Source organism: Vulpes lagopus, chromosome 4 (genome assembly GCF_018345385.1).
Source record: "Vulpes lagopus strain Blue_001 chromosome 4, ASM1834538v1, whole genome shotgun sequence".
Taxonomy (NCBI): domain Eukaryota; kingdom Metazoa; phylum Chordata; class Mammalia; order Carnivora; family Canidae; genus Vulpes; species Vulpes lagopus.
In genome coordinates, this window is record NC_054827.1 from 72,491,071 (window position 1) to 72,704,240 (window position 213,170).

At 39.0% G+C, this 213,170-nt stretch overlaps 3 protein-coding genes and 1 non-coding gene across 5 annotated transcripts; 1 reads left to right on the forward strand and 3 right to left on the reverse strand.

Moving 5' to 3' along the window:
* Nucleotides 1–6,971: 6,971 nt before the first annotated feature.
* On the reverse strand, nt 6,972–104,415 carry LOC121489040 (leucyl and cystinyl aminopeptidase). The gene is made up of 18 exons (XM_041751483.1): nt 103,873–104,415; nt 68,740–69,580; nt 64,227–64,365; nt 62,572–62,703; nt 50,828–50,948; nt 49,995–50,149; nt 48,089–48,202; nt 46,556–46,690; nt 42,145–42,276; nt 36,529–36,689; nt 36,218–36,306; nt 29,444–29,627; nt 28,184–28,340; nt 20,387–20,571; nt 18,714–18,875; nt 17,171–17,311; nt 16,382–16,463; nt 6,972–15,725 (listed from the first exon to the last, which is right to left on the reverse strand). The coding sequence occupies exons 1-18, from the start codon at nt 104,039–104,041 to the stop codon at nt 15,594–15,596; spliced, it is 3,231 nt and encodes a 1,076-aa protein (XP_041607417.1). The 5' UTR covers nt 104,042–104,415; the 3' UTR covers nt 6,972–15,593.
* Nucleotides 80,139–80,265, reverse strand: LOC121490280. The gene has a single exon (XR_005987600.1). It is a non-coding gene; the product is annotated as a small nucleolar RNA SNORA13 (small nucleolar RNA).
* LOC121488797 (translation initiation factor IF-2-like) lies at nt 104,128–147,727 on the forward strand. The gene is made up of 3 exons (XM_041751095.1): nt 104,128–104,500; nt 104,695–106,639; nt 147,498–147,727. The coding sequence occupies exons 1-2, from the start codon at nt 104,128–104,130 to the stop codon at nt 105,579–105,581; spliced, it is 1,260 nt and encodes a 419-aa protein (XP_041607029.1). The 3' UTR covers nt 105,582–106,639; nt 147,498–147,727.
* ERAP2 (endoplasmic reticulum aminopeptidase 2) lies at nt 115,738–157,084 on the reverse strand. Of its 2 annotated transcripts, XM_041751454.1 has the most exons (19): nt 157,025–157,084; nt 153,669–154,361; nt 150,310–150,448; nt 146,515–146,649; nt 144,564–144,684; nt 142,334–142,488; nt 139,305–139,418; nt 138,329–138,460; nt 137,977–138,108; nt 135,126–135,191; nt 133,722–133,897; nt 131,300–131,379; nt 130,093–130,276; nt 125,845–126,001; nt 125,188–125,372; nt 122,354–122,515; nt 121,665–121,805; nt 119,554–119,635; nt 115,738–118,791 (listed from the first exon to the last, which is right to left on the reverse strand). In XM_041751454.1, the coding sequence occupies exons 2-19, from the start codon at nt 154,220–154,222 to the stop codon at nt 118,648–118,650; spliced, it is 2,859 nt and encodes a 952-aa protein (XP_041607388.1). In that variant the 5' UTR covers nt 154,223–154,361; nt 157,025–157,084; the 3' UTR covers nt 115,738–118,647. The 2 variants fall into 2 exon arrangements, with proteins under 2 accessions (XP_041607388.1, XP_041607389.1); XM_041751455.1 differs by lacking the exons at nt 115,738–118,791; nt 119,554–119,635; nt 121,665–121,805; nt 122,354–122,515; nt 125,188–125,372 and having other exon boundaries at nt 125,847–125,996.
* Nucleotides 157,085–213,170: the final 56,086 nt, after the last annotated feature.

A 213,170-nucleotide genomic window follows, 5' to 3' on the forward strand; every position in this document is an offset into this window, starting at 1 on the left:
CTGGCTGTTGTATGAGAGCCCCACCCCCAGGGCTCCTGCTGGAGCCACTCCTACTTAGGATAGCTCAACTCATTTCTTGGTCATTGGAGATTTCTGGACTGCCTAAATCAGATCACAGCTCTGGCCCTTTTGCAGGAAGGTTTGGGATTTCTGTTAGAGCTGCCTAATCATCTCTCTCAAACTAGAAAGAAGCACTTCCATTTTTGTACAGTCATCTTCAACTTGTTTCTCATAGGAGCACATTTTCCAGGATTCCTTCCATTTCACTCAGATTTCCCTAGTCTCTGTAGGAGTCTAGGATTCCTTCCACATGGGCTGTATGGACCCTCAGCCATCTGCGGACAAACGAGTCTTCCTGCCTGCTCTTGGTCACTCCTGGTGAGCACTGGGCAAGGACAGAAGCCACTAGGGTTTTTTGCCCACTTGCTGCTGCTGCTGCATCCCAAGCACATTCTGAAAGATTTCTGCAGACTGCTCTTAATTTAAGGCAGGGACCTTGGAGAGGTCAAAGGTCAGAACTGCTGCTCCGACTGCTGAGGCTCACAGGCGGTCATTGACATATTGGAGGCGTGGGGCCTGTCGTCTGGAAGCCTAGCAGATAAACCGTGCATTTCCTGTATGGCGCATTTAATTCCTCATACTCTGGGACTTCACCTCTAGGTTTTCCACTACGGGCAGCTACAAGCCTCTACCTTTTATTGAACTTTGGTGTAATTTGAGACCCCCGATTTATAAGTCTACCTTGAAACACTCTCCTCATTCTTGCGTGGCTACACCGAGCAACCCAGACAAGAAAGCCCTCTTACAACTCAGGTTGAGGTGAGCCAAGCTCGTTTATGGCTAATTAGAACTGAGAGGGAACCCGGAGTGAAAGCGAGAGGCAATTAACTTCCAGCCTCCTGTCCTTCACTGGGAAGCCTCAGGAAGGAACATGTGCGCGGCCACTCCGAGGGGAGCCTTGGCGCCTTTGGTCCCCAGTCAGGGACACGAGGCATCGATGCGGCCGCTTGCACAGCATCTGGGGAGAGGCCTCCAGCTTTCACATTGTGCTGCACACCCAGGTGAGTGGGGGGGAGTCCTGGGGGGACCAGGGTCCTCGGGCCCTCAAGGTGGCACTGTTACTAGGTGGCTGCAGCACTGCCAGCCTCAGGCTCAGGGTGCCTTCGCCTGGGCTCCCCATGAGCCCTGTCACCCTGGCCTCTTTCCCACCCGCCACACAGGCCGTGGCTTAGGCCCAGGTGGCATTCCCGCAGCCGGGCCCGCTGCTCCCCTTGGGGTCAAGGGGTGCGCACCCACCTAGGCAAGGCCCGGGCGGGGTCCAAGGTCACACCGACTGAATGCTGGAGCCTGAAACCCGTGGGAGCCGCGTGGCCTGGTGTCCTCTGTCCCGGGTCAGCCGAGGCCGCTTTCTGTCCCCCAAAGCAGGGCGAGCTCAGCAGTCGGGAGCTCCCTCCCCAGCAGCCGGAAAGGCAGGAGGACACTGGCTGCCCACCCAACAGGTAGATCCCGTTTCCTTTCATGAGAGCAACGTGCTGGTTTGGAAGATGCAGTCGAGCAGCCGCGTGGAGGGAGTCCGAGGGCACGGCAGCCCAGGAGCAGGGGCAGCCGGGCCCGGGCCCAGCTGCCGGGGCCACTGCACGGAGGGGACCCCTCAGGTGCGAGGGGGGCCCAGGGCTGAGAGTGCGCAGGTGTCCGGGACAGGGGCGCTGGGCCCCAGGTGCCGCTCGCCCGCCGGGAAGGGCCTGTGGGCCCGGACGCAGGGCACAGGGGGCCGCCGCCCACGCCACCCCCGGCCCGGGCCCAGCGACCACTGCACAGGTGAAACGCATGATCCGAAAATTGTGTTTTAATATCACCTCTTTCCCCAGAACTGTAGGCCTCCTCCCCTCCTGCCCGTAGTTGGTGGAGCTTGTGTGCCTTCCCCCGGTCATCAGGCGCACTCGGCGCCTCTCCATTGCTAACCACCCCTCCTCCTCCCTGGTGTCCCCTCTGGGGGTGAGAGAAGCCCCTCCGACCCCCCCGACCCTAGTGTCCCCCGCCTCACAGTGGTTACTTCATTGCAACCCACTTAGTCCAAACACACACAAGGGGGGACGCGGGTGTTAACCTCTGCACACCTATGCTTTTGAGACTGCGGTATCCAGAGGGTGTGAACAACTGTTGAGTTTAAAAGTTTAATTAGGGGATCCCTGGGTGGCCGTGGTTTAGCACCTGCCTTTGGCCCAGGGGGTGATCCTGGAGACCCAGGATCGAGTCCCACGTCGGGCTTCCGGCATGAAGCCTGCTTCTCCCTCCTCCTGTGTCTCTACCTCTATGTCTATCATAAATTAATTAATTAAAAAAAAGTTGAGTTATTAGGATAGTTTTAGTTCCACACTCCACATTAAAATAACCAAACACCTCTTTCAATAGTAAAGTCTAATACTCGTTTCCAGGCAAACAGCATCCTGCAGGCAAATTGCACATCATTTGTTTTCAAGGCGACATGAACCTTTTCTAATACAAACACACGTGCAGATCTGACCTATAACGTCATGTTATGGGGGGGCCTTCGCTAAGGCCCAGCCTCTGGTGCTCTTACTTGATCAGGAAAATGAGAGAATTAGACTACGTCACATGGAAGGTTTTTTTCTGGCACTAGGAGAGATCTTGGCCAACTTCTCTCCCATGCGCTAAGCTGTACACATATTTTCTAGCTAGAATTGAGACTTGTGCATGCTTGATTCTTTTGCATATTTAATGCAAATACATTATTGAAAGGGGGGAAAAAGGAGTATTTACTGAGCTCCTATGAAGTATTGGATCCATTTCCCATATACCTGTGCCTGATATTACCACCATGCAGATTAGTCAATAATTAGGATTTCATTTCCCACTTACTTACAATTAATGAAATTCAGTGACAGGTTATCATTCCAGTTGTGAAACCTATATAACGTCACGCTTTTTCCAATTTACAGGCAATAGCTCTCAAATCTGCATACTTAAGGATTAAGACTTACAAAGACAATTAGACTGAAATTATTTCTCTAATTTCCTAACTGGTAAGTTGTATAACCTATTCAATTAAAAAAAAAAACAACAACAACAACACTTATTTCCATCAGTAACTGAGGGTATTAACATCTTTATACTCCGGAAAACAGCAAGAAGTTTTAACAATAGCAGTTGACATTTACCATGTCACCGTGATATTTATAGGCATTGTGCTAATTTTTTAAAAAAATTTAAACTCAATTAGCCAACACAAAGTATGTACATGATTTCAGATGTGTTCAATGATTTGTCAGTTGCATACAACACCCAGTGCTCACACATCATGTGCCCTCAGCGTCCATCACCCAGTCCATCACCCCATCCCCTGCCACCTCTCCTCCATCCTATAGTTTGTTTCCTATAAAGAGTCCCCCATGGTTTCTCTCCCTCTCTGAAGACTTGCCACTCAGTTTTTCCCTCCCTTCCCCTGTGATCCTCTGCACTGTTTCTTATATTCCACATAAGTGAAACCATATGCTAATTTTATTTCTCTGATGGACTTATTTCATGTGCTAGGTAATTTATAAATATTTTATTTAAGGTGAAGCTAACCACCTCATAAGGTAGGTAGTGTCCTTGTTTTATTACTGGAGAAAACTGAGGCTAAGAGGAATTAAAACACAAGTGGGAAATGACTGAACGAGGGAATCAACTCAGTCCTGACTGATGCCAGTCTATGTTCCACGGCCTTTCAAATAGTTTAAATTTCTAGAAATCATTACCTCCTGCTACTATGTAATAATGGTAATATTCCAAGAGTACCGCTTAACTGTAAAAATTACAAAGGGCTGGGAGGCAAAGTAAATGAAGATGTAAACAGCCGCTAACTGCACAGGGCAGCCCATGTGCAATCCTGCACGAAGCACCCAAGCGTCACTTTGGTGCCACACTGACTTAGAAGAGCAACATCATGGGGATCCCTGGGTGGCGCAGCGGTTTGGCGCCTGCCTTTGGCCCAGGGCGCGATCCTGGAGACCCGGGATCGAATCCCACGTCGGGCTCCCGGTGCATGGAGCCTGCTTCTCCCTCTGCCTGTGTCTCTGCCTCTCTCTCTCTCTCTCTGTGTGACTATCATAAATAATTAAAAAAAAAAATAGAAGAGCAACATCAGAAAGCATCCAACACAAGGGCTTGCAGTTTCCACACCCGGCTTCTGGGCAAATGGCATGGAACAAGCAATACCCCGTCTCCCCTCCGTGGCCTTTCCTAAGCTGATGTGGCTTCTTGTCTGCTGGCCCTCACTTCCTTTCAATCTGTTGCCTCCTGGTGCAGCCTACTCAACGCTTCAACTTCGGCCCATCACCTATTTTAACCAATTGTTTGGTTATTTTATTATATTAATATGTTATGTGCATCCTTCAAAAAAATGAGCAGGATATTAAGGATAAAAGCTATTACACATATACACAAGTGTCCTGATTCTAAGTCAGCTAGGCCAACAACAGAAATCACAATCGCATAACTGACTGGGTGACCATAAGAAACATAATAAAAATGAAACAGCAGAAAGCTCTGGCAACAGATCACTAGTTAGTGAAGGTAGGCCGTAACGGTGATTTAAAAGCATGGTCTTGCTCTCTGGTAGTAACACCCCTGAAGAGCATGTAAGTCAACTGTTTACCTCAGTCACTAGTTTTAGGAAGCCCTGGATGTGTGTGCGTGCGCGCGTGTGTGTGTGTGGGGGGGGGGGGCGGGAATGAGCTTTATGGTAAGAAATGAAGTAAAGCAAAATAGAACCCAAACTCTTTCGTGCCATGAATTCTAAAAATGATTTTCAAAAATAAAGTTCTATTACTCTCATCAAAAAGTCCATCAAAATCGAAGTGTTCTTCTCTACATTTATAAAGAATTTTAGTTCAATTGTTTATTGCAGATATCCATGAATAAAAAAAGTTTAAGAACCATGAACCAGCAGCTTTTGATTAAAATCCTGGCAACTCCTAAGAACGTTTCTCTAGTATATTATTATTTACCCGAGTATAGTTGACACCACAATGTTACATTAGCTTCAGGAGTACAGCAGAGATTCAACAGCTCTGCACACGGGCCTGTGCTCACAAGTGTAGCATATGGTGCCACTGTCACCATACAACACTAAAGCCATTACTGTGTGCCCTGTGCTGTGCCTTTCATCTCAGTGACTTATTCATTCCATTACTGGAAGCGTGTACCTCCCACTCCCCTTCACCCATTTTGCCCATTCCTCTAACCCTCTGGCAACCACCAGTTTGTTTATGGGTCTGTTTCTGCTTTTTTTTTTTTTAGGCTCCACATAAGAGCAAAATCATATAGTATTTTTATATATATTTTTATTGAAGTTCATATAGTATTTTACAGTCTCATTTCACTTAGCATAATAACCTCTATATCCATCATGTTGTTGCAAGGTCTCATTCTTTTTCATGCCTGAATAAGCTTCCATTATATATATATGTGTGTATGTGTGTGTGTGTGTATAAATGACATATGTACCATTCATCTATTAACAGGATACTTAGGTTCCTTCCATGTCTTGGCTATTGTAAATAATGCTGCAAAAAAACATAGGGGTGCATATGGTTTTTCAAATCAGTGTTTTTGTTTTCTTTGGATAAATAGCCCATAGTGGAATTACTGGATCGTATGGTTATTCTACTTTTAATTTTGTGTGGATCTTCCATACTGTTTTCCATAGTGGCTGCATCAATTTACATTCCCAACATCAGTGCACGAGGGTTCCTTTTTCTCCATATCCTTGTCAACACTTGACATTTCCTGTCTTTTTGATCCTCTAAGCCATCCTTATAGATGTTAAGGTGATTTATTACTGTGGTTTTGATTTGCTTCTGTGATGATGAGTCATGGGGATCCTGTTGGCCATGTACATGTCTTCTTTGGAAAAATGTATATTCAGGTCTTCTGCCCATTATAACTAGATTACTCGGTGTTCTAGTGTTGAGTTGTAGAAGTCAAATTTATATAATTTGGATATTAACCTCTTAACAGATCACTTGCAACCATCTTCCCAATTCAGTAGGTTGCCTTCACTTTGTTGATTCTGCAATATATTAATGATCATCATATGAGATTTTAAAAAGGTATGGCTTCAAGGTTGTTGTGTGTCACTGGAAATAGGGTTTTGGGTTGGGGGATAAAGAGATACTCTATTTGCCCTAACATCCTTAACTTAAAGCCTTGACAATTACCATAGGAAAATACTGGTTCTAGTTCCCCTATCTGGAAGCCTAAAAAATTCTCAACTGTCCTTCAAAACAATTTATGGGGCTAGAAAGAGAAACTCCTTTTGTAGATGTGACCAGGAATGTAACTGTGGCCTTGATAAAGCTGTGCGCTCCTGCTCCAATTACATGTGAAACAAAACAGGTGTCCCCTGGTAAAATTCAGTGTCCTTTCACTTTCAAATTCAGATTGTAAGTGTTCTTTGGTTTCACAGGCATAAGTAATTACATGTCTCATATGGATTTAGGTACTTAACTATTACTGTACCAACTGCTACTGAAGTGTGCTTACAAGAAGCAATTCAGTCTAAAAAGTAAATAATTGCCCTAGATAGAATTCATGTAACAGTTAACTGAGCCCCCTGCCCCAAGCATCCAATGGAAGTTTTAATCCTTACCCCACTGCAGGAGAAATTTGGCAAAGTCTAGAGGCATTTTTCCTTGTCACACTGGAGTTGGCATTAGCTTGTACTTGCTATTTGCATTAGAGGCTAAGGGTGCTGTTAGTCATCACAGAATGCCCGGGAGAGCCCCAGTGTCAATAGTGTGAGTGTGAGAAATCCGGAATTATAGGCAGTAGAGATACTGGGGTACGTAGTGGAGTAGAAAACAAATCATGCAAGACAATGAATATGGTCATTATCCTGGTCGAGTGTGTAATCTGAGATGTACCATTTTACATGTGTAGTTTTTTCATCCAAAGAGGCCAACACAACATTTATATTTAAATACTTTTATTTTCATTTCACAAAAAAAAGCAACAGTGTTTGCAATTACACATGCCTTTTCAGTCAGTGCTGGTCATATGCAAAACAAGTTATCAGAAGTATAAAGAAAAATAAGCTTTTTCCCTTTACAAGTGACACAACACAATTTGCATATATATAATATTATACATACTGTTTTCAAAATTTTCCACAAAAGACAGATTATGATACAAATTTAGAATTCCACCCACAAGCTCAGATTCAAAGAACTGTAGATCGGTATAGGTGTTTAAATACAAAAATGTAATACTTTTACAAGTTTCCAAGTAATTACTTTTTGAAGTGTTTGAAAGAGCCTACTCTTCATAGCAACATGGAACACTTGGCTTTAATCGAGACGGCCAGAAGACTAAGTTTTGTCTCAGTGTGAGTTTGCTGATTAATGCAAATGCTCCAATTATGCTGTAATTCTCATTATATAATATGTATACACACACACACACACACACATACATACACAAGTGTATTACTGTACTGATGGTTTATACAGTGCAACTTTTGGAGCATTTCATTCAGCTAAGCCATGACCTTTACTTCTTTGAAGTATTTCAAATTAAGAACTGCTCAGAACTGTCACTAATGACTACCAGGACTAATTCCAAAAAGGTGCCCTTTTCTCACTTATTTACGATCAAAGCTACATATGTCATGAACAAACTTTTATTTTTTTCTACAGCAGCAGGTATAAATAATAGCAAAGTATAGGCTAATTTTTGAACACTAGAACCTGAGAGTTTGATATGGTAAATCACATCTCTTTGCAAATGTTCTAGGAGTCCTATTAATGTTTCTAAAATATATATATAATAAAATAAAATAATATGGCAAATCTTCAGCATTATATTCATTATAAACTGTAGAACAAACAAAGATGCTTAGAAGCCTGAAGGAAAAAAGCAAGAAAGGAAGAAAGAAAGGCAGCGAGGGAGAGAGGGATTTTACACATGCATTTTCTTTGATACGGACAAACGTGGAGTCCTAACATGTACCATGTGGCAGAGGAAGAGTCAGTATGATTCAAGAATGCTGAAAGTGAACACACAAGTCTGGATGTATGAAATGCATGCAAAAAACATACAGCTGATGAGGCAACACTGACTTCCATTTTTTTTTTTTCTGACTTCCATTTTTAAAAATGTACTTGAGAATAACATCTAATATTACAGGCACTGAGGATAAGAAAGAAAGAAAAGAAAGGAAAGAAAGGAAAGAAAGGAAGGAAAGAAAGAAAAAGGAAAGAAAGAAAGAAAGAAAGAAAGAAAGAAAGAAAGAAAGAAAGAAAAGAGAAAGAAAAGAAAGAAAGAAAGAAAAGAAAAGAAAGAAAGAAAGAAAGAAAGAAAGAAAGAAAGAAAGAAAGAAAGAAAGAAAGAAAAAGAATGGTCCAGCTAATGGAGAACTGTGGAGAGAGAAGCAGCCACACAGAAGAGCTCTGGGTAGAAAAGGGCCAACCTGCCCTACCATAGATGGTCGTTCAAAGAGGGCTTGCCCCCCAATTCTTTATGGAATGATTTTTGGGCCCACGTTGTTATTTGCTAGAACCGTGGCAATAAGTCAAAAGGTTCATTTCAAAAATCAAAATAATTTCTATCAGTTACATAATATGCTATAGATGGAACTGCAGGAGACTTCTGTAGATAAATCAGAATTCCAGGCCTCCAGAAGAAGCTACTCTCAACGGTCTTCAAATAAATTCTAGACAGCACTTTTACTGGCATGCCAGTTACTGAGAGATTAATCAGCAATGAACTTTAAACATACTCTTTACTTAGTATTGTCCTCTCGCCTTTCTGTAATTTCCAAAGTACAAGTCCCTTCTCACCATTTCCTTCCATTTGAATCCACGTAAGGATGCTGAATCTGATTAAGTTTCATAACTCAACCATATCCAAGCATCTTCTCCCAACTTACTTGCTATATACCTGTTGCCATTAGTTACACCATCCTGACTGCCTTTCAAGTCAGAGGGCAGGGATTTGGTGGGACTTTATTTTTGTTAGAGCCATGCACTGCCCTGGAAGGGACTAAGTATCAATGAAAAATAATGAAAAAGAAAAGTGGATTAGATATGTGCATATATATATGTTTACATTTTTAAAGGCATATATCCTAGAGAATAAAACAGAATAACCACAAAACTATACTAGCTACTGCTAAATAAGAAAATATGTGGGAAAGGACGAAGCAATCTGTCAATTTATAAAACTCAGTTTTCATTAGGTCCCAATATAGAGAGCCATGCAAAGAACTAGATACTGAATGAAACAACCAAAAAACCCATATTCATACATATTAAGAATATTCCCCTGCCAAAACTATAAATCCCTCCAAAAAACCAAGTAAATAAACAACACACAACTATTCTACTCACTATTGCCAACATCGGCAATAAGGGAAAGGAGAAGGGGAGATGTGTCATACATTGATCCTTGATTTTCATCCGGTACCTATGCATCATGCTAAGACGAGGTACAAAATCAATAATAGGAAAACATTTATATACACTTTTTCAAAGTTCATACCCTGACCTTTTCCCCTCCCCACTACCCACCCAAATAATCTCTCCCCCTTAAAAAAATCACCCCAAATTATAAAACTATTGCCCATGAAGGCAGCGAGGGAAGGGAAGCAGAGGAGATTTATCATACGTATGGACCTCCATGTTTCACTGTGTACCTACAAGTCCCAGCAAAGGACTGAGTAAGAAGTGAAATAACACACAAAATGTAGCAAACATTTATATACATTAAAAAAAAAAAATTTACATGCGCGCGCACACACGCACTCAGCCAGACTACTCCCACCCCCCTCCCACCCCTCCAAAAAATGAAACTAAACATCTATTCTTCTACCATTGCCCACCAGGCAATGAGGGAAGGGGAGTAGGGGAGATTTTTCATAGAATCAATCTCAACTTTCATTAAGTACCTAAATACTCACGGCAAAGGACTAGATTCAAAATGAAGTAAACACCAAAAAGAAGCAGAGGCATTTATATACATTTAAAACATCAACTATCTTACCTACTAGGCCCATTCCCCATTAAGAAATTCAAAAACAAAGTATAAGTCCTAACGTCCTCTCATACAACAGGCCGTAAGCGATGGGAGAAAGGGCTTACCGCTCCTCTGGATCTGGGCCTCCACACTACATTTCACATCTACAAATCCAAACCAAAAAACCGGTTTGAAGTAAAAGAGCAAAACCACCACCACCACCACAGCAGACATTTATGTACCTTTTAAGAAATGTAAGCCCAGAAATCCCCCACCGCCCTGCCCCCAAAAAACCTCTCAAAACAACTATACCACTAGTCATTGCCCAGACAGGCAATAAGGGAAGGGGACACGAGGAGATTTTTTTCATAGAATGAACCTTAATTTTCATCATGTACCTAAATATCCAAGGAAAGATCTAGGTACAAAATGCAGTAACAGAAAAAAGGAACAAAAATATTTATATACATCTTAAGGAGTACATATCCCCACCCTCCCAGCGGAGGGAGTGGTAGTGTACAAATATTAATCTACAACTACTCTAAACTATTGCCCACAGAGGCAATAAGGGAAGGGGACAAGAGGAGATTTTCATACATCCGGACCTCCACGTCTCATTAAGTACCTGCACGTCCAAGCAAGGGACGGGGTACAAAATGGAATAACACATATAGTAAGAAATACTGTACATACAGTTTTCAAAAGTACATATCCTGCCCTTAGTCCCTTCCCACCCTCCCACCCCCACCCTCAAGACTTCAAAAAATCCAAACTACTTGAAAATGACTGCCTACGTAGATAAAAAGGGAAAGGGAGAAGAGGAGATTGCTATACATCTAGAACTCCACGGTTCACTGGGGACCTGTGTGTCCGGTGAAGGACGGGGTAACCAGTGAAATACTATAATAAGGAAGTAGAAACATGTATATATATTTAAAAATATTTACTCCCAAACCCACAAAAGGGCCCCTGAAACTAATTAACTACTCTACTAGTCATTGCCCACTAAGGCAATAAGGGAAGGGGACAAGAGGAGATTGTTATACATCCGGACCTCCATGGTTTATTGGGTACCTTCCAGTCTGGGTACCCAATGAAATAATACAACTTGGCAGTAAAAACAGGTATATACAGCATGTACACATCCCTTCCCCCAACCCCCTCCCTCCCTCCCCCCAACTTCAACAACTATTCTACTAGCTATTGCCCACACAGGCAATAAGGGAAGGGGACAAGAGGAGATTGTCATACATCCGGACCTCCACGTCTCATTAAGTACTCTGATGTCCTCTGAGAAGGACACAGTACGAAATGAGTAGTAATACAAAGTCTATTTATATACATTAAATACATACCCTAGTTTCTCCCACCCCACAAAACAAAACGACATCAGCTACTAACCCTAGGAGGCAATAAAGGAAAGGACAAACAGGAAATCTGTCCTACCCTGAGCCTCGATTTTCACATATGTACACATGCAAACACATATAAGATGGAATATAAAAAAGGAGCATAACACATATCTGCAAGAGAGCTACACAAGCCCCACCTCACCAAGACTCGATCGAAACGAGAGCAACGACAACTGTCCATGCAAGCCACAAGGAGGAGGTAAACGGGACATTCGTCATACTTCCGCACTGCCACAGCTCATTAGGTATCCACACACCCATGAGAAAGATGAATGAAGTGCTAAGTGAAAGAACACCCACAAAATAGCAGCAAAAACATTCTGTACACATTTTTAAATGAACATACTCTGCTCTCCGCCCAGTATCACCGTTAACTTCCAAAAAGAGAAACGTCAAGTCACTACCTGTAGCCACTGCCCACACAGGAACTTGGGAAGGGCTGGAGACATCACAGGACAGTATCTACCTCGTTATCAGAATAAAGTGTACAAAACCCAAAGAAAATAAAAATACATCAAGACTACATATGCACATTTAGAAAGTATATGCCCCGCCGAAAAGCCACTTAAAGACATCAGTTAATTCTGAGAGCTGCTGCACACGCAGGCAATGAGGGGAAGGGACAAGAGGAGATCTGTCCTGCATTTGGGCTGCCACTTTTCATTCAGGACTTACCACCAAAGCCGAAAATGAACCACAAAATAAAAGAATGCAATGCATAGCAAAAATACACACATTTGTTTTCTTAAAGTACAAACGGGGGAGTCAGAGGGGAGAGAGAAGCAGCTCTCGAGATAGAGAATTCATTCCGATAAAAAGAAAAGAAAAGAAAGAAAAAAGAAAAGAAAAGAAAAGAAAAGAAAAGAAAAGAAAAGAAAAGAAAAGAAAAGAAGAAAGAAAGAAAGAAAGAAAGAAAGAAAGAAAGAAAGAAAGAAGAAAACAACAAAGGCAAAGAGGAGAAAAAGAGCTGTTTCGTACCTAAGAAATGCAGACCTCATTTTGCAAACTCTGCCCTGGAAGTGCTGACTTGGTGATGCCGTGTGTCCTGAGCTCACACACCTTCTCTGCAGTCCCATCAGATGAACGGGGGTTGCGTGAATATTCAGCAATCCGAGCGACCACCGCACGTTAGGTTTCCAGGTAGACACTGAGGACATGGCTCAGTAACAGGCCACCGGTGATGCAACACACTCAGCCCCTGACCCTGACCCTCACTTCTTACTTTCTGGTATTCAGAGAAGACTCTGTTCTGTACCTGGGGAGACTGAGGCAGCTGCACAGCCTCTACGTACCCAGAACTCTTCTGACAGCTCTTCGGCTGCTGAAGTACGGTAAAATGGAAACATGAGCGGCCAAGAGTGTTAGGAGTAAGCAGAACCTGTGATGGTGAGAAAGTTCAGGAACAGCTAAGCCACAGCAACGTGGTTTCATGTGCAGGGACTCAGAGAAAACAAGGAGGAGGAGGAGGAGGAGGGAGGCCCGAGCTTGGGGGGGACGCTGACCCACCTGCGGTTTAAAGGATCCGACATCCTGCCATTAACACACTGGACTCCTTGGATTCCCACCTCCGCCTCCAAAGTGCGGGTTTTCTTCTACGAGTCCAAATCCCCAGGTTTACCTTTCTTAACAACCTAGCACACATGCCCCCCATGTCCCGTTCAAGTAGCCCGGCTGTGCTGTGGGCCTGGAGAGCGAGGCCGCCAGGGCACCCCAGCCGCTTGTACCTGTCACACCTCATGCTCTGTGACTTGGCCTTGCACTCCTGGCTCGGAGCTCATCTTTAGAAGTGCCACATGGACGGGTTAGCTTGGCGCTGGAAACTACGGAATCCCGTGGGAAACTGAAGGGGGGGGCGCTGAAATCTACAAATGAGGAGGTGAGGCCTCCAGAGAGGGGCAGCCGAGCAGGGGTGCGGTCGCCGAGTGGACGGGTTGTGGGTACAAGGCAAGCAATGGATTACAAGTCACCTCTTCTTGCAGCCCACACTTTGATAGGGATTTACTTAAACGTCATCCTCTGTCCACACACATGCACGCACACACACACACACACACACACACACACACACTCAGGGAAAATGATATAATTCAAGATAAGATTTGCCATATGCAGAGTTAACAGACATTTCAGGAGCAATGTAAAGATGGGCGGGGAAAACTGAAAAATCTCAACTGATGTTGAGAAGTAGCAAAATTTAAACTCTGTATCAAAGTGGAATTCGGTAATATAACATGGTAAAAAAACCAGCAACCAAAAAACCCCTCAAAAGTTTAGTATTTTTCCCCACTCTAAAAATATAAAAACACACTGACTTCCAATATCAACTAAACTCTCTTTCGTCTGCTGAAGCACGAGAGGAATAAGGAGCTACAATCAGCCCAGCTTCAATAAGACATCTTTAGAGGATTCTACGATTCTCAGGATATAATATTTTGTACTCTGAACCAGAGGTAAATGTTTAGAAAAGACTAAATTGGGGGGAAACACATTAGGATTAAAGAAAGCTACCTTTTAGCATGCCAGCATTTTAAATTTTGTTATATAAAAATACTTTCATAAAGTAAAATATAATTTTATACACAGTCCCACATATTTTCACTGTATACCTGCTAAATTAAAAGAGCTGACCTTTCCCACTGATTCTCTGGAGTGTTTTAAGTGCTCACAAATGGGTATCTGCCCTTTTCATGTACACGAAAGATGTTTTCAAACAAAATACAAAGTACTCAAAATTATAAGGAAGAAAACTTTTCCCCTAAGAATCAAAGAAACTCAACGATCTAAGTATTAAGTCTGCATAGCTCAAAAAATTCAAGTACAGTATTTCTCCTTTACAAGGAGTGAAAATGCCATACAGTTTTGGAAATCTTCCCTTTTCTTTCTTTCTCTCCTTGGCCATCCCTTTAAATCAGTTAGTTTGGCCATGATAAGAACAAAATAAAACAAAACAAACAAAAATCCACTGGGTTTTCAACTAAAGAAAGTACTGTCTAGATAGAAAAAATTCAAAGCCCACCATATTAAATCTGAATCAGGTTATTCCTATCCCACATTCTCTTTATTCCTTTAAGGTACTATGGTGAACTTTAAATAAAAATGCTCAATTTCTCAAAGACCCCATTTTAAAATGTGCTTCTAATATAAGCTATCATATAACATGAAAATCTACACATGAATATGATTCTCAGAGAAAGTGTCTATGATCAGGCAATGTCAAAGGCAACTTAAACTAATTGTATTTTTAGTAACAGTGATAAAGTCATGATAAAAGACAACAGTATTAACAAAATGCTTGCCATAAATGCCATAAATGTACACATATTCCTTTATAACACAAGGTAATAGCTATAGCAGGGAGTGACAAAGGTGTACAGATTTGGAGAGTACTGGAATTCATAAATAAAATAATTGTAACTGAAGCTAACTCAGTTTGAAACATTTTCCTAAAAGATGAAAAAATAAGTATTAAATATTTGGAAAATTTAATCTTTTGTCCTTGTTACTTAGCTTTTCAGTACAACAAAAATTTAAAAATTCTGTAGCACCTGGCTGTTCTGCAGAAAAAAAATATATAATAGTTATAGACCTTATTTGAACTTTGTTTCAGAAAATAAAGGATTGATCAAAACCTCAAACCAAAGTAGATCTGCACACCTGAGATCAGTTTTCTAACAGTTGTAGGATTCATCGACTTCATTACCATAGTTTTTGAAGCTAAGTTTTGTACCACATTCAAGTAACATCTATCAGTGAGAAGCAACAAATGGCTGACAAACCAGCAGCCTGCAAAGATGACGGCTCCCGTGGTAGTCTTGCCTTGTTTCACTGTGTCAGTATTTTCTGGATACCAAGAAAGAGAACAGAATGCCAAAACAACAGATTTCTTCCCCTATTTGTGTATCTTCAGAGTAGAAAAATTATTGTTTTTGTAGGTGTTGGCATATAGGTGAATGTAATTCTGTATAATAAATAACTATGTACTGCCCAAAGACAATTCGAAAAAGACAGATGAAAACTACACAGACGGGCCCTGAGCTAACTAGAACTCCTAAGAGTGCAAACAACTTGGCAGCAATTCTGGCTTCACCTTGGCTTTTTGCAAAAGCAGCAGAGCCCAAGTTAATAAGCTCTCTGAATGGGCAACAAAAGGGGGTGCAGTTGTGCATGCTACAGCCACCACGTCAGAGTTTTAAGGTTCTTCTCCATCCATCGGATGTTCAACTGAATGACTTCCAAAGCCTCCTGGACACAACGAAGCCGAAAGGTTGCCTCTGACTGATTTTCAAAGAACGCCTGGACCTGTAAGTTGCACGCAGAAGTATTTCAAAAGGAGAACACTAAATCACAGGTAACTCTGAATATCCCTTTCAAATAAGCTTTAACTTAGTCATGGCTATGCTGATGTCTTGAAAGAAGTAGAGACAAAAAGCACTTTCCTATTCAAAGAATTTACATCAAGTTCCTGATCACGTATGGTGAAATCTGAAGTCATTTTAAAAATGAGTTCCCCTTACTCCCAGAAGGATAAATTCTTCCAATTTAAAATGGGAAAAAAAAAAAAAAAGCCGCCAAGTAACAGTACATGAAGTCATCTAAGTTAGAATTAGTGCCCAGTGGAATGGAATTCCCTGGGAATGGAATTCCTTAAAACCATTTTATTACCACTTAAAAAGAAAGATGGCATATGCTCGTCTTAATTCCAAAAATTATTTGTGTAAGGCAGATGAGGGAATACAGTTGAGAATGGAATCCAAATTCTTCCTCATGAGAATTCGTCCTCCTTGCTGAAGACCGGCCCCTTAAGCACTAATGCCAGGGCACAACGACTGGCACTGACCAAGGCAGACACAGAGGGGGGGCAGGATTTGGCGTGACGAGGCACCGTCTCACTGAGACTGAGCAGCCAAAGCGGAAAGGGTGACCCAATCTCCCTGCTAACATTTTATACAACCAACCTCAGACAAATGTGCCTTTGTCGAAAACAGGTGCGTTGACCCAGCAACAATACTTTGTATGGTATAGGACCCCAGATGAAACCTGAAGAAACACAAATACAAGAGCAAAAAGAGCAAAAACATGAGGCAGCTGTTGGGAAGCAAAGTTCCTGAGCGCAAAGGAAATACTTGACTATACATTACACAGGCCAAGGGGAGAGTGGGAAGCCTGCTCCTGGGTAAGGAAGCTCAGGAAATCAGAAGGTAAGCCTACACACACTCTCACTACCAGGGGGAAGGAAAGGTGGGCAGAAAAAGGCAGGAGTTATGGATACCCAGATAAATGAATCCATTTAATTGATTCAAAAACCACACCTTACCCCCCTCTAGAAACGCCATTATTATTCTGAAAGAAAAAAGAATATCTTCCATGTGTGGTCTAGGCGGGTATGAGTTCTTATCTAATCTCTTGACAACGAAGAGGTATTTTTCAACACACGTAACTAAGCAGCTATTGTGAAATAGTCCATGGCCGCGTTAAGTGAAGTGACCTAAGTGTCTAGCACGGTTGGCTTCAACAGTACCCGAATGGAGCACCACTGTCCAACGACTCACGTTAAGGAATTACATTTACAAGTGTAAAAATGTCTGGGTGTTTTGGTTAAGCTGTCACTGATGTACTTTTCCTCTCACAGCAGATCTTAAATCCTATGAATCAATACAACACTGGGAACAGTTGCACATGCAGAACCGGAGAATACTGAAAATTAGTACATGTTAAAAATTAGTAGAAAATAAGTAGAAACTTACTTCTGCACGAGCTTGTCCCAGTTCTCTTTGACAAAATCCCATGCCAGCAAGTGTCCAGGAAAATGTTGGCCAGCTGTTCTAATGATAAATGACAGCTTTTGTGTTCGGATGATATCTCCACTGAGGCTATTTTTCATTAACCTGAAGAGCAAAGCAGATTTAGTTTCCAAAAACAATTATTCATCATGAAGTGATCACTGGACTTAAAATAAGTGCCGGCCTCTTAATGAAAGTTCTGAAGCAATTCAAAGGATGTAAGTTTCAGGCTGGTCTAAGACTGACCGATAAATTGAAAACTTGTCATTTTTTTAAATGAAGGGAGAAGTCACCACTTACATAAGGACTTAAGTATACTGTCACATAATAATAAATAGTAGTAAGGACATTTGGGGAATAAATTCAAGTAGAATTTACTATAACTCAGAAGACTGGATTTTTTTTGTTGTTGTTAAAAACCTTATTTTATTTGAGTAGATAGGTATATTACCATTCTTTTTTATTTTTTATTTTTAGATTTTATTTACCTATTCAAGAGAGACACACACAGAGAGAGAGAGAGAGAGAGAGAGAGAGAGAGAGGGAGAAGCAGGCTCCCTAGAGGGAGTGTGATGCAGGACTCAATTCTAGGACTCTGGGATCACGACCTGAGTCGAAGGCAGACACTCAACCACTGAGCCACCCAGGCATCCTGGTAATATTACTATTCTTAAAAAGCTGATACATTTTAGAATATGTACTAGCAAGAATATGTATAAAAGCAAGATACATTTTAGAATATGCTTTTAATATTAATAGTTAACACTTATGGATACTTCCTATGTACTAGATTATGTTCTAAAATCTTGACACAAGAATGGCTGAAATAGGTAATCATTACCTTTCTCCATTTTACAGTCTAAGGAACTGAGGTTAAGTAAAATTGATGCAATAGTGTAGCTGATAAATACTAAAGCCTGGTACTTACACAAATGCAATTCTCATCTATCATGTTATAATATCTGCTTCTAGGGGAAAGCACATACCCTCAAAAGAATGCAAAATTATTTTTAATGGGGGAAAAAACCCAAATGCCCAACAAATGTGATGGATTAAATTATGAAAGGGCCATACTCTGGAATACTGTGTAGCCTTAAAAACGAATGAAATAAGCTTTATGAACGAACATGGCAAATCTCAAAGACCAATCATTCACTACAAAGAATGTTACAGAACACTGGGTATAGTATACACCTACATTCAATATGTAAATACACACACCAGGACTGACACTGTTAACAGAGAAGAGAGACTAAGAGTGGAAGTGAAGGGTCATATGAGAGATACATCCACATTTTATTCCTCTTCCTTAGGTACTGGTTAAGTACTTTATAATGGGAGCCCGACACATGCGGGCTCCTCCCCAAACCATCCAAGACAAGGCTGCCCCACAAGTAAAGGGAGAAAAAAGGAGATCCCAGAGAAAATGAGCTCCTCAAACTTAGGAGCACAATGCTTTTATGCTTTTGATATTTCTACATATCAAATTCCTTGGATGGTTTCATACCAGTAAAGTTTCCGTACATCCTCTGAGCTGGCAAGAGCTTCAAGTATTTTATTCTTCTCTGCTTCAGAGTCTACAGAGACATATTTGCTTAACAGGAATGACCAGCCTCTCTCAGTTTTTGCTCCAACCTTGAACACAGTACTCATGACATCAGTAGGTAGGCTGTAAGAAAGGTACAAATATGAGAAAAACAAGGAAAAAAAAAATCCTGAGTACAAAGGCAAGGAATTGACTAGTGGTGCTTGCGGGGCCAGAGCAGGTAACAGAAGAGTCTTTATAACTCCTAGTCAAGAAAATATTTAATTCAGTGGGCTGCTACTTTCCTGGTGGTGTGACTATAAAACAGAGTATCAGTTCAACTAAGTGCCACAATTTTTCGCTGAACACCCACAAAGAACCAGGCGGACAACTGGCTGGAAGCCGGGGAAGGGAAGAATGAGACCCAGTCTCTGCCCTCTAGGAACTCAGAGGCTATTACAACGTACAGAATAAATAAATGTATTACCACATAGTGCGGTAAGTTCCATGGTAGAAATACAGAAGCAAGTGTGAGGGGAACAGCAAAAAGAGGGGAAGCAGCACAGTTTTCTGGCCTTATTAAGATCTCAGAGCTGGAAAGGACCCCAACAGGTCATCCAAATCTCCCACGCCAACTCTCATCTGATGCTTGAATCTATTTCCATAACGCCCAGTAAGGAATATGGAGAGAACCAGTCATCGTCAAAGACATGTCTACTAGTTAGTTAACTCTACCTGCTATGTTATATCCCTAAATTAAGAGAGATTTGTTGGACAGCTCACACCCATTTAGATGGCTGCTATTAAAAAGCAGAAAACAGCAAGCGTTGGTGAGGATGTGAAGAAAGTGGAACTATTGTGCCCTATTGGTGGGAATGTAAAATGGTGCAACCACTATGGAAAACAATATGGTTATTACTCCAAAAAATTAAAAATATAACTACCATAGGATGTAGCAATATCACTTCTATGTAGACATCTGAAAGAATCTAAAGCAGAGCCTTGAAGAGGTATTTGTATACCTAAGCTCATAGCAGCATCATTTGTAAAAGCCAAAAGGTGGAAGCAACTCAAATGTCTATCAATGGATGAATGAATAAACAAAATATGGTGTGTACACACAATGAATACATTTAGCCTTAAAAAGGAAGGACATTCTAACACAAGCTACAACATGGACAAACCTTGAGGACATCACATTAAGTGAAACAAGCCAATCGGGAAAAAGACAAATACTGTACATTTCACTCCCATAAGGTATTTATTTTTTTTTATTTTTTATTTTTTTTCACATAAGGTATTTAGAGCAGAAAATAAAATCGTGGCTGCTGGGGGCTGGGGAAAACGGACAGTCGTCAGGGTAAGGAATTCTAGTTTTGCCAGATAAAAAGTTCTGGAGATTTGTTGCAATGTGTAGTATACTTACACTACCGAACTGTACACTTAAAACATGTTAAGATAAACCCTATGTTTTATGTATTTTACTACAATTTGGAAAAACAGTCTTGTTTGACAATGCGAGTACACAGAATTGACCTACATTAACACTCAGTTTTGTAACATTTATGACCCAGGATGAAAAGATCCTGGTTTCAGTATGTGATATAAAGGTAAGGAAGAGGACCAGAGTTCATTTGAGTTGAATGACATGTCACCTTTGAGTTCCATTGGATGCCATCCAATCATCAAACAGCTTCATGGCAGCACTGCTGCAGTTCTCTAGGCTGTGGGTGCAAGCAAATTCGAGCAAGAGTGATCGAAGCTCTCGGGCAGATGGGGTGCCTTCATCAGTCCAGGTTTGCTGTTGGATTTGGGTTCGAAGTAATTTAAATACCCTGGTCTAGAGAGATGAATTGTTAACAAGAATTAGGACAATCAGAAAAATCAGGATGGCTAGATCTTTTTTACCCCCAATATTTATCAAGGAGAAAAAAGAGGAGGGCTTAGGTATACTCAATAAATTTCAACTGACATATGAAGCCCACGTGCAACTGGGGTGAAGCCATTCAATAACCAAGACTATACGTAGGCCGCTATAGCCAAGGCAGACTCTTAATTACGTAACACAGAAAGAATTAATGACTTCATTGCAGTGGAGAGCCTGTCTTCTGTATGTACTCAGTGAGAAGACTGAGAAGGTTATTTTCCTGCTCATAGCCACTGCAGGAAGCAAGCTAGAACTTTCTGACCTCATAACTTTAGACTCCATAAATCCATAAAACAATGAGAGAAATATATACTTCTTTACTGATAGGTGGATGTTTAAATGTTTCTGAAGGCAGTATTAAAGGAATACTTAAAATATTAACTAGCTTGATGATCTAAAAAATTAATCAAATTAGCAAGAAAATGAGGTGTGCAGGCAAGAATAGTTGTTTATAGTTATTTCCTCACCCTCAACTCTATTGAAAAATTTTTCAGACCTGTAGTAAAGCAACACGAAAAGTACAGAGAATACCCATATGTTAGATTCATTGGTTTACAATACTCGTACACCCCAGAAAATATGTTCAAGTTCTTCACGTAGCATCCTATTCTTCCAGAGTACCACTGTCAATACCTAAAATGAATCCTAGTCAGAGAATTTTGAACTGCTGAAGTCATTTTCTCAACAGACCTTCTGAAAATAAGTCTCCTGTGGAGCTCCAAGAACGAAATAAAAGAATCTGTGCAAGGAGAAGGACTCAAAGTTTGTGATAACATGTCAACTCGCTTTTGTTTGCTTCAAAAGCGATAAAATAGAGAACAGACACCTTGTGGAATGTGTGAGTAACAAAGCCTGCGAGTCATTGAGAGGACGTGAAGTGGAAAAATACTTGCCAGGGTGACTGATAATCCAAGGAACATTAAAGCAATGCAGGAGATCCTATTGTGTACACATGGCTGCATCGGACATGCTGCCTGCCACTGGCCTGACATTCTCAATGGCATGATAGCAAACCACCCCAAGTGAATAAAGAATAAAAGAAAATTCAAAGCTACTCATAACTGCCAAGTAGAAACAAAAGAAGGAGGATAGGGGAAAAGTTACAAGCTTCAGATTTTACTTAAAAAAAACAAACAAAAAAACAAATAAACAAAAAACCCCTTTTAGGGGTTAGAAAAATGTATGTCAATGAGAATTTACTAAAATATACAGAAACCAGCAGGGAGAAAATGGCACATTAAAGTACTGGCAGCAAGGGAAACCTGACACTTGAAGCTGCTAAGGCTAGCTCACGAGCAGTTCCTCCACTGGAGTTACAGGGTGCAACTTTACTAGTTATTTCTGGTACCAAATTGTTAAGATGAAATCCCCAAAGAGTTGATTTTTACATATATTTCAAATGACAACATAACAGAGCAAAAGATTTTAATTTAAAAATAATTCTGTTTTTAGATAATTCCTGTTTTATCATTTTTATAAATAATCCAGGTTATATTTTTAATATTAATAAATCATATAGCAAGTGCTTCTATGTTGAAGCAAGGGCTTCACACATAGAACTTGTTTTTCCTGTGTTTTAACTAATTTTTTTTTTTAATTTAAACTCATTAAACAATAGAATCCTATCGTCTGATTTCATAAAATGAAAAAGGAAAATGGGGAGAAAAATTAAGCGGTTATACAAGCTACAAACGCTGGGTATGCAATAAAATGCAAGAATGTTAGACAAAAATGATTTTAAAAATAAAACAGACAGGAAAGATGGTGGCACTATATAAATGTATTACATTTTGATTTACTGCTTTAATTTTACACTGATATGCCCAGGGAGTTCTTTCTTGGGTCAACTCGGCTTCTTAAAAGTGAAGTGTCAGCTTTTATTGCAAAAGGTTTATCCCACCAATTCCTCATATGTAAAAGAATGACAGACTTGTAAGTGATGAAACAGGAATATGGCTGGGATCAGATGTTAACGTCAGATGTGAGCAATCTGACACAATTCAATAGTGCCTCCAGACCCTATCGACCACAACACCACAGCATACATCACAAAATGTGATATAGATGTATGTGTTATATAGGTATGCGCAGCTTAGATAACAAAATGACCAATATACGTACACAATGCTCTGGTGACAACATAAAAAATTAATTAGACATCAGTCTTAATCACAAATACTATTTGAAGATTGGATCCAAGGACTCAGAAATGTCTGCCATTTCCAACTCTAATTAGTGTCAGATTTTATATTTTGAGAGTTTTGATGGTACGAGAATGCCCTAAGAATTTGAGAGTCTCTTCCTCTTGATAATCTAAAGCTAACCTTACTTTTTTTTTTTTAAAGATTTTATTTATTTATTCATGACACACACACACACACACACACACACACACACACACAGAGAGAGAGAGAGAGAGAAAGAGAGAAAGAGAGAGGCAGAGACACAGGCAGAGGGAGAAGCAGGCTCCATGCAGGGAGCCTGACGTGGGACTTGATCCTGGGTCCCCAGGATCACGCCCCGGGCTGAAGGTGGTGCTAAACCACTGAGCCACCTGGGCTACCCCTAACCTGACTTTTAACTGACAATCAAGTACACAAAATCTACAGCAGTACATGGGCCCATGGGCTCACAAACATTGACTAAGCCTGCCCTTGTCATCTGAGGACCCATTCCCTGGACCCCACCCTGATGATATGTTCTTAATAAACACATGACTTCTCCGGAAACTGGAAATCATCATCTGGGATGAAGATGCGGTTACTCCTGCATCACAGAAAGAAAATATTCAAAACATCTAACTCCCTAGGTTGAATTTAGCATCTGTGTCACAGCATAGAGATAGCTTGAGGTAAGTATTAAGTGCTTTCTGACACTAGGCCCTCAGAAGAGTTATTGGAGAGAGGCAGAGGGAAGACGGCTTCTACCATCATGTAATTTAACTAGGTGGGAACTTCAGGGATATCCTGCTAACTCTTAAAGTACATTCACTACCAACACAATCCTTCAATAATTAAAAAAAAAAAAAGTGAATGACAGGGACTAAAGTTATTTATTGCTACCTATACTAGGTTGTATAGTGTCCTCCCAAAATTCATGTCTGCTTAGAATGTGTGAATGTAAACTTATTTGGGAACAGGTTTTTGTAGATGTAATCCATTTAAGATAAGGTCATACTGAATTATGGTGGGCCTAAATCTAATGACTGGAGCCTATGTAATAAGAACATGGAAATTTGGACATAGAAACAAGGAGAGAATGTCCTGTAAAATGTCTTGTAAAGACAGAGGCAGAAACTGTAGTGATGCATTTATAAGCTAAGGAATGCTAAGGACTGCTGGCAACCATCTGAAGCTCGAAGAGATGCATGAAAGAGCTTCTCCCTCAGAAGGAATCCATCTGCCCTGCCAATACCTTAATTTTGGCCTTCTAGCTTCCAGAACTGTGAGAGAACACGTTTCTGCTGTTTTAAGACAACAAGTTTGTACTAATTTATTATGGCAGCCCTAGGAAACTAAATTACTACCCCAAATGGTGTTGATTTGATATGGCACTAATAACTCCAAAGTAATCATAAAATTCAATAATAAAAAAATCTATACATACAATGAAGCACACCGGTGCTGGATCAACTGGATGGCCATATCAAAAAAATAAATCTTTGTGTCTAACTCATACCATACACAAAAATCAATTCCAGATGGATCATAGATCTAAATGTGTAAGGTAAAATAATAGTTTTCAGAAGAGAACAAAGGAGAATAACTTTGGGTTGGCAGATTTCATACACAAAAATTAAGAATTTATACTAATCAAAAAACGTCATTAAGAGAGTGAAAAAGTAAGCCAGGAGGGAGAAGATATTTGGACTCTTATCTTGAATATATAAAGAGCTCTACAAATCAATCAGAAAAAGGCAAAAAATCCAAGAGAAAAAAATCCTTAGACTTGAACACTTAACAAAAGTGTATCTCCGATGGTCAATAAACAAATCAAAAGGAATTCATCTTCACTAGTCGTTAGGGAAATACAAATTAAAGCCAAAGTTGCAATACAAGTATGCATCCATATGAATAGCTACAAGTAAAAAGATTACTATTAACACGAAGTGTTGACAAGGATATAGAGGCAAATTAAAACTCAAATTCTCAAACGCCGCTAATGGAGCACAAACTGACATAATGTTGAGCGATGATGTGATAGTACAGTATTAACTATAAATGTTATGACTCAACAATTCCACTTCCAGACACATAGCCCATATAAATGTATACAGATATTCACCAAAGATATATATGAGTATAGTCCTAGCAATGCTATTCTAATAGCTCCAAACTGCAAACAACTCCAATGTCCATCTATGGCAGTTGAAGTGGCTACTAAATGGCCAATCTCTTTCATATATTAACAGTACAAAGTCCGTTCTGGATTCTAAGTTTGCCCTAAAGGCGCTAAAAGGTTATTTACATATTTCTCCAAAATGCACAAATATTGTAAAAAAAAATTATTAACATTTTGGATATAAAAGAAATCTCAAATATTGACAATTTTATTTTCAAGGGAACTAGGTGAAGGTCTGTCATTTTAAAACTTAAAACAAATGGTATACAAGTATTTCAAATTATTTTGTTTTAAAATCTCAGTTAAAAAAAAATGATAGCAGCAAGGAAACAGCCTTGATTCTTCCAAGAAAAAGGTATCCTTTGAAAGATGACATTCCTAGAATACAAATTAATTTAAAATACAGCAACATAACACAAACAGTGGGCTTCAGAGTGGAATTAATCTGGGTTTAAAGCTCAGCTTTATAATTCCCTAGGTAAGTGACTTGAGGGAAGTTATTTAGTTTCCCATCTAGCCAATGGGGGTGGAAACATCTATCAGGCATTGTGTGAGGACTGAACAAAGTAATCTACGTTAAGCACTTAAGTATGGTATGCGGAATATAACAAGCACTGAAATGTGCCCGTTTCTGGTGTGTTTCACTGATTTGCTTGCTCAGCATTTACTATGGACTGAGTCACATTCTGAAGATACTGGTTTTTATTAAGGATGGTAACAGATAGCCTCATGATATAGAAGAATGATAAAAATCTTAATTAGAAAAGATCTCAGAAATGGATGAAAGATCTAAATGTGAGACAAGATTCCATCAAAATCCTAGAGGAGAACACAGGCAACACCCTTTTTGAACTCGGCCACAGTAACTTCTTGCAAGATACATCCAGGAAGGCAAAAGAAACAAAAGCAAAAATGAACTATTGGGGCTTCATCAAGATAAGAAGCTTTTGCACAGCAAAGGATACAGTCCACAAAACTAAAAGACAACCTACAGAATGGGAGAAGATAGTTGCAAATTACCTACCAGATAAAGGGCTAGTATCCAGATCTATAAAGCACTTATTAAACTCAACAGTAAAGAAACAGCAATCCAATCATGAAATGGGCAAAAGACATGAACAGAAATTTCACCAAAGAAGACATAAACACGGCCAACAAGCACATGAGAAAATGCTCTGCATCATTTGCCATCAGGGAAATACAAATCCAAGCCACAATGAGAGATCACTTCACCCCAGTGAGATTAGGGAAAATTAACAAGGCAGGAAACCACAACTGTTGGAGAGGATGTGGAGAAAGGGGAACCCTCTTGCACTGTTGGTGGGAATGTGAACTGGTGCAGCCACTCTGGAAAACTGGAGGTTCCTCAAAGAGTTAAAAATAGATCCACCCTCGACCCAGCAATTGCACTGCTGGGGATTTACCCCAAAGATGCAGATGCAGTGAAACGCCAGGACACCTGCACCCCGATGTTTCTAGCAGCAATGTCCACAACAGCCACACTGTGGGAGGAGCCTCGGTATCCATCGAGAGATGAATCGATAAAGAAGATGTGGTCTGTATATACAATGGAATATTACTCAGTCATCAGAAATGACAAATACCCACCATTTGCTTCGACGTGGATGGAACTGGAGGGTATTATGCTGAGTGAAGTTAAGTCAATCGGAAAAGGACACACATTATATGGTCTCATTCATTTGGGGAATATAAAAATAGTGAAAGGGAATAAAGGGGAAAGGAGAGAAAATTAGTTAAAATATCAGTGAGGGAGACAGAACATGAGAGACTCCTAATTCTCGGAAATAAGGGGTAGTGGAAGGGGGGCAAGCAGGGGGATGGAGTCACTGGGTGACAGGCACTGAAGGGGGCACTTGGCAGGATGAGCACTGGGTGTTATACTATATGTTGGCAAATTGAACTCCAATAAAAAAAAAGACCTCAGAAATCATCTAACTTAAGCATCATGCTTATGGGTTGGGTAGGTGTGGCTCTTTGGGGTCAGATCAGACACTTGGGGGAAAGGGTGCTTCTCAAGTTCATATGGCCCACCAGCTGGGCTTGCCTCCCCCCACTGAGAATAGTGTGTGATGGGAGAACTCATCACAGAGAATGTGCAGTAGACTAATAAGAGGCAGAAGTGAAGTGGCTTAAAAAAACATGTAATCCAACCACTTTTGACCAGTGAGGACACTGAAACCCAGAAGACATTCTAATTTCTGGTTCAATACTTTCTTGCTTTTTCTGAAAGCTGCCTTTGGCCAGGTCCCTGGAAAACCTGACTGGTTTCTTTCCTTTTTTTGTTTTTTTAAGATTTTATTTATTTATTCGTGAGAGACAGAGAGAGAGAGAGAGAGAGAGGCAGAGACACAGGCAGAGGGAAAAGCAGGCTCCATGCAGGGAGCCTGACGCAGGACTCAATCCCGGGACTCCAGGATCATGTCCTGGGCCAAAGGCAGGTGCTAAACCGCTGAGCCCCCCAGGTATCCCCAAATCTGACTGGTTTCTAAAGCAAACCCTATTGTCAGAATGTGCTTATTCAGAGAATAAGATGAAACAAAGAATTCATCTCTTCCTCCCGACCTTTTAAATACTCTGCCTTTTAAATACTGAAAGGTTAGTATTAAACCTAATTTAATACTAATTAGGCAACTGGTTTTAAAAAAGGGAAAGCAGTCACCAATACCAAGACTCCTTTAGCACTTTGCAGAGAAATATATCCACCAGCATCATCCTCCCTAAGAAAGTTATCAGTAAGGACTCCTAAAACAGAATAGTCTCAATACAAACATAACTGTCATTTCATAATGACCACTAGGGAATCAACGTGGAACACCACATTGGAAAAGGACCTACTTCAAGCATTTATTATATAAAAATAAACTGGAATTTGAATAGAGAAGTTTTCTTTTCCTGTGACCTCATTTTGACAGCAGTGTCCTTATTTTGATATTCAGAAGTCCTTATTTTGATATTCAAACAAGACCATGTTATGCTAAGTCTTTTATCACCTCTTCCTGGTAAGCAATGAGATTATGATTCAAAGTAAAGATTTCATACCTAAGAAAGTGAAGAAAAGGGAATATAACTCGTTGCTTTTTCAGTCTATTACTCTGCCAAATGGAACTGTGAATGACATTAAAGGCGAGCAACTAAGACAATGGTAGCAATAAGGCAGACTTACCACTACTCTTGAGGCCAGATCCATGTATCCCAGCTTTTCAAGGAGGTTATAGATGAGGCCCGTCTGGAACAGGGCTTCAGTGATTGGTGCAGTACAGGTCTCGTTTCCAAGGTAATCAATCAAATCAAAGGCCCTCCGAAGAGATACCTTGCCTAGGCTAACAGGTAAAAGAACAGAAAAGTCAATATGATGAGGGAGATAAAATCTATATGGATGTAGAGACACTTTATGAATAGATGATGAGTCTTGGAGAACTACAATTTAAGCTTAGAGTGGCATTCTGTAAAGTTAGACTAAACATTATTATCTTAAGTTCATGTGTATGACCCAAGGTTAAAGATACATTTCATGAGAAAGATAAACAATAGCTCAGGTTTTATTCCCTAAGTTACCTGTAAATTGCTACTGACTCATTGGAAAGTATTGCAATGTCTTAGGGGAGAAAAGATAAAAAGTCCTCATTTTATTTATTTATGACTTGTATTTACCAGATGAGGATATGTGACATAAAAAGGTTCTGAATCAAAAAGAAAATATTTTGCTATTTGTAGAGGAATTTGTCAAACTTGGTACAGCAAGATTCACTGTGAATTTATGGTGAATATGTTTTAAAAATTAACCATTTAAGAGAAATCAAAACAATGATGGCTCAGATGCCCTAAGGTCTCTTCATAAAAAATAAACCAAAATAAGAAGGTCAAAACAGTCAGAATATCCCATGTGTCTCTAGCCCCATTAACAATCCAAGTTGGTAACCCTACTATTTAGAGGATATCTACACACAAGGTCACCGCCATACTTGGTTGTGAGATTCTATAACGCCTGGAGTGGTTGGGAGGCAAGCTAGACACAAATAAGAAGGCCTCAACTCTGAGACATCACTCAAACCAGTGGGTAAGCACTAAGTTTCATGCCTAAATTAAATGCTCCTGGAAAAGAATTCTCTCATGAAATAGAGTCTGAACTCCTACATTAATTTATTCAGCAAACATGTGTCTTACCTGTTGGTATCGCCAAATCTTAAGACATTATTTAAACCTTGTTATTTAACTGTTCAATATTTTGTAGTGGATGTTTCTATATAGATTATAACACCCTCGAAGGTAGGAATTACATCTTATATCTTCCTAATCATCCAAAATGAATAATACCTAACAGTCAATACACACTATTTTTTTTTTTTTTAAGTGTTCTTTTCTACAACACACTCATTTAAAAACAAACCAACCAACAAACCCAAACCAAGCACACTGTATGTACCCTGCAAGTTCAAAGATGTTGTTGATGAGGTTGGCTCGGTCTTTGTCACTTAGGACATAAGGATTTGTTTTCAGCTGTTTGATTAGTGCTTCCCAGTCATCATCCCCATAGTGTACAATATAATAGCCATTCATGTTTGTATTGACTTTGATCCACTGCACTTCTTCTGTAAGATTGATGACACCTAATACAGAAAAAAAAAAAAAAGAGATGTGATGAGATAACAAGGAAAGAAAAAGTATTAAATAGACGTTTTGTTTGTTTCAAAGTGACTACAGTATATTTTTACATTTAATCATTCTAAGAAACTAAATGTCTGCCTCCTAGTGCAGTTATTTTAATGTTAGCAAAGATCACCACTCATTCATTTAACATTTATTTAATAGTGAACAAGACAGAAATGACCCTTCTTTCACAGGTCTTACAGTCTAACGTAGCCAGCAAGGAGAGCATCATATAAATGTTACTGATGGACAAAGAAAATATGCCATTGTATGGAAGAACACAGAAGGAATGCTTCACCACCTAGGAGATGTTAGAAGAGGTTTCTGGGAAGAAATGACACCCACATTGAGAGTTCAAGATATATGGGTGTTTTAAGCAAGTGACAAGGGACCCTAAGTGTCTAAGGCCCAGAGACAAAGTATACATGGTGTCTGTGCATTGAACTGGCTCCAAGTTCAGCGGAGCTAGAGGAGAGAAACAGGGAGAAAGGGCAGGAGTGTGCGGGGTGAGAAAGCAGGGAAAACGGTGAGAGAACCACATAAAATGTGTTCCATCTCTGTCTTTCATTACATTGGTGGCGGAAGAATAAACGAAGCCATTTGGAGAAGTCACATAATTCAAAGCTAGCAAAAACAAACATTAGGAAGGATTAAGATCTCTTTAAGCACACGTAAACTCTTTTACTCAGTTAAAGTAATAGGAAAAGTGATATGCATTTTTGGGGTCCCTACCATTATGTATATATAAAAGCTGAAATAACTGTTGGGAATTTATATAAAACCATTTCAATTAAAAAGTAGTCATAAAATATATGACTACAAAAAATATTACTACAAAATCTGACTACAAAATGTATGCAGGAACTTTTAAAATCCTTCAAATTACTAATCAAGAAATGTCCTTTACAACTGGCAACAAAGGCGTGGATTTAATATAATAGTTAAGGGTATGCTTCTAAGCATCTTCAGAATTACTCTTTATGAATACAGTTCCATGAGCTTACTATTTTGTTTACTGCTAACCCCTCAGTGCCCAGAACAATGTTCCAAGCAGGTACCCAAAAAATACTTGCTGAATTAACAAATAAACAAAACAATTATGTCACAGTAAATGTTTTCAAAACAAATCTAAATAAGGTTTGGAGATGTATATAATGTAAGTTTTCTTTCCAATTTTATTTTTTTTGAAAGATTTTATTTATTTATTCATGAGAGACACACAGAGAGAGGCAGAGACACAGGCAGAGGGAGAAGCAGACTCCCTGTGGGGTGCCCGATGTGGGACTTGATCCCTGGACTCAGGATAACGCCCTGAGCTGAAGGCAGACACTCAAGCTCAACTGCTGAGCCACCCAGCTGTCCCTTCTTTACAATTTTAAAGTAAGGAGTACTGATGTTTAAAAATTACAGAAGAGGAACAGGGACAAGGAAAATAATCTAACCTCCATGAAAACATCGTACGGTGTATTTCCTGCTCAGACTTTTCCATACACATTTTAATTGATGTAATATTTCACACAGTGGATAGATATGCATTTATTTTTATACTGCTTTATCTATCAGATTCCACCCCCAGTCATTTTTTCCACTGTCTTCAAGGCACAGTATTCAAATATCTTCATAAATTCCATTTAAAGACTTACCACAGTTTAAGCCATCTCTTGGTTAGAAATATGTAGGCTGTTTTAAAATTTCCACTATCATAATAACTCTGTACGATGGTTTTTACACATAAGATGCTTTAGGAATACATTTAAACCTTTTGGTACCTAAAGTCTCAGATCTATCAACTTCAAAAGCAGGAATTATTAAAATTTATCAGATTCTCTTAATACCTAGTTACTCCAATTCTACTGAAACTACAGAGGATGTTTAATATGGAAAGGGCTTACGTTCTGATCAGGTCTTACCGTGACATATCAGATAATCAGTCTTTTTCACTAAAAAATTCCATATCAATTTCTGTTTTATGGCTGATACAGCAGCAGATGGTAAAGATCAACTACAGTAATAGGATTTTTTCCTTTTCATAGAGCAGAATGCAGTTCTAAGGAATAATTGTGAGGACAAAGTAGCTGCTCTGGGTTGGAGACATTTTAACAAAGCAATGACTAATGAAATTAACTTTATCATTAACTATGGCAAAAATATCGACGTTCTCCAGGTCACCAAACATAATTTCAAACCACAGAGCTTTTATCAAAAAAGGGCCTTGGGAATAAGGACTAAAGAGCTCCAAATCTCCCTTTCCCAAAATAGGAGGCAAGAAATGATAGGTATGGCAATTCTTCCACAGGATGGATGCAGGAAAATACTGAAATACAGTGTATTTTGACTGATAAGCAATTTGCCACGTTGTAAACTTGGCCAAGTCCAGACGGTAGAAAGCAGGAGGGCAGCTGGGAGAGTACTTGAGATTATTACTGTCGTCTCGATGACAGGATATGGAGCAGTGCAGCCAACAGCACAGAGAGGAGAATTATCATTTAAAGAATCAACATATTAGTCTTTTTTAGGTCTTCTGAATGATCCAGAATGAAGGACCTTAAAACCACAGGTATTAAAAAATAAAAGCTTTGCACACAAGGGAGGTAACTACATCCTACAGCTTAAATGTGGATGAGGCTACCCTCATATGTTTTTAATTTATCATAATCATTAACAGATTAAGAGTTCAATTTTCACAGTCCATTGAACATTAAAAAAGAGTAACTCCAATCTTATATGGCAGAAGCCCAGATGAAGTAATTTAGTAGTGATTTTAAAAACCATTTGTCAATAAGTTATGAAAATCAACTACTGTTTTATACAGAAACATTAAAACACAGAAACAAAAAAACAAGTTCTTACAACAAAGTTGAAAAATTTCCTGTGTAGCTTGTTCCAGTAGGTTAGCATGATACACGCAGCTGAACTACATCCCCTCTTGTTCAAAAGCATTCCTTTCTCCAATAACCTTTATTCTCCTTTATTTTATTAGAGGGGGAAAAAGGCAAGAGCAGAGGATGGCACATGATAAATATTTTAATTATATGCCCTTCCTTATTCTTTTTTTCCAAATGCCTTTCATTCAAAGACAATGCCAGCTCTTTTAGTTGCAGATACATTCTGGCACAGTGATAACCATGAATGTTTCAAATTAGATTGACTATAAAGATTTCCTATAGTTAAAGAGCTTAGGTCCGAGTAAGATGTGGATGAGAGAGCATAGGGAAGGATAAAGAGAGGGGAAAGGGAAGAGAAGGGAGAAGGAGACACTATTTTATTGTAATTTCCTCAATATGCAGCTGGCACACCTTCTTATTCAGAACTATTAATCATTCAAAATTCATGTATGTGGGGAAAAGTGACAAATATATTGATCAAATAAAACTCCTATATTTGATTGAACAAATGGACTAACCCAGGAACCCTAGCATTAGAACACATGGAAATATACTATAGATTTAACAAACCACCAAGATAACACACTGTACTAAAGTCATATGGCAAAAAATAAGCCTCTGTAGTCACCATCTCTGCTATATTTCTTTTGAGAATAGAAACAAATTAAAATAAAAGCGCTTCTTGCTGGAGCCTTAGGAACCAACATGACCCAACCATCCTCAGGGTCAATAATTTTTTGTGAGGACAGAACATTTTCAATGTGGACTCTCAAAACCTGAACCACCAGATATTAAAATAGCAATGGCAGCAGTAGCAGCAAGGGCAGTAACATTTGAGAAGAAGAAGCAACAGACACTGCTTTCATCAACTATTGGCTCAGTTCCAGCTCCAGATTAAACCAATTATATTGCAGTACATTTTGCATATTCCCCTTTATTAAGAATACTTCCAAATGAAGGAAAAAGGAAGGTTTTATTTCACCAGGATTTGAATGCTATTTTTCTAAAACTTTTTATACTGAGATCTGAAATTGAGTCACCTTGTTACAAACTAAAATTTATTCATTTAAAACATTTTTTGGATGCCTACTGGGTGCTAAGCTCACAAAAATGATTCATAGAGGCCATGATCTCTACCTTAAATGGGGAATATATCTAATGTGAGGATAGACATAAGTAGAACAGTACTTCAGTATATCAAAAGAAGGTAAGTAGAGGATATTATTCTTAAACACTCAGGTAGGCATCTAACCTATCCTGGGGTAAGGGAGAGCTTCCTGGAGCAAGCAGCGGGCACACTGAGATCTGAAGAATGAACAGCAGTAAATCGAAGGAATGGGGAGACAAGAATGTTCTTCTGGGAGAGAAAACAGCATATGCAAAGGCCCAGAGACATGAGGCAGGATAGCATGTTTGAGGGGCTGAAAACAGCTTTTGTACAGCAGAAGCATAGAGTGCCAGGCAAGGGCTTAGGGAGAAGAGGCTACAACAGTAAAATATGAGCTAGACTTTGGGATGTGAATCTCAAAAAGAGTTTAAGAAGCTCACGTACAAACTGAGCTGAAAAAGTTAAGTGTAAATAAAAGCAGACTTCTTATTGTCCAATTATTTCTGAAGCCACCAAAAACTTACATACTATTGGGAGGTTGGCAAATTTCCTTACTGGTCCAAAAAGGCAGATGGGATTAAGTGTTCTTTCTTCAGCCAGGGACCATCCTTCCAAGGCTACTTATAGTATGGAGTTTTGTTTTCATCAAGGAAGGCAGCCCTTCCCTGCATCTCTGGCTATGTTATACTAATCAAAGATGTAACACTATCAAGTGTTCTCAGCGTCTCAAATAATGAGATTGTTTTAACACTCCACTCTAGTTAAACTGCAATGCAACTGGCAGGCTCATATAATTCAACTGGCATTATAAATTATTACCGCATAGCAGAAGGGCAACTTAGAAATGTGTACTAAATCACAAAAGATAACAATCTTCATTTCTGAGAATCATTCCCATAAAGAAGTTCATATAATGACCAAACATGTAAGACCCTAAATTTTTATGAGACTTTTTAAAATAGAGACAAATGGTGTATAAAATGTCCAACAGTAAGAAAAGATCAAATAAAATATATCTGTTTTTTAACAAGATATAAAAATCACCTATACACAACGACACTAAGTAAAAAATATTTTAAAAATTATTAGAAAGAAATAATCAAAAAAAAAAAAAAGAAAGAAATAATCATGAGAATAGTTGTGAATCCATTTTCTAGATTTTATGTACTATGGGTCTACCACGTTTAAAGATTTATTTTTCAATAATAGCATTAACAACAGCTAACATTTATATAGCACATAACACATGCCAGACATTATTATAGGTGCTTTGCATAAATGAACTCAATCCTCACCATAACACTATAAAATATGATCCCTATCTCTACTCTACAGCTGAGGGATGAGGCTCAGAGTCACAGAACTACCTACAATCATACAAGTGAACCAGACAATCCGGCTCCAAAGTTCATTCCATTAACCACTAGGCCATACTCCCCTCTCAAAAATATAGGCTTCAACACTAGATACAAATTCAAACAAGAAATTTTCCCTTTCCATATATCTAGAGCATTCTGCAGGACCCAAGATATTCATGTTTTCTCAGGATGTGTGGTGTGGCATTCGTAGTGGTATTTCACCAATGGTCAGAAACTACATTTCAATTTTTTTTTTTCATAGACTACTTATGGGTCCAACATATACAATCTTTACATTTTCTTATCCCTCCTTACAATCATAATTTCTTGCCCCATTTTCTTTTTTTTTTTTAAGATTTTATTTTTTGAGAGAGAGAGAGAGGCAGAGACACAGGCAGAGGGAGAAGCAGGCTCCATGCAGGGAGCCCTATGTGGGACTCGATCCAGGGTCTCCAGAATCACGCCCTGGGCTGAAGGCGGCGCCAAACCGCTGAGCCACTGGGGCTGCCCGCCCCATTTTCTTATTGCCAAAAAATGTATATACTATGTTCACAGGATATTTTGTAACGATTATTTACTCTGAATCTAGATCCTGAATCAACCTTTATTATGCATAAGAATCATCTAAGGTACTTGTTGAAATGCAGTCGCCCATGCTCACTCCTAAAAAGGAGATAGCAGAGCATACTTCAAGAGACTGCTCTGCTTCTACTACTTTATACTTTGTAACATAAAATTTATCTAGGCTATAAAGACAGCATTTGCAATTTTCTACCGAGACTGCTAGCACAGTCAGTGCAACTGTTTATACCTTATTTCACTACCTTCATACATGATAGATGGACCAATGTCACTTTAGTCCTGTCTTGTATAGGTGACTCATAAAACACGCTCCAAAACTGTACACTTTGGAAAGTATAATCTCCCTCTTGGGCAGCCCCGGTGGCGCAGCGGTTTAGCGCCGCCTGCAGCCCAGGGCGTGATCCTGGAGACCCTGGATCAAGTCCCAAGTTGGGCTCTCTGCATGGAGCCTGCTTCTCCCTCTGCCTGTGTCTCTGCCTCTCTATCTCTGTCTCTATGAATAAATGAATAAAATCTTTAAAAAAAAAAATCTCCCTCTTGCTGCTTGGTCAGATTTCTTTTTAAAAAAACATGCTGTTTCAAATTTCTTATCAGAAAAGAGTTAATTAGAGTCAAACCTGATTTCTTGTCCAGTAAAAATACCAATGGATATTTTGAGTAATTTCTTCCCTCAGTGACATAGGATAGTGGAATATGCCAGAGATAGCTGTGAAAAGAAAATATTGGAAGACTATTACTCTCTGGAGTATTTTAGTCAGTTACACATAATTTGTTGGGTCCTTTTCTTTCCCTTTGGCAGAAAGGAGAAATTTTTCAAGCTATCCGCAGAAAAAGAAAATCTGGTTAGGTTTCCAAGGTGATTGTAATTTACAAATACTTTAACCCAAGGGTGCAAAAGAGATAGCAGGCAGAAAGGGCACGAATGTACCTTGCATCTGAAGGCTGCATTTCAGGCTTCATATTTAAAAAGTATCTTTCTTGTTGTACATGAAGTTCCTTTCCTTTTCTTTGAACAGTCACTAAAGGAAATCCTTTCTGCAGGGTCCATGTTTTCATCATTTTCTTTACATCTAGTGTTTTGTTTGTGACCTATAAAAAAAGAATTATTTTTGCTTAAAAATAAACAGCTTAAAAACTTTACAGTTTGTACCTTTCCCTCTCTGCCTACCATATTCTATGAAGATTACGTGCACTGTTTTTTTTAGAGATTTTATTTATTTATTTATTTATTTATTTATTTATTTATTCATTCATTCATTCATTCATTCATTCATTCATTTGCGAGGGAGGGGGAGAGGGAGAGAGAGAGAGAGAGAGAGAGAGAGAGAGAGGCAGAGACACAGGCAGAGGGAGAAGCAGGCTCCCCGCAAAGGAGCCTGATGTGGGACTTGATCCCAGATCCTGGGATCATGCCCTCAGTCGAAGGCAGATGCTCAACCGCTGAGCCACTCAGGCGTTCCAAACTATGTGTACTGTTAATATAAAAACAGGAGCACAAATGTGGAGTTAAATACAATTCTAATCTAAGTAAATGAACAACTGCTAAAAGGAAAGTCACCTGGCACAGAACTAAGTGACAACTAGAGAAAGTAAGAGAAACCCTGTGTTGAGAAAGAAGTTCATTCACTGAGTGTTTGTCAAAATCTCTAAGTAGGGACAAGCACTCCTTCAGCTCACAAGACTACCACTGAGAAGGTATGAATAATGATACACGCTCTAGAAGAAGAAGCACAGCTACTCAATTCCTGAGTCAGCCTGTGTACAGATTTCTCTTTATTCCTCAGACCCTCTGGTTTTGCAAATGTTAATGCTCATCTTGGAAAGAACTAATACTGTGTGAGTGCCAGAAAGGAGCAGAAGTGTAACATGTCAATGGGTCAGGTGCCTTGACTCTAAGTTTCTCCAAACAGCAGTTGTCACCTTTTCTGATAGTCACAGACACTCTCCCGGAAATTGCATCAACTTACCTATGAAATCTAGCATCCAGTGTCAGAGGTTCACAGACCCTCTAAAACCCACTGTCCCTATGACATCTGGCATCAATGATCGAGAAGAAATTCTGGAACAACTATCTCTTTAAAGCATGTGAGTTAACCTTCTGATTCCAATCAGTGCTCTAGGTTGTATATGAATTTGAACTGCAAGCACCTAAAATTCTTTAAGTGCCTTAAGTATTTGGTAACAGTATCACTCCACGATGGCAGGCCTCAACCTCAGTCTCCATATGCCCATTTATTTAAAGCAGAAAGGATGGATCAAACCTATCCAAATTCGCTGCAACATTAATATTACATTTCTCAGGGCTCTGATACATTCATTTCTGGATAATGTATTGGGAAGGAAACAAACTTTGCCGAAAGCATTTTTGGGTCTTTGAAATGGGATGGGAATGAAAAGGCCAGGGCATACTTTGATGCGGAGGTTGAAAAACCTGAGGATAATGTTAGGGACGAGGTCGGGATAGGAAAACTAGGAGGCAAAAGCTGAAGTAAGTCAGAAAAGAAGAAATATATTCTAAATGTAAGGAGATAATACAATGAGTATAAAGTAAAGAATGTGCTTCCAATTGAAATGTTACCATATGATGAGAAAAAAAACAGTGATGTGGAAGCAACTCTAGTAATAGGGACTAATCCATCTTCACAAAGAGAACTGAGAGAAAAGGGAAGGACACCTTCTGGGCACAGGGTTAACAGCTAGAAAATACAGGTTGAAGGTAAGACAGGAAGAGTATATGGAAGAGATTCAGAATACGAGGGGTCTTTTAGTTGTTGTTATTTTAAAGATTTATTTATTGGGGATCGTGGGTGGCTCAGTGATTTAGTGCTGCCTACAGTCCAGAGCGTGAACCCTGGAGACTGGGGATCGAGTCCCACTTCGGGCTCCTTGCATGGAGCCTGCTTCTCCCTCTGCCTGTGTCTCTGCCTCTGTGTGTGTGTGTGTGTGTGTCTCGCGAATAAATAAAATCTTTAAAAAAAAAAAATCTCCCTCTTGCTGCTTGGTCAGATTTCTTTTTAAAAAAACATGCTGTTTCAAATTTCTTATCAGAAAAGAGTTAATTAGAGTCAAACCTGATTTCTTGTCCAGTAAAAATACCAATGGATATTTTGAGTAATTTCTTCCCTCAGTGACATAGGATAGTGGAATATGCCAGAGATAGCTGTGAAAAGAAAATATTGGAAGACTATTACTCTCTGGAGTATTTTAGTCAGTTACACATAATTTGTTGGGTCCTTTTCTTTCCCTTTGGCAGAAAGGAGAAATTTTTCAAGCTATCCGCAGAAAAAGAAAATCTGGTTAGGTTTCCAAGGTGATTGTAATTTACAAATACTTTAACCCAAGGGTGCAAAAGAGATAGCAGGCAGAAAGGGCACGAATGTACCTTGCATCTGAAGGCTGCATTTCAGGCTTCTTATTTAAAAAGTATCTTTCTTGTTGTACATGAAGTTCCTTTCCTTTTCTTTGAACAGTCACTAAAGGAAATCCTTTCTGCAGGGTCCATGTTTTCATCATTTTCTTTACATCTAGTGTTTTGTTTGTGACCTATAAAAAAAGAATTATTTTTGCTTAAAAATAAACAGCTTAAAAACTTTACAGTTTGTACCTTTCCCTCTCTGCCTACCATATTCTATGAAGATTACGTGCACTGTTTTTTTTAGAGATTTTATTTATTTATTTATTCATTCATTCATTCATTCATTCATTCATTTGCGAGGGAGGGGGAGAGGGAGAGAGAGAGAGAAAGAGAGAGAGAGAGAGAGAGAGAGAGAGAGGCAGAGACACAGGCAGAGGGAGAAGCAGGCTCCCCGCAAGGAGCCTGATGTGGGACTTGATCCCAGATCCTGGGATCATGCCCTCAGTCGAAGGCAGATGCTCAACCGCTGAGCCACTCAGGCGTTCCAAACTATGTGTACTGTTAATATAAAAACAGGAGCACAAATGTGGAGTTAAATACAATTCTAATCTAAGTAAATGAACAACTGCTAAAAGGAAAGTCACCTGGCACAGAACTAAGTGACAACTAGAGAAAGTAAGAGAAACCCTGTGTTGAGAAAGAAGTTCATTCACTGAGTGTTTGTCAAAATCTCTAAGTAGGGACAAGCACTCCTTCAGCTCACAAGACTACCACTGAGAAGGTATGAATAATGATACACGCTCTAGAAGAAGAAGCACAGCTACTCAATTCCTGAGTCAGCCTGTGTACAGATTTCTCTTTATTCCTCAGACCCTCTGGTTTTGCAAATGTTAATGCTCATCTTGGAAAGAACTAATACTGTGTGAGTGCCAGAAAGGAGCAGAAGTGTAACATGTCAATGGGTCAGGTGCCTTGACTCTAAGTTTCTCCAAACAGCAGTTGTCACCTTTTCTGATAGTCACAGACACTCTCCCGGAAATTGCATCAACTTACCTATGAAATCTAGCATCCAGTGTCAGAGGTTCACAGACCCTCTAAAACCCACTGTCCCTATGACATCTGGCATCAATGATCGAGAAGAAATTCTGGAACAACTATCTCTTTAAAGCATGTGAGTTAACCTTCTGATTCCAATCAGTGCTCTAGGTTGTATATGAATTTGAACTGCAAGCACCTAAAATTCTTTAAGTGCCTTAAGTATTTGGTAACAGTATCACTCCACGATGGCAGGCCTCAACCTCAGTCTCCATATGCCCATTTATTTAAAGCAGAAAGGATGGATCAAACCTATCCAAATTCGCTGCAACATTAATATTACATTTCTCAGGGCTCTGATACATTCATTTCTGGATAATGTATTGGGAAGGAAACAAACTTTGCCGAAAGCATTTTTGGGTCTTTGAAATGGGATGGGAATGAAAAGGCCAGGGCATACTTTGATGCGGAGGTTGAAAAACCTGAGGATAATGTTAGGGACGAGGTCGGGATAGGAAAACTAGGAGGCAAAAGCTGAAGTAAGTCAGAAAAGAAGAAATATATTCTAAATGTAAGGAGATAATACAATGAGTATAAAGTAAAGAATGTGCTTCCAATTGAAATGTTACCATATGATGAGAAAAAAAACAGTGATGTGGAAGCAACTCTTTAGTAATAGGGACTAATCCATCTTCACAAAGAGAACTGAGAGAGAAGGGAAGGTACACCTTCTGGGCACAGGGTTAACAGCTAGAAAATACAGGTTGAAGGTAAGACAGGAAGAGTATATGGAAGAGATTCAGAATACGAGGGGTCTTTTAGTTGTTGTTATTTTAAAGATTTATTTATTGGGGATCCGTGGGTGGCTCAGTGATTTAGTGCTGCCTACAGTCCAGAGCGTGACCCTGGAGACTGGGGATCGAGTCCCACTTCGGGCTCCTTGCATGGAGCCTGCTTCTCCCTCTGCCTGTGTCTCTGCCTCTGTGTGTGTGTGTGTGTGTGTCTCGCGAATAAATAAAATCTTTAAAAAAAAATAAAGATTTATTTATTTTAGAGAGATAGAGTACAGAAAGCAGGGGGCAGAAAGGGGAAGAGAGAGTCTTAAGCAGACACTGCACTGAGCATGGAATCTGACACGGGGCTCAATCTCACAATCCTGAGACCATGACCCTGAGCCAAAACTGAAAGTCAGAAGCTGTGCTACCCAGGCAGCCCCAGAATAGTTCTTAATCCTGGGCCCTAAAACTTTGAAACTTTGTGCATATATGTAGGGTTTTTTTTTTGGGGGGGGGGGGGGATATGTCCAGAATTTTCATCAAAGTTTCAAATATGTCTGTGATCTTCCAAAACATGAAAACCCCTGATCTGGATTAGGGTAACAACAAACTAAAATGCTCCTGGGGGTTATGCAATTAGCATACATGCACAATGCAGGCTGGGTTCATGCATTACTCTGAAGGTTAACTCGGACCTAACTGCACTGCTTGTTAGAACATTTGCAGGCGCAAAAAAATCCAAACAGCAAAATGATTCAAGGGCAATATGGAGCCCATGAAGGCCAGCTTGTAGTATATCATCTATAAGGATGGTCTTGTAAGAAAAGAGCCACAAAAGTCAGGAAGCTTCATAAGGCAGAGTGAGGAAAAAAAAATCATAAATCAGAGGTAAAGATGCAAAAGGATAAGAAAAGGAAAACAGGGCAGCCCCGGTGGCGCAGCGGTTTAGCGCCGCCTGCAGCCCGGGGTGTGATCCTGGAGACCCAGGATAGAGTTCTACATCAGGCTTCCTGCAGGGTGCCTGCTTCTCCCTCTGCCTGTGTCTCTGCCTCTCTCTTCGCTCTTTCTGAATGAATAAATAATCTTTAAAAAACATAAAAAAGAAGAAAAGGAAAACAGATTTTTGAAAAAAAATTCAAATAATGAAAATATAATAATATATCTATTACATCAGAAAGGGCTACTTTCCTACAAAGCAGGAATCAAGATTAAGGTACAGAACAAAAATGGTTATACAAAAATGTTATACATCCATCTCTTGACCTCTGTGCTCTCTCAAATAACTATCTTTGATACTATTGCTTATTTATATGCTTGATAAAAATATAAATGGAAGAACTCTGATCTTCTTTAAGAACTAAATATTCAGGTCACTTACCTCATTAAAACTATTCCACAGATCATCACTTTGAATGGAGGCATAGCTATGATTATGCAGATAAAAAACAACAGCATGTTGAAACACATCTTCACTAAGAAAAGTTTTCAGCATCAACAAGAGGGAAGCTCCCTATTCAAAAAAAAAAAAAAAGAAAAGAAAAGAAAAGAAAAGTGAGAAAAGGGAGTAAATAAAAGACTACAATAGGTTTATAGAACTGAGAATCTAAAATTCAAAATATAATTATTCTAATAATATACTCACATATAGAGAACCTAGTTGTAAAACACTGTTATTTACTGTCATATAATCAGATGTGAATGGTGTTCAAATTGTCTTAAAAATTATTTTAAGAGATCTGACAAAAGAAAAATGGAGCAGATTCCCACGTATACTAATCCTACTATAAGCCATTTAGGTAGTTTATCAGTTTCTATCTCAGTGTTGTGATAAAAGCTAAGTGTCTGTGAATATATCTTTAATAGACAAATATGCCAAATCTTCTGTGGAATCCCCATCTCCATCCCCAGTGCTCAGAATACCAGTTGAATTCACGGGTTCACTGCTGGAGACAATAAACAAGCAGAGCTCCAAAAGCCTCTCTGCTTGGGAGTACATTAATTTCCAGTTTCAATATATCATGTTGCTAAAATAACCAAGATCTCTCTTCTTCCTGCAGAGTCACTTCAAATATGTTTGGAACTAATGAATATATAGGGCAGTACGCATACACTAATAATTCAAAATCCAACATGCAACTGTTAAAGGCACTTCCGTGACACCAGTGAGTCACCAAAGCATATGTCACCATCTCCAAAAACCACTTTTGTGAAGTCATCCCCGATTTGAGATAGAAATATTTCTCTATCTTCAAGAGCAATTTATATCACTTTCTGCATCTGCTACAGATATATATTTAAATATATATATACATATACTTATTTACTTATTTATTTATTCATTTCTTCTTCTAGACTGTACCATAGTTGAGGGAAAATCCAAAAAGCTCAATTCCAGGGACTAAAACAATACCTACTATACAGAAGGAACTCAAATAGTCTTTGATTTTCACTTCTGGTAAAAATGTAGTAATATGAAGCCATCAAGATCATCAGATACAGGGCAGCCGGGTGGCTCAGCGGTTTAGCGCTGCCTTCAGCCCAGGGCCTGATCCTGGAGTCCCGGGATCGAGTCCCACGTCAGGCTCCCTGCATGGAGCCTGCTTCTCCGTCTGCCTGTGTCTCTGTCTCTGTCTCCATTTCTGTCTCTCATGAATAAATAAATAAAACCTTTAAAAAAAAAGATCATCAGATACAGATAACTGTATTTAATACCTACGACTCCCTTTTTTCTATACCATGCTTCATGGCGTTACTTGTTCTACACATTTTTTTTTTTTAATTTTATTTATTTACGATAGTCATACAGAGAGAAAGAGAGAGAGGCAGAGACACAGGCAGAGGGAGAAGCAGGCTCCATGCGCCGGGAGCCTGATGTGGGATTCGATCCCGGGTCTCCAGGATCGCGCCCTGGGCCAAAGGCAGGCGCCAAACCGCTGCGCCACCCAGGGATCCCTGTTCTACACATTTAAGTATTCATTCTTGTTGGCAACAGATCCCTTTCAGCCTTGCATCACCAACTTTCCCTCACTACTATTACATTCCCATTAACAAAACTATGCAATATTCCTCATATAAAACAAATAAAAGATGTCCTTCCTTTCTTTAACCCCTTGCCTTTTCCAGTTATCATCCTATTTCTTATTCCCCCTTTGTAGTAAACTTCTCAAAAGAGCTGTCTGCATTTGCTAGCTCCATTTGCTCTCTTAACCACTTTCTCTAGAGCCGTCATCCAATCATCACTCCATTGGAAGTGTTTTTATCAAGGTCACGGGAGAACTTCGTGGTGTGGAGCCAATGGCAATTCCCACACTCATCAACCTGCCAGCAGCATTTGATATGATTAATCATTCACTCCCCGTTTGGAGTCTTTCTGCACTTGGCCTTGGGACACCTCTCTTGATTCTATCCCTATTCACTGACCATCGTTCTCAGTCTCTTGCTGGATCCTCATCTTGCATTGAAACTCCTCATTTTGGTGCCTCTGGCATTTTTAAAAAGATTTTATTTATTGATTCAACAGAGAGAGAGAGCACAAGCAGGAGGAACAGCAGAGGGAGAGGGGGAAGCAGGCTTCCTGCTGAGCAAAGAGCCCAATGTGGGGCTCGATCCCAGGACCTTGTGATCATGACCTAAGAAGGGAGATGCCTAATTGACTGAGCCCCCCAGGCGCCCCTCTTCTGGCATTTAAATTTCAGACCTTTTTTTTCTTTTTCTTTCAAAGTTTCCTTCCTAGTTGATCTCCTCAACAGACAATCTACATCAAAATTAGGATTGAAGATCAAAAACCCCAGAGCGAATATGTCTATAAAACACATTTCCCAAATGATCCTTACTTGTTCTTGCATACAATACTGGTAAATTACCCAAGAGTCCTACTTTTTCCCAATTATGTGGAGTATTTGCCAGACTTCCAATCCTGAAATAAGTAGTTACCATACTGACAGGAGTCAGGTATGCTGTGAAGACCACATGATCAGAAGACACTGAATTTGGGGTTTTGGGGATATGGGTCAGAGGATGACAGTGCTCTGTAAAAACAAATCCTGAAGTAACAGTTCTGTATAAGAACAGAACTACAAGTTTAAACATTTTATTGACAGATCCGAAATGGGCTTTAAAAATCACAGCAGGTGCTCTACTTGGAATATATTTAATATAGGTGATTAAACTCTTCAGTTCTCATGTTAACAGTACCACCATTTTCTATGCCAGTTAGGTGTTAACCTGGAGAACATGGCTCCCTCTTTGCCTGCCTGCCTTACTCTGTCACTAAATCCTTCAAGAACCTCCCTTCCCCGACTATTCTTTTACACTCATCATTTTCCTTCCACTTCCACTACCACTCCTAATTTCACACTTTTACCACATCATGCTTGCCTTTTGCCAGCAACTTCCTGACTTCAGGTCTCCCTCCACTTAAATCTACTTTGTAAGCTGGAACAAATTAGTTTTCCTAAACAGTAACTTTAATCAAGGAATTCCTTTGTTTGAAAAATCTTCTAAAGCTTCCTATTGCTTACAGAAAAAAGTCCAGATTCCTGATGGAATTCAGAACCTTCTACAACTGCCCCAACCTACCTGTCTCATCTTTCCCCTACTCCACATATGGCTTCCACTATAAGCATTTACTCCCTAAACAAAAATTTCTTGCCCATTAGTATTCCTTGTTCGTTGTACACCTCACTGCCCCATTCCTGCCCGACTCAGGGCTTTCCATTCTTCTTTATCTGTATTCTTTTTATTATTTAATTCCCTTCAATTCCATTTTCCTCTAAAAAAGTTCTCTTCATAATTCTAAGTAAAAAAAGTTTGTACCATTCATTCCACATATATCATCTCTTATTGCTTAACAAGTACCCACCACCTAAACTTTGAGCTTTTGATATGTATCTCACATGTTTTTTGTATTTTCTCTGTCCAGTGCAGGAAGTCATTTATTAATCAATCAATCTGACAGCCAGAGTAAGAAGGCAAAAATAAGTCCTAACATTCATGACTCCCTCCAAAACTGTGAGTGGCACTGTTCTGTCCCCTGACCTATGTGACCCCATCTTTTTTTAAAAAAAGATTTTATTTATTCATTTGAGAGAGAGAGCCAGTGTGCGACCAGGGATGGGGGGTTACAGGAAGAGGGAGAAGCAGACTCCCCGTTGAGCAGGGAGCCCAACACAAGGGCTAAATCCCAGGACTCGAAAATCATAACCTGAGCCAAAGGCAGACGCTCAACCATCTAAGCCACTCACTCAGGCACCCCTGACTTATGGTGAGCCTAATGAGGATTCTAGTTTTCTGTTTTTGCTCCACTCCCAAACCTGGAGTCTGTGCCTCTGCTCCTGCAATCTAGTTTTCAGCTCTTATAATCTCTTTTGCTTTACATGTTTTGGCAATTGTGACTGGAACACACCTCAATTTTCAATAACGCAGCCAAAGGTCTGCTTAGAATGTTCCCTAGATATATTCTACCTGTAGACCTGGAGACTAAACCAACTTTAAAAGATATATTAAAAAAAAAAAAAAAAAAAAAAATATATATATATATATATATTGCTTTGATCTGATTAACTGCCCAGAAACCTAGTCAGAGCTAAAATATGAATAGAGAAATAAAGAAAAACACAGAAAAGTTAAAACCAAGATTTAAAAAGAAGCAAACATTTTAAAGTTTAAAAGCATACCTGAAAATAATCTTAAAATAATTTTTAATCTATAAAGTAATCTAAATGATGCAGCTTGCTCAAATATGAAATGAACTTGAAACCCACTCAAGTCCCTGGTGTGCACAGCAGTACCTTAAAATAGGAAAGAGAATCAAACATTTCTTCAATCTGTTCTGAAGACTCAACAGATGATGATGATATCGGATGAGATGAATTCAAGGAATCTTTCTTCATGGTTTTAAATCGAGCATCTAAGAAATCTTCATACTAGCAAAAACATCAAACAGATTAGGAAGCCATGAAAAATATCAAAGGCAAAAGCAAGTACAGTAATTATTTATAAATTAGACTACTTAATGTTTAAGATAATTTTTTAAAAAGACCATCTTCATTACACCACAGAAAATAAGCTTTTGAAAATGTAGGAACAGAGCAACTTTCGTTCATATTCCTAACATTTAAAAAAAGAAATAAACCTCCTAGCCACATGAAAAACATGGTTTCTGAAGCCACTGCCTAAGGATAAATTAAGAATCTATTATTGAAGCAACCAAATGTGCCAAATCCAGATAGATATTCAAAGTAAATATTCTAAAATGGTTAGTGTATATTTTAAATAATATCTGAAATTAAAAAGCAAAAATAAAAACTGGTCCTTAAGCTGATTTATTATCCATGTTTCTTTATTAATATACATTTCTCTTAACTGAAGTTCATTTGAAATAAAATATAACACTTAAGTAGAATTCTTTCATAGTTCAGCAGACAAGCTCCCCTAGAATATACATTAAAAGGTTTTAAACATTCTGGGCACCACCAAGTGGTGAAACTGTGTATCTCATTGCTTAATTAAGTAACATAGATTTAGAATACTTTGCTTAGTATTCTAGCTAAAAATGAGTTCCTTCTACCCACCGTAAGTTTTTGAACGGGTGTTACACAAAAATTTCAAACTGGAAGCTCTTAAGTGTATCCCTATGTTGAAGCAGTCTTGAATCATGTATTTAATAGAAAGTCACAGAATTTTAGGGTTGAATGGGATCTTTATTTATACTTTACTACCTCTTGCTTGGATTATTTGGTAATACCTATCATACCACAGCCTGGTATATTCAAATACTTCTAAGGATAGGAAACATTTCCAGGGAGACTAATAACTCAGTAACATTATTATGCTCTCTATGTCAGAATGATGTCCTAAGTCTTTGAAAAGGGTACAAAATATGGTGTTTACTTTAACAGGGCAAATTACTGTCTGTATCAATCTGTCACAAGAATGATCACAGTGATAACAGAGAGACAGTACTACAAATGTCTTAATTTTTTTTCTCTTTTTATACAAAGGATAAAAAATTTTGTTTTGTAAAAAAGGCTTTTCAACTTTATCTAAACTCCTTCAAAGAGAAGGGCCACATCTATTAAAAATAAAATGTAGCAAAGTGATTCAAAATGTCCATCCTAACAAAACATAATTTCACTTAATTTCAACTTTCAATAAAACATATCAATAAATAAAAGCTTAATTATCACTGTCAAATCTCAAGAGGTAGAACATATCAGTAACAAGTTTCAATTTTATTATATCTTTCTAGAAACATTTTTTCTCCAAATGTCTAGAAAATACATGGTAAATATGACAGTACATGTAACAAATGCTGTACTTACACTGGAGAGCTCTTTGAATATTTTTTCCAAAGAGAAATATTCCATGAAAGTAGCAAACCCTTCATTTAGCCACAGATCATTCCACCACTTCATTGTTACCAGATTACCAAACCACTGTGGGGGGAAAAACAAACAAACCAGTAACCAATATAACATTTACACTCTTAAGAATTTTTTAATAATTGAATTGTCAGATTAATCACCTATAACTAGGTTATAATTACTTAAAAATACAGGTATTTGTTGAAACAAACTATATTCAAATTAACGACTTACAAGAAAATTTGTATACATTTACTCTAAAATGAAAATGTTAACATTTTCGCCTTGTTGAATGGGAAAACATGCAAGAAACACAATCAGCATATTTATCAAATTAATGCACACACTGTTTACTAGGTAAACAAAAACATTTTTTAGTTACTTCATTAAAAGTGTTATTTCCTAGATGATGAAATTCTTCTACCTTCTAATATCAAGTTAGTAAGATTATTTCCATTCTATCTACAACCATCCATGACAACTAAAAATAAACTTTCCTTTAAGAAACTTTAAGAAAGTTTAAGAAAGTTGTCATGCACATAAATAAAGGAAATCAGAAAGATCTTTAAATGTCTTCTTCTATGATATAATAGTAAGAATTAAAGCAATGATAGGAGACTCTTAAAAAAAAATGTATCTCAAAAATCCCTGAAATGGAGAGTGGTGGGTAACAGAGTATGCAATTCAGTGTGGCCTGGGACTCATCTCAAACCAGCAGCAAAATAATAAGGCTACTAGGTATCAAAACAAAATACTTTGGAGAATGACAAGAACATGTTTTTCAAAGCTATTATCTTAAAACTTGTTTCAGAGGAATATGATTTTTAAGTTTTAAAAAAGTAACAGAGAAGTGGTGCTGGGTGGCCCCAGGGAAAACAGACCCAGAGGACATCCCTAAAGGACAAGTTGGCTACATGCCTAAAACCATAACTGTCAATAAGTAGGTGCTTTATATACCAGCCTGTTAAGAAGTCTTCACGAGGGCTCTACAGGGGCATACATATGGTGTTTGAGACAGGGAGCAAACCGACCGGAGTATGTGCTACTCCTCTTCCACATCCTCCTTCCATCATGCATGATAACCCCCAAACTATGCCCAACACTGTTCTTTGCTGAGGCAAAGAACAAAAAAAAAAAAAAAAAAAAGAAAAAAAAAGAAAAAGAAAAGGAAAAAGAAAAAGAAAAGAAAGTCAAGGTGTTGGGGAAAGAGGCAAGAGGTTCACGTACCCACATAGCTTTCCTTCTTTTTCTCCTTGTTTCTCTCCTAAATTTACAACGCAGTTTGAGCAGGGGAAGAAAACAAAAATCTAATCCTGTCAACTACAGTTCAAAAGTTGTGAGGAAAGTGAAATTTAGGGGAAGGCTTGCTCCACCACAAAGTTATACTGAGCTGGTGGCATCTGTCAGAGGTGAAATAGCTCTCTATTATCAGAGGGCAAGAAAGTACAGAGAGAGAGAGAGAGATCCTGAGGAGACAGTGGCTCTTCAAGGCTCAGTGCTGCCAATTATTAACTGTGTGACTGTGGGTAACTCGTTTATTTACTTCTACTGAGTCTCAGTTTCCACATCTGTAAAATGGGATTATCACATATCTCAGAGCAGTTATAAATGTAAATGTGAGAACAGATGTAAAAATTCTTTATAAACTGTAAAATCCTATGCAAATATTAGATAGCATTTTCATTTGAAAATCAAGTTTGTGAAAAAAAAAAAAAAGAAAATCAAGTTTGTGTTAGAAAACACCATTTTATTATGGAAAAAAGGCGATACTACAATAAAAAGCTGAGTTTTTATAAGCATCTAATTCTATTCTAAAACTCTATAATATAAAATAGAGATATAAAATATAATAGTCTTGTAATACCTGATGGGATAGTTCATGAGCAATGATTTTAGTAACCAGTTTTCTGTCTGCCACAGAAGAAGTGTTATTGTCATACAGAAGTGTCTCTTCTCGGAAAGTGAGCAAACCCCAATTTTCCATTGCTCCTGCTTCAAAGTCAGGAATAGCCACCAAATCTGGACATAAGAAGAAAGAAATGATCAACTAGCCTTCATGTAAAGCACTTCCTAAATAAAAATTTTACCGACTCTTTTATCATTGTGAATCAAGAGGCAGGGAGTTCATTTTATACTCCGCAAATGGAACCCTATTCTAGTCTTGTATGTTCCCTACCTATTGGTCAGTTGAGAAAGACTTGAACCATCCCTGTAGAGTCACTGTTCCTCTGTCACTTAGCAAAGCAAGAGAAATCTAATTCCTTCACAATGAATCAACTTTCTAGAGCAAGGAGGATAAGGTGCAGGTCTGACATTCTAACTAGCTAGCTCCACACTAAACAGCTCTGAAATACTCTTGCTTTCCTGAGTTCCCAATACTCAGTTTTTGTTATTTGAATCAGGAATTTCTTAGGAGGTTAGAATTAGTCAAACTCCAGACTAAGCCCTAAGCAAATTCCCACTTACACAGCACCTGTATAAGCCCTAGTAACAGCCTCTTAAACTTCTAAATGCTTTAAGCTCCACATTCAGATGCTTTTATGGAATCTGAATAATCTTAACAAATATAGACAATTTAAAAATTTTTTGAATTTTTTAGTTTTAAAATAACTTTGGCAAAAGTTCTTTCTAAAAAACATTTGCAAAATGAATCTAGGTTATAATGGTAATAAAAGTCAGGCATTGTTTGATTCTTACCCAATTTCTTAAGTGGGTATTGAATTTCAAAGTAGTTTTGATAGAATTCAAGAAGCTTCACAGTTGTTTCCAAGGCATGGTGAACTTGACCAATCTTTTCTGGTACAGCATATACAGAAACCTAAAAGAAAACATATATATATACATGGATATAGATATAGATATAGATATACACACACACATACACACACACACATATATGATGTGAAGTGTAAAGACAAGTACAACCAAAATGGCATGATATTCAGATGAATACTGTTGAAGCATATGTGAGAACTGAAAGAGTTTTTATGAAATTTTATAGGATACAAACTCTTACTTCTAATTCTTTTAGCCCCTGGAAAATTTAGCACACATAGAACTACATTCAAAAACTTACTGATTTTTTTTAAGTTAAATAACATCCCAAATAAACTATTTTGGGTCATATTATGGCAAAACATAAGCTTTGGCCTATTAATTTTATGATCCATTACCTAAAGTTGCCCTTCTTTACCGATGAGCTATCAAAACTGAAGTATTTGAAGGGCAAAGCAAATTTTCATCTTTTTAGCACCTATTACAGTGCTGGGCATCAAACAGGCATCCAAGGAGTGCCTGGGTGGCTCAGTTAAGCATCTGCCTTCAGCTCAGGTCATGATCCCAGGGTTCTGGGACAGAGCCCCACATTGGGCTCCTTGCTCAGTGGAGTCTGCTTCTCCCTCTTCCTCTCCCTCTGCTGTTTTCCCTGCTACTATGCTCTCTCTCTGTCAAATAAATTAATTCTTACAAAAAACAAACAAACAAACAAACAAACAAACAAAACCAGGCACCTAATACAGAGAAGTCACATAAGGAAGTTTATTCTGAAGCAAACACTCAAGGCAGAAATTACACATTTGTTGAAATTACAGACCAATGCATCCTCTTTCAGTAAATGTGGCACAGCCTGCTTTTCTTCCAGCCTTGGGAGAGCTTACTTTTTTCCAGTTGTTGGCTTGTTTTCATGGATCATGTTGTATAAAAAATAATCATACCAAACAGAATCAAACACTCAATGAGTGGCACAGAGTAACTAAAACCAACTATGGGGATAACAGATTCCTATTCCCATTGCCCAGTGCCCAGGTACATGCTCACTAAGGGGGAAGGCGGATATGATCGCCCAGGTCATTTAAATTGCAACTTTTTTCTCTCTTTTTCTGACTAAGGGCATAAGTTAAACCCATAAGTTGTGACTAACTACAAACAACTTATTCAGGGACGCCTGGGTGGCTCAGCAGTTGAGTGTCTGCCTCTGGCTCAGGGCTTGATCCCGGAGTCCGGGATCAAGTCCCACATTGGGCTCCCTGCCTGTCTGTTTCTCTGTGTCTCTCATGAATAAATAAATAAAATCTTTAAATAAAATAATAAAAATAAATAATAAATAACATTCAGTAAGTATCAAAAGGCAAAATTTAAGCAATTCTATGAAAAGCAATGATTTTAAAAAGCATTATACATTGTTTTCCAGTTGACTGGAAAAAAAAAAAAAAAAAGCCCTCTATACTCACCTGGGAATGTGAGAAATGGACAAAACATAGAAAATAAAAACTTCAAAAAAAAAATCTCAATTGGTGGGAAATGGAGACTTACTGAGTAAGTCATTACTTGGAGAAAATGCACTGGTGAACTCTAATTTATTCCCTCATTAAAGGACTAAAAAATTATCAACAATTTCTAAAAGGTCAAACAGATTTCAGTCATAATTGTCTTTATGTGGGGCTTTAATCTACAGTTAATTATAAAAATACAGAGGTACCATGACATAAAAAATGAAAAGCAAAAAAAAAAATTTAAGTAAACAAAAAACAAATTTCTGCTAGTTGTGTGACCTTGAGAGGTTGGTTAATAACCTCAGTCTCCTTATTATTAAAAAGGTGATTAAAGTAACTCCTATACTCACCGGGTTCCTGGGAATATTAAATGAGCTAATATATACAGATAGAACTTAGACCAGTACATGACACGATGTAAGTGTTCAATAAATGGTAATTGTCATCATTATTAAAAACATAGTCCAACAGGAAAGTGGCAAAATATGTGTGAGTGGAGCATTTGTGCCAACAGTTACCCGGAAGAATAAGGTATCTAGGACTGGAGTTTGTCACTTAAAACTATGCTGCTTTCTAAGGGAATTATGAAAGAAATTTAATCTCCCACTTCAGGCGGCCAAGTGTACTTCACTAGCCTAGCATCTACCATCTGCAGCTCTTGGTAAAGGGCTGTGACCACAGTTGATTGAATTCAGTCACCATCTGCCAAAGGAACTATATAAGCTAATTCCACTGACAGGTGGAGTTCCTGCATCTTTCTCCCTCTGAAGTCAATGTTAGTGGGCAAAAGACAAAAAAATCCTGACATATTCTTTTACAATCTCTAACTACCATTGTAAATGGTACGAAGATCACCAGGAATTTGAGACAAATCTTTATTATCTATACGAAGATCACTAGGAATTTGAGACAAATCTTTATTATCTCTATTTTTACCAGAAATACATACTTAATATCGCAGTCAACACAATCACCTAGAAGAAGCTATCCCAATAGAAATACCACACATATCCCCCAGATTTCTCCTCCTACATCCTTCTGCAACACACACCATTTGACCACTCCCGTCTCTACGTATGAGCACCTTTCCTTAGAGGAAAAAGAGGCTCACATGAAACTGAAATCTGATCAAGGGATTAGTTCCATCTCTGGAATACATGATTAGGAAAAAGGTAGTTTGGTATTTCTCTTCCTTCATTTTTTTTTTCTTTAAAAGACAATGTGCTAGGAGTTCTCACTAGAGATAAGTTATCTGGTAATTGTAATTATTACCAAGCTTCTTTTAAGTGCAACAGAAGCAGTAAGAAACAGAGCAATCCAGTTCAACCAAAAAAAAAAAAAAGTCTTGACCAGTATTCTGGATTTGATAAGAGCACTCTAAACACTGCCAAATGGAAGTCAACTAGCACTCAGACCTTATAACTTACAACATGGTGTCCACATCTGACCAACTACCATGCATTCTGATTCTACAAATTAGACCTGTTTATGGTAAAAACCAAATAGGGCAATGGCAAAAACAAAACAAAAACCTCAAGACAAACCAAGCAATGTATTTCAAAACTGACCTAGAATTTTCTAGGTAATTCTGGCGTTGCTGAACACAGACAGAGGTGTAAAGAACAGTGAAGAACAGACAAAAATGGTAAAAACAAATGTTCCTCTTTTTTAAAAACTTCAACAGTGTTAGTAATGTTGATCACTGAAGAGGGTGTGTTTAATAATCTACAGTCAACTTTGACATTTTTAGTTGTTTGGTAAGATTGACATTACTAAGTAAAGCCCTACTACTGCCTTATTCCTGAATCTTGTGAAACAGGCCTACTGTCAAATACTAAAAAATAGAAAACATCTGAAAGACTTCAACATTTTAAGGTAAGTAAAATCCTGTTAGACTTCAAGTCTAAATTTCTGTCCCCATACATACAGAAGTTATATATGTCATTGGGTATAAGCAGCAGCATATTGTGGTGGATGGTACAATACTATCATTTACTATATAATCTTAGGTCAATTATGTAAACTCCCTGAGACACAGTTTCATCAGCCATATGGAATTAATGCTTCCCTCCCATGTGGTTTATGAAATGAAAAGATATTTATAAATGAGGAGCCTGAGACAGCTGCCAGCATGGAGTATAGCTCCATGCATGTTAGATTCTTCCCTCATCCTAATAAAAAGAGAGAAAATTAGTGAAACAATTGTTTATTAGCATAACACTAATTTTTTCAAAACACATTTGAAATATGCAGGTATGGGGTAGCATTAAAAAAGTTACGATTTTATATTTACAGACATATAAGAAAGTTCACAATATTCTTGCACATGGGTAAAAAAAAAGAGTGCACTTTGTGTGCGTGTGTGTGTGTGTGTGTGTGTATTACTATCTCCCAGGCACTAAATTTTTAGTATTTAATCCTGGAGAGGTAAGGCTAATATAGGCAATATACTATTATTGTAGAAGGTGAGGTTTAGACAGGATTACAGAGGAATCTGACCAAGAACACATTCGAGTAAGCTGTACAGGAGGGACTCCAGAGTCCATGTTTAACCATGTTGTTCCCTAACATGTAAATTAAAAGAAAAATAGCCACCCCAAATTCTTCTCTCTCAATCTCAGTCTCAATCAATCTCTTTCCCTTTCTCTCCATTTCCCCTGTTCCCCTCTATATACAAGAGAATAAGGTATATATCTCAACAATGAATAATCCAGCTTGGCTAGATAGAAGAATCCACACTGGAACAATTAGAAATACAGATGGATTTATAAGACAGCCCTGAATACCAGAATGTTGAGTTTGAATGTAATCCTAGCAGTAAGAAGGAAGAGGGAGGGAGAGTGGGACAGAGGAGAAAGAAAAAGCCAAGACTGCATATATTCTAGGAGACAATAAAAAGTGCTGGGGGTTTTATATCAAAGAGTGTGATAACTACAACAGAGATGTAACTAAAGTGCTATGAAAGATCACAGAGGGAATGATTAATCCCAGCTGGGGAAAGAATGAACTGCTTCAAGGAGAGGAATGGTATTCAGCTGGGTCCTGAGGAAGCAAACCTGACTCTCCTAGATTGAGCCTTTTGGATATCATCCAGACTGTAACATCTAAATCAAGGGCTAAATCTGGGGGGTGACGCTTGAAGAAAAATTAACTGAATTTTATAAGATTTGCACCAATCTCATTATCCTTTACAGAGGATTCTAAAAAATTCTTTGCTTTAGACTTGACAAAAACTCTTTCAAGCAAAACGTCTGTAAATCATTTGAGCACTTGGGCACTACGTAGTCTACACCTAACCTTGAACACTTAAACTTCGTGAATAGTTCTCATCCTTTACTGTTGAGCATAATTGCATACAGTATTATTGCTGATGAAAAGCCAGATAATCCTTATCTCTGCCCTTACATCTAAGAGTTATGGGGTAGACAAGATAATCTTCCTAAGAGAAGAGTATATCCTTTTTAATTAGCAAGATCTAAATATGATGTGATTAAAATAAATCTCTTTATCTAGAAAGGAAAGCCAACTCCAATTGAATGTGTTCAATGAATGAAAAATATTCCCTGGGGTGATCAAAACTATGAAAAAAACTTAAAAATTGTATCTTCTTTCTATTGTGAGGAATAATCATTTCAGTTTAAAAAAGACCCTTTTCTGCTCTATTGTCAGTGTATAAAAATACTAACTTTATTAGGTCTCTACTGTGAAATAAAAGCATAAAATTCAAGCAAATAATCATTTACAGACAGGGACTAATGACAAAGAAAAGCAGAGGAGCCTAATCAGAATAATAAATTTTTACAAATTACAGATTCACAGTACCTTTAAGCAATCTTACAACTCTAAGATGAAGAAAACTCAATCTGGACTTGCTTTTTAAAAAAGGAAGATTAAATTAACTTTTATAACCTGTACCTCATCTTGTAATTGCAATCGTACACTATCTCTTAAGTCTGCACAATGTTTTAGATTTAGTGCTGTCCAATAAAATTTTCTGCATCAATAGGAATGTTCAATATCCATGATATCCAATATGGTAACCACTAGCCACAAGAACACTAGAAATGTGGCTACTGAGACTGAGGTAGAAAATTTTAAATTTAACTTTTTGCAGCTTTAATAATTAACATGCAACACTGTGAAAGGTTAAGATGTGTAATGTGTTGCTTTAATACACTTCTATATTGTGAAATGATTACCACAGTAGTATTAGGTAACACCTCCACCACCTCATTACCAATTCTTTTTTGTGATGAGAACTTTTATGATCTAGTCTTTCAGCAGCTTTCAAGCATATAACACAGTATTGTAACTACAATCACGATGCTATATATTAGATCTCAAAACTTATAACTGGAAGTTTATGCCTTTTGACAAACATTTCCCTATTTCCCTCCATCCTCAGACCCTGGCAACCAACCATTCTAGTCTCCAAAAGTTCAGTTTTCTTAGATTCCTCATATAAGTGAGATGATATATATATATATATATATATATATATATATATATAGTCTTTTGTTTTTCTCTGACTTAATGTCATTTAACCTAAGGCCTTTCAGGTCCATCCATATTTTTGCAAATGTCAGAATTTCCTTCTCTCTCATGGCTAAATAATAATCCATACTACGTTTATACCATAATTTCTCTCTCCATACATCTGCAGACAGACATTTAGGTTGTTTGCATACTTTGGCTGTTGTGAACAATCCTACAACAGATGTGGGAGTTTAGTTATCTCTTTGAGATCCTGATTACATTTCCTTTGGATATATACTCAGAAGTGGGAATCTTGGGTCATGTGGTAGTCCTATTTTTAATTTATTAAGGAACCTCAATATTGCTTTCAACAGTGGCTTTATCAATTTACACAGCTCACCAACAGTGCACAAGGGTTCCCCTTTCTTCCACATCTTCGCCAACATTTGTTAACTCTCACCTTTTTAACGGCATCACACCATGTCATCCTAACAGGTGTGAAATGATATCTCATTGAGGTTTTGATTTCCATTTCCCTTGTGATTGTGATACTGAGCACCTTTTCAGATCCTTGTCGGCCACTTTTACATCTTTTGGGAAAATGTTCAGTTTCTCTGCCTATCATTTATTTAAGGTTTTATTTTTAAGTACTCTCTACACCCAATATGGAGCTCAAATTCAGAACCCCAAGATCAAGAGTTGTATACTCTACTGACTTAGCCAGCCAGACACTCCTCCTTTGTCTATTTTTAAATCAGATTGTTTATATATATTTTTTACTGAGTTGTAGGAGTTCCTTATATATTTTGTAAAGATTTATTCATTCATCCATTCATTCATTCATTCATTCATTCATTCATGAGAGACGCAGGCTCCATGCAGGGAAGCCTGACATGGGACTCGATCCTGGGTCTCCAGGATCATGCCCTGGGCTGAAGGTGGCACTAAACCGCTAAGCCACCTGAGCTGCCCTATATTTTGGATGGTAATCCCTTATCAGCTATACGGCAAATACTTGCTATCATTCTTTAGGCTGCCTTTTGCCTTTTCATTTTGTTGATGTTTCTTTTGCTTTGCAGAACCTTGTTTTCTGTTTTTTTGTTTGTTTGTTTTTAAGGATTTTACTTATTTGACAGAGAGTGCACACAAGCAGGGGAATAGGGGGAGCGGCAGAGAGAGAAGGAGAAGCAGGCTCCATGATGAGCAAGACGCCCTTCAGTCTGAACTGAAGGCAGACATTTAATCAACTGAGCCAACCACACAGAAGCTCTTTAGTTTGATGTAGTCCCACTTACAGATTTTTGCTTTTCTTGTACTTCTGGTGTCATATACAAGAGATCATTACCAAGAACAATGTCAAGGAGTGTTTTCCCAAGTTTTCTTCTAGAAGTCTTACAGCTTCAGACCTTATGTTTAAGTCTTTAATATGTTTAGTTAATTTTTGTGAGTGGTGTAAGATAAGGGTCCATTTTTAATCTTACAGTCTTATGTGATTATCCAGTTTCCCCAGCACCATTTATTAAAGAGCCTATCCTTTCTTGACTATTCTCAGCTTCCCTATCAAATATTAGTTGACCATTTATGCATTTTTTTCTGCGTTCTTAATTCTGTTCCTTGATCTACATGTCTGTTTTTATGCTATTCTCTCTTAATTAGTATTCATACTGTTTTGATTACCATAGCTCTGTAGTATAGATTGAATTGTGGAAGTGTGACAGCTTTGATCTTTCTCAAGATTGCTCTAGATATTCAAGGTCTGTGGTTCCATACAAATTTTAGTATTGTTTTTCTATTTCTGTGAAAAATGCCATTGAAATATTTATAGGAATTTCATTGAATCTATAGATGGCTTTGGGTAGTATGCACATTTTAACAATATTAGTATTTCTGATCCATGAACATGGGATATCTTTCCATTTATATTGTCTTTAATTTCTTTCAACAAAATCTTAGTTTTCGGTGTATAGATATTTCACCTCAAAAAAAAAAAAAATCAAACTGGCCTCTCTCTCTCTCTCTCTCTCTCTCCTTCATGAATAAATAAATAAAATCTTAAAAAAAAATAGATATTTCACCTCCTTGGTTAAATTTATTCCTAGGTATTTTATTGTTTTTGATGCTATTGTGAATGGGATTTGCTTTATTTCTTTTTTAGATATTTCATTGTTAGTATATGGGAATGCAATTGACCTCTGTATGATGATTTGTACCCTGCAACTTTACCAAATTCGTTGATTAGTTCAACTAGTTTTTTGGTGGAGTCTACAATTTTCTATACATAAGATCATATCATTTGTAAAGAAAGACAATTTTGCTTCTCCCTTTCTGATTTGAATGTCTTCCATTTCTTTTTCTTATCTAAATACTCTAGCTAAGATTTCAAGAACTATTTTAAGTAAGAGTAGTAAGAGTGGGCACCCTTTTCTTGTTCCTGATCTTCAATCTTTCACTGTTGAGTAAGTTGTTAGCTGTGGGCTTGCTATATACAGCCCTTATTATTTTGATGTATGCCCTTGTTTTTATCAGGAAAAGAAGCTATACTTTGTCAAATACTTTTTCTTGTAGCTATTGAGATGATCGTGGGCTATTTATCTCTCATTGTATTAATGTGATGTATCACATTTACAGATTTGCATATATTGAACCATCTTGTATCCCAGTGTTCAATCCCCTTTGATCATGGTATATGATCCTTTTAATGTGCTATTGAATTCAATTTACTAACATTTTGCTGAGAATTTTGTGCAAAGACATCTACTGCAACTATATTCATCAGGGACACTGGCCTACAGTTTTCTTGTAATGTCCTTATCTGGCTTTGATATGAGGGTAATGATAACCTCATAAAGTAAGAAGACATTCTCTCCTTTTCAATTTTTTAGATAGTCTGCGAAGAGTTGTCATTAATTTTTCTTTAATGTTTGGTAGAATTCACCAGAGAGACCACATGATCCTGGACTTTCTTTGTTGGGAGGTTTTTGATTTCTGCTTCAATCTCTTTACTCATTACTGATCTGTTCAGATTTTTTATGTCTTCATGATTCAGTCTGGTAGCTTGTAGGTTTCTAGGAATTTATCCATTTCTTCTAGATTATCCAATTTGTTGGCCTATAATTGTTCATAGTAGTCTCTTATGTTCCTTTGTTTCTGTGGTATCAACTGCAATGTCTCTTTCATTTCCAATTTTGACTTTTGTTTTTTCTTAGACTAGTTAGCTAAAGGTCTGTCATTTTTATCTTTAAAAAAAAAAAAACAGCTCTAGTTTCACTGATCTTTTCTATTGTTTCTCTGTTATTTCTTTCATTTATTTGTGCTCTGACCTTGTTATTTCCTTCCTTCTGCTAACTTTGGGTTTAGTTTGTTCTTTTTCTGAGGTATAAAATCAGGTTGTTTACTTGAAATCTTTTTTCTTAACATAGGCATTTATTGCTCTAAACACCCTTCTTGGGGATCCCTGGGTGGCTCAGTCGTCTGGCATCTGCCTTTGGCACAGGGCGCAATCCTGGAGTCCTGGGATCGAGTCCCGCGTCAGGCTCCTGGCATGAAGCCTGCTTCTCCCTTTGCCTGTGTCTCTGCCTCTCTCTCTCTCTGTCTATCATAAATAAATAATAAATAAATCTTAAAAAAATAAACATCCTTCTTGGAACTGCTTTTTATGCATCCTATTGGATGCATACACCACCATATTATAGTATTCTGAATTTGGCTATATACTTATCATTACCAATGTGTTGTGTATTTTATAAAAATACACAACATATAAAAATACACAAAATTAGTATGCTTTTATTTCAGCTGGAAGCACTCCTTTCAGCACTTTTTAAAGGAAGTCTAGTGGTGGAAGACTCCTCAGCTTTTGTCTGGATAAGTCAAAAGACTTCTTTCCTTTTTTACTGTAGGTAAACTTTGTCAGACAAGAGTATTATGACTAGCAGTTTTTTCTTTCAGAATTTTGAATCATCTGACTCTCTTTTGGTTGTTAAGATCTCTGCATAGAAGCCCACTGACAGACTTACCCCTTGTAAGATACAAGCTTCTTTTCTTTTCCTGCTTTTAAGATTCTTTTTGATTTTTGACAGTTTTACTATCATGTGTCTCTTTAAGCTGTTTGTTTGGTAACCTGTAAATTTCATGAACTTGATTATCCAAATTTCTCCCAACATTTGGACAGCTGTCAGCCATTACTTCTTTGAATAAACTTTCTGTTCCTCTTCCCTCTGTTCTCCTTCTGGAACTCCAGTAATTTACAAATTGTTTCTCTGATGGTATCCTATAAATCATATAGGCTTTCTTCACTCTTTTCTTCCATTTTTACTTGTTCTGTCTGGATAATATCAACTTTCCTATCTTTTTTTTTTTTTTTTTTTTTTTTTTTAAGATTTACTTATTTGGAGGGGGAGCACACAAGTGGGGGCAAGGGGCAGAGAGAGAGGGAGAATCCTCGAGCAGGCTTCCTGCCCACGGGGAACCCATCATAGAGCTCCATCCCAGGACCCTGATATCATGACCTGTGCTGAAATTGAGTTACATACTTAGCCAACTGAGCCACACAGGTGCCCCTCAACTTTGCTGTCTTCCAAGTCACAAATTCTTTGTTCTGCTTCATCTGTTCTGCTGTAGATATTCTCTATTACCCTCTTTTCATTCCATTCATTAACTTTTGCAGCCCTAAATTTGTTTAGTTTTTTATTTCTGTATCTGTTAAACTTCGCATTATGCACTGTTTCTTGATTCCACTGAATTGTCTTTTTGTGTTTTCTTGTAGCTCATTAAGTTTCCTTACAAGAGCTACTTTGAATTCTTTATTGGATAAATTACAGATCTCCATGTCTTTGGGATCAATTACTCAAATATTCTTGTGAGCCTCTGGCATCAAGTTTTCTTGGTTTTTCATGTTTCTTGACGTTCTGTATCATTGTCTTCACATCTTAAGCAGCAGACACTTCCTCCAGTCTTTACTAATTGCTCTCACCAGTGCATCCAAACTTGCATTTCTTTTTTTTTTCAAACAGACTACAGAACTTTTTGGCTAGAAATGTGGACTTCCACAAAGGCTATTTTATCCAGGTATTACTGTCTAAGACAGTATTTTTCAGGTGCTCCTACACCATGGCCAAGTGGGCTAGAGGGCTAGAGCTGTTTCACAAGCCACTATAGGGTCCACAGCCAGAAGTGTGGTCTGTATGGCTACTACCTGATGCATGGGTGGGCAAGATTCCTCCCAAGTTCTTTGGCATATGGTGTTGGATCCCATAGTTTCCAGAAAGGCATTTTTGTCCATGAACAGATGTCAAATTACTGTTGCTGTGGTAAAAGGACATGAATGAGGGACACCTTATTCAGCCACGATGCTGTCATCTAATTTTAATTAATTTAAATGTAAAAAACTACATAAAGCCAGTGATCACCATATTGTAGAGCCCAGTTATAGAAGCTTTGTTATACATATACTGTCTTACTGGAATTCTCTTATAGAAGTAAAATTAAAGGGAACTTGAAGATTATTGACTTTTGGGTATTCAATTAAGAAAAAGTAAATAAAGCTAAATAAAAAGTAACATTTCTAGCATAAGATGTCAGAGTTGTGACCTAAAAGCTCATTTTCCTTCATAAAGCAGTTATCAGAAGTCATTAAAGAATTGCTCTTAACCTCCTGTGAAACAGGTTTTCAAGACAATTACTACAACAACATACCAGGGTTCCATTTACATCCTGACTCAGGTTCTTCAACTCCCCAACAATGAATGCAACCAGGTAAGTGCTCATTTTCACACTCTCAGAAAACTCATCCTGAACAAGTCCATCTTCCATGATGACTGATGAATTCTACAAGCAAAGGGGAAAGGATAACTAGGTTAACTATGGGAATAAATGACAGTAACAAACTAAGAAATTGAAAATTCAAATAGGAAACAAGTAGCGAAGATGCTGGCACATTTTAATCTCTCAGGACAAGAGCATGACTCTAGTCTAAACAGAGCATGGCCCTTATTCTCAATCTGTTCTATCATCCGTCATCGTGAAAATCTTTTTTTTTTTTTTTTTTATTTCTTTTTTTTAATTTTTTTTTAATTTATTTATGATAGTCACAGAGAGAGAGAGAGAGAGGCAGAGACACAAGCAGAGGGAGAAGCAGGCTCCATGCACCGGGAGCCCGACGTGGGATTCGATCCCGGGTCTCCAGGATCGTGCCCTGGGCCAAAGGCAGGCGCTAAACCGCTGCGCCACCCAGGGATCCCCATCGTGAAAATCTTAAAGGAATTTTTAGTTTCAAAAGATCCATTTTAAATAAATGTAACTTAGAAATAGTAAATATCAGTGGTTCTGTTTCTCCCCTTTAAAATATCACCAAAATCCTTCCTTATGATGTAGGACCACTCCACTCTACTGTTACAAATACAGAAGAAGGAGCTATAGTGGGGTATCCCTCTGACAGATCTGAAACAGCTTTTTAAAATGCCACGTTGATGACCTTAAGAAAACTTAGTGGGATCAAAGGTGGTAAGTCTCTACAGAAGTATGCAGTAGACACAAGATGAGAGAATGCAGGCAAACCTGTAAGATTTTCTGATGATTAATTAAGATGTTTTTGGATATTAGGCAAGGAGGCACCTCTTTTAAAAGAAGATTAAGGGTGAAGAGTATGGCTAGGAGTGGAAGTACTGAAGTGATGTCCCTGTTTAAGGACAGATCACAACCCCTCCTACCAACAAAGGTTGACTCCATAGTCCGTTAAACGTGGGTGGTCCTCTCTATTAACCACATGGGTTCTGAGAGGCTCCTATCAGTTCTACATGGCGACTCTTGTGTCAGGAAAAAAAAACAAAACCCTAGGTTCTGTTTAGCATAAAAGCAATTCTGCTTGGTTTTATCCCCACTGCCTCCCACACAGAATTTACATCCAAGAAAGAGGTTCATGTTCTTGTAAAACTTTCATGTTACAATATAGATTTTTCAATAATCAATAAACACTAAAATCAATCATGATTCAACACTAACACGTATCACTATTTAGAATAGCGAATTCACCATGTCTCAGAAAATACCACCATGATCTTTAATACTAGTTCATGTAGTATTATTATTTGTACAACTTTAGTATAAAGCACATACTTCACATTTCCTGCCCACGCATTCCACATCCAGCAGGTCTTTCTCTTTCTTCAACTGCTCCTTGGGCTGACTTCTCAATTAATTCCAACATATATTTAAGTTTTAAGCATTTTAAGAAAGAATAAGAATGTATATGATTTTAATCATTCTCAACAGTATCACAAAGAGGAATTCAAGTATTCATAAAAAAGAAAGAGATGCACTCAAAGATTTTACATTAAGGAACAGAACAGTACCTTAGGCATATTTGATAAAGCAGTATATTGCTCATCCCTTATGATCCTGATGATAAATGTGGCTTTAAATCCTGGTTCATCAAAACAAGGAAAAGCAGATCTTGCTGCCAGGGGTTCAAACTGAGTTGCTGCAAAGTACCTAAAACAAATGCAAATTCATCCAACAGTTATTGAACACCTGCTATTGAAGGTATCTTGCCAAGTACTAGGGATACTAAGATAAACCTGGTACAATCCCAGTCATTAAAGGATCTGTAATCAACTGGGAGAGGCATACCTGTCAGGCTGCAAACCATGTCATTAATATTGACAATAAAGCAGTGGAAACAAAGGGTAGGAAACAAATTCTGACTAGCAGTTAAGACACTGTATGGAAACTGGTAATAAAATTTGAAGACAGTCTTTAAAAATGAGGGTTATTTGAAAAGGCAGAGAAGGGTAGAAGGTACACTATAAAGAGTGGGAAGCACAAGGAAAGACAGAGCAATGGATACTCAGGGACTGGAGGTGGCCGTCCACAATGGCTGGAAATGAAGCCACAAAGGTAGCCATTAAGGTCTTAAAAAGGTTTCAGATGAAGGTCAGTATGAAGGGTGGTCATTAATGGCCATCTGTACAGTCTCTGGCTTCACAACACCAAATCTTAAATTTACTACTTCACTTCTGTGAAGACTAAAAAAACTAGGTGCTCTGTAGTATGATGGTTTCCTTTACCATCTTCAGAATAATAAAAAAAAAATGTCCTCCCTCTCCTACAGCACAGCAACAACACATGAAATTTTAACCCCATGAGAGTCCTCAATTAAAAGTTGGGAGAAAAGCATAAAAAGAAAAAGAGGAGAAAATCAGATTTTCAAGTGAAGCAGAGCAACGAAACAGATCTCCATTTTGGAAATCATCCAAAGATAGCCTAGAATAATCAGAGCAAGTGTGGCCCTATTGTGCATAGTTCAGGTACTAGTCAATATGGCACGTATACAATCACCCCTCTGGACAGGAAGTCCTTGCTTGTTCAAGGCTTAGTTTCCACTTTTAAAAGATACACAGGAAAGAGTGTGATTTGGAAGAAAACCCCAACCCTGCACTTTACCAGCCATGTGACTGGCAAATCAGTAACACACACCTCAGTTTCTTTATTTATTAAATTAGGACCGAGGTAGGATCCTCTGCCAAACATTCAGGGTTTTTTTTTTAGAATCAAATAAGACTATTCAAAATAAAAACTACTTGTGTGTCACAAAGTCCAACACAGATGCTTATTATAAATGCAAGACAGTCCTCTTTATTCACACTTAAAATTGTGCTTTTGTCCTGATAAGGATTTGCCCAAGTAATTGTTTCTATGGAGTAAATGGCACAAAAGTTAGCCATCAACATACAGACACAATTTAAACATATGTTGTTAATACTCAATTTCTTCACTCCACTCTCAAATTCTTACCTAGTTAACAGAAAATTATGGAAGAAAGCCACAAGAGACCAGGGGATAAAGTTTAATGATATCCATAATATGCATATAGTCTACTTAGACCAACACTTTATTATATAAAAACTGGACCATAATGTTCTAAGACAAAGGAAATCTTAAATTTTTATTCAAAGGGATTCAATAATAACTATCTTACATAAAAGTCTCTTTGAGAAGGCTGCTGCTTGAAGATACTTATAATCTATCTTATCTATGCTGAACACCCAGAAGCTTATTCTTTTATTAGTGACTTCCTTTGCTTTCAGAAATACAACCTGGAATTTGAGAACTACTGCCAACAGCGCGGGAGACAATCATGAATTAGCTAGAATTAGAGAATTCTAACCACTGAGAGTAACAATGGGTAAATGAAAAAGTGGTCTGAACTAAGAAGGCAGTAGATCATAGTGGTCAAGAATGGCGTCCCAAGTTAAAGTGACCTTTGAGGTCCCCCTGTGCTACCTGCTAGCCGTAAGATGTTAGATTTACTTTATGTGCCTCTGCTTCATTACCCGTAAAATGAATAAAATATTAATATCCACCTTTTAATGGGTTTGACAAGACAAAAGATTAGACATATAAAATGCCTGGAAGAGTTTCTAGCACTTCAGTTCTCAGTAAATGCCGATTATTATCACTGGAATTCAGCAAAGTGCACATGAAGTTTGTTATGGCAGATGAGGGATGTGAAACAAACAAGGGCCCAATCTGGAAGAATCTTGAACTAAATCCTGTTAGAAAAGAGGAAGTACTGAAGGATCTTAAACCAAAGACCACCATGGTTAGATGTGTACATCTAGAAATAGGAGTCTGGCAACAGTGAGGAAGAATGGCAGCAAGAGAAAGAGAAAGCAGTGGCAAGGTTTGAGGCCAGGAGACCAGTTAAGAAGATACTTGAAGAGTTCAAGAAAAAGGGACTAAGAAACTGAAAGACAAAGAAAAAAAAGATCCCCATCCTAAATTTGTTTACTAGTTCTTCTAGTATCCGTTATTATCTAGAACCTGAAGTATATCATCAACACCTTCAGACTGAACTCCAGGTTCACTGACCAGCTCTACATCTTAGATGACATAGGTAAGATTCCCTTACCACAAATACATGTTTGACATTCACATATACTCTGATTTTCCCATCAATAAGGAACACATCCCTTAATTATGTTATCTACTTGTATATATAGTTATTATACTTCAGAGGGGGGATACAAAAACTTTCTCTAATAAAACTATGCAAAATTAAAAGTTGGAGAGAGACCCCCCAAATTGCTTTGAATTATAGTTTTCCCATATCTTGAAAGGTATAAATAACCTTCTCAACTTTTATCTTCCCTTGAGCTATACAATCATGAGGGGCATTCATTTTACTGAAGCAGGTAGGTTAACAGATTTATATACGCTTTGTAACAGCAGAATTTCACATATTACTTTGTTTTAATAGATTTAAAAACACTTTTTAAACAATATTCTATTTCTTATTTTTAAGAAGTTGTCTTCTCTATTTTTCTAGCATTTTCCACAACTCGAGGTAGCCCATGGCAAGAGTCAACAAGTGACCATACCCCAAACCACTGTTATCTGCCATATATTTATTCCTTCCATTATATATAGTAGTAGGCCCAAGGGACTCCAAGGGCAATAATCTAATTGGAAGAGATGACTGCTGGATTCGTTTTTAAGGTTTGTTTGCACTGTTTTTATGTACCTCCTATAATTCCTAGAGATAATGAAGGCCAGAAAATAAAGGGAGAAATAAAGCCAAGAAGCCATGAGCTGCCATTATAATAATAAATTTGCTTTTTTTTTTTTTTGGATCCTGTTTACTGCATTACAGTGCAGTTTTATTTTGTTAATAGTGACATTTGAAAAGGTAAAGTTCTAGTTTTAGATTAGCATGAAAGTAAAAGGGAAAGAAACACAGACCCACAAAGGAAATGGGTGTGAGCCTGTCCTGGGTCACGTTCACCTCTGGCAGTGCCCATGGCCACATCTCAGAACTATAAATTTGCTTTTAACATCAGATCTCATGCAAGAGCCAGTATGCCACTTTTTTCTTAAATAAAGGCAAAGAGAAAAATTACTTATCTGAATAGGTGTATAAATCTTGCTTTGTCTTTCTCCATTTAAGAAGGATCAAACCATTTCCTTAAGATAGATTTAAAATATTCATCTATTTTCTCAGTACACCAACACACATTTGCCAAATGGCCAACATCAGCAATTCACAAATGGGCTTACAAAGTAATATGAGTGTATGTGCCAATCAAATTAAACAGATGTCATAAGGATTTCATATACATAAGAGAAATGACATTATTGCTACTTAAGAATAACCTGTATGCAGTGTGCACTGCATCTTTCCAGAAACTGAAACTAGATACTATGAATGCTAAGGTTAAAGTGAAAAATACACAGTCTAAATAGGGAGCTGAACACTTTTATGTTGTGAATCACCTTTTTTTTTTTAAACCAAATTAAGTCTCTCCTAGATTTTTTTTAAAATTCCATCAGAAATCCAAAACAGAGTGACTTTTTCATGAATAGCAAATATTAAGGACACTAAAAATGACATACATTAGGTATACAACAGTTCTTTCTGTCCCCTTTCTCCATCCCACTAAGCACTTCCTAAAAGCTCTGCACATTAGGAAAATAGGTCTTAAAAAATAATCCATACTCTTCTTTACATCCCATGGAGATCTTGTAAGGTGACTGAAAACTACATTCATCTAAGATACAAAAAGCTCAAAATAACTTAAGATTTTGTGTTAGAGAATATAACTGGTATAATCTTTACCCATTTCCTTCCATTGGCATGCCTAAGTCCCACCATGACATATGATATATGATATATATGAGCATGATAGATGCTCAAGGCTTTGACTAAGACAGAAATAGTATCTTCTTCCAAATCACCTACTATTTTGCATATAACCTTCTAAATTGAAAGAAAAAATCCAGCTAATGTCTCCAGTGTGGGCAAAGGAATCCATATTATGTAAGTCATCACAGAGCAAAGAAATAGAATCATTTAAGAAGGCTACATACTTTTTCTCATTACTTTCATCTGTGTAGGAGATTCCATAAAATCCATAGTAAGAACTAGATATATTCGCCGAATACTCTATCTTCAAGCTATAATTGTGTCCTTCAAGAAGGGCCTCGGGGGCAACGATGGCAATTTGTTCGTGAAATGGGTATTCCAAGATCTCAACTTGTTTTTCTTGACTTGAAACTGCTGACATAAAGGTCACTCTTGAAATATTATGGCCTGTACTGTGAAGAATGATATTCCATGTGGCCTGAAGAGCCTGAAGTGAAATTGTCACAGAACCCCTGCATGTCATCGAGGTTAGGTTTGGATGTAGGTTCAGTTCATAGCGTAGTGGCATAACGGTGGTGGGAAGCCTGACTTGTGCCCAGGGAAACAACTTTCCATTTGTTGCAAGTGGCTGAATTACTCCCATGGATTGGTTTCTTTTATGGCAGCCTTCTTTGGTAAAGGTACATCTGGGCAGAAGATAAATCACCATGATTATAGAAACGGCAACCACAATGAGGAAAACACAAACCCCCATGGTCCTGGCAGAGGGTACAGAGCAAGGCCCATCTGGGCTCGGCCTATAGCCGGTCGCACTGTTCCGAAGGCCTGAGCTTCTGTTCATGAAGGACATGCCCAGCAGTTTCGCAGACGACTCATAATCCTCTTCGTCCTCATCCATCTCATGCTCGCCAAGACCCCGCACCAGCAATCTTGAACCCCGGGGCTCATACTCCACCTCATCAGGCTCTAGCGGATGTAAACAGGGCTCTTTGGCTAAATCTACCACATCTGGTTCTTCCTCAAACATGCTGTTTTCAATCATATTCCTGGGGAGCTGAAGCAAATCTACACACCAAAACATAAGGATAGGTACAGAGTTAGAAAAGAAAATCTCATCATAAAATGCCTACTAGCAAAACCACATTGAATCTAAGAAATTTGTCACTAAGACTTATTTCCATCTTAGAGCTACTGAATTAAATAAGGTGCTTATAATTTTCTTGTGTCATCCATTAAGAAAACTCAAGCGTAAAATATAAGTTTACCACAGTCATGAAACAAAAAAGCTAAACAAATGAGCTAGTATCGAAAAAGAGACAGCCGAGACTAGACACTAATTTCCTTAATATACTGTTGCCCAACAGCCTGGCTCAAGCCTTGTCTTGAGCTTTAGAGGTCCCAGGTTTAGAACTGCTGTGCCAGTCCTCACGGATCACAGGTGTGCCCACCCAGAGTCTATGTCCCCCTTGCAGGGTCTGGTCACCAGAACCACCAGAATTCCTGCCTTAAAGGCCTCACACCTGCTTCTGAAGTACTTGTGGGTCTCTGCTGAGTCCGGTTCTCCCTAGGGAGGAACACATACTGGTATGTCCATTTATAGGCTTGAATGATAGCTAAGCAACAGGCTGGGCTATTTTTTTACTTCCGAAACAGAGATGTTCCTATTCTACAGCAAACTGAAAGTGACAAATTTTATAGAAAATTTCCATAATCAAGAAATCACTTAAAAATAAGACAAAAGAACTATAAAAACCAGATACCACTGCAATCCAACCTATTATTTCATGCTTCCAGAGCATTCAGAAACACAACATATTCCCCCCTCTGTAACCATTCTGTATACCATGAGTATAAGTGGATCGTGTGTTAGGGTAGTAGTGGCAGGTTTCATAAGCTACAAAGAACAATATTCTCCTACTTGCCAAAAATTCCTGAGAAAACAAGTAAAAAGGGTAAATAAATTGCACACAGATCAATAATTTCTAAGATAAGATCACTCAAGGATCCTGTCTTCTCTATTTAAGACTAGCAGAATTTCAGCTTTTAAAGGATCTAAAAAATGTGGTAATTAAAACCTCCATTAACCTTCCTCAAGGTACTTCATACATTATCATTTCTAACCCTCACAACAATTCTATAAATGCCAAGTATAACTGTTTTAGGCATTAGGAAACAAAAAAGAGAAATGGGTGAATTTAGCTTCATAAAAGAGCAGTTTTGACACAAACCTGATACTGAAGCCCAGGTCTAAAAATCTAATTCCAAATTTTAGATTATTTCCATAATACACTGCAACCCCCTACTCAACTAATTCATTAAGAATAAGAATAACTAAATTATTTCTTTTGTACTTGGCAATGAAGTTGCTAAGAGTATTATTTTATCATCAGCAGAACAAAACTTAGTCTTGCTACAAAGTGTGCTCTGTGGACCAGAGCACAGGCATCACATTGCAGCTTGAGAGCGGGCTCTCAAGTTCATTTCCCTAATTTGAATTTTAACAAATCCTTAGGTGATTTACATACACATAAGCTTGAGAAGCTCTGGTCTCAGCCTTTTCTATGGTCAGATCCCAGCCAGCGTTAGACACCCCATTCCTGGGTGTCCTCTGGCCACCTCAAACTGCTGACTCTTCTGAGAACAAGATACACTGCTCTTTCAAGCTATCCTCCACATGCCTATTTTCCCTGTTCCCCCTGCCTGCAATGTCATCATTTCTCCCTTCCATCCCAGACTACCAGGTGAACACTTGTTATTCCATAACCCAGGTTAACTTGCTACAATGCTAATTAGGAAATGTTATTTTCTTGTTTTCCTTTTTATTTATTACATTTAAAAAACGAATTTTCTTTTTACTGCATGTCACTTCTTTCTGCTTTGGGGAGCTGAGACCCCAACAAGGTTATCTTTTCTTACCTCCTCTCTAACCTGAACTTCCACACAAGCCATGCTACTTTATAAGTTTTCTTTGTTTAGTTTTTTAAATAAGATTTTATTTACTTATTCATGAAAGACAATGAGAGTGAGAGAGAGAGAGAGAGAGACAGGCAGAGGGAGAAGCAGGCTCCATGCAGGGAGCCCGATGTGGAACTCAATCCCGGGTCTCCAAGAGCAGGCCCTGGGCTGAAGGCGGTGCTAAACCGCTGAGCCACCCAGGCTGCCCTATAAGTTTTCTTTGCATAAAACTTTTGATCACATTCTAGGTGTGGGTTTAGCAAGCTGCCATCTTCCCACCTCCTGTGAATGACCTACAAATGGAAGAAGAGTGATTACAATATCCTGCTTTAGGAACTTAATCTCTTAAACATCTGATCCTGCCTCTACTTCTCATGACAAAGTTTTGTTTTGTTTTGGATAGTTTTACTGTGTTTGGGGGTCATTTACTTCTTTAATAAAGTAAATATTGCTGTAATTGAACTTAAAAATTTTTTTTTAACTCTTACTGAATTCTTAATGGTTAGAAATTCTATAGTAGTTTTTGGTCCTGGGACAGTGCTGAAGATTAATTGCTTAATTTGCTTTTTCAAAATACGAAAAGGCCTTTTCAGACTTTTTGTTGTTGCATATCGGAAAATTATGTTCTATTAGCATTTTTTTTAATTAATTAATTTATTTATTTATGATAGTCACAGAGAGAGAGAGAGAGAGAGAGAGAGAGAGAGAGGCAGAGACACAGGCAGAGGGAGAAGCAGGCTCCATGCACCAGGAGCCCAACTGTGGAACTCAATCCCGGGTCTCCAAGAGCAGGCCCTGGGCTGAAGGCGGTGCTAAATACGCTGAGCCACCCCAGGCGCCCTATAAGTTTTCTTTGCATAAAACTTTTGATCACATTCTAGGTGTGGGTTTAGCAAGCTGCCATCTTCCCACCTCCTGTGAATGACCTACAAATGGAAGAAGAGTGATTACAATATCCTGCTTTAGGAACTTAATCTCTTAAACATCTGATCCTGCCTCTACTTCTCATGACAAAGTTTTGTTTTGTTTTGGATAGTTTTACTGTGTTTGGGGGTCATTTACTTCTTTAATAAATATTGCTGTAATTGAACTTAAAAATTTTTTTTTAACTCTTACTGAATTCTTAATGGTTAGAAATTCTATAGTAGTTTTTGGTCCTGGGACAGTGCTGAAGATTAATTGCTTAATTTGCTTTTTCAAAATACGAAACGGCCTTTTCAGACTTTTTGTTGTTGCATATCGGAAAATTATGTTCTATTAGATTACCCTTGCTCTAATAGGATTTATTTATATTAAAAGAAAGGACCCAAAAAAATAAAAAATAAAAGAAGGGATCCATCAGAAACAGGAAACTTTCTAAAATCTCTTAAATCCACATATATATGCTATCTATAAGCCAAAAGCAAAGAATGACCTAGCTGACATGTTTCAGTTTTAAATAACATAAGCCCATGTGGTAATAATCTAAGAAAACTGAAGACATTTCTTTTCATCCTTCTATGAACTGGTGCTCCTCAGTGTTGTCTGTGGATCAGTGTCAATCTACAAACTGCTGTCTGTGACAAGACACATGTGCATGATTAGTATTTAAAAACTTTCATAGCAGTTTATCAGTAATTTTATGTCTATCAAATTCAATCATCTAAAAAATGGAACTTATAGATTATATGTCTTTTTTTCATTGTTTTCCAGTAATTTATATTTTCAAATGCTACAAAACTTCTGCAACAGATTAACAATTAAAAAACAAAACGAAACAAAAAACCTCAATTCTTCACTCAGGTAATAAGGAGGAAATGGGTCGGATTGTTACTATAATGGCAATCCAGGTCAATATGAAGTTCTCAACTATGATGGCAGTAGAAGTGAAAAGAAGGGAATGATTACAAGTCATGTTAAAAAGGGAGAATACCCAGGAACTGATGCTCCCTTGGGCCAGGCAGGTCTGTAAGATGGAGTGATAGAGGGATCTATATCAATTCTCAGCATACATTCTGGTTTGGATAACTGGAAGAAAGAATGCCATTCATTGAGATTAAGAGTATAGGTTTTCAAATTCTCTTTTTGTTGTTGTTGTTTGTTTTTTAGGGGGGTGGTGGATGTAAGAAGAGTAATGAGAATGGAGTCAGGGGATGGCATTTGTTATTTAATATATGTCAGATAGCCAGGTGGAGATGTTTGATTAACAGCTTATTAAAGAGTTAAAGACCTAACTTTAGAAAGAAGTTCAAATCCTGCCTCTTGGACTTACTGCATGATCTCAAATGGGTTACCAGACAACCCTGCACTTCAATTTCCTTACCTATAAATGTGGAAAACCTAACTATTTTATAGGATTGCTTGAGGATTAGGTTACGTGGATCTGGACTCAACACAGGCACCTGCATGGAAGATTCAGATTTCAGAATCACCTGGGGATGTATACAAAATGAAAATCATGCAGACAAGCGAAAAGAGGTAAGAGTCAGAGAGCATCAGCACTGAAGAGGTGGGCAGAGGAAGACAGGCAGAAAAGGAGAATTAGAAGGAACATTAATAAAGGTAGGAAAACTAGGACAATAGCATCCCAGAAAACAAAGGAAGTTTTCATGAAGGAAGTGACTTTTATGAAGGAAGGTCACTTCAGGTGCATGGTAGGAATGAGAACCTAACATCAACAGTCCAAAGAATGGAAAATTAACATGGAAGGCAAGAGCTGCAGGCTATTCTTTCAAGGTACATAGTTACATGTCAAGGGGAAAAAAAACATAACATAGGGCCAAACTAAAAGAAAATATGGCACAGAGAAGAGTTAAGTCCTTCTTTAAATTTGTTTGTGTGCGTTTAAGATGGGAACAACTTTAAGAATGCAGGAAAAGTAAAGAATGACAAAATGTGGAGGTGAAGAAACAGACCAGAGCAAATGTTGGAATAATATCCCAGAGGGGCAGGAAGACCTCACACAAACTCCAGGAGAGAGATTAACCTTGGGAAGTAGGCACTTCTCTGAACTTGGGGGACAGAAAGTGAAGGCAGAAAAGCAGCATATATAAGAGCATGAAAAGCTGAGGAGGTGAAGAGCAGAGAGTCTCCATGTTTTCTAGAAAAGAGGAATCAAGGCTATCTGCCCAAAGGCAGTTGTGGGAAAGGCACAGGTGGCTTAAAGAGAAAAATGGAGTACAGGAGCAAAGGAAGGATGGGGAAGGGAAGGATGACCCAAGGACAAAGCATGGCTGAGAAGTTCAGTACATCCAGCAGATTTTGTCATACTACCTGTCTCCATAAATGCCTTTAGCAGTGCTTACCAACCCAAGTCTAAAAGAAGAAAAAGCAAGTTATGTGTATTTTATCACAATTAAAAAATGAAAAAATTAATGCCAAAACATGTTTAGAGTAGAGAAAGCAGATGGGATAATTCAGGGTTAAATATGTAGAGAGGATGTGGTGAAAAGCTAAAGGGAAAATGCATAGAAGGTGCTGGCAAGAGAGAAAGTGATTAACGGGTTGAATTTAGAAAACACAACAAAAAGTAAAGCTATGGCAAAAAACACTGTGAGCAACTTGAATTAAAACAAGAAAACTTCCCACGATTTTAATCCCTTTAAACTACCATTACATTTTCTGAGAAAATGAAATGAAATGGGGTATATTTTCAAACCAACAAGCCAGAATAACTTTGAAAGAATAGGCCTAATTTCAACAAGGGTTTTTGGGCAGATCCAAAATGGTTATATTCAATTTGGTAATACAGCAACTTGCTTGCTTGCTTGATTTTAAGATTCTATTTATTTATTCATGAGGGACACAGAGAGGAGGCACAGACACAGGCAGAGAAAGAAGCAGGCTCCATGCAGGGCACCTGATGCGGTACTCGATCCCGGAACTCCAGGATCACGCCCTGGGCCGAAGGCAGACACTCAATTGCTGAGCTACCCAGGCGTCCCAACTTGCTAGATTTAAATTGGGCCTTAACAGTAAAGAATTATGCTTCTTTTGAGGCCTCTCAGATATATTTAAACAGAGCTAAAAGCTTCAAGCTTTTTTTATATCTTCTAGATCATTTCCAAATGGAAACTATAAAATTTCTGAAGTGATGGATACTTATCAAACAAGGTAACTATTTCCCAAATAAGCAATCCTCTGCAATCAAAAAGAGGTTTCATCTTTTAAAAATTTAATCTTAAAAAGGAAATAAAACAACTAGAATTTAGAACAAAAACAGTGATTTTTCTGTATAGTCCTGATCTGATAAAACAATACCCCATTCCCTCTCAAGGGACACACTCAGAAAGTCTATTGATTACAATGCTTCTGTTAAGTTATGAGTTTAAGAAACATCATTTTCTCACCAGAATCTGAAGAGTAGTTACTAACAGGATAAGTTTTAAAGATGTTCTCAAAAGCCTCTTTCTCTGATACACCCTGTTTGCTTACAAACAATGCTTGCAATGTATGAGCAGTGTCATAAAATACTAATGCAGAAAAGTCCTATATGCATTCCTACTTTTACATAGTGCTGTTTCAAAAAGCCCATTTAATTTTCCAATTGACAGGTCCAGGGTCACAACCTAGGATGCATGATCCAAGTAGAGGTCTTTCTTCTGTTCCCTTTTCCCACTTTGCCTCTCTTATGACTAGAGCGCTAGGATAGTCATGAATGGAAGAGTAGAGGTGGGAGGAAGGAAGATCAAAGAGAAATGGTCAGTTCATAAGCACCATAAGCTCACTTTATTTCATTCTAGGAGAGACCAAGATTTATTTTTCTCTTTCAACTTACCTATAAAGTTCACTCCAACACATTATAAAAAAGGGAGACCTCCACTTCCAATATGACACTGTAATTGATACCAGATTTTTCTTCCTCTTGTAAACAACTATTAAACTGGACAAAATGATGCAACTATTTTTAGCTACTGGATAAAGGAACAATAATGTGAGCCTACATTTGCTTGGTTCTCTGCCTTGGGACAACTTTCTAATTGTAGTATAGTGAGTTAGAGTCCTAGTAGAGCATGGCCGGACACTGAAGAGGGCAGGACTGTGCTGAGTAGGGACCACAGAAGTTTGTATAAGGGTTCCCTGAGAGTCCTTAACCAATGCTGAGTGTAACTACATAAGGCTTACAAAAGAGCAGCTGTAATAAGGTCAAGCAACAGAGGGAAACATTGCCAATCTAATCCAGCCTGAATAAAGAGAACTCATGACCACTCTGCATATCAATTTGAAATGCTAGAAAGGCTTCACTTCAAGGGAAAAAGTACACCCTAGAATAAGACCAACTCTAGACCACATTAACAAAGTCTAAAACCAAGCCCTAACAAAACCCACAAGGCAAAAAGAATCTGGTGGAAGAGTTGTGCTAAGTTAGGGGAGCCAGAAAAAAAACCTTGAGCTTTCCACAGATATTCCCCCGGCAAACCATAAAGCCTACATAAAGCCTGTATTGGGCCATCAGCCAGTAACTAAACTGCTACTAAAAAATAAAACAAAACACTCTACACTAAAAATTTTTTTTTAAAAATTGGCATATCTTCAATATGTTAACACTGCCAATACATAATAAAAACATTACTAGACATTGAACAAAACAAGAAATGTGACCCATAAGAAAAAATAAGTCATTAGAAACTGACTTTAAGTTGGCCCAAATATTGCATTTAGTAAAAACTTCAGAGCTGCTATTTGAAATATGTCTTAAATAAAGTAAAATGTTTTTAAACAACAATAATAAGAAAGGAAAATACATAAACAGATGAAACTCTCAGTAAGGAAACTGAAACTACACAACACAATCAAATGGGAGGGGGAAAAAGGAAATTCTAGGGTTGAAAGGTTCAATAATTAAAATGAAAAACTCACTGAATAGACTTAATAGGAGATTGGAGATGGCAGAAGGAAGAGTCCATGAACTTGGCAGATCACTAGCAATCACCAATTTGAGGAACAAAGAAAAAAAATAAGATCAAAGAAAAATTAATACAGTATCAGAAATTTGAGATTGTCTAACACATATGTAACAGGAGCCCCAAAAGACTCTAAAAATAAAGCAGAAAAACATCTGAAGGCACAAAAGTTAAAATTGTATTAAGTTTGCTGAAAACACTATTACCAGATCCAAAAAGCTCATCAAACTCTAAAAACAATAGATAAAAGAAAATCATATCTAGCTACATCATGGTCAAAGTGCTGAAAACCAAAGAGAAAGTCTTTTAAAAAGCCTAAAAACAATATGTTACATACAGGAGGAAAAATAATACAAAGAACACTAACTTCATCATAACAATGGGGGCCAGAAGATGACAGAACAACATTTTTAAGGGGCTGTAAGAAAAAAAAAAACTGTCAACTCAGAATTCTATAACCAGTGAAAATATCCCTCAAAAAATGAGATAAAGATCTTCTAAAATAAAAGCTGACAGAATTAATCCCAAGAAGTTGTGCACTACAAGATCCTATAAAGAAGGTTCTCTAGGTGGGAGGGAAATGATATGAGACAAACTGAAATCTGAAAGAAGGAAAGAATATCAGAAATGATGAGTAAGTTGTTAAAAATAAAAGTTTATGGTCTTTATTCTTCTCAAAATTTCATTAAAAAGCTGTATATTAAAACTATCTTAAAGATAGTATGTAAGCAGTTTTTAACATATATAGAATATGTATGTTATGTAATAAAAAATATGACAACAAGAGCACAAAGAATAGAGAGGGTGGATAAGAGGAATTAAGTTATATTTGTGAAGTGAGAAGGGGTAATGGAAGTGTCCAGTGAAAAGCAGGAGATGTAAAGAAGAGAGAGAAATGGGTATAAATGTTAAATGATATAATATTCACAATAAACAGACTTTAATAAGTTAAAGATGCAAATTTTAACCCTAGAGTAATCGATAAAAGATGTAATTTAAAAGATGGATAACTGGGATCCCTGGGTGGCGCAGCGGTTTAGCGCCTGCCTTTGGCCCAGGGCGCGATCCTGGAGACCCAGGATCGAATCCCACGTCGGGCTCCCGGTGCATGGAGCCTGCTTCTCCCTCTGCCTATGTCTCTGCCTCTCTCTCTCTCTCTCTCTCTGTGACTATCATAAATAAATAAATTAAAAAAAAATAAAAATAAAAAAAAAATAAATAAAAGATGGATAACTAAAAAGCCAGTAAAGAAAATAAAATTAATTTTAAAATACTCAATTAACCCATAAGAGGGTATTAAAAAAGAAACAGAAACAAAAACAAAAGGGACAAATAAATACAATGGCAAAGTGGTAGATTTAAACACAACCACATAAATAATTTCATTAACTGTTCATGGATTAAGCAATCCAGCTAAAGGACAGAGATTGTCACACTGGATTTAAAAAAGCAAGACTCAACTACACATTGTTTATAAAAGATAACTTTTAAATTTAAGAACACAAATAGGTTAACAAGTTACAATAAAATTTTATTATGATAAAATAAATTCATCAGAATAAGATACCAAGCTTAAGTATGTATCTAATAAAGGAGCTTCAAAACTCTAAACAAAATGGCAAAACTCAAGACACAGAAACATCCACAATCATAACTGGAGAGTCTATCATCTTTCTCTTCAAAATTGATTGAACAAGGAGAAAAGAAAAGAGTAAAGCCAAGGATATCTAAACAACACCATCATCTAATTTGACTGAAAAGACATTTATAGAACATTACACTGAACAACTGAAGAACACATATACTGGGCCATTAAACGAATCTCAATGAACTTTAAAAGACCGAAAGAGTTTTTTAGAGACTATGTTCCCTAACCACAATAGAAACAATTTTTTAAAACCAGTAATAATAATCTAGACAATATATGGAAAGCAGAAAATTTCTAAATAATTCACAAGCCAAATAATAAACCACAGGAATTTAAAAATATCTGAAATAAATAATAAATTAAAAAAATAAATTTATTGCTTTAAATGCCTATGTTAGAAAGAGGTTCAAAATTAGTGATATAAGTTTCCACCCTAGGAAAGCAAAAAGAATAGTATATTAAGCCTAAGAGAAGAAATAATAAAGAACAGAGTGGAAATCAAAGAAATAGAAAACTGAAACAACAGAAATTTTTAAAGCAAAAAATGCTGGAGGGCAGGAAAGTAGTATTACTGGCTCTTAATCATATTCTCCTAGGAACTGGCCTTAAAATCAACGTTATGTCAGGTTCTCATGGATCTCCAAGACCAGTTTTTCACTTCTCAAAAGTGTAGTTAGGTCCATGTAAGAGACAAATAAGAACTGGGTCCTGGGCCAGGGACAGAAATTATCTTTCACAAGCCCCACAGCTTTATATCTGTACCTCTTCCAAGAGTGTCTGGTAAATATGTAGCCAATGATAATGCTAGCTACATCCATATGTTTCCCCCCTCCTTTTAAAATAAAAAGCTAGAATTTCTTTTGTAAGTTTTTTGTAATTTTTTTTGTAAATTTAAAAGGAATTGGAGCAGTACTTAAAGAAAACCTCTTATAAAATATCTTCAATAGTTATAAAAAAAGCATTCTTATGCAAAAAGAAAACCAAAAAAAAAAACCTGTACTTAACTCATTTATTTCTGAATTTAGATTTCTGTATATTGTTTTATTAAAAAGAGAAATCTTTTTTAAAACTGTCTAAGAAAAACCATACATTTAACAGAAAACTCAAGATCACATGTGTAAACTAATGTAAAAGCATAAACTGTTACTTATACAGCTCCTACACCAAAAATTCAAGGACAGGAAAAGGCTGCAAAGTGTTTAGTTTCTGCTTTTTTCGACACCACATTCGCAAGTTTCCAAAAGAGAATGGGCAACACAAAGGCAAAAGGAAAAATGTCTTTCAGTGTCCATTTAAAATTTTAACTGAGTACTTCTCAATAAGACAAAGCAAAAGCAAAAGCCAAAAAAAAAAAAAAAAAAAAAGCCTCATTTTTAAGCATTTGATTTAAAGTGCTACTTTATTTAGGGTAAATCACAAATCTGAGGTTCATTCTGCAGAAATATAACCATCCTGCAGTATAGCACAGGTTTACAGTTTTGTGAAACCCACCTCCAGGACCAGCAGCTTTGTTCTAAACCTCAGGAGCCAGTGGCTAAACCTATATTTAAACTAAGTCATTCCTCAGCTCCATGCCACGCTTCAACAAATCCTTAAACACATACAACCATGTACAGTGCCTGCGCTGCCTCTGACTGGTGTGCAAGGCCATCATGTGTAACATACGTCTCAGTTTCTCACAAGCCTGGGCTATCGTGGCCACTTTACCGCTGCACCCTGAGCCCAGCCTCCTCACCTTCCTCAGCCCCCAGGACTCGCTTTTCTCACTCTTCAGTACACTAGTCCTATATAAGCTTTTCAAATCCCTAGTTTCTTTCACCTTTTCAAAATCAATTCAACTATTACTGGAACAAGTGTGCTACTGTGACCCATCCCCCTCCTCTCCCTAAAACAGCACACCATAAAAATTAAGACGCCTGTTTTCTCAGGATGAAAAGTTTAGAAGGACTGCAATAAAGAAATGCTTCAATGGGCCCTTAAGAAAATAACCCAGCGAGACTTTCACAGTAAATACCTTTTTCCCCTATGGTAACTCCTGAGACAATCTAGGAAAAGCAATTTGATTTATAGTAAACTTGACCTTATCTAGTCATCACTCACAAGAATCCTGCCAGCTTGATTGTTTATCCAATACAGGCTTTCTTCTATGGTAGCCACTGTCCACAGAGTTGTGTTTATAATTAGACTGTGCAGTGTTAATTATGCTGGCCGCCCTGCCAATGTTCTACGGAGCCTACAGGGAGAGATCAAAACAATCATTCCCGAATCATGAGTCACCTCACTCTTTCCACACTACAAACCCCTGGCAGCCTCTCAAATCTGGCAAATGATAGTTATGCACACGACATACTCATACAGCCTTTCACATTTAGGATGAAATATGAAGTTCCAAAACCTGCTCCATACATTTTTCTAAAATTTTTCCACATTTTAATTCTGGAACTCTTTGCTTATTACAGAATTATATAATTTGAAGGTGAGAAGGTTTAGAAAAATTTCAAGGCCTGGTTTAACCAATAAAGAAGGGAAGTTCTGCATAGGTAAACTATAATTATAGATTCTGCTTCACACTGAAACAGTTCTTCTAGGGAGGGGCAATTATCTCATTCATCACCGTATCCCTGGTGCCCTGCAGGGAAAATAGCTATAATAAATGTTGAAATGAGAGTAGCAACACCCAACATATTAAAATTAAGTATTAATTAATGAAAATTACCTCCATGTCCACTCACAGATTCTCCAAGGGCTAAATCTCCAAGGCTTACTAAAGTTTGGAATAAGATAGAATTAACAAGCTAGCTATGAGGTTAAGAAGGTCCTCCTAACATCTATTGTGGGGTTGGGTCCCAAATCAGCAGGGCTTAGTAGTACTTCAGTGATTATGGGCTTTGAATCACTCCATATCATTTCTTCTGGACACTGACTATTCTTACTTCTTACTTACTTCTTAGTACTCTTCCCTCAGAGCCAGTGTGAAATTTAAATCAATTATGCTTTAGGAGGCATAAAGCATAGTGCTGAGGAACATGTGGATTTTGGTTCTGGCTCCACCACTTAGTGTGTTGTTGGGACCTCAGTTTTCTTACAGGTAAAAAGAAAATAATGACTGCCCAACCTGCTTAGATAATCATAGACATCAAATAAGATAAATGGGTCATAACACTTTGCAAACTATGAAGTACTACATTAAATGTTATTTGCTAATATATTAAATAATTATGGTAGGAGCTTCAAAATCATAGCAAATAAACACATCTTTTACTTTTCAACTACACACACAGCACTTCCCTTTAAGATGCATTGGTACAATTCCCCCCCCCCCCACCTTTTACTATAAAAGATGATGCTTAAATGTCACCTACAGCACACATCAGTAAAAAAATTCATAAAATAGGTAAAGTCTAGAAACCCAGTCTGTCTTCTGTGCCACAAATACCAAATGATAACATAAGCAACAATTCTGGCCTCTTGATGTCGTTTAAGATCAGCAACAGCAACGCCCATAAAGGATTTCAGTGTGGAAGACAGTAACTTGAGATAATTCTGTTTTGCAGAGATTTTAATACACAGGTTTTACATTTGAAGTCATGTGACTTTTGAGATATTTGCCAAATGGCTGCCTTGATTGTAAATACACTACAACTCTTCCCAAAATATCTCTAGGGATTAAGTGTATCTAAAGGCCATGCTCATTTACTATAATTGCATTTACACAATAAAACTCAGATAACCAATGACAGCTACACTTTATAAGAAGGCAATTTAAATTTATATAATGCTCACATTTTCTGATTAAAATAACCTGAAGGGCAGTATTACAAAGCTATCAATTTTACATTACCAAACCAAAACACTGTCAATAAACTTTTCTCTATCTTCAAATTCTACACATTTTATTCCCTTAGCCTAATCACATCTGTTATTTTCTGTGCAATTTTGTAGTCAACAATAAGCAAAAATCAACATTTTAGTGCAGGAGGAAAGAAGCAAATAATATGAACTTGTTTGTTTTCCGTTGCAGCTATGAAGCACATAATTTTAAATATCTATCAAGGAGAACATTTAAGATGAAAAGGAAGCATTCTACTAGAGAAGGCCAATGATCAAAGAGTATCAAATACAAACAAGGGCTACAGCACATAATCTGGACATGAAATGTTTCAAATATAGAATTTCACGTAAAGGATCAAGGAGGGGCGGGGCGTGAAATTTCAAATATAGAATTTCACGTAAAGGCTCAGTGGTTGAGCATCTGCCTTTGGCTCAGGTGGTGATCCAGAGGTCCTGGGATCAAGTCCCATATCAGGCTCCCTGCAGGGAGCCTGCTTCTTCCTCTGCCTATGTCTCTGCCTCTTTCTCTATGTCTCTCATGTATAAATAAATAAAATCTTAAAAAAAAATCTTAAAAAAAAAAAGATCTAGGAGAGAGGGACAAATAAACACCTGTAGTGTAATACAAACCTTAACTGCAATACAAGAATTAAAAAATAAGAGTAATTTCCTTTAGTAAAGGAAGAAAATTTTCTACCTCAACAAATTAGGCATGCTTTTAACTTATGTCCACTTAAACCTCTAAATCAGCCAATGTTCTCCATTCCTCTCAAAAGACATTTTCTGACACCAAGTGCCCACTGATGCCAAAAGCGCTACTATCTAGAAGGTCCAAACACTTATGTCCCCACCAGAGCAGCTGTGTTCTTGCCAAGGATTAGTTGTTCTCCAGTCAATACATGCTAGTTAAAATTATGATTGTAGTTACATAAGTATTTCATTAAATGAAAAAAAAAAAAAGGAGGAAAACTGTTTCTGTGAAAGCTGAGTATGCAACAGAAAGACCCTACAAAAGCAAGTCTCCCAAGTAACACAGCTGGCAAATTAAGTATTACCAAGAAAAAACAAAAAGATTGGGGAAACAGGGCCCTACAGCAGAATGTTTGCTCCCAGGCTTCAAAGTGTCTAAGTTCTCAAACCACTTGGAAAAAAAAAAAAAAAAAAAAGAAGAAGAACCTGGAAATTATAGATGCATCATGGGCAGCACAGAAGAACACAAAACTCTAATCAGTGGGTCCACATGCAAACTAAAAGCTTCAGTCCATAAGACAATATTAGTAACTAAATTTACACATTTTGACTTGAAATACTAGAGCAAAGTATTTTTCTTTATGACTTCGATTTTTAACTAGTTTTTCAAAGTTATTCATTATATTTGAGATCACGTTAAAGGGAAACTGATCTAAATCTAAGGTTTACTCTAACAGTTCATCCTGACAATCAAGGGCACGCACACATCTAAGTTCCCCCAAACACAAATCATAATGTATACATCTACTCATGAATGTCTAAAGAATAATTTTACTACAGGGATCCCTGGGTGGCGCAGCGGTTTGGCGCCTGCCTTTGGCCCAGGGCGCGATCCTGGAGACCCGGGATCCAATCCCACATCGGGCTCCCGGTGCATGGAGCCTGCTTCTCCCTCTGCCTGTGTCTCTGCCTCTCTCTCTCTCTTTGACTATCATAAATAAATAAAAATTTAAAAAAAAAGAGAAAAAAAAAAGAATAATTTTACTACAACACTTAAGAACTTTACTCTGTAGTTACACTTGCTGATGAGTTTAAACCACAAGATGTTTAAAATCATGTTTCATTAATACATGTCAAAACTTAAAATGTATTCTTTGACTAAGTAACTCCAGAAGAGAAATACATCCTATGAGTAACTGAAGAAAGATGTATGTATAAGAATGTTTACAGCAGTCTTATTTACACAGTAAGAAAAAGAAACAATTTAAGTGTGAAACTATTGGGGCTAGATATATTCATACCTAATAAAATATCAGAAATAAAAATTAATTATATCATAAACATTATTTACTTCTATCTAAAACATGGAAAGTTGTGCAAAATATAGTATTAAGTGGCAATTTACAGAATTTTAAATAAATATTCATCCAGTTGGATGCACCGTAAATAAAAATGTTAATACTAGTTATTTCTGGGAGTTATGGGTATATTGAGCATTTTTATTATCTATACTTTCTACTTTTTATCTGTATAAAAACAGGAAACCTCCCTCAAATTTATACAGACCATGCTTTAATCTGTGGAGATCTAAAGTTAATGAATTGATGAAAAATTATCAACACTGTTGCAGTGTCTTAGAAATGGCCCTGGATGGTGCAGAAAACCTGGGAGAGCAGGACAGAACTTGCTATTAACCTCCCATGGGACCTCTTATTAAGAAGCGGAGTCTGTATCTCCACCCCTTGAATATAATGGCCTTAAAACTTGCTTCCATTAATGGTACTGCATAAATGACACTGTAAAATTTCTAATCCTAGCTTTAAGAGGCCCCGTCCCTTTCATTATTTCTCTTGTACTGACCGGAAAGCCCCATAAAAATAAATCTGAGCTAGTCTCCCTGTGGATGAGGAACCGTGCTGGAAAGACAGGCCCAGCCAACAGGCAGCACCAATGGCCAGATAAGCCAATTAAGCTATTTTAAATCTTCCAGCTCCAAATTAAGCTGTTAAATCAAGTGACCTCAGGCAAGACCAGTGGAAGAAACATCCAGCTGAGCCCAGTACAAACTGACAAAATTGTGAGCAAATAAAATGGTTATTATTTTAAGCCTTAAGTTGTGTCGTTTGTTAGTTACACAGCAATAGATAAATGATTTATCCATCATCCACACAGTAGCTATTAATATTGTGGTGTACAATTCTTACAGATTCATTTATTCCCTAAGACAAAACTGAGGTTACACTATACATACTAGTTCTATGCTTCTATAGCATCTTGGAAATGGGAACACAAGCAGGACCTCATGGTCAGACTTCAACTCTGACCCTTTAGAATAGAACACCCAATATTCAGAACGCACAGCATTCTTCAAATGAAAACTGTGCAACTGTGGGCTTTTCCTCCAAAGGCCAAGAGCCTTGAAATACAGGACTCCATAGTTTATCCCTCATCAACAGATATGTGGATGCTCTTTCTGCCTGGGGTCCTAGTACAGGACTAGGTCAGACAATGAAAAAAGTTAACACCAAGTTCATTATCAAAATCCCCTTCTTAATGCCACCACCAATAATGATGATGATCAAAATGAACATTCACTAAGGGCTTTAGCATGTGCTAACAATGAGCCAGGCACAGCAGAGTAGTTAAGAATGACTCTCAAACCAGACTGGAAAAAAAAAAAAAAAAAAAACAGACTGGTCACTTCCTGTGTAACCCGGAGCAAGTTATTTCATCTTTCCAAATTCAGTCTGTTCATTTGTAAAATAGACATAATAATAGTACCTATATCATTGAGTTTTGAGAATTAAATAGGATAAGTGTAAAGCATTTAGAACAGAGCGTTAGTAAAGTGCCACACTGTAAAGTACTAAATAATTATTAGCTTTCGGTATTATTAATCAGCATTTTACATACGTCATCTCATTTAATTTAATCCCCACAACATTTTATAGATGAAGAAGTGAGAATCAGAGAGGCTAAATAACTTGCTGGTAAGTGGTATGGCCAGATTTCAAACCTACATTTTTCTGACTGTAGTAACTAAACCCTACTAGATTGTGTGCCATGACTTAAAATAGCCCCGGGAATGTCAAACCAAGTCCCATGTGCCAGAGAAAAGTCCTATGTCTCTACAGCCTCTGGATCTGGTTGGGGCGGTCACAGAGCCACCTATAGGTCAGAGCTGAAGAACTACAAAGAGATTGATACAACTACCACCACGTGTCAGATACTGAACATGATGGTTTGCACAACTCTCTCCACCAGGAATTTAGTAGGTATTCAAAAGTGCTGTTTGATTTTCCCAATTACATTCCCTGTTAAAACTTCATCACGGGCAGTAAACTGAACTTTCTACCACTCATTAGGATTATGAAATTATGGGATCCCTGGGTGGCGCAGCGGTTTGGCGCCTGCCTTTGGCCCAGGGCGCGATCCTGGAGACCCGGGATCGAATCCCACGTCGGGCTCCCGGTGCATGGAGCCTGCTTCTCCCTCTGCCTGTGTCTCTGCCTCTCTCTCTTTCTCTCTGTGTGACTATCATGGATGAATAAATTTAAAAAAAAAAAAAAAGATTATGAAATTATCCAAATATAACACCCATTTTACTGAAACTTTTTTTTGATGTCTTAGAAAACTAGAAACTTTTTATGCCACCCTCTAAACCCATTATATTTTATAGATAATTAATTTTTGTTCAGTTATTCAGTTGGTTAGGAAAAATTAATGAAATCAAGATTTCGTTTTTTAATTTTTAAATTTCAACTTTCCTACAAGGAAGATGGAAGTGAAACGATGAGTGAATGTAACCTACCGAACTGCTCGGCTAAGTTTAGTTCTACCCAAATTCAGCTCAATGATTTTGAAAACAACCACTTTCTCAGACTTACAGGAAATGGTTAAGCAACCTCAGATAAGTCATTTGTTCTTGTGCCATGGTAGACAAGTTTTTTTTTTTTTTAAATGAGTCCATTTCAGATAATAGAACTTCATAATGTTGTAAAGCACTCATCAATCTAAACAGCAAGTATATAAGATGCTAGACCAAAAAAAAAAAAAAAGATGCTAGAGTTATTACTTTATTCCATTCTTTTTCCTATGAAAAAAGCAAAGAACTATAATGTTTTTTTAAAAATGAGTTTTTACATTTCATAGTAAAATGAATTCTTAAGACTTTAAGGCCAAACCAGAAAAAGAAAAATTACACATTACAATGAACAAACAGGTTGACAGTTCAAGACTGAGCAACATGGTTCCATCCTGATCTCAGACAAAACAGAGACGAAATATGATTGAAAAATTGTATTTTTAGGGAAATTTCTCATGTTGTAATATAGCTGATTTTTTGAAAACTATGTGCTGTCTCCTTCTACCCTTTAGTACTAGGTGAATCCTGGAACTGGAAAACATGATACTTGGGACAGCAGAGTCTGCATAATCATAAATGTGGGAGTTTTCTGGCTAAGAGATGAAAGTTTACTAATTTTTAAAATTTGTTTTTTAATGCAAATGTTTCTAACACATTTTATTACTTTCCCATCTTCTTACAAAGACTGGTCTCAACACAGTCATCATAGGGAAAAAATAATTGCACTGCTCTTTGTTGGGACACAGAACTCACTGTCCTAACTGATAAAAGAATAGTAATATAGGAAATGACACCCCCTACGTAAAACACCAAATTGGCCAACTTGCTTAAAAAACATTTCAGTTAGCAACTTAAAAGTTTACAGCAAATCATACTGTGTGGGATTTTTTTTTTTTAAGTTTTACTTTAGATTTCTTCACTGAACCCACTGTAGCTGTTTACTCCAGCTATTTATAAGCTCAACTGAAGGTCAATTTTGATTACGATCCACATATCAGACAATAAATATTTCTTATAGGTAAACAAATTATTTGAAGAACCCCCAGAAAAGAGTGAGAAAAAAAAATGAACAGTGCCACAGAGACCTGTAAGTAGCAAAAGAACTAACATATAATTGTATGTAATTGTATGTAATTGGGAGTCCCAGAATGACAGGAAAAAAACAGAGACAGAAAAATTATCAAGAAACAATGGCCCAAAACTTTGCAAATATGGTGAAAGATATATACTTCTAAATTCAAGAAGTTCAATGAATCTTAGGGGGGAAAAAAAAAGTCCAAAGACAACCAAACCAAGACCCAAACAACCAAACTGCTAACAACCAAAAGTAAGAAAAAGTTGAAACCAGCTAGAAAAAAGGTGATATATTATATATAGGGTAACACTGGTTCAAATTACAACAAGTTTTTTTTGGTTTTGGTTTTCTTTTCAAAGAAAACTCTATCTCCATCCTCATTCCTAGGCAGTCACTGACCTGTTTCCTGTTACTACAGATTAGTTTATTTTCTACTTTTATAGAATTTTATTAAAGATTTTATTTATTTGACAGAGAGTGAGAGAGAACATAAGCAGGGGGAGCGGCAGAGGGAGAGGGAGGAGCAGGTGCCAGACGGTGGGGCTCGAACTCATGACCCAGAGATCACGAGTTGCAAGCTCTGTGTACTGAGCCAGGCAGGCATCCCACCACAGGTTTCTTAACAGAAAACTACAGAAGCCAGAAAATGAAAGAATAACACCTTTATTGTTTTTATGTACATGGAACAATTATTATATATGGTTGTGTAATATATATAGTAACTGTATTAATATATATTGCACATTTGTATAACCTTTTAATACTTTTGTGTAAACATGTATCCAGAATACATAAACAATCCTAATCACTCAAAAACCGGGCAAAAAGACTTAAACAGCCATATTTCACACACACACAAAAAAAGCCAAAAAAATATGAAAATATGTTCAACATCAGCAGTCACCACGGAAATGAAATTAAAACCACACTGAGATACCACTATGCACACATTAGATTGGTCGAAATTTTAAAAATTAATCATACCAAATATTGGCAAGGACATAGAGAATAAGCACTCTCACTCCTAATGGAAATGTGAAATGGTAAAACCAGTTTGGAAAACAGATGGCAGTTTCTTAAAAAGTTAAAACACAACTATCAGATGATCCTATCAATCATTTCTTAGGTATTTACCTAAGAAAAACAAAAACAAAGGACTACAAAAAGACCTGTATTTGAATGTTCACAACAGCTTTTTAATAACTCAAAACTGGAAACAAATGTCCAGTGAACCAACGAATGATGGTACATCAATACAATAAAATACGAATCAGCAATTTAAAAGAGAAATAAGAAAAAAAGAAACTACTGGTATCACATGGATGAGTTTCAAAATAAATTATACTGAGTGGAAAAAAAAATACAGGCCAAAAAAATAAAAAAAAGTACATGATTCCATTTATACAAAATCTATATAATTCTATTTATATATAATTCTATAAAGCAGGGACACCTAGATGGCTTAGCCAGTTAAGCATCTGCCTTTGGATCAGGTCATGATTTCAGGGTCCTGAGGATGGAGGGAGGAATAAATTGTAAAGCTTTTTTGTTTTGTTTGACTTTGCGTTTAAAAAATGTAACACCAAGAATCAGGAATATGCAACACTTTGGTACTCTGATTTTAATTATAAAAAGGTCAATTTGAGAGGTTTATTTGAACAATAACTACACAATCACCCACCAGACTTCATGACTTTGTAACAAAATTACTTTTTGTCCACTCACACAGAGGAAGTGTAAAAGGTCTCCTGTTTAAAAGTATTCCTGACACTTCTTATAAACACCAAGAGAGTTGATGGCTTTCTCTTTAATAACTATTTCAAAGTACTTTGAATGGATGTGTTAGCACACGTGAGTATATCACCTATTTTTCTAGAACTCTAGCTCAGCTGGCTCAGCTTTTGTGTACATGCCGGATGTACATATTTACATGTGATCACAGTTTACCATAGGTCTTCTTTCCCAGGCAAGACAGTCTTAAGTAGATCAGTCCTAGTTATTCAGGCCCCAAAGAGACCAGAGAAAAAAAAGAGGGTTGACTTTAGTTCTCTTAAAGGTATAGGTCATTCTATGAGGGGGCAGGTATGGGACAAAGGGTTTTGTATCATTCTGGACTCCATAGACCAAGACAAGCAGAAAACAAAAATAATTGAACTTTGGAAGCTTTTAATTCATTATAATTAAGATAAGTCTAAGATATCACTCAAGGGCTGAGAAATTAAACAATACATCCATAAAGTGTATGTTGGAGGGAGGGGGTATTGAGAAAGAGGGGAAACTTGCTAAAAAAATCTTGCAAGTATAAACAGAAAAGAGATAAAAATCAATTTTTAAAAAGACAATTGAATGTTTTGTTTTTCTTTTTAAATCTGTGCCCTCCCTTAGAACCATCCAGGGCTGAAATAAAATGATCTTAGAGTCCTCAAACAACCAAGGCATCTGAGGTGTGGCTCGTCAGATATGCCTGACTAGGACATTTCCTTCTCCTATGACCTATATTTATCTTAAGACACTTGCTGCCCAATTCCATCAGCTCCACTTTCTACCTGTTTTAGAATTTTAGAATAGTTCTCAAGGCACAGTGTAAGTACCCCTGAGAATCCCTGATACTCTTAGTGGCCTTCAAGGCCAAAACTGTTTTCATATCGAGATGTTATTTGCCGTTTTCACTCCCAGGCTCTCCTAAGTATACAGTGGAGTTTTCTATAGGCTACACGACACGTGATACAACAGATTGAACACAGAAGCAAATCTGAAAATTCAGTTGTCTTCTAGTAAGCCAGATGTTAAAGGGATTTGCAACGGTGGAAGGTAATTGCTCTATTTTGTTTTGGAGGATAGCTATTTTTCATTCCAAAATGTCATTTCTGTTAACATGTAAAAGGTTTTTTATTTTTAGTATGGAATCTACTAATTTATTAATTTTTATCTTTTAAAAAATTTCAGTGCTAATTTCTGATGCAGTAAATATCAGAGATATAACCCATATAAACAAAACCTCTTAGGTGTTCCCAATAATTTTGAAGTGTATAAAAGGGGTCCTGATACCCTAAGATTTGAGAAGCATAACTCTTGCCTTTAAAGATAAAAAAATTCCCAAACTTTCCAGATATCATAATTTGAGCACTGCAGTTTCATTATACTGTATGAAAAAAGCATATAGAGAAATTTATTAAGAAAGAAAAATAAATATAGGTGGTCTGCATAACTTTATAGTATGGCAGGCAGGGACAAGGGGTTCTGAATCACCCTGAATTCCTGGGTCCAGAAAAAAAAGAACTGAGCCATTTGTGTTCCTTTCAGCATCCTCAGGCAGAAGGAACATAGACTCCAATAATTTGCTCCTATGGAAAAACACAATTTTCTTTACCTTGAGATAAATAAACTATCTGAAACGATGGTTCCCTATTCCCCTCAAATTCACATGTTGAAGTGTTAGCCCCCAATGTGACTATACTTGTAGACAGGGCTTTTAAAGAAATAATAATGGTTAAATGAGGTCATCTGAGTGGGGCTAATAAGATTGGTGCTCTTATAAGAAGAGAGAGAGAGAGACACCAGAGCTCTGGGCACAGAGGAAAAGCCATGTGAGGACACAGCAAGGGGGCCAACTACAAGCCAAGAAGGGGGCTCTTACCAGAAACCAGCCATGCTGGCACCTTGATCTTGGACTCCTAACCTCTACAACTGTAAGAAAATAAAATTTCTTTGGTTTAGGTCACTAATTTAGTCTTACAGTTTTTTGTTACAGCAGGTTGAGCTAATATACTGCCTATACCATTTCTATATAAAAACTCCATAAATATACTAAGTAAGGTATAAGATATACAAATAGGGTAAGGTATAAGGTAAGATATATAAAGTAAGGTATAAGGTATATAAATATACTAAGTAAAGGAGGGAAATACAGATTTTTTTTAAAGAGGGAAGGCGATGTTGAATAAATGTCTTCACAGTTTATATATTATAATCTCCTTTACTTGGGTACTAGTAGTTAAAGTGTTGTTCTTCTCAAAATGTCATTTAATTTTTATCTTTTAACATCAGAACAGAAACATCTACATTTTTTCTTTCCGGTTAGTGTCATGTCTAAATTCATGCTTTCATACCTCAGCTCATGTTGTAATACAGTAACTCAGACCATTAGTTATTCTGTTGTGTCCTGCCTTTCAATATCTTTGTCTAAGTGACAGCCATGACATAGCTTCCTCTACTTTACTCTATCCATGAGACCACTTGAATTCTTATACATGACCAGTTCATGCCTTTTCGACCAATTCTGATAGTAGGAAATTTCTTTTTAAAAGTCCCATCTAATTGACTTGGTATTTGCTTTTGTGGCTCTCTAATGAAAGACAAAGTATCCCCAGAACAGGTCAGTCAGAAGACCCACAGCACTGCAAAAAGAGAAACTGATTTAAGTGCATCATGTAGTTCTCAAATGCAAAGCAGCTCTCTAGCTATGCGATAAGCACAGAAGACGAAAGGAGGGGGAAAATATTGGGTCATTCTTTCATTTTGATTCTGAAAATGCTTCAGAGTAAGAGATTCCCTTCCACTAACCTTCATCCCCCTTCCCCTCAAACACTTTGACCATTTCTCATTTAGCACTATCTTCCCTACACAAAGCACAGGGTCTGAAACACAGCAAGTACTCAAAACACATTTCGGGGGAAAGAAAAGCTGAATGAACACTGATACGAACATTCAAAAAAAGTGATTTGGAATTACTCTATTTGCTAGAGAAAAATATATAGAAAATGGAAAAGAGCACTGAAATTTAATTTTACTTGGGAAAAACCCACATTAAAAGAGTAAAAACAGGGATCCCTGGGTGGCGCAGCGGTTTGCCGCCTGCCTTTGGCCCAGGGCGCGATCCTGGAGACCCGGGATCGAATCCCACGTCAGGCTCCCGGTGCATGGAGCCTGCTTCTCCCTCTGCCTGTGTCTCTGCCCCTCTCTCTCTCTCTGTGACTACCATAAATTAAAAAAACAAAAACAAAAAAAACTGAGCCAATCCAGGTGGCCCAGTCTAAGAATTAAAAAAAAAAAAAAAAAAAAGGGATCCCTGGGTGGCGCAGCGGTTTGGCGCCTGCCTTTGGCCCAGGGCGCGATCCTGGAGACCCAGGATTGAATCCCACATCGGGCTCCCGGTGCATGGAGCCTGCTTCTCCCTCTGCCTGTGTCTCTGCCTCTCTCTCTCTCTCTCTGTGACTATCATAAATAAATTAAAAAAAATTTAAAAATAAAAAAATAAAAATAAAAGAGTAAAAACATAAATGTTACTTAAAGTTTGTTTTGGAGTTGTGTAAAGTAATATTAGTCTCAGATAACATTTAATGTAAAGCATCTAACATGTGGGGTACTATGTTGGGTGTCAACTCTGGTAGGAACCAGATATAAGACGACTGTGTTTTTCCTGTCATATGTAATTGATGGTTCCTGGCTGAACAGGCATGTACATAAACACAGAACTGGAAATGTGGTTTTCACCATTCAAAAAATGGAGTCCTAAACAAGTGGTATCTCTGCTTTCATAATATACCATTTATTGCATCCTTGGACATTCTTGGGCAGAACTGTGAACTCCAATAACTTATTCCTGTGGGAAAACACTATCTTCCTAACATTGAGGTCTCCCAGGAACAACTGTGACTCAAGGAGAAGAATGCCTCTACTCTGTTCCAATGCAATCCACCCACATAGCCACCAAATACTTAAAAGATTATTTCTTACCTCCTTCACCTTGCTGTTTAGTCAAAATCACTAATGATTCAGAAGTTCAGAATATTATCTTTGTGAGAAAAAACAAACAACAGACCCAGAGACTTCTGGCAGGATGGAGGTAGGGAGGTGAATTGCCAAAATTCACTATAGACTCTCAGATCCAAAAAGGTGTTGCCAAGTTACATTCATTCAGCAAAAATAATAATAAAGTAAAGGTAAACAGGTACTAGAAGAAATAGAAATTCACTAGTAAAACTAGTTTCTTAAGCTTCTGTGAAAACACAAAACAGGTATGAATTGAAACACACTGTATGATAGACAGGTTTGTTTGCATTCCTGATGCCTATGAAATACAGACCTTGTTACCAGTTAAAGAAGTACCTTTATTCTATACCTTCATGTTTAACACTACCCCTTTTGGTCTTAAATTCCTAACTACTTCAACCCCACCTAAGAGACAAAATATATTTAATACCTGATTTAACACTGAAAACAAGACCTACTTGTATGAACAGCAAGGTGTTGCAAATTACACTTGCTGGAAAGAACCAGAAAAACACATGTAAACCAGAATTAAACTGAATGTAGAAATGAATAGTTCCTCTACTTAGGCAACACTTCCCTGAAAGTGTTACAAATGCATAATTCTTAATAAATATGAAATGCAAAGAATCCTCCTATACTGGCCTCCAGCCTTTAGTAAACAAATACAAGAAATATCATTTGTTTCCCAAATTTCAAAATCTCATTATGGCAGGAATATGCCCAAACTACCATGTCTTCCAGATCTCAAATGTTATTAGAAAAGGTTTTGAGTTTCTGTGCACATTTTGGTTTAACAAAACTTATTAAAGAAAGCATCTTGGTAATATCTTTAAAACAAGAGTCACAGAGCCAGTGACTGAGGAGCCTGGATTTGAATGCTGGCAGTATGAATTGCTCTTCACCATTATGCTACACTATGCAGTAGCCTTACAAAAGGGGGTAGATTCATGGGTAGATCTCTAAAATGAAAAAACAAAGTATAAAATCAAATATATTTAAGGAAAGCAATGTGGGACAGGACCTGCGCTCCTCCAAGTCTGTTTTCTTTTTTTTTTTTTTAATTTTTATTTATTTATGATAGTCACACAGAGAGAGAGAGAGAGGCAGAGACACAGGCAGAAGGAGAAGCAGGCTCCATGCACCGGGAGCCCGACGTGGGATTCGATCCCGGGTCTCCAGGATCGCGCCCTGGGCCGAAGGCAGGCGCCAAACCGCTGCACCACCCAGGGATCCCAATCTGACTGTTTTCAAAGAGAGTGTACTAATTTGTGTGTTCATACACATTTTTTTTTATTTATTCTGCTGGAAAGTAAGTTTTCCAAGGGTAGAAAGCATACTGAACTTACTTGTATTCCAGCCTTAAGAACACAACTTGGAATAAGTTAGCACATAGTGAAGGTATATTTTAATATATTTATTTGAGAGGGATATCTTTTTAAAAGCTATTATTTTCTTTAAAAGAGATAAGTGGGGGCCTGTCAAAAACAAATTTTAAAAATACTGGTTAGCTGATACAGTTTAAAATGGTATGTAAGAAGAATCCTAATTAAAATACTCCCTCGATGGTTTTTCTCTGACCCCAACTACTCACTCCCCAAAAGAAGAATGGAGCAAGGAGACGTGGGACACTAATTCTGGTTTGCAATATTTTTAGTCTTGATAAAAACAGATGCAGTAAGGCTATTAGTAGGATGTAAGAAGAAATTATAAAGAAAATAACAACATAAAAGAAAATAATTTAAGTACATTCGAATCTTAGTATTACCTGGTTTCAATAAAACAGACTTAAGTCCAAAGCATTCATGTCCTAAAAAACTTTTTGTATGATAAATTCAATATACATGTGGTTCCTGTATTTTTCCCTGGTTGTTAGAATGAAATTAATAAAGAACAAAGAGAAGAAGTAAAATTTACAATAATGTATAAAGTCCTGATCATAATCATTTAATTCTACTGAACAATCACCAATTTAAAAGCACTGTTGGTTCCACAGAAGGAATACTCTAGTTAAAATTCAGGCTAGAGGACACCTAAAACACATCACGTTAAGGCAGGGCAGGGCAGCACGATATTCCATGGACTAAAGAATACAAACAGTGCGGAATACTGTCATAATGACCAGAATTCACATAAAGATATGCCATTTTACTCGCTTAGAAGTTAGCTAATATCCTTGTGGGTAAAAAATAAAATTGAGCTTAATTTTTCAATTTCCTTTTCAAGGCTAAATTATTTAGCATAATGTCTATATTTATATCAAACTTGTTCTCCAAACAAATTTACAATCTTTATCAGGTATAGTATTTTTAAAAAATATTTCCTCATAACATAAGTCTCACACACCTCGACAATCCTCAGGGCACCCCTGAGAAAGACTCAGCCATAAGAAATAATTGAAACTGATAATGATGCCTAAATATTTGTGTTCATTAATCTCTTGAGTAAATCTACATAACTGCAAATACTTTCTAAAGAGCAAAACCTAAAATTTTATTTTTAATTCCATCAACTATTTGGATATAGTTTCAAAAGAATCTTAACCTATCGTTATTCTTTATTTAAAATGAAAAATGGCATTAGGCATAAAGAACACCTGTGAGTGATTTAAAGAGAATGCATAACACCAAAGATCTCCAAAGAAAATGTATGAGAACTCTTCAATGTATGCAGAATGCTTATGAGTTAGAAAATACCTCAACTGGTGAATAAATTTGCTAGAACTGATGTCATAGGGATTTGAAAAAAAAAAAATATTTTGCTGATAATTCTGAAATACTTTTCCCTCTGACTTATCGGACTAATAAAACACAAGGTAAATGATAATCTTGAATCTTCATAGCAAAAACTTTGCCATAAATTTACAATTTGTGGGATCCCTGGGTGGCGCAGCGGTTTGGCGCCTGCCTTTGGCCCAGGGCGCGATCCTGGAGACCCGGGATCGAATCCCACGTCAGGCTCCCGGTGCATGGAGCCTGCTTCTCCCTCTGCCTGTGTCTCTGGCTCTGTCTCTCCTTCTATCTCTCAAGAATAAATAAATAAAATCTTTAAAAAAAAAAAAATTTACAATTTGTTGAGGGTCAGTTTGCCTATCACTAACTCATTTAAAAATGATGATAGTGACGATTATCCAAAAGTCTGGGATTGTAGCATTTTTGTCTACCAATAGTCATTGTCATTTCATTATCTGCCAAGAAAAGCTTCTATGCATGGATTCTTCAAATCTTTATTTCAATAGTGTTTCCTGAATTGGTAATTAACTAAAACAGAATTATGTACTCAACTGCAATGAACCGCACTGGAGCAAAGTTAGTGACTCTTTAGTGAACATTTGCTTATTTCTACCTAATTCAAAACACTATTATCTAATTCCCAAATCAGGCTGGACTTTCCTTCTACGTTTAATTATTTTTCTGTGTGCTTCCTCCAGATAAAAACTTAGCAAGCCTCTCAGTAGCCGGTACTGATGTAAATAGAAGTGAGGCTGCTATTCTAAAGAGCAAAGCATTTCTTACTCCCACTAACACTCAGTACTCTACACTCAGAGTTTTCTTAAACTCGCCCCCAATCTAGATAGTGAAAGGACAATGTCAGTGGCCCAAAGGGCTTTAGGTACTTTGCATCTAGTTTAGAGGGCAGAGAAAATACTGCTAATATGTATAAAAGAGGAATCAGCCCAAATTCATGGACATTATTCTGATAACTGTTGAACATACTAGTGCCTACCACCAAGCTCCAAGGGCCACAGAAGCCTCCCTTACTTAACCATTGAGGACATTTTGACAATTACGGAATGAGAAGAAACTAGACAAGGATTACACTACTTTGTCATCAAATCACACTACCAATACCAAATTAAAGAAAGATCTTTAAAGCATTTAGCTGTCCTCAATTACTCCCACTAATTACCATGCATTTCTCCTCTAAAAAGAACATTGGAATGGTGTAATGCTGTTGAAATGATGACTGTTCTAAAACTCTTTTAAATCTTACGAAATAACAGTTTCAGCTGTGAGAAATATCATGGTCCAAAGCCTCCCTGCCCACCTGAAAGTTCATCTAGGGCAGTGAATGACACCTGGGGTAATTGTCTCAGAAACACTACCACACAGGCCTGGTCATTATTTGCTCCAAGGCCCGTGAAGGAAAGAGCTCACCCAACCCACAAAGGTACTCATTCTCTCACTACGCTTCCCATTCTCCTGTTAGCCCAGCTTAGGAAGTTCTCCCCATAAAAGCATCAAGAAGCCTTTACCTCCCTTCTTCCCAGATCCACTAGCTTGGCCTCCCTGGATACCACCAGGGATCTAGACAAAACTCTGGACTACCCAACCCCTCAATCTACAAAAAGTCCAAACAACCAGCTTAAGTTTTATTTTGGTGGCTGCATTCTTGAAATATGTGGAAGGAATACTCAGGAGACCTTTATTAAGCAAAACATTCTAAAGGAAAAGAACTTCAAAGGGTCTTTTACTATTGAACTTGCTTCTCCATTGTTTTTTCAAACCCCCTTGAGAGCCTGAATTTTCTTTACTTTGGTAAATGAACTGGTTTCTTCTTGGTTTAGATGCTAAGGTTGAAATTTTTAAAAAGTAAATTAATTCATTTTTCAATCATAAGCATCAGTGGAAAAGTGAAGGAAAACCAGGCACTAAAAAGCAGTAACTGCAATCACTATGCTCCTACAAAGTCAATGACTCCATATTCCTCTTAGTAATGTTTTTCTTGAAATCTAAAACATTCCGGAAAATCTTTTTTTTTTTTTTTTTTTTTTTTAAGCAGGTTCCACACTCAATGTGGGGCTTGAACTCAACCAAGAGATCAAGAGTCTCATCCTATACCAACTGAGTTAGCCAGACGCCCCCAGGAAAGTGAACAGTCTTAACTTACAAATAACTATGAATTTTCTGACTATGAGACAGAGAAGTACACCGTGTATCACTTAACTTGTGGCAAATGTTGTCATCTCCTTCCAGGGAGATAAGATGCCAGTCTTAACTCCCTAATCCCCCCATCCTTCAATTACTTTTGCCTAACCAGATCCACCTACTTGCCTGTTCCCATCTCAATTCCTCCATCTTTCAACCTCATACATCAGTGTCCTGCTCCCCAAACTAAAGTCATTTTTCAGCCAAAGATTTGCAAGGCTCAAGACATGACCATTTAGGAAATCTCTGCCTATCAGCTTTCCCCTTTTCCTTAAATCTCTACATTTCTTTCATCTTCATCACTTATTCTCTTAAGTCCCAATTTTCCCTAAATATCTTTGTATTCAAAGTCCTACAGGGCATCCCAGGACAATCACAATTGGATTACAACAACGAATCAAGTTACAAGGGAATCCTGACCATCCTTCCATAGACTAAGGAACAAAAACTATTTTCTGTCATGTTTACGACATAGAAGAAACACCAAGGCCACTGGATGGATATACAAGGAGCTGAATCACCCAAAGTTTCTCTCCATCCCCAACGCTGGTTTCCTGTGAATGCTCAGAAAATGTACATATCTAGGGATTCAAAGTTAAAAAAGAAAAAAAAAAAAAAAAGCTTTCTCTGGTTGCTCCAATAATATTATGGAAAGATCTACTAGTATATTATTAGCCCTCATTCCAATCTCCTACAGTTTTGGAGACATGAGGTAACTAACCGACAGAACACAGGGACACTGTCCTAACCTCAACGGCCCAGAGACATTGGCCTAATCTAGGTCCATCACAACTTCAGGGGTAACCTTGGCTAAATTCCTTCATATCTCAAATTCCTAATGCTTTCACACAGAGGGTTCAAAATGCTGTTGTTTCCCAACAGGAGTATTACAATGAATCATTACAAATGTGAACTTACTGGTAACAGATGTTACATGAAAAGGTAATAAAGACAATTCTGTACATTTGCTTCCTAATTAGAAAACTATCTTAAAGTTTCATTGCTTTTTTGTTTCTTCCATACTTCTTAGTTTTATATTAGCATGAAAACAAAACTAGACTCTTCCATTTCATTTCTCTTATTGAGGTCAGCAGTATCTGCTGACAGGTTTGTGGGTTTCTTGCAACTGGGCACAGCAGAAAAATCTCCTTGTAAATGAGCATTCAAAAGACAGTGTTTGAATGAATTACTGGCTTATTTTCTATATGATAATTTCCTTATAACCAATCTTCCAGTTATGTATCTTTCAGTTCTCAAGGATCACCTATGGATAAGGGATAACCACCGATGTTAATCATTCCTAAATATGCTGTCTCACGACACACTTTTTTGGAAATTGTTATGCAAAGCAAAGGACTCCCCAACCAACACTGCTTTCTTTAAAAATGGATACTTTCTAATTACAGCCTTAACTTTAGAATACTGAATGATGTTAACACTTGATTCCTGTACAGTCCTATTTCACTCACGTGAAATGGAAAACTCAAGACAGAAGAATAAAGATATATATTTTACCTTATGTTCCATCACTCGGAGAAACAATCTTCCATTTTTTTAAGGATTTTCCTTCATGGTGGCCATTTATCACAAAACAGATTTTATATATATAAAATCTATATATAGATTTTATATATATAGATTTTATATATATAGATTATATATATATATAATGTGGTAAGTTCATATTTTTGATAGATGATGCTACCATTTTTTAAAAAAGAAAATGTATAACTATGGGACAACTGTTATTTTTAAGTTCAAAAGATGAAATCACAATTTTATACTGCTTTACAACCCATGAATTATATAATTTGTTGTCCAGACTTCCCATTTTGGAAGTTGGGGAATATTTTCAATTGGATGGCAATCTGAAAACAAAAACAAAGACAGTTTGTAAGACAGGTAAATTCCCCTTGTTTGATTATAAACCAGGCTGTAGTACCAAAGTGTTTCCTGGGAGCTTTGTTCATAAGAAAAAAAAAATGATGAACCATTTAAATTATGTTTTCAGTTCTGGGACTTCAAAATATCAATGCTTTTCCACCCTTCAGATACCACAAACTAAAAAGCATGGGGGGAGGGGGTGGAATATATATATATTGTTATATGTCTACTCTATATATATATTCATAGAAGAAAAAAAAAGTCCTCCATTAATATGCTTCCAAATCCTCAATTTGCCTACCTAATTAAGTTCTCAAAAGCTCCCTTCTGGTGAATACTTCTAGTATCCTCAAAATGAAGTCCCACATTCCTGGCCCTAACCTTAGAACTCCATCATCAGATTCTAAGAGTGAGCCCTGGCATTTACATTCCTTAACATGAATTTAAATTATTCTGAAATACCGTAATCCTGCATGTAAATGAGTAGAAATAAAGAGAAATAAAGCAACACAGTCATCAAATAACTACCTGCCATAACCTAGTACATGTATCAAAAGATCTAGAGAGTTGCCATTAATTTTTTGGGTTTTAGTGATATATAAATCACTACTTCCTAAGAAGTCACCTCTAACGGCCTAACAAGACATAATAGTTACTGCCAAATCAATCTTGAGTACTAGTCCAGCACATCCTTCTCCCCAGAAAAGTCACCAAGAATCCAAAGCCAGACTGGATATCCAGTCTGCAGTATAACAGTCAGCAGTCCCCTCCCAAGGGCAAGATCAAAAATAACTCCTGAGCCCAGTGGAAATTCCTGGCACTGAAGTCTCTTCTTATAAACCTTTCTGGAGATAAGCATATTAAACAGGTTGAAGCAGCATGTTACCTGGACAGGTTAACATAGGATATTCATCAAATGAACCCATTATCAGCAGGCAGAGCAGGCAGAGAGCAGGGCCCAAGACAAATGGGCCACACCAGCAGCAAGTTTTGATGGCAAACAGGGAAAGAACAGAAAGCCCTACTGGAATAGAGGAGTACTGAAAGTCACAAAACCACAAAACAGAAACTAAATGTGCCTCTTTTACAAATTTCCAGGTCAGAGGATGAAACTATTAACAACATTTTAATTAAAAGACAAGTGGTTTTGAATTGCCAAAACTAGTTTGTTAAGCTCTCACACCTCTCCTACAGAGATACATATGAGACAGTATTAGTGAAGATTTTATTAGAAGAGAGTGAATGTGCAAAAGCCAATATCAAGCTTGATAAATCCTATAATTTTAAATTCTCTGCATAAGAAAATACTCTGCACCAAAACCCCCAGACCTAAAGGAGAAGAATTAGATGTAGATATCCTCTGTACCCAACAGAATTAAGTACAAAGATAAACATGCTTAAACAAGTCCCATTTAAAGACACTATAAAAATTCTACGGCTATCCTTCAAAACTTTTGAAATAAATAAACAGTCCATCTTAACCCAGAAAAGCACCTCAAACTGCTAGGAGCTAATTTTTGGCTGACTTTAGGTGTTGTAGTTTCTATTTCCTTTTAAAGGACACTTAGATAAGCCTTCAAGGAGTGATTAACACATTAACTAAAATGCACTGTCAAACTGTTCTCCAGCAGATTGTGAAAATCTGGAAGATAGGAAAAGGATTAAAAAACCAATTTCCTACATAGACGCTGAAGTGTTTGTCTGTCTTTGTTCACTTCTCTGGGGCTTTTCCACTGCCCTCGCCAATGTGACGATTTGCAAATATTCACATCTAGAGGACCATATTTTAAGAGGGGAGAAAAGACTCCAGTTGGAAGATGTGAGAATGTGCTTTAATTCTATAAGCACGGGTCTACCAAATCAGCTAGCACCAGTCTTGACCAAATGGGTGACTCAGCCTTGTTGCGAGGGAATTTTTTTTTAAGTAGAAAGTTCACATTTAAAAAGTCCTGTGAACATGGAAGCTCCAAATATTCTATCTCAGACAAAGAAAAAGGCTTGGAATATTAATTTGAAAGGATGTAATGATTTACATGAAACGTATTTGACACTAAAATACTGGATGGTCTCTAAGTTTACTTCTGGTTCCAGTATTCCTTAATTCTCTTAGTGACTTTACCTAACTATTCTTAGAGCCTTAGTGATTACAAACATAACTTGACTGAGGGATCCATCCCTGGGTGGCTCAGCTGTTGGGCGCCGCCTTCAGCCCAGGGCCTGACCCTGGAGTCCCAGGATCCAGTCCCAGGTCCGGCTCCCTGCATAGAGCCTGCTTCTCCCTCTGCCCGTGTCTCTGCTTCTCTCTCTCTCTCTCTCTCTCTCTTTGTGTGTCTCTCATGAATAAATAAATAAAATCTTTAAAAAATAATTTAATAAAAGAACCTGACTGAGAAAGAAAATGCAGAATTAAAGTTGCCACCGTTGAGCCTAATGAGACAGTGCAGACAGGAAGACGGCAGTAGAAGAAAGCACCCTGAACTAGGGACAGGGAGATTAGGATAATTCCCAGTCCCATGTATGGAACAGGCTTACGGAAAGCCCGGCTAGGGCCTGGGATGTACAGTGGACAATCCCTCTACCTCTGGGGTGGCCACCCACCCTAAACAGGAGTAGGCGTTCGCATCTACTAATGCGACAAACTGTCCACCTGGAGCAACCAACCACCACCCGCAAGAAAAACACATGTTAGTCACAGACTGAATCGTCCTAATTTTGAGGGTCAATTCTCCCTCGCCGGCATCCTTCCTACTTTCTGGTCCCCCAAAAGGAAACCCATATACTCCAAGTCCACCAAAAAAAAAAAAAAAAAAAAACGGTGAAGACATCTCACCCCTGTATTGTGACTCTGGCACTTGGGGGGTGGGGGCCAAAGCAAAGCCGTGGGTTTTGCCCGGGGTGGGATCCACCGTGTGCGTCCGCTCCGTGCGGGGCTGGGGCTGTTTGCAGGGCATCCTGCAAGGCTCCGGCTCTGGCCTCAAGTCACATTGTGAGATCAGCATGACGGACCCCCTGGTATTTAAGAGGTCTTCCTCGGGAGCCCCCGAAAGGGAGCTGGAACGCCCTGCAGGGATGGGCGGATGGGCGGATGGATGGGTGGGGGGCCTCCCCGGGACCCACGGCAGCTCCGCGGCAGCGCAGGACCCAGCAGCATCCCTCCTCCGCGCGGGCCCCCCCGCCCCGAGCAGGCGCCGCCGAAGGACCCCAGCTCCCTGCACCGCAGAAGTTTGCAGGCAGCGGCCGCGGTCCGACCGCTCCCGCCCCTAGAGCCGCGGCGCGCGCCGCCTCCGCGGGGGCGAACCCGGGAGGCCAACTTTCCCCTCCGCCGCGGAAGCCGCCCGAACTTTGCGGCGCGCCCACCCGGCCCCGGCGCCCGGCGGCCCCGACCCGCAGCCAGCCCCGGGCCCGCGGGCCTCCGCCGCCCCCGCCCCCGCCCCCGGCCCCGCGTGTCACCGCGGCCGGCCGCCCTCCGCGCCCCGCGCCCGCCGCCCCCGGCCCCGCCGCCCCCGGCCCCGCCGCCCGCCGCCCGCCGCGGCCCGCTCACCGTTAGTAAAGGGATCCATCTCCCCGCCCGCCGCCGCCGCTCCTCGCCGCCCGGGCGCCCCGGCTTCCTCCTCCAAGCCCCGAAGCGGCGCTGCCGACTGAGCATGCCCAGCGCGGCCGCCGAGGGCTGCCGGGGAGGTGCCGCGAGGGGCGGCGCCGCTCCGCCGCTCTGAGGCTCCGCCGCTCCGGGTTTTTGCAACAGCCGCACAGAGAGCGCGAGGGAGGCCGGAGGGGAAAACACCGCTCGGCCCCCGGGGGCCGGCGCCTGGGACAGGCGGGGGCGGGGCCTGCTGGGGGCGGGGCCTGACTCGGGGGCGGGGCTCGGGGGCAGCCACGCCCCCCGGGACCCTCGCAGCCGCCGCGGCGCCGCAGGACCAGGGCGGTATTCAGTCATTCAGCAAAGGAGACGGCCTCGGGGGCCTGGGCGCCGGGAGCTCGGCACCGCGCCCCCCCCCCAAAAAAAACAACGAGCATTGCCCCGTGCGGGGAGGGGGGGGCATTCCGGAGACAGACACTAAGCAAACACAGAAGGCGCACAAGACCGAGAGAACTGTCCCGCTGAGCCTTAAATCGGGGCGGTGGGCTGCAGTGAGCGCGCGGCTGTCCCGACGGCCGAGCGGCGCCCCGAGGCCCCACCTGGAGGCGGGGCGGGCGCCCGCGGGCCAAGGTCGCTGCCCAGACTTCGAGGCTTCGCTTTCCCCGCGGAGACGGGCTCCGGGTCGCTCGCTTCGCCGAGGAGGCCCGAGGGAGCAGGTGCTGCGGGTCATGTCGGGAGGGCCGCCCGCCCCTCCCGGAGCGGTGCCCCGCGGTCGCCGGCCGGGGACACAGACGCGACGGCGGGGGGACCTGCGCGGAGCCCGCGGAGCCCGCGGGTCAGCACGCGGGGGGGGGGTGGCCGCGCCTCTCCGCGCAGGCGGGTCCCAAAACCCGGAGCTGGACTTGCGGGGCGGTGCGGGCGCCGCAGTGTCTGAGCTGCAGGCCTGCGGAGCTGGGCTTTAAATCAGCGCCCGGGCGCGGGTGGGTGCAGCCGCAGGGGCTCGCGGCCCGGCCGGGCGGAGCGAGCCGGGAGAAGCGCAAACCCCCTAAGTCCCTCCCGCCTCGGCTGCTCGCGCCGCTGCCTCCGACCCCGAGCCAGCATTGTCTTCAATGTCAAATCTAGGCGTTAGCCGGCGAACCCTCGGGATGGAACCACCGGGGGCCCCAGGAGCCCCGGCTTCGTAGGGGCCCCGCCTCCTTACCCCCGGGTCCAAGCGGGCGCCGCCGCCCGGCTCGCAGGGACGCCGTGCCCCCCTCCCTGCCCCCCCCGCCCCCAGCGCAGCCACAGCCGCCTCCCCCTCCCCTCCCGCAGCCCCGGCCCCTGCAGCGACTTGGCTCGGGCGAGCCTCCCTGCGCCTGCCAACTGTCACACTCCTCCTCCGCGGCTGTCAGAAGCGGGACGCCGGGTGCAAGCAATCCGGCGGCGACTGCAAACAGCTTGGGCTGGGGTGTCGTTTGACCCGTGCAGAGTTAGAAATTAGGTCTCAAAAGAAGAGAAATCGGAGTGCCATGTTGCACTTTAAAATGTCCACTGTACTAAGTCACCTACTTTTCAGTCCAGCTTTAGGACCTCCGGTGGATACCAATCGCAGGGACCAGAAACGCGAAACTCCTGGTCCAGCTCTGGAACCTCGCGTCCACGTGCTATAACGACGCTTGGGCCGCAGAGGCCTCCCCGCGGTCCCTGGAAGTCCGCAAGCTCTACCCAGCCCTGGCCACAGTCCTCTTGCACGGTCCTTGCCCAAGGAGGAGTCCTTTGCCTGGTACTTTGCTTGCTGGCATCTTCGTGTCCTTTAGGTCTCGGCTCCAATGTCCCCTCTACAGACAGCCTTTCCTGACCACACAATGGAAAATAGCCACTGTCTCCTCTCTAAAGACTGGGCCCCGCTTTATAGTCTTCACGGCATTCATCACTCTCTGAACCAATGTTTGTTGTTTCATTATTAGCAATCTGCCTCTCAAGAATGCAAGTTCCATGAAGGCAGGGTCATTACCTTTTAAGGGCTGTATCCCAACCCAAGGTAAGTATGTAATAAATAATTTATGAACACATATGTGAACAGATAAAATGGTATGGAAAATTCTAGTTCGTTTGCAGTGTTGAAAAACTCTGCCAGAAACAGTGGTGTGGTGTTGTGATGATTCCAGAGAAGATGTCTGTATCCTATGATACCTCAAAGCTGCTCTCTCCCCACTGTGTTAAATAACCAGAGCCCTTAGGCTCCCCTCCTGGCCCAGGCACTTCAGAACCCCGAACAGGAAGTGAACCCCCCAGGTTGGTGCCATGTGTGTTCAGATATCATATAGAACGTGCAGGGATGGATTTTGATAAAAGAACTCCACATCTTCTACTGCTCAGATAAGAGACCCGTCCCTATACTTTAGGTCATGTCATGTTCCTTTGAAGTTATTTTTGCAGCCAAAGCACTTAGGATCAGAGATATTTAAAACTCTACGGTGTTAAATCTCCTCACCTCACCTTACCTGTAAGCTAGAGTCTATCATGCTTTTAGGTGTGAAACACGTTATCTTGTGTTTTGTCTTAAATACTTCAGTTTTCCAGACTTGTGGTAACAATGCTTCACCATTGCAGTAGCAAATATAGGTGGGTCATCCTGTCTTTCTGAGATTTCTTTGAGAAAGAGATAAGTAACTTCTTTATCTTCTTTGCCAACCTCTTGCCTCTTATTCCTCCCATCCATACATGCACACACACACACACACACACGAAGGACATTTAAGGACTTGTGATTTTGTAATGGAGGTAAAACGAGTAAGCAACCAAAATGTTTAGAATCCCACCTACCTTCAAAAGAATAATAATAATTTCTGTTTTGCTTTATTCTGGGATGTCTTTGTGGGTATTTTGGTTTTGTTTGCATGCCATTTTACGTTTGACTTCATGAAGACTCTTTGAGGGAACAGGATTTCATAAATTTGCTACTGATTATGTTTCAGTCTTTAACTTCCTCTTATCCTCTTACACAGAGCTTCATCTTCAGTTTAAGAATATAATACTTTATTTTTTTAAAGATTTTATTTATTTATTCATGAGAGACACAGTAGAGAGAGAGAGAGAGGCAGAGGGAGAAGCAGGCTCCATGCAGGGAGCCCGATGTGGGACTTGATCCCTGGTCTCCAGGATCAGGCCCTGGGTTGAAGGCGGTGCTAAACCACTGAGCCACCTGCCCAAGAATATAATACTTTAAAGATTTTATTTACTTATTTGGCAGAGAGAGAGGGCAAGCAGGGGGAGTGTCAGGGAGAGGGGAAGGAAGAAGCAGGCTCCCCGCAAAGCAGGGAGCCCTACTCTGGACTCAATTCCAGGATGGGGCATCATGATCCAAGCTGAAGGCAGACGCCCAACCAACTGAGCCACCCAGGTGCCCAGGATATAATACTTTAATTATTATGAAGTTACTATTCATTATCAGAGGAGGTAGTGTGACATTATCTGCTATACCCATCTATTATTTTCAAGATCCTTGCTGTCTACCACTTAACATTAGAAAACCAAAAAATTAGAGGACTAAATGTAATATAAATAACATAACAAAGGATGTAAGATCCCTGAGTAACTAACAGCATTTATTTATAAATAAGCAGCAAATTTGCTAAACAATGAATAAAGAAACTTTTTTTTCCCATCAAAATAAAGCACTTGGTCTGCCATGGATCAACTAATCCAAGTCTCATATTAATGGATAAGTTGAATTCTGGAGAGGTTAGAGGAGTTACTCCCAGTCCGTTGGCACACACAGACTGGAACTCAGGTGGTCTGTGTTCTAAACGAGTGCTCTTGAGTTTGCTATTCCTTCCCTACTCCCACACGGAATTTAGGGACAATGACAATAATACATTAAAGGGATATGGAGTAAAGAGAAATATAGCCAACTTCAGGCTACTAGAAGACTGTTCCATTAATTATTTAATTGATATTCCAATTTAGTTTACTGATATTCTATGTGAACTTTAGGTTGTACATTATTAAATATCTTCTCTAATTATTTTGAAATTAAGCTAAACAATATATTAATTCAGTATACACATCGGAAAATGATATTTATTCAGCACTCTTCAATAAATGGAGGGCGCTGCTTGCTTCCAGGACAAAGATGACTACCATGAGACTCCAGACTCTACCCAAGGACCAGAGGGGTCAATATCTCATTAAATGTAACCTATTTGCAGCACACATGCTCTGCACCAATTAGTGATGTTTGAAGCTATCACAAATTAATAAATATTTAGAGCACTAAGGAAAGCAATATAATTATCCAACAGAGTTCTTATAGAGCTTAGACATTAGCAAAAAGTTTCAGCTAAGTAAACTGAAAGATTATTAGAAAGGAACAGTTATATACTAGTTTAGATGCTTTGGCCTACAAAAACCAAAATGCTGAATCAAATCAGCATAAACATTAAGGAAAATTATCATCTCACATAAGTGCAGAGATAAGACAGTCTTTAGTCACAGCTCCCAACCTCACCAGGAACCCAGCTTCTCACTCTGTCCCCTCTGTGAGCAGTTCTCCAAAAGACTGAGCGTCCTGTGGACAGGACATGCGCTGCATCAGACAAGAGAGAAGGAACCTTTTCTTTGGTGTCTCTTTCTCAACAGCAAGGAAACTTTTCTCAAAAACCCCCCAAAAGAATTCTTCCTGGGTTTCAATTGCCAAAACTGAATTTTATACATTTCTAAACCAATCACTGGAAATAAAAACAGTGTTATTATGGGTGGTTTCTTAAAGCAGAGTTTAGGAGTACTGAGTTTAAGATCACTTCCCTGTTTCACAGGAGGAAGTAAGAGGGACTGGGTAAAATCATTTTTTTATTATTCAGTAGGGAAAAGTGGGGGTTAAGCAACTGAAATGTCAAGTAGGCCACCTAAATGTCCACTGAAGGTTATAAACACCGAAATATTTTAATAATGTTTTGATAATAATTTCTTTAAACCCTAAGGTACTTGTCAACAGAACAGTAAAGATAGGGCCCAAATTTAATGTAATTTTTCATGGAATTGGTCAATGCCATTAGGCTTCCAAATCAGGAAATGGTATATTATTAAACTTCAAATTCTGATATGGAAATAACTGCTAAAATGAAAAAATAAGTTAAGCATTTATATTAGTTTGCAAAGGCTCCTGTAAAAAAGTATCACAATTTAGGTAGGCTAAACAACAGAAATTTATTCCCTCATGGTTCTGGAGGCTAGAAGCCCAAGATCAAGGAGTCAGCAGGGCCATGTTCTCTCTGAAGGCTCCTGGGAAAGATGTGTTCCAGGCTCTATCCAGGCTTCCCTGGCTGATGGCAGTATAACTCCAAGTCTTCAGACGGCATTCTCCTTGTGTACCCTCCTGTGTCCATATTTTCCCTTTTAATAAGGGAACTAGTCATGTTAGATCAGGGTATGATGTCATCATAACAAATTACATCTGCAATGACCTCATTTCCAATAAAGTCCCATTCCGAGGTCGTGAGTGTTATGACTTCAACATGTGAACTTTGGTGGGGGGTTTCACTATTCAACTCATTGTAACAGCTTCTAACAGAAAGAAAGTTGAAGATAAGTATCAAGAAAGGTTTGACCTCAAAGGATAGCATCAAGAAGTGAAAAGACAACCCACAGAATGAGACAAAATATCTGCAAGTCGTCTACCTCACAAGAGACTTATATCTAGAATATATAAAGAACTCTTACAACTCAATAATAAAAGACAAATAAATCAATTTAAAAAGAGCAAAAAATCCAAATAGACATTTCTCCAAAGAAGACATACACCTGACTAATAAACACATGAAAAGATGGTACAGGGACACCTGGGTGGCTCAGCGGTTGAGCGTCTGCCTTTGGCTCAGGGCCTGATCCCAGATTTCTGGGATCGAGTCCCGCATTGGACTCCTTGCATGGAGCCTGCTTCTCCTCCCTCTGCCTGTGTCTCTGCCTCTAGTTCTGTGTCTCTCATGAATAAATAAAATCTTAAAAAAAAAAGAAAAAGAAAAGATGGTACATATCATTAGCCATAAGGCAAATGCAAATCAAAACTGCACTGAGAAGCCACTTTGCAGTATGGCTAGGCTCAGGCATAGGATGGCTAGAATCAAAAAGGTAGACATAATGAATGTTGGTGAAGATCTAGACAAATTGGAATGTTCATACACTGCTGGTGGGAATATAAAATGGTACAGTTGTGTTGGAAAATAGTCTGGCAGTTCCCCAAAAAAACTATCATAGAATTAACAAATGATCCAGCAATTTCACTCTAAGCTATATAGCCAAAATAATTGAAAATTTATATCTGTACAAAAACTTGTGCATGAATGTTCATAGCAGCATTATTCATAATAGCCAAAAAAATGTTCATCAGAGAAGCCAGTTACAGAAAACCATACATTGTATTATTCCATTTATATGGAAAGTTCAGACTAGGCAAAATGATAGAGAAAGATTAGTGTTTGCCTAAGACTGTAGGGAGGGAGGAAGGGAAGCGACTGCTCATAGTATGGGGGATCCTTGTTTGGGTAAAAATGTTCTAAGATTGACTATGTTGATAGGTACACTCTATGAGTGTCCTAAATACCTGTGCCTCTGCGACTGGAGCAAGTTGCATAATCTTTCTGGGCTTCATTTTCACCTTTGTAAACTGAGGAGACAAGTACTACCACCCTCTTAGGATTATTGTAAGAATAAGATTAAATAACACACCAAAGGTGCTTTAAACAGAGACTGGCACAAAATCAGCACTAAGGTTGTATTTGCTATTACTGTTAGATGTGAACTGTGACATGTTAGTACCATGTATATTGCATGCAATAAAAAAAAAGTCTAGACTTGCAAAGTATAATGTGAGAGCAAACAAATTTGTATGATGCTGATTTATTCCAACCCAATAATTTAAAATAATAATGTCCTGAGAAAACGGAGTTCTTGATACTGGTATTTAAGCCCTGCAGTCAGTTGGGCCCTACCCAGGCTAGGGAAACATCAGGGACAGTGGGCCCTGCTTCAGGCTATGAAAACCAATTATAGTTCTTCCTCTATAAAAGTCAAAAGATATACATGTTATTTTTAGAAATTATCTCTAGTTGGAACTTTTGATTGACCTGTTCTTTCTAGGGAGATGTTTACACTCCTAAAGATTCTGTTTCAGTTTTCCTTCTCCTTTATTTCTAGCAGCTGTGCTAAACGAGAGCCTAAGATTCCTTCCCATTAAATGTGTCCTTCGGGTTTTTTGTTTGTTTTTGAGCATGAGAAGGTACTGTAATATTTATGAAGAAAATTATACTTGACTGTGATTCTTGGCTGACTCCAGGGATGACTCAGATGTTTCTTCCTCCCTTTGGCTGATAGCTGCCAGCACAGGCTGTCGGTCAGAAACATTGTGGGATACCCACGGTGCCCGGAACACCAAAGAGAACTGAGAAAAACAAAGCGGGAGGTACAGTTTTGCTTTTAAGGTGCTTGCAGTACGTTGGGCCGGTCCGGACAAGCACCCAGGATACATGCATAATGCACAACACATGACACGGAAGTATACATATGTACTAGCAGGACCAGTCTGGGGCAGAATTGACAAGTAGAGGTCTCTGAGTTCTGCTAGGTCCCATTTTATATTTTCCTTCCTCAATTCTAGATGCTGCTTCCCACGGTCAACAAATATTTATCAAATGCCATCTGTAAATAACACACTTGAGTAAGTGACAGACACTGCCTTCCAGAGCTTCCTGCCAAACCAGTATTTTCTAGAGTGTTGCCCTTGTCCCAGAACCCACCCATCCCAATCCCCTCTCCCAGCTTCAGGTTTCTCTCTCTCCTTAGGGCTCTTTTCTCAGCTAGTTACAAAGAAATAAGTATTCATCTTTAAAAAAATTAAAAAGTAACACTAAAGCATGACTAATGAGTTACAATTGAATACTTTAACTTTTTTTAGCCCAAAGGAATGAATCTATAATGGTGAAATTCTAGAAGAAGAGGCAACTGAATGAGAAGATGTATTTTGAAGAAAAGGCTATGAGGTTTCCTTTTTTTAGGTAGCATTTTTTAGATCTAGACTTGCAATCCAACACTGCAGGTGTTATTTCTATCTAAGTCCTCAGTGAGATGAAGGAAACAATAAGTATATTCCCCTTGGCCTTAAAATCCAAACAGCTAGGCTGCCCAGAGAAACAGTTATCTAAATTAGGAGAATAAAATGCTTTTTCTTTTTTTTTTTAATGGTTTTATTTTATTTATTCATGGGAGATACAGAGAGAAAGAGAGGCAGAGACACAGGCAGAGGGAGAAGCAGGCTCCACGCAGGGAGCCCGACGTGGGACTCAGTCCCTGGTCTCCAGGGTCACTCCCTGGGCCGAAGGCAGCGCTAAACTGCTGAGCCACCTGGGCTGCCCTAAAATGCTTTTTCTACTAGGTAATGGTTTTTCTAGAATACAGAACATTATTTTTTAAACAGTGCTTTGAAAAAATAATAAAGTAAAATAAAACAAAGCAGTGCTTTGATCAGGAGTGTCATAACTGTTGCCTATAGATAAGGCACAAGTTAGAATAAGATTAAACCTTGAAAAGCTATCCAGTTTCTCTCATTAACCAACAACGTATTCACCATTGCTTAAGCGACCCTAATGTAGTCCTTGAGTGTGAGTTGAATTAACTTGCCCAGGACACAGGGTCTGACTCCTATGGGCTCTATCTGGTTCACACGAATTGTGCAAGTTGATTCAGATCAGATCTTGTCTTTGATCTTTATTAGCTTGAGTCTCTCGACCTGTTTACCTCTTACCAGCTTATAAAGCTCTTGTTTATCCTTCTAAAATTCCTACTGCTAGTCTTTGGGCCTACATCTAGAGGCATGAATAGAAAGAAAATAAAAGTAGATACTAATAGTAGCCTTGGGCCACAAAGACACTCATTTGTCTTTCAGAAAAAGTTCCCCAAATCCCATCCCTGCCTCTTGCCGTATTTGAGTGTTTAGAGTGTTCAACCTAACTTTTTCCCAACTAAAACTCAAAATAATTAGAAATGAGTTAGAATGTCCAAACTCAGTTTACTAGAGAACAGTTTTTAAGGAGGGATATGGTTTTAAAACCAGGAAATAATGTCCTTTGTAGTCATTAAGCCTTTTCATAGACAATTTACTCTGCCTACTTTAAAATGGGGTTTGTAATTATAACAAGTGTTGTTTGGATGACTGCAGAGACCTGTCAGGTGGATTCCTTGGCAGAAGCATAAACCTGAAATGACATATTGAAAGAAAGAAAGAAATATGGCATAATTCAACAGAGGTGAGGTATGAACTTTGAAGTGTGGGAAACTGGGGACACCTGGGTGGCTCAGTGGTTTAGCACCTGCCTTCTGCCCAGGGTGTGATCCTGGAGACCCGAGATCGAGTCCCACATCAGGCTCCTAGCATGGAGCCTGCTTCTCCCTCTGCCTATGTCTCTGCCTCTCTCTCTCTCTGTGTCTCTCATGAATAAATAAATTAAATTTTTAAAAAAGAAGTGTGGGAAATTATATGTGTAAATACCCAACAGTAAGAATTAATTAATCGTGTACTGAGAATAAAAAAACTGGCTTCCTGACTTCATCTGGGAACGTAGTAGAAGATGAAAACTTTTGGAGAAAAGAGAAAAAATTAGCAAAATATCTTGAAGTTAGGATTGTGAAGTAAAGTTTGCAGAGGTGATTGAGACACAGAAATTCTTTTTACTTTGTCAGATCTACATTTCTCATACTTTCTAGCCATTTCTCCCTATGAATATTGGAAAATTTTCCCAATTTAAATCCTGAACAAATGATCTGTGTATACTCCTAACTTCCTGATACAATGTTAGGCATCCACGACTTTATTTATGACAAATCAATACTACACAGTCAATACTGAAAACCAATTTCCATCCTAAGGAGGCTCTTATGTAAAAGTGTTAGGCATTTGCACATTGTTGAAAATAAATTATCGCTTCTTGGAATATGCATAGACTAAATACCCTGACTGACCTTTTTACTGAGAATAATTAAAAACATAAAATTAAAAAAAATTAATTGTTTGAATGTATTGATGACCTGGAGAGCTAGTAAGAAATAGTCCTGGATCAAAAACTAATGGAAGGCAGGAACCCTGAGGGGTAAGCAGAAGGCTGAAGTCAATGTTCACCTGGAGGGCATCTGAAGCTTCACTTTTTCTGTCTTTGAGAGTGGGAAGGACAGATGGGAGAGCCTGAGCTTGCCCAAGTGGGGAAACAGAATAGCAGAGAAAATTCAGGTGTAACCCATTTACAAAAGACTCATCTGAGACTAAATATAGAAAATTTCAAAGTAATGGGACAGAGAAAAATACGTCAAGCAAATGTCAATCAAAAGAAACTAATGGCATAACTATGGATATATCTGGGGGAGCTGTACTTTACCAGGGAAAGTTTTACCAGATATAAAAGATTAACATTTGGTACCGACAAGCACAGGATACAGGGCTAAAAAGAAAGTGAATTAGGGACGCCCAAGTGGCTCAGTAGGTTAGGCATTTGACTCTTGAGTTCAGTTCCAGTCATGATCTCAGGGTCATGGGATCAAGGCCCCAGTCGGTCCTGTGCTGAGTTGGGGGGAGTCTGCTTGAGATTCTCTCTCTCTTTCTCCCTCTCCCCCTCCCCCTGCTAACTCTTGCACAATATCTCTCCCTCTCTCTCTCAAATAAATAAATAAATATTTTTTTAAAGTAAACTAACACCCCCTTACAGGTATAACAAACAGTGAATAACAAAATAGGAACTAGAAAAACAATAAACAAAGAAAACTTAAGTTGGAGGTAACCTGGCACTATCTCTTAAAATAAGCATGCATGTGCTTCAACCCAGCTAACATATGTCTTTCATAATATTTTTTCACCCTTTCTTCCTTATGATTTAGAGACCTTATCACTTTGATGAATTAGATTAAGACTTCTGGGAGCAGATAATATAACAGATAAATGGTTTAAAGTCTGTAAATGTCAGCGGTTGAGCGTCTGCCCTAAGCTCAGGGCGTGATTCTGGAGTTTGGGATCAAGTCCCACATCGGGCTCCCTGTAGGGAGTCTGTTTCTCCCTCTGCCTATGTCTCTGTGTCTTTCTTGAATAAATAAATAAATAAATAAATAAATAAATAAATAAATAAATAAATATTTAAAAAATAAAAAAGTCTGTAAATGTAATGGTTGTAAACCATTACATGCTGAAATGAAAAATTGTGATATAGGGTTAAATAGAAGAAAGAAGATCAATAGTGAATATAAGCAAAGTAAATTTTCAGAGTAAAAATGTGGCCATTTTAAACAACCTTGTGTTTGGTAGACATCAGTGTTCAACTGGAAAACTAGCCTCCAGGACTATTTGGAGGTTCCCCTTGTAATTAGGCTGGAATAAATCCTTCCTCCACTCAAAAAAACAAACAAACAAACAAAAAACCAAACAAAAAACCAGGAACTTCCCTCAGAAAATCAGGATCTATGATCATTTGATTCTGTGGAACCTCATATAGACCCAATGACATAGCAAGGAATGAAATGCAGAAGTATATACATGACGTAGGACGAGAAATTCCTATCATGGTGATGAAGTTGGACAGCTGAGGGCTGAAGTCCCCATTGACCCCTACACAAAGCCTAAAAGGAAGCAAGACATTGGTTCTGGGCCCCCTGGTACGGAAGATTTCTCATTCTGGGTGGGCTTTGGAGACCATAAAATCCTCCCAAGACTATGGAAATTTGGTGAGGGACAGAACTGTGTCTGATCCCTCCATCATCCATTCACAATCTTGTGTATAACTTTTTCATAGCTTGTTTGCTCATTTGAGGTAAAAGGAAGTAAAACTAACATTAGCCAAATCTGAGTTGGTGCTGGGGGTTTGTCATCTACCAGAAAGGTTTTGAAATACCACACGAAGTAGAATACATTTCTTTTTTTTAAAAAAAAAAACCTCCTTATTTGTTAAAACAATATTGGCACAGTACTTCTCATGTTCATTCTCCACAAATAATAATCTGTTACTTCTACTACAACTTCTACTTCTCTACCCAATCCTTAAGGATGTGAAAAGGTACAAATGTATATAAATAAAGAACTAAAAGGAAGAGAATCAGAAACTTGGAAATTTACAGTGGATAACTTACTATACAAAAGAAAGAACTTTACATGTTTATGGAAATAAATATGACAGAATGGATCTACCAAAACTCATACACATTCTTCTGCTTAATTTACACATTATGTTGGTGGAAAAATGACATTCTTTACTTTTTCAGTTTCTTTATTTGAAAGTACATATAATTGCAGAGGGATATATGCGTTACACAGACTGTGGTAGGACCACAACCAAGCCAAATCTAAAGCCAAGGATACTTCAAAGATTCCAAGAAATGGTTTGAAAACTTAACAAAATGTCATGCCCATGGTCTATCCAAATTGTACCCTCTCTCTGACTGTGGCACCAAAGAAAGATCTATAAACCTTCAAGATATCACTCCAAAATGGACTAGTCAATACCCTTCCCACCTCACCTCTGCCCCAACATCCCAGCTTCCCTTAATAGCCCAGAAAAGTTAATCATCTGTGTATTGATTCAAATTTTTCTAGAACATGTTTATATCTTCATACTGATTCATACATGGGTACATGAATTTATTAAATTTACAACCTGTATTTGGAGTGGTGGTTTCCTTGTTCATTTCAAATACCTATTAAAATAATTCAGAGAAGCATCTAGAAATACGTTTCAGAGGTCGAGTTTCCTTTAAAAATATAAAGAAATGCTAAAACTGAATTATAAAGTATGATGATTCATTTAAATATTTACATTAAACCTGAGTTAACTGGAAATATACACAATACCAACTAATTTTGCAATTTTCAAAAGATTAAAAATTTGAGTGTAGGGACGCCTGGGTGGCTCAGTGGCTGAGTGCCTCCCTTCAGCTCAGGACGTGATCCTGGAGTCCCGGGATCCAGTCCCACATTGGGCTCCCTGCATGGAACCTGCTTCTCCCTGTGCCTATGTCTCTGGCTCTCTCTCTCTCTCTCAATCTGTTTCTCATAAATAAATACATAAAATCTTTTTTAAAAAGTGACAGTGTATGTTTTAAAGTGGTGAGGTATCATTGTTCTCTCCTGAGCCTCTGTGACTACAGATTTTGCCGCCCGTGGAGATGACCTCAGAAGGCTATACTTGAGGCTCATTAAGAATGTGAGGCTTGGGGCACCTGGGCGGCTCAGTTGATTAGGCACCTGCCTTTGGCTCAAGCCATGATCCCAGGGTCCCCAGAGTGAGGACTGAACACACCCTGCTCAGTAGGGGTTCTGCTTCTCTTTCTCCCTCTGCCCCTCCTCCCTGCCTGTGTTCTCTCTCAAATAAATAAATAAATAAAATACTAAAAATAAATGTGAGGTTCAAGCCAAGTAGCCCTCCGGATTTTGTTAATAAACTCTGACACCTAGCTTCTAATAATTTGAGATTTGGTGACAAATTCTCTCTTTTCCTGATCCTTATACTTCATAATTTGATTCAGATTGTCCATGAATGGTAGAAATTAAATGAACTATGCAGGCTGAGATGAAGGAGGAAGAAAAGGAGGGGACGAAAGGATGCAAATGAAATATTTTTTAAAAAAGAATTGGCTATGTTTCCTTGAAGGTAAAACTGGCTGGGCAAACTCCAGGATACTAAGCAGGTGAGAAAAAGCATCAAAGAAGCAAAAAAAGTAGCATGATGTAAAGCAATGTAGATAATGTGCCGTGTGGCTAATCTATTACAGCTATGTCTATATATTTATATTCACATCTCAACATATCTCCATTACTCAGGAAGTTTACATTTAAATAGGCTACTGAAGTGGATTTCCCCCACCTCAACATCATACATCTGTCAGCTAGAGACAGCAGGTGAGGGCAGGCAGTTGAGCTGGCTGGTTTCTTGAGGCTGCTTGGTGGCTTAGATGAAATATCCAGAGCTTTGACTTGAGCTTTGTTGACTTCATGTCCACAACCAAAGTGCTCTTTCTACTGACCTCTTAAGAATTAACCAGTAGCCAAGTCTTCAGAGTGGGAAGATTCTTCTCCAGCCACTTAATATTTTTGGATATGGTTTCCAAAATAATTTGAAAAATATCCAGATGTAATCCTTCAGCCTCAAGAGATTCAAAGAAGAGTTTCACCTGAAAAATAAGCAAGAAAAAAAATTACTGACATGGTTCATAAAATACTTGCTCTTGCAAAGGGTTTCAGAACAGCTTGCAAATTATACAAACACCAGAGTAATCATTTCTCTGCCAACCTTTGAATGGTTGGGTTTTTTTCTCTTTTGTGTGTGTGTGTGTGTGTGTGTTTGTGTGTGTGTAATTATTTTTTCACTTTATCTTCAAACAATAGATAATGTAAGACAAGAATGATAAATCCTTATCTTATAAGTGAGCACACTGTGAGTAAAAATGTTTAGTGATCAAGCCAAGTCATACAGTTAAGTAGCGAGCCAGGATTTAAGTTGTAGAATTCTGAGTTTCCTTAAAGGGTAAATAACTCAAGATTCAGTTTGGAAAGAAGATATAAAACATTAGAATGCTTTAAAAAAATAAGTAGAATTATCAACAACAGTAGTTTTGGTGTAAAAAAAAAAAAAAAAGACCTTTAAGTACTCTCCCAAACTTCAATATAGTCACTTCTGTGACAATACACTATGAAACAAAAAATAAGCAAGGAATCATCTCTTAAGTGTAATTTTCATTTTGAATGCTATGAACACCTGTATTTTAAGATGTTCTAGCCCTGTCCCTTCCATTTACTTTCTATGTGACACTGGTTGAACTACTTATTTTCTTTTAATAAAACAAGAACTTTAAACCAGATTACATCTAGGTTTGCTTTCAGTTTTACGATTTGAACATTTATTTTTAGGTTGTTAGCAGTAGAGAGTCACAAACCTCTTGCAACTCATCCTTGGAAGAAAAGTGAGATGTTGTGCCAGAGATGATTATTCTCATAGCATGTGAGCCCAAGTCAAATCTGCAAATAAAAAGAGAAACACACAGATTTAAGTAGTAGAAATACTAGCCTTATCTTTATGATACCATATGTTTTTAAAATATATGACATTAATCACTATAATAAGCTTGTACATTACAATATATTCTATTAATTACCATAAGAATAAATTATTCAGGAAAATCCCAAAGCTATGAAGTGTATCAAATTTATTTTAAAGGTTTTTTTTAAAGATTTATTTATTTATGCATGACACAGAGAGAGAGAAAGGCAGAGACACAGGCAAAGGGAGAAGCAGGCTCCATGCAGGGATCCTCATGTGGGACTCGACCCTGGAACTCCAGGATCACGCCCGGAGCTGGAAGGCAGACGCTTAACCACTGAGCCACCCAGACGTCCCAAAGTGTGTCAAATTTGACCATAAGATGAAAATGTAGATAAAACCTTTTTAGGAACTGTGACTAGCTTATCCAGCAATGTTTATGTTTAAATATATGTTTATGCTTAAAGCAGCATTCTTTATGTTTTTATTATGCACTCCATTGGTAAAGATTTTTTTGTCCACAAACTTCCCAATATTCATATTTTTATTTATGTATTATATGCATGTACTATGTTATAGGTCAAATAGAAAATTTAATAGCATAAGAACTAATATATGTAGTAATATGTTCTCCTTGCACTCTCATGTACTGTCTTGCACACTTCTCCCCCCATTTTGGAAATCCACTGTCTTTACACACAGTATTTTGGTGGGGGTCGGGGGGCAATGCTATTTGGTTGAACTCTCACTTGTAGCCATGGAGTGCGTCCTTCACCCCAGTATCTTATATAGAGAATTTATACCATAAGTCAAAGGGATTCATGCTGAAAAGCAGAGAACAGATACATCTTAGAAATGATTCCAAGTCCAGGCTGTGCACATGGTCAGGCAGGAGGATCATTTCTAGTGACAAAGGAAATCTATGGCATTGCAGAATAAGTCTCATCATTTCAGGGGAGGGAAATGATGATCATGCAAACGACCCAACCAATGATTCCAGTAATCCTTAAGGAAACATACACACGCTCATTTTATACACACACACACACACACACACGCACACACACACACATACACACACACATGTTTTTTAAAGCTGTTTCTGTTTGATACCATGAGAATTCAAACCTCCTTCAAGGCCTTGGCAGAGGGGTGAAAATGCTCTTTTTGCTTACACAAAGCTATGGAGGCTCTTAGTCCTTCATGGCTAACAAATGAGAGGGAAGAGGAACTGGGAATGATGGAAATCAGAGATACTGACACTACGGTAAACAGAACAGACTGTGCAGCTCTCAGATTCGGGATATTTTCCAAATAGTTTGTAAGTGACATTTTGGTTCTGGATAAGGACTAGCTGAGTGCCTTAGCAGGGGTTTGTTGTGAAAGAAAGCAATGCCATCCTGTGCCTTCCAATGAAATCTAACCATTATTGGTTCCTTCTGAGGGATACTTTAGGCCCAGGAGCATGCTGGAGTGAGCTCTGGTTCTCCTAAGAGTTGAAATCCGAGAAAAGACTCAGAACTGATTGAGTTTTAAAAAGGGGTGGGAGTGCTCCCCAAACACTTTTGATCAGATTTCTTTCAGTTCCTCTAAGCTCTCCACTAGGCCACTTCCACAGGAGACCTGAGGGTGGGGGTTAGCTCTCATCAAAATTCCTGAAACTCTCCCCCAGAACAAAACTGCATTAACAAAGCAAGCCAAATGTGTTTGATGCACTATACGTGGTTTCAGCGTGCTGGATGGGGCTGATGACTGGATTTAACTCATCACACGCTTGCTCCCAGCAGGTCTTTGCCTGTGCAGAGTGAGCAAAATCTCTTTGCCACTCACTTCTCATTCCTCTCCCTCACACCTGAACAGAGTAATTTTGGGCCATTAAGTTTTCAAACTATTTGGGTAGAAGTAGGATCATTTATATACTTTGGGGAGACACATCATTGTACTTGGTTTCAGGCAACTGAGCTATTTAGGTGGAAGAGCACACATTGGATGTAAATGAATACCAACTTTTTAAGGAGATGGGTCCAATTTTCTCTCAAAAAATTCCAGGCTAATTGCTGCCCCTGTGGACTTCTGGTGATCGCATGAAGAAGGAGGCCCAACTCTTGAGTCTTGATGACTTCTCCTTCCATTCCTAGTTCAATTAATCTGAAGAAATAAAGACCATTTGACTTGTCATGGTATGTGTTATGTAATGGAAATTAACTCAGGCTACCAATATATTAAAAGATTAGAAGAGAAAGAGGCATGATAAAATTATAATTTGTCAAAATCCATAACAAATTCCTTCCTGGCTAACATTTTTAATGTTCCAGTTGAACTTTCAATTTTTTTCTGCCAGTAACTTCATTCACTGATTACTTCAAAGTACTTTAATTAGCATCTTGTAAAACATCTAACACACAAGAATGCATTCTTGTGATCATTTTTCTCCAAAGTTTTGATGTAAAATGTAGCCATTTGTCCAGTATTGGTCACCAGATTAATAACTAGGAATATATCTGTTTTCACTATTTGCATTTTGTCAATATGTACTTTTTGGAAGTAAAGTCAAAGCAAATCAAATCTTGATTAAATTATTTTAATGCCTTTGAAGTTGGAGGGCAATATTTTAGTGACTTCATTGAATTTTTTTTTTACTTCATTGAATTTGTATCAGTTTACTTTTAACAAGTTAGTTAAGTTTATGCACTTACTTTATTAACTTTTCCTGATGTTTGCTGGTTGACAATGCATACAGAATTTTGTTTTTTTCAGCACCTGACATTGACAGCCCATATTGCTCTAAAAGGTAATTCCATCCCACTGTTGTCTGAGCACCGATGGAATACACAATCTCCAAAACATCTGATGGAATGCTGTAGTATGAAGAACAAAGTGAAGAAAAAAGCCCTATGAAACAAAAACCCTTTTTTCTTATTACAGTTTTAAACTGCTATAACAGAATCACCCCTGAGTTATTTTCAGTAGTGTGTTAAACATTTATTTCTGTCAAATTTTTACAAAAATATTTTATGTAATTTTGCTTTGCAAATTATTTGTGGGTTTTTTTCTTAAGATTTATTTATTTATTTTAGAAAGAGAGAGAGAAAGCAGGGGTGGGAGGGGCAGAGGGAAAAGCAGACAAACAGACTCCCCACCAATCAGGGAACCCTACGCAGGGCTGGATCTCAGGACCTGGAGATCATGACCTGAGTTGAAATCAAGAGTCAGACGCTTAACCGACTGAGTCACCCAGGCACCCCGTGGGTTTTTTTTCCTTTATTGATGATAAAATGCTAGCAAGGAGAATAATCATAAAATTTTAATTTACTCAGGGACTAAAATAGCAACTTTGTAGAATCAATGATTTCTGACATATCCAAGTGTTGGTTTATACAGAATTCTAGAATTGAATAACCTATATTGGTGCTATGTGATTTTTTTAAAAATAAAACTTGGTTTCTTACTGCTTTAATATCACATTAAAGTGTATTTTCTAACAGGCCTGAGAGTCATCTGATTCTCTAGGTCTAGAAAATTTAATTTAGCACAATTGATTGGGTTCAGTCATTTTATAATTTATAATTTGTAAACCTGATAAGGTTTGGGGGTTTTATTGCCCTGTAGAATATTAACTAGGTTTGATTCTAATTTGGTCTATGGTTTTTAATTCCAATATTGTTAGATCAATAATAACTGATATTCCTTTTGATGGCTCAGAAAAACTGCAACAGAGGATGGGGCAGGAAATTTGCATTTATCATGTAGTGACCATATAGGAGAATCTACTATCATATTTAACTGTCAAAGCTACCTAGTGAGATAGTTATTATCCTGATTTTTAAAAAGTGGAAATAAAGCTTGGAAAGGTTAAGTAACTTGCACAAGGTGACATGACTAGCCATTGTGAAGATGGAATTTAAACCTATGATCCTAACACTTGCATTATTTCCCCTATACGTGCTTATCCCAAGTGCCAGTTGAATCACAAAACAAAGACTAAGCAATTAAATTATAGTCTGCATTGTTTTGATTTTAGTGTATTTACTGTACAAATGTATGAAAGTTGATAATAAATACATGTAAGTTCCCTGAAGGTAAGACACATAGTTGTTTTGTTTACTGCTTTATCCTTTTTTCCTATAAGCAGTGCCTGGCCCACAGGCAACATGCAAAGAATTATATATTGGACACACAAATGAACGAAGTAATTAATCTATGTAAGAAAATTCTTCATTAGGATCAATACTAGAAATCTTGAAGTTTAGGGGGGAAAACCCTATAATATTTAATTATGTATTATCGATTACAAGCATAAATGAGCTTTATATTTTCACAAGTATAGCATCTGGTTAAACACGTTCAACTCACATATCTAACCCATAGGTGGGTTGCTGCAGATAAGATCACTCCTCCTGGAACAAGTATAAAGGTGGAATAATATCTCATTATGCTATAGGGCAGCAGGATGTTTACATTTTAGCGTCACTCATTCAACCCATTCAAACATGAACAAAAAAGAGGAGCTAAAAGATACTTCTCTTAAACTGCTTTTTTTTTTTTTTTTGGCTCAAATAACAATGACAAGAAAAGTACAAAGAAGAAAACTGAAATTAATGTTTTCAAAAAGAAGAATTCAAGAAAGGATTTCAAAAAGCTCACTGAGATTTAGTTATATGGAGAGAAATTATGATAGCCTATCAGCAATCCGGTATAGGACAAATGGACACCATTACATTACACAGCACTAATATTGTGAATTTTTTTCTTCAGTTTTAAAGAATGAATTTTCCTTGATTCACATACCAATTTGATTTCTCAAAACATCCAACTCTAGAGTCAGTTTTAATGATAACAATGTAAAACCATGTGTTGGATAGAAATCAAGGCTTACATTGAAAAGATTGTGGCATCTGTTAGTATTTCTGGATTGTAACTGCTAAACTGAACTGCAGCATAATCCATGTGATCACTGGGCATCTTCTTGATTATAATAACCACCAGAATCCATTTTGCCATCAATATACACACTTTTCACGGCTCAGGCCATCAATTTCCCCTCAAATATGAAATTTGGGGTCAAAATTCGGGTCTGTGGTATTGGTTAATGAAGAAGTAATAGACTTTTTAAAAAGGTATCCTCTCCTTATTTTAAAAACAAGTTTTAGCAAATGATCACTGGTGTTTTGACTGCAATGTACATTTCACATTGCCTTTTGTCTTTAAAAGACATCACTTTTTGAGCTTGGGCACGGCCCCCCCCCCCCCCCACCCCCCGCCCCGTTGCTTCTACCCTCTGGCTGTCTTTCTGTTACCATGCCAATGCTTATTAGCTGTTCCTCTAAAGGTACCTAAATCTCACTTCCCACAAAATCTATTGAGCACTTACTATATGGGAGCATGAAACAAGGGTTTGTAATTCCCAGCATGGCTTTCCGCCCCCCTCCTCCAACCTCACTGAAAGGTTTTAGATGTAATGTCTTGCTTGATCAAAGACTTCAGCATCAAAGTGAAAGGAACAAAGAACAGGACAGATATCTAGATTTACGTTAATTTTCCACTGGATTCCATCCACTGAGAGAAGAGTTCAGTTGCCTTCTGGATGCAAGGAGCATGGTTCAGGTAACAGGCCAATTTTAAGATGGTCGAGCGAAGCAGTCTGTCCCAGACTGAGCCCTTGTCACTCCAGCTTTGCATGTCAATCACTGGCTTAAAATATCGGAGAATGTAACGCTGCAGAAAGCACAGGATGATTTACAGAGAGGCTAAATTTAGTACTTAACACAGCTCTTATCATCAAAAGGGGTCAACTCTAAACTGTCTACATGAATCTTCCTCAAACACAGAACTATTTGTCCATCTATTTTTCTCTCTGTTTTCTGGGCCCCACCTACCATAGTCAAATAGAGTTTCTGCATTAAAAGTATGACTTAATTTCCTATGGGGGGGGGTGGATATCAATAGATAAAATCACATTTAGGAGGAATATTTTGCTCATGATCCTGTCAGGATCTTCTTAGGTTGGTGATGACAAGGAGCAAAGGATTCCCAACCATTCAGTGCTGTGGTGTTGACTGTGCTATCAGCCAGTTGCCCCAGCTTCTTGAAGATTTATTCCCCAGGAGTTCACACAGACAGACCAAGTCTCACCAATCCTCCAGACACTCTATACTTACTCAGTGAATTTTCTGGAAGTGATACAAACCTTGAGGTTTTCAGTGACATCTGAAATATTCCTTCTGTGCATCATGTGGTAAAATAGTTCTAAGTATTCCAGACCTTTGAGAAGTGCAGGGATGCTTGTTTCATGTTGGAGATAGCGAGTCAGGTCAAGGGCTTTGTCTAGGGTCAACCTTCCTGCACTGAAGTATGAAACAAGTTGTTGGTGGTTTGTGCATATTTTATAGTTCTTAATATTCTTTTTTTTTTTATGATAGTCACAGAGAGAGAGAGAGAGAGAGAGGCAGAGACACAGGCAGAGGGAGAAGCAGGCTTCAAGCACCGGGAGCCCGATGTGGGACTCGATTCCGGGTCTCCAGGATCGCACGCTGGGCCAAAGGCAGGTGCCAAACCGCTGCGCCACCCAGGGATCCCCTAGTTCTTAATATTCTTAACATTAAAACAAATATGATATAGAGAGCAATGACGGGGGCAGTTCTGTTCTAAGGATTAAATGGCTTCATATGAATTGAGTGCTTAGAGTAATTCCTATAATACAGGAAGAGCTTTATAAAAGAAATATTAGCTAATATCAATATTTAGTACAAAATAATATCAAGGTTTTCATATATTATGTCATTCTCTAATTGTTTAATTTGTGGATTTGAATTGTTCCTCCAAGCAAATTTGGAATTTTTTTTTTTTTTTAAATTTGGAATTTTGATGACAGGTACAGTGTCTTCTCTTTTTTTAACGTCCCTCCTAGAGTCTAACAGAGAAGTAGTAATTATTCTAGTGGGACAAAAAAAGTAGTTTCATTGTTTTTTAGAAATCTATTTAGATTCCAAAGTTATATGCTTTCTCCATATTTTCTTTTAATAAGAAGAACAAACAAACAAAAAAAAACTATTATTCTGAATACCAAAGCATTAGGGTCTCTTCTGCAGAGGAAGTAAACCATTATATTGTCATTTTTGCAGAGTGGTTCTCACATGTGTTTCTGACAGGACTTGTGCCTGCACGTGGTCTGTAAGCTATTACTGCCAGCATCGGACTCCCAGATTAAGCATAGTAGTTTGATATGGAAACAGATTCCAGAACAAAGGACGTCTCTGTTGAATTTTTCATTAACATAATGTGCTACCTCCTTGGGGTTTTTGAAATTTTCAATTCTTATTGAGAAAGAGGGAACTGAAACTAAAAAGAAGGAACTTTTGTTGTGACTTCACTCTTCTCAGACACAATGAGATACTGCTTTAAAACAGACTTACGGAAAATTTCCACAATTTTTGTCTGAAGACGGAGGACTAAATCATATACACGATGATGCTATAGATGGCTGTGTTTTTTAAAGCATTAATCTACCAAATGTCACTATTCCTTCCCACATGTGTAAGTGTCATGATGTACAGTACAGCTGATACCCTAGAGGATCACCAACAGGAAAAACTAGGTATAATATTCCAGGGGCACAATTTAAAAAAGAATGTTGAACACAAAAACTACCTTATAGTAATCCTGCTTTTCTTTTTTGGTCTAGCCTAATTTGTATCTTACTAAAACAAGCACCTTATTTGCTTTTGTAGTTATTTATTATAAACAATTAATCTTAATATTCATATGAGAAGTCATCTTTTCTTTTTATATAATTAGTTTAATAAAAATCCAGCTTCTCACCACCAATCATTATACAAAATGTTATCTGAATACTTGTTCAGCTTAAAAACTAAAGACACATATAAGTGTATACTTCAGCCCAACAGAAAAAAAAAAACTATATTCTATTAGTAGACGGTTCTCTACTTATTAGTATACAGTTTCAGCTAAATGGTATCCTTGTAAGATAAAACTATATTTTCGAGGAACCAATTTAGGCCTTCTTTTTATGGTGTCAGATTAAAAGAAACAAATAATTTTTCTGTAAGGAAATTACAGTTGTTTTAATTCTACTCAACTCAGATGGGATTCAAGTGTTAAATTATATTTAGTAAATATGAAAATCCAATCGAAATAAATATCCATTCCTTGGTCAAATTCTGTCTTCAAACCAAATATGATCGCTGATTACTTCTTTGAACTCTTAAATAGAGATTTTATAAAGCAAGGAAGGGTGAGATAAATATTACTAAAGGGAGAGTAGCAAGTAAAAATATTAAGTTCTATTATGAGTGTTTAAATTGTTTCCTTATTGAATCAGTTTTATTATAAAATTAATATAAACAAATTATGAAACAGCTGGAAATTAGAGGGGGGAGGAAACAAGCCTCATAGTTTCATTACCTTACATATTCACAAATAGCACTTTGGAATATTTCCTCCTCTTTTTTCCCCCTCCACTTTTAGGAAGTACTTTTTTCTATGTAGTTACAAACATAATAATACACAAATTCACTTTCCACTTTTTTTCTAACCTCACACTATTTGAAATGCATTTCTATGCAGTCACTTCATCTTCCTCTTCAATACACAATCTTTTACGCAATGTATATTAGATAATACTAATAACACTAACAGTTCACATTGATTGAACAGGTACTGTGCTTAGTGCTTTATCAGCATTATCTCATGCAATCCTCGAAACAACCCTTGATATTAGATATTACCATTTAAAGCTGGAATTTTAAAGACTAGAAAATTTAGGCTTAAAATGTTTAAATAATTTGCCCAAGGTCAAACAAGAATTAAAGAGGTAGTACTTGAAGTCATCTATTTTAAACCAAAATTTGTACTCTGAATTAGCTTCACTAACCTGTCCACCTTGTGAAGAAATATTACTGTTTTTCTACTGATCTATTAATAACTGTAGGGTTCCTTCTGCTAAATAACACAACCCATAAATGTATTGGCTAGAGAGAGCGAAAAAGACTTTGCAACTACTTGAAAGATTGGCTTTCATTTGCTAAATTGTCAATATTCCTCAGTGACCCTGTTCTTAAATTTTTAATCTATCTTCTCTATAATGTACTCAGAGTTTCTCCTCTGAGCAGACAAATCGCCTTCCGTGAACTGTGGCCTACTTCTCTGCTAGTCTGATGGATCCACTCAGATGTTGGATGGCCACGTCCTGGCCAATCCTGGCCTCCAGTGGGCTCTGCTACCACAGTGTTCCTGAGACATGTGGGGCTGAAGATTCAGCTCTCAATCTCTCCTTTTCTTCTAACTAGAGAATTCTTTTTTTTTTTTTAATTTTTTTTATTTATTTATGATAGTTACAGAGAGAGAGAGAGGCACAGACACAGGCAGAGGGAGAAGCAGGCTTCATGCACCAGGAGCCTGACGTGGGATTCGATCCTGGGTCTCCAGGATCGTGCCCCGGGCGAAAGGCAGGCGCCAAACCCCTGCGCCACCCAGGGATCCTAACTAGAGAATTCTGTTGTTGTATGGAGAAGCTTCTCCTGAGAGATGTCCTGCTGATTACTCAACTTGACCTAGATAAACATCTGAAAGGAAATAATATGCACATTGAATAAAATGACTATAGTAATTCTGAGAATAGGAAAAGCTTACAATGCACAATATTCCACCTGATTTCCAATATTTTTTTCTGTTGGTGATATTGTGACCTTCTTTATTCTATATTTTATTCTGCTGAGGGTAAGTGAGAAAAGAAAGAAAATATTTTGTCTTTCCAGGAAAGTCTAAGGAGGAATAAGCATAAGTAGCCAATTCCTCCTTCATTTCCCTTTCAGTTTCATACTGACTTCTTCAATGTGACAAGTGGATTGTGTACTAGATTTGACATTTAAAATCATAAAGGTTAAGACTATATTATACTTGTGGTTCAACAGATTACATAGGTGTTTGGTGAAGCAGCAAGCTACTCACAAACAACAAACAAATATAAACAAATTTTAAATCTGGAGTCAAAAGCTTAAATGTTTAGAGGGTCCATCCTAAGTGAGTGAATCAGGCCACTCATGTACAGTTTGAAACTTAGGTGCATGGGACAGTGAAGGCCTGGCTTCAAGAAGGATCTGCCCACTGCACCTTCCTCTGTGGGAATTAAGGTCCACAGTTGCAAAATCATTTCACTTTCAAAAAAGGTTCTAGAAGTCAGGATTTGTATATAAATTTACCCACATTTTAAAATGTCAGAATACATTTTCAAATACTGGTCGGGTCAAAACATCTTCTTAGTGGGTAGGCTTTGGCCTAGTGGCCCGTATTTGACCTTCATTCAAATCCATCTCATACCAACAATCAATGACCAACACTGAATATTTTATTTTGAAATCTAGCATATCTGATTATGATTAAGTTATTTCCTGTGAAATCAGATGAAATTTTGCATTACCTTACTAGCTGAAACGCATCATGAATCAGACCTACTCTGTCCTTAGGTCTGAGAAGTGTGTGATTCTGACTCAGCTGTGTAATAAGTTGGTCCCATCCAGGCCCCTCATAGTGAACAATGTAGTAGCCATTTGAGTCCACATTGAATTTCACCCAACTGGTCTTTTCAGATAATTCCAGAGTGTCTAGAAGGAGGAAATTGGCATAGCATTTCATTATCAACAGACATACTAGGAACATCTTCAAAACTGTTAGTACTCACTCTTTTACTAAATAATCGGTAGGAAGACAAAGTTATGGAAGAATCGTTGTGACATTCATTTTCATAGTCTACTGAATGGGTTTTTTTTTGTGAGCTAGGGTCTTATTAAATTAATAAATAAGTTAATTCATACGATAAAGACTGCTAAATTTGTTCTCAAACGCAGTCTTTGCTGGTCTAAGAGGCCCAGTTAACCAGATGATAAGCATGATCAGAATCCCACTTGATTTATTTGTCTCAGGGTTTAGTTACTGGTCATTGAAGCATGTACATTTAAAGACGTGATCCATTTGGGGTGAAATAAGGATTCCAGGTTGAACATGACATTATGATGGAAACCCTCTCACAGTTCAGTGAGGTGTTCAAGAGAAATTAAGATTGTAATATATATTTTTAATATGACAGACATTATACTATGTGGTAAAATAACATTATTATCATATTCTCTCAATAGTTCTGTGAGACCTAGTCCTCATGCAAAATAAGATGAAAAAATTGAAGCTCAGGAGGAGTAAGGAATTTTCTTAGGGTCACACATATAAGAGGTGATATAGTGAGGAGTTGAATCCAGGGCCATTTTGCTCCAAAGTGCATGTTTTCGTCCAATACATATTTTTGCCTTGTGGCAAACAAAAATGTTTCCAATACACATTTTTGCCAATTGCTAGGTTAGTAATTTAAGAGCTGTAAGATAGGAATCCATCATTTCTTGATACAAATACAAACCTATCTCTAAGTGCTAAAGCACAAGAAAACTTTCCACTGAATAGAAATTTGAACGTTCCAACTGAAGGATTCTTTTAGTAACTAATAAATGGATAAGTGAGAACTTCCCCAAATATAAATCTCTTATTATGAGATTTACTTATAGTATTTTTCCTCCAAATAACCCAAAACATGTTTAATTTCAGAATTGAAACACCTGTTTGACTAATGAGTTTATTACCTGTCCTTGATTTTAGAACGTGTCTATGAACCACATTAGAGGAACTCGTGGAGTAGGTCAGTGGAATATGCCAGAGGAACCTATGTCAGAAAATAGAGACGGTTATGAATGGCCATTTTAACATTCACATTGCCAGACTCAGATAGGCTGTCAAAGGCACCTAATGGCCCATCTTTCACAACATCAGTGGCCTTGTAAATTTTATAGGCTAAGACTTGCTTATCCTTGAGTATGTAAAAATTCTTCTATGTGATTATAGGTGCAACAATATATACCTAGGTGAACTCTGTCACAATTACCAGTATCATTTGCTGTCCAAATCTCATACCACAAGTTCTGCTGATTATTTTCTTCTAAGCAAGAGAAAAAAAAAATCCAATCTTCCTTTCACAGTTTCAAAAATTCTAGCAGCCTGATATTAATTCAAATAACCAAGGAAAAGCTTCAAGAAAAGCCTCAAGAGATAAAGATCTGACTTCAGTATAATTTCCACTTGCCGTTTTGTTCAACAAAGCTACCCACACCCAACTCCTGCAACTGGTTAGTGACTGTAAGTGGTCAGCTATGCCACAAAAAAATCTAGGATCTGCAAATCAGCAAAGTCCAGAGAGCAGAAAAACAGAATGGATTGGAAGAAAGGCCAATTTCAATGTACTTCGGTCACTTTTCAATGGTCCTACTATGGTAAATAACAGAAATCGGCTGGGTCTTTTTTTTTTTTTTGACTGGCTAGTAGGTTCTAGAATTCGTTTCCTCTATCACATCAAGCCATATTAGCTTCAGTAATCTTGCACACATAAAATCATGTGCTTGAAAATACCGACAGGTATAAAACAGAAAGAGGAATAATTGAGGATTTACCTATTAGTCTTCAGAAAAATGTAAAACAATGAAAGAAACAGTATACACAGACTTTATCCCATAAAGGGTCAGAAGGGATAATCTACCTGCTAACCCACAAAGTATCAGTAATTAACAAAACAATTGAAAAAATTATATAAAAGGGTAAAAATAGACACATAGACATTGCCAGGACTTAACAGGATGATCTGGATCACTCTTGGCTCCAGAAGGAAAGGAATTTTTTCTAGGTAAACATATCTGGGAGTGAAAAAGAGGGAGTGTAGCATTTCATGAGTTTGGATAGGCATGAATCAGAGGGTAATAATTTTATAAGAGTAATCTAAATACTGCCTCAGAGGAAAAATACAAATCATTGTAGTAGATTATTTGTTATTCTGGACCATCCACACCATTGAACTCCCTCATGGCATTTGGATAAACTACAAAAGTGTGAATCATGCCTTCCCAGTAACAAAGCAAACATTAAATTTTCCAGGCTGTGTTGTCAAGATCTAAATTGTTTAAGCTCTTTGAGGTTCAGACTTCAGAAGGAGATACAGAAAAATGAAATGACGCGTGTATAGAGAAATGGCATTAAAGTTGTTGTTGGATTGGAAATAGGCAACTGACCAAATAAAAAAGAAAAACAATATATTCTCTGTGTTAAAGACTTTGAATTTGCTTCTGGTTCTCAGAAAAATTCTAGAATTGTTATTGGACAGATACATCCCAAAGAAATAACAATCATAAGAGCCAGTGCAGATTCACTTGTACTATTTCATTTAAAATTAACCTCATTCATCTTATGGATAGAACCAATAGATCTGAGAAACGTGGACAGTGTTGTGTTTCTTGCTTTTAGTAAAGCCTTGAACACATCTTCTTTAGGTTAGGCTGATGAGCAAGATAATAGTACGGTTCACTGGATTTGCTTTCATTATTACCAAGAACATCATATGTTTTTAGACCCCCTGTTTATAGTCAGTTACTAAAAAATAAAAGGCCACAGGAGGTTTAATTCCCAGGAATGTAATTCACCATATAGGGGATATATTTTCTCTTTTTTTTTTTTCAAAGACTTTATTCATGAGAGACACAGAGAAAGGCAGAGACAGAGGGAGAGGGACTCGATCCCAGAACCCCAGGATCACAACCTGAGCCAAAGGTAGATGCTCAACCACTGACCCACTCAGGCCCTATTTGACCCCCTATTTTCTCTTCTGATAAGATGTGGAGTTGTCATAACGCTTTCTAGGTATGCGCTGGTCACCTAACTTAAAAGGCCCAAGAAATCTAGGATTGAAAAGAACAGGATATATTTTAACAGCCACATAGCTGACCACCCCCTGCATCAGAACTGAGGGGCTGCCGCAGGTTCCTAAGAACAGAGCTGCGCGCTCAACAAGGCACCTGGGGCCCACCCGAAGCTCTCTCCATGGGTTCTCAAGGCTAGCTCAGGCCTCTGACTCCTGCGGAGGAAGAGCATCCAGCCCGTTGCCACTGAAACTGAGAGAAAGCTAATGAACCAAGCAGCAAACTGAGCTGAAGGGAACTGGACCAACAGAAGAAACGCAGTCACCCTTCCTGCAGGGCTGTCCACTCAGGGTCCTCCTTGAAGACTCCGCTCAGGAAGCGCTCCTGCCTCAGTTTGAGGGAATGCCCTTCTCGTTCAATCACCAGGAGGGGAAGTCCTTTCTGCAGAGTCCAGGTCCTCATCATCTCCTTGACGTCCACATGCTCCCCAAGAAAGGCCAGCTGAAATGACAAGTGATTTTGGTGACTCGAGCCAGAGGAGAGCCACCTAGGAGGGCAGAAAAACAGAGACCTCCTTGGATGCCAGTAACCAGGCTGGAGGAGGAAGAGGGGAGGCCTCAGGGTATACCCTCAGGGCTGGGACTGGAGCCCCCTGCTCTCTGCAAGTTAACTGAAGGAGGGGTGGATGTGGGAGCGAGAGGGTTAATGTGTGGTGACAAAGTCCCAGAGGAAGGCCTTGATGCTGGAGCCTCCCTCCTGCTCCATTTCTTTTTTTTTTTTTCCTGCTCCATTTCAAAGCAAAAAAACCCCTGAAAACAAAAACAAAAACAAAAACAAAACAAAAAAAATACACCCCACCATTTCATTTTAAGAACAGTGGAGTAGAGGTGTTTAGGAGAGAAATGTCTATCTTTAGGGAGCTTTAAATATTCCAAAAGAACAATATTACATCAATAGATGTCTATTGAATAAAGAACAAAACCTCTAGCTCCCCAGCTTCTATTATAGATTTTAGATCACTGGTTATGCTGACTCTTCCTTTAAAAATTACAATTTATGGGATCACCATGACTCTTTTTTTCAAAGGGAATTCTTTTCTTTCAGGGTGACTTTTCTTTCTCCTCCACTAAAGTGTTCCGATAACTTCCCAGAAGTAAACAAAAAGACAGGGCCTCAAGAAAACCATTCACTATATTTCCAGACCTAACATATTTGGCTTGGCATGTTTTTGAGCTGGAGGATGCCAGTGCAGCACTAACCACGCAGAGGAATTCTAAGCTGAGATATTTTTAGCTAGCAGTGGGGTTGTGGGAACGCTGAATTATAACAACAAAAATATAGTAGTAACAGCACCATCCCCCTAAATGGCCTGAACATGCCTATTTCAGTCAAATCTGTTTCAAGGAAAATTATGAAGTCTCTCTTCCTTTCCAGTTATTTAAAGAGACAGTTGATCGGGCACTTGGGTGACTCAGTCAGTTAAGTGTCCAGCTCTTGATTTTAGCTCAGGTCATGATCTCACAGGTCAGGGGACTGGATAGAGCCTCTGATTCTCTTCTTCTGCCCTTCCGCACCCAGCACTCCCCCCTCTCAAATAATTAAATAAATATTTTTAAAAAATAAAAGGACAAAAAATAAAATAAAATAAAGGGACAGTTGGGCTAGTCCACACTCACTACAGGTCATGTGATACCCCAGACTTCTACTTTGTAGGTTTCTTTATACTTACTATATTGCTTGTCATCTTGGAATTGGAATAACAAAATTCACCAGATGTAAAATCATCTAGACAACTCTATAAAACAAGAATGAAAGAACACTGCCATTTAGGTACTGATAGTCAGCTGAATATGCATATTAGACATGAATGCAGACATTTAGCAGCATAGGTCTATGAAAATTTAATTGATCTAGTATGGAGCATAGCAATTCATGAAAATTAAAAAATAAAAGTATCTTGGCAGTGACTGTAGGAAGTCCACAAAAGTTACTTATATACATAAAACAAAAATAATTTTTGTGGATTTCCTACGGTCACTGCCAAGATGCCTTTTTTGCCTTTTTTTTTTATTTTCATGATTTGCTATGCTCCTTAACATGTCTATTTTCATCAATTAAATTTATATGTGTGTGTGTGTATACATATATATTTATTTTAAGTTTTCTAAAGAAGTACAAGGTAGTAGAACAACTATTTTAAGAATGAATTAGTTTGCTGAATTTTTCTTTCATTTTTTCTCTTTCCCCTGGGAAAGGTCCTACTTTATTATTCTATTGTGTGTTCTACTCAGGCCGCTGTTTAGCATTTAGGCCACTGTGTCTCTAGTATTAACCTTCTTCTTTCATATCACAAATCCCTTGACCGGGGAGGGGGGATGTCTTTGCTTACCTGGGCATTCCCAGTGACTCACAGTAGCTTATAAAGAGAACAATAAATTTTGAATTCAGAATTAAAATGAGACCTAAGAGAATCAACAACTAGTCTGTCAATCAATCCTTAAATAACAAGGACTGAATGCTTAAGGGGAACTGTAAATGGAAAAATAAGACATATACACTGTCTAAGGCTCTCAAATGCTATTAAATGATTTTGTGAAATGATTTTGTGAAAAATAACAACAAATAATTCTTCTAATTCCCAAGTGGCTATCGAAATGTATTAGAAATGATATAACGTGAGACAATTCTGAGTAAGATATTTACAGGAATTTATCGTTTTCATACCATACTTTCATTTGGCATCAGGAAGTGGTCAACTAGAACTAAGGACTTTCAGGGGAAGGTTAGATCGAGACTTTCCTGATAACTAGGAAGAAGCTGTGATGTAATTAAGAAAATGAATACTCAGCTTAGAATCAGAAGATAGATTTCAAGTACTGACTCTGTCATTGCATGGTGTATATATAACCTGCACCAATCTCTTCCTCAGTATTGCATTTCTCACTGACAAAAATGGGGTAAGAACTTTGCCTCCCTTACCTTCTTGAGGTGGCTAATAAGCATGATGTGACAAAAATTAACCTAGAAATAGTCATAGCTGACCTAAAAGAATCCTGCAATTGTTGACCAAATTTCTCCTTTAATCTCTCCCCTCATATCCACTATGCACACCGAAGATGGATTGTTTCTTATTGAAGAAAGGCAAAGTTGAGGTCTATACACACACATACACACACGCGCGCGCGCGTGCGTGCGCACACATGCACACACATGCATATACACACACAGAGCAAAGGAGAGGAAGGAGAGGGATGGAAGATAAAAGCAATGTGAGGCTTTTTGAGAAGTTAGGAGGACTCTGGAGAGAGAGAATCACCTAGATTGTCGGCAGGAGGTAATGGAAATGGGTAAAGAGCATTTGTATAGGTCATACTAAAGACTGTATTTTGGTCCCTTTGTGATTTTCAAGAAATGTGAACAAAAGATTTGAGCCATTTTGAAAAAATGTTTACCTAACGACTTTGTTTCTTTGACCACAAAATCACATAAATTATTAGGCCAGGAGGGTCCAGACTTATGCCCTTATGAAAGGGCATAAAAAAATCAAATGAGATAATGCACTTGAAATAACTTTTTAAACGATTAAGTGCTATACAAATATTGAACAGTATTATTACTGTCCCTGGGCCATATGTGTTTATATACATGAGCTCCATCAGTCCAATACTTCTATAAAAGATTATTTTACTCCAAGTAGAAAATTTAAGAACATTTTAATAATTATTAGAATTATGAGTTGACTGCATGTTTTCTTCATTTTACCTATTATACTACATGAATCCCAATAACAAAGAGACCATGTGTTCTTTAATCAATAATTAACTGTTTTTTTATCACAATGCTAATTGCCATGGCATTAAAAAAAGAATAGATATGATTCTTGTTCTTAAGCAAATTTTATTATTATCATTGTTATTATTGAACCATTATAAACTAATAAAAGAGAATGTCACTGCGTGGAACAGAATCATAAACACACTTCGACGTATTGAGCAGAAAGGTGAACCGTTGAGGGGTGCGTTAGTCTGTAAGGAGGAAGTAAAATCTCAGCTAGAATTCAAAAGACAGATGGCACTTGAATTGCTGGCAGGAAGAAAGTGCATTTCACGTAGCAAGGGCACTAGAAACAAAAACATGGTAACATAAGGATTGAGCAGGATTTCTTCCTATGAGGGAGATGTGTCTCACTGAATGGAGAATACATGCTGGACAATAAAGTTGAGAAAGTAGAGTTCAACCTTAAAATTTGGACGAGAAGATTAGATGTCCATGGCAGGAATTAGAAAGACATTAAAGATTTTGGAAAATGGGGAGACAAAACTATTGGGTTAACGATAGAAGGTAACCAAAGAGAGGAGGGCTAAACGTCAAACACCTGTGACTATCCCAGTGTGGGTGGCATCCTGGTTTAGTGTGGTGCTAAAGAAAAAAGGAAGGTTCTGCCTTCTATGGACCCTGGCAATGTAGAAAGTGGAATAAATATTGGATGACTGACAATATGGCTATTTATAAACCTTCATAATTATGCTGTTACATCTTAGGCTTAACAACAGTCTACTGTTACCCAACAGATGACTTACATTTGACAGACTTCTCCACAAATCATCATTTTTAGCATTTCCATAACTGAATTTCTTTAAGTAGTAAATAACTCCTTTGCGAAATTTCTCCTCATTCAAAAAATCTTTTAGCATATTCAAAATACAAGCTCCCTTAAAAAAAGAAAGAAAGAAAAATAGGTGGTATGATTTATTTTTAAAGGAAGTTTAAATTTTATGGAACATGCATAATGTCTGAAAGATGAACATCAAATATAACAAAAATATAACAAGTGGCAATAACCTGGAACCAATAACTTCCACTGCTGATTTAACAAGCCTCATTATATTTCTCCTGAAAGCAGAGCTTCCACTTGCCCACAGCATTTAATACCTTGTTATAGGAAACCACATCAAACATTTCCTGTATCTGAGTAGGAGTTTCTGCTTGGTTGGAGATAGGATGGGACGAATTTAATGAATCCTTTTTAATTACTGCAAAACATATACGGCAAAAACCATCATCCTAAAGAGGGAAGAAAATTTTTTCACTTTCAATTTGGCACTTTCAAAGCAGTAGAAAACACAGGAGGCTTAGTAACATATTCCTAAAAGTTTTTGACCAATATTTCTTACAATTGATTGAAAGTTTCTATCACGTTATATATTCCCCTTCCCCCAATTCTCTGCTTCATAAAGATATAAAACCAACATTCCTTCAGACATTCTTTGAATGTTTACCATGTACCACGCTCTTGGATACAGAAATAAAATGGTTCCCATTTAGTGAACACTTGCTATGTGCCAGGACCTTGTATCCATCATTTGCGATCCTATCAACGCCCTGCAAAGTAGATGCATTGTATGCACTTTACAAGTGAGGCTATATGAAGTTTTAGGATTACACCATTGACTCAACACAAAGCAAATAAGAAGACACTAACTCTGAATTCATGTCTGTCTAAATGATCCTGGACCAAATGCCCACCTCAAACGGCTAATTAACCATTACAAGCTACTATATATGAATGGTTTAGATTCCTTATGCCTAAAGAAAAAGACATGCTTGAAAAAAATCTTTTCATACATTTTGGGAAGTGAATTCACCTTTTGAAAATTCTAGAGAAATGTGCCCCAATTATGCTTAATTTTCAGGTTACATGCCAAGAACTCTTCACAGGATCCTTAGCCATGGGCACCATCTTGTCCTACATCATTGTATATACACATAGGTTTTCTTTCCTTTCACCTCACATACACAGCTGTGTATTTGTGCTATTTGAGCTCTCTGTCCATAGATGTTTGGGTGAGGGATTTATGTTATAAGCAGAATTGTATATATAGCATGACATACAAAACTGTAAACTTACAAATTGTAGCTCTGGATATGTGGCATTAAGAGAGATGAGTTCCATGTATGTTGCAAAACCTTCATTGAGCCAAATATCATTCCACCATTCCATTGTAACCAGGTTCCCAAACCACTAGGAGGCAAAGACTCAATGTTATTAGAAATTAAACAAATTTTGGGGTGTCTGGGTGGCTCAGTAGGTTTAGTGTGGGACTCGTGATTTCAGCACAGGTCATGATCTCAGAGTTGTGAGATCCAGTCCTAAGTCCCACTCCATGCTCAGTGGGGAGTCTGCTTGAGGTTCTCTCCCTCTCTGGTTGCCCCTCCCCCCACTCATGTATGCACACTCTCTCTCTCTCTCTTTCTCCTCTCAAATAAATAAATATCTCTTTTAAAAAAATAAAGCAAATATAAAAAATTAATTGTAGCAAAAAGTACAACGGGTGGTAACTTCCTTCTTTCGGTGGTTAAGGCCCTTCCTCTCTCTGTTACCCTTTTCTCTCTGTACAACTTCCTTCTACCAATTTCTTTGCCTTCCCTTCTCACCACATTTTTGCTTTTGTTTCACTTTTCTTTCGTCTTTATTGCCCTCTCCAACTTGCATTTTATTCTCCCAACATTTCCTAGCTATTAGCTTTAATATTAAGGAAGAAAATAAAATCATTTGTGGGGTAAGTGCAAACTCACCTTATTCTTGATTTATGGTGGTGGTCTTAGGAGAAATATAAGCCTAAATATCTTTGGTGAAGTCACTTCCTTACATTAAGTAGTAGGTACTTAAGAGAATTGTTAAGAATTTGCTTAGGACTTTCAGATTGCTACATAGTATTACTGATGAGGGAATTTAGTTGTTAACTTTTGCTCTGACTTCCTTCTGGGGATTAACCTGGACACTAAAGTGAATAAAAGTCTACAATTTTAAATATATATACATAAAATTAACAAGATGCCTAAAGGAAATATAAATAGAAATTTACCTTTAACCTATATTTGATCTGTAACACTATATTTAAGTATTACTACTTTTTCATGTACTTTTGTATTTTATTTAGCCTGTATGCCCAGTACTATCCATCTAGTTTATCTGTTTTAGGATTGCAATCTCCTGAGGGGTAGGAAATTAAACAAAAAAATTCTAAGATTCAGAAGAGTTTTACAGTTATAGCTAGATATGAAACTTCTAAAAACACCAATCTTCCTAAGGACATCTGTGAAAAGGGATGGAGGTGTTTCCTTAATTTGAAAGTGATGAGTATGAAAAATACAAGTTGAGCTAATTCTGGTAATGTCACCAGTTATAAGAGTAGTTTATTCATTCATTCAATAGATATCTATTGATAATCTACTACATTACTGGCAACGAGTTAGAAATATAAAGATGTATGTAATACAGCCTCTGCCCCAATACAAATGATGGAGGTCAAGTGATAGATAAATACAATGAAACATTATTCTGCTATGACCAATGCCTGTACAAGGGATAGAGAGGATTCCAGGAGTTAAAAATAAGTTCTTCTAGGAGAGTGCCTAAGTTAGTTAGGAAATGATTGGTTCCCTGAGTCTTCTTGTTGGGAACAGTGTGTGCTCTAGGCAGATTAAGTAGTAGGAGCAAAAGCATAAAGGAGCAATACAACCTGGCTTATTCAGAAATGGCAGATAGCCTGGGATGGCTAAAGCTTAGGTTTGGTAAGAGATGAAGTGGAGAAGGGCTTCATCCTGGGGCACCTAGTATGCCATGTTATGGGCCCACTCAGTTGGTATTGGGAGTCTTTGTCAGAGTGAATGGTCGCATGGAGACAAATGGGGAAACAAAAATGTCAAGACAAAAATTCCACTGCTGCCTATTGCTTCAGCTCTAGACTGCATCTCCAATGAAAGAGAAGCTCTAAAAGGAAGGCCTAGAGGAGCCTCAGAAGTAGAGCTCTCCAACCATTTCTCTATGAACATTCAGTAGAAAGATTAGAAATCCTCACATTCAGTCAAGTGCTCTAGGGCCATCAGTGACTAATGATCAAAAGCCCTAAGATGGGCCAGTGGGGAGATTCTAAACCAGAGGAAGCTGTACATATGTTCTTAGAGTACAGTGCTGAGCATGGTTCCTATGTAATTGGGTACTGAGTTCACTACTTAAATAAAATCCAACGTATTATTATAATAATGATAAAGGAAAAGTTAAAAATTAAAAATAAGATATTGCTGGCTTCTAGTAAATACAATAAAATGGTATTTGTCTACATGGTGAAGGAGAATTTCTGGGGCCCTTAACAATTCACTTTGTTACTAGGGATTTTCAGAAATGAAATAGAGTGGAAAATAGTCTCTGATATCCATACAGCTAGTTTTACACTTCCATATTTGCATCTAATACAGTGTTGATAGATGGCCTAGGAAATGGAAATTTTGTAGCCTGCAAGAAATGGTAGCAGTAGCAGAGATCAGTGCTGCCATCATTAATAACCAACACTTATTGAGTGTGACAGGCACTGACACTTATCTGTAATTCTTTACAACAGCCGCAAGAAGCAGGGAGTATTATTAATTTAATTTTATAGACAAAGACAATGAAATTTAGAGGATTATGTAATGTGTCTAGGGTCAGCTGCCTGTAATGGCTTGGACTTGAAGTACTCGTGATGGCTATATAATGACAGGTTTCAACTGAAGGGGGATTGGTTTTGCCCCAGACTAGGGGTATAAGGAGAAATACTTTTAATAGAAATCTCTACTTGTAGGGTTTCAAATTCTGTGTCCTATGTATCTGCATAATCCATACCTTCTTTACTAAAATACATTGGAAGGCTTTGCCTTGAAGAGTTTTAGATGACACAGTGGCCAGTGATAACACTCCTGTGATAACACTCCTGTGTGAGTCTCCTAGTCTAGAAATTGAAATCTCTGCTACTTGACATACTGTTTGGCTTGATAGTCTCTAAAGTTCCCTCTAAGGGTAAAACGATATAATTTTATATTGTTTCAGGAAGACTGCTGATGTCCTGTACAATGCTTTTTTGGGGCTGATACTAAGAAAATGTCATGAGTGTCAGGTACCTGGTGTGCTAGTTCATGGGCTATGACTTTGGTGACCCATAGTTTATCAGAAGCAGAAGAAGTCTTAGTATCAAAGAGCAGGGATGTCTCTTTATATGTGATGAGGCCCCAATTTTCCATGGCTCCAGATTCAAAGTCAGGAATGGCAATTAGATCTAAGAAATAAGAACAACCATATTTGATCATTAAGAATTCTGCACCAGAAATGGGTTTTGTTTTTTGTTTTTTGTTTTTTAGAAATGAGGTTTACTTTCTCCTCAAATACATTGTGATGTTTTCATGTATAAGTAGGTTTTCTGGAAACATCAAGACTATGGTAACATTGACACAGTGTCTCATAGTTGCACTGAAAATAGTCAGTACCCATCACTGAGCAGCATTAATTCTATCAATACAGCTTTGGTTAGAGCTGAAGTAACCTGTTGACATTTAACCATTTGTTTTTAAGCATGATAAACTTGGCAAATACCTTGGGTGCATTACTGCTAAGAAAATTATTTTTTTAAAAAATACTCATATTAGGGCAGCCCTGTTGGCTTAGCGGTTTAGCGCCAGCTTTGTCCCAGGGCATGATCCTGGAGTCCCCAAATGAGTCCCACGTCGGGCTCCCTGCATGGAGCCTGCTTCTCCCTCTATCTGTGTCTGTGCCTCTCTCTCCCTGCGTCTCTCATGAATAAAGAAATGATTTTTTTAAAAAATACTCATATTTTGTATTAATACTACTCAAAAACTTTGAAAGGTGTTAAATAATTTTTAGTATGTTTGAGATTCATCAAAACATAATGAACTCATTTCTATAAAAAAGAGAATGATATGAGATTTTAATTTCAGAAAAACATCTTTTAGGAGAAATCTCTATTGTCAATATTTCAATTAGTACTTCAAGAACATACAGCTTCTATTATGAGCAAGTGTCCTTTCTAAGGCAGTACAAGAAAAAAGCTGTGGGCATCAATTATTTCTGACCTCAATTTCCTTTTCAGCATTGATATTTTTTCTACCTCTTAACAAAGTCTTGAGTAAAAAAAGTGAAATGTGATCAGCTTTAAGCAACTCGGGCATAACGTATATTAATTTATATTATATCTCTATGTGTGTGTATGCTTATCCTTTGCCTTTGGTGTCACGTAGGTCATAAAATTTCTGGCTAATATTTGATCTTGGAATTTTTACTTTTTATTCTGCTATGTCATTTTGGAAGAAGTACTGTGACTAAAAAGAAAGGTAATTCTTTTTAAGTTGAAACAAACCAAGCCACTTGACTTGTGATTACATTGCCTGGAATTAACACTAGTTAATTCTAGTGGATAAAACAAATATTTATAAGACAATCAAAAATAAATTAGCATCAATAAAAATTAGTATTCATTGGTACTTCACCTGTGGGAATAATTCCTTTTGTAAATTGCACTGATGATTTTATATTAATTGGATTATTTCCTATAGTCATTAGAGATACTTATATCTGGTATAATTTTTCCTATACTATACCCTTCTTTTCAGTTATGTATTTTTAAAATACATTTTATAGGGTCACCTGGGTGGCTCAGTCGGGTAAGCATCTGCCTTTGGCTCAGGTCATGATCCCAAATTCCTGGGATTGAGCCCCGAGTTGGGCTCCCTGATCAGTGAAGAGTCTGCTTCTCCCTTTCTCTCTCCATCTGCTTCTCCTCCTGCTCATGCTCAAACTCTCTCTCTCTCTCAAATAAATAAATAAGTAAAATATTTTTAAAAATAAAATACATTTCGGGCAGCCTGGGTGGCTCAGCAGTTTAGCGTGGCCTTCAGCCCAGGGTGTGATCCTGGAGACCCGGGATCGAGTCCCACATCAAGCTTCCTGCATGGAGCCTGCTTCTCCCTCTCCCTGTGTCTCTGTCTCTGTGTGTGTGTGTGTGTCTCTCATGAATAAATAAATAAAATCTTAAAAAAATAAATACATTTCATATGATCTTTAAGGCATAGAAAAGGTTGTATGCTCTGGAAACTTCATTCAATTAAATCTAACCTGCCATGCAGCTATTTTAATATGAACCTAATAAAAGAATAAAATGATCCACACTACTTGTACTTCTCATAAATACCTTCTCTATGCTCAAGAACCATCTCTGAAGTAAAATTATTGCTTCCTGGGCTAACTGAATCTCTTCAGTACTCATTTAAATCACATATTAAAAATCAAAGCAAGGTTTATAAGCAAAAATAAATATAATGACATGGAATTTGAACCTACCCAGTTTGGGGAGTGGATAGTTGATATCAAAGTAATTTTCATAAAAATTAAGCAGCTTTAATGATGCTTCCAAAGCATAATGTGTTTGACTCCATTTGTCTGGGGATGCATAGATAGACACCTGGAAATATTAATCAGAAGAAGTGGTCTTTGAATATCACAAATCCTTGGCACAATTCCATTCCTGACAGTCCTCACTCAAAGAAAGGTAGACCACATTTTTCAAGAAATGATTGTGATAGAATTAAGCATGTTTTTGATGGGGATAAGATGTTCCATAAAGTATTACAGCAAAAGTCAGTCTTAAGAATTACAAACAACTCTGTGTTCCCTGTTATAATCCATTTCCTAGGTGCTAATCTGTAAATTTCAAGCTATATGGATCCATTTTATCATGAGATGCCACTTGAACTCATCACTGTCATGCATTCTAGCACTTGAGTGTTAGCCTTCCAGAATTGTGTCCACCAGCACAAGTCAAATAAAACATAAGTACATAAGTTGGAAAGTCTTCAAGACCTTATTGGATCCATCTTCCGATCTAGTTGACTCTAAACTCAAGAATATCCAAATATGTTCATTTATTCCCTCCAAGTAAATAGCCACTGAGTGGAAAAAAATAAAATTACATTCCACTTTCATCAGGTTTCAGGGATGGGTTTACTTTCATTTCATGATTTGCTTTCTTGCTCTGAATTATCTGAAATCCCTGAGAACTTTTATAGGAAGGATATGTTAATAGTTACCATTTTTTGATGGCTTATCAGGCACAGTGCTAAATGTATACATGTGAAATCTAACTGAATTCTCTCAACAACCTTATTAAAAGATAGAAACACATGAAAATTAATTTGCTCCAAGTCACCCATACACCCATATAGAAAATTGTAGAGCTGGGATGTGAAACCTAGGAAGCTCACTGGAACTTGAAGTATAGTGCCCTCTGACTGCTCACATTTCTGTTACCTATGCACACCTGAAGCTGGGCATGTTATGTATGTAGATACATTGTAGATATATATATCTATATATCTGTAAGTATAATAAGTATATAAGTTGAAATAGCCATATTATAGCTGTTTTTAATAAGCATTATTTTATGGTTCTTTGAATATTTTTATGTCTACATTTGGTTCTTCAGGGTAAGGACATGATGATAATGATGTTTCTCTATTGATATTTGCAAAACTGTTAGATACTCACTGGGTGTTGTAAATTTTTTCAAATAATGAAGACTTTAAAAATTACAAAGTCGGGATCCCTGGGTGGCGCAGCGGTTTGGCGCCTGCCTTTGGCCCAGGGCGCGATCCTGGAGACCCGGGATCGAATCCCACGTCAGGCTCCCGGTGCATGGAGCCTGCTTCTCCCTCTGCCTGTATCTCTGCCTCTCTCTCTCTCTCTCTGTGACTATCATAAATAAATAAAAATTAAAAAAAAAAAATTACAAAGTCTACCTCTCATTGGGGAAAAAAGTTATTATAGAAAACAATTGGAAACAATATGAATGTCCTAAAACAAGATACTGATTAAAATTTTTGGTACATCCATGCAATATAACACTAAGGTATTATGAACATAATATTATAGAAAATATCCATAAAATATACTATAAAATATTATAACAAAATATTATAGAAAAATTTAATGGCAATCAGTTCTTATGGCATATTATGGTAAAAATATAGTGAAATAAGGTTAAACTTTATTTTGTAAAGAGTAAGTATATACAGCTATTGTATACACTCTCATATACTGACATACATACAGAAAATATTTGAACAGTTTACACTAAATTATCAATCATTGTATCTTGGTGATGGGATTTATAAACTATTTTTTGCCTATTTTGTAAAATAAACATGATACTTTAGTAATAAGAGAAAAAGAAATCTTAAGAAAATAAAAGCTTATTGCTCTCAGGACAATGCATAAAATTAGAACTCAATCTCACCTTGACCCCTGAGGAGGTTGTGCCACTTACAGAGATGAAATCACAAACTATGTAGGCTACAAGGTATGTACTCATTTTTACAGAAGTTTCAAAGTGATCTTCTAAGATGCCTCCCTCAAGTTCAATTGTCTTAACCTACAGGAAGAAGAAAAAACAGTACTTGAAAATATGAGTATTTTACAATGTCCATGACTTAAGCCAGGTTAGTTAGAGGAAGGTCCTGACACTTTGAAGGACACTTGATACCATTATAGGAAATTAATGGCCCATCATAATATTGTGATCTCTCCTCTCCTCCTTTTGTGGGTTGTTGTTTTTTTTCTTTTTTTTTAAATCCCTGGACTTCCTCGAAGACTCAGTGTACCACTTTTGGGATTCCAGAATGATGCCAAATCTTATTTCTTATTTTGTTTCTTGAAAGCATAAAAATATTTTAGATGGTTCTACTTTTTTGAAATGCAGTAATCTCCAACACTGGCATAAATTCAAAATCTGTACTTCTAAGGAAAAATATCAAAGAATGTCTCCTTTCCCTTTGTTTGTTATATAAGAAATCTCTGTTGCAGAAGGGAATGGGACGCAAAACTCCGTGAAATGCTTTTCATCATCTTTTAATCCTCTTATTATTTATGTGTGAGGTAGGTGTTATTTCACAGGTGAGGAAACAGAGCCTCAGAAACATTAACTGAATTGGCCCAGGATCACATGGCTAGTTACACAGCAAGACCAAGATGTGGATGTGACCGTGTGACTCCAAAGACATTGCTCATTCTTTCACTTGCTGTGTGACAGCTTGAGTCATAGTCTTATTTTATCTTTGCTTCATTGATTCAGCAATGAAAGCAGGCAGGCCAAGGAGGTCATTAGTAATTTAAGCTTCTGCCTATCTCCGGAAGAAGTAAGAAGTTTTAAGCCTACAGACTGGTCAGCCACATCTATCAAAATCACTGAGTAATTACCAAATTCTATCTTTATTTTCTCAGGATTGCTTGCCCCAGAGATGGTCTCCACCATGGTACAATGCCCCCAAATATTGAACGGACACAGATCCAAGAATCTGAAAATACCACTTTCTTCAAATGGGTAACAGCTCTTAGACTAGCTTTCCCCTCCCAACATCCCTTTGAAGGCATCAGGCTCATGACAGCACTAACCAGGGCTTGTTAAACATGTTTTATCTGTTTGGATAAGATCGCAGTTTGCTTTGGCAAGAGAAAATAGCTTGAAGTGTTACCAGAAACTGCCTTGCATTCTTAAATAACAAATGTTTGTGCTATTTAGTGTTTGTGCAACAGGATTTGATTCTACAGAATTCTATTTTTAAAAAAATGAGGTCCAAAGTTTTAATAAAGCAGAAGACACTGACCAAATACTTTTAAAAAGGTGGCAGTATATATTGGACTATGATATATAGATATATCATACATATATATATACATATATACATATATATATACATATATACATATATATATATACATATATACATATATATATCCTACAAGTTAACTTTGCAGAAAAGCAATCTCTTTTTTTTTAGGAGTCTGACTCAACCAGAATTCTATGAGCACATATTTCTACAGAGGTGAGGATTATGGCAGAGGCTGGGGAGAGGGCCTTATGACTGTAGTCTTAGGAACAAACTCTGTAAAAAAAAAAAAAATAGGGCTAGGGTGTTAGAGCTGGGAGGGAAGGAGGAGGAAGGCTGTGGGACTACGGGAGAATGAGAGTCTGTGACACTAGACACTGGTGGCAGGAGTGGTTAGGAGACAAATGGGCGATCCCTCTGTGTTCTCCCTCCAGATGCAGATGTAGCCCATGGAGGTTGAGTTTTGTTCAGGAACCGGGAACAACCGTGTAGATTAACATTGCCTTAAATGGAAGCGTATGAGGTGTTAGTGTATGTTCTTCCAGGATGATGATGTAATCTCCAAGTAGGGAACACTTGTTGCTAGACAAGGATTTAGCTGTTTCTCAATATTGGCAGGACTTTACTTACATTGCAAGTGTCGCCAGCAGGTGTGTGTTCCTTCAAGGAATGAAGGGAACAAAGAGAGGCCCCAAAGATAGGCTGCCTCTAGTAGAACTTAGCTGGCTACCTCACTTCCTTGAAATCTTGTATTCTTAACTAAACAGATTGAGAACTTAGCATGTGTTGCTTCTTCTCACCAATCCATAACCCAACTTAATTGCTACAGCGATTGGCCAGAGTGTACGATTGTGGCATTTCTTCAGTTGCCCTTTTTCCGCCAACTTTGAGAGAGCCTGGGTTGGGCATGTCGGTGAGAAGCAGAAAGTCAAGCCAATATTTGCTGGAAAAGGCACGATCCAAAGAACTGAACAAGTCAGTTGAGGCAATGCAAGTATTCAAGGATTGCATAAAACATTTTTGAAATATTCACTTATTTGTCTTAAATATGAGAAATGGCTGGAGGATTCTAAAGATAAAAAACCCAAATTCTCATATAATGAAATGGCAATTATATTTGCACCGCATTTTAATTAAAAGGCTTCAATAAGTATATTTTTATTACCTTCCATGATTGTTCATAGGAAAAATGACATTAATTAAAAGCTGCCGGGAAAGAGACTGAGCTGCCCTTAAATGAACGTTTAGTTAGAAAGCAGACTTGGAGTTCCAAGTAGAGGATCATTTTTACCCCGAAACGAGTGGGCTGATTAAATTGCTGTCCGTGTGACCGGGGAAAAACTAGGATATGTGTCACATGGAGTATTGTCACTTTCCCCCTTGATCTGCACTGCTGGTGTATCAGAGCAAATACCTTTACCAGCATGAAACAGAAATCTAGGGAAATTCAGTGTCTCATGTTATCGACTCATTTCTCCCCTTCATCCATAGAGGCCCATCTCTGTGGAGGGCAGAGAGAAAAATGTGGTAGGGCCCCTTGCTGGCTTGTGATGGCCCGGCTGCTTTCTGGGCTGCTCATTTTGCTGAAGAACAATCAGAATAGCCTCTAATTTTGTCTCACTTTCCAAGCAGTGGTTGAGAAATATTTTATATTTTTTGTCCAACATCACAAATGGCAAGTACATCATTAGTGAGGAAATATCAAATGAGGCCCACAGCCTGCTGTATCTTTCCGAGTCTCTGAATTTTGAGTCCAAATAAAATGTTCAAGTGTCTCTTTCAATTAAAAAAAAGTATATGGCTACAATAGATGAATTTCACAGACGATCTTAAGAGTTACCCATGGAACTTAAAAGAAAAAAAAAGAATTTCTAAGTTTCATCAGAGTTCAGAGATCACTAGCTCAGAATTTCCAGGGTCGAGCCCAGGCAGGGTTCTCTAGATCCTTCCCGCTCTAAATGTGATGCCTGGACCAGCAGCAGTGGTATCACCTGGGAGCTTGTTAAAAAGCCAGAACTTTGAGCCTCACTCCAAGCTGGATCAGAATCTAAATTTTAACAAGATCCTCAGATGACTCATCCGAATAAAGTTTGAGAAGTGCTGCTCTGTCTGGGTGGTTCTGAATTTCATCCCTAGCCAAGTAACACAGATTTAAAAGGAACATTGTTTCCATATGAATACAAATAAAATATAAATCACTTTGTGTTTTTTTTAACTTCTGGTATAACAATGCCCCACACAGAATGATGTTAAAATCTAGAAGGATTGGGGTTATTATAGAATATGTAGATGGATAAAAAAATAAATAACAGCTTAAATTTGAAAACAGGAAATGTAAATAAATAAATAAATACATACATAAATAAATACAAAGACCAAGGGTCAACTTGCAATGATTCCCCCAAAGTTTCTGAAAGTGGCAATACCTTTGGCATATTGGAGAGTGCAACGTGTCCACTTTCTCTTCTTATCTTGATGGAAAATTTGGCTTTAAACAGTGGTTCATCAAAACAAGGGAAAGCCATCCGTGCTCCAGTTGGCTCAAAATCCGTTACTGCAATTATTCTGTGAAGTTAAGAAACCACCAGCCAGAATTTGCAAGTGAAACCAAGAAAAGAAATGCACTATGCCATCAGGACACAGGTTATCAAACCTGGAGGTGATATATTTGACTTCTCAAACCATCATCTTAGTGAATCTAGGCTGTCTTCTTAAATAAAACTGGGGTAAAATTGTGTTTGGTGGCTGCCAATCATGAATAATGCACAGTGCTGCACAGTCCACTTACACGACCTCCTTCATACTCGTAGTTGACAAGGATCAGAGACTTTCAGTAACTCAGCTGCTAAATGAAATAGGCACGCCCCATCAATTTGATGCCAAAAGTGACTACGATTATTAGTGAGTAAGGACCATCCCTAAGGAGGGGGCTTCAGTTGGAGATTTGAGTACTTGTGAATATCAGGGATGTCTTAGGTTGTGTTCTCAGGAAGCAGGCCCTGCTTTATAAAAACATGCCCCCCAGGAGATGCTAAGGAGGTAGGTAAGGAGCGAGGGGAACAGGAGAGGACAGAAGAAAAAGCCAGGCTGGATCCAGCTTCAGCCTGCACTCTGGGGAGCTCTGGAATGGAAACTACACCTTTGAGTTTTCCCCTATCGGAAGCAAGGAGCTGGGATTTCATATTCTGTACCCCACGGGGTGGGGGTGGGGGCGCAGAGTCTAACTCCCAGAAACTTCTAGCTTTCTCTGCTTTCCAGCAAAGTAGCTCCAGTCCACAGACTATAATAGATACATAGTTATTCTGACAAATCTCTCTACCTTATCACCTTGATAATGCCTGAAATTGTATAATTATAGACGTATTCTTTGGACTTTAAGCTTCAATTAAGAAACAAACCTGGAGTGCAGAGTTTTGTTAGAGAAGGGGGAGAAATAAAGGTGGAGAAGGCCCAGGAGGGAAAGAAGAGGAGCTGTCAGGATAATTGTGCCTCAATTCACTTTGTTTCTATAATATAAGTTGGAGAATGAGGCTGGGGATCCAAACGATTTGCTTGGAACTTCCGGCTTTATTTGGATTTGGTAGCAGCTACTACAAGAATAAAGGAGTTCCACATGCCCGGAAGAATTTTCACTGCTGTGAACTTTTGTTTATAGTAAGTCTATATTGGGAAAGTGAAAAATTCAATTTCTTTTCTGCTACTTGCACAATTAATTTTAGCTCTGCATGCAAAGTAGTGATTTCTTGCTTCTCAAAGAACTATTGTTGACTGGATTATTCTATATTTTAGGTTAAGTCATGTGTGTGTGTGTGTGTGTGTGTGTGTGTGTGTGTGTGTGAGAGAGAGAGAGAGAGAGAGAGAGAGAGATTCATGAGTCTCTTGACACTGTCCTGCAAATCATCCTACGTGTAAGGCCTACTATGTGATTGAGTATGAAGAGAACTAATTAATCTTAAGAAGAGTCACAAATAGCCTGAGGTTAGTTACAAGAGCTGTACTCAAAAAAATCCTCCCCTCCCCTCCCCTCCCAATTTCCCACATCTCCCAAAATGATATCCTTAAAAAGTACTTCTTTGGGGTGAAGGCTTTGTCACTTCAAAAAATGAAAAAGCCACACTGGTCACATGTTGCCTAAGTGAGCAAAATTGATAATAAATTCCCTATCTGGCACTAAGCTGGCTGAGATTAGACCCATGAGAAATGAGGTTGCATTGAGGGGGTGTCCCTAAGGGGAGGGGCAAAGACATGGGCCTAAAGGACTCCCCTAAGTGGACTTCTGGGGACTAGGCAGGGGAGGGGGACAGCACATGAGTCCCCAGAGGGTAGTGAGCACCTAAGGCGGGAAAGAAGAGATATGTAGCAGACATTGCTAAAGTCACCCACTTATTCCCCTTCTCCAGTGCCAATGAAATCCTGATTTTACTCAAGAAGACAATGTGTCCAGATAAAAGAATCACCTCTTCAGACTCTCTTGCAACTTGGTGGAGCAATATAACTCATTCTGGCCTGGTTAAAGTCAATGAGTGGGAAAACTTTGTAAAATATTCAGCTGAAATGTTTCCTTTTGCCTTTTTCTCTCCCCCAACCCCCCACCCCCTTCCTACAATGTGGACTTGATGCCTAGAGGTGCAGAAATCATTTTGTATTAGGAGGAAAGCCACATGCCAGGGGTGCTGAGCAGAAAGATAGAAACAGCCTGGGTCCCGGATAGCACGGAAGAGGGTTGTAGCAAACCTGAGCTGTCCTGTTTCTGGACTTCCTGTTGCATGAGAAAATAATGGCCTCCTCTGTGGTTAAGCCACTGTATTTGGGTTTCTCTAACTGGCTGTTGAGTGTCACTGATAAAAGGTGGGAAAGTACTGAAACCAGACTCCTCTTCCCTCCCAGATGGACCCTGGCCGTGGGCAACCAAAGCATCCACTCTATAAAGCATCACTAGTGCTTCTCTTTCTCTAATTTCACATAACTATCAGAAAATTCTGTTTTACCCTCCAAAACAAATGCCAAGTTCAGTCACTTGACTCCATAAGCACTGCCACTAGCCTGGCTCAAGCCACCCTCACTTCTTGCTCACACCACTGGAATGGCCTCCTAAATAATTGCCGTCCTCTGTGTCCCCTCTCTCCCTCTCTGTAATGTACTCTCAACATATAGTTGAGCTATATGGAGCATACCTCAGATCAGAAGCTCCTGAGAATTCCTACTGCACTGGAGGAAAAGCCTAACCTCCCTACAAGAAGTTCAAAGTCTTTGCATGATCTGACCCCTTTATACTCTACTTCTCTCCTTTGTCACTGTCCTTAATCCATGCCGGTCAATCCATATTTCTCATTTCTCCAAACAGACTTGTTCCTGCCTCTTGGATTTGAGTCTTGCTGTTTCCTGGGCAATGTACACACATTCTCACTTCCGTTCTCTCAGCCCAAATCTCACTTGCATTTCCTTCTGGTTCCAGATCAAGACTCACCTCCTTTGAGAAGCCTTCCCTATTTCAGCTTTCTGTGCCAGGACCGTCCTTCTCCCTAGCACACGAATATACCTGTCTCAACACAGTCACATACTCATCTGTCCTAGTCATTCTCCCTCTAGTTGTTTATGCCTCTGCATTTTGTGTTCCCATCTTTAATGAGATTTCCTTAATAAATCGCAAAGCTGCTTCTTCTTCCAAGTTTCTCATAGTTTATTGAGCTTTTCATAAAAGACTGCTGAAATGGGCTCCTGGCAAACAGATGTCACCCATAAGGAAAGTATCACAAGAGACTAAACAGCTAGAGCAATGTCCTACCTTGTTTTACCACCATGAGTTCTGTATGTGCTTTTATAAAATCCTTCAAAACCATTGGCTAAATTGGCCTGGAAATCAATTGCCACAGAGTATCTCAAATTAGCCATAAGTTTCTCTGGAACCAACAGTGCAATTTGTTCATGAGCAGGATAATGCAAAATGTTCAGCCTTTTCCCGGGTTTCCTGTATCTCAGATCTTCCTCTGATTGAAGGATGACATTCATGATTTCAAGATCTTTGCTATGCAAGATGATAAATTGGGTTGCATCTCTGACCAGGACTTCAATCTTCTCAGATGCAATAAAGTCCAGAGAGGTGAGATTTGGATGGACCAAGAGGTCATAGTGGAGGGGAACGACCATGCTGGGGAGCCTTAGCTTATTCCAAGGAAATGGTTCCCCACTGGTGGCTACTGGGAAAGCCCCAGGGTCCGTATTTAACAGATCAATAGATGACATTGAAAATTGAGAACAAATGCATATTTTGGGCAAGATGGCTGAGCAGTAAAATCCCATGTAAATATTAAATATCAGTTTTCTGCATGAATTAGCCATTGTAGACAAATGGATACTAAATCATTCTCCAGAAGACAAATTAATATCCAGGCTAAATTGCATAATTCTCTACAGCACTGTACTAGCTCCAGTTACATCACACAGGATCCGAACGATATGTTTCAATGATGGATTTGACCTAGGAGGAAAAAGAAAACATTTATAGCATGTAGAAAAAGAATTCAATTAATAAATAAATCTTTAAAAAGTAAAAGTATGTTTGTGAATGGAGAAAACCTGCTGTTAGGATCAAGCTAAATAACCACACAATAAAGTAGAAATTGAGCTATCATTTAGTTATTACAAAAAAATCCTGTAGAGGCCAAATGAAAGAAAGGACTCTGCCTTAAAACTGCATGTATAGAATTCCCTCTGCATTCTTATGCAATAAACATAAGGCAGGTATATAAATTCACTGCGTGAATTATGTTTAATGATGAATTAACGAATTCACTAATGAATTCACTAATGATTTAGTGAATTAATGTTTAAATGTTTTTAACATTTGGCTACATCATTCTAGCTGTATCCTGGACACCTGAAAATAAGCTGCACAGGTGGTCTCTATTTTGCCTTGAGTCACTATGAAACTCTATGTTCTTTGGACACCAGGTATAATTATTAATAGTGTTGAACTTCACCTCTTTCAATGAATAGCATCATCTGAATGGCTTTATTCTATGGCTGTTGGCGGAAAGGATGCTGGTCAAGTTCAGTGTTTACCCTTGGTATATTTCCAAAACATCAAAAGATACAGGAAAAAAGTTTGAGTTTCTAATATTCTTAGTGAGAATATTTATGTATTATTTCACTAAGGACAAGTGAAATAAGTCAGATAGAGAAAGACACATAAATACCGTATATCATGTATGTGTAGAATCTACAAAAGCAATGCTCAGAGAAACAGAGTAGAGTGGTGGTTACCAGGAGCTGTGCAGTGGGGGAAATGGGCACAAAACGATTTAACAAGTTCTAGGGATCTAATGTACAGCAGTGATTGTAGATAATCATACTGTATCTTGTACTTGAATGTTGAGTAGATTCTCAGTATATTCTCAAAAGAGTAGATCTTTCTCACCACAAGAAAGAAATGGTAATTATGGGATGGGATGGAGGTGTTAGCTAATGCAATGGTGGTAATCATTTTGTAATATGTAATGTATCAAATCAATGCATCGTACACTTTAAACTTACATAATAATATAATGTCAGTTATATTTCAATAAGCTGGGGAAATTTTTTTTTATTAAAAAGATAATGAGGGATGCCTGGGTGGCTCAGCGGTTGAGCACCTGCCTCTGGCCCAGGGCATGATCCTGGAGTCCCAGGATCCAGTCCCACGTGGGGCTCCCTGCAGGGAGCCTGCTTCTCCCTCTGCCTGCGTCTCTGCCTCTCTCTGTGTCTCTCATGAATAAATAAATAAAATTAAAAAAAAAGATAATGACATTTTTCCTATCTTTTTTAGGTAAGCATTATATTATGGCTAGGAGCACCTGAAGGGTTCATTCGGTTGAGTGTCTGACTCTTGGTTTCAGCTCAGGTCATGATCCCAGGGTCTTGAGATTGAGCCCCCCATTGGGCTCCACACTCAGCAAGGAGTCTCCTGGAGAGTCTCTCTCCCTCTTCCTCTGCCCCTCCTCCTTCATGCTCTTTGTCTCCCAAATAAATAAATCTTTGAAAAAAAAAATTACAGCTACTAAACCTTAGTGTTCCAAGAACCTCTAAAACACAAAACCATAATTGGTCTATTACCTCAAATTTCTGAATGTTTTAAAAATGAAAATGTTTGAATAATTGCTTATTTGATAAGTCATGAGCTTGGGAATCAGAGGGCTTGGATTCTAATACTAGTTCCAGTGCACTTACCTATATGATTTTTGAACAATTTTTTTTAAAGATTTTATTTATTTACTCATGAGAGACACAGGCAGAGGGAGAAGCAGGCTCCATGCAGGGAGCCCGACATGGGACTCGATCCCAGGTCTCCAGAATCACACCCTGGGCCGAAGGCTGCACCAAACCGCTGAGCCACCTGGGCTGCCCAATTTTTTTTATTTTTTGAGTTTAAGTTTTCTCACCTTATAAAATAGTGTAATAATCATACCATCCTCACCTAGGAAGATTAAATGAGATAACTCATAGGAAGAATTTGATATAGCGCCACAACTAGCCTATACAAAGCACATAATGAATGTTAACTATTAAATTATTATTGTGATTATTATTACTTGAATTATCTGGCATAAATTAAGGATTAGTTCTGTCCCTACTTGTAGCAGACACACTCCAAGAAAGCTGTATTTCATTGGTCAAGACTGGAGAAAAAGGCCTTGCTATTTATTCATACGGCCCTTGAAAGGCCGGCTGATAGAGATCTTTGGTGTCTGGATAAAGAACCTAAGAATAAGTGACTTTCCCAAAATCACATGGGAAATTTCAAGCAAAATGGGGATGAATATATAGTCCTTGACCCTTGGTCTCGGGGACTTTCCTTTATATCCAAGAGCACTGCAGTGAACAAAAACATCCTGCGATCCAAGACAGGAATTGCAGCAAATGTCTGGGAAAGGCTAAAAGATCTCTGAAAGAGAGTGAGTCAGTAAAGCAGAGGGATTCTTAAATCAACTCCCAACCTTAACCTCATATAGTGCCAGATTCGCTCCCTTCCCCCAGAGCCCCACCTTACATTACAAGAGCTCCTCAATCTAGCATTTTTTGTAGCTTAAGTTCTAGTAATCAATCATTCTCACTGAAAAATTCTGAGCTTTAAGACAACATTGAAGAGAAATATTGATGTGTTACCTTACTCCATGCTGTTGCAGATTTGAGTGAAAGGGAAGTTGCTTTTGATTTCACTTTCTGTTCTGGTAAGACCCAGAACTTTGCATACTTCCTGATTACAGCACTGGCTGGTTCATTATGGTAAAGATGAATGGGGCTTCAGACAAGAGCTTTAGTCCAAAAGCACAAGACTTTGTCTTGCTTCAAGCCCTCCTCCATCATCTGTGATTGGACCATAGACCTATTTTGATCCTGCCCCCTCTCCAGCTTGTTGCGAAGTCCTTTTGATCCTTCGCTTTCAATCTCTTTGTATCCAAAGTTTAAAGAATTCCCAGAGCCATTCAAGTCGTCTAGGTCCCCCTTGCTCCTCACAATGGCCTTCAAGTAAGTCTCCTTGACTCCTCAAGGCCTGGTCTGATGCCAGATTCATCCTTTGCACTACTGCTTGATCATGTCACCCCCCTGCTTAAAAACTTTCCGTGGGGGACCCCTGGGTGGCGCAGCGGGGACCCCTGGGTGGCGCAGCGGTTTGGCGCCTGCCTTTGGCCCAGGGCGCGATCCTGGAGACCCGGGATCGAATCCCACGTGGGGCTCCCGGTGCATGGAGCCTGCTTCTCCCTCTGCCTGTGTCTCTGCCTCTCTCTCTCTCTCTCTCTCTCTCTGTGTGTGTGACCATCATAAATAAATAAAAATTAAAAAAAAAAAAAACTTTCCGTGGCTTCCTCCTATGTACACAGAGGCAGGTAACCACGTGGAGACCGTAGGGGGCCAACTGGCAGCCTATGTGCCACATGGGCCTTCTGATGCTCTGTCCAGGTGTTTGGTTTAGATCCTAGGGCATTAAAGGCCCACACAGGTGTTATTCTCAAGTGAAATAAAACCAGCTTGGCTTTCGTCATCTTACACACCTTCCTCATATTCTGGTGTTTGTACCTTGTCCTGCCATACATTTGATTTTGATTTTGCAACCTGTGCTTTGGCTCAACATTCAATTCAAGTGCTGCTATTATTAGATCCTAGTTAACTTTCAAACTTTAATTTTTTTTCTTTTTTCTATGTTTTTTTCATGTCAACTTGGATAAACAATTTGATAAAGCAGAGGAGCAAAAGTCTAGGAGGTAGCCTACACCGAGGGCTAGAGGCACAGGGTTGAATGGAGCCCCTCAGCGTGGCATTTCCTGTAGCTAGAGGGGCACCATGGCATGGGGAAGTCGGCTGGAAACAGATGAGTGCAGAAAAGGGGGCCAAAGAAGAGGAGGAACCGAAGGCCAACTCTTGGGTATCTAATGCTGCAGCAGGGGAGGGACGGGGCAAAGGATGGAGAGGAAGCAGGGGGTACTTTGGCAACATTCCTTGTCACAGGGCCGAGCTCAGTGTGTGTGTTCTCAGAATTCCTCTCTGCCCACGAGAACAGAAGGGATGGGGGAGAGTGAGGAAACAGGGTTCCAGGATCGGGCTGCAGAATCCTAGACAACAAAGTTGAGTAAGGTCCAGGGGGCTTCGTAGCTTATTACTTAGAACTCTTTCTCATCAAATAGGGTTTCTAATTAATTTTTTCCTGATAACAGAATAACCTATGGGATGTTTGTGGCCCAGGGAATTCATAAATCTCACTCTTTCACTTTACCCTGGGCTTCTGAACTGTCCTCGCTCAAACTCTCCTCATTGGCTCTCTCTAAAAGAGCACTCCTACCTGAGTCCACCCCCGCCTGCCACCACCCAGCGTCTATCACCTCAGCCTGCTTAATTTTTTCCTTCTTAGTATTTGTCAACTTCTGCTACTACATGATGTATTGATTTGTTTGCTTGATCTGTCTCTCCACCAGAACGTAAGCTTCTTGCAGGCAGGGAGTTTGTCTACTTTGCTCACTGCTGAATGCCCAGAGCCTAGAGCAGAGCCTGGCCTATCTGTTCATATCTGCTGGCTGAGTGAATGCATTTTCAATATTTTCCATTAAAAAAAATTTTTTTTCAGATTGTCCTGCACTTGCTCCATGCTTCAGGCAGACAAGGGAGCTTTGCATTGATGGATGTGCCCAGTATCTCCCCATCTTCCTGGAGCTACACTCTATGTGCAATACATCTCTCTCAACGTCCTCTAGGTAAACCTACTTATCACAAGGCAAATGCCACCTTGGAAGTGACACATGCCCCCTTCCAGTCCCTATCTACAGGCACTTGTTCAGTTAGTGCTACCCGCCCATATCTTATGTTAACAGGTTTATGCTTCATATTCTTCCTTAAACAATCATTTCTTGTAGGCTAGGGGCCGAACACCACGCCTCCACCTCTTCCCTGCACCTCACAGGGTATTATGTACCTTATAGGCCGACAAACAAGTGACAATGAATGAGGTAAAATTATTTTTCCCAAGAATTGAAACTTACCTATGTTCAAAGATTTTTACTAGTTTTTAAATGGAAACATTTCTCAAAAATATTGTAGAGGTTTCCATTGCCCCTAGGGTGTTCTCAACAGATTTAAACATTAATGACTCAAGGTTTTTATTATTATTACAAACTAGACCTAGAATCAAGAGAATTGAACTTGCCATCTTCTTAAAATAAGTCACTTCCTTATGTCCAATTTAGAGACAATAATACTTTCCTTAATTATTACAGAGGGTTATTGTCAATGTCAGGATCAATTTGAGATCATATGTGAAAATCAGTTTATAAATGTTTTACAAGTTTTTTACAGGTTTTCTACCTTGATGATAATCAGTGATTATGTTATTTTGTAATAAAATGCTACCCTTGAGGCCAATGAGATCTAATAAATAATCTTGTGTTGCTATATCTTTTTGAATTCTTGTGAGTACTCTACAAAGGTTATTTCAGTTCCTCTAGTATTGTCAGATTTTTATTTACTCTCTATTGTTACCTTCAACTATCCCCAACCTCCACCCTAGGGCCAAGATTGTTCCTTCTAAAGTGCTACAAGCTGGGGGCTTCATGGGGGGCTCATTCTCAGTCAGTTAAGAGTCTGAACTTCGGCTCAGGTCTTGATCTCAGGGTCCTAGGATGGAGCTCCCACGGTGGAGACCCCATGATCAAGCCCCTAAGATCCGGTCCCACCTCCCACATGGGGCTCCCGGCTCAGTGGAGAGTCTGCTTCTCCCTCTCCCTCTGCTCCTCTCCCCTATTCCCTCTCTCTCTCTCCCAAATTAATAAATAAATCTTTTAGAAAGTGCTGCAAGTTGAAAAATGAACACATAAAGCCAGGTGAACAATACTTGAGGTGCTCAAATGCCTTAAAAATTATTTCCTAATGCTGCCTATATTGTAGGTGGGGAGATTTCAGGATAAACTAACTGATAAATAGCCTCCGGACAGATGACATGTTCCTGAATCTCCCTGTTCCCCTTCTGTTTTGCTAGTGTGGCTGCTGAATTTTCTGCCCTTAACATAGGTACAGCTTGACCTTTATCAATACTTGATGCTGTCACTCTGAAAACCCAACCAACTTACAGTTTTGAAAACCACTTCCTCTTCTCTGTTTTCCATCTCTTTTCAAAAGGATCTCTGAAAATCTGTCGAAAGTTCTTCACAGAATTATTGCTATGACTCTGTTTATTTTCAAATAAATAAAAGCAAAATCTATAATATGGTTTTGATATTTTTAACCTAAAAAAAAGTTTCTGATAGTACAAAGACCTAGGGTCTATGCTAAATAGAGAGAGAGAGAGAGAGAGAGAGAGGTGTGGGGATATGGAATCCACCTAATAAACACATTCTGTAGCTTCTTTTAAACTCATTCAGTTCCAACAGAAAATGAGAAGAGCATAATGTCAGAATTTTAAACCTGTAGCTGACAGGAAGATGGTTTTTAAAAAATTGATTATCTTTAGTATGCCGTGCACAACGTTTATTAAAAACAAAAGTGGAAAAATGTAGCAATAAACATCTTACACTGCTGAAGTAGAACAGAATATTAAGCAGACCTGACGTTAGACAACTGAAATTGTACCACATTTAAAATTTTTATTTAATAGCCAAATGGAAAGTTCTGGTGCTTACTTTTTCTAAATATTACCTCAATAACTGATAGCACGTTTTCAAACAGGAAAATGGCAGCGAAAGAAACCAGAGGGGTTCTGAGCTTCTTAAATGCTTTATTTTGAAAGGAAATTTTAATGCTTCCAAATTACACAACCAACTGATTAAACCAAAACACATTTCTTGGCTTCCTGCTGTTTAAAGATATAGCTTAAAAGTCCATAAGAACTTCACTCTGGCCAAGATAGAATAAAGGTTTGGGATTTATCCTCTCACTTGGAACAACCAAAAAAAAAATGGACATAGGTCAGTTTGCAAGACAAAGAATGTCAGGCAACTGGAGGCAGTGGTGACCCCAGAAGAGAAGGAAACAAATGAGGGCAGCTCTGAGATTGTCCCAGTTCACTGCTTTAAGGGATTCCACGCAGCTGTGCCTGGAGGGAGACCACGGGCAGATCCCAGCAGACATTTTCTGTTGAAGAGATGCAGCTGAGATTCTGGAGAAGCAAGGAAACTCGAGTTCATGGGAAAAATACCGAAAGGACAGAGCCCCCCCCCCACCACACACACACACAGAACGTGCTTTGGAGATCTGCCAAAGGTTCCCCTTGAATGTTCAACTCATCATTGATCAGCGCCTGTGTTTGTGGAAAATACATAAGCCAGAGACACAAACCACTGGAAAGGAGTACAGGTAATGGTACCTGGCTCCCACACACAGGCAGAAACAGTGTCTGCGTCCACCAGTCTGACTGGAAAACCTCAAGATCAACAAGCCAACAAGTAGAGTACCCAGAGGGGTTTTGCCTCAGTAGGAAGGAGCAATCACCCTACACGGAGCATGGCTTCAGTCCTGTCTCAAAAATCTTAAAAGCAAGATCCAAAGGGATCAAATTGCTTTCAAGTAACTTAACTGTGTCCCAGGACAAAGCTCAAGAAGATTATAGCAATAATAATAAAAAAAAATCACCACCCAAATAGGTACAAAGGTGAGTAGTCATTTAAATAACTTTTTTTTTTTTTCCAGTCATTGAAGCAAGAAGGAATGCACACGGTGGAGACACCGGGGCATCTCAGAAGGAAAATGCTGGGAAGGACTTATTAGAGGATGTGTCAGGTGATTGAGAAGGGCTTAATGAAGCAGGGCCTTGTTTTGTTTCAGACCATCTCAGGAGTGGGGCTAATTCTGTAAGCGGGTGTCTTAATAAGGAGGGAAGATTAGACCAAGGCTAAGGCTGTAATTTGTAAAGAGACTGCAGTCACTCCTGTTGGTCAGGATAGGGAGGTGTTTGGTCATTTTTGTGCTGATGGCAATATTCATGTTTTATGAAGTCAGCCTTTTTTGGTCTTCGACCGTCATAGACATCGAGTGGGTTTGTCCAATGATGTTCTACAAAAGTGTTTGTGTTCAACAACAGATCAACACCAAGTCCTGTCTATGAGTCCCAGGTGAGCTCTTGGGTGTCGGGGACTGCTTTACTCTCTCTCATTAAGCTCAGCTGGTCTTGGACTCAGAATTTGCCTCCCTTGGGCCTGGGAAGCTGTCAAAAACTTAGCTCAGCCTCTCAGTTTCTTGTTTCCAAACCTGTAAATGCCCCTAGTGCAAAAGAATCCCTAAAGGCCTCTTGGATTTCCATTCTTCCTAGAATCTTGGCTCAGTAACTTAGTCTTTGAGGCTTTAAAGGTGTTTTTTATATTTTTTCAGTGTTTATAGTTATCTTCACTGTGAGTGCTGGTCCAATTACATAGTATGCCATTATTGTGATTAAAAGGACCGTCTCGAGACAGAACATGAAAGACTCCTAACTCTGGGAAATGAACTAGAGGTGGTGGAAAGGGAGGTGGGCGGGGGGTGGGGGTGTTGGGTGACAGGCACTGAGGTGGGCACTTGACAGGATGAGCACTGGGTGTTATTCTATATGTTGGCAAATTGAACACCAATAAAAAATAAATTTATAAATAAATAAAAAAAATAAAAGGACCCTCTCTTCTGCCCTGGTTCCCCTCAAAGACTTCCCAGGTGCCAGGACACCATCTGCATTTACCAGAACTGTTTCAATTCCACTAAGTATCTGATCCCCTTAGAGTAGCTCCACAAAGTTGATGGTCAGACGACTGAGTAGTTTTCACTCCACTTATGTTTAATCCTCTCTAACCCAACACTCATCACCCCCTTCAGCTCTTTCACTGAACAATCCAGAGAATCATCTGATCATGTTCTTTATATACAAATGTAGCTACTAACAAACCCCACCCCCAGTTCCTTCTTTCTACTAGGTTGCTGTTCTTAAGACCCTCTTCTTTTTTCTTAGGATTTATTTATCTATTCTAGTGTGAGAAATGAGAGTGAGTGGAGAAGGGGCAGAGGGAGAGAATTTCAAGCACACTCTGCTCCAAGCACAGAGCCCCATGTGGGGTTCCATCTCACAACCCTGAGATCATGACTAGAGCTGAAATCAAGAGTTGGACACTTAACCAATTACTTCTGTGAAAATTCTGTATCCACCTGTTACCCTCTATAAATCTGTACACTAAGTAAAAGTAGGTGGGCTCATGGTAATGCTTCTGAAAATATGTTTACTAAGCTAATTCCCAACTTTTATCTAAGAGGAAGTAGAGGCTTCTTCTTTCCACTGATGTGCTATGTTTGTGCCTCTGTTAAGCCAATAACTGCTACAAAATAAGTCAGTGTGCAGTAGGTGATGATGGGAATATTTTTAAAATAAGCAGTAACTAAACAAGCCATGGATTATAGTGCACTATAATAAGGGCATCTATGTGCACTTTAACACTTAGCTCTCTAAATTTTATTGAAATTATCAACATAGACTGGTCACCTTATCCTCAAAACAAGGCAACCTTGAGTAACCCTAGGGTTTTAAATTCTGCATTGATGTTATCTAGTAGCCAAACAACAAGCTCTCTGGAGAGGAGAGAGCAAAAGCAGTGGTAGCCTCATCTAGTGGGGACATGTGTAACTGCAGAGAGTCATTTGTCCTAGCCCTTACATACCTCTTGTGGCAAATTACACAATCCAAAAAGCAATTGACATATTTATCTAATGCATAAACCTGACCTAAGAGAATCAGGTTTATAGATAGGCTTGGATTTCTGAGAAGTTGAGGACTAGGGGTCAAAACTCAAAGGATTCCAATAAATCAAATTTGGTATTTGAATAACTATGCGTTGGAGGTATGGGCTTCATTATATCAGTGGGAACATTAGAAATGGAATAGCTGGGCCTCTCGCTAAACCTGTACTGGTCGGGTGCTTTAAAGTTAATCACACTTTTTAAGTAGAAAATATCCTACAAGGTGCAGATATTGAGTGCTTCTCTGTCTGTAAGAAGATTCAGAAGCCTTCCATTCCCATTATTTGGATAAGCATTTCACTCATATAGAAGATACAAGGAGGATGGAGGAGGTCACATATCAGTGGAAGGGGAAAGAATGCACCCTTCTGTCAGGGGACCAGGTCCTCATGGAACCACTGGTATAATTCACACCTGTTAATAATTATTGACTAAAAGACCATAGAAGGAGTTCCAGAAAGAGGGCACAGAAGGTAAAGTAAAATAAAATACTAGGTTTAACCTGGGATTTGTTCTTTTTTTTTTTTCTTTTCTAGAGGGAAATATATTTATTTTTACTTCCAAAGTAATTTTTTTTTTTTTTTTGGTCATTGGGAAAATTTGGCCAAAGAAAAGATACTTGAGTTTTCTTCTCCTTTCCCTCATCTTCTTTTTCTTTATTATGCAACCAGGTTTATAAAATGGATACAAGTCAATGAGAGTTGAGATAAGGAACAGTTGCCCTCCCACCTCCTGCTCTTGCTCTTCATTTTTCCACCTATTTTTTTCTGGGTCTTTTCTAGGATCAGTGGGAGAGGTAGGCAACTGGAAGGAAAGAGGCAAAATCCTTCTACTTCTCTGGTACTGCCTATCCATAGCTTTCTCTTGGTCACTGATGTTTTCTGTGTGACATTCTTATATGTTTCTCTCTTATGGATTTGTTCTTAATGTTTCTAGTTCTCTGCTCAATCCCTAAGTGTCTTTCAAATTACTAGCTTGGATTTATGTATATCTATCAATAAGTTTCCTACTGAACACATGTAGTTCTACAAGTGTCTGAGAAAAGAATTTTTTTTTTGAGAAAAGAATTTTATAGTTTTAACCTACATCTAAATAAGTCACTTAAAAAAAAAGCATGGTATTGTTTCCTTGTCCAAACTATCAAAACTTTCCAATATTCTAAAGGAATTAGTTTTGAACTTGCATCTTCAAGAGACCCAAATCCAAACTATCAGGTATAATAGAATTGACTGAGGAGCAGAATTCCTTTTCAAAGCATTGTCTCCCTCCAGGGGTTTATACAAGTCTCGTATATAATTGATTGACCCCTAACATTTTGCTTCACAATTTTGTTTTGTGAAGAACAGCCCTAAACCCTTCTACCACGGCTGAAATATGATTTCTGTTTATCATTTGATGGAATACGTTCGTGCAATATGCAGCAACCTGATGGATATAAAGGGAGGCAAAGTAAATTGGAGACTTTTCCACTATCATCTCTTCCGTACTGAAAAAAATGTCATTTTCAATGTATGTTCACTTTCCTTGAAGTGCTCAGAACATCAAGTGTTGCTTTTAGAGAAGAAGGAAGCACCTGTTGGCTAATCTAAAGGAAAACAGGAAAAAAGACACATGGGTTTGACATATTTAGCATAAGTTAAACAACTTTCAGCTCAGCTCTTCTATTAAAAATAAGGTAATCCTGTTGCTTTGGAAGGTAACTGTCAAATAACCACCACTCACAAACAGGTGAAGGTGGCAGCAGCTTTCACACCTGTTTATTGTGTGTACATTTTGGCAAAATGCCATAGCAGGTGGTGCCAGGGCGTGAGATCACTCCTGCCCTTTTTTGAAGCATCTTGTGTCCATGTAAATGTGAATACTTGTATGTATATGAATGTTTCTACCTTATAAAAATCGCAATAATACATGCCCAGTAAAAAATCAAATACTGGAAAGATCACAATGAAAAGCAACAGACCCTCTCTCTACTCCTTCCTACTACCAGTCATGCGTTCATTTGTAAACTTTTCTCTTTTAATTTCTGATGGTTATTTCCCTAATTCTAAATAATATTTGGGGCCACTATATCTTAAAATAGGGTCTTTTGACTCTTGGTTTGAAATATGAAGACTTAGTTCATTTCTATTTTCTTCATTTTCTCCTCCAAGTCCAAGTTTCATTACTTTTATTTTAGTTCCTCTGTTATCTTTATATCTTTATGCAAAACACATTCCATCAACTGTACACACTGTCCCTTCTCCCTCAACTATGTAAGATAGCAATGACTAAAATGTACTGGATATTTACTATTTGCCAGACACTGTTGTGTTTTACATGAATTATCTTACTTCATCCTTATAGCAACCCTATGAGGTATCATTTCTAACTTACAAATAAGAAAAATAAGACATGGTAGTTAGGGGATACCTTCCCTCAGGTCACAAGGCCAGGAAGGAGGTGGGGGGACGAGACAGTCTGAATCCAAACCCACTGCCTTCCACCTGAGGGTAACTCCTTCCTGCTTCCCCGCTTTCACTCCCACCATCTATCAACCATCTTCACTTTTACAGCCTTAAGGTAGGTGACAATCACAGTCTATCATGTAATTATATTTAAATCTTCTAGTTTTTTTCTTAGAGGTCAGGTCCAAGGTTGAAAATCGTAAGTATGAAAATCATAAATATCATTCTCGGTAGAACTAAGAAGTATGCCAAGATTACATTTTCTTCTTTAGCTCCCCAAATGTTTGACCTCCTTCCTTCTTTCATTTCTTCCTTTATATGCTCAAGAAACATTTGAAAGCTTACAAAGTGTTGGAATTTGGGGAGAGGAGGTGGAGATGATTACAATGAGAAAAATGCAGTGTTAGAGACCCATGGCCTCTGCCCTTAAGAATTTATCCTTGGTATAAGATTTACAGTATATCTGTGGTCAAGGAAGAGTTGGAGGAGGAGAGAGAATATAAACCAGGTCTTAAAGAATGATGAGAATTGGAAAAGGGGTAGAGAGCACATAAGGAAGTGATATTGAATCACAGCAAAGCAATAGATGTAAGATTATTGGTTGTTGTTTTTTTTAAATGAGATTTCTCTTGATGGGATGAGCACTGGGTGTTATACTATATGTTGGCAAATTGAATTTATATAAAATATTTTTTAAAAGAAGAAATGAGATTTCGAAGTTGCCCCCTTAGAAGCAGGGGTTTGCACTAGAAAGGCCTGGCAGGTGTGACGGAAGCTTAGTCGTAGGTGGCTTGAAAAACCAGTAAGGATTTCCACATAGAAATCAATGGGCATGAGAAATGTGAGCAGGAATACATGAACAATTCAGAGTTGGATATTGTAAAAAAAAAAAAAAAAGGTGATAAAGTCATTACAGTGGATGTGCCTGTTAAGGGAAAATACAGATCGGCAACAGGAAGGGACATTTGGAGCACAAGGAAAGGAAAATAGAACTAGAGAGGTCAGGAACAGGGGAAGAAAGAGCCCAAAAACGTGACATAGAAGTTGAGAAAGGAGGGGAGCCTGGGTGACTCTGGTTGAGCATCTGCCTTCGGTTCAGGTTGTGATTCCAAGGTCCTGGGATCGAGTCCTGCATCAGGCTTCCCACAGGGAGCCTGCTTTTCCCTCTGCCTGTGTCTCTGCCTCTCTCTCTCTCTTTGTCTCTCATGAATAAATAAATAAAATCTTTCAAAAAATAAGTCAAGAAAGGAGAGAGCCCTTGGCTTGGGTGGCTGCCTCAGATTACACCTTTAAGAGATGGTTCAGCTTCAGGAGTAGGTAAAGGCTGAAGCCACGCTACGAGGAGCTAAGAGAGTATATATGTGGTTTGTGGAGGGAAAACAGCTGCTAGAGTATGTCTATGGTCCTTTCTAGAAGCTTAAAGTTAAAAGGAAGACGAGCAACAGGGCAGTGATTGGGGAGGGAGAGGGGGGCAGAGGTTGAAGAAGCACTTTTATTACAGTGGAAGAAACTTGAACAGATTGTTGCACAAGGGAAAAGTGAGGAAATGATGAAGGAGTGAGATTCTGGGGGAGGCACGAGGAAAAAGCGTGGAAGTTGAGCTTTGGGGATAAGTCCACAAATCAGGCCTGGTAAGTTTTTTCCGAAGTGCATTGGAAAACCACTGAAGGACATTGAGCAAGGAAGTGACATAATTCAATTCACGCTTTGAGAATATGACTCTGACTGCGGTGTGGAGGATGAACCTGAGCAGGACAAGTCAACCAGTCAGTCGTTTATCTTTTATTTTTTATTTTAATTATTTTTTTTTTATTGGAGTTCAATTTGCCAACATATAGCATATCACCCAGTGCTCATCCCGTCAAGTGTTCATCTTACTACACACAGCCAACCCTGGGGTTGGAAATGCGGCCAATGGACTTTGTGCTGCATTCAAGAGTGGCGAGGAGGTTGGGAGAATTGTAATGTGAACCCGGAAGCTCAAGAATCCCATTCCACATTTCCTAAATTCCAGAGTGCTTTAGGAAAGTGGCTCACAAAGTGCTAAGGTAGAGTGGTACCTACTGGAGTGAACTGTGGCATCAGACAGCTTTGGGTACAAACTTCAGGTCTACCATTGACCCGCCATGTGTTCTGAAGTGGGCCTCACGATTCCTTCTCTGGAAACTGTAGGTAAAAACTCTCCACCTTCTTATATTTGTATGGGTCCTAATGAAAGAGGCTTAGTATCTCAGTAATAATCATACAAGGACCCTGCTTTATTGTTTTCCCACGTTCTTTGACTGCCTGAACTAGTATTTACTTAATATTTTTCTGGTAATGTGTCACTTTTTAAAACTTAAATATGCTCACTTTGAAAAAGAAACTAGGGCAGCCCGGGTGGCTCAGCGGTTTAGCACCTGCCTTCATCCCAGGGCATGACCCTGGAGACCCCAGATCAAGTCCCACATCGGGCTCCCTGCATGGAGCCTGCTTCTCCCTCCGCCTCTGCCTCTCTCTCTGTCTCCTCTCTGTGTATTCTCATGAATAAATAATAAAATCTTAAAAAAAAAAAAAAACTAATTTGAAAAAAAGATAAGTGTGGGGCGCCTGGGTGGCTCAGTGGTTGAGCATCTGCCTTCAGCCCAGGTCATGATCCCAGGGTCCTGAGATCGAGTCCCACCATCAGGCTCCTTGGGAGGAGCCTGCTTCTCCTTCTGCTTATGTCTCTGTGTTTCTCATGAATAAATACTTTTTTTTTAAGCGCAGAAGGTAGGGAGTTCCATGACTCCAAAGAGAAAGGCAAGCAGACAAAGAAGACTGTAGGAGTATAAGGTCAAAACAGAGACAAGGGTCTGGGCCTGTGTGGCAGGCCCCAGGAGGATGAGGACAAGAGCAGGAGGATAGTACCAGAGGTGAGGGGCAGCGGGACTCTGGGTACAGGCTGGTGGCGGTTGGTGGGACTAGAGCTGGTGCTGGGACTGGGCAGTGGCCATGATGTAGAGGTTCTGTGGCTGACAGAGCATGACCGGGGGAGGGGCTGTGGAGGGTGAGGGCCTGGGAGACCAAGGCAACTCCAAGAGGAGAGGAGCCTGAGGAAGGCATAACGGTGAATAGGAAGGTAAGAGCCAAAACACAGGCAGAATGATGGGCCTAGAGGCACAGCACAGCACAGGTGGGTCTTGAAAAAAGAAATATTTAGGTAAAAAATTAAGTGAGGCCTAAGGTTGCAAGGAGCATAAGTCAATGTGGTGATTGTGCCACTGTTAGTTATCTCCTCCTTGACCTGGATATGGGGGAGGGTGAGCTGGGCAGCTCAGGACAGGGAGCAGGGCGATGGAAAGGCTCACAACGAGACTCTTGCCTGGGGATGGGCCTGGAGCATGGCTCAGGGATGGTCTTGTGAGAATTCCTCTGCTTATTTAATCTCTCTTTTGCTTCAGATACTTCCTAGAATGAGGCAGGACATGAAGAATAATATACACTCAATCCATGGTGGCTTCAGAGAGGGTGACCCTGTTGCCATTAGGAAAAGACCAGCTGACAATGAAACAAAGGAAGTCCCTAGAACTCAGTAGCTGTTAAAAAGTCAACCAGTCAGCAGATCATGATGGGGTCTTTTAATGTCCCTGGTTCATAACCGCTAGGGAATTTCTGTTAAAACTTCGAAATCCTATGGCTGCCGGTCACACACTAAGCTATTTGCTAAGAGCTATCTTCTTCTGATCCTCTGTGGCTGCTTGGTAAACCGCATTCCCAGGGCACCTTTACCCTGGTTAGGGGACTTGATTTTTCTAACTAGAAGGCAAGTTTTTTTGTTTATTTGTTTACACGTTTTAAGAGTTCACACGTTATTGAGACACAGCACTTAAGGGACTATGTCCTGTCAACCATAGAACTTCTTAGTACTGATTACCTTTTATAGAGATTGGGCATAGCCCCATATTTATGGGACTAGTTTCTTGGTCCAAGCCCAGATTTACTCTCTATGGAGGTTCACAAATCATTTTAGAACAAGAAAGGCATTAGGATGCTTTAAATTGCAAGTGCATTTTGATCACCGAACGTCCTGAGCAAAATGACTGCAGGATAAATGCCAAAAAATCTCCAAAAAGACATCACCTCCCCGTTACTGTCCTAGTACAATGCTGAGCACACGGGCTTTGGAGTTACGTGGCCTGCGTTCAAATACTCAGGCAGGCACTTACTTCAGCTAGTTGTTGAGGGTCTGTTGCCTCAGTTTCTTCATTTACAAAGAAGGGGGATAATTAAAGTAGCTACCTTGAAGGGTTGTAGCCACAATCAAGTGTGATGGGGTCTGGTGTACCCTAAGTGTTCAGTGGCTATGAGTCATTGCTCCTACTGATAGTGACCAATGTTAGTAGCAGTATCAGAGGGAACATTGCCAAACCTGATTAAGGCCTTTGGAAATATCTTCCAGTATCTTTGGAGCTGCTTATCGGCCTTAAGACTAACACCATGAAATCTTTAAAGGAGAATCTGGAACTATTAGTCAAAAGCCACTGAGATTTTCACCTAAATCTGCATTTGATCCTTCAGGGATGTTCCTCTTCAGCAATTCTTCTTAAGAGAGCTCTTTGTTTTGCTGGAGTGTTCGTTGCCGATGGCCTTGCTGAAGAAGAATTCGTGTGTTCATTACCTTTCTGATATCAAGACATTAGTGGAGAAAACTCACACCGATGCCAACTGCTTTGGATGCTGCAGGAGGTAGTTAGACCAGTAGATCTCATGGTTCCAGGCCCTTTCTCATACCTCCTTCACTATAAAACGATTGGATGCATTATTTCTGGCAATCTGTTAAAGTATTTTTGACAGTTCGAATAATTTTTAGGAGGCTGTAGAAATAGCTTTATAAACTTCAGGGAGGACCCCCCCTACAATTCAGCCAGAGTCGCGTCAGCTTCATGACCTTACAATGTTCCATAAAAAGGTAGCTATGCCTGCCTGCACTCTTAAAAGAAAAAAAACAAAAAAAAAAAACCCAAAACAAAACAAAAAAAAAAAAACCACCAAAGATCTACATGAAAACTGTTTACCGGGATCCCTGGGTGGCGCAGCGGTTTGGCGCCTGCCTTTGGCCCAGGGCGCGATCCTGGAGACCCGGGATCGAATCCCACGTCGGGCTCCCGGTGCATGGAGCCTGCTTCTCCCTCTGCCTATGTCTCTGCCTCTCTCTCTTTCTCTCTGTATGACTATCATAAATAAATAAAATTAAAAAAAAAAAAAAGATATTAAAAAAAAAAAAAAAAAAAAAAAAAAAAAACTGTTTACCTGTCTTGCTCACTTCTGAATCAAAGTCCTATATTAGTGCATTTGCTTGGCACAGCAACCTCACCGTAAGGGAAGCTGGGAATTGGAGTCTGACATCTTTGGGGCAGTGGGACTGCAAATGTGAGATAATAAGTAGCCACCAAATCACATGGGCCTGATAGACTCCTCCACCTTCCCCTTTTTAGTCTAGCTCCCTAGGTTCAATAGAGCTCCTTCTCATGGAAGTCTTCCATAAACTGCCTGTTGCTGAAGGAATCTTCCTTGATGCTCTGGGCTAGGTTGGGCTGCCACACAACAAGGTCATAAGGGTTCATTTTGCTCAGCGCCGTAGCCTTAGCATCTCACGCAATGTGCTTGGCCCTCAGTAGTTACTCAATGAGTTTGTTGGATGAATATAAAGCTATTTCTTCTCTTCTGTAAATCTAGCCTAAGGGCCCTACAACTACCCCTTCAGGCCTAACTTATAAATAGGACACATGAAATGCTGTCATATTTTGTAGATACAATGTATTTTGGACCGTATGTTGTCTCACTGTGATGCTAAATCCCACCCATGGAACGCCATTCTACTTCAGTTCAGCCCAACTGCTCAGGGCAGGCGGTATGCTGGCCATTCTTTTACACCATTTGGACTATATTTGAGATTTTGTGTGTGAAAACCTCCTCAAACAATAACAAAGCCCTCTGAACCTCACTGATTTTATGAGGCTGAGGTCATTGGGTCAGAGTCAAAGAAACCAGCTGAAAATGACAATGTCACAAATACCACCAGTAATGCCACTTACATTTATTAGATTTGCTTTGCAGTTGGAAAGGCACTTTTATATATATCATGCCATTGATCCTCAGAACAATTCCGTGCGTAAATCAGGGCGTGTATTTATTTCATCTTGCAGATGAGAACACTGAAGCTCCATGGTGTTAAGTGACTTGCTGGAGTCTTCAACAGTGAGTAGCAGAAAATGTCAAGGTAGAGGTCTAGCCTTCCAACTCTGTCCAAGGCATTTGCCATGTTGCCATGCAGCTAGAGTGACATTGAGACACAGGATGTGAACCTTCTAGAAAGATAGGAGCGCAGAACCCTCTACCCACAGAGGAGAATGTCCCTCTTGGTCCAGCCGGGTTAGTATCATAGAACAAACGAACGGTATGGAAGCTCAAGGCAGCACTCCAGCCAAGTGAACTGTTGCCTTGACTTCACATGCATTCGCAGAAGAGCATCTGGTTGGGAATATGAAGCTGGAGCACAGCCCACTGGTGTGCTTGTGCCCTGCGTCTCTGAGGAGCTTTCTGCCCACATGGAACAGAGCCCTAGCAGAGCCTGCAAGGGACAGAAAGAATGCTTCTGTGTGACTCAGAGACCCAATTCTGCAATTATCTGATGTCTAGTAAGCCTGGGCCTGTGCCGGCTGCCATGGGGGCAAGAGATGAATAGAACACGTCTGCTTCCCATGGTGTGTGTGGGGGCAGGGAGGGGCCGCAGGCATGGCACCAGTCTAACATGAGTTTCATCATGTGATTGTAAGCGAAGCAGCTAATGATGTGTTTTGAAGGAGCAATTTTCAGAGCTAGGCCTCCTGGCATTCTTTGGTGGTGGATACTGTTTGACTTGTGCGTGTCTGTGGACCAAGGGCACAGAGAGGTGTTGAGATGATGAGAATAGACTGCTGGCATTCCACATTGGTGTTCTTTGTCTTCTCACTTTGATTTCATTGCTAATCTTCTGCTCTGGACATGAAATATTAGCTATATTGACTATTTATTTTTATACCATGATTAAATTGAGAGATTCTCTGGGCTCCTTTAAGGCAGCACGTATAACAGGGAAAATACTGGCATTGGGGGAGAACTGTCATGCGGTATAAATCTAGTTAACTTTATTACTGAAGACAAATACTGTCACCCAAATTTAAGGTTCAGAGATATCTGAGAAATGTTCAATGTTCTTTGGCATAAATCTCCAAGTCAAACGGCTGTCACTGATCATCAAGTTATTAGCTCAAGGTTATTAGGTGTTATTAAGTGAAGAGGAGACTTATAACTGCACCGCTGGCTTGATGTTTGCTGAAACCCAATTGATCAGATACAAATTATCTCGTATTGTGGCTTAGTAGCAAAAAACATGTTTGTACAATCTAGACTTCAGCCTCTGCCCCTCCAACCTGCTCTTCCTTGCTATCAGACCCATTTTTCTTAAGGATTTTATTTATTTATTTTGAAGAGAAAGGGAGAGAGCAGACACAAGCAGGAGGAGCAGCAGAAGGAGAGGGAGAAGCAGACCCCACTGAGCAGGGAGCCAGAGGTGGGACTCGATCCCAGGACCCCAGGATCATGACCTGAGCCAAAGGTAGATGCTTAATGGATTGAGCCACCCACCACCAGACCCATTTTTAACAGTTTTTGGGGACCTGATCTTGACTTTATCCTTTGGACCTGATTTTTGTTATTTTTGCTCTGGCTCCACTTATTTTCTTCCTTCCCCTCTATCCTGATCCCTAGAGACCTACCATCTAGGCCTGGGTATAAATTACATGTATCCAATCAAGATTAAAATAAGCTGAACATAAAACGTGTTTTCTCACTCATATGTGGCTTTTAAATTTAAGCTTATTTTGAAATAACAGCAAATGATATTCTATTGTTGCTATGATTCCACCTCTAACACAAAAGCAAGGACATAGAGTATATGGATAGTAGCATACGTAGAGCCAGCCTACCTGGATTTTCAACTCACATCTATATTTATTGGCTTTGTAACTTTGGGAAAGTCACTGAATTTCTCTGGGCTCAGTCTCCTCAGCTGTAAAATAGGAATGATGATGGGTTGCATTAGAAGTATTAACTTTTTTTTTTAGATTTTATTTATTTATTCATGAGAGACACACAGAGAGAGGCAGAGACACAGGCAGAGGGAGAAGCAGGCCCCATGCAGGGAGCCCGATGTGGGACTCGATTCTGAGACTCCAGGATCATGCCCTGAGCCGAAGGCAGGCGCTAAACCACTGAGCCACCCAGGCATCCCAGTATTAACTATTTTTTTGTGACATAGTTGACACACAATGTTACATTAGTTTCAGGTATACAGCATAGTGACTGGACAAGTCTACACATTATGCTATGCCCACCACCAATGTAGCTACCATCTGTCGCCATACAACACTATTACAAGAAGTATTACCTACTTTTATTACATGTTTACTGTCGTATTCATTGCGCTAAAACTTATTGAGAGTTTTTAGTGTGCCAGGCACTGTGCTCAGTGTTGAGGATAAAATGCTCACAAGATGCAGCTCCTTCTCTCAAAGCACTTACTTCCAGTCAGGAAAAGAGTCAAGCAAAAGGATAACAATACCTAGTGTGCTAAGTGTGTGGCAGGAGTATGGCAAAGTGCTCTGAGAGCACACAGGAGGCCAACCTCACCCAGCCCTGGGGAATCTGACAAGGCTTCTTTGCGGATGTGACAGGACCCTGAGTCCTGAAAGATGAGAACGAGCAAGCCAGGTAGAAGTGGAGAGGACATCTTAAGCAAAGAGGACAACACGTGGAGAGGTTTGGAGGCCGAATAAGTCACCCTTGGGGGAACAGCAAGTAGCTCAGAGGAGCCATTGTGGTAAGGCCTAAACTAAAAAGATCTGTAAAGGTGAGGCTCTGAAAGAAGGAGCCCAGCTGAGGGCGTCGGCATGCCCAGACCAGACGGGAACCAGGGTTTCTGGAGAGAGGGGAGTTATGAGAAATGGTCAGCCAGTGTCCGTAAGATCCAGCAAGAGGTGACAGACGGAGAATGAAATGGGTAAAATGAAAAGTGAAATGGGTAAAATGGGAAAGCTAGTGGTGGCAATCTGATACGGTATCACGTGGAAGAGACCCGTGAAGAGAGCGCCCCGGTGAGAACTGGGTGGGAGCTGTGGGGACTGGAAATGCACCAAGTGCGCTGAGGGTCATCCGTGGATCTGTGGCCCTTAGTTAATGTTACGAGAGCAGCAGCAAAGTTGAAACGAGTCATTACCGTGAGAGGTGAGCTAGCCCTTTATGTGTTCCTGAGGACAGGATGGTCACCAGGATATGAGGGAGGCCTTGAACCTGGGCTGGGAAGGTGGAGGCTGGTGCCAAATTGCTCACACACTAGTAGACTGAAACGGATTCATATCCCTGAAAGACCAATAATCTATCCCCTTTCCAAATTAATGTTCTTCAAGTATTTGTTCAAAATATATTTGTAGGGAAGGTTGACGTCTTCATATGAGGAAGGGAGGATAGTTTTGCTGCCATTGTCTCAGCCATTCTTCTGGGGTTGTGCACAGTCATTCCCATCACCGCCCTGGTCAAGACCTGCTCTCTCTTGGATGGCAGTAAGTTAAACATGTTGCTTGTGGTCTCATCCTATATTCTACCTCAAGATCGAAACACAGTCCCTCCCAACTCCATACAAGGATATCTTTGATGGAAGTTGCAGAAAATAGTTTCCCCAAGCATGTGACATTTCCGTGATGTTTTAGCTAGGAGTGGCATTTATTGCCAAAATAGTGAATATTTAGTCATCAGTGCTGCACATATACTTACCACAGACTAACCAGGATGGCGACTGCCAGAGCAAAGCCGGGATGCCCACTGACCCAGGCATTAAACCTTTTGTTTCTGGTTGATGAGGAAGTCCAAGGTAGGGTGAGGCGGGATGGAGAATTGCTGAAAGTTGCAGGGGAGACTCTAAGGAGGCTGGGATGCTGATCTAGAGACTTCTGGGGTCAGGGAAACTGTATTTCAATATTTTAGCAACTGGAACAACTATAATGCGCATACCTGTTAACTCCCCGTCCTGGTTCTGACACACATCAACTTTGTGGCCTAGAAAACCACTTAGCTCTCTTATTTTTGAGCCCGGCTCTGGGCTTCAGTGGTGGTAAGAGATGTGCAGGGGCAGAAAGGCAAATAGATAGTCCACACGTGGTGTGTTGAGTTTATACCTAAGAAAGAAAACACAGACCCACAGACACATATATGTGCACATGTGTGCATGTGTGTGTGTTTACAGTAATTACTGGAGAACTGAAAATTGCCTTCTTCTGCATCTTTCTATTCCCTTTAACCTACAAGATCAAGAAGGACATGTCTTGGGTCTCAAATTCAGCCGACTATGAAAGCAGATCTAAGTGTGGTCAAGCTGTTGCCTAAGTGGTAGGGAGGTAGAAATGATCCAAGAGTAGCCAAAGTTCTATTGCGATTGCCTCAGATTGCTAGTGAGCCAAGGTTTTTTTTCTTTTCTTTTCTTTTCTTTTCTTTTCTTTTCTTTTCTTTTCTTTTCCTTTTCTTTTCTTTCTTTTCTTTATTATTATTATTATTATTGTTGTTGTTGTTGTTGTTTTACACACTGCCTGGTTGCTGAGTTATGAGTTATGAGTTATGAAAAGGAATGTTAGTCTTCGGGACACCTGGGTGGCTCAGCGGTTGAGCGCCTGCCTTGGGCCCAGGGCGTGATCTGAGAATCCCAGGATCGAGTCCCACATTGGGCTCCCTGCAGGGAGCCTGCTTCTCCCTCTGCCTGTGTCTCTGCCTGTCTCTCTCATGAATAAATCAATAAAATCTTAAAAAAAAAAAAAAGCAATGTTAGTCTTTACCCTGAAATCAGAGGTTGTTATGCAATTCACTAGGGAAGCCCCACCAGGAACATGGATGGGGTCATACCTCTGCCCATCCATTTGAGTTGACTTTTTCTCCAAAGCCTCCTTATTACACAGTTGTTTCAAATGAAAGATACAATGTAGGTTGTGAAAGTATTTTGATAGAATTACTGTTTATATTTATGCAGTTCAATTTCATTGGATATTTGTTCAATTTTCCTCACTGATTGAAAATAGTTCTCTAAAGGCCAGAAGTCTTAGTGGTGAGTACCATCATTACATTGGTTATCAAAATCACACACATGCAAACTTACAGTCTGTTTTCCCACAGTGTGTTTTTCTTTATGACCAATTTATACACATGTGTTCAACTGAGACATATTAGGGATTTTAAGCATTTATGTGAGCAATATTCAGCTTGAATCAGGCAACATCAAATTGGAAGTAGCCAGGAGTATGCCATTGGCAGAAGCCAGGGGAAAGACTTCTAGAGAGAAGAGGTGGAAACAAAGCAAGGAAATTATTTGGCTGTAGCGGAAGCAGTTATGTTATCTGGGAAAGCATCAAAGCATCATTGGGTGTTCATGATTGGTTGTCCTTAGGTTTCAGTTTCTTAACCTTGAGGCCTTTATAGGTTGAGGTTTTGGATTGCCAACACGGGCTGCTAAGTTATTAGAATCACCTCAGTCCTATGGCCTCCTTGCTCAATTAATTTAATATATATGATTTGTACATTGGTGAATGAGGCCAGTGTATTAGGGAAGTTGTATGAAGGCTGCTCTTGGATTGCATTTTCAATTTTGGTTAAACAGATTTCTGTGGAAGTGACTGTCTTTAGGGACATTCATTACAAAAGGCAAAGGAAGCATGACTCCAGTGCAAAGAGCCACGGAGGCTGCAATGACTGAGATTCTTTGGCAAGCGCCCACGGAAATTGCACCATACTAGCGTAATTTCTTTTTAGGATTTTAATTGGTTTCGTGTAGGGTGTTGATTTCAAAGTTGCATTGGTTTTAACAATTCTGCCCTTAATGCTATTTTTCCCCACAGACCTTGTTATTTTTAGTGTGCAATTTTTGCAAACGCAAAGTTTTTCAGGAACACATAATGGTGTTATTGTAAATGCCTATTTGTCACTAGAACAAAAAAGATGGCAATAAAGACCAAGAGCGCTCAGAGTTCTTTTACAACATTGGCCTTCATTGATTTGAGTGCATAAATCCGCTTAATCTGATTTGTTTATAAATCCGAGTAAGATTATGGGCCGTCGACCCCTTCATCGACATCTATTTACATACTTGGGGTATCTATTGTATTAACTTCCATCAATGACTACAATCTTTTATTGACCTTTATCAACTTCTAGATGGCCCTTATGCTAAATACATCACACAATCACCTCCTTTGTTCTCACAACAGACTTAGAAAGTGGATATTGTTATTTTCATTTTGTGGATGAGAAGAGTAAACTTTAAGATTAAGTAATTAGCTCAGGGAACACAGGCGTGTGTGTGCATGTATTCAAGACAGCTCCAGTGTAAGAGGGCCAGATTATTTAACTAAAGATGGGGTCAAAACTGACAGTGTTTACAGATTTCCTCCAAGGAGGTAACGTCCTTGAAAAGCTCATCTTTTACTGTTCTTTTTAAGTGAATGCTTCTTCCCCTTTGGTACGACGAATGCAGAACCTGCATGACTTTGCTTACCTTTCTGAGCTGCAGGAAAGCTACCTTTCCTTAGAAATTTTAAATACTTTGAGGTTGATTGGACTTCAGACTTGTAATACTATCTTCCATTACTTTAAGCACTCTGCTCACAAAACAATTTTTTAAAAAGATTTATTTATTTGAGAGAGAGAGAGAGAGTGAGTGTGAGTAGGGGGACAGTCAGAGGAGAAGGGAGAGGGAGAGAATCTCAAGCAGACTCCTCGATGAGTGCAGACTGTCATCACGACCATGATATCACGACCTGAGCCGAAACCAAGACTTGGATGCTTAGCCGACTGAGCCACCCAGGTGCCCCTCGTAAAACAAACTTGAGAGCACTACGTGGAGAAAACACGCTTTCCAAAGCCACATTTCACTGTGAGTTCCAAATTGACATGAGTCACTGGCCTGTGTGGGAAAGGAACTTCGCCTTTCCAAGTTCGTTCCCTAGTTTATAATGTGAATGAGTACAATGCAGACTATCCAATCCCTTGCTGGAGAAATAAAGGTCCACCGGGTCAAATTAACTCAATGGTAGTTGCCCTTCTTACCCCACAGGTGCCTTTATATCTTCCAGTTCTTGGCATTTGTCCATCTGTACCAACTTTTAACTAGAGATAAGTATACAAAGCGTTGGTACTGACCTTTGGAATGATATTTTGAGACTTGATAATGTCCGTATTCTAAATATGTGTAAGGCTAAGGCAAGTGTAGCCTTTCTGTGTTAAACTCATATAGTCAGATTCACCTGCAGATTTCTGTTCTATTTCGGCTATAGTCTAAATTCTGTTCTCTCCTACCTTCTGTCCATGGGTTATTTCAAACCAGAGAGCAAATAACATATCCCCCAGAACCAGCAGCCCCAGTCCTGTCCGTAGAGAATACAGACTGGCCTTTCCTTCCTCAGTACCTTCTAGACATGAAGACTGATTTGATCGTCTTTGTTTTAGCAGAGCTTCTGGCCTTGATCCTTTATCTGCTTAACTCTGTGTTTGTTGAATGAGTGAACGAGCACACATACCACCAGCTCAGTCCAGTCTCCCGACGCTGCCCGCAAAGCGAATCAAGGGGTGTGATTTTTAGCCACATAAGAGAAATGTTTTAATAAAATATTTCTACAAAATCAAATTTAAAGTAATCTGCCATCTACTACATATAATTCCGCCTATTTGTGGGTAGAGTGCATTCATATTTCAAGGTAGATGAATCATAAGATAATTTAAAACAGTTTAGCCATGAAAATCCCTGCAGCATGTGCAGAACTAAGATTAAATTTAAGGCAATAATAATTCCCTGTCAGGAGAAAATGAATATATTCATCAAGGTACTTATTTGAAAAGTAATTGAGTTACCATTTCTATTCACATTACCATCTGAGCATTGTAAAACTAAATTTAAAACTATGGGATTGTAATACGGTTTTTTGAAAAATCTATTCTAATTGTCAGACTTGAATATGAGACTCTGCATCTAAAATAAGTTATTTTTTCAAAAGTAGGAAAGCACTAAATTATATTTATGGGAACATAATACCATTTTTGTTGTTGTTAAATAGAGGTCCTGTAACTTGCCATAAAATTTTTAACTAGAAAATTCTGGGAATGAGTTTTTTTTTTTTTCAATATTTATTTCCAAACAAACCTCAGTTTCTTGAGCCACAAATCTTGATATGCAAAAATTGTATTTTTTTTCCTATAACTGACTTGACATGACTGAACTATCTTGAGTCTCAAATCCACCCAATTTAGAAATTCAGGAGTCAGAGCACGGTTTTCTTAGTGAACTTTGGGATTCTCTCTCTTGTTCAGGATTTATTTTCTTTCTGGAGATGGGGGTGGGCCTTATGGTACACACAGATGGGAGAGCCTATAGAGATAAGCATTCTTCCTTACTGTCACTCCCTTCTCATGGAAATAATGTTGTTCATCTGTGTTATCTGTGCCAGACATCATGCTCCTGAATGTATATATAAGGCCAGAAAAATGTAGTGACACTCTCTTTGTTGCAACAAATCAGGGAATCTAAGACCCTTGCTCTATTGGAATAGAAGAAGTGAGAGTTTGTTAGAAAATCAAGTTTAGAGAAACTGAAGTCTGAACTTATATAACAGAAAATACATCATATACTTTAAAAAAATAATAAAATAAAATTATTGAACAAAAAAAAAAAAAAAGAAAGAAAGAAAGAAAAAAGAAAATCAAGTTTAGGAGTCCCGCAGAGAGAACTCACTGTTGGTTGGACGAATGAACAAATGAATAAGGAATGAACAAATGAATGAATAATCAACCATTCATTTGTTCGTTCATTCTGAATGTGAATGTTTTCAGTGGTACACTTTGGGGGCCTAGAAAGCTGTTTGTCCCCCTTTTCACATAACAGAACCGCTCTTGGTTGATTGCTCCCTCTCTTCTCAGCTCTCAGGGGACTTGCTGCTTGCCTTGCATGCCACGATTTCTCTCTGTGCTGTCCTTGCCATTGATCTCCTTTGCTCTTCCTGTTTTTTTTCTTCTTTGGTATTTCCCCTGGCTCTGGTCCTTTTCCCTGTGCCTCTGCATTCCTGAGAAAAGGTTAATGTTTCACTACCACTTTCCACCCGAGCAATCATGCCCTACTGGCCCTGGCATACAGTACAGCATGCGTTCCTTGGCTCCTCTTGACCATGCATCTGCCACTTCCGTGCTGGAGAGGCCTGGTATTGCAACCGTTCCAACTCCAGGGCTCGGCTCGGGTGGAGGATGGCCAGAAACCAGACACTGTCCTCACTGTCCCGGGCTGAACACAAAAAGCGAAGTCAGCATCTGTGTGCAGGTCTGCGGAGTCATGCCTGTAGGTTGTTTGGACACAAGGCTACAGGAGCGAGGCTGAAAAAAGAAAGGAAACAAAGAAAAGCAGCATCAATTGCACACCGTCCGGATTACTGTAGCTCTATAGTAAGCTTACACTTTAGTAGTGTTATTTCTCCAACTTTATTTTTCTGACGCAAAATTCTTTGGGTTACTCTTAATACCTCTCCACGTAAAGGTTAGAATAAACTAGGCTGTATCTATAGAAAATCCTGGTGCGATTTTGTCTGGAATTGTGTTAAATCTATAGAGCAATTTGGGGAGAATTAACATCTTTCTAAGTTTTTCAGTCTCTGAACATCCTGCATCTCTCTATTAGGTTTTTAAATTTTATTTCATCAACATTTTGTTGTGTTGGGCGTACAGATACTATACATATTTTGTTCCATTAATACTTAAGTATTTTATTATTTTGGAACTCCTGTACATTAAAAATATCTATTTCCAATTGTTTGATGTTAATCTGTAGAAATAAAATTGATTTTTGCATGTTGAAAAAAAAAGCATCCGAAAAAAAAATGTTTGGCATTATCTATCCATCAATCAAGCAGTCCAGTTTTTGTTTTTGTTTTTGTTTTTGTTTTTTAAGCAGTCCAGTTTAACTGTAGTAGTGGACCCTGCCAAACCCTGATCTATGTCCTGTGCCAAGGTTGCAGAGGATGCAGAGGGCTCAAGGCATCTGTTTTCCTCAGTGTTTAGTTTGGAATCTGATGAATTTGTAGATTCTGGTACCCTGCTCACTGTTCATCACTGAAAGGAGACGCATGATTTAAGTCACGATGCAGCCTGATGAATTTCACCCAACTTCTCAAACTCCTGCTTCAACAGAGACAGAATTATTGCTTAGAAAATTGCTTTCAGATAATCCAATCTCAAAGTCATGCCTTCGGTTGGAAGACAATTTTAATTACTATAAAGCATTAATTAAATGTAGACCATGATTTAATTATCATGGGCTTTTAATTACCTGAAAGCCTTTCTTATCAGAAATAATTTTCATAGATGCTGTTTATATATTTAAAAAGATATTTTTGAGAGAGTAGACTGAAAGTGAAAAAAACTGAGCAGGCCAAGATATTTTCCCTCTCCAGCGCTATTATTAGGTCTGTGACTTTGAACGAGCATTTTACAAAATGGGCACCACAGGGTGCTAATGTGTGGTGCTGGGGTGGGGGCAGGTGCACCGTGGGGAGTTGTCTGTGAACTAACAGGTTGGGAAAGCAGTGGCCAAGACAGTTGAGGAGCTTAATTTTCTATTTTTATTTTTTGCAAGAGACTTTAGTAAGAGACCTTTCAGTAATATGCCAATAACACAGTATAAATCTTCAGGAGAGGGGCGCTGGGTGGCTCTGTTGGTTAGTGGTCAACTCTAAAATTCAGCTCAGGTCATGTTCTCGGGGTCATGAGATGGAGCCCTGTGTTGGGCTCTGCACACTGGGTGTGGAACCTGCTTGGGTTTCTCTCTTTCCCTCTGTTCCTCTCCTCACTCTTATTCTCTCCCCCACCCCACCCCCAAAAAAATGCAAGAGAAAGAAATGCATGCAGCATTTCCCAATGTTATTTGAACAGAATAGTAGAAGATCTTGCCATCCTGGTGTTCTATGGAACACACTTTGGGATGTTTACACTATACAGGTAGTAAAAGTAATTATCAGGTTACGTTTAAATATGGTGTTTACATATAAAGGACAGATCAATGTTAAAAATTGATAGAGAGGGCATCTGGGTGGCTCAGGGGTTGGGAGTCTGACTTCAGCTCAGGTCATGATCCTGGAGTCCCAGGATCAAGTCCCGCATCAGGCTCTCTGCATGGAGCCTGCTCCTCCCTCTGCCTGTGTCTCTGCCTCTCTCTCTCTCTCTCTCTCTCTCTCTCTCTGTGTGTGTGTGTCTCTCATGAATAAATAAAATAAAATCTTTAAAAATAATTGATAGAGAAACACGGCATAAAGAGCTTTATTGAAGCAAGAACACTTGGTACAACCTCACCAGAACTCATTTCCACATGTATCAGTCCTGCCAGCGTGGATAGGTTGCTAAATAAATATATTACATTGAGTATACATTCAGCAGAAAATTAGATGAGTTCTTTTAAAAAACCAGCCAGATTTAGGGTACCTGGGTGGCTCCCTGAGCTAAGCATCTCTGACTTCTGCTCAGCTCAGGATCTCAGGGGCCTGGGACTGAGCCAGGTCCTTGACGTGCACAGGCTTGCTATGTATGGGAGGGGACTCGCAGGGACCCAGGAAGGCGTCTGCTGAGGCTGGGATGGAGGGAGTGTTTCCACAGGAGAGTGCAGGGGTGGGCAGTGCTGCACTGGGTCCAGGTGGGGAGGGCCCTGCCACACTGGGTCCGGGTGGGAAGGTCCCTGCCGCACTGCGCCCAGGTAGGGAGGTCCCTGCTGCACTGGGTCCGGGTGGGGAGGTGGACAGTCCCTCCCTCCTGTGGACAGTCCCGAGGCTCCCTCTGACTCCCAGCTGTGTCTCTGCCCCTCCTACCCTCTTTGATACACACTCTTCTCTACACTTAGCTTTGGAAAATCTGTGCTGCCAATCTTTGGGTCATTTTCTGGGTTACATAACTGATGTGAGTGTTATCTAGGCGCATTTGTGGGACAAGGTTAAGTCTAGGATCCTCCTCCTCTGCCACCTTCCCCAAGATGAGGTATCAGGGCTTTTAAAAAGCCCCTCAGGTCATTCTAATGTGCAGAAAACTTTGAGAACCTCAAGGAGAGTGAAAGAGCAGAGAGACCAGGGCAGTGGTTCTCAACCTTGGGTGTTCCTCACAACCAAATAAGGCAATAAAGCAACGTGAAGGGCCGGGCTTCCGAATCAGATAGATCCTTTGTATGTGTCACATTTCCCAGTTGACAAACACCAACATTTAAGAATTACTGGGCCAGGCAAATACAAGATAATCACTAGGCAGCTTTAAGGACCTCTTTGAAGTTCCTGGAGATCTCCCTTGGGTTCTGGTTTTTGTTTTTTGTTTTTTTGTTTTTTTTTAAGATTTTATTTATTTATTCATGACAGATACAGTGAGAGAGAGAGAGAGAGAGAGAGAGAGAGAGAGAGAGAGAGAGAGAGAGAGAGACAGACCGGCAGAGGGAGAAGCAGGCTCCATGCAGGGAGCCCGACTTGGGACTCGATCCCAGGTCTCCAGGATCACGCCCTGGGCTGAAGGCGGTGCTAAACCACTGGGCTACCGGGGCTGCCCTCTGGTTTTTATGACAGAGTTAGAACACTGATATAATCATCTCCTTAAGCATGTCTGTGACCATTCTATTACCTTTCTGCTTTATTATCTAATATGTATCAAGAGTGAATTCTTCCAAGGGTTTAATTATGCCCTGATTGTTTGCTAGACTATTTTTACCAAGAACACTTCTAAACATGTAATCTTCAAAGAAAAAGAAAATCAGAAGATTTTAGTTTAGTTTAGTTTATTATAGAATAGCTCCATCGGAAGCCTCCACTCATTTCATTCTCAATATTCAAAAAATTAGAACCATTGTCTCTCCTTCTAAATGAGAAAATCAGATTTTTAAATCGTGTATTTACATAATTTCTTTCTCTCTGCACATACATGAAATTTTGCATGTCCAAATATATTTAGATTCACAGTAGATCTTAGGCATGATCTAATTTAACTGTCATTTTCAGTTAAGGAAAGGGAACTAGAAGAAGAACCAAGCGAATAACCTCAGGATCACACAGAGAATGTCAGAATATGAGCAATAGTTTGGATAATTTTTAAAACTTTAAGTAGACAAACCTGCCACACCAGCCTAAAGTATGTGGGCTAAGTAATATAAAGATAAATTAGTCAAATAAGAGAACCAAGTTTATAGGTGATATATTTTCTGATGTGCATATAATTAATAATTTGCAACATAATGAAGCCTGAAATGGTGAGGAGTTTGAATAAATGACTATAATTAGTGTTACTTTACACTGTCATCCTTATTTTTATCGATTTTTCTCTCTCCCTAGTTTAACTATTATATCTTATTGGCATTAGAGCTTTGTTTTTTCTCTAATAACATAGATTGTCATGTACAATATATATGCCATTCCGTAGACACGTCGGTAAACTTTGAGGAATAGAATGCTTAGTACCCCAGCATATTTGGGAAGAGACTCAGACATAATTGTCTTTACCCCAATTTAAAAAAAATTGATTTATTTATTTTAGAGAGAGAGAGAGAACACAAGTGGGAGGAGGAGCAGAGGGACAAGCAGACTCCACACTGAGTACAGAGCCCAATGCAGAGCTCAATCTCAGGACCCTGAGACCATGACCTGAGCCGAAACCAAGAGTCCGATGCTTAACCAACTGAGCCACCCAGGTGCCCCTACCCCATTTGTTATCTCTCTTTCCTCTGCCTCTCTTCTCTACTACTCAAAAAAGCCATAGTATCTTGGTTTCTTTTATAGATTTGAAGAGAAGTACCTATAAATAAACAACCCTTGCTTCCATAGCGTTTGGATCAATAGCCCTTGTAAAACATTTGATAAATTCTCTCCAAAGGAAGTAGAGAGTGCCAGAAGCCATGCTGGGCACAATTCTGAAAATAAAGTCTGTTTTGAACCCTCTCTTGTCCTCAATTCTCCCTGGGACCCAACAAGCACACAGAGAGCCTGCCCCCTCCCAGCTGCTCAGCCTTCCTTCTCTGGAATTCTTGGGCCAGGCCTGCCCTGTTATCTACTTATCTCGGGAAGTATCTTGAGTATCTGATAAACTTACTCAAACTAAAATGTGAATACCCTAAAGAGTGATTGCATTCTTTTAGTGTCTTTTTACTGCATGTAGGAAAAACTGGCTGTGAATAGCTTAAGCCAAAAAGAAAAAAAAAAAGTATTTAATTACTGGAAAGAAGACTAATGAAAGGAATGTCTCTGAATTTAATGTCTCTGCATTAAATTGAACTGAATGTCTCTGCATCATTTAGCCCTGGGAAATTCGGGAACAGGGCAGGAAGTGTACTTGAATCTTATCTGAGGGGCTGATATTAAGATGACTCAGCTCCGTGGGTGTGTTGGGAGTGGCTCATAGTGCCTTGGGAGAATCAGTTGTTATATTTTCACGAGTTTTGCACCAAATGATATTAGTAGCTTCAAATTGGCCACAATGGGTTGACACCAAGGAAATCATCAGAAGCTGCACATAGCATTACTAGCATACTGTCAATCAGCTCTAACTTTGTTTCAAGCTTCAAATTTTAAAGAGAGATTGCTGGAATAACATGGCAGAGGTATCCATTTCTCATGTATGGCCCAGATGACGGGGTTATAAGATGCAGACAGAGCAAACCTCGTATATCAATGGTGCCCTCAGAGAAGGGGATTTTGATAAATTAGGACAGTGACCCAAGAGCTTTCTGCACAGTTACCGTCCCTTTTTCAGATACTATATTTGCATATTCACCAAGGTTAAGCAATTAGAAAATTAGGAGATATGACATGTGCTCTTGATGGGAGCAAATTTATGTACCTAGGGATGACTCTGACCGATGCTGCAGCTACTCCCGAGGGTCACAACCGACTGCCATCATCACTTGGAACCTTTAAAAAATAGACCCCATGCTTGGATCCCATCAAACGGAGATTTTGCTTTAACTGAGTATCAGAATGTTTTAAAAGTACCAGTGAGGTGGCCATAGTGAATAATACTGTTTTTTTTGCATCTGAACGTGGCTAAGACAGTTGATCTTAAAAGTGCTCATCACAAAGAAAAAAACTAAAAAACTGTAATTATATGCAGTGATGGATGTTAACTAAATTTATGGTGGTGATCATTTCACAATATACACATGCATCAAACCATTGTGTTATACCCCTAATCTAATCCAATGTTATATGTTAATTATATCTCAATTTATTTTTTTTAACTAATTGTTTTATTTGAGTGTGGTTGACACACAGTGTTGCATTAGTTCCAGTCAAATATACTTTGCTTAGAACACATGTATCAGAGTCAACTGAATCTGTACTTTTGGAACTTGGAAACAATTAAATACATATTGAAATGGTGGCCTGTAGCAAGGAAAACTAGACTTAGAATGCTTGAAAATTATTTTATCCCTCTTTAAAATTCATAATTTTGCAATTTATTAATCACTATTTGTGACAATATAAGTGTTTTTTTAATAATAAATTTATTTTTTATTGGTGTTCAATTTGCCAACATACAGAATAACACCCAGTGCTCATCCCGTCAAGTGCCCCCCTCAGCGCCCATCACCCATTCATCCCCACCCCCCGCCCTCCTCCCCTTCCACCACCCCTAGTTCGTTTCCCAGAGTTAGGAGTCTTTATGTTCTGTCTCCCTTTCTGATATTTTCTGCCCATTTCTTCTCCCTTCCCTTCTATTCCCTTTCACTATTATTTATATTCCCCAAATGAATGAGAACATATGTTTGTCCTTTTCCGATTGACTCATTTCACTCAGCATAATACTCTCCAGTTCCATCCATGTTGAAGCAAATGGTGGGTATTTGTCATTTCTAATGGCTGAGGAATATTCCATTGTATACATAGACCACATCTTCTTTATCCATTCATCTGTCAATGGACACCGAGGCTCCTTCCACAGTTTGGCTATTGTGGACATTGCTGCTAGAAACATCGGGGTGCAGGTGTTCCAGCGTTTCATTGCATCTGTGTCTTTGGGGTAAATCCCCAACAGTGCAATTGCTGGGTCGTAGGGCAGGTCTATTTTTAACTCTTTGAGGAACCTCCACACAGTTTTCCAGAGTGGCTGCACCAGTTCACATTCCCACCAACAGTGTAAGAGAGTTCCCTTTTCTCCGCATCCTCTCCAACATATCTCAATTTAAAAAATAAAAAGCCACCCTATATAATTCCAGTATGCAACCAGGATTGAGAAAAATGGATATTATGAGCTGTCATCATTGGGGGTCTTAGGTGAAAACTTCAGTGAAATCTTTACATATTGTCCCTTGCTGCTAAGTCAGAACTATTATCTATAGACCTTACACTATAATATATGGCAGACTTAAATTTTATATTATGTTACAGACTCTGAAGTAGACCCTGATTCACTGTGGAAAAGGAGAAAAGAGTGAAAATAATAATAATCCAGAGTCTTTACTGGAGTTTTATTACATCTAGTGTTTCTTTTGGGTACAGCGTGGTGGGGAATATTAAGATCTCTCCCTTCCTCTTAGAAACCTCTCCAAGTCTTGAAGGTAGAGTTGGTGGCTTATTACTTGTGTTCCCAAAAGCTTTTCATTCTTTTCTACTTTGTTTACCCAAAGTATTAAAATGATTGGTTCACATGGCTGAACCAATCGCTTGACTGATCATGCCTTGAGGACAAGGAGCTTGTCTGATTCTTTTTCAGCTCCTCAGGCCCCACCTTAGGCCCTGAATGAATGAATAAATGAATGAATGACTATTCCGGTGGAGGGCAAGAGGTGTTCACTGCACCTCAGGAGTCTTTATGACTCCTTATGTGGCTTCATACTGCAGCTATGGATGGAATTGGGGAGGAAATAAATGGACAGCAATAAGGAAGTAACACAGTGGGGCAACTTTGTCCCACAGATTTAAGAATTCAAATTGCAGGGCAGTAATTATTATTTTATTAGCATATGCGTGTAGATAAATGTACACATTTGAGCCACGATGTTTATCAAAACTAGGAAGAAAGGAAGCCTAGATCAAAGTGTGTTTCTTAAGTTGTAACCCTTGGACTGCTGGCATTAGAATACTCGCAAGGGCTGACTGATTCATCTCAGGAATTGGTCCACCTTAGACCTACTCAGTCTGGGCCTCTGGCTGGACTGGGGCCTTAACTTCTGCAGTTGTGGCAACCCATTGAGATGTCTGCAGACATCTGCAGAGCACTACTGGCCTACCAGTGGTCTTCGACAGTTTTGCTTTTGTGTCCTATAAAATAATTTTGAAACACTTATGTATCTTCCCAACATTTGAAAAACTTAAATCTACATTCAAATCTTAAACCCCTAAAATACTTAGATACTTTTAGTGGTTACAAATGATATGAATTTTGGCATGTTGTAAATACTGACATTTAAAATTCTAATATTTCTTTTTAAAATATGTCCTGTGGAATATGAATGCCACAAAGATTTGATATCTCTCAAATTTATACTAAAAAGATGAACATGTTCTTTTTATTTTTTATTTTATTTTATTTTATTTTTTAAAAGCTGTTATTTATTTATTCATGAGAGACAGAGAGAGAGAGGCAGAGACATAGGCAGAGGGAGAAGCAGGCTCCTCGCAGGGAGCCCAATGTGGGACTTGATCCTGGGACTCCAGGGTCACGCCCTGGGATGAAGGCAGGTGCTAAACCGCTGAGCCATCCAGGCGTCCCTGTTCTTTTTAAATAGTTGGAAATTTCTCCTTCCTCACCACTTCACTTCCTCCCCAGATTTTTAACCTAATATAATGCATTTTATGATTGAAAGTCTTTACCCTACCATGATTTCCTGAAACAAAAATGTGCATATAAATGGAAATATAAATGAAAATTTAATTTCCAGTAACCATAAGGCTCAAATATTTAAAAGATCTTCTGGTTTGCACTATCATTATAATAATAATCGGTACACAACCGATCAGAACAACGGAAATATATTACAAATTTTGATGACTAAATTATTTAACATTATGCATCTATTAAGGAGATGAATGAATCTTATTTTTCAGGCAATGCATTTGTGTGTGACTATTACTAGAAGGAGTCAGGATTCAGCATGAATTTTATTCCTGTTTTGAATTATTTTTATGTAAGTGCAGAGGAACTTTGTTCACATAAGTTATTAGTGGAGAATGTAATGAGTTTTGTTCTTGTAATGTCACTCAATTCTTTGAACTCATTGCCATTCAGATGCCAAAAATCACCTAGCAATGTATCAGAAGTATTTTTAATTATCTAGTAGTTAGATTTTGCTTTAGTTTTATTGAAAGCAAAGATTTGGAAATCATTTTGAAATGAAAAAGGATTTGTTACCCAATCATTTGAGACATTCACTTTCTTAATATCAATAAAAATATTTCACCTTTCTCTTTATTTGCATCATGGAGGTCTTCTCAACCCAGGAATTGCTTTACAGTAAGATTAGCCATGGAGAGAGCTTGGCTTTTTTTTTTTTTTTTTTTTTTTGTAAAGTTAAAGAAAAAGAAAAGGTGGAAAGGAGATCCTGCATCACCTCTAACCCACAAGGGTGTTCTCAGATCATGTTTAGATAAGGTATGTTTGCAGCCTCCAGTTGAGGCTCTGGAAACTGTTTACTTGGGAGCCACCTGTCTGCCTGGGTGTCCCTTAGGTAGTCCTTGTATGTTCCCAAAGGCCTGTGGGTGGTAGCTGTGGGTGGTAGCTTTGTGTGGAGGTGTCTTATCTTTGTGAATGAAATCCACTTGTCAGGTTCAGGTGTTGCAAGGCATTAGCTCCTTGTTTTGGTGTGAACTCATAGCAGACTGTAGTGTTTAAAAGGTCAGGGGTCTGCTTCTATCTCAAAGGATGACCATGATGACTACTATTTGAAAGGTCAAGCAACATTTTGGATTTGATCTTGAATGTCCAGACTCACAGGTTGGATTTTGGCCAATTGAAATCAGGCATATGTGGTCTTGGGTTTTTGCATGGGAATTAATGTAATGCTTAAAACTGAAAATGAAATCATTCAACCATCTTAAGTCAAGTATAAAATAATATAAGAAACATACTGGCCTTGGGGGAAAAAAATCCCCTTTTGGAGATTCTGACCTACCTGTGGAGATTTGTGATAAATAACAGGATAGGCTTTCCTTACTTGTGAGCCTTGCTACTGGTGGCTTCTGAAGTATTTATTCACGTTTCTACAACTGAATTTAACTCTCATAGTGCAATTTAAAACACAGTTATATAGGAAAAACACATCAGCGTTTCAATGCCTGCCTTCAGCCCAGGGTGTGATCCTGGAGTCCCGGGATCGAGTCCTGCGTCAGGCTCCCGGCATGGAGTCTGCTTCTCCCTCCGCCTGTGTCTCTACCTCTCTCACTCTCTATGTCTAACATGAATAAATAAATAAAATATTTAAAAAATAACAAAATAAAATCATACTCACAGAGATAATAAATAACAAAATAATCAGCATTAATTTTTAAAGCATCTGCTATTACTTTGCATTATTAAATACAAATAAATTTTCTATACTTAGGGATATTCTATTTTATTGTTGTTGCTAAATGATACTTAATGGGAAATTTGGACCACAGGATTGGTATCTGAGACCAGCATTTGAACTTCTATCTGGCTTTCATTTGTGTTTTTCAAGATCTCTGTACCAATTCATGCACTTAATGGGACAGTGTCCTGTCCTCCACGTCCTCAGGGAATTTGACAAGTCCCTGAGGAACCCATCATGTGGCAAGAACCACTCAGCAAGCCTCAAAGCAGTTCCAAAGTGACATGTGTCATAACCTACTCAGCAACTCCAATTATCCTTGAACCTTATGGGTCAGTCAATGTAAAGGTTTCACCTTTCTCAATAGGCGATGTCATAATTTTTACCTCAAGCCACAGTGTCATAGTGATACATTTTTCACTGACAGCAAAGCAATCTTTCAACCATCACTATACTCCTAATGGCCCTGTAGTACTCCTTAAGATCTGGGAGGATTCAACATATAGTATTTACTAAAATAAAAAGTCCTGTTTCTACTGTTTCTAAACTGGTTGTATGCATAAGAGTTACATAGAGTCCTTCTTCACTGTTTTTTATTTTTAAAGATTTTTTTTTTTTTATTTATTTGAGAAAGAGAGAGAGAGACAGCACACAAGTGGGGGGTGGGCAGAGGGAGAGGGAAAAGCAGACACCCCTCCTGAGCAGCAAGCCCAACACAGGGCTCAAACCCAGGATCCCAGGATCATGACCTGAGCTGAAGGCAGCTGCTTAACTCACTAAACCACCCAGGTACCTCTGAGGTCTTTGTTTAAAATGTAAATTTATACTCTTTGAATCAAATCTTGATTTAGTAGGTCTGAAAAACTGCCTATTACTAGGTAATTATCATCTTGAATTTCTTGGGGTTGTCAACATTTGAATCTCATAACAAAAAATTAGATGGAAATGAATGTTCATCAGAAGATTTATATAGTATGGGTTAAACACAACAATGATTTAGTAATAACAGTGAAATTAAAAAAAAAAAAGTACTATTCCTTCACACAGCATCAAAGTCTTCCAGCACTCACTTCCCCAAGCCTGTTTCCATGTTGTTCCCTAAAGAGTGTCAGCAAATTGCAGCTCCCACTGATGTGGAGTAATTTTATTTTGATTATGTTCCCAAGCCTTTCTTTTTCTTCTTTAGGTAATTCATTTTACTGTTAACCAGGCCAAATGTGAAACTTCTGGCTCAGTGGAAGTTTATATTGATCCAACCCAGGACTCCTCTTACCATGTCACAATTTAGCAACTAATTTAAAATTCCTCAAATTGGATATGGTCTGATAACTGTGTTGAAATGAAAGAAGGAATCAACATTTGATATGCTGCTCACTATGCACAGCACCTTTTACGGTTGGCATACTTATTTCCATTTCACAGATTACAAAATCCAGGTTAGAGAGCTGAATGAACTCTTAACAGATAGTAGCAGAGCGGGACTAGGAACCCAGCATGTTAACTGCAAATCCATGAGTTAAACATGTTGACAAACTGACACATGTGCTCTAGCAAAAAGAAAATTGATCTTTCTAGGAAGGTTCTTGTGACAGTAAGGAAATGAAAAACATTTTTCTTTAATCAAACCTCACTTTAATTGTAGATATAGTTGAATTACTGAGGAACCAAAAATCCAATGATATTAAATTAACAACTTAGGGCAACTCTTTATTCATTCTGTGGAGTTATATCTAAGATTTCAAGTTAATGTTGCGAGTGTCCTACTTTGTTTACAAAGACAAAGGCAAATTTGTGTGGACAGGAAACACAGAAGATATATAGAAACTAGAAAAGGAAATTCCTGTCAATGAATACAGATTCATTAACTGTGTTCTTAGGCAAGGTGAGGTCAGGAGCCATGTGGCTAAATTCTATTTATTTTGATGTATTCTCAGTCTCCGAAGTAGTGATCTGTGTACAGTAGAATCTCAGTGAACCAATATTTTGAATTGACTTTATAATGTAGTACACATCTCTTAAAATATTAATGCATTTTCCATCTTGTAAACTATGGTTTAGAGAAAGGAGCACTTACAGTCCTTGAGTAAAAATGGGAGAACTATAGAAGGTTAGAAATGGAAGGGCCTTAGGTATTATTTATCCAGAAGAGTGGTTTCAAATTTTTTTTTTTTAAATTTGAGAAACTCCCTTTCTCAATCCACCAAGTTGATATCAGTAAACAAATATACACTGCCAAAAAAACTTTTTAAAAAAATGTGATTTATTTATTCATGAAAGAGACACAGAGAGAGAAGCAGAGACACAGGCAGAGGGAGCAGCAGGCCCCATGCAGGGAGCCCGACGTGGAACTCGATCCCGGGTCTCCAGGATCACGCCCTGGGCCGAAGGAAGCGCCAAACTGCTGAGCCCCCCGGGCTGCCCTCAAAATAACTTCTTAAATATTTATGTGATCAAGACACACAGGAGTGAATATGGTGTTTCTGTTGAAGCTTAGGATCCTGTTTTTTAGAGAAGCATCACAGAACGTGATGAGATTGTCAGTTGGACAAAAGCAGTCCTTGAAATTGAATATTGCAATTGCTAGTTTTAGCTTCTGTCCAAGTATTTACTGGTTCAGGAGCCTATTGGCCTAAATGGAGCATGTGTTCAATTCAAGCAATATGCAACAGTATTTTTATCAAGAAACCTAAAACCTAAGATATTTGTAGTATCATTCTTCATTTGCACATACAAAAAGTTATCTGTTACAGATAGCACATTTTCAGAAACTAAGTGCGTTTTACAAATCCTGTCCATTTTTATAAAGATGATATAGTTCTATGTGTAAAAATTGTAAAATGACTCAGTTGGAAAGGACCTGGAAATAATTTCCTCAGATCCTTGAATTTTTATACAGTCCACATTATAGAGGAAGACAGTAGGGATATTTGTGAAACAATCTGAACACAGTACCCTCCTCTATTTTTCCATTTTCATAGTTTTCTCAGCCTTTCGCGGTTGTACTCACACCTGATTCTATTCAACTTTATCAAAAAATTTCCCAAATAATCAGCTTGGTCTTCATGGATGCAACAACCTCCTTTTACCACCCATTTGTTTCACCACATTTCATTAACCTAAGTAACTACATTAAAGACACAATTGACACTGACAGGTTGGGAGCAAACGCAACTGGGTCCTGGGCAGCATCTCCTTCAGCTGGGGGTGCACAGTTCTGGGGTACGCCAGGAGCTGAGTCTGCTGTGATATCTATCAGGCTGCGTGCTTCCCTGATAGGGCGGAAGGAGGAATGAGAGCTTGGGAGGACAGAGAGCTTGGGTTCATCTAGTGAATCAGTTTTTGTACCCAATTACTGTGAAATTGGTCTGTTAGGTGGACTCCAGTTTAAGCACACTTACTCGTCACCCATACCGTTGCTCAGACCCTGAAGAGCTAACTCTTCCACATCTCTAGGGTAAAATCACTGGCAGGCTCTCCTGCTGCCTCTGGTAATTTAGAGGTAAGAAAAAGGGAACACCTGGGTGGCTCAGCGGTTGGGCCTCTGACTAAGGCCCAGGGCGTGATCCTGGAGTCCTGGGATCTAGTCCCATATCAGGCTTCCCATATGGAGCCTGCTTCTTCCTCTGCCTAGGTCTCTGCCTCTCTCTGTGTGTCTCCCATGAATAAATAAATAAATTTTTTTTAAAAAAGTTCTAATTACTTCTCTCTCAAATACTCTAATTGCAATAATCATATAGAATAGTTTACTGTAAAAAAAACTTTAAAAACCTGGAAACTCATCCAGAGTTATAGCTCTCTTCAACCTCAGCTTGATCCCATTCCAGGAGACCAATCTGCAGTGGAAAAAGAGGTGGGCATAGGCTAGCTTCTTCCTGCGTCTACCCCTGCCAAGCCTAGATCCTGGAGGAAGTATTTGCAGCATTTCCCTAGACAGAAAAACGCTCTTCCAAGGACCAATGGTAGTGGTAAGGACATCATAGGCCACATCTAGCTGATGTGACTTGAGAGATGCTACGAGCTCACACTTTGCAATGAGATCCCCCGGGGACTGCATACCAGGGGGTACTGATAAACCTAGAAGGAAAGTTGCCATTGCACAAACTGCAGACTGGCCTTATAATCAATAAAAGGAATGTACTCTTTGCCTTTCCAAAGTGCATTTGGGTGCCTAGGATATATTTGGAGGATCCAGAATGATTGTTTCTAAAGAGAACATGACTAATATGGCTGAAGCGCCCTGCCCTATACCAGAGGCAACCATCACCTTGAATTTTATGTTTGTTGTTCTCTAGTTTTTAAGCTTGGGGATGCATATACTACATGTGTATAAATTCCTAAACAACATATGCTAGTTTTTTTTTTTATCTATCTATCTATCTATCTATCCATCCATCTATCTTTAAGTAGGCTCCACACCCAGTATGGAGCCCCGTGTGGAGCTTGAACTCCAGACCTTGCGATCAAGACCTGAGCTGAGATCAAGAGTCAGAGGCTTAAAGGACTGCCTACCCATGCACCCCGAGGTCTTCGTTTATTTTAGTATCACACAACATATAATCTTTTGCTGCATTATTTTGCTGAACATTCTATTTGTGAGATTTAGCTATACTGATGCATTTAGCAATAGTTTGTTTTGCTGCTCTATGTTGTGTTCGATTATATGAATATCTCATTTTGTTGATGAACATTTGGATTATTTCCAGTTATTAGTTATCACCACATTGCAGTGAATATTCTGTGTGTGTCTCCTGGTACATTTTGCTACAGTTTCCTGAAGTTACATTCTCTTGGATGAGGGTGGGAGAGTTATAGGGTCTATATATCATCTTCCTTTCCAGAGTAAGTTTGAGGAATAGGATGATGTTATGAAAATCATTTCTTTTATCAGCTGCCAAAATTGTCCTCTTTTCTCATGGCCTCCTTGAGCACCTTGAGCTAGCTGGCAGTCTGCATGGGCTCTTTCCTTTCAGGTTTATCCTTACTCCTGGAATGCTGCCTCCTAGGGTTTCACACCCTGTGACACAGGGATTTCCAGGGTCCCCGCCTCTGGGTGGCCTGGGACTCCAATTTTTTCAAAGTGATCTCAAATGTATTCTTTTTATTAGTTCTTTGAGGCATTTGGTAAGATTCCTTTTAAAAATGTTCAAGCTGTTTTAGTTGTCACTTGGAGAATTGGTCCAATTTACCTATTCTTTCACTCACAGAAGTAGCAATTCCACACTTTCAACATTACTAGCTGGTGCCAATTTGCTGTCCAAAAGGGTTTATCTACTAAGTAACAGTGAATAGCATGTCCACTGATGAGAGATATTTACTTTACCATGCGTACCATTTTGTACTCTTGGCCTTTCTTGCTCTGGGTATATATTACTTACTCAAAAATACATATAAAAATTATTAAAAATAGTAAGAGTGAATCATCATTAATTTGGAAGGCAGATGCCTTCAAGGACACTAAGCCACATGTTGTAATTTCTTAACCCTGCCTCCTAGTGTTTTCTTTAATTCAATATTGAGCTGATTATTATGTCAGCCAGGAAATTATTTTATAGATGACAATGTCTATATTCACAGAATCTAAAATGATTAGTGTCACTGGATTAGAATGGGTCCAAAGATCACAGTGATGAGAAGAATTCAATCAGGAAGTCTTAATGTATATCAGAGAAATGACTAGTTCATTTGTTGCTATGGGGAAAATGATGTTTTCAGTGCCTTTCCCATTATGAGCATTCTTAGATTTAGTAAAATTCAAAACAGGTCAGTATGCCAGGAGGCCTAGGCCTGTAGGATGCAATGTTGTAAATAAACTCAGATAAATTTTGGAAATCCGCTGTATTTTATTTAGTATATGAAGAAATAAGAATCTTTTATCAGGCCAATGATATCTATATATATGTGTAAGTTATTTGGAGTTGGACTTGTAGGGGACTTCAGAATTTGTTTAAAATCACAAAAAGGTAAGCTTAAAGTGTCATGAAGAAGAAAACTGTTAATTCTGATTGCCAATGAGTGAATAATTTCTTGACACCTTATTATTATGATTTTGAAGCTTATTGGCCTTCCCTCCCTCCCTCACGTGTCTAGAATTGCTAAAATATAACATGTTTAAAACTAGGACAGATACCCATTCATCTGGAATGATGTGAGAATGAGCTTTCTTCTCACACTGAAGGATGGTCCTCAAGGCCTCCCACACTCTCTTTACCCTGAGGATTCTATAATCCCCCAAAATTATGGGTCCACCACTATGTGTGTGGAGCAAAACTGCTTAATTGGAGGACCTGTCCATAATAAATAAACTGTTTTTTGAAAATAAACTAATGCTATCAATTCTCATTTATTTAACTTTTCCTCTTAATACATATCTACCCAAGTAATATTTATAAGTGAAAATTTAATATAGGAAAAGACTGGCACCGAGGAAGTGCTCAATAAATGTTTGTATTATTATTACTAATATGCTTTTATACTGAATCTAGAGTCTTCTGTATTCTTAGTAATCCATTTACATTCAATAACTGAATTTCCTTTTTGAAATGTATCAATCTTTACTTTGTGGTCATAATTAAAATGTAATGATCTATTAAAGATTTATAAATTAGATAATCACAATAGATTGACAAAATACAACATCCTTTCATTATAAAAACCTTCAACAAATTGGATATAGAAGGAATATACCTCAACATAATAAAGGCCCCATATAACAAACTTACCTCATACTTAACAATGAAATTTGGTTAAAAGCTTTTTCTTTAAGATCAAAAAGAAGACAAAGGTGCCCACGCTCACCACTCTTATTTAACACAGTACTGGCTGTCCTAGCTAGAGCAATTAGGCAAGATAAAGAAAGTAAAGGCTTTCAAATCAGAAAGTAACACGGTCTGTTTTTGCAGATGATATGACCTTATATATAGAATATATATATAAAAATCCTAAAGACTTAACCAAAATGCTGTTGGAACTAGTCAATAAACTCAGTAATTTGCAGGAATAAAATCAATATACAGAAATCAGTTGCATTTCTATATGCTAACAACTAAATACCTGAAAAAGAAATTTTAGAAAATCCACTTGTAATAGCATCAAAAAGAAGAAAATATTTAGGAATAAATTTAATCAAAGAAGTGAAATCTGTAAACTGAAAACTGTTAAGACTTTGATGAACGTACAAGCAATTGAGGCAGACAGAAACTAATGGAAAGATATCCAAGTTCATGGATCAGAAGACTTAATATTATTAAAACATCCATACCACACAAAGCCATCCATGGGTTCAATGCAATCCTTATCAGAATTCCAATGCATTTTCACAGAAATAGACAAAACAATTCTAAAGTTTGTATGGAACCACAAAAGACTCCAGTAGCCAAAACCATCCTAAAAAAGGAGAATGAACAAAGAGCAAAAAGGGGAATCACACTTCCTGATGTCAAGCTATATTTCAAAGCTATAGTAACCAAAACAGTATGGTACTGGCATGAAAACAGACACCTCAATGGAAGAGAATCAAGAGGCCCAGAAATAAATCCCTGCATACATAGTCAAACTAATTTTTGACAAGGGAGCCAAGAATACTCAGAGGAAAGAGTCTCTAAGAAATCATATGGGGAAAACTGGATAATCACATGCAGAGAAGTGAATTTGGACCTTGATCTCGCACCACTCACAAAAATGAATTTGAAGGAGATTAAAGACTTAAACATAAGACTGGAAGCCAGAAAACTCCCAGAAGAAAATATAAGGAAAAAAGCTCCTTAACTGGGCCTTGTCAATGATTTTTTGTGTATGACACCAAAAGCACAAGCAACAAAAGCAAAAATCAACAAGTGGGGCTACATCAAAATAAAAAGCTTCTGCAGAGTGAAAGATACTAGTAGAATAAAAAGGCAGCGTATAGAATGGGAGAAAATATTTGCAATATATACATCTGCTAAGGGGTTAATATTCCAAAAAAGAAAACAGAAAGGAACTTATACAACTCAACCACAAAAAAAGGGCAACAATAAAACCTGATTTAAAAATGAGCACAGGAACTGAATAGGCATTTTTCCAGAGAAGACAGACAGATGGCCAAGAGGTACATGAAAAGATGCTCATATCACCAGGGAAATACAAATCAAAACCACAATGACATATTTTCCCATATCTATTAGAATGGCTGACATTTGAAGTCAAGAGAGAACAAGTGTTGACGAAGATGTGGAAAAAAGGAAATGCTTATGCACTGTTGGTGGGAATGGAAATTGGTGCAGCCACTAGAGAAAACAGTATAGAGTTTCCTCAAAATATTAAAAATAGAACTACTATATGATCCAGCAATCCCACTTCTTGGTTTACATCCAAAGGAAATGAAAACAGGATATTGAAAAGATATCTGCATTCCCATGCTTGTTTCAGCATTATTCACAATAGCCAAGACATGGAAACAACCTAAATGTCTATCAATGGATGACTGGATAAAAAAAGTTGTGGTATATTCACACAATGGAATATTATTCAGCCACGAGAAAGAAGGAAATCCTGCCATTTGTGACAACATGGATGGACTTTGAGGGCATTATACTAAGTGAGAGAAGTTGGAGAAAAAGGCAAATACTGTATGATCTCACTTATATGTGGAATCTTAGAAAAATGAACTTGTAGGTAGAGAGAGTAGAATGGTGGTTACCAGCGGCTGGGGGTGTAGAAATTGGGGAGATGCTGGCCAAACTTGAACTTTCATGATAGTAAGTTCTGGGGATCTAATGCACAGCTTTGTACTCTAGTTAACATTATTGTCTTCTGTACTTGAAAGTTGCTAAAAGACTACAAATCTTAAATATTCTCACCACAAAAGAAGAAATGATAATTGTGTGACATGATGAAGGTAGGTAGCCACGGCTACGGTGGCGACATGCAGTAAAAAAGTGTATCAAATCAACTCATTGTACACCTGAAACTTACACAAATGTGTATGTTATAAAATTTTTAAAAAGTATATGTTAATGATATCTCCACAATGAAAAAAGCCAATAAATCAAAGGCCTGACCCTGTAATAGATAGAAAATAAGAAGTAACCAGGGTTAGACGGTGATTATGTTTTCAATGGTTCTGTTCTTTCTGTGCTTAGTAGAAAATTTTGACTTTTTTTTTTAAATAAATGCCAAGAGAATTCTAGGCTTAAAGTTTAAAATAATTTACAAGATGAGTGTGGTTTGTTTCTCAGAGGCCTCGTTTATCCCTGTAGCTTTAAATAGGTTAGCCTATGAATGAAAGTCTTACGTGGAAAATAATTATGAAACCTAATAAATTTGACTTTAAAATGGCCCAATGAGAAAAGGAACAGTCACTGCTTCAGAACCCACTACTCTTCTAGTACCTTCATGGGGTTTCAACCAGTACAGGGGTCTCAGTGTTCTTCAGATAAGCATTTGGGAACTTTCATTTTCTTTTTTATAGGACTGAGTGGCATGCAGGGGACAGTGAGGTGGACGGGAAGCACAAAATGGAAAGTACTATTACTATTTTAAGATTAAAAGCAGCCAATTCCAGAAAACGTTTTTGTATTTTAACTCCTTACACAGAGGGAAGCATTTTTTTAATAAATTTATTTTTTATTGGTGTTCAATTTGCCAACATATAGAATAACACCCAGTGCTCATCCCATCAAGTGCCCCCCCAGTGCCTCTCACCCAGTCACGCCCACCCCCCCGCCCACCTCCCCTTCCACCACCCCTAGTTCGCTTCCCAGAGTTAGGAGTCTCTCATGTTCTGTCTCAGAGGGAAACATTTCAGTGTTATTTTTAACTTCTGACTCACAGTGCTACCTTTACAAGGGAGAGGAAACAACATGTGTCCCTTGTGGTCACGAATTAAAGGACTCACTAGAATTTCTCCAAGCCTCTGCACTTTTATCCACCTCTAGCTCCCTCTGCCTGTGCTTAACTAAACCCAAACAAGAACTCAGGGAAGATGCGGTTGGAAGGTGTGTACTAGAGCTGGGTTTCCCAGGGTTGGGTCTCAGACCCCAGAACTGTTCATGTGATACTAAATGTCAACACCGTGACACACTCTGTTAATTCCATGCATGCTCCTCCCTTCTGCAACACTGCCTCATAAATACCGGGCGTATTTGAGCTTTGCAGTAAGAAAGGCAAGAGATTATTTTTAGAGCTACACCCCTGCACCAGTAAATATATCCAATAAACATTTCTATAACCATTTTATTTCATCTTCAGGGAATAGTTTCCCCTACAGTTAGAGAAACTGACCCATCTCTAATGGCCAATTAATCTCAGCTGAGGGTAAGGGGACATGGTGAGCTGGAGGTCCTTCTGGAGAAGAAAAACCACACATTGAAGGCAGAGGCCAGAAATTCAGGCACTTTGAAAGGTCCAATGGGTAATAGGAGTTTGGAATAGGAATATATGAATTCCTACCTATAGGAATATAGGTAGTATATTGTGCTACCACAGTACAATGCAATGGTCAGGAAATGCTGTGCTGGCCAACTAGAGAATGGACAGCCCCAATTCATATGTTTAAAAAAACAAAACAAAACATCCCACCATGCTGGCTAACCTGAGAGGCTACATTCATTCCATCAAGACACCCGTCTGGGATCATTCTGTTATTTTTATTTATTCATTTATTTTTTTAAGTAACACAGGGCCTGAACTCATGAGATCAAGACCCTGAGATCACGACGTGAGCTAAGATCAAGAGCTGGACACTTAACTGAAGTCGGACGCTTAACCGACTGAGCCACCCAGGCACCCAGGATCATTCCTTTATGTTTTAAATTGAATTTAACTTACATTCAATTAATTAACATAATGTATTATTAGTTTCAGAGGTAGAGGTCAGCGATTCATCAGTCTTATATCACACTCAGTGCTCATTACATCACATGCCCTCCTTAATGCCCATCACCCAGTGACCCCATCCCCAGACCCCTCTACCCTCCAACGACCCTCACTTTGTTTCCTATGGTTATGAGTCTCTTGTGGCTTATCTCCCTCTCTGATTACATTTTGTTTTATTTTTCCCTCCCTTCCTCATGCTCCTCTGCTTTGTTTCTTAAATTCCACATACGAGTGAGATCATATGATAATGTTTTTCTCTGGAGGATCACTTTTATTTTTTTAAGATTTGATTTATTTATTCATGAGAGACACACAGAGAGAGGCAGAGACACAGGCAGAGGGAGAAGCAGGCTCCACGCAGGGAGCCTGATGTGGGACTCGATCCCAGGACTCCAGGATCAGGCCCTGGGTTGAAGGTGGCGCTAAACCGCTGAGCCACCCGGGCTGCCCAGGATCATCCTTTTAAAGAAGTCCTATGTAAACAGGATTAAAAGGAACAGGGTTTATCACTTATTTCTTTTAGCTTGCCTGAATAGATAGATATTCAAAATAAGTAAAGCTTAGAGAAAGGCCAGCCCTGTGAACAGACAAGAGTAATGAACAACTTCTTTGAAGCTTCCTAAAGTTCTCTCTTCCCCACCTAAAATGTCACTGGCAAGTCACTAGGCTCAGGGCAGAGGCCTGGAGGGAAGAGCAGGGAAGGATGTCACTTCCTCACAGTAGCTTCAAGGGCCCATGTGTGAGTTTGGCAGACACTCAGCTATAATGTCATGGGAAAGTCATGGGAAAGGCGAAAAGCTGTCAGGTTTTTGTGGAGCAAACGCATTTCAAAAGAAATTAAAATCTCTGGCCAGCCAGGAACACTGACAGCTCGGAGGCCGGGGAGCGAGGGAGAGCCAGGTGTCTGGTGGTGGCCAATGAGTGACACATCACGTAACTAAACTAATGTTATTGAGTGTCTGTGTTATGTGCCGTGTTTGGTGCTGGGGACACAAAGATAAATAAGCTACGGAGCCATCCGTCACGTGAGACAGACTTGTAGCTGCCTACAATATTCTATCAACTCCGTGACTCACGTTTTTTCATATCTAAACATCTTCAAAATTGATGGCATCTCACAATGTTGTTGGCAGTAGTTTTCTAACCCCCTTCTACATTGCTACATAAAATAATTGCATTTGTTACAACAGAAGAAATATAATAAATAGATTGTGACATATTGCTACCGAATAGGAAAAACAGTAGTTAAAATGTATAGATTACAGTGAACTCTTGAAAGCTTTTAATCAGGGGAATCACATGTGAAATCTCTGTGTCCCTTCCTCCCCTCCTCTTGCTTGCTCCTTCTCCTCTTAGTCAATAACCTTTCGGAGCACATTCTCTGGGCCTTGTTCTCTGTTCCATCCCAGGGATTCAATGGTGAAAAAGAGACATAACCATTAATCAACTGAGTCTAATTGACGTTTATAGAATACTTCATCTAACGGTAGCAGGCATTGCGTGTTCTGCAGCTCACATGGAACATTTGCAAAGACAGACCACCGTCAGGACCATAAAACATGCTTTACCCAATTCAAAAGAATAAAGATCATAAAAAATATGTGTTCAGGCTATAATGGAATCAAACTAGAAATCTGTAATAGAAAGATGGCCAGAAATCCCAAGGTATCTAAAGACCAAATAACACACTTGGAAATAACATGTAAGTCCAAGAAAATGTTTCAAAAGAAATTAAAAGGTACTTTGAACTAAAGGAAAGTGAACATTTCTCTTTTCTTTAAAAGGTGGGATCTCCCTGCCAACAATGACAGAGCTAGGGCAGGATTGGGTTGAGATTGACGTTGGGAAATTAGAGAGAGAGCTGACTGTGCAACTACTCTGGTTTCTCAGAGGGCTAGATTCTGCTGGTACCTATATCTCCTCTTGCCCTGCAGAGAGACAGAGAGAGAGAGAGAGAGAGAGAGAGAGCAGGGACATCTGAGAGTTAGAAGAACGGGAGTCAGCTAGGAGAAGCAGGGGCTAGGGGAACTCAGGCAGCTAGAAGAGTTCATTGCAAGGGGGTGAGGCTGGAAGCGCATTAGACAAATGAAAAGCCTAGTGTGGCTGAAGCGCACAGAGGAAGGTGGGAAATGAGGCTCTTGAGGGTTTGGGTGGAGGAAAGGACAATACACCATGGGGTGGGGGGCAGGAGGTGGATCTCATTAAACAGGGGGAAAAGAAACAGGGAAAGGCCTTAGCAGCTCACACAGCAACCACTGTCTGGCTTCCCTCCTTAATGTGGGTCACCTCCCCATCTGGGTTGGGGCGGGGTGGTGGGTGAGACAAGAGCCCTGAGAAAAGGTTAGATGTTACTGGAGATTCAAATGCGAAAACAGACCTGTATTTGTAGTCTCACCTGGTGCAGGTAAGTTTCAGCTGAGGTTTACTGCCCTTGGGATGCTGGGTCCGGGCCTAATGTTCCAGGTAGGATATAGGCAGTGCCAAGAAGGACTCTTCAAGGGAAGAGTCTCCAGGAAATGGTCTGCTGGAGTGAGAAATTCATGGAGTACATTCACCTACATTCACCTGCCTGGTCTGGGGAGTCTGGGAAAAGAAAGTTTCCACAAGCAGCCATCAATTTTTGTATAGGAGTTCCTGTCCAGGGCAAGGTGCTTCAGGATAGGAACTGGGGTCCCATCCTCTTGGAGGAAATTAGGAAGGTGGGATTTTCTGTCTAAGGACGCAGATTTACTGAAGGAAGAAAGTAAAAGAAAATTAATGTATTAATTTGTGTGTTTTCCTCCCCATGTTGTTGAGTCCTCCATCTCAAGCAGGTAACTGAGTTTTTAATTTCCCTCTTTTGGGGTCATTGGTGTGCCGTAAAGCAGAACTTGCTTGAAGGCAACATCTGACTGTGCTAAGTGCTGAATATTTTAGTGACTCAATGGGGGTGGAGGCAAGGGTAAATGGCAAGAGGAATTTTTATTTTTTATTTTTTTTAGGACCTTATTTATTTATTTGACAGAGAGAGCATAAGCAGGAGGAGTGGCAGGGAGAGGGAGAGGGAGAAGTAGGCTCCCCACTGAGCAGGGAGCCCAACGTGGGGTTTGATCGAAGGACTCTGGGATCCTGACCTGAGCCAAAGGTAGATGCTTAACCAGCTGAGCCACCCAGGTGCCCTGCAAGAAGAATTTTTAAATTCCCAACCTAGGTCAAAAGGTGAAGGTATATACATCCCAAAGATAGAAGGAGCAAGTATACCCCTAGGTAACAATGTTACTGAGGGGGCGCCAAGATCTCAGAGAGGCTGGGCACATGCTGCATTTAGGAAGGGTGAAGCCTAGGGCCAAAGCTGTGTCTGAACCAGCAAGGCTTGCAGGCAGCAGATCCCCTGAACTTGGAGCCGAGAGAGTATCTCCATGGTAACCAGTAGGAACCTAAGACCAGGCTGCTTAAGACCCTGGGATATTTTGGCAGCGCTTAAGACCTTGGGACCATGGTTGTGCCCTGGGGGAACGGTGAAGTGAAGCCCAAAATAAGTGAGACTGGATATCCCAACCATCTTGTGGGATAGAATCTTAGGGTAGAATTTGTTAATTTTTTTTTAAGATTTTATTTATTTATTCATGACACACACACATACACACACACAGAGGCAGAGACACAGGCAGAGGGAGAAGCAGGCTCCATGCAGGGAACCCAATGGGGGACTCGATCCTGGGTCTCCAGGTTCACACCCTGGGCTGAAGGTGGCACTAAACCGCTGAGCCACCCGGGCTGCCCAGAATTTGTTAATTTAAAAATTTTTAAAAAAATGTGTTAAATTGTCCACACTGAGTGAGACACTAAGATTCTTGTCCATTTGAAGGGGACAACTTTGCCTGCTGCGTGGAATGCGTTATAAGGAGGCAAGCTCAGAATTGAGGAAAAATGGAAGGCTGTTGTAGTATCTAGGCAAGAAATAGTGTGGCCCAGGATTAGGGTGATGCGAGTGGACATTGGGGGAGTGGTAAGGTAGGAAGTGGTGTCAACATTTTTTGGGACCTGTGATGGATAATCTCCTAAGGTGGCCCTTGATACCTGCCTTCCTATGTGATTCCCTACCCAAAAGTATGGGCAAGACCTGCCACTTGCTTCTAACTAATACAGCAGAAGTGATGGGATGTATATGATTATGTGATTGTTACTTAAGGTTGTAAATCTCAGCGTGATTGAGTTACTCCCTCCCTTGCTGGCCTTGAGAAGGCTGATGGCCATGCTGGAGGACCCTACATAGTAAAGAACTGCAGGTGGTCTCTGGGAGATGAGGGTAGACTTTAGTCAACAGCTCCAAGAAACTGACAAACTCAGTCCTATAAACTATTGGTGGAACTGAATTCCACCAATCCCTTGAATGAACTTGGAAGTGGATCCTTCCTTAGTCAAGCCTTAGATGAAACCACAGTCCTGGATGACATCTTTTTCTTTTTTTTTAAGGGGGGGTGGTTTGGGGAGGGGCAGAGAGAGAATGCCAAGCAGACTCCATGTCCAGCTTAGAGCCCAACATGGGGCTCAATCCCAAAACCCTGAGATCATACCCTTTGCCGAAATCAAGAGTGAGACACTTAACTGTTGAGCCACCCAAGTGCCCCTTGGATGACATCTTAATTGCCTTGTGAGACCCTCAGTAGGGGACCCAAACAGGCTATGTCTGTAAACCAGACCTACAGAAACTGTGAGGCGATAAATGTGTGTTGTTTCCAGTGACAAATTTGTTACATAGCATCATACAGCGTGATGCCTTGTTCTTCAGAGAGCACCTGTCTCTACCCACAGGCAAATCTAAAGGCCTACATAAGAGATCATTACCTTCTACTCACACACTTTCTCAATTTGTCTCTCTGGCTGCATCTAGCTGTAGTCTCTTTCTTGGGACCCAGTTTTTGGATTTCTGTTTGACACTAGTTGGAATAATACCTTCCCTGGACCTTATTTAGGTTTCTGAGCCCATGCTTTTGCTGGACAATGGTTTTGATTCTGCTTCCCTAAACCTTCCTCCCACCCCCACTCCCTACACCCTCTCCCCTCTTTTTCTTTCTCTTTTAAATATTTTATTTATTTATTTATTTATTTATTTATTTATTTATTTATTTATGAGAGACACACACAGAGAAAGAGGCAGAGACACAGGCAGAGAGAGAGAGGGAGAAGCAGGCTCCACGCAGGGAGCCCGATGCAGGACTCAATCCTGGGACTCCAGGATCACACCCTGGGCTGAAGGCAGGCACCAAACCACTGAGCTACCCAGGGATTCCGCACCGCCCCCCCCCCCCCCATTTTTTTTCCTCTTTTAAAGATTTTTATTTATTTGAGGGAGACAGAGAGAGAGAGAGAGAGAGAGAGAGTAGGGGAAGGGAGAGAGAGAATCCTCAAGCAGACTACCCATTGAGTGCAGAGCCCCAACTCAGGCTTCATCTCATGACCTTGAGATCATGACTTGATCCAAAACCAAGAGCCAGATGTTTAACTGACTGTACCACCCACGGTGCCCCTAGGATGGTAGCTTGGACAGATGCCAGTATAGAAACCAGATTGAAGAAGAGGAAGTTGGGCAGCCCGGGTGGCTCAGCAGTTTAGCTCCCACGTCAGGCACCTTGCATGGGGCCTGCTTCTTCCTCTGCATGTGTCTCTGCCTCTCTCTCCCTGTGTCTCTCATGAATAAATAAATAAAATCTTTAAAAAAAAAAAAAAAAGAAGAGGAAGTTAGAAGTCAAAGTACTAGTTAAGAGATGACTGGAGGCAATAGGAATGAAGAGGAAGAGAAAGATTCAAGACACCCTTTGGAAGTAATATTGATAAGCCCTGGTAAAGTTGAGGGGTAAAGGAACAAAGGTCCTAGATGATGATGGCTTATAGCTCCGGTGACTAGATTGAAGTCAAGCTCTTAGCCCTCACTGAACCCTTTTAAACCAAAACGGCATGCAAGTAAACCTACACTATGAGAGATTTGAAAAGAAGGAGCTCTTCGTCTCTAGATTCATCCTGGTTCCACCACTAATCTGGCTCAGTCACTTCCTACCTATATATCCCAGCAGTTACTTAGCTTACAGAGTCTCTGGGGTTTTGTTTGTTTGTTTGTTTTCTGGAAATAATAATGGAACATACCCTAGAGTGTTGTTGAGGATTAAATGACCCACTTCACATAGAGTGTTTGGCACAGTGCTCGGCACATAGGAAATGCTCAAAATATACCAATTTTTATTACTGAATGTGCTCTCTTTGGCCCCTCGTGCTTTTACCAGTTTCAGATTTCCTACTGCTTTGTCTTCTCCCCTCTGAACTATACGTTTCATCTCCTAGTTTTCACAGAACTCCTAGATTTAGCTTTTTCTTGCTTTGGCTTTGGTACTTATCTAGGTGTACGACATGACCACCAGTACCTGGTCATAGGTAAGGAATCCTTCTGCCCTTTTCTTCACCTCATGTTTCTGCTGGGTACATGTGATCAGAGGCCTAGGCCTGCTTTTCTTCTAGATCTGCCGACAGAGAAATCTGTAGAGCAGATTTTTGCAAGGCTTTTGCAGGACTGCAATTTTAAATACACTTGAGTACATATTTTCTCTTGTAAAATACATTTTAAAATTTTGGGACCACTTCAAGCTCCTGAGTGAAATTTTAGAAATGCAGCGTCAATTTTCTTTTTTGTTTTTAGATTTTTTATTACAACAGGATTGGATTGGGGTGGGGATTCTGTGTGGGGCTGGTCCACTCAAGGGCCACTTGGCTCCTTCTCTCACATCAGTTCATTGTAATTCTAATTCATGCCCCAGGGAAATTACCAACTATTCAAGTTCTAGATATCAAGTCCCCCCGCCATAGTCAAAACTGAATATTAAATCCATAGCTGATGAAAATCTATTACATGCTCACTTTTTTGATGATGTCCTGGAAGGCAACGGTATCATTCACACAATATCAGAATACTTGCACGCAGAAGGCACGCAGTGTTTTGAAAGATGGATGTCAATCCTCAGAAAGGGGATTTAAATCCCTGATTTAAACCATCTTTGAGAGTGATTATTTCATGTGCCATATTTCCTTTTTGTTTTTGTTTTTGTTTTTCATGTGCCATATTTCTAAATGCTGATCTGGTGATCTGATCTGGTCTTGCAATGCCCGAAAAGACAGAATCTGGGGCAGGGTTTTTGCCTTTCAAACTTAAGAGTATTAACTGAGCTTTGAAGAAACTAACTTCAAGGCAAGTAAAAGAAATACACCTGAATGTTAGTGGTAGGAAAAGATTTTGATTCAACTTTTTCCCTCTGTCTCTGTCTCTCTCTCTCACACACACACACACACACTTACAAAGCCTGACCCCTTCCTGTTGTCACAGTACTCTTCTTTTGGCTGCTTCCCACTGCCAGGGAAATTTCTGGCGCTCTCCAGACTACACAGCAGACAAGTGTAGAGTGAAGATGTTGATGATTGTGCTGCGGCAGCTTTATCAAGGAGCCTGTCAAAAAATGCAGTTGTTCTTAGGGGCTGCTTATCTGAAATTGAGTGACATTATCAAAATGACTTCAATCCAGTTGGTTGATTAGAAATGCAGTTCAGGTTTAGGCTTCCTTTGAAATTTAGGTCAGTCAACTTCAAACAATGTATGGGAAGCTAAGGGCGGAAAAAAAAAAATCCCATGTTTCCCATGGGACGTGAAGGACATTATCTTCCATCAAGTGACTCATAGAGCTAGTGGGTTATAAAACTGAGACTGTGATTTGTTATCTCTCTTAAGATTGCATGCAGTTGATAGCCAATTCAATCAGTCTTAATCCAAGAGGGCTGGTTTATTGGAAGGACGCTGGGGGGCCTGGAAGAAGTAGCCTTCCAGGGGAGCCAGCTTCAAGCCTGAGGGTGAAATCAGAACATTTGCACAACAAAGGGAGCTCTTTTTTTTTTTTTTTAAAGATTTTTTATTTATTCATGAGGGACACAGAGAAAGAGAGAGAGAGGCAGGCTCCATGCAGGGAGCCTGACATGGGACTCGATCTGGGTCTCCAGGATCACACCCTGGGCTGAAGGCAGTGGTAAACCACTGAGCCACCCGGGCTGCCCAACAAAGGGAGCTCTTAAACTCTGCCTCTTATTTCTCTTTTTCTCCTTTTTGGTGTGGGTTTCATGTTCTTAGGACCTGCCCCACAGTGGGAATTTGGACGCTAACTCTAAGGCCACAAAGAGGAATTAAAAAAAAGAGGCTTCCCTGCCAGCACCAGCCAGTATAATGCTGGGCAAGGCCACTGACTGGCCTGGCTTTTGTCCTGTGCCAATCCTTGGAGACAGTGAAGCTGAAGCTTCCTGGAAGCTTGACTCCAGGAAGAACTGCATTTTTTTGCTCCTTTTCCTGCTTCTCTCCTTGCTAGGACCAGCACCCCCACTTTTACACATGCCTTACTGTACAGTTAAGGTACGTCCTCCCCGTGTAAAGGTCAAGGAATTAATGATTTTTTTTTTTTTTGAGTCTTCCAGCACAAAAGAGAATATCTACGGAGTGACCACTTGAGGTCACCCTGTATGTTTTCCAGACACGTTGGCGCCAGGACCCTGGGCTCTAGGGCATGAGTGACTTAGGGACCATGCTTGAGCACTGGTCCTTTTTTTTTTTTTTTTTTTTAAAGATTTTATTTATTTATTCATGAGAGAGAGAGAGACAGAAGCAGAGGCACAGGCAGAGGGAGAAGCAAGCTCCATGCAGGGAGCCCAATGTGGGATTCGATCCTGGGGTCTCCAGGATCACGCCCTGGGCTAATGGTGGGCTAAACCCCTGAGCCACCCAGGCTGCCCTACTGGTCCTTGTTTTGATCAGTTCCTGGCTGCCTGAGACCAGACCACAATTCTCAATAAAACCCCCAGACCGCAAGCAAAGATGAGACTCAGTCTCCTTTCCGAGTTTCCCAGATGTTGTGTGTATCTCTACTCTGTCTAGATATTCAGTAAACTCTGCTCTCACTTCCCCTTGACTTCTGGTTTGTTTCTATCCTGCATGAAGTCAAGGATGGTCTTGGCTGGTCCGCAGGCCCCCTTCTGGGTTCTCAGACCCAGCCAGCCTGTGTGTCACTCGGGCCAATCACTGTGGCCAGAGAAAGGGGTTGTTGAGTGCAGCCTAGACTGAGATTGAGGCATGTGGCTATGCATTTACGAGGAGGGGAAGCACACCTGCTGAACAGACAAAAGGTGGGAGAAAAGCCCCTAGACACACTCAAACATAATAAACCATAACTTGATGCTTGGTAATGTGTTTAAGTCACAGAGGTAAAAATATTCATCACACTCTCAAGTGCCCCATGCCTCTCAATAAGTTAGATTTACAATCAATATCCCAATTTTTTTTTAATCCATAAAGACATTCCAAATTACTTGAGATCTCCTTACGATGGTTTTTCTTTTCTATTTGCCCAGTTTCAATACAGCCTAATATTTACGGTGAACATTGTGATTGGCTTACTCAGCACATCTTCCAACCTCGTTTCAGAATTCCTCACTCCGCTGCAGAGTCTGGAAAGCAAATCCATCCCCTGGATCTCCTCGCTCCTAGGTTCTGGGTGTGCATTAGGCTCTGCCAAACAAAAGCACCGGTAAAAGAACTGAATTTGAAACTGGGTTTTAAGTAGGGAGAGAAACCCAGCTTGAGATACTCATTTTGCTGGACGCTAACATCATGACACGGTTCTGAAGCCAGCACCTGTGCTAGCAGTTGCCCAATTTAGCAGATGGCTTCCGAGTTTGTGGCAAGAGAACTAGTTTCAATGGTGGCCAAGTTCTACATTAGGGCCTTGGAACTGGTTTTTGGAAGCTCCCCCTAGCGTGTGTTCTTTAAACCTTCCCGTTGATTATGTAAGTCATGTAAAAGCCTGCAATAAATCCTTTTTTAATTAAACAGCTTGAATGGATTCTGTTCTCTGTGATCGAACCTTCACTGATATGACATAGAAATGAGTCTTTAAAATGTCACTGGTCATCTTGGTGGTTTTATTTTTCTTTTCCATCTTTTTAATTACATGCATACTGAACACGAAGTGGGGTTGTTGGCATTATCGCTTTCAGTGAACAGGTGAATCGGAGAGTGATCACAGTCCCCACAACACAGTTTGTTAGATTCTTAGGGGACACCTGCTATTTTACAGTGTGCCTGGGTGGGAGATCTTCCATCCGCCCCTCCAGATCCACAAAGCATGCATGA

What these genes read in the sequence shown, in the direction of transcription:
- LOC121489040 (XM_041751483.1), bottom strand. Translation starts at nt 104,041, where the DNA reads ATGCTGATCTCACAATGTGACTTGAGGCCAGAGCCGGAGCCTTGCAGG. An exon ending in GCCAGAGTCACAATACAGGG is followed by an intron (nt 69,581 to 103,872) that starts GTGAGATGTCTT and finishes TTTGGTGTGTAG; the next exon opens with ATTTGCTTCAGCTCCCCAGG. An exon ending in CTTTATCAAATATGCCTAAG is followed by an intron (nt 62,704 to 64,226) that starts GTACTGTTCTGT and finishes CTTTGCTTGTAG; the next exon opens with AATTCATCAGTCATCATGGA.
- LOC121488797 (XM_041751095.1), top strand. Translation starts at nt 104,128, where the DNA reads ATGGATGGGTGGGGGGCCTCCCCGGGACCCACGGCAGCTCCGCGGCAG. An exon ending in CCCGCGTGTCACCGCGGCCG is followed by an intron (nt 104,501 to 104,694) that starts GCCGCCCTCCGC and finishes GAGCATGCCCAG; the next exon opens with CGCGGCCGCCGAGGGCTGCC.
- ERAP2 (XM_041751454.1), bottom strand. Translation starts at nt 154,222, where the DNA reads ATGGCTAATTCATGCAGAAAACTGATATTTAATATTTACATGGGATTT. An exon ending in CTATCCACTCCCCAAACTGG is followed by an intron (nt 142,489 to 144,563) that starts GTAGGTTCAAAT and finishes CTTATTTCTTAG; the next exon opens with ATCTAATTGCCATTCCTGAC. An exon ending in GATGCGTTTCAGCTAGTAAG is followed by an intron (nt 126,002 to 130,092) that starts GTAATGCAAAAT and finishes TTCATACTTCAG; the next exon opens with TGCAGGAAGGTTGACCCTAG.